The sequence below is a fragment of the Eptesicus fuscus genome, chromosome 6 (assembly GCF_027574615.1).
Source record: "Eptesicus fuscus isolate TK198812 chromosome 6, DD_ASM_mEF_20220401, whole genome shotgun sequence".
Lineage (NCBI taxonomy): Eukaryota > Metazoa > Chordata > Mammalia > Chiroptera > Vespertilionidae > Eptesicus > Eptesicus fuscus.
Genome location: NC_072478.1, coordinates 69,896,122 through 70,139,914, shown reverse-complemented (window position 1 = coordinate 70,139,914; position 243,793 = coordinate 69,896,122). Strand labels below are relative to the sequence as shown.

The 243,793-nt window shown below is 51.6% G+C and overlaps 13 protein-coding genes, 2 long non-coding RNA genes and 1 pseudogene across 33 annotated transcripts; 9 read left to right on the top strand and 7 right to left on the bottom strand.

Moving 5' to 3' along the window:
* Window positions 1–3,015: 3,015 nt before the first annotated feature.
* On the top strand, window positions 3,016–4,935 carry LOC103290258 (ferritin heavy chain-like; annotated as a pseudogene).
* Window positions 4,936–8,655: 3,720 nt separating this feature from the next.
* Window positions 8,656–24,361, top strand: GRK6 (G protein-coupled receptor kinase 6). 3 transcript variants are annotated; one of them, XM_054717777.1, is made up of 17 exons: window positions 9,257–9,467; window positions 13,669–13,764; window positions 14,708–14,820; window positions 14,950–15,027; window positions 15,369–15,469; window positions 15,786–15,878; window positions 15,981–16,044; window positions 16,183–16,323; window positions 16,609–16,799; window positions 17,564–17,601; window positions 17,692–17,781; window positions 18,690–18,898; window positions 18,979–19,116; window positions 22,312–22,449; window positions 22,536–22,670; window positions 22,861–22,862; window positions 23,308–24,361. In XM_054717777.1, exons 1-17 carry the CDS (start codon window positions 9,416–9,418, stop codon window positions 23,396–23,398), a joined length of 1,770 nt encoding a protein of 589 aa, XP_054573752.1. In that variant the 5' UTR covers window positions 9,257–9,415; the 3' UTR covers window positions 23,399–24,361. The 3 variants fall into 3 exon arrangements, with proteins under 3 accessions (XP_054573751.1, XP_054573752.1, XP_008141305.1); XM_054717776.1 differs by lacking the exons at window positions 9,257–9,467; window positions 22,861–22,862 and adding an exon at window positions 8,656–9,073; XM_008143083.3 differs by lacking the exon at window positions 22,861–22,862 and having other exon boundaries at window positions 9,258–9,467.
* On the bottom strand, window positions 24,347–28,530 carry LOC114232602 (uncharacterized). 4 transcript variants are annotated; one of them, XR_003618687.2, is made up of 4 exons: window positions 28,415–28,530; window positions 25,805–25,933; window positions 24,755–24,916; window positions 24,347–24,427 (listed from the first exon to the last, which is right to left on the bottom strand). It is a non-coding gene; the product is annotated as an uncharacterized LOC114232602 (long non-coding RNA). The 4 variants fall into 4 exon arrangements; XR_008556374.1 differs by lacking the exon at window positions 28,415–28,530 and adding an exon at window positions 28,221–28,279; XR_008556375.1 differs by lacking the exon at window positions 28,415–28,530 and adding an exon at window positions 27,757–27,836.
* Window positions 27,684–37,075, top strand: PRR7 (proline rich 7, synaptic). Its single transcript, XM_008143100.3, has 3 exons — window positions 27,684–27,748; window positions 35,706–36,362; window positions 36,551–37,075. The coding sequence occupies exons 2-3, from the start codon at window positions 35,948–35,950 to the stop codon at window positions 36,946–36,948; spliced, it is 813 nt and encodes a 270-aa protein (XP_008141322.1). The 5' UTR covers window positions 27,684–27,748; window positions 35,706–35,947; the 3' UTR covers window positions 36,949–37,075.
* A 589-nt stretch (window positions 37,076–37,664) lies between these two features.
* On the bottom strand, window positions 37,665–51,510 carry DBN1 (drebrin 1). The gene is made up of 14 exons (XM_008143113.3): window positions 51,282–51,510; window positions 46,568–46,623; window positions 45,830–45,942; window positions 45,592–45,666; window positions 45,350–45,496; window positions 45,134–45,211; window positions 44,727–44,878; window positions 44,559–44,622; window positions 41,507–41,566; window positions 41,295–41,418; window positions 39,925–40,095; window positions 38,801–39,495; window positions 38,400–38,502; window positions 37,665–38,256 (listed from the first exon to the last, which is right to left on the bottom strand). The coding sequence occupies exons 1-14, from the start codon at window positions 51,365–51,367 to the stop codon at window positions 38,186–38,188; spliced, it is 1,995 nt and encodes a 664-aa protein (XP_008141335.2). The 5' UTR covers window positions 51,368–51,510; the 3' UTR covers window positions 37,665–38,185.
* Window positions 51,511–56,919: 5,409 nt separating this feature from the next.
* Window positions 56,920–73,685, bottom strand: PDLIM7 (PDZ and LIM domain 7). 2 transcript variants are annotated; one of them, XM_054717775.1, is made up of 13 exons: window positions 73,587–73,685; window positions 72,541–72,647; window positions 68,821–68,972; window positions 68,711–68,741; window positions 68,201–68,319; window positions 67,434–67,570; window positions 67,237–67,273; window positions 66,225–66,286; window positions 65,840–66,077; window positions 64,727–64,907; window positions 58,676–58,796; window positions 57,412–57,527; window positions 56,920–57,254 (listed from the first exon to the last, which is right to left on the bottom strand). In XM_054717775.1, exons 2-13 carry the CDS (start codon window positions 72,634–72,636, stop codon window positions 57,168–57,170), a joined length of 1,377 nt encoding a protein of 458 aa, XP_054573750.1. In that variant the 5' UTR covers window positions 72,637–72,647; window positions 73,587–73,685; the 3' UTR covers window positions 56,920–57,167. The 2 variants fall into 2 exon arrangements, with proteins under 2 accessions (XP_054573750.1, XP_054573749.1); XM_054717774.1 differs by lacking the exons at window positions 68,201–68,319; window positions 68,711–68,741 and having other exon boundaries at window positions 68,794–68,972.
* Window positions 73,686–79,725: 6,040 nt separating this feature from the next.
* On the bottom strand, window positions 79,726–85,575 carry DOK3 (docking protein 3). The gene is given in 8 exon segments (XM_008143135.3): window positions 79,726–80,590; window positions 80,684–80,856; window positions 80,950–81,049; window positions 82,695–83,000; window positions 83,904–84,071; window positions 84,073–84,276; window positions 84,278–84,324; window positions 85,524–85,575. Coding segments are annotated over 8 exon segments (1,731 nt in total). The 3' UTR covers window positions 79,726–79,909.
* A 477-nt stretch (window positions 85,576–86,052) lies between these two features.
* On the bottom strand, window positions 86,053–91,354 carry DDX41 (DEAD-box helicase 41). Of its 3 annotated transcripts, XM_054717772.1 has the most exons (17): window positions 91,147–91,354; window positions 90,947–91,057; window positions 90,533–90,692; window positions 90,378–90,452; window positions 90,196–90,256; window positions 89,933–90,069; window positions 89,445–89,517; window positions 89,199–89,352; window positions 88,985–89,121; window positions 88,002–88,164; window positions 87,756–87,887; window positions 87,422–87,493; window positions 87,209–87,305; window positions 86,922–87,071; window positions 86,773–86,844; window positions 86,561–86,671; window positions 86,053–86,389 (listed from the first exon to the last, which is right to left on the bottom strand). In XM_054717772.1, exons 1-17 carry the CDS (start codon window positions 91,171–91,173, stop codon window positions 86,253–86,255), a joined length of 1,869 nt encoding a protein of 622 aa, XP_054573747.1. In that variant the 5' UTR covers window positions 91,174–91,354; the 3' UTR covers window positions 86,053–86,252. The 3 variants fall into 3 exon arrangements, with proteins under 3 accessions (XP_054573747.1, XP_008141367.2, XP_054573748.1); XM_008143145.3 differs by having other exon boundaries at window positions 87,756–88,164; XM_054717773.1 differs by lacking the exon at window positions 87,422–87,493.
* A 2,634-nt stretch (window positions 91,355–93,988) lies between these two features.
* On the bottom strand, window positions 93,989–127,579 carry FAM193B (family with sequence similarity 193 member B). Of its 5 annotated transcripts, none has more exons than XM_028149706.2 (10): window positions 127,283–127,579; window positions 111,936–112,178; window positions 110,904–111,135; window positions 109,424–109,799; window positions 104,720–104,921; window positions 103,588–103,827; window positions 96,176–97,199; window positions 95,967–96,042; window positions 95,055–95,152; window positions 93,989–94,383 (listed from the first exon to the last, which is right to left on the bottom strand). In XM_028149706.2, the coding sequence occupies exons 1-9, from the start codon at window positions 127,481–127,483 to the stop codon at window positions 95,056–95,058; spliced, it is 2,691 nt and encodes an 896-aa protein (XP_028005507.2). In that variant the 5' UTR covers window positions 127,484–127,579; the 3' UTR covers window positions 93,989–94,383; window position 95,055. The 5 variants fall into 5 exon arrangements, with proteins under 5 accessions (XP_028005507.2, XP_028005511.2, XP_028005519.2 ...); XM_028149710.2 differs by having other exon boundaries at window positions 104,720–104,918; XM_028149718.2 differs by lacking the exon at window positions 103,588–103,827.
* A 12,006-nt stretch (window positions 127,580–139,585) lies between these two features.
* Window positions 139,586–143,445, top strand: TMED9 (transmembrane p24 trafficking protein 9). The gene is made up of 5 exons (XM_008143168.3): window positions 139,586–139,796; window positions 139,960–140,060; window positions 140,892–141,017; window positions 141,319–141,465; window positions 142,606–143,445. The coding sequence occupies exons 1-5, from the start codon at window positions 139,613–139,615 to the stop codon at window positions 142,753–142,755; spliced, it is 708 nt and encodes a 235-aa protein (XP_008141390.1). The 5' UTR covers window positions 139,586–139,612; the 3' UTR covers window positions 142,756–143,445.
* Window positions 143,446–145,318: 1,873 nt separating this feature from the next.
* B4GALT7 (beta-1,4-galactosyltransferase 7) lies at window positions 145,319–162,155 on the top strand. Its single transcript, XM_008143179.3, has 6 exons — window positions 145,319–145,467; window positions 148,985–149,347; window positions 153,096–153,321; window positions 154,333–154,416; window positions 154,669–154,773; window positions 155,272–162,155. The coding sequence occupies exons 1-6, from the start codon at window positions 145,418–145,420 to the stop codon at window positions 155,425–155,427; spliced, it is 984 nt and encodes a 327-aa protein (XP_008141401.1). The 5' UTR covers window positions 145,319–145,417; the 3' UTR covers window positions 155,428–162,155.
* Window positions 162,156–170,512: 8,357 nt separating this feature from the next.
* LOC129149246 (uncharacterized) lies at window positions 170,513–175,820 on the top strand. The gene is given in 4 exon segments (XM_054716737.1): window positions 170,513–170,555; window positions 170,683–170,812; window positions 171,308–175,114; window positions 175,352–175,820. Coding segments are annotated over 4 exon segments (4,449 nt in total).
* Window positions 175,821–202,501: 26,681 nt separating this feature from the next.
* Window positions 202,502–210,374, top strand: N4BP3 (NEDD4 binding protein 3). Its single transcript, XM_008143188.3, has 5 exons — window positions 202,502–202,644; window positions 207,633–207,983; window positions 208,221–208,748; window positions 209,106–209,348; window positions 209,472–210,374. Exons 2-5 carry the CDS (start codon window positions 207,663–207,665, stop codon window positions 209,997–209,999), a joined length of 1,620 nt encoding a protein of 539 aa, XP_008141410.1. The 5' UTR covers window positions 202,502–202,644; window positions 207,633–207,662; the 3' UTR covers window positions 210,000–210,374.
* Window positions 210,375–217,954: 7,580 nt separating this feature from the next.
* RMND5B (required for meiotic nuclear division 5 homolog B) lies at window positions 217,955–231,539 on the top strand. 6 transcript variants are annotated; one of them, XM_054717767.1, is made up of 10 exons: window positions 217,955–218,240; window positions 219,877–220,027; window positions 225,547–225,692; window positions 225,821–225,961; window positions 226,982–227,082; window positions 227,279–227,445; window positions 228,313–228,478; window positions 229,584–229,686; window positions 229,842–229,930; window positions 230,017–231,539. In XM_054717767.1, exons 2-10 carry the CDS (start codon window positions 219,889–219,891, stop codon window positions 230,078–230,080), a joined length of 1,116 nt encoding a protein of 371 aa, XP_054573742.1. In that variant the 5' UTR covers window positions 217,955–218,240; window positions 219,877–219,888; the 3' UTR covers window positions 230,081–231,539. The 6 variants fall into 6 exon arrangements, with proteins under 6 accessions (XP_054573742.1, XP_054573743.1, XP_028005734.2 ...); XM_028149933.2 differs by having other exon boundaries at window positions 218,121–218,240; window positions 229,776–229,930; XM_054717765.1 differs by lacking the exon at window positions 217,955–218,240 and adding an exon at window positions 218,250–218,553 and having other exon boundaries at window positions 229,776–229,930.
* Window positions 231,540–231,606: 67 nt separating this feature from the next.
* On the bottom strand, window positions 231,607–236,535 carry NHP2 (NHP2 ribonucleoprotein). 2 transcript variants are annotated; one of them, XM_054717770.1, is made up of 5 exons: window positions 236,448–236,466; window positions 236,188–236,363; window positions 236,032–236,101; window positions 232,600–232,705; window positions 231,607–231,966 (listed from the first exon to the last, which is right to left on the bottom strand). In XM_054717770.1, exons 2-5 carry the CDS (start codon window positions 236,345–236,347, stop codon window positions 231,841–231,843), a joined length of 462 nt encoding a protein of 153 aa, XP_054573745.1. In that variant the 5' UTR covers window positions 236,348–236,363; window positions 236,448–236,466; the 3' UTR covers window positions 231,607–231,840. The 2 variants fall into 2 exon arrangements, with proteins under 2 accessions (XP_054573745.1, XP_028005759.2); XM_028149958.2 differs by lacking the exon at window positions 232,600–232,705 and having other exon boundaries at window positions 231,845–231,966; window positions 236,188–236,535.
* Window positions 236,536–241,701: 5,166 nt separating this feature from the next.
* On the top strand, window positions 241,702–243,160 carry LOC129149333 (uncharacterized). The gene is made up of 2 exons (XR_008556253.1): window positions 241,702–242,218; window positions 242,819–243,160. It is a non-coding gene; the product is annotated as an uncharacterized LOC129149333 (long non-coding RNA).
* Window positions 243,161–243,793: the final 633 nt, after the last annotated feature.

Genomic DNA, 243,793 nt, shown 5'->3' with positions numbered 1-243,793 from the left:
GCCTCTTTCTTCGATTGGCTTGGACCAGAGTAGAAAGGCACCATCTCCTCGCCCAGCCTTCTGTCTTCTACAGCTGGGATGTGGACCTATGGGATGAGAAGTGGGAAACCATCAGGTTCCTGCTCCCAGTGCCTGGACACACACACACACACACACACACACACACACACACACACACACCAGTCCTCACTAGCAGAGACCTGGGGCACAGTTTTCAAAAGGTGGCAGAGCTGCCTGTTGAAAGACACGTTTAGAAGATAAGAAGGTCCCGTCCCTCCATTCTTCATCCTTCCTCTGCTGATGGCACCATTTTTCTCTCAGTCATTCAGGCTGTCACCATGGAACCTTCATGCAAATGAAAGCCACTCCTTCCTGCAGACCAGTGCTGTCTGACCGAACTTTGTGATGATGGAAATATTCTGTGTTGTCCAACATGGTAGCCACTAGTCATGCATGGCTACTGAGCACCTGAAATGCGGCTAGTGTGACTGAGGAACTGAATGTTCTTTCTATTTCATTTTAACTAAAATAGCGGCATGTGACTAGTGGCTACTGTATTGGACAGTGCGGCTCCAGGTGGTGCAGCAACAGGGCCAGTGAGTGGCTGACCTTCTCACCGAATGACGAGAGGGAGAGGGGTGTGAGAGAAAGTTGGGAAGAGCTATGTGGGCCCAGATCAAGTTGGGCCCTGATAGGCCATGGGGAGGAGTTTGCGTTTTATTTTTAAGTGTAACAGGAAGTATATAAGTTATCTATTGCTGTTAATAAGAAATAACAAAGTGTCCCAAAATTAAACAGCCTAAAAAACATTTATTGTATCACAGTTTTTGTGAGTTAAGAACCTGGGCACTGATGCCCTGACTGGTGTGCTCACTGGTTAGAGCGTAGCCTGTGCACTGAAGGGTCTCAGGTTTGATCTCCCACCACAAGGCAACTAGTAGACGTGTCTCTCTCACATTGATGTTTCTCTCTCTCTCTTGTTCTCTTTCTCCCTCCCACCTTCGCTCCCTTCCACTCTCTCTAACAATCAATGGAAAAAATATCCTTGGGTGAGGTTTAAAAAAGAAAAAAAAGAACCTTGGCCCTGTTTAACTGGGTGCCTCTAGATCAGGGGTCCTCAAACTTTTTAAACAGGGGTCCAGTTCACTGTCCCTCAGACCGTTGGAGGACTATAGTTTTTAAAAAACTATAAACAAATTCCTATGCACACTGCACATATCTTATTTTGAAGTAAAAAAAACAAAACGGCAAAAACCCTGCATGTGGCCCGCGGGCCGTAGTTTGAGGATGCCTGCTCTAGATTAATCTCTCACGAGGCTGCAGTCATCTCAGCTGGGACAGGATCCACTTCCAAGTTCATTCACAAGGCTGGGGCCTCAGGTCATTCTTGGTTGTTGGCTGGAGACCTTAGTTTCCTGCCATGGAAACTCTCCACAGGGCAGCTCACAACGTAGAAGCTGGCTTCCTTCAGAGTGAGCCAGCCAGGGGGTGAGAGTGGGCACTGAAAAACAGAAGCCATGGCCTTCTAGTAACCTAATCTTGGAGGTGACATTCCAGCACGTTTTGCTACATTCTTTTCTTAGAAGTGAGTCATTGGGTCCAGCCCATGCTCAAAGGACAGGAATCACATCAGAGGGGAATACCAAGAAGGGGGGGTGGTCAATAGGACCACCTTAGAGGCTGCCCACTGGAGGGCTCTGAATAGGAGAGTGATAAGATCAGGTTGATTATTTTTAAAATAAGCAATACAGTCTTGTGATACAAGATTAAAAGTCCAAAAGGGTATATGATGTAAAGCCTCCCTCCTACTCCTGTTCCTGGCCACTTAATTCCCCTTCCTAGAAGCAACCAGTGTTCCTGGGCCTCACATGTCCTTCCAGAGGAAGTCCATGTGTACGGAAGCAAATCTGTCTGTGGTAGTTGTGTTGGAGAGTGGGAATTTTTGAGCATGCTTCCAGAGAGGCCATGGACTATGCCCCAGATAGAGATGTCACTGCTGACACTAGGCCAGGCCTTGAGATACGGTCTCACGGCCCCTTCCCAGCACGTAGCCTTCTTTCATAGAACACTGTCAGCTTTCTGAAGAACAGGATGACCCTGTGAATAACATGGTCGTCATTGGCATGATCCTGACGTTGCTTGGGAAAAACTGTTTTGTCTTGGGTTACTTGTTCTGCAAAAACCGGATGTGGTTAATGTGCTTAAAAGCGGTCCTACACAAAGGGTGGCGGCTGCTCTCTGGTCTCCCTGCGTGGAGAATGGCAGAGCAGTCGCCGGGTCGCCCGGCCACCCGGCTAATAAAGGCTCCCTAAATTTTAATTTGGTCTGGGCTCCAGTGGTCGTTCACTCGCATCCGCTCCACAACAGCTGTTAGTGTTGTATGTGCCGCGCCAGCACGGCCAGGTTTGGTGAGCCTGAGGAGCGGCGGTGAAGGATTAAAGAAGACAGACAAGAGAATACAGTTGGGGCTCGGTGGGACGCTGCTTCTGTGATGGAGAGACAGCGCCATGGCCTGCAAGCTGAAGTTTTATTTTATAGTCAGAGCACACAAACCAAAACAAGGGTAGTGGTCAACATGTTTACAATGTTCTTGTGAGTTTCACCTTGTTTTGGCAGCACTTGCTGCACCACCCACAGCCCATTAGCTAGCTAGGAAGGAGCAAGGGAGGACTATAAGGTCAAGCTTAATTATGCTAAGAGGGCTCTGCCCTCCAAGCTGGGACTTGTTTGTGGCCCTGCCACAGGTCAGTCTGAGGCTTGACCTTATAGCCACTCCCTACATTTGTCCACCAAATATTACCAATAATATTCTCCTTCCAGACATACAGTTGTTATTCCAGAAAACTATTTCTGTGTAAAAACAAAGCAAAACAAACAAACAAACAAAACCACTCCCAACTTAGTGGCATAAAGTTACTATTTTATTATGCTCAGGTCCAAAATTAGGCAAGACACAGCAGGGATGGCTTTGTGTCTCTGCCACAAATGCCAGGGCCCTCCGCTGGGGAAACTGGAATGGCTGGGGCTGATTCCAATGGCCAGGAGCTGGAATTGCCTGGAGGCTCCCTCATTCATACCTGTGGTGCTGTGGTGGGACTGTCCATGGGAGCAGAGCACCTACACAGGGCCTTTCCATTCCCTCTGGGCTTCTTGCAGAATGGCCGCTGATTCTGAGGGAACATCCCGAGAGAAGCTTTGGGAGAGCGAGCATTGTCAGAGAACCAGGCTGCCTGGCCTTTTCTGGCCTGGCCTCAGACCTTATGGGCATCAGTACCATTAGATTCTACTGATGACAGAATCACGAGGGACAGGGAAATTACAGCCCACCTCTTGATGTGGGGATGGCAAGGTCACATTGCAGAAGTGCCTGTGGGATGGGAGTTTATTGCTACGCCCATCTTTGGAAAATACAATCTTCCCCTGTAGTGCAGTACGGCACACCCCTTTCAAGTCAGTGTGGCCACGTGGTTTGCCTGGACCAATGAAAAGGGACTTGCTTCACTTCCAGCTGCAGGCTTTAAGGGCTACACGGAATTCACATTTCCTTTCACCAGCTGCTACTGTGGAAGCACAAATTGAGATGGAGCCCCTGTCACCATCGGTCCCTGAGTGATGACTCTGAGTGGATCCTGCCCACCTCCCAACAACCTGCATCAGACATGTGGTGAACCTGAGAAATAAACTTGTTTTAAGATTTAGAGATTGTTTGTTACTGCAGCATAACCTAGCAGTTGGCAAACTCATTAGTCAACAGAGCCAAATATCAACAGTACAACGATTGAAATTTCTTTTGAGAGCCAAATTTTTTAAACTTAAACTTCTTCTAACGCCACCTCTTCAAAATAGACTTGCCAGACCGTGGTATTTTGTGGAAGAGCCACACTCAAGGGGCCAAAGAGCCGCATGTGGCTCGCGAGCCACAGTTTGCCGACCACGGACCTAGCCTATCCTGATCTTTTTTTAAAAAATGGTAGCAAACCTTAAACACTGCTCTGCGCTTTCCTTTTTTATTTAACAATGTATCTTGGAGATTGTTTATATCGGTGCAGGGAGAGCACCTGCACTTTTTTTTAACAGCTACATAGTATTCCTGTACCAGAAAGGACCAAATTTTACCTAATCAGTCCCTGTTAAGGATAATTAGTGCAGGACAGTCTTGGCTGAGAGTTGCCCCAGCTTCCTGCTTCAACAGTGCTTGGGCAGCCCCAGCACTCATCTCCCATCCCTATGGGCTGCATAGATCCGGCCCTCAGATGCCCCAAGGCCCCCGCCACCCACCCAGAAAATTGTGTCTCCCTCTCAGTTGCACCAGAACTACCACCAGGACTTGGAGGCCACCATCAACCACCAAATCTATGCCTTCTACATCTACCTATCCATGTCTTACTACTTTGACCGTGATGATGTGGCTTTAAAGAACTTGGCCAAATATGTTCTTCAACAATCTCATGAGAAGAAGGAACATGCTGAGAAACTGATGAAGCTGTAGAACCAACGAGGTGGCGGAATCTTCCTTCAGGATTATCAAGAAACCAGACTGATAACTGGGAGAATCAGATGAATGCAATGGCGTGTGCGTCACACTTGGAAAAAAGTGTGACTTGGTCTCTATTGGAATTGCACAAACTGGCCACTGACAAAAATGACCCCCATTTGTGTGAGTTCATTGAGACTCATTACCTGAATGAGCAGGCGAAATCCATCAAAGAGTTGGGAGACCACGTAACCAGCTTGTACAAGGTGGGGGCTCCTGAATCTGGCAGGACAGAGTATCTCTTTGACAAGCACACCGTGGGAGACAGCGATGAGAGCTAAGCCTTAGGCTGCTTCCCATGGTCATGGGTGACTTCCCTGGTCACCAAAGCAGTACGTGAACACTGGGGTCACCTTTATCTTTTCTATAAGTTGTACCAAATCATCTACTTATGTTCTTTCACGTCTACCATTCCTTCAAATAAAGTAATTTGGTACCCAAGGATAATTAGCATAGTTCATCTTTTCGGACAATGCTGCAAGGAATAACCTTGAAAATTCATTTCTTATTTTGCTTGCGTGCAATTATGCTTGTAGGATAAATTCCTAGAAATGCATATCTCAGATGGTGGGTGGCAACTTCCCCTTTTAAAAAAATCACTTTGGCTGTAGGTAGAGAATGGGTTGAAGAGCAAGAACCTGAGAGTTGCCCTGGCCGGTTTGGCTCAGTGGATGGAGCGTCGGCCTGCGGACTGAAGGGTCCCAGGTTCGATTCAGGTCAGGGGCATGTGCCTTGGTTGCGGGCACATCCCCAGCGGGGGGTGTGCAGGAGGCAGCTGATGGATATTTCTGACTCTCTATCCCTCTCCCTTCCTCTCTGTAAAAAATCAATAAAATATATATTAAAAAAAAATAAAGAACCTGTTATGCATGACACTGTCCCCTCTTCACCCCTATCCACCACCAAGTCCTGCTTATACCAGCTCCATGATTGCTCTCAATCTGGCCACTTGTTTGTGGCACCTCCTGCTCACTGCCCCAGCCCAGAGCACCCTCATTCCTCTTTCTAATGGTTTATCCTGAAAGGCCTCCTGCCCTGGCCAGTGGTGCTCAGTGGTTAGAGTGTCGGCCCGTGCATGGAAGGGTCGGGGTCTTGGGTTCAATTCCCGGTCAAGGGAACCTGTGTTGCAGGTTCAATCCCCAGCCCTGGTCTGGGCGTGTGCGGGAGGCAACCAATCAATGTGTCTCTCTCACATCCATGTTTTCCTCTCTCTCTCTCTCTCTCTCTCCCCCTGCCCCCCTTTCCCTCTTTTCCACTCTCTAAAAATCTATGGGAAAAATATCCTCTGGTGAGGATTAACAACAAAAAGGCCTCCCACCTGTCTTACTCAGGATACTTGGCTGCAAACAAGGAAGACTATTCTGGGTAACAGGCAGACAAGGAACTGATTGGATGTTCCTGGTCCTTATTGAGTCCCCGCGCCCCAGAAAGAGCCTGCCTGACCACCTGCCCCTCCCTTTCCACTGCCTCCATAATGAATCCTAAATGGTCCCTCTGATGTCTTACATTAATCACTAGGATTGGATACAAATACCGATTTGGAAACATTGGAAACGTGCCAGCTATGAGAAGCCTTAAAGAGGAGATTCTGCCTCCCCTTTGATTTCATTCGTGGAATGCAGGGCCTGTCTTTGCATTTCATAGGTTTCCTCCTAAAGAGGAGGGGTGTTCGGATGCCGGGCACCAAAACAACAGGTGCTCACAAGGCAGCTGAGCCCCTCTCTCCCAACCCTTGATTCCTACTCCTAGCAGTTCCTCCACTGTGTGGCACAGAGTAAGCAAATCTGATCACAGAGCTTCTCGCTGGCTTTAAACATTCTTGACAGCTCCTGCTACCCTCAAAGTGAAGCGCAAACTCTACGAGGCTTCCAAAGACCTCCGTGATCCAGGCCCCTCCAAAGCCTGGACTCATTTCTTGGCCGCCATGCCCAATACAATGTGCACGTGAAACTCTAGCCCAGTGCTCGGCCCTCAGGGGCCACATGCATGAGCCCTTACGGTCTACCTCCACAGAGCTTTGAATATGTGCTGGCCCTTGGTCCAGAAGGCTCTTTCCCTCCCCATTCCAGTTACCAGTCACCTCTGAAACCTGCACATTCTCACTCAACTCTCAGGTCTCACTTGGACACAACAGCCTTCACTGGATGAGGTACTTGCCCTTTGTCCTACGAGATGGGTTTCCCTCCTTCAGGGTACTTACCTGTACTTCCAAATGTGTCCTAGGTCCATGTACTTTTCTCCATATCAGCAATTTTCAACCAGTGTGCCGCAAGAATGTTTGAAACATGAAGTACCTATTTAGTCCGGGGCACTGACCTCTTTTCCCTTAGATTGACAACAGCCAATGCAACAATAGCCATCGGGGTGAATGAATAAAAATTATACCTATTTTTTTTTGTCATATTGGCAAAAAATGTAATTTCTGGTATGCCACAGAATTTTAGTAATGAGTTTATGTGTGCCATGAGATGAAAAAGGTTGAACACTGCTGATACCTATCCATGCCATCCTCTTGGTCCAAGCTGCCATCCTCTCCCTGCTGGAATTCTGCAGCCTCCCAACTGCTCTCTCTGCTTCCACTCTCTTGCCCCCTTAATGTCCACTAGCTAGAGTGATCTTTTAAAATATAAATCATCCTTTCAAAGGCTTCACATTTCACGTAAGAAAAACAAATGCCTGGCCATGTTCCTTCATCTCATGCCAGACCCCCGGGCCCTGAAACGACACAGGCCTTCCTCTTCCCTGAGCACATCCCACTGGCTCCAGGCTCAGAACCCTTGCACTTGCTCGTTACCTCTGCTTGGAACTCTGTTGCCCCAGATCTTTGTGTGATTGGATCTGCTCAAATGTCATACGCTGAGACCACTTCCCTTCACTCACTCTTTCTTGTCTTGTTGTCCTAAAAAAATAAAACAGCCAGTTGTTCTACCAAAAAAGGGAGTTTATTCGGGAATAGCAGAGATTTGCAATTCAAGACAAGCATGCTATAGCAAAACCATAGGCAAGTTCAAAAAGCAAAGGAGAGGAACATTATTTCATAGAGAAAAAGAAGGAAATTGAGAGAAGTTGTTTTAAAAGAAAGTCCACGCCCAGCCAGCATGGCTCAGGGGTTGAGCGTTGACCTATGAACCAGGAGGTCATGGTTTGATTTCCAGTCAGGGTACGTGCCTGGGGTTGTGGGCTTCATCCTCAGTGTGGGGCATGGAGGAGGCAGCTGATCAATGATTCTCTCTCATCGTGGATGTTTCTGTTTCTCCCTCTCCCTTCCTCTCTGAAATCAGTAAAAACTTATTTAAGGAAAAAAAAAAGAGCATTTACTTAAAAATAAATAAATAAATAAATAAAGAAAGAAAGAAATAAATAAATAAATAAAGACAGTCCGCTTTCTTTTAAAGAGAGAAAAGGGAGAGTTCGGGGTAAGAAAGGAAATCTTCCTGCTGGAGTAGTTAAGTAATATCAACTGGCAAGGTGTGTCTCTTCCTGTTGAGGTTCCTAATTGTTTTCATTTTGGGGTCTGTAATTAACCTCTAGTGGTAGTGCAAGAAGGCTCCCCCTTCTGGACTCCATTTCAAGTGAGGGTTTTTATTAATTTTCAGTCTTAATAGCACTTACCACTCTTTGAGACCATTCTACTTATTTATTTATTGGATTTTCATCTTTATCCTCCTCCCAGCATGTAAGCAGGGAGCTTGGCTCTCTTGCTGACACCACTGTATGCCCCAGCGCCTGGCTCGGTGCCGGACACAAAGCGGATGCTCTGCACTTTGGGATGAATGAATGGATAGGTCACAGAAGCCCAGTTGAATCTGGTTCTCCCTTACTCGCTGAGTTTGGGCAAGCCTCCGTTTCCTGGTGTGTGAAGTGGGGGTGGAGGGAGTAGGACGTTGAACTAGACAGTGTTGAATCGCTGTAAAGTTTCCGCCTTTCTCTCTCACTAGTCTTCGGCCGGGAGCCAGCCACCGGGCCTGTGGCGCCTCAGCTCCCCACCTGTGAAATGGGTGTGAGCTCATCCCAACGTCTCGGGGTGGTAGCGCTGCCTTATAAGGCGGCAGAGGCCGAGGGCGGGCGAGGCCGTGTGGGTGGAGAGAAATCACAACATCCTGCAGCGGGGGCGGGGCGGGGGTGCCCGAGGCGCCCAGCCGGAGGCCGGGGAGCCGCTGGGGAGGCCTGCAGCCGCCTCTGGGCCTCTCCTCGCTTCCTAGGTGCGCCTTCCAGGATGGGCTGACCCAAAGGAATACGACCGGACTACAGCCCAAGGCGGCTCGCGGCCCGGGGAGCCCAGAATACCCAGTGTGTATCCCCTACAAACCGTAGCGAAGCCTCGGCTGGCCGCGGGACCCGGGCCACACCCCCACCTGCTGGCCCAATCGGAGTGCGTGGCTGAGAACAACTGAACATCCGGCCTCCTGGGCGTGACCCAGAGGACTCACCGCCGTTGTCCCAGCGGAGGCTCGGCCCTAATTGGCAGTTCGGCAACCTACGAAAGCGCAGAAATTCGAACCTAGAGGCCGAACCCCACCGCAAACCACGGAGGAAGGGGTGACGTATAAGTCCCGCCTTCTGCTCCTTGGAGCGAATCCCTGGCTCGGGGGCGGGGGAAGACGCAGAGACTGTCCAATAGAGAGACGGCGCGGGGAGCGCCCTCCCGGTTATTGGCCGAGTAAAGTAAACAGAGGGTGGGGCGGGGCGGGGCGGGCCGGCGCCGGGGTGGCCCCCGGAGGGGGCGGAGAGTGCGCGGCGGGCGGCGGCGGCCGGGGAGGCCCGGGAGGCCGCGGTGCGGTCACTGCGAGCCGAGCCGTGCCGAGCCGCGCCGATCGCCATCCGGCCCCGGCTCCCGCGCGCGATCCCGGCCGGTGGCGCGGGCCGGCGGCGCCGCAGCCCATGGAGCTCGAAAACATCGTAGCGAACACGGTGCTACTCAAGGCCCGGGAAGGTGAGGCGGCCGGGCGGGCGGCCGGGTGCGAAGAACGCGGGCGCGGGGCCTCTGAGCTCGGTGGGGCGACCCCGCCACCCCATCCCCTAGGGCAGCGCGCTTCGCGCCCCTCACCCCGCGCAGACATGAGTCTTTCCGGCCCCGCGTCCTCCTCCTCCGCACCTGCCCCGGGGAGCTCGGGCCCAGGAAGGGGCGGGGGGCAGGCCACCGCCCTCGCGACGGGGGGAAAATGAGGGGTGAATGAGCCGGTCTGGTGTACCCAGCGGAAGGAAGAGGGAAGGGTGGGACCTCAGACCCAGGAGAGCTTCTCTGGGGCCTCTCCCAGGTGAGAGATGAGAAGATGCCCCAGAAAAGGGCAGCCTACCCCCACGTGCCCAGGGCTCAGGTTCTGCGCACCGCCTGGACCGGCACAAAGTTGATGCAGGGCCAAGGTTTGGAGAATGAATGAACCGCTATTGGACTTGGGGAAGCTGCTAGTCACGTATGCTACCAATATGACTGCCACTTGTTCAGCACCTGATGACACTGGGGACAGAGGTGAAAGGGTCACGATTTTTGCCTTCAGGAAGCACACAGGCTACTGGGGCAAACAAGCACAGAAATCAGTGGGAGGCAGCTTTGAAAGAAGAGAGCATACTGGGCAGGCAGGACTGTAAGAGCAAGGCCTGGTAGAGGGAGCTGGTCTGGTGAACCAAGTGTGTGCCGAGCTCCTCGTGGCTCCCACCCAAGATGTTAGCAGACACCTGCTCTAGAGGGTCCTGGGAGTCACAGAAGGACCAAACCTGACCCTCCCTGCCTGGTGCTCAGTCTGCCCCTCCTCTGCTATTGTCCACCTTGGTAACATAATCACCAAACACCGCCCTTTGTGCTGTGTCCTGTCCAGGGTGCTGGCAACCAGCACTGTACAAGACCCTTCTTTTGGGAACTCTAGGACAGGGAGGTCATGACAGTTTTTCCACCCTTCGCTGAGCTTCCAGGCTGAAAGTGTCTTGAAAGAGGAGTCTGCTTCACCTCTGTGCCCCTTTTGCAGCGACTATCCTCCAGGTTACATAGTAAGACTGTGGTTGACCCAGGCTTAGGATACAGGATGCCCCCAATACAGTTTGTAGGAAGCCCAGAGGAGCCCCAGCTGGCACAGCATCCGGCACCTTCTGCCTGCCCAATGGGTATTGACCCCAGGGAGGTGCTGCCTGGAAATAGGCATGGCAGGCTGGGTCCTTAGTGCCCAGAGCCTTCCTTATCTCCTGCCCCTTATCGAGTCCGGGGCTGGGCCTTCCTCCCAGCCTCTGGGGGCATCTGCCGATTCTGTTCTGCCTCGTCATCCAGCAAGCCAGGGAGGAGGGGTGAGGAGAGCCTGGCCTGGCCTCCCTCCTCTTGCTGTAGCCAGTTCAGGCCTCAGGCTGCTGAGAACACTGTCTTGCCTGGCCAGAGAGTATGTGCATCATCAGATAGGCTTCTTCAGGCGGTGGGTGAGGTGTAGGGATTTGGCCAGACCCGGGACCCATGCCTCCACTGGGGAACCCTCACCCCACCTGGCTTTGTCTCCCTCACCTACCTGGCTCTAGACAAGTCTCTTCTCTCTGAACTTTAGTAATCTTTTTTGTGGAATGGTTGGGAACAGGACATGAAAACTAAAGGAAATCCCAATTGTCTCTGAGTCCTGAACCCTGGCCCGTGGACTGGCTGCATCAGAATCCCTTCATGAGCTGGCTGACAGCTTGGGGCTGGGTCTTTGCCAGCTTCCCAAGTGGTTTGGGAGCCCTTGGTATATATACTCAGTTGACACCTAATAAATATCTGACATATTTGGGGTGGGAAAGGAGCTTGGGTTGTGACCCCAAGGATATGGATTCCAATCCTGCCTCTGGTACCTCTAGGTTTTGTGATCTTGAACACAGTGGTTCATTCCAGGGTCTTGGTTTTCTTATGAAATTGGGCCAGGTCTGGCAGAGCTGCTGAGAGGATGAAGTGGGACAGCTCTGGGGATGTGAGGCCTTGCTTAGTCCTTCCTTTTCTAGGTGCCCAGAGACACAGTGAGGTCACCAAGCTGGGGCGGGGAGGGAGCCCCACTGACTGGTGGCAGTTCCAGGACAGGATATTTGCCTGTGACTCTGTGCTGCTGCCTTAATGTGGCTGGGAGGAGGGGAGGGAGGAGGAAGTAACTGATGGGGAGGCAGGCGGATGGAGGGTTGGGCGAGGGACCTGCGGGGGTGGGGGAGGAGTTCCCCTTCTAGGGAGGCCTTGCCTGGGTTGGGGTGGGGGGTCTGTTGCTTACTCACAATGGAGCAATGACTGGGATATACTGGGTGTGGGCTGTAGGAGGGCTGCTAGTGGGTTTCCCAATGGGTGCTCTGCAACACTTCCTCCTCCGGTCAGCTTGGGTCAGGGAGCACATTGAGGGACCCAGCCCTGCTTCCTCCCTCAAGGCAGCCCCTTCTCCTTGCACCACCTGCCTTCAGCAAGGCCAGATGGAGATAAGACTGGGTAAACCAGGGGGGAAACTGAGGCCAGGCAAGGGAAAGTGGTAGCTTGAGATTGCCATTGACTTGGAGCTGGGTCCCACCTCTTGTCACAGCCCTACTGCTGTTGGACACAGACTCTCCCAGTCACCCTCACAACACCTCCGGAAGTGGCTTAGGACCCAAAGTACACATGGAGAAATTGAGGTTAATAGTGGGCAAGTGATGGGCCTAAAGTGTGAATTGGAGATTCCAACCAAGGTCTCCAAGACTTAGGCCCCTTCCACTATTTTCAACCTCATGGCCCACAGGCCACATCTGGCTAGCTCTCTTAACATGTTTTATTTGGCTGAAGTAGTATTTAAAAAAATAGGAACCAATCCTAATATATAAAAAGCCAGGGGCTGTCACAACCAAAACAACCGGATGGACGACAGAACAGTAGGCTACGTGGGGCGAACAGGCCAGCAGGGGGGTTAGTGAGGGATGACCAAACAACTGAACAGCAGGCTGCATGGGGCAACCAGGCTGGCAGTGGGGGGGCAATTGGGGGTGACCAGGCCGGTGGGTGGGACAGTTGGGGACAACCAGGCTGGTGGGAGGGGGCAGTTGGGGACAAGCAGGCCGGCAGGGGGGCAGTTGGGGGCGACCAGGCCAACAGGGGGGAGGGGCTGTGAGGGGCGACCAGGCCAGCAGGAGGGGAAGTTGGGGGCGACCAGGCCGGCGGGCGGGGGGCAGTAAGGGGCGATCAGGCAGGCAGGCAGGCAGGCAGGTGAGCAGTTAGGAGCCAGCAGTCCCGGATTGTGAGAGGGATGTCCAGGGGTCGGGCCTAAACTGGCAGTGAGACATCCCCCGAGGGTTCCCAGATTAGAGAGGGTGCAGGCTGGGCTGAGGGAACCCTCCTCCGCCTCCATGCACGAATTTTGTGCACCAGGCCTGTAGTATTTCATGTAACAGTCTGGATTCCCAGAGCTGGCCACACTGAGCCAGCATTCCTGCCTAGCAGAAACCAAGCAACAGCTGGAGGTGTGCTGCAACTGCCTCTATTAGAAGGGGCACAACTAGGTCAGTTCACCACACTCTCCACCACTCCCTGTTGTCTCCCATCTGGTCCACATTAACCATATCTGTCTAGCTTTGTAGGCATTTGAGCTGCTACCTTGGTCTCCCTAGCTGCAGTTGGGCAGTCACGTAGGTGAAATGAGTCAGGGAATCAGGGCCAGGGAAGCCCTTGTGTGCAGGGGTGGGCATCCTGAGTGCCAGCCCTCCTGCTGCCACCTTATTTGAGTCTCTTATAGCCCTGATACAGGGCCCGGTGACTCAGGCTGCCCTCTGGCTCTGGCAACTCTCAGGCATATTTCCTGGAATCTCCCCCTTTTGGGTGTTGACTTACATGGTTCCCGCCATTGTCAAGTTCTTTTCTGGTTTCTTCAGAAACCTGAGAAACTACCTGGTAGGTAGCAGCTGAGACTTGCCGAGGCTGCCCAGAAACCCCGCCCTCCCCCAGCATCCTGGTCTTACGGCCCCCTTGGCTCTTCCAGCCAGGAGCCCCCAGCAGGAAGATGGATGGGACCGTGTATGTCCGGGAACCCAGGGAGGATATGTTGGAGTTGTAGAAGGAAGGCCTCTACAAGCCTCCTTTAGTGAGCTGTGCCTAGGCTGGGCCCTGAAGGCCTCTGGACCACACGGAGAGTGGAGGGGAGGCATGGTGGTGACCACTCAGCGCCTGTTCGCTCCCACAGGTGGTGGCGGGAATCGCAAAGGCAAAAGCAAGAAATGGCGACAGATGCTGCAGTTCCCCCACATCAGCCAGTGCGAAGAGCTGCGGCTCAGCCTCGGTGAGGCCTGGGTGGAGGCCGGGGTGCTGAGGCAAGGGTGCCCTGTTGGTGTCAGGGAGTCTCCCCTGAGACCTTACCCTGGGGCAGACGGGCAACGTGGGGAGGGGGGTCCAGGGAGCAGATTTAGGCTACACCACCCACCTCAGTTTCAGTTCCTCGGCTTGTGATGGGTGAGAGCAGAGAACAAACAGAGCAGCAGGGGGCGGGTGGGGTGAGTGTGGGGAGTAGGGCAGGGTCAGATTTGGGGCAGTATGAGAAAAGCAGAGGAAGAAAGGGCTGGGCCTAGGGGGAGCAGAGCTCAGGGGCCAGAGGCTATAGTAGAGGCTGGAGCCAGCCCACAGATTGACTTTGTTGGGAGCCTTACCCAGTCTGGGCCTAGGGGGCTCAGCAAAGTCTTGACCAGAAGGGCCCAGAACCCCAGTTCCTGCTTATCTTGGCTGAGGCCCCAGGTCTGAGCAGCACTCCAGGTTGCCCAGGCCCCCACTGACAACCTACATGTGGGCAAGGAGTGTATTGTAGCTGCTTCCACTGCCTGGAAAGGAGATCTAGCCTGGAGCTCAACGGAAGCCACAGCTTCCTCCCGTACTTTCGCCAGGCAGGCTGCAGGTGTGGGCCCAGCCTGGGCCTGGCCGGAACCTCAGACCACACCCAACCCCAGCACTGTGACGAATGCGGGGTGGTGTGAACCAGGAGACAGTGGGGGAGGTGAGGGCCCCGGTTCTAGAGCCACACTCCTAGCTGTGTGACCTTGAACTAATCACTTAGCCTTTCTGGGCCTCAGGGTCCCAAGCTATGATATAGTAGAGGTTCTAAAGGAGAAAATGGGTGCCATACTTCAGGGCTGGAAGCTGTCGATGGGACCCAGGACCTGGTGGTGTGGACAGGAATGCCCCACTGGCCAGCTCCAGGTCCAGAACCCAGCAGCTCCCACCTCTGCCTGCAGAGCGTGACTACCACAGCCTTTGCGAGCGGCAGCCCATTGGGCGCCTGCTGTTCCGAGAGTTCTGCACCACGAGGCCTGAGCTGACGCGCTGCATTGCCTTCCTGGATGAGGTGGTGAGTGCTGCTTAGCCCAAAGCCCAGCCCAACACCCAGGGTAGACAGAGGTCCCAGATCCTGTGTGCTCTGGTGCCCACGCCTGTAACTTCCCCCAGACCTCAAGCCTCTCCACCTTCCACCCTGCAGGCTGAGTATGAAGTGACTCCTGATGAGAAGAGGAAGGCATGTGGGCAGAGGCTAATGCAGAATTTTCTGAGCCACACGGTGAGTGAGCAGTGATGGAGGGATGACGGCAGCGGGCAGAGCTCAGTGATGGGGAGAGGAGTGGTCACCCCCTGGGCAGAGGCCCTGGAGCTGCTCCAGGCTCACCAGGCAGCACCGTGGGCACAGAGCCTAGGAGGGGGGACAGACAGCCTGCCAGCAGCTCTGCTTCTCCTTGCCTCTAATGTAGAAGCAGGAACTGAGTTCAGTAATCAGACAGGCTAGGACACCACCAGCTTGCAGCTACTCCTAGCACTGGCCCGAGATATCTGCCATCTCTGCCCTAGGAGTGAGCAGCTGGCCAAGGGGGTCCGTTCACTGACCTGTCTGTGGCCTGTCCTCAGGGTCCTGACCTCATTCCTGAGGTCCCTCAGCAACTGGTGACTAACTGTGCCCAGCAGCTGGAGAAGGGGCCCTGCAAAGACCTCTTCCAGGAGCTAACCCGGTAAGCCTCTCCCTCCCACAGGCCTAACATTTTGTCCTGAGGAGGGGCTTCTGTGGGCCTGGAAGACTGTGAACAGCTCGGCTGCTCAGCCTCTCATCCCAGCCTTGTCACGCTGTGTGACCTGGGGCAGGTTGCCGCCCCTCTCTTGTAGCATCCCTCAACTTCAGCACGGGTGTGTCTCTGTCCTAGTGGGTTAGTAGGAGGGTTGGCTGAGGATGCTGCCTTTTAGGCTGAGCATGCATGTAACAAGGGGACTGGTCCATCAAACTGAGAACCTGGGGTGTCGGGCTGACCAATGGGCTGGGCTTCTCAATAGGCTGACCCATGAGTACCTGAGTGTGGCCCCTTTTGCCGACTACCTCGACAGCATCTACTTCAACCGTTTCCTGCAGTGGAAGTGGCTGGAAAGGTGAGCGCCTCGAAGGCGGGGCCAGGGCAGGCCAGGTTGTTGGGGCTGTCATGGGCCTTGGACCCCTGCTCAGTCATTTGCTCCCCAAATCCTTTCCCACAGGCAGCCAGTGACCAAAAACACCTTCAGGCAGTACCGAGTCCTGGGCAAAGGTGGCTTTGGGGAGGTGAGTGGCTAAGCCAGAACCATGTAGTTGTGGGGTAGGGTGGGTCCTGGACAAGCCCTCCTCCCCGCCCCCCAAACCTCTGTACCCCCAGCAAGAGCACGGCTTGTTCCCATTTGCCTCATCTACCCTGGCTATTAGGTGTGCGCCTGCCAGGTACGGGCAACAGGCAAGATGTACGCCTGCAAGAAGCTGGAGAAGAAGCGCATCAAGAAGCGGAAAGGGGAGGCCATGGCACTCAATGAGAAGCAGATCCTGGAGAAAGTGAACAGTAGGTTTGTAGTAAGTACAGACAGGAGACCCAGCCCTGCCCCCTGGCCATGTGCTTGCCCTCCCCACTCACCAGGCTGATCTTTTCCCCTCAGCCCACCCCTCATTCCCTCCAGGCACTGCCTCCCATTCTTGGAGATGCCTGGGAAGGGCAGGTTTTGGGGTGTTGATACCAGGCCTGGGAAGCAGGGTGGGCCCCCAGGAGTGGCACTGAGGGTATTTGGGGCGGCTGGCACCAGCCCCGCCACCAGGTGGCCTGTGTCTCCTGCCTGAGGGCTTGGGTCCCTTGGGCCACAGGTGAGCTTGGCCTATGCCTATGAGACCAAGGATGCGCTGTGCCTGGTGCTGACACTGATGAACGGAGGTGACCTCAAGTTCCACATCTACCACATGGGCCAGGCTGGCTTCCCAGAGGCACGGGCCGTCTTCTACGCCGCCGAGATCTGCTGTGGCCTGGAGGACCTGCATCGGGAGCGCATTGTGTACAGGTGCGGAGCGTTGCCTCCCTGCCAGGGGCTGTGGCTGGGCACGAGTGAAGGTGGTGGGGAGATGTGGGTGTCTGAGTCCAGGGAAGCACTGGCTGGAGGCTCTGCACTTGCCCACATTAGGTGGACTTGAAAGGCTCAGAACCCAGGCTCTGGGATCTGGTTGACACGGGGGTGAATCCGACATTGTCACCCTTCTCAGTGACTTTGGGCCAGTCTGCTCCCTGCGCCTAACCCGTTTCCTTTCCTGGAAAGCAGAGGCTATAATTCCTGCCTGGTGGGTTGTTATGGGGCCAAATGAAATGATTTGGTAAAATACACAGGGCTTGGCAGTGAGGGCTCTACCTATTACTGTTATTGGTGATTATTTCCTTGGAGTCTCCCAATAGCCCCAGGAGGGAAAGAATGAGCAGCCCTATTTTACAGGAAAGGTAGAGTCAGCCACCAAAGGGTTGGGGGAGAGGGGGGACCCTCGACACTGGGTGAGCAAGGCTACTGATGACATCTAGGGAGCTTCCCTAGGTGAGAGATGCCGTCCACATGCCTAGTGAGTCCCAGGAGTCCTGGCTCCATAAATCCTTCATCTGCTCCCTCGAGCTGGGGTTGCTACGGGTGGAGGGCAAGGCTCTCTTGTCACCCTGGCAACAAATGGCTCCTACACCTGCTGCACATCACATCCCAGGAGTTGACCCAACAGGGAGGGGGTAGCCCTGCCTGGCTGCCTGGCACACTGAGCAGCATCTGATCCTGCCCTTCTCTCCCCACAGGGACCTGAAGCCAGAGAACATCCTACTGGATGACCATGGTGGGTGGGGGGGCCGCAGAGGTAGGGTGGTGTGGGGTGGGGTCCAGCCCACCTGCTTCATGGGCTCCTCACTTTTTCACCCACATTCAGGTCACATCCGAATCTCTGACCTGGGGCTGGCTGTGCATGTGCCCGAGGGCCAGACCATCAAAGGCCGTGTGGGCACCGTGGGCTACATGGGTAAGTCCTCTCACTGTCCTGGGCCCGACACACACACACACACACACACACACACACACACACACACACACACACCCCAACTTCTGTGGAGTCTCCTGTGTCTCAGGGAATAGAAAGAGCTATTGTCCCTCTTTCATGGATCAGGAGTCAAGACTCAGCCAGGGCCCCACTTACGTGTGAACCCACTTCACTTATTAAATACTTACTGAGCTCCTATTGGCTGGGCTTGCAGGTGGCAACCAGTGAAGGGACTTAAATCCATGTCCATGGCCCCAGCCTTCCACTCCCCTGACCTGCCTGTACTCAGAGCCCGAGTGCCCATCTGGGGAGGGGCCAAGATGAGGTCCTGGGTTCCCCGCTGGGACCACATGACACAGTAGACAGAGCCCGAACTACAGGTGTTCTCTTACCCGCCCCTTGCTTATTGTGTGTCCTTGGGCCAGTCACTCGCAGCCTCGCTTTCCCTGACCGTGACCCTCATACCGCCTGCCGGGGTTGCCTCGAAGATGAAGAGGCAGTAGAGGCAACTCACCCTGCCCTGTAGGCAGTGTAGGCATCCAGCAAGTGGCTTTCCTCCTTTCCTCGGTCTAATACTGAATCCATAGGTTGCAAACTGGTAGCCACAAGGGCTTCATTTGGCCTAAGTTTGTGTGTTCCGATCAAATTATGTTTAAAACAATTGGAATTGGTTGCCAACATTGAATGAGCCAGACAGCCTCACATTAAAAGTACGGATTTCTGACTTCTTTGAAGTTAGAAACCTGCCCTCTGCAGGTGCTCTCCTACTCACCATGGTCCCCACCAGGCCATTGGCGGTGTTCGAGCTGATCCCCTGCCTTGACATGTGCTGGGCTTCCTGGGGTACCCCTAACTCATTCTTACCCCTAACTCCTATGCCACCCACCCAGCTCCAGAGGTGGTGAAGAACGAACGGTACACATTCAGCCCAGACTGGTGGGCGCTAGGCTGCCTTCTGTACGAGATGATTGCCGGCCAGTCGCCCTTCCAGCAGAGGAAAAAGAAGATTAAGCGGGAGGAGGTGGAGCGGCTGGTGAAGGAGGTGGCTGAAGAGTACTCTGATCAATTTTCCCTGCAGGCCCGCTCACTCTGCTCCCAGGTGTGGCAGCCCGCGGGAGGCCTGGGCTGGGGCTGGGCACCTCTCCCAAGGCCACCCTGACCACCCCTCCCCTGCTACAGCTCCTTTGCAAGGACCCTGCCGAGCGTCTGGGGTGTCGTGGAGGTGGTGCCTGTGAGGTGAAGGAGCACCCCATCTTCAAGAAACTGAACTTCAAGCGTCTGGGAGCGGGCATACTGGAGCCACCCTTCAAGCCTGATGTGAGTGCCACCTGTATGAAGGCAGGACCAAGACAGGGTGGGGGCTGGCGGCTCTGGAGTCAGGATACCCTCCATTTGAATGTAAGAAAACCTCACTCAAATGGCTTAGCCAACAAAACAGATAATTCCCTGGGCTCACAAAAATGAAAAGCCCCACCTTGGGTTCCAACTGTGTTGTAGGAATTGTCTCTCTTCCTCTCCCTCCCCACGAACTGGTCAAGGTGCAGTCTTTACTCGCCGGTAGCTCTCCCAGGGCATGGCAATGGTGGACTCAGCAGCTCGAACCCACATCCTACCAGCTCAGCCACTCCAGTAGATAAAGAGCACCTCTTGCCCAATCATTTAAAAAGTCCTAAAAGGGAGGATAAAAGGCCTAAGGCTGACGCTAATAGCCTTTGATTCCTCAGAGGCCCCTCAGTGGCCACACCGGATCGTATGCCTACCTGAAGCGCTGCTAATGGAGGAGACCAGTTCCCCAAAGGAAAACCAAGATGCTGTTAACAGCAGGGGGAAGGGCTGTTAGGGTTGGCGTACCACCTGGTGCCCACCACACCTGACAGTGCTCACCTTCCATCTGTGGGCAGAACCCTCCCTCTTATAAAATCTCACCCATTTGCTGACATCTCAGTGGGTCAGGCATCCTGCAGGCAGGAATACTCTTGAGTTATCAGACTCTAAATGGCAAAACCCCAACTCAGACTTACTTATGCCCAACATGGAGTTTGTTGGTTCATTTGGCCAGAAAGTCCCAGAGTAGGGCCCACATCAGGGTTTTATGCTGTGTTGCCAGGACTCCATCTCTTGGCTTTGCTTCATTCTGTTGACTACCCTCCCACTAAATTCAGGCTTCTCGGTATGAAGTCACAGGGAAGGTTCTGATTGGCCAAAATTAGGTCATGTGCTTACTCCCCTCCCATGTGTGAGAGGCCTGTGTCCTGTGTTCACCAGGAACACTGGGGAGGCAGGAAGGTGATGGGCAGACCAGGTTGATGCATGATTGTTTATTCATTCAACAAATATTTGAGTGCCCAGATGTGCCAGACCTTGGAGATAATGAGGTCAACAGGACCCAGTCCTGCCTTCATGTTCTAGTGGGAGAACACCACAGTATAAACCAGTAAGTGAAGACATTTTAGGTAATGTGAAGTGCAGCGGCAAAGAATAAAGCAGGCTAAAACGAAGATAAGGTAGATGGGGGCGTATTTTTAGACAGGATGGTCTCTGAGGAGTTGACAGTTAAGCAGAAGCCTAAAATATGTGAAGGAGAGAACCCTGCCAAGATTTATAGTGTGAGCATTCCAGGGAAAAGGACTGAGCCAGGCAATGAGGTCCTGGGGCAGGGATCAGCTTCAAGAACTAATACAGCAATGAGGGGCTAGTCTGACAGATGCGTCTACCGCTGAGTGTGATGGGAGCCTTGGGGAACATTGAGACAGGAATGTGAGGTGTTGGGGTGGGCCATAGAGGAGGTGAGTGGAAGTGGGCTGCTGCCTCTGAAGGACTGTGTCATGTAGGCCTCACTGGCACCCCGTGATGTGGGCATTGCTGGGGGTGGCTGAGCCTGACGTCAGCAGCTGCCTCCAGGCTGCACTGCCACTCCTGCTTCCCAGGCACATCGTCTAATTTAACCTTGAAACCACCCACTGCTCCCAGTCCTTTATTCTAAGTTAGAAAAGCAGCCCAGCCGGTGTGGCTCCGCGGTTGAGCATCAACCTATGAAGCAGGAGGTCATGGTTGGATTCCTGATCAGAGCACATGCCCAGGTTGTGGGCTCGATCCGCAGTGTAGGGCGTGCAGGAAGCAGCCGATCAATGATTCTCTCTCATCATGGATGTTTCTATCTCGCTCTTCCTCTCCCTTCCTCTCTGAAATCAATAAAAATATATACTTTTTTTTTTTAAGTTAGAAAATCAGTGCCTTGGACTTTAGTTTTTTAGAAGCAGCAGGTGAAAAGCAATGTTGTTTTTAACAGCTTTATTGCGAGTTAATTCATATACTATGTAATCCACTCATTTTAAAGTATATAATTAAATGGTTTTTAGCATATTCAGAATTGTACAAACATCATCACAATTTTAGAACATTTTCATCCCCCCCCAAAAAAAAACAAAAAAAAAACCTCGTACCCATTAGCAGTCATTCCCTATTCTCCCCTTCCCCTGGCAACCACTAATCTTTCTTCACTATAGACAGGGTGTGCTAAAAAAATGTGTACATACTTAATAGCTGATAGCTCCATTGATTTTTTTTTTCCTTTTCAGATTTAACCCATTGGAATTAATAATTATTCAAAGTGTGTATACAGTTTTTGGGGACACCCTATATTTGCCTAATCTGGACATTTTATATAAATGAAATTATACACTATGTGGTCCTTTGTTAATGGCATCTTTCCCTTTGCATGTTTTTTTTCTTTTCTTTTTCCCTTTGCATGTTTTTAAACTTCATCAGTATTATAGCACATTTCAGTTCTTTTCTATGACTGAACAATATTCCAGTGTATGAATAGTCCACATTTTGTTTGTCTTCATCAGTTTCTAGACATCAGGATTGTTTCCACTTTTTGGCTGTCATGAATAATGCTGCCACGAACACTCACATACACGTTTTTGTGGGGACACAGGTTCCTTTTCTCTTGGCTGTGTACCTAGGAATGGAGTTGCTGGCTCATCTGGTAATGCTGTTTAACCTTTGAGGAACTGCCAGACTCTTTCCAAAGCAGCTGCACTGTTTTATATGATGATGTTTTCATTGATATTCTTAATAGTAGGGGATGGAGCAAGCTGTTGAACATCCCAAGACACAGACCCCTCAGCACTGGGCCCTGCATGCAGGTGCCCTGCTGAAGGTGCCTGCTGAGATTCAGCTTCTGCTCACCTCACCAGCTGCACGTGCAGAAAGCTGTGTGCAGATGGAGGAGGCACTTGTTAGTGGTTCCACCCGGCAATGTGGAGGCTACTGGCTGTGGTGGGTCAGCTACCAGCAACTGGTCAGGGATGGGGAATGATCCCATTTACAGAGGAGAGCTGAGCTCAGCGGGAAGGGACTGCCATGCTTAAGAAGTACATGGGTTGCTGGTTTCTGACTCCAAACCAGAGAGCACAACCAGGCTAAGACTGGAGTGGTTCTCAGGGCTGAGCTGCCCACCCATGCATGGGTGGTGCTCCTATCTGATCACTGCCTTTGTCCCCGCAGCCCCAGGCCATTTATTGCAAGGATGTCCTGGACATCGAACAGTTCTCCACGGTTAAGGGTGTGGAGCTGGAACCCGCGGACCAGGACTTCTACCAGAAGTTTGCTACGGGCAGCGTGTCTATCCCCTGGCAGAATGAGGTGGGACCTGCCCAGCTTGGGGGGGGGGGGGGGGCTCCAGAAGTTGGCCTTGGGGGCAGTTCTCACAGCTGCCTGTCCTGTGGCAGATGGTGGAGACCGAGTGCTTCCAGGAGCTGAATGTCTTCGGGCTGGATGGCTCAGTTCCCCCAGACCTGGACTGGAAGGGCCAACCCCCTGCACCCCCCAAGAAGGGACTGCTGCAGAGACTCTTCAGTCGCCAGGTAACCCCAGTAGTGTCCTCCCTGGGCCCCAGCCTTGCTCCAGGGGATGGTGGGTGGGAGGCCGGGCCAGTGCCCGCATGTGCTGTGAGTGGGCCTCCTCCAGCCATGCCAGTGGTACCCAGGGTCTGTGGCCTCATTCCCTCCCGTCCCCCACCTCTGGCTGGGCTCACGGCCTCTTTTCTCTTTCCAGAGGTGAGCAGTGTAGGCTCCCCGTGGGTTGGCTTTGCTGCCTGGCCTCGGGGAGCCACGGGCAGTCCTTCCATGGCAGAGGCGAGATGTGGGAGAAAGAAGTCCGGTGCCCGCTCCCCACCTTTCCCTCCCCACTGCTTTTGTTCCCTGCACCCCAGCACCTTCAAGCTGCTAGCCTTGCTTAGCCATCTGTTTCCCCATGCTCTGCCTTCAGCTGCCCCAGGGAAGAGTGGCTGGATGGGGCCCTGCCCTGGCAAAGCCTGGGTTCCACCTGGTCCCCCTTACTTCAGCCTGTAGTTGGCAGCCCCGGCACCAGTGTGTGGCCTGAGCTGCTGCTCCAGGCCCCTCGTGGGATGTCCCCTCCCCAGAGCATGGCCCACTCAATGACGGCACTGGTGGCTAACAGCGCTTGCTCTGCCTCTTTCCCTCCGTCTCCTCCGCCCTCCAGGATTGCTGTGGGAACTGCAGCGACAGTGAAGAAGAGCTCCCCACCCGCCTCTAGCCCCCAGTCCGAGGCCCCGACCGGCGGTTGGCGGTAGCAGTTACTTCGAGTGCTGTTTACAGTTTTGCACAGTGGTCCTCCCCATTGTCCACTCAAGCTGTGGCCTGGGGAACACAGCCGGAGCTGTCCCCGGTGTTCTCTGCCCCTCAGCCCGCAGTCTGGCTGAGTTTGGCAAGGCCTAGGCTGTCCTTGGGACAAAGGTGCGTCCCTTCAGCTCTTGTCCGTGGAGCTCGGGGCTTTCTGTATTTATGTATTTGTACGAATGTATATAGTGACTAGAGCATTCTGAAGACCCACGCTGGAGCTGGCAGAGGGGCCACTGCCAAACTCAAGGCTCCTCAGGCCCCTGAGCCCCCAGCACTGTGCTCACCACCGCCGACCTCCGCGTGAGACTCGTGCCTGCCTCTGCTGCCCTGGGCTCAGGCCACCACCTCGGGCCCAATGCCGTCCCTTCTCAGCACTTGTCAGAGCTGGATCTGGGGCATGTGCCAAAGTATGAACAGAGATTGGGCTGATTCTGGAACCCATCAGTCCACTGCCCAGGCTGTCCCAGATGGGTGTGTCTCTGCCTTCCAGCTCCCAGGGCACCTTGTCCCTCATGCTGGGCCCTGTCCTGAAGACACCTCTTGCAGAAATGCCCCATCCCAGGCAGGGAAAGGGGGTGTCCCTGGCCAACCCTCAAACATTCCAGACTTCTCCCATAACAATAGACACATGTGCCCAGCAATAATCCACCCCTCCCTCTGTGTGTGTGTGTGTGTGTGTGTGTGTGTGTGTGTGTGTGTGTGAGAGAGAAGGGGGCAGGCTGAGGCTGTGTGCCTATGCGCCAGGCCCCACCCAGCCCTTCCCAGACTGGATAGCCATCCTGGTCCCACTGTTGAGGTAGCATGGGATTACAGGACCCTGGTTTTTCCATATTTAAAGCCAATTTTTATTACTCATTTTGTCCAATGTAAGCCGCCACGTGTCTCTATGTGAATACAGTCTCAGCACAAAGCTGGCCAGTTGCCCCTGCCTGCCTCTTTCTTGTTCCTGGTGCTCAGCCGGTCCTTCTTCCCTGGATCTGCTGGAAGTGGGAAGGATTGGAGGTGGGCCTGGTGGGGGCTACCCTTCTAGCAAGGGCCAGGAGTTCCCAGGGTGACCTTGGGGCAGCCTCTCCAAACACTCAGGCCTTGGTGGCCTTTGGGTTTCTTAGCTTCCTAAATGGGATGAGGCCTGAGGGAATTGGGTCCTCACCAAGGTGTGGGTCTGGCTTTGCCTGATCTTGAGAGGCAGGCTCAGCTGGCAATATCCCCTCCAAGGCCAAGGTGGCCTGGCCCTCAATTGTGGACTTGGAACAGCCTGGGGAGTGAGGTGGAGTTGCTCTTAGAAACACCTGCCCAGTCTGTCTTACCTGGACACTTGCTGTGTGCCTGGCCCAGGGCCAGTGACCGTGCAGAAGAGCCATTCCTCTGCTTTGCCCTTGAAGTAGGGAATGTGGCCAGGCAAAGATGAGACCATGGCAATCCTGGGCTTTAGGCTGTAGCAGAGGCATGTGGGCATCAGGAAGGGTCTTCTGAAGATAGAAGTTGAGACATTCAGCTGGGGACAGATGGATTAGGAGAGCATTCCATTCTGTAGCATTCAAAGTGTAAAGACTTGGGGGAGGAGGGGAGGCGCAACAGCCTGTTAACCACAAGTCTGTCCCAGTCTTTAACAAACCTGTTGTTTGATAAAATCCCAGTGACCTCAGCCACACACATACCCGTGCCCTGTGCCATAAGATTTTGTTCATTGCCTCTGGGCTGGGTATCCATTGCCACAGAGACCACATGAGCTTTGCTATTGGCTCTGGATTCAAGTCCCAGCCTGGGCACTTTGCCAAATGGAAAGATGAGGGTGATACCATTGACTCACAAGGCAGCTATGAGAAGTAGCCAGTCACCCCTCCCCTTGAGCCCCTAGGTCACTAACAGGTCTTGCCTGCCATGGGAGTGGATGCTGGGTACCAAGCTGACAGTTATCTCGGGCAGTCAGAAAACTCCAAGCAACAGCTTGGAAGATGGGCCTCTTGGGCTGTCTCAGGTCTTGATGGTGAGTGGAGTGTGCACTACCTCTTCTACTAACTTGAGGGGAACAGGGTAAGGAAAGGGCCTTGCCAAGCCCTTCCAGCTGGTGAGTGGCTGTTGCAGGGCAAAGGAAGGCAGCTGAAGGTGAAGCTGGATCCTGCCCATGAGGTTAGGGGCCAAGGTACACTTGTCTGCTCCAGGCTCTGGGAGGAAGGGCAGTTAGGAGGTGTCAGCATGCAGAGGCTGAAGCCCCGCCCTCGGCAGGTGTGAGTGGGTGCCAGACGGACAGGAAGGACCCTGTGGCACACTACCTGCAATGGGTCCAGATCTCCCACCAACCTTCCCCTTGGGATAGGGAAGCATCCAGGAAACTTCTTGGCTAGGGTTCAGCTTACCTTACTGCTCACAGTGCACCATTGGCAGAGGAAACTCGGAATCACTTCCCAACAAGTCTTCCCAAGTGCGCCTGCTCTGAGTGGGGGCTGGGGACTCGAAGATAAGGCCCTGCCAGCTTGGAGCTCAGTCTGGTAAGGAGGCAGACATGGGAACAGTGGGGCCCAGTGTGAGCAGGTGGCAGAGATCATTCAAGAGCTGGCAGGGCTGGGACTAGGGAGGGAAGGCCCTTTGGCCACAAAGGTGTCAGAGTTGGTGCCCTCCAGCACACAGGACCAGATGTATCTGGATAGTCTAGGGCTGTGGTCGGCAAACTGCGGCTCGCGAGCCACATGCGGCTCTTTGGCCCCTTGAGTGTGGCTCTTCCACAAAATACCACGGCCTGGGTGAGTCTATTTTGAAGAAGTGGTGTGAGAAGTTTAAGTTTAAAAAATTTGGCTCTCAAAAGAAATTTCAATCGTTGTACTGTTGATATTTGGCTCTGTTGACTAATGAGTTTGCCGACCACTGGTCTAGGGCCTCTAGTGGTTTAAGATGGCTAAACATGAGGCGGGGGGGGGGGTGGGTGAAGTGTGGAAGAAGGGAGTGACTGGAGCTGAGGTCAGTGAGATACAGCCATGTATGGCTTTGAAAGCAGCGTTAACGTGGGGTCTCATCTGGAAGACAGTGGAAGAGTGCCTGCCCAGCATGTACAAAAGCACCCCTAGTTTCCTTTGGGAAACTCTCCACTCAGTCCATGTGGTTTATTTAGATGGGGCCGGGTTTGCACCCACTGCACACACACCTAGAGCTGTGTGACTCAGGTGGGGCTGTTGGGGGTCTTTGGTTGCAAGTTAGAAAGTGTTTTTGTTTTTTAAAGAAAGGATGGCGGCGGGGCGGGGAGGGGCTGATTGACAGGAAGAACCAGACTGGGGCGGCTCCAGGGTCTTAGTCGCAGACCCGATTCTCATCAGGGCACAACTCCCAGAAGGAAGATGCTACAATCATGTTCATGTCTGCATTGCTGACATAAACCCAAGGAATCTGAATAACCAGACTGGAAACCTGCCCGCTGTGCATCCAGAGAGTAGGGCACTTGTGTTAATAGGTCCACCATGATGACATCCCTGGGATACCCACTCCCAAACAGAGAACCTAAGAGTCATAGACAGCCAGGTTCTGGCTCAGCCTAAACAGTGAGGCCCTCACTAGGGCTCAGTTCTGTTGCTGGGAATGAGCAGGGTCCATGGAACCCAGCGCTATGGATCAAGCACTAGGTTCTCCTGCTATTCCTAAGTAGGCATGTGCTGATGCAGGCTTGCTGGAGACACAGTGGGAGTGGCCTTGAGGCCGTGAATTCATGGTTGGCGCCACACTGGGGTACCTGCCTGCACCAACCCCTGCCCACTGCAAGCGTGCAGTGCCTGTCAGTATATGGCCAGGGCCTGGACGTGCGTCTGCTTTTCGAGCTGAGGTAGGTGTGTGTGTGTGTGTGTGTGTGTGTGTGTGTGTGTGTGTGTGGTGTCTAGACCTCAGCTGCTTGATTGAGCATCCCGTGTGCTCGGCTGATTGTGTGCACTGGGTTTGCCTGCATATGCCAAGCCCAGACAGACTGCTGCTAGGTGTGCGGCGTGGCGAGAGCATTCCCTGTGACTTGGGAGCCCGGCTCGACAGGTGGGTGAGGGTCCTCCGCCTTTGGCTCCCGGGACTGTCTCCTCCGCTGAGACGTGTGGGGGGCAGGGGCTCTCGGCTGGCGGCCGCGTGCGCGCACGCCGGGCTCAGGACGCGCCGTGTACGCGTCCGTGCGCGCGCCCCGCGGCTCCAGCCCCTCGCTCGGAGCCGCCTTCGCTGCCACAGTCAGCTTCCTGGGGCTGCTGTCGCCTCCCCCCGGCCGGAGGCTCTGTCCGCGGGGCCCGCGCCGCTCTCCCAGAGCCAGGAGGACAAGCTCGAGGAGGATGCCTGGGCCCGTGAGTACCGCGGCGGCGGCAGCGAGCCGGTGGGCATGGAGTGCGGACGGAAGACAGTCCCGGGGCCAGCCCCCTTCCCGCGGACGGATCCGCGCCCGGGCCCGGGTCTCCGCCTTGGACCCCGGCCCCGGCCAGCCCCTCTCCCAGCCCCCACTGCAGGGAGGGAGGGAAGGAGAGGGAGGGCGCCAGTGAGCGAGGGAGACGGAGCGGGGCGCGAGCAGCCACTGGTTCGCTTGGAAACGGTTGTCACAGCAACGGGGTTTCGCTCCTCGGTAACGCGACTGTGGGGCGGCGACACCCTCTCCCAGCCCTCCCCCACCCCATGCGGGGCCTCTGCCCCCAGGCACAGTGGGAGAGGGGATGCGGGGACTACCCCTCTCACGGTTGGGGCGGGGGACTTCGCCCCTCTGGCCCGTTTGGGTGTGCCTGCCTCCACAACCCGTCGAGGGTGGGGGTGGGGAGGTGAGCGCACCTTGGAGCAAGATTTGGCTCCCACGTGGCTGCAGTCGTCGCAGCGGGGCTCCTGGGGTGGCAAAGGTAGGGGAACCCTGGCAGGAAGAGGCATGGAAGCTGGATCCGGATCCCGCCACCCCCACCGCCACTACCACCACCTGCCTTTGAAATGGCCCAACCCGAGCTGGGTACCCCATAGATGATGTTCCTTACCAGGGGAGAGGAAAGAAGCTCGGATCTCTCGACCTCGTGGCCAGGGCATGTGCTGGGCCGGTGGTGGGTCTGTACTACTCATTCCAAGCCACCATTCTGCAGGGAGGGGTGGGAGCAGCGTGTGCAGGGGCAGAGGAAAGGACTTTGCTGACCCCGGCCAGAAGGGAGCACCCCAGCCCATTGTCTGGATCACAAGTGTCCCTTTTTGTCTGAGCACAAAGCCCAAACTGTGCTGGGTGGCATGCAGGTTGGCCGCAGGCTGGCCAGTGCCACATGGAGATGCCCTGACCCAGGGAGCTCCTCTGGAAGGAGAATGGCAGCAGAGTCAGAGGAAATGACCTCTGGCTCCCTTCCCAACCTCCCCTGGGTGTCAGTGTACTGGGGAGAGAAATGCCCTCCAGCCAGCTCTCCTGGGTCTGACTCAGCAGATGCCATCCCCTACTGACCACAGGCCTCGACCACAACCGCCACCCCTGGCTTTCCCTTCCCATCCAGGGTGGTGTCCTGGGCACCAGAAGGGACCATTACCCTGGGCATTTGAGATGTTGGCATAGATGTCCGTGGACGAGTGGTGCTCTGAGTCAGGCCCAAGTCTCCTTCCCACAGACAGTAGGCCTTGGGAATTATTCACAGGCCCTTTGCATTCACTTTCTGCTCGGGGGTGAGGCTCTGCATCCATTATTCCTAACCCTTACAACAGTTGTGCAAGGTAAGTTTATTACCCCCATTGTAGCACTGAAGTTGCCTGAGGCTCAGGGAGGTAGTGACTTGCCCAAGGTCACACAACCAGTCAGAGTGAAGTTAGGTTTCCAGGGCTGGTTCTGTTGGCATCGCCCCTCTGCGTGCTACACATCTCTTGTGAGCCAGGCAGGAAAGAACTGTGGTGCTTTCTGGAGGAACATTCTTAACCTTCTTTCACATTCCTCCAGTGAGCAAATGCGGTCTTTCCTGCCTTGGTACACCTTTCCTTCTTCCAGAAAGAGCCAGATTTTGCTCCCTTAGATGCTCCATAGGACTGTTCTGCTGCCAGGCTGGCTCCCACTCACCCTCCCTCCATTTTCTCTCTCTGGGGACGACCAAGCAGTGAGGTCTGCCTCAGGATCCTGGGAAACTCCCGAGGTTCTAGTTCTTTGTTTTTGGCCTGATCACATAGCAGCTGTGGGGGAAGGAATTTAGCAAAGAATGGCCTATGGAGTGCTGGCCCTTGTGGGTGCTCGGTCTAGCTCAGTGGTTGGAGACCCGAATGCCTCGAGGGCCCAGGGTGAGGAGTGCCAGGGAGCTACTCAGCTGCAGTCAACGTCACCATGTGAGAATGTGGACTAGGTGTGACCAGATTGTCCAATTTTCAAGATGAGGCAAAAATCCGGACTTACATGTAAAAACTCCTGGTTTTTAAATGTTGGCAACTAAATATTTTTTTTAAATTGATTGTGGACCAACAAAACACATCCATGAACCTTGTTCAGCCTGTGAGTCACGAGCTGAGACCTCTGGCCCACAGTAAAGCGATGGCACTTTTTGCCAGACCAGACCATGCCAGGCTTGTGTAGATGTAGCACCAGGGTGTGGTTTGCACATATGAGCCTTTTGAGGCTGCAAGATGCTGGTATTTGGTTTGTCACATGCAGCTATGTACTCTGGTCTTTTTTAAAAAATATATATTTTATTGATTTTTTACAGAGAGGAAGGGAGAGGGATAGAGAGTTAGAAACATCGATGAGAGAGAAACATCGATCAGCTGCCTCTTGCACACCCCCCACTGGGGATGTGCCCACAACCAAGGTACATGCCCTTGACCGGAATCGAACCTGGGACCCCTCAGTCTGCAGGCCGACACTCTATCCACTGAGCCATACCGGTCAGGGCTACTCTGGTCTTGAAGCATTTTCGCCTCCCTCATCAGTTGTGTTCCTCCATTGTGCTGCCAGGCAGGCTTCATCATCCCTGTCTTACAGGTGAAGAGTCTTCAGCTCAGGCATGAGAATAGCTGGGATCAGGCCACACAGACCCAGCAGTGCAGGGCAGGGCAGGGCAGGGAAGAAGCAGGATTTGAACTCAGGGCTCCCCTATCAGTGCTCTGTGTGTTACACCAGGCCGCCCCTCAGAAGAGCGGATCCTCATTCCCCACCTTCACCCCCAATTTGTAGTCAACTCCCTTGGAGGGACAGATCTGAGTATAGTAGATACTGACCTAAGTAAGGCCTCGGTGGCCACAAGCCCCTGGGGCTCCTGTCTCTGTTGTCCTATTTGCAGTTCCCCAAGCCTGGGGTTCATGGCCCAGGACCATGGTTGGGTCACAGAGATGCTACCTACAGGTACTGGTGCCACGCTAGTACCTTGGCCCAGCTGGAAAGGAGGTTGTGGCCAGCTCCATGCCTGGCTGATTTTGGCAGCTGGGACAATTCCCATCATTTCTCTCTGGCCTGAGTTCATCTGTCTTGGTGTGGGAGGAGTGTAAAAATGTCACCAGTGCCTTCCTGAAATGCCCTTCTTGCCAGGACAGTGGACTTTGCAGTCACCTGGGCTTCACAGTGTGGGCCTAAGGCGGCCCCAGCTTCTTGTCTGTAGAATGGGGATGGCAGCAGCCACCTTCTGGGTGTCACTGAGATACTGAATATACAGAGGCTAGCAGTGAGCCTGGCATGTGCAAGGGCACGCAGGACAGGTTAGCAGCCACTTCCTTCTTTTTTCTTTTTTCTTTTTCTTTTTGCTATAAAGCATTTTTAACTTTCTTTTTTATTGAATTATTGGAGTTACATTAGTTAATAAAATTATATAGGTTTCCAGTGTACAATTCTATAATACATCATCTGTATATTATGTGTTCACCATCCAAAATCTGGTCTCCTTCCATCACCTTTTATCCCCCGTTTATCCTCTTCTACCGGCCACTACCCCCTGCAGCCACCTATTTCCACCCCATCCTCACTCCTCACACACACTCTGCTCCCTCTCCCCTCTGTCCCCTGGTCTGAGTCCCTGTCCCTTCACTTGATTGGTACCTTTGGCCTCACATGCAAGGAACCTCATGACCCAGAACCCCAACTGCCTGGAGTTTCCTCTACCCACACCAGAGACCCTGGCAAATGCTTAGGACATAGATATGTGGTCCTCAGCTTGCTTATAAAACAACCTGCAAGGACCAAGAGCTGGGTGATGGCCTCTCTCTGTGACATTTTGACGAATGACTGACATTCCCCAGGAATGAATTGGATGCAGACCCAGCTCTTGAGGTCTTCCTTGTCCCTACAGCTAAAAGACCAAAGAGGTAACCGGACACCTCCAGTCACTCCTTCAGCAAGTGGTTTTTTAGCTACTATGTGCCAGGTGATTAAGACAGATACAGCCCCTGGGGTTGGACACAGGCCACTCTAGAACACTGTAATATCACAGGGCTTCTTATCTAGCCTGGGGGTGAGTGGCTCAGGGCTGACTTGTCCAGGGAAGTGACAAGTGAGGCCGGGAAGCTGAGTAGTGAGTGCTGGGGCAGGAACAGCGAGGATGTATGACAGGCCCCTTGGAGAGAGAAAGCAGAGCTGTAGGCAGCACAGAATGGAGCCCTGAGAGGTCAGGCTGAAGAGATTTTGGCAGGAGCTCATCCCAGAGGCCATGATCTAGGTTAGTGGTTCTCAAAGTGTGCTCCCTGGACCAGCAACAACCAGCACTTGCTGGGAATTGGTTAGAAATGCAAATTCTTAGGCCCCATCCCAGACCTGGGGGCGAAGCCCGGTCCTCTGTTTTAACAAGCCCTCCACGCGGCTCTGATGCTTACTCCAGTTTGAGAGGTTCCCAGCTAAGTGTGTTGAAGAGCAGGACTGTCTCCTGAGACAGTGGGGAGTTGTTGGAGGGTTCAGGCCAGAGAGGGCCCTGGGAAAATGGACAATGTGGAGAGTGGGTAGGCTGGGCAGGAACACAGCACAGGAGTAGAGACAGTGGTGGCAACCATGGTAATAGGGGCCTACGTGAGAGATGCTGGTAGCCCGGCCAAGGCAGTGGCAGGGGAACCAAAGGAAGTGGACAGGTGAAGACTCACTACACTGAGGGTAAGAGAAACAGGATTTAGTGGATAGCATAACCGGTGGGCCCTTTGCTGAGATAAAGGACCCAGTAGCGGATCTTTGGGGTCTGAAGTTGGGAGCTGGGCTTCTTTAACCTACAGGGCTTCAGTAGGTCCAGAATGAGACATCTAGGGGACCTTGGGTGTCATTTAATCTCTTGGAGCCACGTGTTCTCGTATGTCAAATGGGGAACGTGCTAACGGTTCTCAGGATGACTGCGAGAACGACCTGTGGTATCCAGCCCTTGGCAGGAACACCTTGGGGACACTCACATCTCTGCATCCCCAGCTCAGAGCCTTGAAAAGCACTAACATTTGTTGAGTGTCTCCAAGCCCTTTGCACAGATTAGCTCTATCTTCACCAGGGTCATTGAGGAGGACACTGAGGTAACATGGAGTTTAAGAAACTCACTGCCCTGGGTCTCTCTTTTACCTCCTTCTGTGCTGCCAGTGAGCATGTGGCCTCAGAAAACTGTACAGTCCAATGTGCTCACAAACTCTACAAATAAATCAAGATGGAATCCTAAAAAATGTTCAAATAACCCGCAAAGAAGGTAAGAAAAGAGAAAGAGGAAACAAAACAAATCATAAAATGACAAATGTAAGGATGAGTCCATCTGAACGCACTACTCCTAGCACAGCCCGAGTCAGACACAGAGCAGGGATTTGGTATGAACAGTCCGGAGAGGCTGGGGAAGGGTAATGGCTGTGTACAAGAGGCTACAGCGGGGTCTGCTGGAAGCATGACAGAGGCCCAGGGAGCAAAGGGACAGCTTGGGGAGCCTTGGAGCAGCGTGGCCTGGTCAGGACGTGAACTTGGAAAGGCCTGCAAGAATGTCCTGATGATGATGGACTGAGCACCTACTCTGGGTGAGATGAGATGGACTGAGAAGATCCTGGGCAGGAGGCAGGCCTCAGGCAGGGTCTCACGCACTAAAACTGAGCGTTGGTGCCAGAGGGTCAGCTCAGCTGTGAGACTTCCTCTCATGGACACACAGTGGCCTAAAATGCAGCCGTGGTTCCTGCCTCCTGGCTGAGGGGCCACAAGGGCACTCAGCTGGTCTTGGGTGTGGCCTGCCCCAGTCTGTTCTAGTGCCCATCCAGCTGCACTGGGCTCCTGAGGGCAGGGTCTCTGTCCTTTTTTCCTGGTTAACCCTGGAGCTGCCATCAATTTCTCCTCCACCCTGTAGCCTTTTCCCACTCTTGAGCTGAGGGCTGAGGGCCAAAAGGGCCAGGGCCTTGATGGGAAGGAACAAGAAGGCACATTTTGGCTACAAGCTGGCCAGTGTCCCTGTGGCTGCCAAGTCCTCATGTCCAGGTGCACACGCACCAGGCTTTTCATGTGCGGTTCAGTTGTCATGTAGGCGAAGGTGTGTTGACACAGACTTTGGATTCAGACTCGGGCTAAATCTTAGCTCCCCCCTTATTAGCTTTGTGACTTGAGACAAGTTCATTTCCTTGTCTGAGCTGGTCTCATCTATCAAATGGACCCCCACCCCCATGAGAAGGTGCTGGTGAAGATCACACAAGATTCTGCATGAAAAAAGCCTAGAACAAGGCCTGACACCCAGTATACAGGCCTTGGTAACTCTTTCTATTTCCAAATTCAGCTAAACATCACCTCCAGCCCCAGAAGTGCCTTTTCTGACCCAGAGCTGTTCTTGCTCTGCAGGCCAAGGGGCCCCCTAGTTAGTACCAACTTCCTCAGAGCATTCCTGAAAATTCCTGTGGGCTCAGGAAAAGGAGAACAACGGATTTATTTAACTCCCAGTGACTGGCAGCATCGTGTTTTTATCAGGGCTGCGTCGCCATGGCAGCCTCATGGCAGGGTTGTGGAGGGGGTGGGTGGAACTATTGTTCCTGCCATTGTCTGTTCTGGAATGCAGGCCCAGGATAACGGGACTGGCAGAGGCACCAAGTGGCACATGGCACAGGCAGCTGTTTAGTCTGACAAGAGCCCTCTTGGGGTGGCCTGTGCCCTGGCTTCCCCCCAGCTTACTGCCAGACCAGTCTGAGATGGCTTGAGGTGGAGCCCTCAGGTTGGGGCTCAGGCCCACCCTGGCCCCCAAAGCTGAATGTGTTCATTGGACATGCTGAGGATAGGGGTGTCCATGGGGCTTCTGGAAGAGGCCTCACAACATAGCCCAGGCAGCACGCTTCCACCCCAGGCTAGGGTGTTGTCGTCAGGCTTGGGTTTAAATTACAGCGCGGCCACCTGCTATCTGCACAGCTAATTGCTTCCCCCTTCCTTATCTTTAAAATAGGAGTAATTACAGTTACCCCAAAGGGTGGTACATGAAAGCCCCTGGGTAAAAGGCATTCAAGAAGGGCTCATTTCTGTTCTGCGGGGGTGATGAACAGTCGCCTGCCATCTGTCACTCTACCGTCAGGGTCCCCTCCTACATACCTCTTAGGAGGCAAGATTCCCCTCTCAACCCTGGCTGAGGAGAGGGGCTGGGAGGAGAGGGGCCCATCTGGAGTGATGCGGGACCAGGTGGTACTAAAGACTTTCCCTCCCCTCTGCGGAAAGGGAAAGGAATTGAGGGGAAGCGATCCAAAGTCCTGGAGCTAGAAGGGCAGGGCCAAGTGGGACGAAGCAGGAGTAGGAGGTGAAGAAACTGGGATCTGGCGGGTGGAGGCACATAGAGGAAAGGAAGAGGGAACAGCTCACGGTGGGAGGGTATTCGGCGCGGACAAAGGCAGATGCAGCGGGAACTACCCGCCTCCGAGCTCCCGCTACAAGAATGGCGACAATCGGGGAGGTCGCGGTGCGGGCTGGGATGTTCCATGCTTTGGGCAGCCAGGGGTGGGAGCGGGTACAAGACCTAGAGCCCCTGGGGCTGCTAGGCATATGCATAGGGCTGAAGATAGGCGCCTGTGGTTGGTTGTGTGGCTCTAGAAGGTGGGCCCCGCCGCCGCCAAGCAACCAAGCGGTGCCCAGGGGATACGAGTGGCGAATCTCCCTTGCGCAAAGGCCGAGTCTGGCCTTCGCGCGCCCCCTGCTGGCCTCCCTGGAGTTCCCTCGGCTCAGCCGCAGCGGCAGAGTCTCAGACCCGGGAAAACCCTACCGGGGAAACCTCGAGGTGTGACGTCACCCTCCTCGGTGACGTCACCGCCCCCGGGGAGTGTGGGGGTTCCGGCAAAGGAGGCATCCCCGGGACTGCACAGGGCACCGGCAGGGAAGTCGTCGGGGGCTGCAGCGCGCCTTCACCGCGCCTTATGTCTGTCCCATAGGTCCCGCGCGGCCCCGGGTGAGGCCTGCCCGCTCGCCCGCCGGCACCATGGGAAGGAGCGGGCACCGATACTGCTGCCCCCCGCCGGCGCGCGCAGGACTTGAGCCTCGCCGCAGGCAGCCCCCGGCCGCAGGTCCCCAAGTGACGCTGGCGGCTCCTGGGAGCGTGGCGCGGGCCCGGGGCCACGTAGAGGAGCCCAGTGTCCAGTGAAGCTGCCGAGGACCCGCCGCCCGCGCCGCCGCCATGGTTATGTCCCAGGGCACCTACACGTTCCTAACGTGCTTCGCTGGTTTCTGGCTTATCTGGGGGCTCATCGTCCTACTGTGCTGCTTCTGCAGCTTCCTGCGCCGCCGCCTCAAACGGCGCCAGGAGGAGCGACTGCGTGAGCAGAACCTGCGCGTCCTCGAGTTGGAGCCCCTCGAGCTCGAGGGCAGCCTGGCCGGGAGCCCCCCGGGCCTCGCGCCCCCGCCACCACCGCACCGCGGCCGCCTTGAAGCGCCGGCGGCGCACGCGCACCAACACGTGCACGTGCACCCGCTGCTGCATCACGGGCCAGCACAGCCACACGCGCATCCGCACGCACACCACCACGCACTGCCGCACCTGCAGCCGCCGCACCTCTCCGTGCCGCCCCGGCCCTGGAGCTACCCGCGCCAAGGTAAGTGCCGACCTCCGCCGGAGGCGGTCGGGATGGGCGGGGCCTCGGACGCGGGCTGCCTCCTGGTCTTCACTGGACGGGTTGCCCCAACCTAGGAGGGCGCGGGCTGGGCCTGGCGTTGGCTGAGGTTTCTGCGGGAGGCTGGAGACGGGTGGTCTCACACCTTCGGACCGCTTCCCACTCCACAGCGGAATCGGACATGTCCAAGCCTCCGTGCTACGAAGAGGCGGTGCTGATGGCCGAGCCGCCGCCGCCCTACAGTGAGGTGCTCACCGACACCCGCGGCCTCTACCGCAAGATCGTCACGCCCTTTCTGAGCCGCCGCGACAGCGCAGAGAAACAGGAGCAGCCGCCGCCCAGTTATAAGCCGCTGTTCCTGGACCGAGGCTACACGTCGGCGCTGCACCTGCCTAGCGCCCCGCGGCCCGCGGCGCCCTGCCCTGCACTCTGCCTGCAGGCGGACCGAGGCCGCCGGGTCTTCCCCAGCTGGACCGACTCGGAGCTCAGCAGCCGTGAGCCGCTGGAGCCCGGAGCTTGGCGCCTGCCGGTCTCCATCCCCTTGTTCGGGAGGACTACAGCCGTATAGAGGGGTGCCCGGCGACCCGACCCCCAACAGTAGACTCCTGGCCTGACTGCGAGGCTTTTTAAATACTTCCCTTGGACTGCGGGGGGTGGGAGGGATTTCTTACCCCATTTGTTACATTTTGAGGATAATAAAGGTGTGTGATCTGGTTTGGTACAAGCGGAGGGGACACCCACTGCTTGCGTCCAAAGTTCTGGTGGCCAGGTGTGCCTGGGCCTTGGCAGCAGGAAAGCTGAGTGCGCTTTTCAGCGAAGTGGCTGGAGGATGCAGAACTCAACCTGAGGTCAGCCTGCTTCCCCCAAGAGCCTCAGACCCCATCTTCCCTGCCCATGAAGTCACGGTTCGGTGCCCCTGTGGCCTTAGAGGTGGGGAAAGTTGGGAAAAGGGGTCAGGGGCAGGCGGCCCAGCAGCAGGCCCAAAGGGATCTGGATTTCTTTATTAACAGACATGAGCACGACCCGTTACAGAAGTTTGTGCTTTTCCAAAAAACAGTTACTGAATGTGAAAAAGGGACCCAAGCAAAGAAGGGAGTTGGGGACGGGCCACCCAAGCCCTGGGCCCCACCCATAGCCCTGACCTGAATGGGCCTAAGGCCTCCAGCCTGGGACCCGCCCAGCAGGAGGGGGCAGGAAGGGGCTGGGAAGCTGAGCTGCCCCAGCTGGGCCTGCTACTGCCTTAGGGCCAGGTGGGTAGAGGTCAAGAGACGGGCAGGGAGGGGGTCCCAGGGAGCCAGAGCCCGCGAGCCATTTATTGCCATGTTTTCAAATTCGTGCAAAATATCTGAAGCCCTGGACAAAGAATACAAAGTGATATTTTTCCAAGAAACATAAAACTAGGAAAAGAAGTGGGGGTCCTTTTCCCACCAGAGCTCCCCCCTCACCAGGCCCCAAACGGGGTGAGGCCTCCACCCTGGCCAGCTGAGTGAGCAGGGAGGGCTAAGCGCTACAATCTGGACCGGGTGGGGAGGGGATGGAATTTGCAACAACATCTCAACTACCAATGGGAGGAAAACCAGTCAACTGTACAAGTCTCCTATCAACTTTTTTTTTAAAAAAAGGAAAGAAAAGCTGTAAAAGTCAGGCCCTGTGGGCAGGGAAGCGGCCAAGTCCCCGGACAGGGCCAGAATCTGGAGTGGGTGCCAGGCGGAGCGTCTTCGAGTACAGGCGCGGCGGGCCATCTGGGCAGAGGCCAGCGCAGGTGGGTGGTCTTGGCAAGGACAGCCCGAGGGTGGGCACCACTGCTAATCGCCGCCCTCGAAGCCCTCCTCCTCTTCCGGGACTGGGTCTGCATCCCAGCAGGTGATGTCAATTTCTATGGTGTTGGGAAAAGAGGGCAGTTAAGGAAATGGCCAGCAGATCCGCGGCTGTATCCCCCAGGGAACTGTGCCTGCCCACACTTAAACCCAGCATCCCCACCCTAATTCTGCCCCATCATCCATACCCACACCACGCTACCTGGAGGCTTATTGTAGAACACAGGAGGCGGAGCCTTTGCACACAGATCTTCTGATTGGGCGAACTCCTCCTCCTGTGATTGGCTGAAGTACCCCTCACTGGCCTGCAAAGAGGAAAGCACCAGGTTACTGGGGCCCCACCCTGCAAGACTAGGGCTGACCTACCAGGCCAGAGGCAGTTTCTCCAGCTACCAGTGATTCCACCCGCGGTAGCCAAGAAAACAGACAGCTGACTTAGGAACAAAAGCAGAGCTGGCCCAGGGAAGGGGAATGGAATACAGCTTCCCCCTAATAATGTGGGTCACAGAGAAAGGGGGTACTGCTGCAAGCCTAAAACACTCAGGGTCAGCCCCCTTCTCAAGCCCTGACTTCCAACACTACCACCAGGCTGCCCTGCCCTACCTGAGTCCCCTCCTTCTGGGTGGTCTCGCCATTGGTCAGCAGGTGGGGCTCCGGCTCAGGCTCGGGCTCGGGCTCCAGCTCCGGCTCCTGATCCAGCTCCTCTAGAGCAGAGGGTGGAGTAGGGGCTTGGGGGGCCGCCAGGGGCTCCCCTTCTACTTCCTCCTCTGGGTCACAGAAGGTGGCTGGTGGCTCAGGCAGCTCATCAAAACTGAGGAGACTGGCACAGACTTCACCTGCTGGTGGCAGTGGCTCCTGAGCCCCCTCATCCAGCAGGGACACCTCCGCCAGAGTGACCTCAGCACCTGAGGGTGCTGTCAGAGCCCTAGGCTCAGCCTGGGGTGCGGAGGCGCCATCCCCGTTGTCAGGCCATAGGTCAATGAGGCTGGCAGTGGCAGGGGCGACAGTGTTGGCAACAGCGGTGTCAGCAGCAGCAACGTCATCGGTTTCAATGGCAGCAGCTGCCAGGGTGTCGGCTGCGGTGGTGTTGGCTATGGCAGGCTCTAGAGGGGCAGCCAGGACACCCTGCTCAGGAGCCACCATGAACATAAAGTCCTCTATGGAGCTGCCTTGCCCCTGGGGAGGCTCCCGTGCCTGCGGGGACTCCTCCACGGGGCCAGCCCAGGCCTCAGGGGCTGCAGCTCTGGCCTCCTTGCTGGTCCCTTCGCCCTCCAGGCCAGGGCCAGGCTCCTGGGTCTCTGTTACAGAACAAATGGAGGAGACAGATGTGACCAGCTCCACCAGCGAAGGCCATGGACAGGCACAATGCCTACGCTGTCATGCGCTGAAAATCTGATGACCTCCTAGAAATAAGGCCTCTGTTAATAGCTCCATGCAGAGTACCCTCCAGCACCCACTGGGCCCTGCTGTCCCTTTACCTAGTGTCTGCAAGCCACTCAGCAGCCTTGGGAGGAAGGCCTGAGTCCTACTCCATGGAGAGACACTGAGGCTCAGAGGGTAGATCTGACCGCCACACCAGGGCTCCTCCCTGCCACAGCCACCTCCAGGGCAGTACAGTTTGGGTGATGGGTGGCCCATGTGCCTGGGGAGTTGTTACCATGGCCAGCCTGGGTTTTTCAGTACAGGGACTGGTGAGAGGCCCGGTACAGCTAGGGCCCCTCACTTACCTTGGGTTTGTGGAGGTGGTGGTGGTGGTGGTGGAGGCTGAGAGGACGTGACCTCATCCAGGGCCCGCTCGATTTGCTCAGAGACAGGGGTGGAGGCTGTGCTGGAGTCAGATGGGCTCCGGGTGGGGATGGGAGTGGGCGCCATCCTCCGGTGACTGTCCAGGTGGCTGCCTGTGGAACAAACCCCCACGGTTAATGAGGGCCAAGAAGCCAGGTGGGACCAGGATTGTACACCTCAGGGCCTGGCCAGCATCTCTTCTCTGGAGTCTGGGTCGGGGCTGGGAGCTCCCCAGGCTCCCCAGGGTCCACACCACAACTCCAGACCCTGTAAGCCAGGCCCCTGGGGGGTCAGAGCCCCTTCAGGGTCAGGGAAAAGAGGCAGGCAGTACCTGCTCTGGGGACAAACACCAGAGATCAGTGGTCAAGCTGGGGAGTAAGGGCAGGGGTGCTGCTGGGAAGTGGGGCCCTTCTTACCCCCCTGCCGAGGCCTGGGGCTGCTACCTACATGGGAGGGAGGAAGAGAGGTTTGGGGTGCGGTGACAGGTGATATAGGGAAAGGGAGTCCGTGGAGGGGAGGAGGAGGAAGAGGAGGAGGAGGAAGGCCCACTGTCCGATGCCTTTATGAAAGGGCAGTACGGACGACCTGCCGAGAGAGACAGACAGAGAGAGAGACAGAGGACAAGAGAGGGTCAGTCTCCCCCACCCCCGCCCCAAGGCCTCACCCACCCCCAGAGCTGGCCCTGGACATCCAAGCTGCCTTTGGCCAGGGCTCACATTCAGCCAAGCTGGGCTACAGCCTCAAGTACCAGCCACAAAAAGCAAGGAGCCTGCCCAACACAGCCAGCCTCTGCAAAACACACAGCCATGGACAGCCTGCCCCACCCCTGAAACCCCTGCACAGGCCAAGCACACACAGGGGCAAACACTCAGACCAGCGGACAGGGAGCAGCAGGGTGCTTCTGGGGAGGCAGAAGCCACAATGAGAACCCTGACAGGGAACCTGGGTGCAGGCTCCAGGGCTGCCTCACATGCACCACCGCCCTCAGGCAGGACCTGGTTCAGCCCTAGCAGCACCTGGTTTAACCCCAGCAGGGCCGCTCCCTACGGCCAGGGCGTGCCTTAGCCCATGCCAGAGCTGCCTAGATGGCCTCTAGCACTGCCCACTGCTCAGCCAAAGCCCAACATTGACCATCACCTCCCCAGCCTTCTCAGTCCTGCCACCTGGGAGGCAGTGGGCGGGAGCACGCTTGATGAACCACCTTGCCTTCTCCAAGGGTCCTTGGGCAAGGCTTCTCTTCCAAAGCATAGTGTCAAAGAGGCTCAGGGCCAAAACCCGAGCGGGGGTCAGGTGGGGGCGGGACCTGGACTACCTGGTCTATGATTGAAGGGCGAGGGCACATCGCAGCTGCCCACAGAGGCCGATGCGACTCGTTCCTGCTGCTTGAAGAACTCCCGTGGGTTGTCAGGCCGCTGGGCAATAATGGCCGCTGCCTCCTGGGGGCACAAGAAAAGGATCAGAGTCAGGCTGGCCAGGCCGAGGCAGTCCCTGTTGGACTCAGCTGCCCTGTCCCCCAACTCTCACCTCTACCTCCGATTCTGACTTCTTCATCTGGGTCTCTTCCTCTTCATCCCTCCGGTCACCCTGGGGAAAAAAGGGACAGTGTCCTGGGCACCCCCACCAGGAGCTCTTGCTCCTTATAGCCCCATGTTTCCTCCATAATCTGGCAGGAAGAGGCTTGCAGGTGGCACCTCTCCTCCCTTCACCACCATCACACAGCTCCTTCTCTCCATCCACAAGGCCCTCGGCCACCTCATCTCCAGCCTGGACAGGTGCCTGGGCACCCAGCTCAGCTCCTCCTGCTCCTTCACCCCAGACCCCCAGTCTTTCAGGAGCACTCCCTGCTTTGCAGTCAACTTTTTTTATACCTCCTAACCCCAGTATCTAGCCAATAGCGCTGTCTGCATTTCAGCATCATGACTGAGCTTTCCTCATTAACCTCCCTCCACCCCCGACTTGGCCCACATTCCCCTCCTGCTGCCTGACCTCACCCCTGTCACCTCCCCCACAGCCCCCTTCTACCCTGACCTGCCCACACACCCTGAGATGTAGATCTAAAGTTATCAGCATGACATAATAGTTTTCATCCCTGGAACATGCATGCCATTTACCACTTGGTATGGGAGATGAACCTCTCTCTCCTCAAACGCCCAACCCCCACCCCAGCTCCAACTCTCCCTGCTCCTGGCCTCGGCTTGGGCACTGCCTCCTGGGGAAGAGGTCCCGGGCCCATTCAGGTCCTTCCCTTCTCTGGGTCCCCACAAGGTGTTCTAAGCACACGCCACAGGTCACACTGTGTCAGAAATCTCCTGTTTCTGGGGTCAAGTCCCCTACCCTTTGCGGGTGACACAGGATGAGAAACTCAGGTCTCTGTGTGTGGCCAGCATGAGGTTGAGTTGGTACATGTTTGCTCAGTTGAATTCACTACACCAAAGCCTCTTAACAGTGTCCCCTGCTGCTTCCATGGCAAAGGGGGCAGGAGGGACTGAGGGGGGACAAAAAGCTGCAGGTACAGCGGTAAAGTAACCGGGCTCCTGTTTTTGAGCACACGCATAACCCATAGGGTGCATTAGGAGAATGCCCTTCAAAGTGTCCCCCTTCAAGAGAGCTGTCACTGCAACAACTTCGTGTCTTCCAGAATGAAGTCTAGACTCCTCTGACCTTGCTCTATCTTCCCAAATTCCCCTGCTCCTCAGCCCACTGGGCTCCAGTCAGTCTCCCGGCCTTCCCATAATGGATATCCAACCAGCTTTTTCAGAGACTCTGTCCCTGCCTAGTATAACCTCCCTAGGTTCCTCTGTTTCATTTAGGGGAAAAAAAGAAAAAAAAAAGACCAGAGTTGGTTTGCCACCTACCAACAATGTGAAAAACACTGAAAACAAGTTAGGGCTGTGGGTAGGAAGAAGATGCTGCTGTGCCTGAGCATCTGCAGATATACAGGCTCCCTGCAGCCCAGGCATAAAGGGAACTCAGACAAGAAATGCAAGTCTTATCAGAAGAGAGGAGGCATTTTATAGTTCTAAGTTCCAAAGTTCCTCACATGGGATCTTCCTTAGAGGACCTGAACTTGTAAGGCCACTACACGGACCTGTTAAAACATCCACTATCACTATCGCATGAGCCACACATGAAGGGTCAGATGGGACTATAAAGTAATGGTGCAAGTTCCTTAAGATTTTGCCTGAAGTGTTGATAATTAGTGCATGATAAGTTTTCAGCTCAGAGGGTACACTATACTATTTTTCCTACTTTGTGTGTGTGAAATTTCCTATAAAAAGAAGCTTTTTCAAAAAAGCTCTTGCTCTGAATGGACAAACTAATGTGGTATATAGATACAGTGGAATGGCATTAGCCTTAAAAAGGAAGGAGACATTATGACACATGGATGAACCTTGAAGAAATTATATTGAGTGAAGTCAGCCAGTCACCAAAGGAAAAATTCTGTATGATTCCACTAATGTGAGATACCTAGAAAAGTCAAATTCATAGAGATAAAGTAGATTGCTAGGAGGCTAGGGGGAGGGGAGAATGGGGAGTTAGTGTTTAATGAGTACAGAGTTTAAGTATGGGAAGATGAAAAAAATTCTGGAGATAAACTGTAGTGATGCTTGTACAACGTGAATGTATTTGATGCCACTAAACTGTACATTTGAAAACGGCTAAGATGTTACATGTCATGTTATGTGTATTTTGACACAATTGAAAATAAAACCTTCGGTTCATTTCATCTTGTTCATCTTCTTCACCACCATATTTTTTAACACCTGGCACAGGCAGGTGGTGGCAAGGGTTTGTTGAATGAATGAGGCTGGAGCTTACCAACTACACATTATCTCCACCCATCCAGAGGCTGGTGGGATTGGTAACAAAGGATAGCCACTTAATGCCAATGCCTGCAGGTTGTCCTGCCCCTCCCTCCTCGTCTCCTGTGGATGTGGCCCTGAAGCTCCTTTGGGTCCCCAAGGCCCAACATCTGCCCATCATAGTCCCAATCCAGACAAGTACCACCCACCTCCCGTCCTGAACTATATCTCACCACTGAATGACCTTACTTCAGAGCATGAGGCTTTTCAAAGGGCCAATCCACAGGCCCTATGGGACACCCCACTGTTTGAAGGTTCAGACAGCATCCCTGGGACAAGGGGCTACTCTGAAGGAGACACTACACACACAGTGTATTAGATGCTCAGAGCACCAGCCAGATTCATTTGTGTGGCTCTTCAGCACTAGTGTTGTGGGGACCAGGTCTGCAGCCCTAAGTGCAGAAAGCACGTCTAATCCAACTGAGCCCCTCAAGCCTTGCTGGGAGGGGACAAGGGAGCCTGGTCAGTGAGGGCCTGGGTCAAGATAGATTTTCCTCTTTCAGTCTAAAGTAGAAGCTTCTCCAAGCTTTACATAGCCAGGCGCCGGACCCCACGTGATTGAGTGGCAGACCTGACACTTCATGGCACCCCGTGGAGAAGTACCCAGAATACCCAGCACTGTCTCCAAGCCACTGATCTCCCCAAGAGGCCCAGGAGCAGGGACCGCCCTCATTTCCTGACCAGGAGACTGGAAGCCCCCGTTAAGAACTTACAAAGATAGACTGCTCATTTAACCGCCTCTTGGCCTCCTCAGCTTCTAAAGTCTGCTGTTTCCTCCTGAAATGATAAGTGAGCATAAGTGGGCATGCACCCTTACGGAGGGCCCACAGGGACCTGCCTGTGGCAGGGCAGGGCCTGCAGCAGGGCGGGGCTGGGCACACCTGTGCTCTTCAATCTGCTGTTCCCTCTCTCTGTAGCGCCGCTCCCGCTCCTCCTGCTCTTGCCGCTCCTGCTCCATCCGCTCTTGCTCAAACCTGAGTCTCTCATCCAGGGCCTTCTTCCGCTCCTCCTCCTTCCTCAGCTCTTCCTCCTTCTGCAACCACCCGTGCGAGGCAGTGTAGACCCTGAGCCTGGGGGCCCCCCTGTCCCACCAGGCCATCCTAACCCAGGGCTGGTGAGGTATGGGTTCTGAGAAAACGTGAGTCCTCTGGGCATAAGTCTCACTCTTTCAGCTGGGGGAGCACACCGGATGGGACACACTACTGATGGGGGACTTGAGGAGAGAATCCCAGGGCTACTCCATGGGGTCAGGTCAGCTCAGCCTGCAGGCTGGGGTCGGGGTCCACACCTTAGCCTGCTCCCAGAACTGCTCACGGTTAATCCGCTTCATCTCCACAGCGGCGTCAGTCTTCTGGTAGGTGGTGCCCTGCGGAGTCAAACGGCCTGGTGTGAGCTCCGAGAGCAGGCTGGGTGCTCCTGGAGTTCCCACCAGAAAAGGCTGAGGACCGAGAGGGCGGGAGGAGGAGAGCCCTGCGCAGGGCCAGCTGGCCTCAGGCACACTGACCACCGGCTCAGCATTCTCATCCTCACGCAGCCGCAGCCGGTGCAGCACAGGGCTGGAGAGCCGTGCCAGACCGTTGGAAAGCCGCTGCCCGATGGCACCCGCATCTATGTCTTCCACGCTGCTGGCATTCACAATCACATCGACACCCTGCAGCAAGAAGGTGTGTTCAGGCAGTATGGCTCCCTCCCATCACCACCATCAGCATACAGACCCTGGGTGGCTGGCCCCACCCCCACGCGCACCTGGAAGAATTCAGCCACCTTAGCCACATGGCTGGCACAAGCGCATTTTCGGGCATCAGGCACATCTTCACCAACCTGCAAAGTACCCAACGAAGAGGGGGTTGAGGAAGGGCAAGAAAGACAAGAAAGGCCTGGGCTCTCTTCCCAGGGGTATAGAGGGGGTTCTCTCCAGAGGTGTCAGAGGGTGGAGGGTAACTGTTCCGGGTCTCAGCTCCCTTCCCAGCCCACAGCTGCATACCCAGTTGATGAGCACGTATTTTGGCAGCGCAGCCTGGGAGTCCTTGACGCTGCAGAAGCCGTACATCACCTTCTGGTTTTCAAAGTGGCCTGAGAGTTCCTGCAAGCCCCCGTCTGGAGGAATTGGGAGGCATCAGGACTCCCATCTCCTAACCCTCACCCCACAGAGGGCCTGGAACCCAAAGGAAAGACTCCATTTGTGGGCTCTGCAGGCACTGCCCCTCCCCCACACTCCCCCCCTCGCCCCAGACCTGGAGGCCCCAAGTTCTGTGTGGGTGTGAGAAAAAGTGGCAGGCAGGCACTAGCTTTGCCTTTGAATCCTCAGGGCCAGATCTGGGGTAGGACTGAGGAAATGCTTGTTCTTCACACATCCTCATGACACACTAGTGCCCGGTGAGGTACAAGAAAGCCTTTGGGCTCTAGAGAAAGTGAGGGAGATCTGGGCCATCCCTACAGGTCCCCTCCCCGTAGCGGTGTGACTCCGGGCTGTGTGACTCTTCCTCTCTGAGGCTGTCTTCTCATTATCAAATAGGAAACAAGGCTCCCTCCCTCCCACCCTGGGGAGCTTAGGGATGAGCAGGAAGGACACCTGCCAGACAAGTGTGGGTCTGCTGGATGCAGGCAAGGAGGTGACCAGGAGCCAGGTGACCTACAGCCGAGCGGGTGGGGAAGAAAACAACCAGAGGAGCGGGGAGGAAGGGCTGAGAGGAGAAGGCAAAGGAATGGCTGGAATTCTTACCTCCTGATGCTGCAAGCTTGAGGTCATCTGAGCCATCCTCATATGTGTACAGAGCCCTGGGGAGAGGGAGTGGTGGTTCTTAGAACTGTCAAGGCCCAGGCTGCCAATTCTGGGTGGGGACAGCTCTAGGGAGGAGGCGGAGGGACACAGAGGGGGCAGGACAGGAAGGGGGTTCTGCCCCAGCACTCCTGCCTGACAATAGGGCTAGGAACCGTTTCTGGAGCGGGGAAGCCCTGAGACCTGGTAGAGGGGCGCCTGGGTGAGGTGGGGAATAAACAATGGGGGTCGGGTAGAAATCACTGTCCATGTGTCACGTCCTGGGAGCTCTGGTCCTGGCAGCCTACAACTCAGCAAGCGGGTGTGCCTTGGAGATTCCAAGGCGATGGTTCCTTGGTTACTGTTCCCTGGCTACCATGCTCCTCGTCCCCCATTGGCTGTTGCCAGGCGTGTGTCTTGGTACCCATCGCCCCTCCCCTCACAGCAGGGGAAGGGGAGGAGAAAGAACCTGGTGCTCACTCTGATCAGGGCATCCCCTGGTAACCATGGCAACCCAGCGACTGGCACATGACTGGCCCACTCCAACTGCAGTCTCCTGAACACAAAGGACCCCAGGGACACACCCTCAGCCTAATCTATGTCTCACTGAAATGTGGATGAGGTAACCCAGGTCACTCTTGCCCAGACCGTGGCCCCTGGCTGATTTCACTCTCCTGGTCCTCCAGCCCCCAGGCCCCCTCTGCCGCAGCTGAGGCCCTGGCCTCCTGGGACCGCCAGCCTTTCTTTAGCCTTAGCCTCACCAGAAAGCTGACTGAGCAGCCTTCCTAGCTTTTTCGCCCCAAGTGGCAGTGGCACAGCATCCATTTCACAGAAGGGAAGGCAGAGAGGTCTGCTCCTGAGGACCCCCTTTGGGAGAACAGGCCTGGGGCAAGGAAGGAGGGCCTTGTTCCAGAGGCTCAGAGGGCTCAGTCCCTTCCCCATTTCCCTATTGCCAAGACTAGGAGGGGTGGTGGGAGCACAAGGGATCCGGACAAGAGAAAGGGAGGGTCAGTGGGAAAAACAGGGAGAGAGGAAGAAAGAGAAGACAAAAAGAAAGGGAGAAAGAGGAAATGAAGGCGAGAGGAAGGGAAGGGAAAGAAAAAGAAGGGAGAGAGGGAGGAAGCAAGAGAGCAAAAAGGAGGTCCTGGCCTAGCCCCATGAGGTCGGCACAAGTCACTGCTAAGGACACACACACACACACACACACACACACCAATTCCCAGGATCCCTCCCCCATGAAAGGGACACAGGTGGGCTGTGAGGCGGGGAGCTCTTGGTCCAACTGTTGCCCGGGCCCCATTGCTGGCAGCTGCTTCCCAGAACAGCTGTCCCACCACCTGTCCGGCTGCCCTAACCCACCACTGGGAACAAAGGGCCCTCAGAGAAGCAGGGTCTGTCCTTCCCAATTCCACAGATGAGAAACTGAGGCCGAACTCTGAGACCCTGCTTCCCAGACACTGCCTCAGGCAGCATACTTCCCAGGGGTGAATCTCAGCCTCTCCAAGGCTCTGCGGGCCCTCGCTGCTCCCAGGAACGCCTGCCCTGCCCTTTCCATCCTCAATCCTTGCCCACCTCCTCCCCGGCATCTTTCTGACTCCGGCCACAGCCCTGACCAGGCAGAATCCATAGCTAACTTCCAAGGATTCAACAGGCCTTCGGTCCTGAGCTCTACCCACCTGCCTTTCCGGCGGGACCTCTGTATCCACACCACACACTTGGGTTAACCTGGATGGCTCCCTGATGCCGAACACAGTTTTGAATACTTCCCACTCTTGAGACTTTGTGTATGCGGTTCCCTTCGCAGAAAAGCTAGGCCTGTTTCTCCACCCCACGCCCACCCTCGGCAGAAATCCCTCAGGGTCCTGATGCCAGATCTCCAGGAAGCTGTGCGCCTGCCCACACCACTTACCACATCCCAGCAGGGAAGGGAAGAGGCATCGGAGCCCACCCCGGGTCTCACTAAACCAGTGCTTCTCACATACATCAGAGGCAGCCTGGGCCCGGACAGCACAAGAAATCAGGACTGGGGGAACCGGGAGTCTACATGTGTCACCAGCTCCAACCCCTAGTGACAGACATTGCCTGGAACCTAAGCTTCGTGAAGGCGGATATCTGACTCAGTCAGCCAACACACTTCACTCTCTGGGTTCAGGATCCAGCACACAACAGCACCAAGTAGGTATTTGTAATATTGACACAAACTCTGAGAAACCATCTAGGCCAGAGAAACTGGAATGAGGTAGGAGCTGGAATATGGCAGCTCCAAGGAGATGCCGGGGTCAGCTGAGGCGCGAGGCTGAGGGCAGGAAGAGCCCTCCTGACCATCGCACTCTCAGATGTTAGAGACGGAAGAGCCCTGGGTGTCCCAGGTATGGTTGAGCCCAATGCCCTCTTCTTCTTTTCTTTTGTTTCTTCTAATTATTATTTTTAAAGTGTTTATTGATTTGAGAGAGAGAGGAAGGGAGCGGGAGAGAAACATTGATGAGAGAGTGGAACATTGATCAGCAGCCTCCCCCCTACTGGGGATGGCGCCTGCAACGGGGCATGTACCCCAATGGGGAATCGGTGCATGGGAAGACACTCAACCAACTCAGCCACACTAGCCAGGGACCCCTCTTCTTATTTTCCAGAGGACCAGAGAGGAATGAATTCTTGTGTGTTACATCCAGGGCAACACTGGCTCTTCCTGGTCCCCTGTCCCCGTGACTGGGCAGTGGTCCATTTCAAAAGAAGTGAGCTCGCCCCACCACCCTCACCACTCAGAGGCAAGATAAGGGAGATAATGACAAGCCCTCTTTACCCAGGCAGCAATCTTATCCAAGACACCTTCCTCTGGCCTCTGAGTACAGGGTCTGCTCCTGAGTTCTGAGACCCCACTGTGACCCCAGCTCAATGCCAGCAGCGGGGGGCATTCATGCCCCCCACTGTAGGATGTCATCTTCACCCCTTTTTACAAAATGCCATCTAGGCCCTTGGGAGTGAACAAATGTGTGCACATGCAAGGGTACATGCGTGCATCTGTGTGTCCCACACAAAACCCAGATGGGAAGTGACGCATGCCAGTGATGAATAACTAGTCTTGGCCACATGGATACTGCTCGGTGATGGGAGCCCAGGGCTCTACTGAGCAGGAGGTGGGCCAGCAGTGGCTGTGTGGTCCTGCACTGGCCTCCAGAGTTCTGCTTTTGGGAAGTTAGGGGCAATGATATGGTGGTAGACAGTACCCCTAGACGGAGGGCGAGGGGGGTATTTTGAGATGGACCACGCGCCTCCCCAGGCAGGACCCATCATATCCCAAGGCCACCTCCTCCACCAGGCCAAGCTGGCCACTTGCCCTGAACTCCTCCCATGATCTCAGCCCCCAGGAGCAGGGCTGGGACAACGGGCTGGCCGTCTACCCGCTTAGCCTGTGCTGGGCTCTCCTATGACTGACCTGCGGAACATGGGAGCTTGTCTCCCGAGTCCATCTCTCCAGGCAGGCCTGGCTGCCCGCCAGTGCTGCAGTATTGTGGCATGGACGCCCGGCCACCCGTCCCCTCCTCCAGCCCTCAGGTCAGTATTCCTACCGGAATGCCCTCCCCACTTGGGTAAGGCCAGCCAAGTGAGGTCCCTCGGCCTGCCCTCACTCCGTGCCTTGGTATCCTGCCTGCCAGCGGGAGTCGAGGTCTGGGAATAGAATAAGCACCTCACCCAAGCGATGAGTATTTTGGGGGTGAATGATTCCTGAATGGGGCAGTGTGGAACCCCTTGGCTTTCTCACCACCCTGAGGAGCCCAGCCCCAGAGCAGGTGGTCCACCCCTCCCAGCTCAAGGGGAGACAATAGCTGTGGAAGGGAAAGAGGGCACTCCAGCTCCTCCCCCACCAGGGAGCTGAGAGCCCCTTGCACTGGCGATGGGGCCCAGGGTCCAGAAGATCTGCTCAGCTCCTCATCCCTTCCTGGGGGCTCCCTCCAGGCTTGTGCGCCTGAGGGCTTCCTCCCAGGGTCCCCAGATGGCCCTCTAGGCAGGCAGCTCGGCCCCCGTGGCATCTCCCAGTCCAGCTGCCCGGTCCCAGAAATCCCCTCCACCCCTGCCTCCTCCGCGGCCCCGGAAAAGACCAGGAGTCACCAGGCTGTTGCCATGTGGCAATGAACATCTTGCCATCACACCCCAACTCCGAGAGGCCCCCCCGGTGGGCGGGGCACCCGGCCCCTAGCCCTCTCTGCTCCTCCCCCGCCCCAGCGTTCCTTTGTGCTGCGGCCATCAGTCCGGGCTGGGCCGGGCAGGCTGAGCTGGCTCCGCTAGCTGGGTCCCCGCCCCGTCCCCGCCCGGTCCGTGCCCGCCCGAAGGTAGCGAAGGTGCCCTTGGCCGGCCTGTGCACACCTGTCCCCCGGGCCCGGGCCGGGGGATGGGCTCCTGCAGGGCCACCCGGCCGGACCCTGCGTGTCTCCGGCCCGCGTCCGGCCGCCTCTCCCACCTCGCTCCGGGGGCGGCCTCGGGCGCTCGGGGCGGCAGCGCCCGGTCGGGACCCCCCGGCCCCTCCCCCGGCGCGCACAAAGGCAGCCCCTTTCGGTCCTCCCGGGCCGCTGCACCATTTCGGGGTCGCCCCCACCTTTCCCGCAGCCGAGTGGCGGGCAGATGGAAACAAAGGCGCGGCGGCGCGGGGACAAAGGGGCCGGGGCGGGGGCGGGGGGCTCACCAGTCGGCCGCGCTCTCCTCCCGGATCACCTCCTCGTACGCCGCCAGCAGCTCCAGGCGGTGGCCGCTGAAGCTGACGCCGGCCATGCTGCGGGGCGGACGGAGGCCGAACGACAGATGCACAGACGGACAGACAGGAGGAGGGAGGGGAGGAGGGAGTCACCGCCGTCGCCGCCTCGGAGCCTCTGCAGCGCTGCGAGCGGAGAGAGCCAGCGGCCGGGGGAAGGGAGCCGGCCGGCGGGGGGCGGGGGGCGCTGGCTCCGCCCGGCTCGTCCCTCCGCCTCGGTCCTAGCGCCGCCCCAGCCCGGCCCAGGGGGAGGTCCGCCCCCCCTTCCCGGCCTGCCTCGGGCGCCCCCGCGCCCCTCAGCCAGCGCCCTTTCCCCCGCGCAGATCTGTCCCTCGGCTCTCAAGGCCTGTCCCACCCGCGTCCCAAACCCTCACCTACCGTGGCCCCAGCCCAGGTGCTCACCCTCTTGCTCAACTCCAAATCCGGCCCCATCCCCAACCTCACCAACTCAGTTTCATTCTTCTTATCCGCTCCCAGTCCAACCCCAAAGCCACTTCACTTCAATCCAGCCCAGCCCCATTCCTTGCTTAACTTATCTCTATCCGGGCTTCATCCCCATCCCTGGTCCTTCCCTACCCCCAGGCCCCAAGCCACAAAAGCACACACCCCCATCTGCCGCCCACCCCACCTCTGAAAGGCCCATTCCTAGTCCATCAGGGTCACTGTCCATTGCCATCTGCATCCCCACCCCAAATTCAGCCGCATTTCTTTCCCGTCCCAGCAGCTCCAGCCTCATTCCCAACTCCGTGCTTAACATGTACACCCCCCCCCCCCAATTCATGAAACCCCATCCCTAGCTGCACCCTCCTCAGTCCAGTCTATCCTGTTCCCATTCTGATCCCAGTTCCCAAACACACCCCTCCATCCCTGCCTCCTTGACCATCCCCAGCCCCAACTCACATCATTACCCCAGCATTGCCATCCTCTTCCACCACCTCTGCCCCACCCCTAGGCTGAGCCCCCCTCCCTACCAGCTGCCTCCTGGGCCCTCTCAGAACCAGCCAAGGAAATCCTTTGCCTTGTCCCTAAGCCTCAAGCCTCCCAGAGTAGACTTCCTTCTGGAAGTAGCATCCGAGTTCTGAGTTGGCCAAGACAAATAGGAGAGTAAGTAGTGTGTGTATTGATCTCCAGCAGCAGTTCCCAGAGGTTTAGAGGACAGCCCTCTTAAAATTCAAAACATTTTCCCAGACCCCTGCCTGGGAAACTCTGTGCCCACTATGCCCATGGACCCCTGGCCCTGGCAGTTTCTCCACAGCCCACACTTGGAACAAGGTGAGAGGATTTGGGAGAGGGAGGAGGCCCCACAGCAGGGCTAAAGGGACCTGGGACAAGTAGGTAGAGGGATGTTGGGCCTCAGCCTGAGGCACACAGCTGTTGAGTGATAAAGTCTGCATGGGAACCCACGTCACTACAGCACACCACATACCCTCCTCACTTCCCTTTCCACATGTAGCGGCTAGCCTGGCCTGGAATGTAGTCAGATGTAGTTCCCCAGGCTATAGCCAGCTAGAGGGTGTAGGACAGGAGTCAGGGAGTAGGTGTCCTGGACAAGGAGGAAGTGTATCCAGTGCAGTAGCATCCATGGTCAGGCGTCCTTGTAACATAAAATCCCTTAAGGCTGAGAGACTAAAGAAAAAGGCTGACAACTCTACATTATATCAAGAGTTTATTAAGGGAACTTACAGATGAGATGCATCTTGGGCAGCGGCAAGATGAGGTGGCTACCCTGTGTGCCGAGTGGCAGACACTAAGGGGTTACTCATATAGGAAAGGGCAGGATGGATGGGGATGTTAGGGTGTGACCCTCCCCAGATAAAAAGGAAAATGCTTGCTTGTGGGCATTGGCCTAGTCCAGGAACCAGGACAAAGTGAAGCATAGGGGAGGTGTTGATCAGTCTCTGAGGGGACTTATGGGAAGTGACCTCTGTTCTGGCCCTGATCTAGCTGGTTCCAGCCTGAGGCCCAGCAGCAGTCACCTCATTGACAGGCAGTCTCTACCCCAATCCCTGCCTGTTCTTCTGCTGATTTCCCACTGTAGGCTCCAGAGGGGGAGCCTATAACCCGGGACGGTGGGCCAGACCCAGTGACGGCTTCAGGGGTGGACACGTGATCCCAATCAGTCCAACGGGCACCAGCCCCCCAGGACTTTCACTGGAATCATTAAGAAAGGGCCTGGAGCCAAAGCCGGTTTGGCTCAGTGGATAGAGCGTCGGCCTGCGGACTGAAGGGTCCCAGGTTCGATTCCGGTCAAGGGCACTTACGTTGGTTGCGGGCACATCCCCAGTGGGGAGTGTGCAGGAGGCAGCTGATCGATGTTCCTCTCTCATCGATGTTTCTAGCTCTCTAGCCCTCTCCCTTCCTCTCTGTAAAAAATCAATAAAATATATTTAAAAAAAAAAAAGAAAGAAAGGGCCTGGAGCTGGCGGAGGGGTGTCTTTGCCAATGACGGGGAGGGCCTCCTGAGAAAAAAGCCAGCACTGAGGAAAGCTGCGCAGAGGGACAGAAACTCCTGATAACACCCACGGCACAGATCCCACCACTCTGAAGCCATTAACCTTTCCAGTTAATGAGAGAAACTCTCCGTTTCTAATGAAACTAGTTCGAATTGCAGTGGAAAGAGTCCTTCCTGATCTACTTAGTCCCCAAGTAATGGTCACTTTTGTCAGTGGCAAGAAGGAGAGTTGACCTTCTAGTCCCCCAGGCTTCGATTGGCACCCAGGCCAGTCCCGGTGCCCTCCCTGAGCACTGTAGTGACCCACTGCAGGCTCCCCCACTGCACAATGCCCCCACCTCCCAAGTTCTCCTCAGGCTCCCAGCAAGCTTCTGCTTGTCCCCTCAGCGCCCCTGGAACTCTAGCCCCCCACCAACTGGGGGGGAGCCCCACCTCCACTCTCAGGGTTGGCTTCGGACTCCGTGTGGCTGCTGCTCCCTTTGTGCCGGGGGCTCGCCCCTAAGCCCCCGGCCTCAGCCCCCTCCCGTAGCATGGCCGCATGGAGGGGTCCGCAGGGTTGTGTGCACCTTGTGTGTGTTCCCAGGCCACGCAGCACTGAAGAGGCAGCACCAGAATCATCAGTTCCTCCTCTGTTCTCTGTGCGCTGGTGAAACAGTTGCTTGCCCTCCACTGCCTCTTCCTGCTGACTTCAAATGAGCTCCAGCCTCTCTGAGCTGGAAAAAGCCTCTCTCTTGCTGGCTGTCTTTCCAGTTGCCCACGCAGACCCCTGCCGTGGGCTCTGCCCCCTCAGCTGGGGAGACTGAACTCTCCAAGGGTGCTAATGGCCCCCCTGCCTGACACCAGGACATTTCCCAGTCACCATCCCCCCAGCCTCACAGCCTGCATCCAGCTTTGGAACACACGATCCCGATCCCGCAGTTCTGTGTGGGGACAGCCTGAGGTGCGCCGCAGACCTGGGCCATTCTGGCTGGTGGCTCTGGACAGACCACTTTCCCTCTCTGAGCCTCCGGCCCCTTATCTGAAACACGCCATTAATGAGATTTCTCCTCAGTGCATTGTGAGGACTAGATGAAATTAAGTGATTGCTCTGTGGGTGCTGGCAGAGGTGACCATTCAGAACAGGTACCCCATGCTCGTTATTTACTTCCATCTAGGCGAGCCCTTTCTGAGGTTCAGTCCCCAGCTCTCTGCTCTTTTCCCCTTACATTCTCCCACCTTCCCTCGGCAGACACCTTCCCAGCGTCCTCCCTCCACCCCTCTTGGCACTTAGCTGAGTGAGTGGTCCTCCTGGCCACCACAGCCCAGCCTTCTAAGAGAGCTGTCTGCACTCTCTTGTCTGCACTCTCCTACATCCTCCCCCCGCCCCCTTGTTCCTCTGACCAGGCAGTGGCCCAGCTCTCAGCTAAACTGATCTGGCTAAATGTTACCTTGTTGCGAAATGCCTCTGGACGCCTGGCCTTATCTGCCTGCTTGACACTGTTGGCAGTTTCTGGAAACACTCTTGCCCAGCCCCAGCCCCCCCACCAGAGCCATCAGGCCTACAGGCCCACAGCTCTTGTTTTCGGCGGCTCCTGCTTCCTCTGCCCAGAGCTGTGATGCTGGTGCTTCCCAGGCCCTATCTCTTATCTATGTGGGGGCCCTGGCTGACCTCACACTGCATTTGGCCCACATTTATTATTTTTCTAAACAGGATTTTAAGAAGAAATCTTAGTTGCCAACATTAAAGAACCAGGATTTCACATAAAGGTCTGAATCTCTGGATGCTGTTAATAAACTGGCAGATCTGGCCACAGCTCGGCATTACCACGTGGCAGCCCCGGGTTGAGGCTGAGGGTGGCTGCCTGGGAGAAGCCTCTCCCCAGAGGACTCCCAGCAGCACTCACCATCCACCCCTGTGATCTTACTCGCTTGTATCCATGGAAACCAAGTGTGGACTGAGGGCTTCATGGTTCAAGAGAAACGGTAGAGAATACATGTCGCTGTGGAAGTGGGAGACACTGTTTAATATGCTACGGGTGTCTATGTTGAAAGAAAACCATATCCCTCCTGCTTTTCTCTTGGTAGACCTGCCTGGGTCCAGCTCCCAGCCATCCATAGGCATCAATTAGAAGCATCTGTGATGACTGCCCCAGACTGTCCCAAACTCATTCCAGAATTGAATCCAAGGTGAATCCAGACTTGAATCTTCAGCTGCTCCCTGAATGTCTCCTAAATGTTTCACAGGCACCTCATTCAGTCTCTCAACAAACATTTTTTGGCCTTCCACTATGCGCAGGGCACTGACAAGACATGAAAATAACACAGGAGCCCTAACTGGTTTGGCTCAGTGGATAGAGCGTCGGCCTGCGGACTGAAGGGTCCCAGGTTCGATTCCAGTCAAGGGCATGTACCTTGGTTGCGGGCACATCCCCAGTAGGAGGTGTGCAGGAGGCAGCTGAATGATGTTTCTCTCTCATCGATGTTTCTCTCTATCCCTCTCCCTTCCTCTCTGTAAAAAAATCAATAAAAAATATATTTATTTATTTTTTTTTTAAAAGAAAGAAAATAACACAGGAAGCCCTGTAATCATTGCCCAGGGTCCTCAAGAGAACAGACCCTTCTCTACTCTTAAAGGGGAGGGGCCCAAGTTTTTGAGAACACCAACTTCAGATGTTCATGCCCAGGAGCCTGAAGGACAGGTGGTCATGGATATGCTGCATTGTCCTGGCCTAGTTTGGGCCCTCTCTCCAGTTCCTTTCCAGTCCAGGCTTAGGACCGGAGCGATGACAATCCCCTTAGGGTGGAGGAGGGCACCAGTAAGAAGCAAGAGCCCCCACATAGGTAGGGCCAACACCAGAGTCTCCAGGTGTCAAGGTACCAGGCAGAAGTGAGCCTCCCATTTCAACTCTTCTCTGACCTCCACGCCAGGCTGGACCATGATCCGGCCCTCCCCTCTGTGGGTACCTTGGCCTAGCACATGGAATCCCCCTTCCTCTCCTCCGGCTGACCAAGAGCCCTCCTTGTCCCCATCACAAGGACCACTAGGATGGTTAGCCCTAAGAAACCAGTTTAATCTCTACCCTGATACGTGCCTCCAATCCCACCATTCCTCATGCAGAGGGAGGAAGCGCACACAGCACACAACTGGATACAGGTTTATTGTGGCACTGGATGTGAACAGGGGCCGTGCGGCCAGCACCGTGTGCAATGGTGGTGGAGGGAGTGAGGGAGATAAAGGGGGTGAGGCAGGGCCCAGGGAACCCCAGGCTCGGGCCAGGGGTCGGGGTTGGGGTGACCTTTGCCAACCCTACCCAGAAATCTGGTGGGATGACTCCAGAAACAGTGACCCCTTCCGCTGGGCAGGGAGAGGCAGCAGTGGGTTGGAAGGCTCACACGTGGGAGAAGGCATGGCTCTTGCAAAGGGGTTTGTCCTTCTTGGAGTAGAAAGTCTTTCCTTCCAGGTTGATCTGACATATCTGGGGACAGCCAGGGTCTAGTCATTGGGGTTGGGGGTAGCCGGAAAAGCCCCTTCCCAACCTCTCATGGATCCCAGAGGCAGGCAGTGGTGAAGCAGGAAAGCTGGTGAAGACCACAGGGTGCTGGGGTGGAACCCAAGACTGCGGGGGCACTCACCGCACACACAAAGCACGTGTCATGCCAGCTGAAGCCCAGGGCCTCCAGGAAGCGGTCCCCAGCGTCGATCTTGAAGTCACAGCCTCGGCATTTTGTGCCAAACATCTTCTCATAGTCTGAGAGGGATGGAGGCAAAGAGGAAGAAGGAGCTGGGTTCTCACCTGCATTGGCCACGCCCCTTTCGCCTGGCCCTGCCCCTTATTTCTTTTTTTAAAGATGTTTTTGATTTTATTGACTTATTTATTTAAATACTAGAGGCCCGGTGCACGAAATTTGTGCACGGGGGCGGGGAGGGAGGGTGTCCCTTCAGCCTAGCCTGCACCCTCTCCAATCCGGGACCCCTTGGTTTAGGCCCGGTCCCCGGCAGTCAGACATCCCTCTCACAATCCTGAACTGCTGGCTCCTAATGGCTCACCTGCCTGCCTGCTGGTCACCCCTAACTGTCCCCCCCTGCCAACCTAATCGGCCCCCTGCTGGCCTGGTCGCCCCCAACTGCCCCTTCCCTGCCAGCCTGGTTGCCCCCAACTGCCCCCCCCGCGGCCTGGTCACCCCTCACTGCCCCCTCCCACTGGCCTGGTCACCTCTTACTGCCCCCCTCTGCCAGCCTGGTCGCCCCTAACTGCCCTCCCCTGCCGGCCCGGTAGCCCCCAACTGCTCCCCATGCTGGCCTGGTCACCCCCAACTGCCCCCGCCCCCTGCCGGCCTGGTCGCCGCACACAGCCTGCTGTTCAGCTGTTTGGTCGTCCCTCGCTAACCCCCCTGCAGCCCCTGCAGACCTGGTCATTGGCAGCCATCTTTGTGAGGACGTGAGGGTTAATTTATTATATAGGATATTTTTATTGATTTCAGAGAGGAAGGGAGAGGGAGAGAGAGAGATAGAAGCATCAATGACAAGAGAGAATCATCGATCGGCTGCCTCCTGCACACCCCCTACTGGGGATTGAGCCTGCAACCCAGGCATGTGCCCTTGACCAGAATCGAACCTGGGACCCTTCAGTCTGCAGGTCAACGCTCTATCCACTGAGCCAAACCAGCAAGGGCTGTTTTTATTGATTTTAGAGAGAGAAGAAGGGAGAGAGATAGAAACACCGATGAAAAACATCACATCTATTGGCTACCTCCTGCTCGCCCCCTACTGGGGATCAAACTTGCAACCCCAGGCATGTGCCCTAACTGGGAATCGAACCTAGGATTTCTTGGTTCAGGGGTCGATGCTCAACCACTGAGCAACACCAGCTGGGCAGCCCTCCCCGCTATTTCTTACCTCGCTCACAGTAGGGCACCCCTTCTTCCATGTAGAAGGCCCTGTTCCGAATGGGTGTCTTGCAGGCTGCGCAGGTGAAGCAATGCACGTGCCAAGTCATCTTCAGGGCATGCATGATTTCCTGGGAGGAGGTGACAGTCAACTGGCAGCTCAGCCCACTCCTTCCCACGGTAAATGTGACATTTCCCTCCCACTCCCTATCTCCTACCCTGAGGTCTCCTAGTGATGTCCACTATGCCTCTGACTTGGCATGTTCAAAGCTCGGCTCCCAATCTCCGTACCCCTAATCTGCTCCTCCCACAGCTGTCCTCACCTCCATTTTTGGCAACTTATCCTTCCACCTACACAGGCCAAATTCCCCTCTCACACCCTGTATCAGGTCCACTAGGGAATCCTGTTGGGCCCACCTTCACGATGCATCCAGATCCTGACCACTGCTCACAGCCTCCCTGGTGCAGGGTGTGAGCCTTACATCTCTGGCGAGGTGACCCCATAAAACCAGCCTCTGCACTTCTCCCTCTGCTCCTACAGACTGATGTTAACCTGAGCCAGGCCACATCCCTCTGCTGGAATCCCTGCCTGCTCCACATTTCTCTGAGCAAAAGCCAGAGCCCTGTGATGGGCCCAGAGGCCAGCAGGTCTAGCCCCTGTCCCTCTGCTGCCTCTACATAGACTCTCGCCGGTGGTCAATGCACCACACACCATCTTGGGGCTTCACACCAGCTGTCCCCTCTGCCTGGATTGCTCTGCCGCCCTGGTATCTGCAAGGTTCAGCCCTCACCTCTTTCAAGTTTCTGCACAAATGGCACCTCCTCCATGAGGCCCACTCTGATAACATGGGTTCATACATTTATTTAAAAATGGAAGAGTGGCCCTAGCTGGTTTGGTTCAGTGGATAGAGCGTCAGCCTGCAGACCAAAGGGTCCTAGGTTCGATTCCAGTCAAGGACATGTATCTTTTTTATTTTTAATACATATTTTTTATTGATTTCAGAGAGGAAGGGAGAGAGTTAGAAAAATCAATGATGAGAGAAAATAATTGATTGGCTGCCTCCTGTACATCCCCTACTCGGGGGGATCGAGCCGGCAACCCGGGCATGTGCCCTTGGCCGGAATTGAACCTGGGACCCTTCAGTCTGCAGGCCAACACTCTATCTACTGAGCCAAACTGTCTAGGGCAAGGGCATATATCTTGGTTTCAGGTTTCCCCCTCCCTCCCCGCCGCCCCCCACCCCGCCCTGGCCTGGGCCCTGGTCAGGGCTGGTGCAAGGAGGCAACCAATCAATGTGTTTCTCTCATATCGATATTTCTGTCTTTCTCCCTCTCTTCCACACTCTCTAAAAATCAATGGAAAAATATCCCCAGATGAGGATTTAAAAAAATAATAATAAAACAAAAATGGAAGAGTGTGGACCAAGCTCTATCTGAGTGTGGCTCGTGTCTAGGTCTCAGATATACCATCTCTGCCCTCCACAATGTCTATGTCACATCTTATATCACATCACAAGCACCCGGGCAGGACTCACTGCCCAGAGAAAGCAACATGCCCCCCAAAGACGGCAGAAATGGGTTTTGTGCCCATCTGGTTGACTCCAAAGCTGGCTCTTCCCACTGCCTAGGACAGGACAGGGGCTCCAGCAGGATGTGGGGGCCCACAGCTGGGCCCAGTGGGTACATGGCAGGAAGGCAGGCTTCTGCTGGTATTCACAAGGACCTGTGAGCAGTACTGAATATCTTACCCCTAGTTTCCTAAATCTGTCTGCTTCTCCCACCCCCAAGCCCCTGACCCCAGCAGTCCCCCCACCCCCACCCCCAACCTAGGTGTCTCTGCCTGCCTGGGAGGCTTGCTGAGGCACACCTGACCTCACCAGCCTCCCCCAACTCCAAACTCCTAACACAGCGCCTGCCACCTCTTCCACCTCATCTCACACTTTCCCGGATGTCGCCTTGTAACACAAGCTATTCCTTCTGCCTGCAGCACTGTCCCTGATCCTTCTCCAAGCTAATTCCTACCCATTTTTAAAAAATATGTTTTTATATTTATTTATTGATTTCAGAGAGAGGAAGGGAGAGGGAGAGAAACATTAATGAGAATCGCTGATCAGCTGCCTCCTGCACACCCTGGCTGGGGATCAAGCCAGCAACCCAGGCAAGTACCCTGACCGAGAACCTCCTGGTTCATGGGTTGACACTCAACCACTAAGCAACACTGGCTGAACTAATACCTACACATTTTAAGTTCAAGTTAGAGGCCACTCCTTCAAGTGTTTACTGACCACCTCCTACATAAGGGCACAGTATAAAGCGTGAACAGCCCAGCCGGTGTTGAGCATCAACTTATGAAGTAGGAAGTCGTGGTTCGATTCCCGGTCAGGACACATGCCCGGGTTGCAAGCTGGATCCCAAGTGTGGGGCGTGTAGGAGGCAGCAGATCAATGATTCAATCATCATTGATGTTTCTGTCTCTCCCTCTCCATTCCTCTCTGAAATAAAAATATGTTAAAAAAATTTAAAAATACAGCATGAATAAAGCAGCCCAGTCCCAGCCCATATTCGTACCTGGGGAAGACGTGGTACAAAAGGACTGGGGGTAGTGGGTAAATTGTGCAGTGTCTAGCCTGGTGGGAAGGGTGGGCATCAAGAAAGGCGTTCCTGAGAAAATCCTGAGTCCCAGATGAGAATGAGGTAGAGAATGCTAGTGTTCCTGCCAGAGGACACCTGTGCAAAGGCCCTGAAGGGGAGGGGTGGGGGAGAAAAGCACCTGTGGCTGGATTACCAGGGTGAGGGAGGCTGGTGGTGAGTGGTGAGCCTTGAGAGCATGGGGTCCCAGATCAGAATGGGTTCTTCCTTATGTGTCCCCCCATCCTCCAGAGCTCCCTCCAGCTCCTCTGGAACTATTTAATTGCCCTGTGCCTCTCCTCATTCTCCACACTGAGCTTTGAGGACGCAAGTCTTCAGCGCTGGGCGCAGGCAGGCTACACAGCCCATGGCAGGTTGGGGAGGTCAGCCTCCTATCCCATCGAGGGTGAGGATGCTCCTTAGGGTCTATCAGGCCCTGGAATCCCTACAAGAGGGGAAGCTGAGGCTGCAGGGCCACTCTGTGGAACCACCAGCCTGGGCCAGGGCAGGAGCAGAGTTTGCCATCAAAGCTCACTCCAGAACCCAGGATTCAGCCTGTTCTGTGAGCCTCAGCTCCTCATCTGTGGCCTGGGTGATAAACCTGCCCACCTAGGACTCGGAGGGAGGGGGCAGGAGGAGGGTGCAGTGTAATACCAGCAGAAAATCCAGATGCCCAGCTCAAGAGATCCTGGGATCCAGCCCATTTTCCAGAAGAGTCAAATGGAGGTGGCCTATTCTGGCAGGGAAATGGCTGTGACCTTGGACAAAACTCCCTCGTCTATCAGAAAGAAATAACCCAACTGACTTCATATGATTGTGAAGCTGGATGCCTACACACAGTAAGTGCCACATGAACTGTCACTATAATGACGAAGACTGTGATAATGTCCATTCTCCCATCTAATGATGGAACCTCTTTTTGCTGGTCACATGGCTGCCCCACATGGACAGTAGCCTCCCTTGAAGCCCAGTGGGGTCATATGACTGAGTTCTGGCCAATGGGATGGAAGCAGAGGGCTGGGTGGCAGCATCTTCTAAAGACAGCTGCCATGGGCCTCCCATCCCCCCCTCCCTTCGAATGTCATGCTGGCTGGAACATGAAGATTTTGGCTGAGGCCCAAAGCCATGGGCTGTCAGTGGTAAGTAAACCTGTGCAGACAATGGCCGAGTAACAAGATCTAGGAGCCTGGATCTACCAGTCCTGGGCTGCCCACCTCTGGACTTTAAAAAAATATGCTTTTAATTATTCAGCGAGAGGAAAGAAGAGGGAGAGACAGAAACATCAATGATAAGAAAATCACTGATCCACTACCTCTTACACGCCCCCCATTGGGGATCAAGCCCGCAACCTGGGCATGTGCTCTGACTGGGAATCAAACCGTGACCTCCTGGTTCATAGGTTGACACTCAACCACAGAGCCACACCAGCCAGGCTGGGCTTTCTTAGGTGAGAAATAAGCTGCCATCATTTTGAATTTTCTACCACTTGCAATCACGGTAACCTAATATGAGTATCACCACAGAGCTCTCTGGCTACCTGTGGCAGCTCTGTCTCTGGACCCAGAAATAAGAAGCATGAGTGACAGGAAGAGCCCAAGCTGGAGTCAGCTGGGCCTGAGGCTGTTCCCAACTCGTTCCCCCACTTTGTGAAGCCTCTTGCTCCTTTCTGGACTTCGGTTTCCATAAATATACAACAGTAACCCCCTCAGCTTGTCATCTCTGTTTGTTCTGTACCCTTCTCCCTGGCTCTGCCTTCAGCCCGATACCCTCCGCATTCCCTTCCCCAGTGTGAACTCCTGTCTCTTCACAAGGTGTCCCCAGCATGGGGCTCACTGCCACACTTAACAAAGAGAACTGATGGGGGAAGGCAGGCAGCCCATCACCCTTCGCCATGACATGTGCTGACCTAAGTCCCTAGCCAGCTCCAGTGGCAGCTCGGTTGCCCTGCAGGAAACCTGGCCAGGCTATGCCGTGTGTGTAGTCTCAGTGGTAAGACTAAGATTTTAAATCACAAGTTTTTGAGTGTGAGTTTCTGGCTTTGCCACTCAATAGTCCTGTGTCCTTCAAGCACACCAAGTCATCTCTCAGAGGCCTCATTTTCTCATACATTAGGGGTGCAGACACTGTAGAACAGCCTCTCAAGACTGTCACAAATAACCCCCTTCTCTTTTGTCTTCCTCTCTTATGAGTTTGCTCTGTGGCATCTTTAACTACGGAGATAAAGATGCACATTCCTGGTTTTCCTTCCAGGTTAAAAGGCAAAACTTCATTAAAAAAAATACCATTTGCCCCTCTGCCTCCTTTCTGTCTGCAGCAAGAATATAAGGCCAGGGCCTTGCACAGTCACCTGGCAACCATGATAGGATAAGTTTGGGAACAAATGTCTATAGGCTAAGGATTTTGGAGCAAAAAGGCAGGGAAAGCCTAAAGGCATCCTTAAGCCGCTATTCCAGACCTGCAATTTTTATGATTAAATATAACCCCTCCAGCCTAAATCTCTCCAGTGGGCTTTTCTGTCATTGCAGTCAAGTGCAATGCCACAGCCACAGCTTGTTTCAACCTGATCCACATGCACTTCCCTTCTTCGGGGAACGTTTTGCTAGTTTCAATTCAGGGAACCAGTCTTCCCCCATTCTCGGCCAACTCCTGCTCCAGGGCCCGTGTCACCAGGCCAGGCCAATCCGAGACACGGGGCTTGGGTCAGAGATGGGCATGTGACGCAAGCCAGGCCGATGAGCAGCGGCACTGGCACTCCTGATGCATCAACTGGCCCAGAAGTGAAGCTGACGTTCACTCTGCAGTGCTAAGCTGGAGATGTAACCTGGAGCTGCGGTGGCTCCATTTTCGCTGCCTTCTAGGGAACAGCAAGCTGGGAATGAAGCCAACAATGAAAATAGAGGCAAGTAGTAGGAAGAGTCCTGATGACCTCGGGACCTGCCATCAGCTGGGCCTGAAATTTAGCACCCCTTGGGCTTGCCAGTTATTTGAGCCAATGCACTGTTTTTTTGTTGTTGTTAATCCTCACCAGAGGATATTTTTTTCCATTGATTTTTAGAAAGAGGGGAAGGGAGAGAGAGAGAAACATCCATTGTTTGCCTCCTGCACACGTCCAACTGGGGACCAGGGATCAAACCTGCAACCCAGGTAGGTGCCCTTGCCCTTGACCAGGAATCGAACCCACAACCCTTTGGTGCATGGGCCAGTGCTCTAACCACTGAGCACACCTGCCAGGGCTGAGCCAATACACTCTTGCTCAAGCCCTTTTGAGTAGGATTCCGGTCATTGTTTAAAGGATCCTGGCTAATGCAAAGTGAGTCCAACAGAGCAACCCATTTATCAAGCCACTAAGGATCGAAAGGGCTCATGCAGGTAGAGCCCCTCAATGCCAACAGGGTCAGACGCACCTTCCCACCCACCTGCCAACCCCACTCACGCCTGTGATCTTTTTCTTGCACTTGGCACAGCTGGGTGCGTAGCGCATGTCGTAGCAGGGTGGGCAGAAGATGGCACCCTTCTCCTCGAAGAAGCCGCCCTCTTCAAGGACCATCCCACACTGGCTGCACACAAACTCCTCGGGGTGGTACGCGTGACCCAGTGCCACCAGGTAACGGCCCCTGAGGGGGAGGTGAGGGCAGTGAGAGGGAGACATACAAATGAGGTGGGAGCTCCTGGCCCGAGCCCAAGCGGTTTACTGAACACCTGTTCTGAAGCCTAGAAGGGTAAGTTCATTCTCTGCATTTCCCAAGGGAGGGAGAAAACAGGCTTGGGAGAGGACTTGCTCATGGTCACACAGGGCGAATAACGAAGCTGGATCACTTTATGACATGAGTGGGGCAGTGTGGGAATAGGGAGGAGGGTTACACTGGGTGGGGCTGCTGGCTTGGGCCCAATGAGATGAGCCTGAGGAACTGGGGCCCTGCAGGGCAGAAGGCCCAGTGTCCATGAGTCCTGAAGACCAGTGGGTACCTGAGCAGATGCTATCCTGCTTGCCTGTTCTATCTGGCCTGGGGCGAGGTCCACAGGTCCCACGTTCTGCAGAGCATCAGAGCTGACAGGAGTCAAGAGCAGGGGTGGAGCCGAGAACTAGAAAGCCTCTAGAATCTGGTGCTTTGATTCTGGAGGGAGGTTTGGGATCCGGTTGGACCCCAGAGAGCAGTGCAGAGAAGGAGGGGCCCCGGGCCTGTCTGCAGAGCAGAGGCTAAGTAGAGACCAAGCAAATAGGAGGGAGAGAGGCAGAGGGGCTGGGAGGGGCAGGCCCTTCTCTGCCTGAGAGCAGCCAGTCTCTGGATGAGCTCTGATGCATCGCTGGCACTTGCTTCCATTTCACTGGGGCAGACGCTGATAAAGACTGATGTGGGGAGGGGGAAAGTGATGCAAGATTCAGAATCTGAGGACCCAGGTCAGGTTCCTACCCCCACTCCAAATGGGAACTGAATCTGTATCCTGTGCAATGGCAGTTGAGATGAGTGGAGAGACAGATGGGAGAACAGCGGTCAGAAAGACACTAGGACAAGGCATCAGGACAGGAAAGGAACAGGGCACCCACCGGATGACCTTGTGGCACTGGTGGCACACAGGAGTCTTGCCATTGCTGCCACCGCCCCCTCCTGTGCCCCCTCCAGCAGCCGCCTGCACGATGGAGGTGCGGTTCTGCAGAGGCGTGGGTGTGGCGGGCTGGCTGTGCCGGGTCAGCACTGTGCTCGTCTTGTCCGGGGCGTAGCGCTCAGCAAAGGCAGGGTCCACAGCCCAGGGTGGGCGGCTGGTAGGGCTGGGGGTGGTAGGGCCTGCCAGGGCCAAGGAAAGTGGCTCCGGGGGGTGCCCAGTGACCCCAAATGACAGGGATAGAACCCAAGGCAGCTTGGAGGGACCCACCACCCCCATAACCTGGAGGCCACCCACCCTTCCCCAGGCCCAAGCCCACTCTCTCTCACCAGGCCAAGGTTCCTGGGATGTAGCTGAGGCTGGGACTGGGGCTTCTGTCCTGGGCACCTGGCTGCAAGATCTGCCATTCAAGGCACTGCACGGCTGGGTCTCTTAACAAGACCCCACCCCCCAACCTCAGTCCTGTTGGGCCCATGGGAGATGCCTGGGTGCATGTGAGCTGCTGGGCTGGACTCCAGATCCCACCAGGTAGGGATGGGTCAGGCAGCTTCTCCCAGCCAGGTTTCAGCCGGCCTATCTGTTGTACAGGGCTGGGAGGTGAGCAAGGATCTTGCTTCCAGGGAAGCTCTTGGGACTTCCTCATCCCCAAGATCCAGTTCTGAAGGCAGCACCCTCTTTGTCAGGTACCACCTCCCACCAAGACCCAGACTGGCAGGGCCCACAATGGATCTAAACAATCTAGTAACCCACACCCAAAATACAAACCAAGCCCACAAAGACAGAGGCAGAGAAAGGAGGACTGAGTGTTTATTTCCATGCCCAAGCCAGCACAGACCTGGTAGACAGCAGTACCAGAGGGCAAAGAGGGAAGGCAGTGGCAGATGAAGCCGGGCCCTATGCCAGGCGGGCAGCCAGGGCCAGGCCAGCAGGAGGCTCAGTACAGGAGCAGAAAAGAGGTGGGCCAGGGAGGCCAAAGCTGGAGGCACCAGGGGTGCCCTGGGCAGGAGGAAGAGAGAGAGAGGCAGAGAGGACAGCTGGCCAGCCAGCGCCGGGCTACGACTGCACGTTGAGCACGTGGGCAGAGCGCTGGTGGTGCCAGTCCCGGAGGCGGGTGTAGCGTGGGCTCTGCAGCTCCAGGACATACTTTTCCCTGAGGGGCAGAGAGAGAAGGAGGAGGAAGTCGAAGGAAGGAGAGATGGAAGGGAGAAAAGGAAGGAGGAAGGAAGGAAGGAAAGGAGTCTGGAGAGCCCTGGCTGGGGACCCCCAGGAGCAGACACAGGGTGGTGGCTGGAATGGGAGAGGCAGCAGATGAGAAAGAGGGACGGGTGCCTGTCCTTTTACCTTGACTTCTTCAGGTGCTCCTCATCCGGGTCTTGCACTGAGAAAGCAGAGGCAGGCATTGACCAAGAGAAGACAGAGGGCCATCCCAGCCCTGAGCCCTGGCAAAGGGTCACAGGGTGCCTAGCCAGCTCTGGCTGAGCCTAGGTCCAGGCTGGGGGCCAGGAGGAGAGTTTGCCCTGCCCTGGGCTGCCACTTACTGAACTCGGTGCCCGTGAGGTGGGCAAGGATGCGGAAGGAACGGGATTGGCCCGTTCCGGGCCGTGGCCGCCAGTCTTCCGTGTCCTCCATCAGCCGCTGCTTGCTGGCATCTGGGACCAGCGGTCGGAGCGGCTGTCTGTGGGGAGGGTGTGGCTCAGAACCTCATTCCAGGGGTGACCAGTGGGGTAGCCCCTCCCGGAATTTATGCATGTGGGCTATAGTGATGGGAGAGGGGGTAAGGGCAAGGCCAGGACCCTGCTGGGTGAATGAGGGGTAGGGTAGATAAGTGAGAGGGAGCCAGGGTAGGAAGGGGCCACCACCCAGAATGCCAACAGGAAGGAAGAGAGGGACAAGCAGAGGGGGCTCACTGACTTGTCAGGGGTCTGCACCTGTGAAGGAAATAGACAGATGGGACAGGTAAAGGAAAAAAGGGACAGATACATGGGAAGAAGAAAGATAGCATGGGGTCAGAGTGGCCGGGGCAAGGCTGCACTGAGTGTCTGAGTCTCAGTGGGCCCAACACCACACCCCAACCCCGGGGTGCCAGCAGGGGGCGCTGCCTAGCTCAGAGCTCCCATATGGGCAGTGCCTGGGCAGCAGCCATATCACCCTAGGAGGAACCCTAAACCTGCAGTCCCCGCCCCGGCCGCCAGGGGTCACTGCCGCACAGTGCCAGTGGGGCTGGGGTGCAGAGCAGAGAGAGCAGCAATGGGTGGGCTTAGCAGGTGGACTTAGCGTGGGTGGTGGGCCGGCAAGACTAACATACCCATTCTGCTGTGGGGTGCTGTCAGCCAGCAGGGGCGCCCCGAAGGGCCGCGCTGTCTTGTTGAGGGAAGTGCTGGGTGCAAAGGTGTACCGCGGGGGGTCCGAGGCAGGGGCCAGGGCCTGGGTGGAGGGGGGAATGGGAGGGGGCCTGGGCCAGAGCTGCGGAAGGGGTGCCCACCCCCCCACCCGGTGCAGAGAGGACAGTGGTGCTCCAGCCCTGCCCCTACACGTCTGGATGAAGCTTTAGTGGAGGGGGTGACTCAGGTTTCAAGGGGCCCATTTGGGAGCAATGATTTCGGCTAGCAGCACAAGCTGGTAGAGGTATTGTGGACAGACAGGCAGAGATGCATGGGGTAGCCCTGACCCAACTCCCAGTTCCCCACACTCTCCCAGGCTCCAGCTTCTGCCCCTTACCCTTGGAAGGGGGTACCGAGGCGGCTGTGCAAGGAAAGCAGGCCAGCCGGGAGTCCAATCCCACCCCACCCCAGATGGCCCAGGCCCTGTCGCCTACCTTCCGAGGTTTGCTCTGAGCCGTCTGGGCCCTGGAGGAGAACAGGAAAGGGTGACAGAGAGCCACGACCAAAGGCAACTCACCTGCCAGGTGGGTCAGAGCCCTTATACCTGCTGAGACCCAGGCTGAGGTGCTCCCCACAGGCTCGGATCTTGTTTTGGGCTTCAATGTGCGTAAGGCCTCCAGCATTCTCCCCATCGATACTCAGCACCCAATCACCAACAGCTACCCCAGCCTGTGCAGCTTTGCCTCCAGGCGTGAGCTGTGGAGAGAGAGAGGAGGGTCACCAGAGCATAAGACTGCCAACCAAGCTGAGGCCAACAGCAGTCAGCCTGCCTAAGCTGCCCGCTTCCAGAACCCAGAGGCCTCTTCATTCAGCTGCTGGATACTAGAGATCTGGGAGGGGTGGGGCTCACCTAAGCTTCACAATCACCCAGTCTATTTAGTTATTCATCTCCATGACCCTACCCACAGTCTAGAGACTGCCATGATGTCAACAAGCTGCCACCCTCAGGTTAAACCCCAAACTTCTCAGCTCCAGTTGGCTTCTTGCCCAGACTGTTCCACCTACCAGACATGTCCTCTGGCTTATGCACGTGGCTAGTTCCTTCCTGACATCCCTGGGTGCTCTCACTGACCTCTTGTGTGCACAGGGTGCTGGGACCACCACCAGGGATCTGCCAGGCTCCCCTGAGAGCCTGGAATAGGCTCCATAGTCTTCAGGTTCCCAGTGAACAATGCATGCCTGAGGCCCATGGTGTCAGCTGGGGCTTCTTGGCTATAAATGTGCCACTTCATGCCCTTCAATTGCCACTTACCCTCTCCCCAATCCTTTGGGCTCTGGTTGGGGATCCCTGGTTACTGTGGCAAATGAGGAGCAATAACAGGATGGAAGGGTCACCCAGCAAGGGCTGAGACCATCAGGGATGACTTGTGAGAAATGGTGGGTCTTGGTGACAGGAGTAGTGTGTGCTACCCAGGGGGTGAGAGTCCACTTATGAAGGCCTCAAAGGTGGGGGGAAGGAACCAGGACTGGGCCTTGAGGTTAGGAGGTTCCGTTAGCAGCTTGAAGGCCTAGGGTATGGTTATTTCTCAGGTCACTGACAGAAGTGGCCCTGACAAACCCCACTGGGCCCTCCCAGCCTTCTAGTCCAGCAGCAGCAACCCTGACAGGTGCAGTGCTGCTGTTCATGGGTGTAAGCTCCCAGGATGCCTGGCCAGCTGCCAAAGGGCCTGACATAGATCAGGCTTCTGAGGGGAATACCTAGAAGGGAGATTCATACTTCACAGCTGGGGGTTGGAGGGCTTGGAAGGTACAGAAGGTACAGGAGGCTCCTCAGGTGCTCAGGCACACAGACTGAGTTGAAGCCGAGCAAGGGGAGGCAAAGAGACCAGATGCAGAGACTGACAACATTGGAATAAGGGAGAGATGGGTTTGATGGTTCTGTTTCATGCTTGGGAGGTTTGAAGGGTAAGACATGGGTGACTCCTTCTTCACCTGCTAAGTGGTAAGAATACAGCTTCCATTTATTGAGCACCTAGTATTGCCACATACTGACACTGAATCCTCCAACAACCCTGTGGAAAAGAGTCTGAGATTATACCCATTTCATACATGGGAAAACAGAGAGGTTAAGTAATTTGCCTCAAGTTGCCCAGCTAGCAGGAGGTAGGGCCCAGACCCGACTCTAAGGCTCCACTACACCAGGCCAACTCTGGTGAGTGCTGGGGCCCAACTCAGAGTCAGCCTACCTGGAAAAACTCCCTGATTCCTTGGCTGAGCCTGGATTCCCTGTCACCTTTAGTTCAATCCAGCCCCTTACAATGGGCACAGGGAAGTAACGCCCTTGAAGGGAAGTGACTTACTCAAGGTCATGGTGAGTCAGTAGAAGGGAAACCTGGTGCAGCCACTCCCTACCCACAGGGCTGGCTCCTGGGAGGTTTGGAATGAGCCTGAGGTGGGGGTTTTGGGGTGGGCAGGAGCAGCTGGCTCCCAGAGTTGGGACAACTTCCTTCCTAACAGTGGGAGCGAGGACAGGAAGCACATGAGGGATAGGGGCGGTGTCAGTGAGGTGGAGAGAAAAGCATGAGAGCTGGGAGGGCAGGAAGGGGGCGGGGGATGGCTGGAAAGAGAAGCAAGGAGGCCAGAGGGACCAAGGAGGGGAAAAGAGCCAGAGGGGCTGGACACTGCATGGGGTAAGGGGTGAGTCAGCCTGAGGGCTCCACTGAGCAGCCCAACCCCCCAGTCCCAGACATTACCTCATCTCCCAGGCCTGGGCCCACAGCCAGCCCTAGCCCCTCCCTCCTCCCTCCATGCTGGGGTCAGGGGAGAGGGAGAGGGCGGCCCGCTCAGAAAAGACCACCCCACCCACCTACCCACCCACTCACTAGGGCCCAGGTCCAACTATGGGGCTGGGATTAACTGGTGGCCTCATCCACATGCTAGGGCTGCTGACAAAGGAGCCAAGAGTACCCCCAACAGGCCACATCTGGAAGTCCAACCCCCAGGCTACTATGCTGCCCATCCTCACCAATGAAAAACTAAGACCCAAGGCTCCTCAGCCACAGTGGCCAGCACTTTTCCAGGGAGGGGATGTAGGGTAGGTTTTCATGGCTGCAAGGCTTGAGGATTGTATGGGGGGGCGGTGTATGGTAGGAGGACCACTGCCCTTAGCTACCCTGCTGGCAGGGCAGTTTTCAGGGGAAACGGAGGAAAGATTTGTGGGGAAAACAGTGACCACCTCCCTGCCCTGGCCATCAAGCCCAACACCCACAGACAGACTCCACCTTACGGCCCCTCTCAGGCTGGGCAGTGCCTGGACAACCTTCTGACCCCCTCTGGGCAGTGCTTGTCCTGGGCTTCCTGCCAACAGCTGCCTGTCCACCGGGTGCCTGGGTGGGCCTCTCTGGGCAGGCGGATTGGGCACAGAAATTCCCCACCCCCTCCTAACCCCTAGACCACAGTCAGAGACACCAGCCCAAGGGCTGGCCTCACTGTCCCTGGGCAGGCAGTTTGTTCTCTGTACACCACAATTGACCCTACAACTGGAGCCATGGCCTGGCGGTCACTAGCTGAGGCAGCCACCAATGTGGTTCAGGGGTCCAGACCTAGGCCGGCCATTTTTGGCTCTGCAGAGGCCTGCCACCAGTTGTTCATCCCAGTGTGGGGCTGCATTCTTGGGCTTATAAGGCAATCCCCCTGCCGCAGGGAGGAGCCAGCCCGCAACCCCACCCCGCCCAGGGCAGGCTCTCAGGGGCTGAAGTCAGAACCCTAGAGCCCATTCCACACCTACTTGGGGTCAAAGGCCACTGCAGTGGATGGGAATGGAAGTCCTCAGATAGGCTGGAGAAACAACCCCACCCACCCAAACTGCAGCCATCCCAGGGCCTGAATTCTAATCCCTGCTTGGCCAAGGAATCTCCAAAGGAGCCCTTCCAATTCAGCCCTGAGGTCCCTCACTTGAAAAACAGGTGATAATGGCTATTTCCTGGGTGGCCATGAGGCTGTAGTGAGATCTTGCAGTCAATACCCTGCCCGGGGCCTGGCAACAAGTATTGTATTGCTCCCTCAAGCAGCTTACCCGCTTCCTAGAGACCTCAGGTCCCCTCCTGCAGAAGGGGCCTCAGAGGTGGCCCCAGGAGCTTTGTGGAATGGCACCAGGTAGTGCAGTGCTGGGGAAGCCCCTCCTAGCATCCACCTAGTTAGAAGTCCTTGTAACAAGTGCCCCCCCCTCTGGACCTGGACACCTCCTGGTTTTTGGCCCTGGCTCCAATTCCTTCCATCATCCACAGGAGACCTGAGCACCCAAAGACTCCTGGTATAGGCTCACCCGGGAGATGGAGAGGGGCACATTGAAGTCCTTGCCCCCTTGCAGCCGAAAGCCCCAAGGGGCTGGTCCCTCCAGCACCACCTTGAAGGAGTCCATGGTGCCTGCCCCTGAGAGAAGAGAAAGGTGAGTAGCCCGCATGGTAGGGCAGGTAGGCACAGCTCCGGACACCAGCCTTGGACTGGTGCCAGGCAGGCAGGGACAGACACGGAGCACACCCAGGTCCCCCGTAGGCAAGCACCTAGTCAGGTTTGGCTGTGCTGCGGGAAAGACAGGGGCAAACCCCCCTCCTCCAGGGACTGGGAGGGTGAGGAGAGCCAGCATCCAGGCTTGAAGTTCTTTGCATCCAGAGCTAGTGGCACGACCTCCCCCCAAGCCAACTTGGAGTCTCGGACAGCGGGGTGAGTCAGGGGCCGGCGTTCCTCTCCCCCGCCCCCAGGTCCCGGCAGGCAGGCCGCGGCTGAAGCCTGGTCGGGCTATATAAGGCGTGTAAGCTGACACTGTGCAGAGCCAGCGGAGGGAGCACCCGGGGGCTCGGGACTCAGGGGGGAGGGGTGGGAAGGGAGGCGGCTGGAGCGGGTCCTAGTCATTCCGGGACTAGTCGAGGCTCCTGGGAGCCATGATGGGACATCTCTAGGCGCTAAGGGGGGAGGGGGCGGCGGCGGGGGCGCGATCCCGGCGGAGATCGGTGGGGGTTGGGACCCCAAAGCGTGGCCGGTAAGGGAATTCATCCCGGAGCGCAGTGGAGGTGGTACCTTCCATAACGGCCTGCTACCATCCAGATGTGACTCAGTTTCCCCCTGGCCCCCCGCCCAAGTCCTGTGCCGCGACCGAGTCCCAGGCGCAGGAATCAGCGCAGGCGCCGATCTGCCTAGCCGCAGCCGGCTTCGCCGCAGGAAGGCGGGGGCGGAGGCGGGGGCAGGGGCAGGAGCCCGGGCCCGCGGGAGGAAGCTCAGCGCTGGCCACGACCACTACAGCCCTCTGTGGTCCCTAGAAGCCCCCTGGCCCCTGCCTGACCCAGCCCCAGCTGCCCCTGCGGCCGCCTGTACCTGTTCTGCCCCACCGGGGCACTGCTCGACGGCGGGCTCCAAAGAGCCGCCTTGGGATCGGCCGCCGTGTTCTGGCCCCGCCCCCGCAGCCGCCGTCCGCTTTGAGGCCACGGAAAGGGGCGGTGTCTGAGGCCACGCCCAAGGGAAGCCCCTCCCACCGGCGGCCTCTCCCGCCACGGGAAGCCCCACCCAATCCTTTCGCCTCGCCCAATCACGAAGTCCGATCACGCTTTGCGCTGGAAAGCACGGCCCGCCCACGTCCCCTCCGTGGGGCGGGGCCTTGGCTTCGCGAAGCCGCTCGCCCAGCAGCTTGCGCCTCCCGCTGGCCGAGTGCAAAAAAAGCAACCTTCGGAGACAATTGTCTCTGAACATTAATTTCCTCCTCGGAAAAATGGGACAGTAATACCCGCTTCGCAGGGCCGCGGTGAGGACAGGTATTGTTTGGGGTAAGGCTCAGACATCGGCGGCTCCAGAATTTCTAAATCGGAGGGACTTGGTGGGGGGCACATATCGTAGCGGAGTTATGAGGGGGGAACCAGGGAACTGGAAGCTAGGTTTGGAGAACACTGGCTCCGCGAAGGCAGACAATAATGGCAGGAGCGGATGGAAACGGAGGGGATCCTTGGCTGGACGCTGAGCCTGACCTGTGCCCCTGCCCTCACTCCCACCCGCTGACCCCGGGGCAGTGAGCAGCCCGCTGCCCTGCGACCACGGCTCAGCGTGGACACCGTACAGCGTGGACAATGTGGGATGGGCTGTATCCTGGCACCTAGAACAGGAGGCACCTCCGCTGGGAGTGTGTCCGAGTCCCTACTTTGCCGCCCTCCCCCCACACACCTCCCAGCGCAGGTGTAAGGGGAATGAAGCAGGGACAGGAGTGTGCGGGTGAATGAACAGGAGTCCACCCTTAGCTACTTCTAGGACATGGCCGCTGCTGTTCTCCCTCCTCCACCATCATCACATTCCCCTCTTCTGCATCATTCCCCTCACTGCACACACTGCTGTAAGAGTCTCGTGTTTAAAATCCTCTCTTGACCCCACCTCCCTCTCCAGCTATGGCTCTTTTATTCTCTCCTTGAGAGTGAAATTCCTTGAAGGAGTTATCTGTGGCCCTGTCTCTACTTGTTTTCCTTCCGTTCTCTCTTGAACCCACTCCAGTCAGGCTCTTGTCCCTCCAGTCCTCTGAATGAATTCCCTCTTCTCAAGGTCTCCAATGACCTAGGGTTATCAAATCAATGGCTTTCTCAGCGTTCCTCTACCTCTGCCTAGGACAGTGATGGCGAACCTATGACACGCGTGTCAACACTGACACGCGTAGCCATTTCTGATGACACGCGGCCACTGAGGCGGCCGCATGCCAAGGATGAAACATTTGCTGCTCCTGAGGATGAAACATTTGCAAAATAATGTTTTTTCCTTAAAGTGACACACTACCCGAGTTATGCTCAGATTTTTGGCGAAGTTTGACACACCAAGCTCAGAAGGTTGCCCATCACTGGCCTAGGAGCACTCCAGGCTCCTCATCTGCCTCCCAACCTGGCCATCAGATCTTTCCCCTCTATACTAACTCCCTAAGACCCCATCCTGTCCTGTGGCTTTCAATAACACCTACATGCCAAGGACTCCCAAGTTATATGTCCAGCCCTGACTTCCCCCCACGAACTACAGACGCTACTATCAACTACCTGTCTAATCTCTAGTTGGATGTCTCCTAGATATCTCAAATCATGTCCCAATTTAAACTAGTGATTTTCTCACCTCCCTAGCTCCTTCCCCATCTCAGTAAATGGCACCGCATTCATCTGCCTGATCCGATAAGAACTACAAAGTTATTCTTCCTTTCCCTTCTCTGGTATACTCCCGACTCTGCACATTCCACCTGCAGAATGTGTTCCACATCTAGTCGCTACTGCCACTAGTGTCGTTGCCACATGTCTCGTGTCTGGAAACCTTAATAGTCTCCTAACAGATCTCCCTGCTTCTACCCTTGCTCGCTCCAGAATTTTCTCCCTACAGCAGCCAAAGTGATATTTTTAAAGCAGAAATCATACCACATCACACTCTGCTTTTAGCATTCCTAAAACATTGCACCTAAAATAAAACTAAAATCCGCCCTAACCGGTTTGGCTCAGTGGATGGAGCGTCGGCCTGCAGACTCAAGGGTCCCGGGTTCGATTCTGGTCAAGGGCATGTACCTTGCTCGCTGGCATATACCCAGTGGGGAGTGTGCAGGAGGCAGCTGATCGATGTTTCTCTCTCGTCGATGTTTCTGGCTCTCTGTCCCTCTCCCTTCCTCTCTGTAAAAAAAATCAATAAAATATATTAAAATAAATAAATAAAACTAAAATCCTTACATTGTACGTGACACTAATAAACTGGTTCCACCTCCCACTACTTTTTTCCTTGCTCACTCCACTCCAGCCATGGTGGCCTCCTCATTGTTCCTTCAACATGTCAAGCATATTCCTGCCTGAGGGCCTTCTGATTGGAACACTTTTCCCCAGATATCTAAACAACAGGCTCTCTTACTTTGTTCAGGTCTCTGCTCAAATGTCGCCTTGCGGAGCCTTCCCTGATCACACTGTCTAAAACAGCACCCCCTGACACCTCACCTGCATCACACACTAGTCCCTTATCCTGCTTTATTTCCCCCATAGCACTTACTACCAGCCGACATCATGTTAAGTGTTTTTTCATTGCCCTTTGTTCCCATTCGAATGTCATTCCAGTGAGAGCAGGGGCTCGCCTGTCTTGTCCTCCATGTCCCCAGTGCCTGTGAACGAAGGAAGGATTGAGAGAGTGAAACAGCAAATAAGCAAAGGAAGAGAGGGCAGCCCGGGGTCCTAGCAGTCCTCCAGCAGAGAGGACACTGGCACCAGTTCCTTGGACCTCTTGTGCAAGCTCAGGCCTAGGTAAAGCCATCAGAGCTCCTGGCATAGGCAGCCCCTGGGTAGGAACAGGCCCTGGGCTAGGACACAGTGCCCCCTGGTGACCAGGACACTTGCAACTCCAAGGCAAGGCCCCTGAAGTCCTGAAGGTTTCCAATCTGGTTGAAACCTCAGAGTAATTGCCATGAAACAAAGAGGCTTAGATTCAAAAAAATAAAAAAAATTATATTTTTATTGATTTCAGAGATGGAGAGAGAGAGAGAGAGAGAGAGAGAGAGAGAGAGAGAGAGAGAGAGAAACATCAATGATGAGAGAGAATCATTGATTGGCTCCCTCCTGCACGCCTCCACTGGGGATCGAGCCTGCAACAAAGGCATGTGCCTTGACCGGGAATCGAACCAGGACCTGGTTCATAGGTCGACGTTCAACCACTGAGCTATGTGGGCCGGGCTCGAGATGCATTTTAGATGCCCAGAGTCTAGCATCCGGTTGTACTCTTTGTTTGTTTGTTTGTTTTTGTTAATCCTCACCTGAGTATGTTTTCCCATTGCCTTTCAGAGAAAGTAGAAGGGTGGGAGAGAGCAAGAGAGAAAAACATCGATGTAAGAGAGACACATCAATTGGTTGCCACCCGCATTCACCCTGACCAGGGCCGGGATCAAACCTGCACACAGATATATGCCCTTGACTAGATATTGAACCCGCAAGCCCTCAGTCAGGGCCAGTTGCACTCTTAAATCCTGAGCTTGTGGGAGAGGTCTGTGGTGAGGATGTGTAGTTAGTCTGTGAGATGTAGAGACAGAATTGGCTCACTTAGGGCTGTAGTTCCTAATCTTGGACGCACACTGCAGTCACCTGGGGAATTGACGAAATCACCCTGCTGGACTGAAGCCCCAGCCCGTGGGTGTGGGCCAGGCATGGGCATTTTTTAAAGGCTCCCAGGTGATTCTGTATGCACCCAGGGTTGAGCTACACTGTGTCTGATGTCAGAGTCCAAGCAGAACTCAGGCAGAGGAGGAGGGAGGAAACCAAGTGAAGGAGGGCTGTCAACTACTGCTGAGAAGTTGGGAGAGTCCAGGTCACAAAGGGAGTCCAGGTTGCTTTTGTTTGGGGGAACAAGGAGGTTGGTGACCTGGATAAAAGCGATGTAATGGGAGATGAGTTGGTGGAAGGGAGAATGGGAGGTGAGAAAATGGAGATGAGAGGACTCAACAACTCTTTTGAGGACTTTCTCTTTGAAGAGGAACAGAGAAGTGGGGAGACGCTGAAGGAGAATTCGAGTTCAAGGGAAACTTTCTTTTATAGATGTGAAATTATAGAACATGTTGGTGTGGCTGGAAATGATAATGATGACGACGATGGACTTAATGGGTGGAAGAGAGGGGACAGCTCCATTTGCTGAGCTGTGAGGTGAAAGGAGCTGGGTCGGAGCAAAGATGTCTTGGGAACAGGGTACTTCTGTCATAGGTCATGAAGGAGACGGTGCAGATGCTGGTGCACTTGTAGGTGAGGTGGTGGGAGGGGGCACTGGTGGTGGGAGGGGGCACTGGTGTCTGTCCCTAGAAGCCAGCAGAGGGCACTGGTGTTTGCTGCAAAGCATGTGAGGGAGGGTCTGTGTGCCTGTGTGGACCCCGAGTGCCACTGCCCGGAGCTGCAGTGAGGAGGTGCGGGCTGTGGACCTATTTTTTAAAATATTCTAAATAGACATTTTATTTTGTTAATTATTTTTTATTTTTCAATTGCAGTTGACATTCAGTATTATATTAGTTTCAGGTGTGTGAATGGACAGGGATGAAGGGGAGATGTGAAGGTCTTGAGAAGGAGAAAAGCAGCTACTCGGGGATGCAGGATCTCTGAGCAGCATGGAGAGCCTGCCTGTGTGAGGTTTGAGATCAGTCTGGTAAAAACAATGCAATCAGCCTAGTTGCATGAATTTCTCTGGCTGTGGGCAGCTGCCAGGCACAGAAGAATGTTGGGCCACCCAAGGCTGGGCTTTGCTGGACAAAGATGGAAGGAGAGAGGAGTGGGTGGGGGTGACTCAATTGGTGGAGCACAGAATCTACGTGGGACAAGGATGGAGCAGTGGACAGCAGCCATGCAGGTAGTCAGCGAAGGTCACTGTAGCTCCGGGCAGTGGGGAGGAGCCGTGTGTGCCACGCTAGAGGAAGTGGGCCGGAAGGAGAGAAGGAGGTGGCCAGAGGCAGATGCTTGGAAACAAGATTGTGTCACTGTGGAGTGACAATGGAGAGTTACTGGCATGAAGGCAAAGCTTTCGGTGTGCCAAGGGCGTTGGCAGCTGAGGCAGAGTTGTGGTCAAGGGGCCAGGAGGCCAGGTCCTCAGGGGCCTGATGCTCTTGTACATGAGGCCCCAGGGACAGTGACAGGAGGTAGCATGAGGGGAGGACAATAAGGAAGGCACTAAAGTCTTTAGGAGACTTGTTTAAATCCCTCTGGTTCGAGGCTCCTTGAACACAGCAATGTTCCCAGTGCCTGGCACAGAGTAGGCACGTGGTAAAACACGCAGCAGAGAATTAATGAATGTATGCCTAATGTGTAATTTGATCTTTAGCCTTGACAGTTGAGGAAACTGAGGCCAGGGTTCGCTAGAGTGTCTGAGCACTTTTGCTTCTCAGCAGGAGCAGGGTTTTGGGGTGTGCATACACGATGAAGTCCCTTCCACCCACCCCTCCTGCCACCCCCATCACCTTCTCCCCAGCTCAGAATTCCCAGTCTCCAGTTGGACTCCCTCAAATTTGGCCTCCACACTGCTCCTTCCATAGTCCGATTGTTCCTCCACTGAGAACGAGACCAAGATCATTGCAGGGTGGTCAGGCTTCTCATGCTCAGCCACTTACTCCCTCTTTGCCCCTTAAGCCTCTGTATACACACTTTTCCCTTCCTCTCTGTGCCCACTGTGCCCGCCCTTGGCCTGGAAGCCCTGGGGCTCCCTGCCCGCCTGGTGCAGCCCTGCCTGCCCTTCACACTCCATCCAGAGGACGCCTTACTTCTCTGCCCGACGGCACATGGAGCCATAATTGCCTGCACCCTGCCCATCTGCTGGATTGGACTTGAGACCACTGGTAGCAGAGGTCAGGCCCAGGTCATCCATGTCCCTAGAAGCCAGCAGAGGGCACTGGTGTTTGCTGCAAAGCATGTGAGGGAGGGTCTGTGTGCCTGTGTGGACCCTAAGTGCCACTGCCAGGAGCTGCAGTGAGGAGGTGCGGGCTGTGGACCACAAGGCAGGACCAAGAGGGGAGCCAGAGGCTTTATTCTCAGCGGACCTGTACACTGTACGCCAAAGGGCTGGCAGGGCTCTAGAAGGGCCTCCTCAGGCCACCTGCCTTGGCACCAAACGCCAGAGCAGAGGCAGAGTTGTGTCCCCAAATATCCATTGTTTGCCCACCCTCTCGTCCCAAGCCAGGTCACACCAGGTGTTCAGGGCCTATCGCAGGGAGCTGGGCCCTTCTTCCGCTCTCGGCTCAGCAGCGTCACCAACTTGGCCTTGAAGCCTGAATGGGCACCAGAGCGGCCAGAGACCCCAGCCTCGTCGCCATTGTCATCAAGGTCCAGCTCCAGCAGCCGTCGGTACTGGGCCTCCAGGCTGCTGTCATGGGCTGGGCCAGGCCAGCCCAGGTCCTTGCTGTTGTGGTAGATGGGGCTGGCTGGGGGGCTGAAGCCACCAGGGCCCTCCTGCGCAGAGCCCCCCAGGTCGGGTGGTGCAGGGCCAGCTTCTAGGGCGCACAGATTCTCATAGAGGTGCTCAGCGCCGGCCAGGGGCCCGCTGGCCCGCTTGCACACGGCAGCATACAGCCCAGACTCCAGGGGCAGAGGGGGCAGGCTCTGTGGCCCAGGCTCGGCCAGGCGCACCCTATGAGAGTCTGAAGGCTCAGACCCTGGGGGCAACTCCCGCAGCTCTCCAGGAGGCTCAAGTGAGGGCAGGGAGGTGGCCCGAGGCAGGGGGCAGGGCCGAGGCCCCACCAGCTCAGGCAGCCGCTCCTTCTGGCGGGTGATGGCTGCAGCCACGACACCGCACAGGTCTCGGGCTCGGGGGCTGCTGAAGGCGAAGAGGCCCTCACCTGAGTCACAACGGCGGCCAGCTTCGAAGGAGAACACGTCCTGGTCATGGGTGACAGGAGTGGGTCAGAGGCCAAGGGATTCCCCCATCTCCCACTGTCCCCAGTCCCCTCCACTGCAGGCCCAGTGCCTCACCTTGTCGGAACCAAACTTGCGCAGGAAGTGGTAGGGCCAGGTGTAGAGGACCTGCGGGCTGGCTGGCTCGCTCAGCTGGATGGCATCTTGGCCCAGCAGCAGGATGTACGGCCCCTTCAGCTGGCAGCGGGTAGCTGCCTCTGTTCTCTGCACCACCACCGGAAATGTGCCCACTGCAAGCAGAGGGTGCAGCCGCTACGGTCCCCCAGAGGCCCCAGCCCTGGGTGCGGTGGCGCTGAGGCTGCCCCTGCCCCTCCCTGACTCACCTTCCTGCCAGGAAGAGTAGATGGAGTTCTCTTCCATGGGGACCAGGCCCCTCTTGGGAGCCTCCGCCTCCCCTGATCCGGAGGAACATTCCCCTATGGCCTGGGGAATGGGTGAAGGTCAAAGATTAGAGTTCCACCCCCCTACCCTCCGGCCCCAAACCTCTTCCTGCATCCTTTTCTTGTGGAGAGATGCCACCTGACACATTGCACAACCCTGGGCACCCCTCTGAGCCGATTTCGCTCCTGTAATCTTACCCTTCCCTCTGGGGGTACTGAGAGCTGTATAGTAGGGACTCACTACAGGATGGTCCCTCACCCTTGCATTAGGCTAGGGACCAGGCCAGTCCATATGTGTCCTCCACAGCTTAGAGTGGTAAAGGGGCTTCGGGGATGTGAACAAGTGAACTGGCCCTTCACTCCTCCCCCAGGCCTCTGGCTCCATCTCACCCCTCCCTACCCCTAGTTCCCGCATGTAATTCAGACTGATCTCAGCACCTCAGCCATGACCACATGGCCCGTTGGTAGCATGGCCAGGGAAATGAGTCTGGTGGGTTCCTTAATTTCCATAAAATGCTGTGGGTTCCTCGCTGGTCACCTTGCTCCTATTCATTTCTTTTTCTTATTGTTTTTAAATAAAAAACTTAAATACACAATATAAAATTTACCATTTTAATCGTTTTAAAGTGTATAATTCAGTGTTTTTTAGAAAAGTCACAAGATTGTCCAATCATCATCATCTTTATCTAGTTCCAGAACTTTTCATCACTCCACATTAAAACTCTGCTCCAGCCCCTGGCAAATACTAACCTGCTTTTGATTGCTATGGATTTGCCTAATCATACAATAGGTGGCCTTTTGTGCCTGGCTTCTTTCACTTAGTTTAATGTTATCGAGGTTCATCCACTGTGAAGCATGTCTCACTCCTGCATTCCTTCTTATGGCTGAGTAATGTTTCATTGTATGGACAGACACATTTGGTTTATCCATCATCAGCTGACAGACATTTGGATTGTTTGGGCTTTTGGGAATAGTGCTGCTCTGAATGTTCTTGCGTATGTTTTGTTTGAACATGTTTCAATTCTCAAGAGAATTGCTGGGTCATATGGTAACTCTTGTTTCACGTGTTAAGGAACCCACCAGACTCATTTCCTTTTGGCCCATTACAGACCCTGTGAAGCTTTAAAACTCAGTCCCTAGCTCAACCCCACCAGAGGCTTCTCCTCTCACTCTTAGTAAAACCCCAAACTCCACATGTGGCCCAAGGTGGTTTCAGCTGGCTTCCACCAGACCCTCTCACCTCCCTCCTCCTGGGCCCTCCCACTCCTTGCCCTCCAGCCAAACCAAACTTTTCTCTGCCTCGAGGCCTTTACCACACTGCGCTCCCTCTGCCAGGACACTCCTCGGATCTGCAGGATCTGCGTCTGGGACGCTCTCCTCAGGTGTTTGCCTGGTGGGTTGTCCTTGAGGACTCAGACCTACTGTCCCCTCCTGGGAGGCCTTCTTAGACCATCCTGCCTAAGGCCCCCTGGTTTACTCCTGGCCCCACCCGCCTTTCATTTTCTCCATAGCATGTATGACCAGCCGAGATTTTTCTGTGGTTTCTGGGCTGTTTCCCAGGCTCTAGGTCCTTGGCAGGTGCTTGCTGAGTGACAGGATGTGAGTGAATATGGAATGAGTAAGAGGGAGGTGAGCTGGTCCCCCTGGGGCCAGACCTTGGATGCCCTGCCCACTTGCCCTGTGCTCACCGGGAAGGCCAGCTGGCAGAGGGGGCCCATCCATTCCTGGCGGTGCTGTGCGGCCAGCAGGTGGCTTCTCTCGGTGGTGGTGAGCAGGAAGGCACCGGTGTCCCGGGGGCAGCTCTCACCATCAGCTGGCAGCACCGACACGCAGTCGGCCAGGCGGATGACCCGCCGCTCTCCCCGTCGGCTAGGACCTGCAGACCTGTCACATGCTGGCCCCATGCCACCATCCCGGACTTCCCAGCTCTCCAGCCGTGCCACGCCTGATGGGCCACCTGCATAGAGCAGACCCCACACCTTCCGCCAGGACTTCTGCGGGAGATGAGGATGGGGGTGAAGACCGCTGAAGCTCACTCAGCAAACACTCCTGGTCACCCGGGCTGGCCTTCACCTCCCACAACTCGTCAGGGCCTCAGAGAAGGTGGCCTTGCCACAGCCAGCCCAGCAGGGGGAAGAGTCTGTGCTTGGGGTCAGTCAGCCCTGGGTTAAATCCACCCCACGCTTTCCTAACTGGTACCTCCTTAAGACTAGTGTCCTAGTCTCTCAAAAGGTCATGACAATGTGAGGCTAGGGCTTCTACTGGATTATGTCTGTAAATTATCCAATGGCTAAAACAGACCACTTGACCCTGCTGTTCTGTTGGTGCCCAGCCTCACACCCCCCAAAGGTCACTTGGGCCACGGGACATGGACTATGGCAGGAGGGAGGCCTCTTTCTCATGATGGCAAGGAAGGAAACATGCAAATAGCGTCAAGCAAAGGAAACAGACCGTTTATCTGCCTGGGCAGCAGCTGCAGCTGAGCTGTGGGGGTGCAGAGCCAGCTGCCTGAGGAGAAGTGAACCCCTTACTATGTCCCATGACAGGCTGGGAGGAGCCGAGCCCTCTTCTGCAGGGTGGGGCTCCACCTCTGGGGGCTCCTCCAGCTCAGCCCCTGGCCCTCCGAAGGGTGGAAGGCTGTTGGATTAGCAAGCCTCCCGGCTGTGCCCTGCCCCAACGCTTGGGTTCTTAGACCCTTCTGACTCTTGGCTTCCCCATCTATAAATGAGGCAGGGTCTCCCCAAGGCCCACTCAGGCTCAGCTCTTCTGCTCAGGCAGAGGATGGGCCTCTCTCCCATCCCCACATCTGGGTTAGATCCCCCAACCCTGATTCCCATCACCATTCTCCCAGGTCCAGGTGTGGAGGCCAAATTATCCTCGGCAGCCAGGGTCCCCACCTTGCCAAACTTGACGTGCTGCTGGTACAGGATGCCATCCTTGATGGGGGTCTCCAGAGGCTCCATGGCCGCAGAGGGCCGGAGGGCCACCACTCCGAAGGCCTGAGGAGACTGGTGACAGGCCGAGGGGAACTCCTCACACTTCCCCTTCTGGCCACTTCCCCTCCCTCTGTCCAGAGAGGCAGCTGCATGACTGGGGGAGGGGAATCCCTCCTTCAGTAAAGGAGCTAGAATAGGAGGCGGGGCATCACACATTTCTACCTTAGGGTCCCAGCTGGCCAAGGTGCTCACGCATGCCTGGCAGAGGCCTCCGACCGACCGCCTGAGGGCAAATGACCCATGCCTGCACCTGGGTCAGCTGGCTGTGAGCGAGCATCAGGCCTACAGGCTGGCTCCCCAGTCAGGGGCTCTGAAGCCTTCCCTGATCCTCAGGGGGCAGTTGTACAACCTGGGACCTGCATTCCCACAGCCAGACTGGCAAACTTTCTTTCCTACTTGCAACCCTGGTTGGTTGGCTTATCCTTATATCAAAATATTTTTTTAAAATATTTTATTTTATTGACTTTTACAGAGAGGAAGGGAGAGGGATAGTTAGAAACATCAATGAGAAACATCGATCAGCTGCCTCTTGCACACCCCCTACTGGGGATGTGCCCGCAACCAAGGTACATGCCCTTGACCGGAATCGAACCCGGGACCCCTCAGTTCGCAGGCCGACACTCCATCCACTGAGCCAAACCGGTTTTGGCTATCAAAATATTTCTAATATTCATTTGCTCTATCTTCACAGCCCCTATTGCCAGCCTGAGCATCTCCCTTTTAATCACCATCCCACCTGGGCGCACTCATCTCTCCCCTTTCTAAACCTTTTCTGGCTTCTCACTGCCCTCAGGTCTAGCCTGGGCTCCTCAGCCCAGCACGCAAGGTGTTAAGTGCTGACCCCAGCCCAACCCCTCCAGGGCACCCCTCACTATGTTCCTCTGGGTGCCAGCTGCTTACTCTGGGTGGACTTCCCTCACCCCTCCATGTTGTCTGAGAACACAAAGGCCCCAGCAGTGTGCCCGTCCTCATGTGTGGCTCTGGCCACGTGAATGTAGGTGGCAGGTCCCCACTGGGCCCCTAGGGAGCTCATATGTTCTTTTTAAGTTTTGCTTCCTGCTAGGGGCCTATTTTTTTTCTTTGCCTTGCCTTGCTGGAGGCCAATAACTTGGCTCTAAATGTGGATCTGAATTCTGAAAACAGCCTCATGTCATTCATTCAAAGCCACCTCTGGAAAGGAACATATAAACAGGCTAAGGAATATAATTTGGGGGTCATAAATGGAGTGTGTTGCTTCTCAGGCAGGAAATTTTTTCCAAGTCCTGCACCCGGCTTTGTGCCAAACATGGACCACACAGCCCAGAGCCCCGGCCTTACAAACCCAGCCCTTTGCATTCTCATTGCCATTTCAACAATGAGGAAATCAAGGCTCAAACATTAAGTAACTTGCGAAGGCCACACACCAAGTGACAAACATGGCTTGAGCAACTGCTGTCCTGCTGGGATAAGCATGTGGCCTTGCACATAAGTGTCTGGCACAGAGGAGCCACCACCAGCGCTGGTCCTCTGCCTACCCCTTGCCAGATGTTGAAATCCTGGTCCATTTGTCAACATACTCGTGACCACTGCCCATGCTCGTTACGTCTGATCTCTCTCCTAGTCACCTGTGAGCTGCCCAGCAGAGAGCTTGGCACAGAGCATATCAGAAACTGCTTGTAGCCTCAGTGGCAGTCCTGTGGCACCGGCTGCTCCTCAGCAAACAGAGCGGAGGGTTTCATACCAGGAACAGGGGGCCTGAGGCAGGAAGTTGCCTCTCAAGGGGCCCTAGCTTTACACAATCGACAAGGAGGAGGCTGGGGCAGGGCTGGAGGTTATAATGACAGCCAACCAGAGAGACACAAAAACCCCGTCAAGGATTTTGCCGTGTCTGCCAGTGTGGTGCATCCAAGTCATAAATAAAGCTAGATGCCTCCTGCCACAATCTAGCCATCTAGATGTTGGGGAGAGACCCAGGGTCTGCCTCAGAAGGGCTCTAGAGGTCAGAGGGTGAGGTGGCCAGGAAGTAATGGGCAGACAAGGTGAAGCACAGAGGCAGGGCTGGGGCTGAGACTAGAGAGGGTTGTGCTTTAATGGCAACTGGGATAAAGGGGAACAATAAAAGCAATTCCAGAGGCACAGAGGGCAGGCAGCCAGGCCCAGCCTAGCCCAAGCCAGCTGGGCCGAGGATGCTGGCTTCGTGTCCAGGGTCTGGTGTGTGGGAGGCAACTGGGACCCAGAGACTGAGGCCTCTTGGAGAGGGATGACAGACGGCTAGAAGTCCATGGAGCTGTGGGCCAGGTAGTCCTTGCGGCCGATGTTGCTGACCTGTTTGGTCTGCATGGCCTCAAGTTTGGGGCAGTCGGTGATCCGATGGCCCAGGCCCCCGCAGAAGGCACAGCCTCGTTCTCCTAGGGGCATAGGGAAATGGAGATCAGCATGGTGACAGGCTAGGTTCTGTGCCTCAGACCTTGTCCCCCCCTCAAACCCCCCCCCCCCCCCGCCCCTCACGTGCAGTGTAGACTTGTTTCCTGGTGTTCCTATCATGCCCCCCTCTGGACTACCTCCCGCTTCACAGTCACCTCCGATCTCCAGCATGGACTCGTCCCCACAGTGCAGCACTTGCAGCACAGGTGGCACCTTCTGCTTGGCCTCCAGCAGCAGGGCTTTGAGGTCCATCAGCACTGACTCATCTGTGGGGGCAGTGGGGAATCATTAGGTCCAACCCTGGGCCCCGTAGCCAGGACCTGTAGGACTCGGGAGACAGCGGTGGTGGCCCTGGAAGTAGACTCACCGCAGGCCTTGTTGATGAAGGTGGTGGCGATGCCTGTGTTTCCTGAGCGCCCAGTGCGGCCTATTCTGTGCACTGCAGAGAGGAAACAGTCTTTGGCCCACTGCCCATGTCTGGGGCCTAGCCCGCACCCCAATCCCACAAGCTCCCACCGTAGTTCTCAATCTCCTCAGGCATGTCGTAATTGATGACGTGCTGGATGGCAGGGAAGTCCAGGCCCTTGGAGGCTACGTCTGTGGCCACTAGAACATCCTTCTTGCCCTCCCGGAATGCCTCGATGGCCTTGGTCCGTTCCTCCTGGTCTGGGGAGGGTCAGGCGGGAGCTGTCAGGGTGACAGCAGGAGCCTGGGGAGTAGTGGCAAGCTAGCCAGGCAGGGAAAGGGTTAGGTGAAGGGCTGCTATAGCACCAGGTTCACGCCTACACATATGCCATCCTGACCTTTGCCCCCATGGATGGCCACGGCCTCGACCCCCTTGAGCAGCAGGTACTCATGGATGGCATCCACATCTGCTTTCTTCTCTGCAAAGATGAGCACCTGTCCGGAAAGGCCACCTCTAGTCACAGGGAGTGTCTCCACCCAATGACCCTAATTTTCCCCAGCATCTTGCCCCATTGCCCTCTCCCCTCTTGGAGGTCCTGGGCTGCACTCACGGGCGGGGGTGTCTTTTGCAGGCACTCGAGCAGATACACCATCTTGGCCTCCTCTTTCACGTATTCCACCTCCTGCCACCACAGGAGCTAGGTCAGGTGATCCTGAGAACAGGCTCACCAGCCACAGTGCTGCTGCAGAGGCTGGGTCCCCCAATCCCATCTAGGAGGTGATTAGAAGCCTCTTGCACCAAGGGCTGGACACCCTAAGAATGTTTCCCACTAAGGGTTGAAGCTTGAATGGAACTCCTAGTGCCCCCAAGGTGGACCACCCACTCTGCTCCAATCAGCTTCAAGGGAGTCGTTAGACCCAGCCCTCAGTGGTGAGACTGCCCACCTGTATGACATCTAGGCTGGCGGCCCCAGCGCGCCCCACATTGATGGTGACAGGCTTCACGAGGGCACTCTTGGCAAAGTTCTGTATCTTCTTAGGCATGGTGGCACTGAAGAGTAGGGTCTGTCGCTGGCCCTGAGAGAGAGCTGGGGCTGAGGACACATGGGGGCTGGGGAAGTTAAGCAGCTGGGACAGTGGAAGGGCAGCCCCGAGGGTGCAGGAGTACCCTGGCCAGGCAGGGACAGGTACCTTGAAGTAGGAGAAGATGGTGCGGATGTCACCCTCGAAACCCATGTCAATCATGCGGTCAGCCTCGTCTAGGGCCAGGTAGCGACAGATGTCTAGGCTGACCATCTTCTTTTGCAGCAGATCCATGAGGCGCCCAGGGGTGGCCACCATCATGTGCACACCACTGGGACCAAGAGAGATTGTGAGGTCAGGCTACCTGCTCAGCCCTACTTAAAGGCCGGCTCTGTGACTCCCCCCCCCACTCTGGCCTCCTTCCCATCTCTCCTCACCTGTCCCCTCCTCATCACTCCCACCACTTTGCTCAGGGTTCAGTATATGTCACTACTGGAGCAGGCTGCAGCCTTCTCGGCCAATGCTATCTGTATTCTGGAGCTCTTCCCACCCATGTTTTGACCTCTGCCATTTCCCTTCTCCCGGGTCATTCCTCTTGCCCCCAGGAGGGGGCTGTTCTTAATCTCCAAATAGCCTCAACCCGCACTCCCCCAGCTCCCTCCATAGGCAGGAAAGGGCTCACTTTACTGGCACCCAGAATTCAACTGTTCTGTATCTTCCCTGAGGCTGGGATGCCTATCAAGCAGGGACTGGGTGTGACCTGTCTGTGACCCCAGACAACTGGTGATATCTACTGGGGTCTGACTGCACTGTGTGGAAGAGCAAGGGTCCAGCCCTGGCCCAGTGCCTTAGCCTCCTTGCTGGACTACATACTGAATGACCCTAACCTTTCTGAACACCCCAGGCCCCCCATCTTTGTCTTCTGCCTGGAATGCCCCAATCCTCTAACTTTCCAGATGCCTTTCTTCCATTTGCTATGTTCCCACAGTCCCTCATCACATCCCCACCCCACCCCAGCTGACCTCTGCATGAGACTGGGAGCTCTTTTAATTAGGCCTCTGCAAGGATCTGCACAATAGCTAAAGCAAAGGATCATTCAGTTTATCTAGACGCTTTGGGGAGGCCCTGGGGTGAGGGGTGCTTATGCTCACTGTCGGATGGTCTCCATCTGCTCTTTGACAGACATGCCCCCGATGCAAAGCGCACAGCGCAGGAGTGGCGAGCTGTCCTCCTGCAGCAAGCGGCAATAATACTCCAGGATGCCGTGGGTCTGCCGGGCCAGCTCTCGCTGCAGATACAGGGGCAGGGGCTGGTACCAGGAGACAGTCTCATTGGTGCCCTGCCCTCCAGGCCAGCCTATTTTACCGAGGGACAGATAATGAGTCCATAGGGCCCTTCACGCTTGGAGAAAGGTAATCTCTTTTCTTGTTCCAGGCAGAACATGATGACAGGCAAAGTGAACACCAGCGTCTTGCCTGAACCCGTGAAGGCGATGCCTATCATGTCACGGCCGGACAGACTGTTGGCAGAGGACAGGCCTGCGGGTCAAGTTCAGCAGAACACAGGAACTGCCCATCACTGCCCTTCTCCGGGCCCCAGGTCCACACTCACATGGTGGGGATACCCTGGATCTGAATAGGCGTTGGGTGGTGGATGCCTTTCTTCTTCAGGCCTCTCAGGATGGCTGTGGAAACAACCCTGACATCACTCTCATGTCTCACAGGTACTTTATCAGGCCCCAAAGCCTGTAAAACTGCCACCATTCCCCTCAAGTTACAAATGATGAAACATAGAAACAGAGAGAGGGAGAGAAAAGTCTGACAGACAGACCTGTTCAAAGCTCCTAGGCTAAATGGAGACAGAATTCACACCCAGATCTGTCTAAGGCCAGCCTCACTTGTCCAATTAAGCTTCATAGTGGCACAGAATAGTGAATATCTTCAGCTGGCACAACTGAAAAAGGAGCTTAAAGAAACCCCTCCTCAAATCCCTCCGTCCCCGCTGGCTATGCTGCAGCTGCTGAGGTCAATGGGAACTAGGACACAACCTCACAGATATTTGACTACCAAAGTGTGGTGCCACTCCCACTCCCCAGGTACCTGCAGGAAATTTCATTTCCTTGAAGCTCTTGATGGGGGGTGGGATACCATCTCCTTCCACCAGGATGTGGTATTTTTTCCGTACACGCTCATGCCGCTCTTCAGACATACTCAGGACGTAACGGGGAGGTGTCCAACTGTGAGTGGTGGTAGGGGTTAAGAGAGGCCCTGGGCATAGCTGCCTTTGGCATGTTCCTGCCAGTCTCAGCCACAAACTATTCCAGGTAAGGGTAACTGCTTTTCCAGAGACTATAAAGATATACCTGGTTTTGATTGGATCATCATATGTGATTCCCTTGGCCATCTCCTTCACTGACATCAAGGCTGAGAAGAGAGATGTGGCTCAGGGCTGGCTTCTTCCCAGAGGCCAGGCCCTTTGAGATATAACATGCCTGTGTGGGAGGAGGTTCAGTCCACTTCCTCCCTGCCCAGGCTACAACCATACCTCGGCCCTCAGCCACACTCTCCAAGATCTTCTCTTCTTCCTTCAGCTGCTTTTCCTTGGCAGACTCCTTGCGGGCTGAGAAGAAAAGCAGACAAATGTCAGAGAGACACCAAAGCAGTGCACCAAGCTGAGCCTCCCGCCCCTGCTGAGCCCACCTTCAGCCTTCTCTTTGAGGTGCTGGTGTTGATCCAGGAGGCTGACATTGGACTGAGGGCCCAGAGGGATGTCGTCCTCATCTCCCCGGTGATCACTGCCACTGTCCTGCTGCTCCTCCTCCGCAGCTCCCTTGCGTCTTCGCTGCAGCAGCTTCTGGAGCTGAGGGTCCAGCAGCGCCCCTCAGAGCCAAGCCCGACACAGAGCTGGGCATCGCGCCCAGGAGCTGCGGCAGGATCCTGGCTTCTGAGAGAAAATCGTGCCCCGAGGTGCAGAGCTGCTCTACCCCTCAGATTAGGTCGCCAGTCCCTCGGGTTGTGCCTGAGGCCACGCTCCCGCGTAGACCCCCTCACTCCACAGACCACTGCGAAACACCCACCCCCTACCCTCATTCCTCCTTAGACCCCGGCCCTCACCAGCAGCTGTCGGCGCTGTCGCAATGGCACGTAGGGCACATAGTCCTCGTCGTCCTCTTCCTCCGCCTCGGAACGGCTTCCGGAGGCGGTCGCCTCGTCGGTACGAGCCCGCTGCAGAGACCCAGGAATCAAGCCCGGAACCCCTTCCTCCCCGTCTTCACGGCGACTCGCCACCCAGGGGACCCCAGCCTTTCTCCCACCTTCCGTTCCGGTTCCGAATCCTCCATCCTTTTCTGCACGCATGCGCCCCACAGCAGTAAAACCCGCCTTACGTCTGAGATCCAACCAGATGTAAAGAAGCAGACGTCGGCGCCTAGCAACGACCTCTGAGAGACGGATCGCGCCGAGGGACAAACTTTCTCCTGAGCCGCTGTCTTTTGGGGCGGCGTCTACGTTTTCCCTGTGGCAATGCAGCTGGCAGGTCTGAGGGCGAAAGCATCAGGCAAAGCATTGTGGGATGCGGGAGGATTTGAAGCATGAGCTAAAGGCTCACACCGAGTCCGGTGGCAGGGGTGCTGCCCCTAGGGAAAACCGTCGCTCAGAGCATGACGTCATGGCGCACGCACGCCGGCGGTCACTGCGCCCTCTAGTGGTTGGGGAGCCCCGGGGCCGGACCTCCATCCCCCGCAGGCAGGGTCGAGCGGGCAGGGTGGAGCTTGCGGAGTGACTCAAGCACTGCCGCTCTGACTGGAGTCCTCTTCTGAGCACCTATGTTCAGAGTAGTGAGTGGTAAATAAAATACTAATGACGGTGATTTTCTACTGAGGGTCTGTACATATGTGTGTAAGCTATTATTATTGTAAATGCTGTAATAGAGCTCAGAGGGAACCTGAGACGACTTCGAGGAGACAGACTGGATCAGAGCTTCCAGGGAAGTGTGGAATCTCAGAGCAGGGAGCGGAGGAGAGGAAGAAAGAAGGTCCAGCAGGAGTGATCTGCCATGTGCAAGTGCAGATTCCCAGGGAATAAAGAGATCAATTGGCCCACATGGAGTAGGGGCAGTCAGAGCAAGGGTTGAGGAGGTAATCTGAGCTCAGAGCATGCAGGGCAGTGACTGTCAGTAATTTTGGCATTGGGGACTGAGAGGAGTGATGAGTAAGTGCTGTCCTTGTGTCCTGGGGATTGTGCAGTGCTGAAGCAGATAAAAGATGAGCAAGATGCAAACCTGGCTTGTGAGATTATGGATTAGTTGAGGAAACAGAAAATATAACCAGTCTTGAGGTTAATAAGTATTAAGACGGTGGAATCATCACAAAAGCAGAGCAAACTGATTCTCATAGTAAAAGTGTCTTCTCAACTGGGATGTGAAAAATAAGCAGGAATTTATGACAGAAGGGTAATCTGCGAAGAGGCAAGTATGTGAGCAAATGTCAGGAGATCTAAGGATGTCAGGCCTAGCTGGAGACTGAGGTTGTAGGTATGGCTGGGTGAGTGCTGGAGGCAGAAGCCAGGCACAGGGGGTCCAAAATGCCACTCACATAAGTCTTTTATCTGTAGGAAAAGTGCTGCTTCAATCAGACCTGCAACTTTCAAATAAGGCAGAATTTTATTATTTTTAAAAAATGTCTTTATTTTAAAATATATTTTTATTGATTTCAGAGAGGGAGTTAGAAAAATCAATGATGAGAAAATCATTGATTGGCTGCCTCCTGCACACCCCATACTGGGGGATCAAGCCTGCATGTGCCCTGACCGGGAATTGAACTCTTGGTGCATGGGACAATGCTCAATTCACGGAGCCACATCTGCCAGGTGAGGCAGAATTTTAGATAGCTGTGCCAATTCAACTTGAGGGCAGGAGGCTGGTGCAACAGTTAGAGAATGAGAGGAACACAGGTAATAAATACACAGAGAAAGGTTTCATAGGAGTGTCCATACTTCCTGGGAACTGGAATTGTGAGCCTGTGGGCAATGCTGTTTCACTTCTTTAGAAGAGGAAGCTGGCACTGACTGCTAGCCAATGGTGGGGCTCAACCAGGTGAAGGGGTGGGGTGGGAAGAGGGAGCAGTTTCTGATCCTGCTCCCAACACTACATAAAGGTACTTAGTCACCCTAGCTGGTTTGGCTCAATGGATAAGAGCATCATCAGCCTGCGGACTGAATGGTGCCGGGTTCGATTCTGGTCAAGGGCACATGCCTGGGTTGTCGGCTCGATCTCCAGTAGGGGGCATGCAGGAGGCAGCAGATGGATGATGCTCTCTCATCATTGATGTTTCCATCTCTTTCCCTCTCCTTTCCTCTCGGAAATCAATTAAAAAAAAAAAAAAAACTTCTTTAAGGTACTTAGTGATTGTGTGGCCACTGCCTCCATCACTCCCCACATGAGCTAAAGAGTTGATTTTGGTCAAGAAAACAACATTGGGGGTAACAACAGGTGTGTGAGGCATTTTTAGCAAACCTATTATATTAAAATTTGAATTTACAAAGCAGATCTAATGGGGAAGGGAGATAGTTTGCTTTACTTTACAGAAGGGTTTATCCTCTTAACTGTCAAGTACTTAAGCTACATGTCTTATTCCCATTGGAAAGTCAGATCCAATTTATAAAAACTCCATCTACTCCCCCGCCCCCCCTCCCTCCTGCAAACTGTCCCTGACAACCTCAAACACCCAGGCTACAGGTGCACCCTCCATAAAGGCCTCAAGCTTTCCCCAAGCCCCTTCTCACATCAGCTATCCACAGACCAAGTCCCATTCCTCCCATTCACCCATCTTACAGGGGAGAAACAGACAGTGTGGGGAAGGGGCTACTCCTATACAAGGCCTCACAACAGGAGGAAAGGGCACAGAGATCTGTGCTTTAACCCTAGTCAGCCAGACTGAGTTCACTAGTCACTTTCTTGTCTTAGCTTTAGTTTCATCTATAAACTTCCCACTTAATAGTCCCACTTAGAACAGATGCAAGAATTAAGTGGAAACATTGCCAAGCCATTGATAACACAGTACATACCTAACATGGTTAGTGACTAAGGCAGACCCCATGCTTGTGATTATATGCCTCACCTCACCCCTGACCCAGGCTAGCAAAAGACCAACACACCGATTCTGTGTCCAAATGTTGTTTTATCTTTCGGCAGGAAAGATCTTCACAGTATCAAAAGTAAGGAATTAAAAAACAACAAACAAACAAAAACAAAAAAACCAAACACAAAATGAGCAGTGTTGGGCCAGCAGTACCATCAGCCCCTGGCCCACAGGCCAGCCCAGCCTCCGGGCTCTGAATATGGAGGCTGCATAGCACCAGGAGGCGGCTCTGTGGAGGTCCTGAGGGGTCCCAGCCAGGCAGGGCATCCGCTCAGCTTTTGGTTGGTCCAGGATGGTGGGGAGCAAGGAGGGTCTTGGGCAGGTGGGTGGGGATATGGAGGAAGAAGAAACTGTAGACCTTCAGCTGGCAGTTGGGGGTCTCAGGACACCTGAAGAAACTGGACCCAGCAGGGGCTGAGAAAACAGAAGAGCATGACAACATGGTGAGCAGTAGCCTTCCCATGCCACCATGCCATGGGTCCAAGGTGGAGGGAGGAACAGTTGCCTCCTACTTTTGCTCCCACAGACTTCCTCAATCACCTCTAGCAGAGGATGAAAATTAAAACCCTGCCAGGAAACAGAGCCCCAGTTCTGTTCATCAGCATGTGAAATGTCATCCTAGATCTCAAGGAATGTGGGACCATCCCTAAGGAGCTCATGGCCCTCTATGGCAGGCAGCACACCCTTCCCCCAGGCCAATGTGGAGCAAGTGCTCTGGCATGTGCTCTCGTGGGTACAGGCAGGGGAGACACTGCCTCTGCGCTCAGACGCCTGCTCTGGAGGATAAAGGTCAAAGGAGATGGGGGGAGGGAGCATCTTTTGTCTTGGAAAAGAGATCTCACAGGAGGGCCTGGCCCAGGGAGGAGCAATATAAGGACAGTCCTAGGGAAAACGGTTGCAGAATAGACAGGGCTTGTGCCTCTGGAGAGCATAGCCCGTTGGGCTGTCACTGTGGAGGTGCAGGGGCCAGGATACCAAGCCCCCAGTCCAATTCCCTGTGCCTCAGAGCATGAAATGTTCTGGTGGTGACAGAAGCTGGCAGAGCATCAGGAGAGGGTGCACGCGACACTTGGGGGTTTGTATACCTCACTGAGCTGTGCTGGGAGTGGTTTTCTTGAGGCTGAAGTTGGTCCAGTTCACAGCAACTTTCTGACGTGTTTGCTTTGCAGAATCCAAACAGAATCTGTCAGGTTTGGGGGATGACACAGAAGAAGCACAATCAAAGATTCCCCTGCCTACTGAACCCCTCCTAGACCCGTGTGTTCTGGTCACTAAAGCAGCGAGGTCAGCTCTACACAACCTCTCCAGCTCCTGGGCGTTAGGGTCTTGCAGGTATGGTAGTTGTGCTGGCTGGGGGCTATCAGGATGGAACACCCACAAGCCCAGGGGACAAGATATGAAGAGAGTTGACACTGCCTTAGTATATGACGCCCTCCTCACCCTGTATTTTACTCTAGCTATGCTGGGCTGCCTTCCATTCCCCTAAGGACATGTTTCTTTCACCCTCAAATCTCTGTATGTGCTGACTCCACTGTCACAAATATCCTTGTTTTCCTTGGCCCACTCATTCCTATTCCTCAAGTTTCAGCTTGGTTATCACCTCTTCTGGGAGGGCTGCTCTGGCTGCCCCCACCACTCACTCCTGTAGCAGCACTTATTGCCAGACGGTGGGTTTATGCTCTCTCCCCACCTTGACTGTTTAATTCACCTCTGCCCCAGAGCTCAGTCCAGGCAGAGTAGAGGAAGTACAAGTGAATAAACAAAGTGAATGAAGCCGGAAAAAGGCCTGGTTCTTGGGATCTGACACGAACACCTTCTTCATTCAGTCCCTTGCAGCTTGCTAGATGCCCCATCCTGCCAGGTGGCTTCTTTAGTGTGGAGACTGTGGGGAAAGCCAGGAGGGCTGGAGAGGCTTTTCATCCCAGGGCTCAGGGCTGAGGGAGGCCCTTTCTTAAAGGCCTGGGTGCGGGCGGGACAGCAGGAGGCCCCACACCTACCTCTTGAAGTATTCCACCTCCCGGTCAGTCTCATCCATCTCCACCCCATCCATGTCCTTGGGCAGGAACACATCGTCTAGGAAGACACAGCCAGGAGGGCTCAGTGCCCACAGCCAGGCCTCTGGGTCAGTGCTGCCCACACACGAGGACTGCCCTCCACCCCGTGGGCTGGCAGGGTGGGGGCCAGCCACTGTTCCTGGTGCACTCACCCAAGGAGGAGGCCGACTTTTCCTGCTTGTTGCGGCTTCGGCGGCTGCGGCCCTTGCCCTGCGGCAAGCTCTGTGGCCTTGCTGGGCCTGAGGGCTGCACAAACTCCTGTTGCAGAGGTCGTGCCTTGGCCTCACCTGGCCAGTTTCGCCAAGAGCTGCCCTTCTCCTTGTCAGCTTTTGGGCTGCTAGCCCAGCCTGGTTCTGGCCGGTTTCCTGGGCTCCCCTCTCCGGCCTCAGCACAGCAGCCCACTTTGGGAGGTTCCAGGGTCTTGCCTGGCTGCTTGGGGCTGGAGGTCTGGCCCTTAGCACCGGGAGCCTCCAGGCTGGCTGAGGACCTGGGGGCTAGAGTCGCCTCACTCTTCTTAGCCTGACCACCCTGTCTCTTGCCTTTCCGCGGCTTCCCACCTGAGGCCACAGGGTCAGGCAGCTCCTGCTTGCTACTAGGGACTTCCTTTGGGTTTGGCTCCTCAGAGCTGGTGTTGCCTGGCTTGGGTGTTTTGACCCAGATCACCCGGGACAGGTTGGGCACGGTGTTGAGTCTCCTCACTAGCCCATTCTCTGGGATGATACCAGGAGGAGGGCCCCTCACCTCTGTCCATAGTGGTTGGGGGCTTCTCATTTCTGCCCACTGTGGGGCTGACTCGCTTGGAGCTTGTAACATGTGGTTCTGAGGGGAGCCCAAAGTCAAAGGGGACAGGTCAAGGTTGATGTCAGGCCGGTGCCCTGAGGAGCCACTGAGGTTCAAGGGGGGTAGACTCTGGGTCTCTGGCTCAGCAGCCCTCTCCTTAGAGAAGCCATTGCTGTCCATGCTGAGCTCACACACACTGAAGCTGGCACGGATGGAGTCCTTGACAGTGTTCTTGATCTCCTGCAGACGGCTGCTCAGGAAGCTGTTGACCCGATCCAGCTCCTGGTCAGGCCACTCCAAAAACCTCTCCCTGGCAGGCCTCAGCTCCTGGCTTCCAGAAACACCACGATTCACCTGCTTTAGAGATTCTGCTGCCAACTGGGCTTTCTCCTTTTCCTGCCAATACAAGAGGCAGTTTCAGCAGGGGCCTGGCAGCTACCAGGCACAACATGACACTTGACACACCAGCCTGGGCCCAGCTCTGCCACTGATTGGCTAGAAGCAGGACCTCGAAATCCTGGCCTGCTTTCCCACCCTGCAGGAGTAAAGATGAAGTGCAATCAGACAGGTATACATCCTGGGGGTGGAGGCAGTTAGACCCAGAGGGCAAGGTTTTTACAGCTTGTTCACCCAGAACCCCAGTGTCAGTCCTAGGGCCTAAGAAGGCTGGACTCAAAGGGGTAGGAACATAGTTCACTGAATCTTGCCTTCCAGGCCTGAGCTTGAGCAATCCACTTATTTGCTGAGTCTCAATGGACTCATGTGCAAAATGAGGACAATAATTTTGGAATCAAGACCAAAGTGGGGACAGATGTGAGGAAGATAGCTGTTATAGAGGCATTCCTTCCAATTCTGCAGGTTGTAGGGGAAAAAAGCTATGCCATCATACGGATCTTTCAGGAAGGAACATGTGGGGCTGTGAGACTGACATGGTAGATCAGACTGCTTTGGGTGGTCAAGAATGTGTGCCCTCCCGATGCTGTATACAGGTGCCACTGAAGAGGGCCAAGCTTCCATAGGAAGGCCACTCACTGCTCAGTTGGCCTCAAATAATCAAGACCACACCTAAAATGTGCCCCACAGCATACAATGGACAGCCCCATGGGGCCCCTAGGGCAAGATGTAAAAGTAGCCCCTTTGCCCAGGTGAGGCCCAGGGGGCTCAGGGAGGCTAGACCCTGCCAATAGGTGCTGACAGAGCCAGATCTGGAGAGTGAAAAGGAAAGTATGTGAGCTTTCACCCCACCTCTCTGCCCAAACTCAAAGCACCAGCAGAACCAATGAGGCTTTTACAGGAAGATAGGAGACAGATGTCAAAGGCTTATGGAAAGGTGGTGGACAGGTATTGTGCCAGGGGCTGAATGACTTCCACAATTTCACATATTTCCAGGTGATTTGGGACTAAAGGGGAAGAAACAGAAAAAGGAAAGTGGGGACATGCCACCACCTCAGAGTCAACTTAAAGAGGGTGACCCTGTGCCCCAACGGGCACACATTTATTTATTTATTCTCTCATCTTATTTGAACAGTGACCCCACAACTAACTAGGACCACAACCGTGGGACCTTGGACAAATCACTTATTTTCTTTGAACCTTATTATCCCCATTTGTAAACTTGGGAGAAAAATTACCTACTTAAACTTAATAGGGTTGCTATGAGGACACCTGAGAGGGTGTGTGTCCCTCTCCCTGGGCACAAGTAAAGCTGCACACCTTGACAACGGTGGTGCTCAGATGAGGGAGTAGCTCAACCTGGAGGATTGTTTCCAGTATGTATCATGGAGTTCAAAGCCATGGGGGATGCACAAAGGATTGGAAAGCCCTTCTCTTCACTCCTGCCCTACACCAGAACACCTTTGCTTTTGTTAAAAACTGAGTTCTGGGGAAGGGGGGTGAGGAAGAAAGAGGAGGATATAGAGGGGATAAATGGTGATGGAAAGAGACTTGACTTGGGGTGGTGAACACACAATACAGTGTACAGGATTATGTGTTGTGGAATTGAGCACCTGAAACCTATATAATTTAGTTAATCAGCGTCACCCCAATAAATTCAATAAAAAGAAAAAAAGAGAAAGAAACTGAGTTCCTTTTCATTTTCAGAATAGTTAGTTCTGCTGCTAAACAAAAATGTCTGAAAATTGGTGTAGAGGGAGTGATACGGAACCGCATACAATTTGGTACTGAGAAGCGGAAAACACATTTTCTGCTGGACACCATGAGCTCACAGGCTGTCTCATTTAATCCTCACAACTGCCCTTGTTGCATCATTGTCCTCAATTTACAGATGAGGGCACTTGACTTTGGAAAGAATAAGGAACTGGCTCAAGGTTACATGGCTAGTAAGTGGCAGAGTTGAGACAGCACATCCAGCTGAGATCTGCAGTTCTTGTGTTTTTTCAGTCCTGTTTGACAATCATTTCATGACCATCGACTCTGAGGCACTAGACTGGGCTCTGAGAATACAGTTGTGCAGAAGAGAGTCTCTGCTTGTTGACTTGATGTGCTTAGAGAGATGGACACACAGCAAACAGGCTGTTTAATTCTGAGTGACAGTGACTTTCTGAGTAACAGTGACAAGAGCTATGGGGAAAAAAGCACAGGGTGCTCTAGGAACCCAGACTGGGCCATCAGGGAATGCTTTCCAGGGGCAGTGGTATCTCCCTGAGCATGAAGGTGAGGAGGATTATCCTGGAGTGAGACAAGCACTGTCCTGACAGAAGACAAGCAGAAAGGCTGGGAAATTGAAAAACCCAAAATCTTTAGGGAGTGCAAACCACTCAGAGGTACAGCTGGAGCCCAGATTTCTTTTGGGGGTAGGTAGGGTGGAGCTGGGCAGGAAGGCCAGAGGGAAAGAGGTGAAGCTGGCAAGCTAAGCAGGGGCTAGATCCTGAAGAGTCCTGGAGGCCATGCTTGAGTTTGGGTTCGATCCTGCGGCCACATTCAGCCATTTTTAAGTAGTGACAACAGGTGGAGAGAAGTGGATGGTTTGAGCTACTTGGGAGGTAGCATGGCCAGGACTCTCAGTGATGGGTGGGGAGAATGAGATGAGTCACGAAAACAACCCTGACAACCACCTTTCTGACACAGCGGCTACAATGACCAATTGTTCACTGTGCTGAACCTTTTCTGTGCATCACTCCATTTCATCCTTGCAATAATCTGAGTTAGGTTCTACTGTTCTTCTCATTTTTTTGATGAAGAAACTGAGGCTGGAAGGTTAAGTGATTTGCCCAAGGTCATACAGCAAGGGTGGCAGAGCCAGGTTTCAAACTGAGGTCCAATTCCAAGGCCCACTGCCCTCAATCACCACAATGCATTCCTCCCAAGATGGCACCCAGGTTCTGATTCAGGCAGCTGGGTGGAGAGTGGTGCATCCAACTAAACAGACAATGGAGGAGGAGGAGCAGGCCTCTTGGAGAAAGATAGGCTGTTTTGGATGTACTGAGTTTTAGTACCTGTGGAATGTCGTGAGGAGGTGCCTGGTAGCAGTAGTGGACATCAGTGTGAAGTGCAGGGGGAAACAAGTGTCCAGACCATACAGGGAGGCAACACTATCTAGATGGCTTCTCTTTCCCAGGGATGTGTCCTCAAGCAGGAAGGTCAGATAGAAGAAGAGGAGCTCACAAAGAAGACAGAAAAGAGGGCAGAGAGGAAGGTGGCAAATGTGGTGAATTTGGCATTCCCATTGTCCTTTCCTGTACCCTCCCCCACAACTGAGAATGGAGGTGCCAAAGAAAAGAATGTTTGAAGAGGAGAACAAACACAAAATGTGAGATGTTGCCTAGTGGACAAAGAAGATGGAACAGTAAAGTGTGACTATTTGGCAACAAAGAAGTCACTGGTAGCTCTCTGGTGGGGTGGGGGTGGAAAAGAGGTTGTAGTGAGATGGGAGAAGTAAAGACAGTGAATACAGAGAATATTTTTTAAGAGATTTGGCTATGATGAGAGGAAAGAGATGAATGGGGTGAGACAGGCTGTATGCTCAAGGAACAGTTTGCTTTCAAAAAGGAGTACTGGGGGTACTCTTCCCCCTCCCGTGGGAGTCTGTTCTGTGGGACCCTTTCCCCTTCTCCATGTGGGAGTCTGTGCTGTGAGATTCTTTCCCATTCCCCACATGGGAATCTGTACTTGTTCTTCAAAAAATTTCCACCTTTGCTATACCAAAAAAAAAAGAAAAAAGAAAAGAAAAAAAAGAATACTGTGCACAGCAGAATGCTGATGGGCAAGAGCCCAGAGGAGAGGCTGCAGGCGCAGGACAGGAAGTCGATGGTAGCCTGAAGAGGCAAGAAAGGACTGCATGGGCCTTAGCTAGAAAAAAGGGTAACTCATCCTCATTATAAGTTACCCTGGGGCAGTAAGATGTTGAGAGCATGCCTGTCCACTGGCCTTGGTGAAACAGGAAATAAGGTTATTTGCCAAAAAAATAAGGTGTGGGTGGGGAAAACCTGGAAGTTAGAGAAGAATGGAGGTCTGATAAAGGGGCTGTGATGAATGAAGTGATCAGAAGTAAGAAAAGCAGAGGCCTGCTAGGCAATGTAGGGGGCTCAGAGTGGAAGACCATGCAGCCCTGGTGCCACAGACAGATTCGAGTCAGTGCTCTCCTTGAGATGGACTGGGTTCAAACCCAGGGCTGCGGTTTTTCTGAGTGAATGTTAATGGAAGGACAATGGGACAAGGAATTGAGAGTATTGTTAAGAGAGTGAGTAAATGATCTCACCTGGTCTGGAAAGGGGAGAATGGGGTTAAGTGACAGTCTTCGGTGGATAAAGAGGAGTGGCTGGGAGACTGCAGATGACAAAGGCAGGGGTCAGTTCCAAAGGAGCAGGGGAGAGAGTCATGGTCTGGAAATGATCTAAGGAGACAGAAACTCACTTGGCTTTATTTGTCTCCCGTGGCGGGACAGAATGAGCACTCTATTGGATGACTACTAGGGAAAGCTGTGTTTTCGGTGAATAGACAGGTTGTAAGGCTAGGAGATAGGTGGAAGGACATGGGGAGGAGGCTCACATATAAAAAGATAATGACCATGATGGCCTATCACATGGCATTGCAATTGGCTGCTTCCACTGTATCCTGGTCTCTACTGTGCAGTGAGTTTTTGAGTAAGTGACTAGTGTGTGATAAATGGCAGACTAGAGAGATATGCAAGGTGTAGCAGGAGTACAGTAGAAGAAGTTACCTGAGCAAGGCTGCAAGAGAGGAGACATCTGAATTGAGCTTGGAAGGAAGTGGTCAGGGGAGAGAAGAGAGCATTATTAGCGAAGGAAAAAGAATGTGTGGCACACAGATTTATGAAAAGCACACAAGGCCTAGGAACTGCAAAATGTGCCCACTGATACCTAACTGCCTTAAAGAGGCCTAGAAAGGACAAAGAGGCCGGGCTGCCCACAGGACACTTCTGGCCAGGCAATGCTGGATAGGAGGGAGAAAGTGCTGACACGTTCTGAAGGCAGTGGTGGGACCCCGCTCCAGGGTGCAGGACAAAGGTCCTGGTTTGTCCTTTGGGTTGGAAAAAGATGGAGAACCACTGTTGCTTTCCAGAATACCAGGGCTGTTTGACCACCCATGACCTGGAGCCAGCTGGTTGTCAAACCCAATCTCCTCAGCTGCTGGGCTCTCAAGTATGGCACCGTGCAGATGCAGCCGGGAGTAGGCAGGCAAAAAGGTAATGAGGCGGCAGGGGACCAGCCATCAAGCCCTAGGGCTCGCCTGGCATCAGGGCTGCCCGGGAAAAACTCACTGGCCTCAGCTTAGGTCATTCCCATGGCTTCAATCACATGTCCACGTTGGCAACTCCCAGCCCCACACCTCCATCTCCACTTGGATGTCTCGTGAGAACCTCTGAGGTAACATGCCCCAGATGAATTCCTGTCTTCTGCCAATCCCATCCCTGCTCAGTGAAAGGCACACCATTCTACCAGTCACCTAAGCAAACACTTGGGAAACATCCCTAACTCCTTTATCTCTCTGTCTTGCAATCAAATCACCAAACCCTGTCACTGCTGCTTCCTCTGAAAATACACCTCTCGTCCAGTCCCACCATCAACCATCTGTACTCTGGCTCTCGGCTTTCTGATCTTGAGTATCACTTCACCAGGCTATCTTCCATATTGCCACACAATAATCTTGGAACACAGAATCGACCAAGTGTTCTTTGATTAAAGCCCTCCAGTGACTCCCCTCAACTGCAGGATCAAGCCTTGTAGGCCCTTCCTCACCTCCACTGTCTGTCCTTCCTCTCCTGTTTGAGTCCTGGCTGTACTACTGCTGTGAAAGTGTTATGCCCGCTGCCAGGAGGGCCCTCCTGATGAGTTTGTATTCACTCCCTGTGACTCAGTTCCAGAGTCAGCCTCTTGGTATGGCCATTTCCAGCAAGCCCAAGCAGGATGGGGGGCTTCCGTCATCCCAGTATGTGTCACACACTAATGTGCTCGCCAAGTTTTGTGTCTGTCTCTCCACTGGACCAAGCTTCTCCAGGGAAAGAACTTAACAAATGCTTTGTTTTTGCTGAATGATTAAGTGATTGACTGACTAAATCAAGTCCTGGGCCTGAAAGAATCCAGCAAGCTGCTTCTGAGGCCAGGACTTTTTTATCCTCCAGTCACTGGCCCCCAGTCTCCCTGACCCTGATGCCTCCCAAACTCATTCAGACCTTCCCAGAGCAGTGAGCCACGCCAAGGTCCTTGGCAGCCAGCAGTATTCATGCCCCAGAGTCCTGGGGGTTGGGGCAAGGGATTCCTCGGGAAGAAGAGGTGATAGAGCTGGGCTCCCCCCCCACACCCACCTTCTTTTTCAGCTTGTGCCGGGCCCGCTTGGCGGCCCTGGCGCTGTTGGGGACTTTGGGCTCCGTGCTGTTGATGAATTCCAGCAGCTCATCCACATCTCGGTGGTCCACGGCGGGCTCCCCAGGGATCCCGCCCAGGGCGCCCCCCTTCATGGGCAGCTCCTCTTTCCGCCTGGTCAGCCTTGAACGGAGCTTCTCTCGGATCTCGGTATAATTCCGACTCGTCGGGGCAGCGGGTGGCTGGGGGAGGGGGAGGTGCTGACATTACACCCTGGGCCTGGGAAGCCCGTAGGACTCCCACCCGCTGGCACCAAACATGTGGTAAGAAGCGAGACAACTGTTCTTCCTACCAGAGCCACAGAGGCCAAATGGCTTCACCTCAGCCAGACGGCGGGAGGAGGGAGTAGGAGATATGTGACAGCATTGGGAGCACACTGGCATGGGAGCCAGGAAAGCAGGTTTGAGCCCAGGCTTTGTCACTTGGAAGATGTATGACCTTGGGCAGGTCACTGAGTCTTGTGAGCCTCAATTTTGTCATCTCTAAAATGAGGATAACACCTAGCTGAAAGGTGACTAGCAATGTAATTACTTTCATTTCTTCTGTTCTCAACTGCTCTCCCCTAGTCAGCGGCCCCTTCCTCTTCACCTTAGAAGACTTCTGAACTGCTTCCTCCCCTTGTCCAGAGACAGCATGTATTCTGCTCTGTGCCTTCTTCCTGGCACCATCTGCGCACATGGCCTGTCCCTCAGCTGGCTCTCACACTTGGGGGACTGAGAGCCTTTGCTTCCATTCTGCCTTCATTGCACAAGTGTTCACTTCTCTGTGATTATGCCATACACAAAGTCATCAGAATTATAGCTTTCCTCTCTGCCATTTCCTTTCCTTTTGCGTAAGGAAAAAATAAAGTCATCTTAAGAGAAACCACGAAAATAGCAAAGTTAGCAAAATGTTTAAAAATCCCTACCTCACCAATTTGCTGTAAGGATCAAGTGAGCAGACACAGGTGCAAGGACTCACAGGGTCCCAGTGAGGTTACTATCCCCTTGAGCAAGGGGTTTCTGGGGAGAGCAGGCACTCCCCTGGCTCACCTTGGCTGGCCCCTAGCCCTCAGGTATGGGCAGGTTCACTCACCGCATTGTGGCCGAAGAACTCACAGTAGCAGCAGTCACAGAACTTCCCATCTCTCTGGTGTGTGGAGGACGAGGTGCAGGAGCTACGCTCTGAGCTGCTGTCCTCTTCCTCGCCTAGCCCCTCATCTGCCTCGCAGGGCTGGGGCAGTTGACAGGCCAGGCCACTATGTGTAAACTTGTGCCCCTTGCACCCGGGGTCTCTGCTGATGGGGGAGAAAGACAGGCCCAAAGGTGAGAGAGGGCATGGCAGGAGCAGGCTACAACAGGGACCTGGAGAAGCAGCCCCACCATCAATGTCCTGACTGCCCTTAAGCTGCCTCATCCCACGAAGGTCAAGGCAGTCATGCTGCATCGATGCCCCTCATAATTACAGGGCTAACACCCTCGTTGTCCCTTAGGGCCTAGCTCAATGGCACTATTCTGGAAAGGTCCCCAATGCCTCTCCTGGCCACACCCACCATGTGACCCTCCCGGACTCTGTCTCCATCCTACCATCTATCACACTTTGCTATAGCGATCTATTTGTCTCAGATTAACTGTGCACTCTCCAAAGGCAGGGACTATGCCACTTCTATTTTTGGGTCCCAGCGTATAGCGTAAAAGCTTTGCACACAGTAAGTTCTCAGCAAGTAGGAATCTGAACAAATTAGTGGGCTGATGGCTCCCCGGGAGTATCCAAAGGAGGTTAACAGGGTAAGTCTCCTTTCACTCTCTAAGATCTTATGCCCGAGTCTGCACCAGTAGGCAAACCTGCCTTAGCCATTGGGCCTCGAGGTTAGGAAAGCAAATGGGCCTTGTGGGCAATAGACTCCAAGAACTTGTTTGTGCCAGGTACTGTATTCAACATATTATTTCTAACTACCACCCCCACAAGGTGTGCAAAATAGGTGTTGCAGTGGAGGAGACAGGCTCAGAGTGCTTCCCTGCTTTGCTCATGGAGTGGCCAGGACTCAGCCTGTGACTGTGCGCAAAGTTCATGCTCTCCCACTGCACTGCTGACTCTGGATTTCAGGGCATCTTATAATACAGACTGGCATCAGCAGTGGGAGCCAGGTGGAAGGGCAAGGCAAGGGGTCGGGAAGAGGCTTGGCTCCAGGGCAGGTTAGTCCCATGGGTGGAAAAAGAGAAGCATGAGCTATTATCAGCGGTGCTTAGAGAAACTTAATCCAAATTGACCACTCTTCAGCTACTACATTAGCAAAATTATAATGCTCAGTACCCCTGAGAATATGGAGAGATCAGCACTCTAATATTGGTGCCATGGAATTATGGAGAGCTTTTTGGAAAGCAGTTTTTCAGTGTATTGAAAACCCTTCTTAAAAAAACAAAACCAGCCCTACCCAGTTTGGTTCAGTGGATAGAGTGTCAGCCTGTGGACTGAAGGGTCTTGGGTTCGATTCCGGTCAAGGGCACATGCTCAGGTTGAGGGCTCGATCCCCAGTAGGGGTGTGCAGGAGGCAGCCGATCAATGATTTTCTCATCATTGATGTTTCTATCTCTCTCCCTCTCCCTTCCTCTCTGAAATAAAAAAGAAAAAAGAAAAAAAAAAAGACATCCTGACATCCTTTAAACTGAGAATTTTTTTTCATTCTGAGAGTTCTATTCCAAGGAGAAAAATCCAAGTCAGAAAAAGCTTTAGGCAAAGGCATCTTTAGAGATATTACTTATAATATTAAAATGTTGGGGAAGCCCTAGCCAGTTTGGCTCAATGGATAGAACGTTGGTCTGCGTACTGAGGGGTCCTAGGTTCGATTCTCGTCAAAGGGCACATGCCCGGGTTGTGGCTCAATCCCCAGTGTGGGGTGTGCAGGAGGCAGCTGATCGATGACTCTCTCTCATCACTGATGTTTCTTTTTTTTTTTTTTTTTAAATATTTTATTGCCGAAACCGGTTTGGCTCAGTGGATAGAGCGTTGGTCTGCAGACTGAAGGGTCCCAGGTTCGATTCCGGTCAAGGGCATGTACATTGGTTGCGAGCACATCCCCAGTAGGGGGTGTGCAGGAGGCAGCTGGTCGATGTTTCTCTCTCATCGATGTTTCTAGCTCTCTATCCCTCTCCCTTCCTCTCTGTAAAAAATCAATAAAATATATTTTTAAAAATTCAATATAAAGAAAAAATTAAAAATACATATATGTATTTTATTGATTTTTTTACAGAGAAGAAGGGAGAGGGAGAGAGAGTTAGAAACATCGATGAGAGAGAAACATCAATCAGCTGCCTCCCGCACACCCCCCACTGGGGATGTGCCCGCAACCAAGGTATATGCCCTAGACCAGAATCTAACCTGGGACCCTTGAGTCCACAGGCCAACGCTCTATCCACTGAGCCAAACTGGTTAGGGCTCATCACTGATGTTTCTATCTCTCTCCATCTCTCTGAAATCAATAAAAAAATATATATTAAAAAATGAAAATAAAAATGTTTGGGAAAAAATGTTGGAATGACCTAAATATTCAGTGACTAGAGAATGGTAAAGTGCTCTGTGGAGAATATCCTCCCATCCATGAAGCTGAGTCTCAGAAGACCACACAGGAGGCTAAAAAATGCTAAGTGAAACTGCTGACCATACAGATATCATAAACGCATGTGGGAGAGACAAGGAGGGAAAATTGCTAAGAGTGGTGGGATTTTAGAGTGGGCAACTACAAATGTATATATAATAAACACAGATCTGACTTATAATAAAAAATAGACCTCTATCTTCTCCAAAGAACTGTATCTTTCAAATATCCTATATAATAAAGAGGTAATATGAAAATTGACCGTCACGCCCTCGCACAAGATGGCTGCCCCAATGTGGTTTCTAGATGGCCGCCCCCATGTGGTCACAAAATGGCCTCCACAAGATGGCCAGCAGGGGAGGGCAGTTGTGGGCAATCAGGCCAGCAGGGGAGGGCAGTTGGCGGGGGGGGACCAGGCCTGCAGAGGAGGGCTGTTGGGGGCTACCAGGCCTGCAGGGGAGGGCAGCTGGGGGCGACTAGGCCTGCAGGGGAGGGCAGTTGGGGGCAATTGGGCCAGCAGGGGAGCAGTTAGGCATCGATCAGGCTGGCAGGGGAGTGGTTAGGGGGCAATCAGGCTGGCAGGCAGAAGCAGTTAGGGGCAATCAGGCAGGCAGGTGAGCAGTTGGGAGCCAGCAGTCCCGGATTGTGACAGGGAAGTCAGTCGGACATCCCCCAAGGGGTCCCAGATTGGAGAGGGTGCAGGCTGGGCTGAAGGACCCGCCCCCCCCCCGCCCCAGTGCACGAATTTTGTGCACCAGGCCTCTGGTATCCTACCTAATAATAGACAAATGCAAATTGACCGCACCTTCGCTATGCCCAAGCCACGCCCACCAGCCAAAGCCATGCCCACCAGCCAATCAGGGCAAGTATGCAAATTACATGACCAATATGGCAGTTAATTTGCATACGCTGAGGGAGGGAGGAGTGAAGACTGAAGACAACTTAAGGAAAAGCAGAAAGCAAGGTGGCTGCCAGAGGGAAAGCCCAGGCAGGGCGGGGCGGGGCAGAGCGCGGAAGGCGGCAGTGGCGCCTGAGTGTAGGCACTGCGGCTGCAACGGTGCCAGCAGCGGCAGCGCATGCGGCCACAGAGGCCGCTTGCAGGATTTTTCCTGCAAATGGGCTACTAGTATTAATATAACCTTTCTCAATAACTAGAGTTACTTTAGGACTCTACCTTAAGAACACGATTCCCAACTCAAACACAGATTTGGGTGCAAGGATGCTTATAACAGCCTTGTTTATAATGGTTTAAGAACTGGAAATGCCTAAATGTCCAGGGGTAAGAGAATGATAAAAACAAATTATGCTAGAGCTATACAATGAGATATTAAGTGGCCACTGAAAAGTGTTTAGAAGAATTTTTAACTGGAGAAATCATCAATGGTATAATGTTAAAAAAAAAAAAAATTACACAAAAATGTATAGTGTCCTGGCCAGGTAGCTCAGTTGGTTAGAGCATCATCCCGATACACCAAGGTTGCAGGTTCAATCCTCAAGTCAGGGCACATACTAGAATCAACAAACGAATGAATAAATAAGTGTAACAACAACTCGTTGACTCTCTCTCTCTCTCTCTCTAAAATCAATTTTTAAAAAAGTATATCGAAGAGAGACCTAATTATGCTACATAGAGAAACATCAGGAAGACTATACTGCAGCATTAGAAATTTATCTTTTGATTGAGGATATTTTTTCTTTATAGATATTTCTAAATTTTTCCAATTTTTTTTCTAGTTAATCCTCACATGAGGATATTTTTCCCATTGCTTTTCAGAGAGAGTGGAAGGGAGGGAGAAAGGGGAAAGAGGGAGAGGGGGAAGGGAAGGCAGGAAGGGGGAAAGGGAGAAACATCGATGTGAGAGACAGACTGACTGGTTGCCTCCCACACACACCCCAATTGTGCCCTGGGGCAGGGAGTGAACCTGCAACCCAGGTACGTGCCCTTGATTGTGAATCAAACCCTCAACCCTTTGGTGTGAGGGCCAATGCTCTAGTCACAGAACACCACCAGCCAGGGCAATTTTCCCAAGTTTTTATAAAATAACAAATACGTATTTCTTTTATAATTGTAAAAACTATGAAAAAACAACAACCATAAACAGAGTCTACCCTTTAAGTTCCACCCCAACGGTAGCCTTTGCAAAGTTTTCCAAAACTCTAAGCCCAAGTCAGCAAGGAGTTTGTCCTTCAGGCCACTCACTCACCTGTGAGTGTTAAGAAGCTGCTGTGAGCCTGGTGGTGGGAGCAGAGGCCCACTGCAGTGCCCGCTACAGGGGTGGCTGCACCCCGAGAAAGAAGGAGGCATCTTCAGGAGTGGCATGCTGGTGGAAGGCAGGTGGGGGCTCTGACATGCCCCTGGGGTGTGTGGGGCGGCAGCAGCAGCAACAGGGCATTCTGAAACCTGCGTAGGGAATGGTGCTGTGGGGGAGGTGGGCAGCAGGTGTGGGTGGGATGGTGAGCCAAAGGATCCAGAGTGAGATGGGATCAGTGACACTGGCTGTGGATGGTGGCCAGTGGGGCTGTTGGGTGGAGCAGTGAGGTCTGAGTGCCGGCGGTGCTCCGAGATGGGGAAAACCTCACCTGTGGACAAATGGGGGAGAAAGGTGTCAAGACCTCTGGGAGGAAAACCCAAGGACCCGCTGCCCCAGCACCCTGCTTACTGCGAACAGAGGGACATATTTGAGCACAGTACCTCAGCACAGTAAACCCATGAGCTTTTGGGAATGTCTAGCAGTGCCACCTTGGGCTGGAGAGGTTTCTCTGAAGGCAGCAGCTCGGCTGGACAAGCTTGAGAAGCCCAGGCCTGAGGGAGAAGGCATCAGGAATGCCAGCCCCAGGGAAGGCCATACACCTCTACTGTGGCATAAGCAGGGAAACGTATTCTGTCTGTCAAGGTATCTCTAAGACCTGCCTGCTCAGGTACTTCTCAGACCCAGGGCAGGATCTGCAGGAGCCAGCAGAGCAGCAGGCTGAGATTCTGTCTCTGGGCCATGAGGAGTAAGACTCTCCAGTGGCCCCAGATATCAGAGAAGTAAAAAATAGGCTGACATGACTTTGGTTTATGCACCAAAATAACTGGAAATATGTACTGCTCAACTCTCACAGTTGAGGGACAGCACCCCTCTGAAGAACTCAGCCACTCCACTTACAAGTAGACAGTAATTCCATATTAACACAGTACATCAATAAGCCATGATTTTTTTCTTTTGGTCTCTGAGGATTGCCTCAGGGTCTAAAGAAGGCATATAGGGCTACAAAATAGGCTAATAATCATGGCAGCTTGCAGTGTCATCCTCTTGCGGATAGAAGTGCGGCCTTTTATACCCACCCCATACGTGGAGAAAAGGGGGCCAAAGGAGACCAAGGCACCCAAGTCCTCTGTGCTGCAGTAGGGTCAGGTGTTCTGTGATTTAGGTCCTAATGCCCTAAGGGCCCTCCTAGACTCCATCAGTGCCCACCAGGTCCCCTTCTGGCTCTAATGGGAACAGCTACCAGAGCCAATGACAGCAGTGTTTTTTAGCTTCAGAGTCCTGAGGAAAGGAGTGCCCCTCTGCTTCCATTAGAATAGCTCTACCTTTACTTAATTTAATAACTGATCTTCTGGTTTGTTTGAACAAAGTGGTTAGAAAAACACAGCTGTCTACATTTCTGAGGCCTGTCTCTTTCCCGAGCTGGGACACTCACCGGGGATGGAAGGAGGACTCCCAAGTGAGCTGCCTGGAACGGTCCCGCTGGAGTGTGGGGAGTTCCAGAGGCCCGAGAGCTTATGTGCTGACAGGAACGAGCTGGGATCCCAGTCCCCTGAGTTTCCATGGCAGGATGAGGACGAGGATGAGGATGATGAAGAGGATGACGAAGAGGAATGAGATTCACCCCCACAAGACTGTGATTTGCAGGATGTGTGTGACAAGGATATCTGGAGAAGAGGTAAGAAAGAGGCTCATGATGAAACAGCAAACATCAGAGCCAATCCTCGGCTGCCTAAGCTTACCCAGGAGAGCTTCCTCCTCTAGGCCAAAGCACAATCCCCACAGCTCCAGGTGCAAGGGCAAACGAGGGCCAAGTTGCTCCCCGTGGGCTGTGCTGCTCCCAGTGAAATAAAGTGTGTGGATGCTGGTGAGAGACTTGGGGGGAGGGGAGGGATCAGAGAATGTCTGTCAACTGTGGGCCTTTGGGGAGTCCAGAGAGCTACCAAGGAGAGAAGGGTCATTAAGTCAGGAGTCCTGGGTAAAATAGAGGGGCTGGAGGGGAATAAGAAACAAGGATGGTCTGACTGCTATGATTCAGGAGATTGGAGCCTTAGATGGCTCCCAGCATCTCGGAGGCCTTCTGAGGCACACTATAGACCCTCAAACTGACCTCTGCCATCTATGCCATACTGGTTGGCTTTCAAGCTGCCACAGAGCTGAAGGCAGCATGGCCACATGGAAAGAGCAGGGTCCCTATCTATCAATTCCTATGAGCTGGCCCTCACATTGTACACAGACTCTCCTCAGGGGCCAGTGGGCTGCCTTAAGCCTCTCTCTTCTTCCCTGCCATGTGAACCTAAGCCACTAATGCTATGTGGGTACAGCCCAGCAGTCTCTCAGCACCTGGGCATAAGGGACATCCGAGGAAAGCCACCTGAGAGGACAGGGAAGGAACAGTTCAACAGCCTGACTTCTTTGGGCAGGCAGCCCTCCTGTACTCAGGAACCCCTTCACAGTGGTTACCTACCGCCACTGCATGCTCTCGACCTGTCTGCCTTTCATCTTCCTCCATGCTCCTTCGGCAACTCTGGCAGACCCATAGAGGCATCTCGCCTAGGAGATTCTTGACGAGCTTTGGCATGAAGTCAGGGGGCAGCTTCTCACCCTGCAACACCAGTCCGTTTTGGGAAGGGCCTTCTTCCCAGCCTTTGCGTTCCCGATGACACAGCAAGCAACAAGTCTGCACAGACTGGCTGGAGGTGGGGGGAACCTGTCCAACAGACAGAAACAGGGTTTCCCAGGAGGGGAAAGGCTGCTTAGAAATAATATTAGCAATACTAATAATGTCACTTATTATGTGCCATGCACTGGGTTCGGCACTTTACATAATTTTAGGCACTGTAACAGCTCTGCAAAGTAGGTGTTACTATTCCCATTTTTAAAGATGAAGAAACAGATTTTAAGAAGTTAAATAAGTTGCCAAATGTTGCAGAGCTAGTGAGTGGTTGAACTAGGATTTAAATCTCAGTGAGGGTGACTCCAAAGCTCATGCTCAAATGCCTTAATGTCCCGATGTCCCCAAGTCTTGAAGTTTAAAGAGAAGATGGCCCTTCCTTCTCTGAGATGTCTGAGAGAGGCCACAATCCTTGTATTGTCTGTGCAGTCTACAGACCAATGCCATCTGGAAGGAAAGAATATTTCAGGTAATACAACATGTGGGTTTCCTGAAGAGCTATGTAATTCCATTAGGACCACAGCAGCATTTTGGAGGAAGGGTTTGTATAGCTAGTCAAAAGGCATCAACTGAATTGAAAACGGAGCTGGAAGGGAAGGTAAGGCAGACCCCTGGTGCTTCTGAGAGGCAAAGGTGTGGTGAAAAGAACCTGAGCTGTGGAGGTCAGACCGACATGTACTCTAACACCTGCCTGACCACATTAGCTGGGTGACCTTGGGCAAGTTATTTAACCTCTCAAGCTCCATTTCCTACCTACCTTGCAGAGTTGTGAGGCTCAATGCATAAACAGGGCAAGTGCCTAGCCCTGTGCATACCCATAGGATAGTCCCAATACATAGTAATTCTTATCTGGACTTTTCTTTTTCCCTTCTAGGAGAACTTGACATATGTATACAGGTTTTCTTTCACATTGAGGGGTACTGACTAGGAGGCTAATTGGATTTAATGACCCTAATTAATGGCTTTCCTATGTCCTACAACTTTGTAGTCCCCTCTCACTCTGACATTGGGCGTGGTCATGTCACTTTCTTTGGCCCATAGGATATTAGCAAATGTGCTGCTGGCATAAGCTTGAAAAATGAATGCATTTCTACTTGTTTCCTTGCATGGCTGGGCTTGCTCGCTCCTGCACCTCTGCCATGTCATAAGCATGATCAGGCTAGCTGTTGGAGGGACGTGAGGGACATGTGAAGAAAACTGAGTCTTTCTAGACAATTGGTTAGCAGATCAGATACATGAGTGAGCACAGCTGAGATCAGCCAAGCTGGCTCCAATCTGCAGAAATACCCAGTTAACCCATATATTCATGAGAAGTAATAGATGACATTGCTTTAAGCCACAATGTTCTGGGATGGTTTGTTACATGCAACTGTTAATGGATAACCTTCCAAACTTACCCACCACTAGGTAACAGGTGTTTGCAGAGGCCAAGCAGAGGAATAATAAACATTATCATTCTCAACCTACCAGTAAAATTAATGCCATCATCTTTTTCTTTTTAAAATATATTTGTATTGATTTCAGAGCAGAACAGAGAGGAAGAGAGGGATAGAAATATCAATGATGAGAGAGAATCATTGATTGGCTGCCTCCTGCATGCCCCACACTGAAAATCTAGCCGGCAATCCGGGCATGTGCCCTGACCAGGAATTGAACCGTGACCTTCTGGTGCATAGGTTGACACTGAGCCATGTCGGCTGGGCAATGCCATCATCTTTTTCAAATAAAATCACTTTTTAAAAAAAATATATTTTATTGATTTTTTACAGAGAGGAAGGGAGAGGGATAGAGAGAAACATCGATCAGCTGCCTCCTGCACACCCCCTACTGGGGATGTGCCCGCAACCAAGGTACATACCCTTGACCAGGATCGAACCTGGGACCCTTCAGTCCCCAGGCTGATGCTCTATCCACTGAGCCAAACCGGTTAGGGCTAAAATCACCTTCTTAGAGTAAGATGGAATCAGAGTATCCTTAAATCTGTCATATTACAATTACACTGACTTTGGTCCCTAGGGAAGAATAGGGACCAAACAGTAGTACCAGGGACATAAGGAAACATTTTGGGAAGTACAAGGACCTTTGAAAAGAGTACCAGAGGCACAGAAACCTTACATGTGAAACTCATATGAGATATTAAGAGCCTACACGGTCTCTGCCAAGGAAACATTTTAGTGAGCAAGGCAGCTGCTCAGTAGCAATTACAACAAGGTACAGCCTCCTGGAACCCACTGGTGGTATCTCATGGAAAGGGTGGAAGGTGTATAGAGGAGAATGCTGATCAGAGAAATTAAGGCAAAGAAGACCTTTTTGCGAAGTGTGCCCAGGAAACTTTCCATAGCTACAATAAGCCCTAATAACTGCAGAGGAACAAAGTGAGGCCAATACCCATGTTCCTTCCCTGTAATGATGGTGACCATAGTCTTAAGGCAAACACCTGGACATGTAATTTTACTACAACAGAGCTTCTTTTCAGTTAGGTGTTAGATTCTAAAGTTACTATATTAGATGAAAATCTTCTGAGTAAATTTATTCTTGAAATTCTTTATATGGCCTGTGAAGTACAGCATATGTGTTTTAGGTATGACCGAGAATTCAAATGTACAATATACATTAACAATATACATTAAAACAATATAAGATTAATTGTTTTTTTTTCTGTTTTCTTTTTTTAATATAGAGACAGAAGAAGGGAGAGAGACAGAAACATTGAAGAGAAACATCATAGATTGGCTGCCTCCTGCAGTCCCCCTACCAGGGATCAAGCCCACAATCCGGGCAAGTGTCCTGACCGGGAATTGAACCATTGACCCCTTGGCTCAGGGATCGATGCTCAACCACTGAACCACAATGGCTGCTCTTTTCTTTTTTCTTTTAAAAGCAAATACAGAATTCTTATAAGTTAAATGTGTTACCAATAGACTGCATTTAGTGCCAGAGTAGGTGTGGCACCTTAATAAGTCTAAGGCAGTGATGGGCAACCTTTTGAGCTTGGTGTGTCAAACTTCGCCAAAAAACTGAGCATAACTCGGGTAGTGTGTCACTTTGAGGAAAAAACACTATTTCGCAAATGTTTCATCCTCAGGAGCAGCAAATGTTTCATCAGCAGCCGCGTGTCATCAGAAATGGCTACGCGTGTCAGTGCTGGCACGCGTGTCATAGGTTCGCCATCACTGGTCTAGGGTGTAGTGGAAACAATACTGGCTTTGGCATCCTGGGCCTCTATCACTTACCAGTTGTATGATGCTGGGCAAGTTATACTTACTCTCTGTCTCTTCATCTGTAAAATGGGATTAAGTCTGAACTTGTACGGTCAGCTGTGAGCATTAAACATGACAAAGCACCTAGTCTGGTGCCAGCCCCATAATATGTTGCTCAACATATGGTACTAATTATGAACCAGATGGGAGTGATAGAAAACAGTACTTAAAACCAGGATTAGGGTGGAAAATATAGAAATACAGATCACTGTATTTTATAAGAATGCAAGAATTTCTTAACATGCCATGACTCTAAGGTGACTTGTTAGACATCTTCATCTCTGCCCTCAACTCCATGAAGTCATTCCTTCAGTTCCCCAAATACTCTGTATTCTCCTACCTCATGCCTTTGCCCAAACACCCTTCCTTCCCATGTTTATCAATAAGGAGTTGGGCAGGGCTTAAATGCCCAGCTTAAATCCAACCTTATCCAAGCTTTCCTAGAGAGCTCCTCTTATAATTCACCTCCCTTCACATATCCCACAGCACACTGTGCCTTGGTTATAGCATCTGTGCCTTCCACTTAATTTATTTACCTATATCTTCTGTCCCTAGAAGGCAAGCACCAGGTCTGATTCTTGTCTGGTTCCCTCACAATGCAACCCAGGGCCTAGGCTCAGCTGGACACATAGTGGCAAAATCAAACCTGTTAAATGTTCCCAGTGCAATACTGCTGGCAGGCAGCTTGGTGAGACACCACTTGAAATTATTGCTTCCCACAAAGAAAGGCCATCTCCCTACCCTGGACCTTCACCCAAATTGTTCTAATCTCAAGTGTGAAAGAGTGTAAAATTGCATTCTTTGGAGATTATAATGAGATGCCTCTGTTCGTGGAAATAAAGTAATTTCCCCTATAGCCAAATTGGTACACACAATAAATGAGATTAGCCATCAATGGAAGTGAATTTATAGGACAGTTGAAGAGAAAACCACAGAGCCTGGGAAGCTAATTAACATTAACTGAAGAAGGGATACCACCTACATTGCATAAAGTTGCCCAGAGGATTAAGTGACATTAGAGATGCAAAGCTTACCTCAAAGGATCCACACAATAGACAATCTATTATCTAGGCCCCTGGGCTATTCTGTTCTTAATAAGTCTACACCAGGAACTAGCTTATCCACTGACCTGAGTTTGGTATACGTGAGTCCTTCTTTCTAGGCAACCCCTAAAACTGTCTTAACCCTCAGCCTTGGTGCCTGCACGTGGGTACAATGCCTGGTGGGGCCTGGGGACTTTTCTATCTGACATTTTCATCTCTAATTGACAGAGGCTGGTGAGAACCCCAAGCTGTGGAGATGTTATATTCAGTCAGTACTACCACTGTTCCTTCACATTGTTGCTTTGGCAGAGAAAAGCTCGGTTCGGAATTCCCTCTGATTGCAATCTCCTGCCATTTTCCAAATTCCTGGAACTTGTGACCCCTTATACCCTGAAGTCAACCCAGGCTTCCAACTAACTGTTCTCAAGATGTGTTGTTATCACCTGGCACAGTATTCCCCCACAAAGAATATGACCAATAAATATTTATGAAATGAATGAAGCATTCAACTATTTTTCTTCACCACAAAGGCTGGTGGAATTGATTCTTAAACCCAGCAGCCCTGGGCAACAACTAATTATTCCTTCCCACCTCAGTTAAAATTTCAGAGCCTTTGCAGACACAGGTCTAGACTTAGGCAAAAGGTGGGGGGGAAGGGAGGAAACGGTTCTAGGGGTTCTCTTGAGTTAAGATTTGCTCAAACAAGCTCCAAGATAATTCTACTTCACTCTCTGAGCAAAACCAGAATCTCTGGAGAGTGTGGGGTTACTCAAACGGGATCCATGTTATAGCACGCATATTCCCAGAGCAGTCAAGGAACCAGGTAAGCCCTAGACTATAACCACTCCCAGCCCTGGGGGTTGTTATGTGCAGCCATTAAAACCAGTATCTCTGCTCCCTCATCTGACCAGGCCCCAAGACTTTTCATCTAAGAAGCATTATGCTAGGCAGTCTAGTTTTTCCTGAATAAAAGAGATAAAAATCAAAGAAAGGAGAAGCCACTCTTTTCATAGAACACCATTTCCACTTAAAAGAATGACTAACAAGCTGATTATTTGAACTTAGGTTCTATCAGACATTTTCTAAAAAAAAAAAAAAAAAAAAAAAAGAACAAAATGAGCCTGTTACTTCAAGAAAAACAATTTATTTATGGCCAATGATAAAATTCAACCTTTCAAGCAAAACTTAAAATTTTGGAAAACTTGTATTCACCATAATGAGCTTGACAATTCCCCAATACTTAAAGGCTTTACTGATTTAATGGGAATTGATGTTAACAAATCTTATATAAAATGAAATGGGGAAACATTTGGAAAATCTGTATAGCTCAATAAACCTATTTTCCAAAGGATCAAAGCATGATGTTAAAGAATCACACATTGTCCTGGCCGATGTGCCTCAGTTAATTGGAGCGTCATCCTGAACACCAAAAGATTTCGAGTTTGATCCCTGGTCAGGGTGTGTATGAGAGGCAACCAATCTATATTTCTCTCTCTCTCTCTCTCTCTCTCTCTTAAAAAACAAACAAAACAAAAACAAAAAAGTCAAACATTGGTCAAAAATCCAATAATTTTAATGTAAATGAATATTTACACTTCACTGATATGGTCACAGATTCCACACTGCAAAGAACATCAACAATCATCGGGAAAGGCTATTAAAATACTCCTCCCATTTCCAACTAGGTATCTATATGAGACTGGATTTTTTAATATATTTCAACCAAAACAATATATTATAACAGTTTAAATACAAAAGCATATATAAGAATCCAGCTTTTTTATATTAAGCCAGACATTTAAAGTTTTGCAAAAATGATAACAAGACCATTCTTCTCACCCATTTTTTTAAAAATAATTATTTTTTCATTAAAAATTATTACTGTAACAGGTATAATACTGCTATTCTCAAATGAATTGGTAACTAAGTATTTTTACTTCCTCAGCTTTAATACTTAAATTGGTAGATATCAACAGATTTAACCAACAAAAGCTCTTCGGGTCCTCAATAATCTTTAGGAATGTAAAACGGCCCCAACACCAAACACTTTGAGAACTGCCAAAATGCACAAAAAGCAATAGTGATAAACAATGATATAGTTCACAGCATTACCTGGATAGCTCTTTGGGGCATGAATAAATTTCCACCCCAGCCTTTTTGTCCATAATTTAGGGATTAAGGGGAATAACCTGGGTCACCAGACAGCTGTCAAGGACTGTTCTGAAGCTGGATCGAATTTCCAGCACTAAACCTGCTTCTATTCCTCTCACGGGTTCTTTATACAGTACGTCCGAGAGTACATGTGCGTTTGTAGAGGGTTCCCCAAGACACATGCTGTATCTATACAGAGGCTCTGCAGCAGCTTCCAAATTCTATTCTGAAACGGCCCATTAGAGCACTCTACTCTGAAGGCACCAGACTCCAATAGCTTTCCTGTAACCAAGACAGGCAGAGGACAACAGTAGCAGCTAAAATTCCCTTCCAGAAGCAGAGAAAATAATGAATTCCCAGTCTAGAAAGACTTATCAGCTCAGTCATCACCATTTACTCTTCTGTTCACTCATTTATTCCCTCATTCGACAAACATTTTAAGAGCCCCTGACCTGATGCCAACCATTGTACTAGGTGCTGGAAAACAAAACTATATAGAGCTCCTGCCTTAAGAACACATGCCTAACCCAGGCAGGCTCATGCACTGTGTTGTCGATGTTCCCAACCTACCTGGATGCCTCATTCGTTCAAAGAATCAGGCAAGAACATAAATTAAAATACACAAATTAAAAATAAACAAACAAGCCGAAACCGGTTTGGCTCAGTGGATAGAGCATCGGTCTTCGGACTGAAAGGTCCCAGGTTCGATTACGGTCAAGGGCATGTATTTTGGTTGTAGGCACATCCCCAGTACGGGGTGTGCAGGAGGCAGCTGGTCGATGTTTCTAGCTCTCTATCCCTCTCCATTCCTCTCTGTAAAAAAATCAATAAAATATATTTTAAAAAAACAAATAAACAAAATAAACAAACAACCAGGATACTGGGCTTCTTTACTTAATATAAGCTTATTATTTCCTTCTTGAATATCTATCCAGTTAGATGATCTTCCTTTAGCTCCCCTTTCCTATCTTGGTCTCTCTTTAATCTCCAGGCTCCTTTCTGATTGAGCTTACTACCAGGGCACTCTATGGCCTCTGGCATTCATGACTTGGCCCCAGCTAACCTCTCCATGCTCCATTTCTACCTGAGAACCTTAGGCTCTATTCATACTCAGCACATCAGCACTACTCCTTGGCAAATTCCTACTCATTCTCTAAGATCCTGGTTAAAGGTCAGTAAAGATTTTGAAGGACCAGACTAAGTAGAGCTAATTATGTTAGTATTGTACCTATTATTTTGTACTACAGACATATTCTCTGTCCCCAAACTCCTGGTAGAATGGGAGCTCTTTGGGGGTAGGGGGTGCACGCTGGTCACTTAAGTGTGCCCAGGAACCTAGGCTTGGCTTGGACCTGGCACAAAGCAGGCCTTCACTGAACAAATGAACAGCCCTGACCAGGTAGCTCAAATGGTTAGAGCATTATCCTGATAAGCCAAGGTTGCAGGTTTGCTCCCTGGTCAAGGCACATACAAGAATCAACCAATGAATGCATAAATAAGTGGAACAACAAACTGATGTTTCTCTTTCTCTTTCCCTCTCTCCCCCTCCTCCACTTCCTCTCTAAAATTAATTTTTTTTAAAAAGGTGAAATAAATGAACAAATGCTTAAAGCCCATCTGGCTCATGTCTCAGCTGTCTACACAAATAGAATCTAAAACACAGCTGAACCGGACATGCTATGTTAAAGGCATGGCTGCATCACTCCAGGCCACTGATGAGGGCTTCACTGCAAAGACTCTCAAGCCATTCTTTTTTTTTCTTTTCCCCAGACCATTCTAATGCTGACAATCAGAGCTGCAGTTAATTCTCAGGGAGCTGATATAACAGTACCTCAGTGCCCTGGGGCTTTCACCCAAACTCCCATCCAGGCTCAGGTCCTCCAAGGAGGCAGAATGGTTGTTTCATACCATAAAGTTAGTTTGTGAAGAACCTACTCTTGTTATACAAGCTGAGTCAAGGAGAGGGTAGTGAGTATCTCTGACCTCCATGGCCTTCCACACCCACCCCCGCCCCTGCCCCTGCCCCGCCCCAGGCTAGCTCATCCATCAAACCTACCTCCTGGGTGCAATCAGCCACAGAAAAGCTGTTGTTTACTGACCAGGAAATGTATTACCTACTACTCTGTAACCCTAGCACAGATATATCATGGGTGGAAGAGTATGAATTTTGGAGACAAGACTGCTGTGAGTTCAAATCCCCATTCTGCCATTTTCAGTATGATCTTAGATGAGCCTCAATTTCCTCATTTATGATATTAGAATAAACCATACTTCACAGATTTGTGAGGACAGAAGGAAATAAATTATGTAAAGTACCTGGCCTGGGCCTGGCACACAGTAGGTGCTCAATACCCGTTAGTTTCTTTCCTCTTCTGTCCTGGAAGAAATGACAGGGAAACTTACTAAGTGAGACTTGTCCAATCCAAAGTTATTACTTGAAGCACAGGACAAAGGACTAGACAGGTGACCTTCAAGGCCTTTTTGAACCCCTCAGAATATGTTCTTTAGCTACAACTTTCTAATAAGGACCGGCCCCTTCTTTCTACCTTAGTTTCCCTATATTCATTTCAGAAGAGAGGCAAACCACAAGGAGAGCTGGAGATCTAAGATTCTTGAGTAGGGACTAAAAAGGAGATGGCCTATAGGACTGCAGCAGGGCAAAGAACCAAAGGGTACAAACACAGGGCCTTTCCTTGTCTGCTCTGCACACCTTGCCACAAAGAACCATTATCCTTAAATCACTCCCTCACACTTCCCTCTGCCTCTTCCTTTTTGGGATCAGTTTGGGTGTTACAACCGCCTAAGTCCATAGGCAGAATGAACTGTGCTTTGCTCTGGAATGCCCTAACACTTGTTTTACATATATCTTGAATAGAGCTTATCACAGGTATCCCAGTTGTTGAAATATACCTTCTCCACAACACTATGGGCTTTCCATAGGCAAGCCCTGGGTCCCATAGTTCAATGCATCCCAATCATTCAGTAGAGGTGGCAATACAAAGTAGACACGGGTCACTCTAGCTGGTTTGGCTCAGTGGATGGAATGTCAACCTGCAGACCAAAGGGTCCCAGGTTTGATTCCGGTCAAGGGCACCTACCTTGGTTGCAGGTTCCTCCTCGACCTGGGCCCTGGTCAGGGCTTGTGGAGGAGGCAACCAATTGATGTGTTTCTCTCACATCAATGTTTCTGTCTTTCCCTCTCTCTTCCACTCTCCCTAAAAATCAATAGAAAAATATCCTCGGGTGAGGATTAACAAAAACAAAAAGATAGGCATGGGTCAATGTTCTGATATATAAAGAAGATTAGCAGTTGCAGAATATCAGTAATAAGGAAACAACTGAAGAAGCAGGGAAAGTTTGTTTTTTGTTTCTTTAAAACTAAGGCTGTTTCTATTCCTGCTCCTCCCTGGGAGGCCCCATTCTTTAGATATTCTAGGCCTCTTTTCACTCTCCCATGAGTTGGGTGCTTTTGCCTCTGGGTCTCTATTATGCTTCCTTTGTTTAGACAGTTTCTCCCATTTTGTCCTCAGGAGAAACTTCTCCTCAACATTGAAGGCACTCTGAAAGTCTGTGCATCCTCAGCATCCAGCATCTTATCTAATAAAATCCTATCTGATAAAAGGGTAATATGCAAATTAACTGGCACTCCATCACAAAGATGGCAGCGCCCATAGCCACAAAATGGCAACGCCCAGTCCTCTCAGCCCCGCTGGAGTCCCCCAATCCTGGGGGGGGGGGGGGGGGGCGGAGGGGGCGGGGAGGGGGAAGGCCCCTGAGAGTGGGCAGCGTGAGCGGCCTGGCGGAATGCTTGCTTCGTCACCGCTGCGATGAGGCAAGCGTTCCGTGTCCAGCCTCAGATGGGCCTCTGGGCCGCAGAGAGCCTCTTGGCAGCGGGTGCGGAACGGCCAGGCCCCGCAGAGAGCTACTGGTGCATGGATTCATGCACAGGGCTACTAGTCTATAATAATCATAGCTACCACCTGTGTTCAGTGCTTGACATGCAGTACTGGCTAAACCAGGTGTCCTCAAACTACGGCCCGTGGGTCACATGCGGGTGTTTTTGCAGTTTTGTTTTTTTACTTCAAAATAAGATATGTGCAGTGTTCATAGGAATTTGTTCATAGTTTTTTTAAAACTATAGTCCGGCCCTCCAACGGTCTGAGGGACAGTGAACTGGCCCCCTGTTTAAAAAGTTTGAGGACCCCTGGGCTAAACCCTGTGAGCCTGGCATCACTGTAATTTTATACATGAAAAAATAAACCAAGAGGCTGAACTAGCATTTGAACCTTAATGCAGAGGAAGCAATACTCTTCTAGCCTTACTGCAATTACTATACATGTGTTCTCTAGACCATGAGCCCCTATGGACAGGGACCAAGTCTGATTCATTTTTGCACCCCCAGCTTGCCCAGTGCTTTGCACAGATCAGGTGTCTCTGTGTTTGCAGAGTAAATGAGCACCCAAGTCAAAGAAGAGGAGGACTGAGCATGGTGTGTGCAATGGACTAAATAAATGACTGCCAGCCTGGCCCAGCAGTAGGGGCAGGTAAGAACAAAGTGGTAGGAACTTACTTGTTTTATTATAATTTAGTTTAACAGCCATTTTTTGAGCAAATAAGAATGATGCACAATAAATACCCCAGAAATGAATTAAAACATCACCCCTGTCCTCACAAATTCTAGGTTCAGTAAATAAAGGTTAGGATCTTAATAGTCCATCTAATAATCAGATATTGAGCTTATAGCTCTGGGATGTTTTAAAGAAATTAAAATGTTAAAAATCTTGGCAAGTAAGCCTTTATCTTCAAAGGCCTTTTGGCATTTTTACATAGTGAATTTCTATGGGCTTAAAAGAAGAACCAGAGGCAGCAGGAATCCCCCCTCAGCATCATTTCCCCCTACATGCAATGAAAATGTCCAGGCTGGGTGGCGGTGATTTTAAGAAGGAGGTCCCTGGGTATGTGTGTCCTGAATAAAGACCCCAGCACAAAGGTCATAATGCTTGCTGAGTAGATTAAACATAATGAGATGGTTTTAATAAAGACACTGACTGATTATCTGCTCCAGTCCCTTGAGGGAGCAAGTTTTAACTCTGAGCAGTGGGGGAACCCTATCTCCAGAGTCCCTTTAAACTAGGCTGGGCACAGTCCCAGGGGATGCTATAGGGAGAGCAGAGATGGGAAGGGTAGCATGAGTTCAACCCCCAATAACTGCTGATTTACAGTCTAACAAGTCTCCTGGGGGTTTACTGAGCGTGCACATCTGGATTACAAACTGAATGGTCCAAGGAAACCTAAAGATGGCCAGCAGAGCTGGCAGGTGAGAACACTGACTTTGGATGGGCATGTGGCACAGCTCCTGCCGCACACAACCTCTGACTCCTGCGCTTGTGTGAGCCTTGATATACTAGGTGCTATGTGGGTTGTTTCACATTCTTTTTTGAAGTTACTGATGAGGCTTAGAGAGGGGAGGAACATGCCTCGAGTCACAAAACCAAGAGCAAGAGCTTGAGCTTGGAGTTCACCCTGTCTGTAACACTGAACACTATTTCTTATGCCTACTTCAACTGCTTTGCAAGTTTTTTCCCCTTTGCTAATAAGGCAGTAACTATCTTCTTGTGAAGGGAGGATTTCAGTTCTTTAAATTTTTTTTTTTTTTTACAATATACAAAATAAATTTATTACCAGATGGATTTGGGTTCTTAGTGAACAGATCAATATACTTTAGTGGCCTGAAACAATTGGAAGTAGACTTTAGGGATACCAATTAAGCTCAAGATACTGCATTTAAATGTGTACATGTTATGTAAATGAGTGGAGGGGATTTGATGAAACCAGAGTGACCTATGAACCTTAACTCAGAGGAAGTGAAGCTTATTGCAATTACTATACACATGTTCTCTAGACCCTGAGCCCCTTGTGGGCAGGCACTGTGTCTGATTTAATTCTGCATCCCTGACAGCCCAGGGCCTGGCACAAATCAGGTGCCCTTTACATGCTAAAGGGAGCAGACACCATTCAGAGACTGCAGATTACTGCCTTTGTGGAAATGTGGGTTCAGCAGCAGCAGTTGCTGCAAGCAACAGACTTTTAGAGTTTTAAGAGATGGCATAAATCCAGTTTGAGTTCAAATCAAAACAAAACCAGAAACAAAACGATGTGTGACTTGGGGCATTAGAACCTGACTGTGGACTGGAAATGGCCCGATTTGCCATCTTGGGCTTCAGCTCAGCACAGAACACTGAATTCCACTTTACTTACCCACTCTGTGTACATAACACAGGGTTATAAATGGCAATGGGAACAGAGATCCTCGCCTCTGATCCTTTCAGCAGGTGCTTTTCCCCGGGTACAAAAACCTGCTTCTGGCATACAGAACCCCCCCTCCCCAGCAAAAAAGTTGGGCACAATCAGAAGAGAGTTTGTCAATCTGTTTAGTCTCTGTGGCTATAGTGAAAAAAAAAGAAAGGAAAAAAAAGCTGTGTTAAATCCCCCACAGGACACCCTTTGGCGGGGGGGGGGGGGGGGGGGGAGGGTGCACTGAGACCTATAGTGGGAGATTTGGGCAAATGTTTAGTTGTTCTGCGTTTCTGTTTCTTCATCTGAAAAAATGGGGTAATAGTATTTATATCCTTCAGTTCATTCATTAACATTTGTTAATCACCAAGCATGGAGTATAATGATGACAGAGATGGTTCCTGCACACTCAGAGTTTATGTAGCAAAAGCAGACCAATAATTATACCAAGTTAGCTCATCAGATTTGTGCTTAATGCTAAGGAGATACAGGGGTGGTGGGAAGATTAGAAGTAAGGTATGTAAATGCCTGGCATGAATGAAATGGAAGGTTAAGCAGTGGAGTAGGTAAGAACATGTTGGGAATGTACCATGTTAGTGAAGGTTATAGCTCTTAGGAAAGATGCATCCTAAATAAAAACTAAATGATTAAGCCACCATCCAAACTTTCTGGCCATGAATACTTTGGACTGGCTAAGTGGCAGGGGACCCTAAAGTATTATTGTATGGTTTGAATGAGGAGAGAAGACAATAGCACCCTGGCTCTCCCTTCCCCCACTCTCCCCTTTTGGATAACAGCATTCCCAGAGAGGGGAAAGAAAAAGCTAGAAGGGGAAGCAGCTTCAGGGTCAGAAGTCAGACCAGTTGAGGGTGGGTTCCAACCTGGGGAGTCCCATTCCTCTAGAACCAGTCACAGCCCAGGGTAGGGGATGGGGGTGAAGGTGGGGCTTCTGACACTCAGTACGTAGTGATATTTTCATTAATTAAAAATTTTATTGTGATCTGAGATACAAAGGAGACCAGCATCAAAACTGGGTGATAATAGGCACAGGTTCTCAACAGATTCGTTCTCTCATTCACCTAGTTCTTTCTACTCCATGTCAGAAAGGCCCGGGCTAGGTGTGGAGGACCAGGTAGAAGACAGACTGTGCCCCTGTGGAGTTCACAGTCCGGTGTAGAAATAGACACATAAACAAAATGTTTCATCACAGAATGGGGGGTGATACCAGAGGAGAGCACTGGGGCTGTGGGCACAGAGGGGTACCTCACACAGCCAAGGAGGTGAGGACTTTCTGGGAATGGTACCCCAAATGGCATCCCCACTCACATGCACAATTCCAGAGATTCTACTAGAAGGCTGTCAAGAGCCATGCCTTCTGGCTGCACCAGCCTCCCAGAGTCCCCTGCTGCTCGATGCAGTGTCTGCAGAGCCAAACGCATCTTCAGCCACGCCTCAGCCTCATCCGGCGCCGCATCGGACCCTCCAAGACTCCTGCGGGAGCCTGCCTTCCCTGGCAAGCTCAGCCAAAAGACCAACTCATAACTCTTTTGTCAAAGCAAGCTTAGGGCGAGCCACCCAGCCCCAGGTGCCACGACCCTCCCAGAGCACCCGTGGCTCCTGCCACCCGGGCCGCTTGGTGAACACTGGCAGGGTACCTCCCCTTAAACCCTTTGCCCAGAAGAAAGTGACCTTCTTCCAGGAGGCAAGCTGGAAGCTTTGGCGAGTCCTCTGACTGCTCACTCTCAGCAGAATTCGCCAAACCCAGGGACCTGAGGGGCAGGGCAGGCGTCTTGTGGGTCAGGGGTACAGAGGAGAGAACAGGTAGGCTCTGCAGGGTTTCCACCTCAGTGCAGGAGCCTCACCAGACACTCTTCTGGACAGCCTGGCGCTCGGCTCCAGCTGCCCCGCCGGGCAGGGCGGGGAGGGAGGCCCCGGAGACACACGCCGGGGGCAGCTGCTGAGGGGGCAGTGACTGCAGGCAGTGAGGGGAAGGGGTGGGGCCGCTCTCAGGGGGGAAAGGGAAGAGGCTGCATGCAGCCTTCCAGGCCCCAGCGCCTGAGACGGCCCGTGGGTGGGTGGGTGGGGACTCAGGTGGGCCTGGGGACAGAGAGCGGAGGGCTGAGCTGTGGCCTCCGGACCAGAGCTGGTGCCAGGGTGGGGGTACCACCAGGACGTCTGGCTTCTGTTTCAGCCGGGAGGCGGCGGGAGGGGCAGGCAGCGTGGTCTCAGAACCAGTCGGGCCGTGCCTCCGCTTTGGGGAGAGGGGTCCAGCCTCGACTCTTGCCTTGGCAGAGAAAGCCTCAGCCTCGGCCCTGGGGGTAAGATGGTCTGTCCCCAAACCCGTTCCGACGGAAAGAGCCGGAGCAGCCGCACTCGCCTCGCTCGCTCCTACCTGCCCCAACTTGGGCTCGTCCTCCTCCCTGGCTCCATCGCGGACGGGCTCCGCCGGCACTTCGGGGGGCCCTGCACCCGCTCCGGCTTCCAAGCTCGGCGGCGGCGGGGGCTCGGGCACCTGAGGCTTCTGCGGCCCTGCGGCCCGAGCCCGCTCGCGCCGGCCCGCGCCTCCGCTCAGCCTGCTCCGCCTCCGAGTCATGCTGCTGCCCGCGCCTCTCCCTCGCTCCACTTGCGCCGCCGCCGCCGCCGCCGCCGCTCCCCTCTCAGGACAACAGCCAATATGGCGGCGCCCGGCTCCCCTTGGCCGCTGCCAGCAGGTCAGAGGGCACGAGGAGTCCGCGCCGCCGCACTAGCCCCCGAGGCTGCCTGCGCCATTTTGAATAAGGTCGCCACCCGGAGTTCCGTGGGAGAAAGAACGTGGTGGGGAGACGCCCTCCGGGTCTCGCGACGTGCGCGAGGAGAGGGTGTCCGCTGTGGTGAGCGCGCCGCCCGGCCCTTGTCGCTTAATACCGTAAATGGACGAATGAATGAGTGTCTGCATTGCGACGGTGCTCTCACACCCGTCACCTGACTTCTCACACGCACACGGGGAGGCAGGTACGACCGTTCCCACTTTGGAGCGGCGGAAATCCAGGCCTCAGAAAGCAAAAGGCTCAACATCGTCCGGGGCTCGTGGACGGCCTGAACTGAGAGGGACGGAAGGATCGCCCCGGCCTTTATTTGCAGTGTCTGACCCCCTGGGAGGCCAGCGTTGGGTGCTTGGGACACGGGACTCCGACCCGGGTCCTTCTCTCCGGTCTGGTGGGGAAAGTGGACACTGAACACAATTACAACCAGTGTGATAAAGATTGGATAACTGGCACGTACTAGGTCAGTGTTTCAAAAAAAAAAAAAAAGTTTCCCAAAAAGGAGAGGATTTTGAGTAGTACACAAAGGAACAGTTTTTTTTAAATATAATAATTGTGTATTGTTAAAAATGGGACTTCCCCCCTTTTCCTTCTTTTTTGAATATATACCATACACACGGTACAGATTTGTTAAAGTTTTTTTTTATTTTAAATTTTCCACCACCATTTATCCCCCCCATACTCTTCACCTTCACCCACCCCCCTCTCCCCTGCAATCACCATACTGTTGTCCATGTCCACGAATTCTTTCTCTTTTTTTTCTTTCCCCCAGCTGTCAGCCTGCCATCTATGAGTCTGTCAATATTTTGCTTGTCAGTTCAGTTTGTTCATTAGATTCCACATATGCGTGAAATCATCATGGTATTTGTCTTTCTTCACTTATCTCACTTAACATAATGTTCTCCAGGTCCATCCATGTTGTGGCAGAGGGTAAATTTTTCTTCTTTTTTCCCCACTGAGTAGTATTCCATTGTATAAATGTTCCATACCTGTTTTATCCACTCATTTACTGATGGACACTTGAGGTGCTTCCAAATATTGGCTATTGTAATTAATACTGCAATGAACATAGGGGTGGGTGCACATATTCTTTCTTTTTAAAAAAAAATGTTTTCATTGATTTTAGAGAGATGCGTGATGGGGTAGGGAGGAACAGGTAGAGAGGAAGGGAGAGAAATAGAGGGACAGAGAGAAACATCTCTCCGCTGCCTCCTGCACGGCCCCTACTGGAGCATCCGAGGCATGTACCCTGACTGGAATTGATCTGGTGACCTCTTGGTTCATGGGTCAATGCTCAACCACTGAGCCACACCAGCCTGACTGCACATATTCTTTCAAATTAGTGTTTTGGGTTTCTTTGGATATATTCCCAGAAATGGAATCACTGGGTCATAAGGCAGTTTCATTTTTAATTTTTTGAGGTATCTCCATACTGCTTTCCTCAGTGGCTGCACCAGTCTGCATTCCCACCTACAGTGCACAAGAAGGGTTCCCCTTTATCCACATCCTCCTGGAGAGGAGTAGAGATGAGGTCCAGTGTGAAAGATCTGATGCCCAGAGTGAGAATTGGGCCTGCCATGAGGGTGATAGTGCCTGGGCACAGTTCATACTACTGTACAATGGTCTCTGTAACAACTAGGTCCATAGGGCCTGGGAGAGGTCAGGGCAAAGTCCAACACACTTGTTATAGAGACCATTGTACAATAGTATGAACTATGCAAATTTAACAGCTATGTTTTCTAGCATGTAAATAGAAAATTGCTAGTAGATAGTTTTATTGGAGTGACTGGTAATTGCTCCAAATCACTAATTAAATGGGCAAAAGCCATTGAACCCATGTTACAGGGCCACAAGGGAAGACCATAAAGGCAAGGAATGAAAACGGCAGACAGTGTTGAAGAACTTGATCTTGCCTCGGGTGTTTGGGAAGCAAATCTCCCAAAGGGAGGAGAGACGTCCTGTACCTCCCTACCCCATCACGCATCTGGCCTCCAAGTTTTGTTGATTCTGCTTTCAAAATATTTACTCCAACCCTAGCCGTTTTTTAAAAAATATATATTTTATTGATTTTTTACAGAGATGAAGAGAGAGGGATAGAGAGTTAGATACATCGGATCAGAGAGAAACATCAATCAGCTGCCTCCTGCGCACCCCCTACTGGGGATGTGCCCACAACCAAGGTACATGCCCTTGACCAGAATCAAACCTGGGACCCTTCAGTCTGCAGGCTGATGCTCTATCCACTGAGCCAAACCAGTTAGGGCAACCCTAGCCGGTTTGAAAGCTCAGTGGTCAGGGCTCGTGCAGGAGGCAACCAATCGATGTGTTTCTCTCACATCGATATTTCTCTCTGTCTTTCCCTCTCTCTTCCACTCTCCCTAAAAATCAATGGAAAAATATCCTTGGGTGAGGATTAACACAACAACAACAACAAATATATATATTTACTCCAGCAAGAAGAAATCTCTGTTCATAAATTCACCTGAATATATAATTAAAGTTTTCTATAACTCAGCTTAATTTCTATTTTGAACTCCCATTCTGCTGAAATGGCAGAAACTTGATCTCAACTAATTAAGGGTTTTACCCCTTCTCTGGGGTTATATTTAAGGCCCTGAGCTCTAGCAGTTTGGGGTGTGTGTTGGAGGATCGAGTCCTCAAGGTCTTCCATGCACACAGGCATTCATGGATATACTAGTACCTTGGGTTACTAGAGATACCTGGCTGTTCTCAGGCTCTGCTAGAGACCATAGCTCTCTCCCTGCCTCATGCCACTCTGGCCTGTGGGAATCATGCTGAGATTACCTAAGGTCCTTTGTGCCTAGATGTATCTCAGAGTCATCTCCACGCTGGGTTTTGCTGCTCCCCAGGGCAGCATTCCAATCTCTTGGATTCTTTGCTCCTTCCTCGGGCCCCTCCCTCTGTGCTCTCATCACTTCCCTCCATCTACCTTCCCTTCCTTCCTTTTCACCAGACACCTGAAGCCCTCATTTTGGGGTTTCTGGAGGACCCAAATAGATGGCACTGTCTTTCTGACTAAGGTCCTAAGCATACTGGAAAATGAAGCAAAGTATAGGCAGGCAGAGTCTGGATTATTACCTTATTACTGACAAAGACCAAGCATTTGCTTCTTGTGGGCTTATACTAGTATATTACTGAGCCCCTGAGTTAAGCAGACTCCCCCACTCTCCCTGTGATGGGAGTGCTTGACTAGGTAGGCCTCCCTCCCAGAGCCCCTGGAGGGGCAGTGAATTTGTACCCCCTGCAGGCAGGCATATCCTAAGAGGAAGAAGAGCAGAGCCTGTACCATATTCTCCCCAAATACACTGAGCAGATGAGTTACTCTCTCCCAAGTGCAGAAGTATCTTGCCAGTGGCACCTCTTCACCTGGACTGGTTCTCCCTATTCTCTGGCTCATGAAGTTTCCTGCAACTTTTTGGCTGTCTGAGACCACTCCTTTTCCCTAAGTCCTTTTGAAACCAAATACAGAAGTACTTAAATCTTTTCTTAATAAAGTTTTTGAAAATAGACAAATGTAGATAGAATTCTATAATGAATTCCCTTGCAGCCATCACTCAGCTTCCACAGTTATCAACTCATGACCAGTCCTAATTCATCTATAACCACTCCCCACAACTCCTGTATTATTTGAAACAAGTCCAACACATTCCAGAATGATTCCTTATTTTGTTTTCTGCCCTGTCACATCCCACCCCTGAGGGGCAATGAGCACACCATGGACCAACTATTTGAAAGAGGGTGGGGGTGAATTACTAGAAAAAAGAAGGGGAACATTATGAAAACATTATCCTGCCATAGTAGTTAGGCTGATTCTATTTTCTTTGCTACCATTGGAGTTTAAGACTCATCATTTATCTCTGACAGCTCCCTCATAATTATTCTCCTTGCTTCTTCACTCCCTCTGGATTACTGGAGTTTCTTTAAGTAACCACCTGCACCAGAATCACTTGGAAAACTTGTTTAAATGCAGATCACTGGGCCTCTCTCCAGCCCCGTTGAATCAGACCCTCTAGTGTGGGTTCCAGTTGATTTTTTTTTACAAGCAGCCCATATGATTCTGAAACACAGTGATATTGAGAACTGCTGTTCCAGTTGAGCCTCCATGCTGTCCCCCCATTCTCTCTCTCTCTCTCTCTCTCTCTCTCTCTCTCTCACACACACACACACACACATGCACACGGACACGCACATGCACACGCACATACACGCACACACTGAGGATAACCCAGGAGGCTCCCACCTACAGGATAAGTTTTAAGTTATCAGGCCTGGTATTTTAGGACCTGCAGCAGCCTCTTTCCCTGCCTCTCTCTTCCTTGAACCCTGGGTTCCAGCCCCATCTTACAACTTCGATATGCTCAAACACTTTTCGTATTCTCTTCCTCACCCTCCTAGACCTGATACACTTGTACTGATCATTTGTGGGCCATTCTAAAGGTCTTTTATTTGAAGCCATCTCTAACTCACTCCTCTGTACATGGTAGTTGAAAAGCTTGATAATCAGATGTACATTGCAATCTAAACTCTGCCACTCACTGACCATGTGACCTTAGGAAAGTCATTGATTTCTCTGGGTTTCAGTCTCATCACCTAGAGAATGAGGATAAAAGCCGTGTCTCTTAGGACTGTGAGAAGTAAATGGAGACCTTAGCACCATAGGGAGGCAAAACCTTACCTCTGTCCTCTTAGGGCCTCTGGCTGGGCCTGAGAACTAAATTGGCAGAGGATAGATTCATAGGAGAGAGGCTTACAGATGACCCTTGTGCAACATGGGTCTACTTATATGTGGATTTTTTTCCCATAAATACTGTAAATGTATTTTCCTTATGATTTTCTTAATAACATTTTCTTTTCTCTAGCTTATTTTATTGTAAGAATACAGTATATAATATATATCATATACAAACATGTATTAATCAACTGGTTATGTTATTGGTAAAGTTTCTGGTCAACAAGTATGCTATTAATAAGTTTGGGGGGAGTCAAAAGTTATACACAGATTTTGAAAAAATTATGTTTTTATTGATTTCAGAGAGGAGGGGGGAGGGAGGGAGAGAGAAACATCACTGATGAGAATCTTCAATAAGCTGCCTCCTGCACACTCCCTACTGGGGATCAAGACAGTAACCTGGGCATGTGCCCCAACAGGAATGGAACTGTGACCTCCTGGTTCATAGGTCGATGCTCAACCACTGAGCTACACCCACTGGGCTATACACAGATCTTTGACTATGTGGTGGGGTCAGTGCCCCATTGTTCACGGTCAACTGTATAGATTTTTACCCATACGTGGGGGCCCCCATAGGAAAATGAAGACCTGGAGAAGTGGCTTGAATGAAGAAAGGCTATTGTGGAAAATTAACTAATATATGTGAAGATTAAAGATAAGAGGTTTTTTTAAAATATGTTTTTTTATTGATTTCAGAGAGGAGGGAGAGGGAGAGAGAGATAGAAACATCAATGATGAGAGAGAATCACTGATCAACTGCCTCTTTCACTCCCCACACTGGAGAATTACCCCAAAACTCAGGCATATGCTCTGACCAGGAATTGAGCCTCGTTCTCCTGGTTCATAGGTCAACACTCAACCACTGAGCCACACTGGCTGGGCCAAAAGATATTTGACTTCTTTATTAAGTAAATCACAGATGTTCATATCTTGGCAGTGGTTACCAGATTCTTATAATCTTTTTTGTGTGTGTTTTGTGTGTGTTGTGTGTGTGTGTGGGGGGGAAAGGTTTGTTAATCCTCACCAGAGGATATTTTTCCATTGATCTTTTTAGAGAGAAAGGAAAAGAGAGGGAAAGACAGGGAGAAGCATTAATGTGAGAGAAACACATTGATTGGTTGCCTCCTGCACAAGCCCTGACCAAGGCCCAGGCAGAGAAGGAGCTTGCAACCAAGGTACATACCCTTGACCGGAATCGAACCCGAGATACTTTAGTCCGCAGGTCGACACTCTGTCCACTGAGCCAGACCGGCTAGAGGTATTGTAATCTTTTGATGGTGTCATGTTCCTTGATTTTTTTATGTTCCTTGAAGTCTTATGTTGCTGTCTTCACATTTGAAGTAGCAGTCACCTCCTCCAGGCTTTGCTTTGGGAGAAAATTACCTTCCATCAGCCCTGCTAGGGGTTCTGAGGCTCTCTCAGACCTTCTTGCTCCATCTTGTGGAAGAATTCATAAGCTTGTGTGCCTTCTCTCAACCTGCCATGTCCCAGACCCAGTGCTGATAACCTCCCTTTTGCTTTTCCAAGGGTAAAGCTAAAGCTCAAGTTTGTGGTCTTGGCTAATTTAGGCCCTGGCTGGCTGATTTGGCCAGTTTTCTGTACTAGCTGTCTCCCAAAGCTTTCTCTCACCACCATGAGGAGCACACACACAGATCTAGCCACAGGATGGGGTGTGAGGAAGGGAAGCACCCAGAGCATTGGCAGGGTCTGTGGGCCATTTGGGGGGCACCCACAGGCAAAGCATCCCCAGCAGCTTGTGTGCAGGCTTCTTAATGAAGTTCGTGATATAGTTAGTGGGATCCCTATTCCTCTAATTCCCTCTGAGTGTCTTATCTCCCGGCCCCTTCCCACCCACCAGTCATGCAGCTCACAACTCAGCACTCTGGATGGAACAAGGAAGAAATGGGCTTCTTTGGCAGAGTCCTGCACTGCTGGGGAAGCCAGGTGCTCACTCACATGCTCTTACTTTATCCCACTGGATAAATCACCAGCTGCCTTGGGTTATAGATGAGGCAGGTAAAGTCAAACTGTTCAAAATGCATTTTGTTTTATTTTGTTTTGTTTTGCTCCATTTGCTGGAACTTCTCCTCTGGAAACCTAGACTTCCACAAAGGTTTTTTCATCCATGAGTGATTGCCTAAGACAGTATTCTCCAGAGAGAGGCTGACTCCTTCCTCGTAATCTTCATCATACCCCTAGATATACATAACTGTCCTATCCTCCCCTTTATGTCAAGTGTTGCAAAACAGCTTCAAGCTTCTTCAACCAATTTTCCTACCCAACTCTTCCCAAAATTTATACTACAGAAACTTTGGTACTGTTACTGTTGGCAATTTATTTAAAAAATTTTAAACACTGTGCAGGACAAAGAAAATATACTGCAGGCCACCAGTCTGCAGACTCTGATTATAGTCTGCTTCTATAGTTATAAAACTTGTAGTAGAAGTATATTCACTTCCATCCATTGTTTGATCTGACCTCCCTCTTGGCTTCATTCCATTCATGCACAACTTATTTTCCCTGATTCCTTTCTTTTTCAAAGCCTTTACCTTACCCTGTTATATAATTAAGGGGTTTTGAATTATATTGAAATCCTTTGTACATTTTTGCATTTCTACAATGTTGCACTCAAATACTATTTCCTTTATAAAGACTTATTTGATATCCCTTTTCCCTCCCTCCCATCCATCCATCCATCCCGAATATTGAGAGCTCTGATTAACCCATTTGTTAAGTCACTTGGTACCCTATCATATGTACATTTTTCATCTCTGTTGTAGATTGAATGACGGCCCCCACAAAATATGTTTATGTCCTAACCCCCAGACCCTGTGAATGTGACTTTATTTGGAAAAAGGGTCTTTGTCGATATAGCTAACTTAAGGACTTGGATATGGGGTCTTCCTGGAATACCTGTGTGGGTCCTAAATCCAAATTACAAATGCTGTTATAAGACACAGAAGGGAAGACAGAGACACAAAAGGAGAAAATGGAGGCAGAAATTAGAGTGATGTAGACAAACCAAGGAATGCCTAGAGTCACTAGAAGCTGGAAGAGGAAGGAAGAGTTCTCTCCTAGAGCCTTTAGAAGGAGTGTAGCCCTTCTGACGCCTTGATTTTGTACATCTGGCCTCCAGGACTGTGAGAATAAGCTTCTGGTATTTTATTTATTTATTTTAAATATTTCAAATTGATTTTGAGAGAGAGAAGGGAAGGGAGAGGGATAGAGAGATAGAAACATCGATGAAACAGGAACATCATCCATCGGCTGACTCCTGCACGCCCCACACTGGGTGGGGATCGAGCTGGCAACCCAGGCATGTGTCCTGACCGGGAATAGAACCATGACCTCTTGGTTCATAGGTTGATACTGAACTACGCCGGCAGGGCCAAAGACTTTCTTCTTTTTAAAATATTTATTAATTTCTAGAGAGAGAGGAATGGAGAGAAACATTGATCGCCTGCTCCTGCACACCCCCTATCAAGGATTAAGCCCAAAACCCGGGCATGTGCCCTGACTGGGAACTGAACTGGCAACCTTTCTGTGCATGGGAAATACTCAACCAACTGAGTCACACTGGCTGTGCAAAAAAATTCTCCTTCTTTAACAGCTCTGTTCTCACCCCTTTCAGTTGTTGATATTACAAAATTATATCTTTATTTTGTGTGAAATAGCTACTTTTTACAAAAGAAAACTAACTGTTGATACATGCAGAAAACAGAAATCTCCAGAGAATTATGCTGAGGGTTTTTTTTTAAAAAAGATATATTTTTATTGATTTCAGAGAGGAAGGGAGAGGGAGAGAGAGATAGAAACATCAATGATTAGAGAGAATCATTGATCAGCTGCCTCCTGCACACCCCCTACTGGGGATTGGCCCGCAACCCAGGCATGTGCCCTTGGTTGGAATCAAACCCTTCAGTCCTCAGGCCGACACTCTATCCACTGAGCCAAACCAGCTAGAACATGCTGAGTTTTAAAAGACTTGTCTCAAAAGGTAACATTCTATATGATTCCATTTATATAACATTCTTGAAATGGTAAAAGTATAGACTAGAAAATGCAGATTAGCAGTAGTTGGGATTAAGGAGGGGATGAGGAGGTAGAGAAGTGATGTGGCTATAATAGGACAACATGAGGGATCTTGTGGTAATATTATATTACTTGACTGTATCAATGTCAGTATCCTGGTTGTGATATGGTATTACATTTACATTTGGGCAAGATGTATACCATTGGGGGAAACTGGATGATGATACATTGGATCTCTATGCATTATTTTGTTTTTTACAACTGTATGTGATTCTATAACTATCTCAATGCAAAAAGTTTAATTAAAAAATACCTGAAACGAGCCGAAACCTGTTTGGCTCAGTGGATAGTGTCGGCCTGCGGACACAAAGGTCCCAGGTTCGATTCCGGTCAAGGGCATGTACCTTGGTTGCGGGCACATCCCCAGTGTGGGGTGTGCAGGAGGCAGCTGATCGATGTTTCTCTCTCATCGATGTTTCTAACTCTCTATACCTCTCCTTTCCTCTCTGTAAAAAATCAATAAAATATATATTTTTAAAAATACCTGAAATGGCCGAAACCGGTTTGGCTCAGTGGATAGAGCGTCGGCCTGTGGACTGAAAGGTCCTGGGTTCGATTCCGGTCAAGGGCATGTACCTTGGTTGCGGGCACATCCCCAGTAGGGGGTGTGCAAGAGGCAGCTGATCGATGTTTCTCTATCATAAATGTTTCTAACTCTCTATCCCTCTCTCTTCCTCTCTGTAAAAAATCAATAAAAAATATATTTGAAAAAAAAAAAAAAGAAAAAAAAAATACCTGAAATGAATATTATAAAATGTTATCATTTATTAATTCTTTAATCATTTGTTAATTCTTAGTGGTTACATCATCACTAATAATGTGTAGTTACAACAGCACTAAGAAAAATCAACCAGCAGTTCGTAGACGAAAACAAGTGACCAGTAAAAAAATGTTCAGTATCTGAATAAAAATTAAAAGGATAGTAAAAATACAAATTTTCATCCAATTAATTTGCAAAGTTTAAAAAGGTTGAGCTGGGTTGCTCAGTGGTTAGAGTGTCAGCTGGATTATACCAAGTTTGTGGGTTTGATCCTGGCCAGGTCACATACAAGAATGAACCAAAAGCCCTGCCCTAGCCAATTTGGCTCAGTGGATAGAGCGTCAGCCTGCAGAGCAAAGAGTCCCAGGTTCAATTCAGGTCCCTTGTATCTTGGTTGCAGGCTCCTCCCTGGCCCAGGCCCTGGTCGGGGCCATGCAGAAGGCAACCAATTGATGTGTTTTCTCTCACATCGATGTTTCTCTGTCTTTCCCTCTCTCTTCTACTCTCCCTAAAAATCAATGGAAAGCCGAAACCGGTTTGGCTCAGTGGATAGAGCGTTGGCCTGCGAACTGAAGGGTCCCAGGTTCCATTCCGGTCAAGGGCACATGCCTTGGTTGCGGGCACATCCCCGGTGGGGGGCGTGCAGGAGGCAGCTGGTCGATGTTTCTAGCTCTCTATCTCTCTCCCTTCCTCTCTGTAAAAAATCAATAAAATATATTTTTTAAAAAAATCAATGGAAAAATATCCTTGGGTAAGGATTAACAAACAAACAAAAAAGAATCAACCAATGAATGCATAAATAAGTGGAACAACAAATTTGATGTTTCTCTCTCTCTCAAGAATCAATAAACAAAACAAAATAAAAAAAGGGTTGAGAACATTTGACCAGGGTGCAGTAAAGTAAGCACTCTGACACATTTGCTGGTGGGACTGTAAATTGGTACCAAGTTTTTGAGATCTCATCAACAAAACTATACCCAATTTAATGCTTTTAAGTGTGTGTGTGTGTGTATGTGTGTGTGTATATATATATATACACACACACACACAAACACACACACATATATATGTATATATAAACTTAATGCTTTTAAATATACATATATATATTAATTTTAGAGAGAGATGAAGGGAGAGAAAGAGAAACATTTCTTTAGTGTTCCACTTATTTCTGCATTCATTGATTTAGTCATGTTTGTGCCCTGATCTGGGATGGAACCTGCAACCATGGGGTATGGACAACTGAGCTACCCGGCCACAGACAATGAACAGTGATATTTATTGCAGCATTATTTGTAAGAGCAAATAACTAAGGGGAAAGAAACCTTAATCACTTTCATTAGAGAAATGCTTAAAAAATAAAGTACAATCATATTATGAAATACTATTTCTAAGAAGAATGAGATAGACTTTTCAATGATGGGGAAATGTGAACAAATTCCCACTAAACCTCCCTCCCTAGGGCCCAAGGAAACAAAAAGAATCTCAAATAGAGGGGGGAAAAAACTCCAGCTTCTATGCAACTTTGCGATGAGCTGCCAAAACACACTGAAATTTGGGTAAAATTCAGGAAGGTCACGAAGGGAAGGGTCCAGACCCCTGCTGATCTCACATTTAGTGCAGAGCTCTTCAAAACCGGTCTGTTCTGTCCCAAAAAGCCCTATGGTCCTTTATCCTGCCAGCCATTGGGGCACAGAATACATTGGGTCCAGGGAAGAGCCAGGATTCAGCAGCAAAGGCCTCGTGGAGGAGTAAACATTGGTGATGATGGTAGGATTCCTGAAACCATACAGACCGGATTTAAGAGTGATAGAGGTTTGGCAAAAAAGTGGTAAAGGGAGACGGTGATTTTTCTTTTCTATTTTGAAAAACATCTGAAGATAAATCTGAGCATTGCTTGTGTCATTTTTTTCAAAGCTGAATTTTTAAATACAGAAGCAAACCCATGATGGCAGATGCTATGCCAGGAAAATCAGAGATCCTAGGTTCGAATCTTGTGTCTACTCATAATTCGCTCCGAAACCTCGAACTGCATTAGTTTCATCATCTGTAAAAAGTAGATAATCACCAGTCGCCGGGCCGCGGCGAGGGCCCGACGGAGAGAAACTTCCCATTTTGTGACTTCAATTCCAATTCGGTTCCAGGTAGAAGCCGCGCCCCAATCACGTACTGCCGCGCCATAGTCGCGAGGCATCTCGGGATTTATAGTCTTGTTTCCCCCACCCCGCCCCAGCGGAACTCGCTGTCCCGATAGGCCCCGCGGCGGCGGCAAGGGTACGTGGCGCGGCCAATTGCGGCTGCGCTGTCAGGTGGGGCAAGATGGCTGCGGAGTTGGGTGTGCGGGTCGTCAGGCCCTGGCTGGGAGCGGGGCTGGGTTGGGTGGTTCGGGCCCTTCTGTTGCTACTGTGGTTTGCGGCCCGTGGAGGCGCGCTCTACTTTCACATCGGGGAGACAGAGAAGAAGTGCTTTATTGAGGAGATTCCGGACGAGACCATGGTTATAGGTGCGGGGGGAAGGGGACAGTTGGGAACAAGAATGTGGTCTTGGGGCGCGGGGTGTGGGAGGGTCAGCAACGCTCCAGAGCCGGGAGCAGCCGGCCTCGCCGTGCTCTACCTGCCGCGGACCTGGAGTCACCTCTGACTTGGGCTCGCCCGGCTTCCCTCCAGGAAACTACCGGACGCAGCTGTATGACAAGCAGCGGGAGGAGTACCAGCCAGCCACCCCCGGACTTGGCATGTTCGTGGAGGTGAAGGACCCAGAAGACAAGGTGAGTCGGCCCCCTTTGCCCCGCTGAGTCCTCCGCTCTGCACTTAAGTGCTAGACCAAGTAGGCGCTGATACTTCCCCTCCTAGTTGCCACATCTGCTAAATTGGTAAAAAACGGTTATGTGGGGAAATCCCGGATTTTCGCTCCAGACTTAACTTAGACTGTTGCAATACTGGCTCTCCTCTCAACCTCTTACTGACTGCTGCATGATTCCGCCAAGTCAGTTAGTTACTTTCCCTAAGCCATTTACTGGTCTGTGTTATGGAAATTCATCTGTCTTATAAGTGTGATAAGAGGATTAATTGTGGTGCTGAGAAACAATTTTGCCAACTCTAAAGCTGTGGCATCTACACTTTAGGATTTCATAGAACCACTAGTGTACTTTCCAAAAAGAATGAGCAGCTTTCAATTTTGACAAATAAAGATTAAAACCATAAAACCCTCAAAACCCTTTAGCTGTCACATAAAAAATGAATTACACCAAAATCATTGAAAGGGCATGAGCTATGAATAAAAGAAAACTCTTCCTAGGAGCAGTCAGATGCCAACCTATGCCTGATTTTTTTTTTACCCCTACTCCAAATAGTTTTCAGACAAGTTTTTGGCAACTGCTTCTGAGCAGCTTTGGACCTTTTCGTGTTGTGGGATGTCTGCAGCTCTGCTTGCCGATTTTTGAGGCACTTAACCTTTTGCACTCGGATGTCAAGTGTGACTTGACACGGTTAGCATTAAAATAAAGAAATCGAGAAAAAAGCAAGCGAGTGCAAAGGGTTTAAAGCCTTCAGCACCATCCAGCTCCATGCAGTAACTCACTAAAGCCCTTTCTCTCCAGGTCATTCTGGCCCGGCAGTATGGCTCTGAAGGCAGGTTCACTTTCACATCCCATACCCCTGGCGAGCATCAGATCTGTCTTCACTCCAATTCCACCAAGTTCTCCCTTTTTGCTGGAGGCATGTTGGTAAGTGGACTCGCATGGGACTTGTATGTTTAGCTTTTAGCCTCTGTTCAGGACAGGACTGGTGATACTGTGTGTATGAGATGAGTATGTGGAGCTCTTTGCATATACCTTGGACAGAGCATCAGCCAAGGCTTATTCTTTTCTGTGTGTCTAGAGCTCCATAGAGCTGGACACTGAGGAGGCTTCATCAGTGTTGGCTTAATGAGCAATTTAAGGAAGATGGGTGGACTAACTGTCAGTCCTTGGCATGAAGAGGGAGCAGAGCTTCCTGATTGTCTTTATCTTCCTTGTCTGTGCACAGAGAGTTCATCTGGACATTCAGGTGGGTGAACACGCCAATGACTATGCAGAAATTGCTGCCAAAGACAAGTTGAGTGAGTTGCAACTACGAGTACGACAGCTGGTGGAGCAAGTAGAGCAGATCCAGAAAGAACAGAACTATCAGCGGGTGAGTGGCTAGGCTCGGATCAGTGGGCTTCTTCTTAGAAACTGCCTACTGGCTCAGCCAGGAGTTACATGTCAGATTTATTATGAAACTTACCAGGTTGTCTACTTTGCAAGTCTAAAAGGTGGGATGGCTATTATTAACTCTATTTTGTATTTGAGGAGACAGTCTCTTAAGGCTGTTCTTGCCCTAAGTCACACAGTTACACAAAGTGACAGCAGGAATTGATACCAAAACTTGGGTGCTATTTCCATGGCTCTAGGTCAGTGGTCGGCAAACTCATTAGTCAACAGAGCCAAATATCAACAGTACGACGATTGAAATTTCTTTTGAGAGCCAAATTTTTTAAACTTAAACTTATAATGCCACTTCTTCAAAATAGACTCGCCCAGGCCGTGGTATTTTGTGGAAGAGCCACACTCAAGGGGCCAAAGAGCCGCTTGTGGCTCGCGAGCCACAGTTTGCCGACCACAGCTCTAGGTGATCCCAGGGGTTTCAAACTCACCAGTGTCCAGGAGCAAGCAGGTTCCATTAATGGATCTATGACCATAAGGATTGGTAGGATAGTAACCTGCCTAACCAGGGACAGCTGCTGTTGTCAGCCAAGGACAGCCTTGTAGAAATGCTAGCTGGCTCTGCGTTTTAAGAGGAGCTAGAGGTCCAGGTTTTTTGTGTGAAAAATTCATTGGTTTTAAATGTTGGCAAAATACTGTGTGAGCCGAACAACACACATGTATGGGCCAGGTGCAGCCCCTGGACACCAATTTGCAACCTGTGCCCACAATCTTCAAGGAGCAGTTTGGGAGACCTGAGTGGAGGACTCAGAGCAAGTTCATTCCTAGGCACTTCAGGACAGCTCTGTCTGGTGGTAATATCACAACTACTTTACCTCTCCTCTAAGCACCAGGGTAGGACCTGGGAGTCTGTAACTGACAGAGCAAACAGACTTAAGTTACCTGAGGTCATCTGGCTAGTGAGGGTGAAGACAGTCCCCACGTGGGGTGTCTCTTTGCAGCATTTGACTGGTAACCTGTGCAGAACTAGTTGGCTGGACCATCCTCCAGGGAGGGAACCCAGCAGTTCTAACAGACCCAGGTGGGGCCCATCCAATTCAGGCTCTTCTTCCATTCTCCCCTCCCACAGTGGCGAGAGGAGCGCTTCCGGCAGACCAGCGAGAGCACCAACCAACGGGTGCTGTGGTGGTCCATTCTGCAGACCCTCATCCTCGTAGCCATCGGTGTCTGGCAGATGCGACACCTCAAGAGCTTCTTTGAAGCCAAGAAGCTGGTGTAGCCATCCTTCCTCCCAGGCTGGGGGAGAAGAGGCCTCCTGGAACTGATTTCTCTCTGGCAGGAGGACTGATTCCCAGCCATGGATGTTCTGGAGGGAAGAGCGGTCACAGGCACCCCAGGCACAAGCTAAGGGGAGCAGCTCAGCTGGAGCATACTGAGCAGGTGGTGGGGCAAATGCCTGCCCCCTCTCCTGAGCTCTGGGCCTTTGCAGTAATCTCCTAGGGGCTATTGAAGCCACTGGGAGTCCCACTGGCACCTCAGAATCACAATGTTACTGATCAGGGATGTGAGGCTGTTATCTGGGGTGGCTGCAGGGAGGGGAGTGGGTGGGCAAGCCAGTTTTCTTTTTGTCTTCCTTGCTAACTTGGGATTTTAGGCAGGTTGTGATATAGCTGTGATTCTCTGCCACCCTGAGAACCTCCTTGGGCCTAAACCCAGCCTGCTGATCCAGGGTGTGTGTGTCAATTGAGGGTGGGATGGAGGGGGTTGCAAAGTGGGAAAGTGGTCCTGAAGTTGACTCCAGGTTTTTCACATAGATGTCCTTTTTGGGGCTCGAGGAACTGGGATCAGGGCAAGCAGAGGTCTTGGTGCTGGCTGGGGATGGGGCCTGCAGAGTCTTAGTTACTGATTTCATTTTCAATAAGCCTAGGTTTGTTACATTGGTTTCCCAATAAAAAATTTTAAAAAAAGACTTCTTGTACAATGTAAAGTTACTCTATCAGCGGGCATAACATTTCAGGGAATGTCAGTTCTTCCAGTGGGCAAAGCACTTCACATTCCAAGATGAGTACCCACCTTTGAACATCAATCTTTGTTTTTTAAATATATATTTTTATTGATTTCAGAGAGGGATAGAAACATCAGTGATGAGAGAAACATCATGGATCGGCTGCCTCCTGCATGTCCCCTACTGGGGATTGAGCTGGCAACCTGACATGTGCCCTGACTGGAATTGAACCGTGACTTCCTGGTTCATGGGTCAATGCTCATCCTCTGAGCCACACTTACGGTGCTGAACTTCATTCCTTTTATCCTCTCCATACCTTCCCACAGCAGAGGGTAGGGTTTTGCCCAAGAACATCCAACAAATAAATTGGGTTGGGGTTCAAGTCCACATCACTTCCTCTGTGCCAGCTCCCTCATGAAGTGCCATCCCTGCCTTTCCAGAGTAGGTGGACTCAGGATAGACTTGTCATGGTGCTGTAAGGAAATGCCTAGTTAGAATGCAGGGTTTTTGTTTTTTAAAAAATATATTTTATTGATATTTTTGCAGAGAGGAAGGGAGAGGGATAGAGAGAAACATCCATCAGCTGCCTCCTGCACACCTACTGGGGATGTGCCCACAACCAAGGTACATGCCTTTGACCAGAATCGAACCTGGGACCCCTCAGTCTGCAGGCCGACGCTCTATCCACTGAGCCGAACCGGTTAGGGCTAGAATGCAGATTTTTGAACAGGAATGCTGCAGGTGTGGGAAGGACAAATCCTTGGGTAGGCAGGGATAAGGATATTGATGGGCTTAACCAGTAGCATGGAATCAGCTGCCTCTTGCATGCCCCATACTGAGGATTGAGCCTGTAACCCAACCAGGGAGTTCCCCTATTAATATCATGTATTAGTATGGTACATTTGTTAGAAATTAATGAATGTAACCAGGCGGGTGGCTCAGTTGTTTGAGCATTGTCCCATGAACCAGGAAGTCAGTTTGATTCCTGGGTCAGAGCACATGCCAAGGTTGCAGGCTCCATCCCTAGTAAGGGGGCATGCAGGAGGTAGTAGCCGATAGATGCTTCTCTCTCATCAATGTTTATATCTCCTTCTTTATGAAATCAATAAAACAATTTTATAAAAAATTAGTGAATTTAGTAATACATTATTTTTAACTAAAGTCCATACTTAATGCAGATTTCTTGAGTTGTCACCTATGTCCTTTTTCTGATTCCCTCTATGAAAGTCTGAGAAACTGTCACCGCCAAGAGAAGCCCAAAGAGACAACTAAATCTAAATCTATTGTGCCCATCTCTGTATCAAGTTTATTTTTTCCTTTAGTCCTCACAGCAATCCTGTAGATCAGGCACTTAGGAGAGGGAACAGAGATTGTTTTGCCCCCAAACATAGCTGAATTGGCAGAGTCAAGTTTGGAATCCAGCCGATCTGTCTGTAGTGCCTGGCTCTAACTCCATGGGGTATCTCTTGAACGTAAGACTAAGCCCTGAGCTTGGCTTTGCGGTCCTCCAAGCTTGTTGCAGAGGAAGAATGCACCTGAGTTGACAGCCAGGAGGCCCAGAAGCTCCTTGCCTTCCCTTGGGAGGAGGAGGAAGATGCACATTACCCCAGGGCGCTGGTTTGAAAGTCTGGAGTCTTAAGTCCAGCCCCAGCCCAGTGACTTGAGCCCCCTCTGGGGCCTCAGTTTCTCGGGATGTTAAGAAGCGGGGGCAGTCAGCAGTCAAGTGGTAGCCGTGCTCGCGTGTTTCTCCACAAGCGGAACCTTTGACGCCACAGCTCCGGGGAGCAGACGGCGCGGCCGGAGCGGAGGACCCGCAGGACCAAGGGGCTGGGCGACGGGTTTGGGCGGGGCGGGAGGCGGAGGTGCCGCGTAGGCCGAGGAGGCCGGGCCGCCCGGCCGGGAGCTCGAGCCCCATGCGCGGCCGCCTCCCCCCACGATGTTCCCCTCCCGGAGGAAGGCGGCGCAGCTGCCCTGGGAGGACGGCAGGTGAGCGGCGGCGGCCCCGGGCCCTGTCTTCCGGGTGCCGATCTTTACCGGCCGCGGGGCGGAATCTAGGAGCCCGAGGCCGTCGCGTCTCCTCTCTGCGGGGCTCTCTGAGGGTCTGTGGTTCTTGTGGGTCACTGGGTCTCTGCAGTTGGGTGTCTGTCACTGTGTCTTCCAGTCTACGTCACTCTGCAGGGCTCCGTCACCCGTGGGTCTGCATTTCTCCGTTGACTTCCCTTTGTGAGTTTCTGTTTCTCTCTTTGCAAGTCGTTTTCTCTTAGGAGTTTCTCCTCTGGCCTCTCTCTTTGTGCTGGTCAGTGACTCCGCTGACCTCTCTGAATGGATCTCTGTCTTTCTGTCCCTGGTCTAGGAGTCTGTGTTCCATTTTTCTGGTTTCCACCTCCCCATCACATCCTTGTAGCCTCAGACCCTCCCTCCTTCGCGATGCCCCTTCCTTGCTGGGCCACCCAAGAGAACACACCAAACAGAAGCTCTGTCCCTCCGCCTGGCTGGCCGCCGCCTGGCACGTAGTGGGCACTCCTCACTTAACACCGGTTCACTTCCCCTGCAGCGGCACTTGAACGGAGCCTGCTCCGAGTGTTAGGTATGGCCTTGGCCCAGAGCTTAGCTCATGTTTACCACTAAAGCAGAATTGGGGAGATGGAGCTTTTTAGTTGTCTACGTTTGGGAGGACACTTCAATCTTGAGATGTGCCCCCCAAAACTCCTCACCTGGAACACATAGTGAGTCTTTACTCAGTGAATGACACCTCGTTCCCTTTAGATCTCTTAACTTTGCCATGTGCCAAATGGTTCTGGAATATAGTGGGCACAACTCTTTATCTTTGGAGATTTTTCAGAGTTGGTGTTGAAGTGAGAAGACAGGAATATAATAGAAAGAAAGCCAGAACTGTGGAGTCAGCCTTGGGCAGAAATCATCTTTAATCGTCATGTGACCAGAAACATATCACTTAATCTTTCTGACTTCAGCTTTTCCATCTCTGAAACCGGGAAGAGAGCTATGTGAGGACTAAAGGAGACAAACGTAACGTCCTTGACACTGTGCCTGGCACAGAGGAGGTATCTTCCACTTACCTTTGTCATTTGGAGGTGCTATCATCAAAGCATTTGAGTATTCAAACCTTGTATCTCTACGATTTGTGTGAGAGAAGAAAGGAAAGGTAGTGGAGGAAAGTTTTCATTTCCTGATCCCTTTTCATAAACCTTTGGGGGAAAAACTGTGTTCTCAGAAAAAGTTACTGATGTCTCTTCTCGCTTTTGACACAGGGGTACTAAGATCCATGCAACAGATGCAGGCTAATGTAGCAATGAAGAGTGCTGGCTGTGGAGCCAGCCTGCCTCGGTTTGAATCTTCTCTTTCCTAGTCTTGGGCACAGATTGAAGAAGGAGAAAAAACCTCATCTGGTCGGCCCCTCAGAGCAGGGTGGCCTGGGCCCTGGGAGCCGATGGGACTACAGATCTGGAGTTTGCCATCAGGTGGCATCAGGGCAACTTCTCAGTGTTGTCCACTGTCCCAAGGAATTGGGATTCAGCTCTGAATTAAGTTGTTCAGCAGTTTAGACTTTTAACAGCTCCAGATGAGAGTACCCAATGGGGATGTGATACTGGTAGGAAGGGAAAGTTAGACCAAGGAAACAGCATGTGAAAGTGCATGAAATGCCCAATTTGTGCCATACTCTGGATAATGGTCATTGCTTCTTCCCCTGAAGGTGGGATAGTTCCCCATGTCCACCTCCCCGGTCTCCACCCCACCCCCAGAAAGAGCTCAGAGGGAGAATCAGTAGAGACTCCAGCCTTCCCAGGCCACTGGCAGGATTGGGTTCTGCTCCCCATCGGAAACCCCCACCACAGAACAATGGGGGGTAAGTCAGAAGCCCCCTATGAAGGTGTCCTACCCAGCCATCTCTCTGCTGTGTGTGGGACCTGGACCTGGCTTCAGGACTGCTGGCTTTCTGGTTGGCAATTGTGCCATTATAGAGGCAGGAGTTGGTGTGGCTCTAACTGTATAACTTAAAGCATGCCCTGGCTGCTTGAACCCTTCCTGTAACTCACTTAGCATGCCCTCTGCTGTGTGTCTGGTGCTGCAGCCACAGACAGGAGCCTGGTTATTTATGGGGAAGACAAGCAGGGACTTGGGGGATTACAAAGCTCTAAGTACTCCAAAGAGTGAAGTACCAGATGCCATGGAAACACAGAAGGTGCATGTATCTCAGTTTGGCCAGGACATTGGAGTTTGGCCCTGAAGGAAAAAATAAGATAAAATAGGAAGGGCATTTCAGGCAGAAGCAGCAGGCTGTGTGAGGCTGGAGCAGGAAGGAATATGGTGAGCAGAGGAGCTCAGAGTTGGCCAAATTATAGCACTGGATGAGTGGTAAGGGGCAACGAGATGGGGCCAGGTGACAGAGGGGTTTGACTGTCAGGCCAAGGGATTGGGTCTTTTTCTTGTAAACAGAAGAGGATCATCCATGAGCTTGAAGAGGTCTGAGCTGGACAAGGACCAATGAGACCTGAGCACAGAAGAGAGGCAGTGGTGAGGAAGGGTCAAGGGACACTTAGGAGGTAGAATCTATAAGCCTGGTAGCTGCATGGTGACTCATAGAGGTCATAGAGAGGTTGCTTTGCTGATTATTTCATGGGGCGTCCTGCAGAGGAAGCCTCCCTTTTCTTGGATTCCTCAGCTCCTCCTTCACTACCTTCAGGAACTTCCAGAGAGGGGGCAAAAGAATCAGGTGAATTCCACTTGTTTCTTTGTACTTTCTAACCTAAAGGCCAATCTCTCGACACTACCGCAGTGTTTAAGATACCAGCTGTCTTCCCAGTTTCTGAAATGAGCCCGGGTGCTAGCCCCAGCCCAATCTTTCTTTCCCTAGTCCATCTCTCAGCTCTTGTCGCATGGGCTGCCTGTTGGACTGAAGCTTTGAGACTTGTTCAGTGAACTGCCACTGTCAATTTGGGCCTTGCATTGATTTGCGGGCAGGCCTGATCTTCCGAAAATAAACGTTGGGGTTTTTCACTGGGAATTGATGCCAGCACAGACCCAGATCTTGGGGAGCTTTCTGGTGTGAGAAGCAGGATGAAGCCAACGTTTCGGCAGGTGGTGAACATGCAGGGTGTGGGAGGCAGTGGGTGAGATCTCTAAGTCCAGGCTCCTGCCATCAGCTCAGGACGGGAACCACTGTCCTGGGGCGGGGCAAGTGCAAGATACAAGGAGCCTCATCCCAGCCTTCATGGTCTGGCCAGGGCTCATTCACAGAAAATAAGAAAGCATCAAGGAATGGGCAGCTCTGCGACCCAGGAGTGGTCGGAGGGCTTTCGGGAGGCGGGGGCATGGGCTGTATTCTGACACATGGTAGCAGCATGAGCAAAAGCATTAAGGTTGCTTCTGTACTAATTCCCAGGTGCTTAGGCAGACCAGCCTTGCTTGTAGGGAAGCCAGAGAAGGGGTCTGTGACGGTCCTAGACCAGACCTGTCCTTCTGACCATCCCTGCTCTTGTCCCAGGTCCAGGCTGCTTCCCAGCAGCCTTCCCCGGAAATGCTCCGTCTTCCACCTCTTCGTTGCCTGTCTCTTACTGGGCTTCCTCTCCCTGCTCTGGCTGCAGCTCAGCTGCTCCGGTGACATGGCCTGGGCAGCCAGGGGACAAGGGCAGGAGACCCCAGGTCCACCCCGGGCCTGTCCCCCAGAGCCGCCCCCTGAGCACTGGGAAGAAGATCCGTCATGGGGCCCCCACCGCCTGGCAGTGCTGGTGCCCTTCCGAGAACGCTTTGAGGAGCTCCTGGTCTTTGTGCCCCACATGCATCGCTTCCTGATCAGGAAGAAGATCCCACACCACATCTACGTGCTCAACCAGGTGGATCATTTCAGGTAGGGACTACTTGACCCTGCTCCCCCTCTCCAGGGGCGTCACCTTGTCCAGGCCTTTCAGGGCCTGCTCCCTTTCCTGGCAGCAGCCCAATGCTGGTGGGCCTCAGACCTGCGAAGGGCCACCTAGGTCAGTGGCAGGAGGGAAGGAGGTGGGACCCTTCTCACTGGGGTTGACAGAAATCTTTGGGGAAAGTTTGGGGCTGGGGAGGGCCCTGATCTGATTTCCATTTTAAAATAGGGGTGCTGTACGTGGAGTAGATTATATCAGGACAAGAGGAGGAGCAGGAAGAGCTGTGGGTGGTCACTGCAGTTGTCTGAGATGATGGGGACTAGGCCAGCATGTAGAAGGGATGGAGGAAGCACAGACAGGGCTTGCCAGGGGATTGGTGGTGAGGATTAGGCGAAGAGAGTGTCAATACAATGGCTTTAAAGTTGTTCACAGTCTGGCATTATCCCGAAATCTTTGACCAAAATCTTTTCTCCATAATCATAATCGAAGCATCTCACATTTCACCCCCACCTTTCCCTCCAATTCCTTCCCTCTGGAAACTCGCAACAGTTCCTGGACCCCACCAGGCCCTGTAGTCCGGGATGCTCCCAATTTTCTTTCTTTCTTTCTTTCTTTCTTTCTTTCTTTCTTTCTTTCTTTCTTTCTTTTTAAATTTTCTTGGGGTGACATTAGTCTACATGAACATATAGGTTACATGTGTGGATTACTAATTTACAAAATCTGTATATGTGCCCACCACCCAAAATTTTCTTTTTTCTTTTTATTTTGAGAGTACTTTTATTAAAGTGGGTGACAGTGAAACAAAGGAAGGGCTTAGGGTAGAGGAAACAACACGAAAGAGAGAGTGAGTGCCAACGAAGTGCTCTGCTTTGGCTCTCTAGAACCGTTACAGGAAAGAAGTGAGCCACGCTGGGCTGCGTGAATTCACTGAGAAGTAAAGTCACAGTGAAAGTCCTGGCCAGTTTTTCTCAGTGGTTAGAGTGTCGGCCTGCAGATCAAAGGGTCTTGGGTTTAATTCAAGGTCAGGGACACATACCACAATTGCAGGTTCAATCCCTGGCTCCAGTCAGGGCACAGTTAGGAGGCAACCAATCAATGTGTCTCTCTCTCTCTCTTCCCTTCCACTCTCTCTAGGAATCAATGGAAAAAATATCCTCTGGTGAGGATTAACAACAAAAAAAGTCACAGTGAAAGAAGTGAGCCAAGGCAGGGCTGTTTTTAGCTCGCTGAAAAGTCTAGGACAGAAGATAGCCCTGGTGGTGGTCTGATTGGCTCTCTAGAAACGTTAAAGGAAAGAAGTGAGCCAAGGCACGGTTGGTTATCTCACTGGAAAGTCAGAGAAAAGGGGGCCTTGGAGACAGGTTCAGGTGTAAGCCAGGGATGAACTGCCACTGCCATTGCTTCTCTGGTTGCAAGTCTGCTCTAAGCCCTCCAGTGGCTCCCCATCTCATCACGGCCAAAGCCTAAGCCCATCAGGGGCCTGTCACCCTCTGACCTCATCCTCTATGCCCCACTCACTCACTACCTGGCCACATTGGTGTCTGCCCTACCTCAGACCATGATAGGCACTCTCTCCTCTGCTCAGAGCCCCCTTCCCCTGATTTCCATAGGGAATCCTTAGAGTTTAGGAGAGAAAAGTAAAGATGCACACCTGAGAGGGAAGAAAGGTGAGTGTACTCCAGAGAGAGCCTGCCGATGCTCCCAATTTTCACTGTCCACTCTCCTTGTCCTCACTTTCTCCTGACCTAACTTGGATTCCATGGCTCATTGTTAAAATCACTCCCCTGCACATATCTCAGTTCCCTTGCCCCTTTCTGCCTGGCGCAACTTCTGCCTGATGAAACCTGACTATTTAATCCACACCTGCTCCTGGGCAGCTGATGTGACTGGAGACAATGAGCCCTGGCCCAGGAAGCTCCTCAGCCCTGCCTGAAAGCCTTGCATTCCTCTAGTCTGCTGCCTTTCCCCTCTCCTCACCCATCCTCCCCCCAACTGTGCTTTCTATTTGAGAAAACAGAACTAATTGGAAGAAAACTTGTGCAAGTCCCCAACCCCTGGCCCTGTGTACCAGCTTCTGTGCACGGTTGCTTTTGATGCCTTGCCCCAGCTCTGCTGGGGGCAGCTCTTCCACTGGCACTGGCTCCCTTTCTCGTCTCTTACTCAAGGACATCACTCCAGTTGTGGGCCCTTTTCTGTCCTACATGATCAAGTTTTTCTTCCTTTCTGCATCATTTGCATCAGCATACAAAATTGCACATCGCCCACTGCTATCACCTCATTTCTCTGCTCCCCTTTATAGCAAAACTCCTCCCCTTTCTCTCCTCATTGCTAAAACAGCTCTCACTGACATCACCAATGAACCTTATTAATCATCCTTCATCCTGTAGACTTCTCAGCAGTATTTGCCAAATGGATTACTTCTTCCTTCCTCAAACATCTCTGTCTGACTTCCGGGGCAGCCCTCTCTGAGTCTCCTCCTTTCTCACTGGCTGCCCTCCCCACCTTCTTTCTAGGTTCTGCCTCATCTCCCTGGTCTCTTGGTCTCAGTGTTCTTGAGTGTCTCCTTGCTGGCTACAGTCACTCCCTGGGGGATCTCATCCAGGCTCAGAACATTAGGTCCCATCTCTACTCTGGTGACTCCCGAGGCTGTATTCCCAGCCTAGACTTCTCTCCTGAACTCCAGACCTGCACATCCATCTACTTGCGCAGCTCTCCATTTGCTGGGCTCAGAAGCACCTCAAGCTTACTTGATCAAAGCTGAATTGCCCAGATCAGCTTCCCCTGCCTCCTCCCCAACCGGAAAATGGCAACTCCATGCTTCTAGTTACACAGCCCAAAAAGCCTTGGAATCATTCTCCACTTTTCTTTCTGCCTCACACGAGACATCCAGTTCATCAGCAGAATCCATCTAGAATCTGCCCACTTCTCACCGTCTTTACTGCCACCTCCCTGAGCTAAATCACTGTCATCTCTTGCCTAAGTTATTGGAATGGCCTCTCAACTCACCTCTATGCTTCCACCTCGGTCCTCCAATCTCTTCTCAACACTCCAACTAGAGTGATCCTGTTGCACCCTAAGTCACAGTGTGTCATACCTCTGCTCTAAGCCCTCCAGTGGCTCCCCATCTCATCACGGCCAAAGCCTAAGCCCATCAGGGGCCTGTCACCCTCTGACCTCATCCTCTACGCCCCACTCACTCACTACCTGGCCACATTGGTGTCTGCCCTACCTCAGACCATGATAGGCACTCTCTCCTCTGCTCAGAGCCCCCTTCCCCTGATTTCCATAGGGCTCAGTCCCCCTGGCCTTCACGTTTCTACTCACCCTTCACCCTGTTACCCTGACCACCTGTCTAAAAGAACAACTACCTCATGCTTTGACCTCCTGCTTTACTTTTTTCCACAGCACTTACCACTATCTGGCTTTTTAAGTATTTATTTGTTTATTTTTGTCTCCTGTTATTAGAATATCAACTCCTTGAGGGCAGGGCTTTGATTTCTCACTGTTATATCCTATGCTCTCAACAGTTTCTGGCATATAGTAGGTGCTCAGTAAACATTTGGGCGATGAATGGAGGAGCAGACGTGAAGCTGGATAGCTCCACAGTGAAGTCAGTGTCGGCCTGGAGGGCAGCATAGGCCCCAGGGTGGGTGGTGTCGAGGACGGGCTCTCCTGCAGAGTCTGGGGGAGAGCCAGCTCGCTGCCTGTACCCTGCCCAGCCTTGGCCGTCCTGTACAGGTTCAACCGGGCGGCACTCATCAATGTGGGCTTCCTGGAGAGCAGCAACAGCACAGACTACATCGCCATGCACGACGTGGACCTGCTCCCTCTCAACGAGGAGCTGGACTATGGCTTCCCTGAGGCAGGGCCCTTCCATGTGGCCTCCCCAGAGCTCCACCCGCTCTACCACTACAAGACCTATGTCGGCGGCATCCTGCTGCTCTCCAAGCAGCACTACCAGCTGGTGAGGCCCAGCCAGCCTGTTCTGCTGAGCCAGGGAGCTCCCACCTGGGTGGGGGCACTGACAGGAGGAGCAGCAGTTTTGGGGCCCAGCAGGGAACCCAGGAGCAGCCAGAGACAGGAGAGAGGAGCAGGAACAAGCAGGTCGGTTAGGGAGGATTCAGGCGCAGCACAGAAAGCCCGTGAAAGTTGGCTTCATAAAAGTTGGGTTCATTGGGTCTTAAAATGGATAAGTCTGGTTGGGGCTGAGAGGAGGGTGTTGCTTCCTGTGTGGCTTGCCCAGCCTCTCAGACAGTGTCACTAGGGCACCATTTCTCTTTCCTCATTTCTCTCATTTCTGCCCTCTTTAGGCAGGATTTCCTTCCAGATACTCAGGGTGAGGGGTGGTTGGTGTAGTTGCAGTCTGTATCTGTCTAGGCCCAAGTCCACTAGAAGAGGGAAATCCCTCTCCAACAGCCAGACAGGAGTCCCAGAGCCATACCACACAGGCTCTTGATTGGCCTGACTTGTGTCCTGGGCCCATCCTTGAGTCACTCACTGTGGCCGGAGGGAAGATGGGAAAGAACTGAGTAGCTTAGACCTGAGTCTCCTGCTCCTCACAAAACTAAAGCAGCTTTATGTAAATGAAGTCCCTAATCTGGTAGCGAAAACTGGTATCTGCCCTAGAGCCCAACTGTTCCTCTCCCACACAGAGGAAGAAACCAGGGCTGAGCCCAGAAGAAATGGGAAGGGGCAAGCAGGAATTGGTACTTCTGCCCATTACCAGCTACCCAGAGAGGTGCCCTCCTGCCAGTCAGATATTTTGGGGAAACAAATCACTCACACAAGTTCCAGGCCCCATTAGATGGGCACAGGGACTGGGATGTGCTGACTGTCCCCCCAATACTGCAGAGGTTGTGGGAACTGCATCTGGGTGTCCGCTCCAAACTTCCAGGGCTGGGTACTCCTGAGTGGTAAGAGACTAGAGAGCACACTGGGCGGGTGAGGCAAGTGATGCTGTCTGTCTCTGTGTTAGTGCAACGGGATGTCCAACCGCTTCTGGGGCTGGGGCCGTGAGGACGATGAATTCTACCGGCGCATCAAAGGAGCTGGGCTCCAGGTAACACCCCCAGGTCCCCTACCACCACCTCAGCCATCATGGCCGCCCTGAGGCTCCCTTCTCTGCCCTCAGCTTGGAGATCCTCAGCTGGTTCTGATCCTAGTCCTGCCCCCAACTTAGCACACCTCTTCTGCATAATGGGAAGACAGGCCCTTGCCTGTGGCCTGTGGCAGGCAGTGGGACCCCAGAGGACTAGTGAGGGCCAGGGCTCCAGGAGGGGCGGCCTAACCCAATTTCCTTTGGCCTCCTTAGCTATTCCGCCCCTCGGGAATCACAACTGGATACAAGACATTTCGCCACCTGCATGACCCAGCCTGGCGGAAGAGGGACCAGAAGCGCATTGCAGCTCAAAAACAGGTGCTGACTGGTTCCCTGATCAGGCATGGATAGGCGGTGACATGGGGGAGCCAGCAGGCCCAAGCATTTCACCAAGTTCTACTTGGGTCCAAATGGCTCTTTCCACTCCTTTTTGGCCCAGCTCAGTCGATGGCATTTTGTTTGGGTACCTTTCCCTGGTTGGTGGCTGCTATAGTTCCTGGGACCTGGGTCAGATGACCCCCATGCAGGCTAGGTGGAGGTGACTCAGCTGAAGGTGCCAGAATCCCAGGCGGACCTGCAACCCAAGAGTTCCCATCCCTCAAACAGCTCTTCTCTAGGAGCCATACTAGTAAACTGAAAACCCCTGCTCTCCTGCTTACTGGGGCATACAACTGTGGGAGAGCCTTCACGGCTGTGAGCGTCACTCCTCTCTTCAGTGGGGTCACAGAACCTCCGATGATGAGGTCACGGGGCATCAATATACAGCTGGCTCCCACAAAGCCCTGAATATATGCTCTCTCCCCTTTTCCTTCCTAGGAACAATTCAAGGTGGACCGGGAGGGAGGTCTGAACACTGTGAAGTACCGTGTGGATGCTCGTACAGCCCTGTCTGTGGGTGGGGCCCCGTGCACTGTTCTCAACATCATGTTGGACTGTGACAAGGCTGCTACCCCCTGGTGCACACTTGGCTGAGTTGGCTGGACAGTAAGGAGGCTTGTACCTACAGGCCACACTGCTACTCAGGCCCTGGACAAAGCCTCAGGCCCTGGGCCCAGCGCCAATAGGATGTGGAGTAGTCTGAAGCAGTGGACAGCAGGCTGCGTATTTGCAGCAGCCTGGCCCCCAGAGGGAGGCTTGAGCCAGGACAGGACACACAGGGTGCCTGGGATGCTGCTAGCAATAAACAGTGATGGAGAGAGGCTGGGATATGGCTCCCAACTGGGACTCTCCGCCCTGCCTCTGCTTGCCCTGCTCTGCCCTCCTTTGCATGCTGAGACCTGCGGGCTTTTGTTCCTTCCCCCAGGACCGCCTCATGCAGAGATACGGTTTGGAGGTCACGCTGCTGATATGAGTGGCTGGGCCATTGGGAGGCTTAACGTGCAGAAACCAGAGAGCAAGCCCCACAGAAAGGGCACGACTGAGAGCAGCTCTAGCTGGTTGTCACCATGTAGGAATGTGGGCCTCTGTTGCCAGATCTGAGTTTTTAAAAGAAAGTAGAAGTCTGGATTCTTAAGTAAAATTGGTTAATTATTAAATGATAGCAACTAATTGAAACTTTTTAAAAGTATGGCAATCCAAACAAAATGTGATGTGAACCACCAGTTTGTCACCTATGGCTGAGAGGAAGGGGCTAGGAGAAAAGATGACATCTCATAAGCTGGCAAGGAGTTGGGTTAGGGCTGGAATGGCAAGACCAGCGGAAGCTCAGGTGGGAGAGAAGCCAAAGGCACAAGGTTCCTGCTACCGCCCACAGCCCTCTAGGCTTTGTTGCCCTCGGGGCAGTGCGACCACCACCAGGCTCTATGGGAAGGGGACTGCACCTGCCTCACTAAGATGGACAGATCCAGACTGGACTCAGGGCAGGCAGGATGTGTCGGCAGTGGCTCAGTCATGGCTTGAGGGAGTGAGGGCCGTGTTTCTGACGCTGAAGGAAGAAGATGAGAAGTGGGAGAATCCTTGGGGTGTTCCCACAGCACAAGCGATCACCCAATGCCAAGGAGAGGTGACGGAGGGGAGCTCAGGAGACTATGGAATTGGGGAGTGATCTTGGAGGGGAGCCTGGGGCCAGTGAGAGAGTGGGAGGCCAAAGGCCCTGCAAAGTAGATCACTTCTTTAAGTTGGCTGCCAACGATTGGCGGCAGAAGTCCGAGGAGACGGGACAGTTAAGGCTGGTTTAACAATAAGTAGGACAGCTGAAATACTGGAGGAAGAGATTGAGGTCCTAGAGTTCAGGAGGGTGGATTCAATAGCTCTGCTCCAAAAAGATGCCTCCTCTGAGCTGCTGTGTGCAGTTGTGTGGGTTGTGCACTGTACAACCTAAGCATAAGCAAAGAGACTTGAGCAAAGATGAGCAGAGTGAAGCTTCGGGCTCCATGTCACTGTTCAGGTGTATAATAGAGGGTCATTGTGATCCTAAATTGGTCTTACCCAGTGACTTAGCTCCACAGTGAGGGGCAAACAGGCTGCAATTACAGTGCAAGGGTGGTGGGCAGGACTTGCTCAATTTGGAGTCCAGGAGAGGGGAATGGCGTGCTTTCTGTATGCCAGTCTCCCAGGCAACCCTGGCTAAATCATCTTGGACTTAAGTAACGTGGAGGCAAAACTCCAGCCTCTTGGAGCTGGTGGGAATGGATGTGATATCATAGCCCTCAGATCTGTACTCATCTGGCACATAGCAAGACCTCACAAAATGTGGGTGTTCCTTTATACCTGCACCAAGGATGTGGAATGAGCAGAAGAAAAGCAGGATCAGCTGACTGAGCCTGGGCTGGGGCACAACTCCGACCTGGGGCCCCACACCCCGCTGTGGCTGCTGCTGCCACCTCCAGGAGAGTGGGAGAGGGCTGAGCAGTGGTTTGCAGGGGGAAGAGGCAGGTAGCTCTGCTGCTTCCTCAGTGTCTTTGTTGCTTCCTCTGTGGAGTGGAGCTAACATCCCTGTCTCGCTGACCCAGGTGTGGATGAAATAAATCCAGGATGAACTAGCACCTGCTGAGCATTCACCGCATACAACATGCTAGGTCTTATTGATTAATCGGTTGTGTAGCTGAGGATGGTGAAGCACAGAGAGCTAAGTAGCTTGCCCAAGGTAAAAGAGTTGGTACCTAGTGGAACTTGGCCTTAGAGCCAGATTCCTTCACTCCTGGCCTGCACAGCAGGTCCCATGCACAGATGTTCCTTATCCTCCAGACTGTTCCTCCTCACGTTAGCTGGAGAGGGCCCATGGGGAGGGCTGGCCATCATGGTTTGATGTTCCTTCCACCGCTGGGATGAAACCAGAGCCATGGGTGAGATACAGAGTGTCTGCCCCATGCTTCCTCTGCTGGATTAAGATGGGGATTTGGCTGCTGGATAGGTCCCTTGGAGCATCAGTGGGACCAAGAGCATGGCACTGTGCCTGGGGAATGTACAAGGTGCTTGGGGAAGGTCTCTTCAGAAGACGTGGGCTTGCTGGTGGAGTCAGTTTGCTGTCAGGATGGGAAGAGTTCTGGAGGGATCAACATGTGCAAGGTAGAGAGATGAAGAGAGCATGTTATGTTCAGGGACCTGCAAGGAGCTCTGGGTGTCCCTGTTTGCCAATATAGTGCAGGAGTGCGTGTGTGGGGACAGAGGGAAGGTTGGGATGAGCCATGAGGATCTGTGTATGCCACATTGAGCAACCTTTACTGTATTCTCTGGGTTCAGTGTTTTCAAGCACGGGGAAATTTTTGAGCAGGGAGAGACCTTTCTGAACCCACAACTTTAGTGTATTGGGACAACACTCTATCCTGCCAGGGCACCACTGTCAATTTCTTAGTTTTGACCAATGCACTATGGTTAGATAAGATATTAACCATAGGGGAAGCCGGGTAAAGGCGATACAGGAATTTTCTATAATATCTCCATAATTTTTCTGTAGATCTCAAATATTCCCAAAGGAAAAACAATTTTTTAAGTTATGTATGAGCAGCATAACAACTGCTCAGTAAAGGATAGAATCTTGCCCTTCCCTTCAGGCTGGCAGTTGAGAATTTCCTCTGCTGCTGCATCTGTGTGAGCTATGCCCCCTCACCCACAAGTGAGGTTGAGTTGAGGACTCCCCAGGCTGTGATATTGGACTAGAAATAAGTAATGGAAACGGTAACTATTGGTTGTCTGATAGTGCAGCACTGGGTATTTCCTTCCCATAGGAAGGGATGTAGATGTTTTTCCTTAATGACTACCCCCAGTGTCCCCTTGTCCGCTCCTTCATAGAGGCCTTCCTGACTACCCATTCTTAAGAGTTCACACACAAACTCACATACATCATCCCTTTTTATTGCTCTCACAGATATCATCATCAACTGAAATCTTATTTATTTTCTCTCCCCTGTTCCTTCATCTCACTAGAACATTGGTCCCCGAGCTCAGGACCCGTGAGTCTTGTTCATTGCTTTGTCCTCAGTACCTAGCACAGGGCCTGCTGCCTCATAGGCACTCAGTTTTAATGGATTTGAATTGAAATCCCCAGGTGGCAGGTTGCAGCCCACAGCACCAGCTGCTGTTGCCCAGGCCTTCTCTGCCCTAAGGCTGATGTTTTGCTCTCCTGTCTTGTCTTGAAGACCTGGGGCCACCTTTTCCCCACACCTGACTTATCTTCTTTGTTCACTTGCCCTTTCCATCTTGTTTACCTGTCTGCCCGCAGCTGCTGCACTACCTGCCAGCTTTAATTCTGCTTCATTTAAGCTCATTTGCACCAATTTCCTTTTTTAGAACAATCCACGCAGTCCCCTGAAGAGCAGCACATGCTGTGGGCGGCCCTGCTTCCCTTTTCCTAACGAGCACAGAGCAGCAGTTTCCTTCCCTCTGAGAACTCACCGAAAGCCCTTTGCCAGGACAGTAGGAGGCCTAGACTCAGATGCTCATTTCCTAGTGGGCATGAAGTCGGGCACACGCTGTGGAAATTCTGAATTTTAAGGGCTGGGAAGTCCAAAGTGCTTTGGGGGCTGACCTGCTTCCTGAGGTGACTGTTCCTCCCTCACAGCTATAGGACCACCCCACGTCCTCATCACTGGGGCTTTAGGCCTCACGGTCCTGGGGGCTACAACTCAGGAGAGGGGTCTGTTCTGCTCCCGAGAAATAGGAGTGAGAAAGAGGTTTAGGAGTGGTGGCCCCACCCCAGTGAATGTTCTCTTACCCTTAGAGCTGGCAACACCAGAGGCTGCAGAATTGCCCTTTCTGTGCAGTGGCCTAGAATCTCAGCCCAGAGTGGGAAAACACAGACCTCCTACCACATTGTCACACCCACCTCTCACTTTCTGCTGCTGCAGAAGACTCAGCACATAATGAAATCATGTTGCTTTTCATAGAAATGAAGCCAAGGCAGGAATGTGGCGGGCAGAGACTGAAGGGCCAATGAGACTTATCTGGAAGAAGAGAAGTTCCTGGGGTTGGATCAGCCAGGGTAGGGAACTGGAACTTTGGCCTCAGCCGGAGGAGGTAGTAATCCCACCTCCACCACCAATTCACTGCGACCTCAGGCAAGCCACTGAACCTCTCTGAGCCTCAGTTTCCACATCTCTAATGTAGAACTTTTCATACCTGCCTACCTTGCATGGTTGCTGAGAATAAATGAGGTAATGTACGTATCTGGTAGTGTATGGTATCTGACACATAGGGAGTACCCAATAAGTAAAAGCTTTTATTACCATTTACAGGCTTTAAAACAGTGAGTGAGGCCATCTTCATTGTGTTTCAGAGAGTCACATTGCCTCATTACCTTAACCATTCCCTCCTAAAAGTGCCCTGGGGCTTGCTGAGGACTTGGAGGGCCTCTCAGAAAGACAGGCATTCCCACATCCACACACGAAGGACTTGGCCTCAGACCTTGAATTCACTGACTTAGAATTAATTGCTATTAGCCAGATTGTGCTCCCTATAATGTTGGAGTGGTTTTAGATTTTTAAAAAGCACAAAAAGCTCTAGCTGGTTTGGCCCAGTGGATAGAGCGTCAGCCTGCGGCCTGAAGGGTCCCCAGTTCCATTCTGGTCAAGGGCACATGCCTGGGTACGGGCTTGATCCCCAGTAGGGGGCATGCAGGAGGCAGCCAATCAATTATCTCTCTCATCATTGATGTCTCTATCTCTCCCTCTCCCTTCCTCTCTGAAATGAAAAAAAATATATATATATATATTTAAAAAACACACAAAACAATCCACCTACAACAACAGAGAAAGAAATGCTTGATTTCTGGGCTCTGTAGTGGCACTGGATACTTCCAGAGAACTGGCGCTGTGTTCCAACACTTAAATGTTCCAGGTTCTGTTTCCTCCTATACACTGAGTGGCCAGATTATTATGACCTCCCCATCAGTACTTCGTTGGGCCACCTTTTGCCTTCAATACTGCGGCGATTCTTCTTAGCATTGACTCCACGAGATGTTGGAAGGTGATGTGAGGACTCTGACACCATGCCTGATGAATAGCACTGTCCAGTTCTGTGAGATTTGATGGTTGTGGAACCAGCTGCCTGATGGCTCTTTTAACTTCGTCCCACAAATGCTCAATTGGATTGAGATCTGGTGATTGTGGGGGCCACCTAAGCAAGGTAAAGTCTCCCTCGTGTTCTTGAAACCACTCCTGCACAATACGAGCACCGTGGCATGGTGCATTGTCTTGTTGGAAGAAGCCATCTCCATTGGGATACGCCATCAACATGATAGGATGAACGTGATCAGCAACGATACTTAGGTATGTTGTGCTATTCACACCTTGTTCCTCACGAATTAAAGGGCCCAAATCATGCCAGGAAAACATGCTCCAAACCATATTTTACTCATGCATGTGGGGTGCATGCTTTCATGCTGTTTCCACAAAATTCTCACTCTGCCATCTGCATGATGCAACTGGAAATGTGATTCATCGGACCACATGACTTTTTTCCAATGCTCGACTGTCCAATCCTTGTGTTCCTGTGTGAATTGGAGACGTTTTATCTTAGTAACTGCAGTCAGCAAAGGTGTTTGAACAGGCCTTCGGCTTCCATATCCCATACGATGCAGTGTACGGCTAATTTGCCTACAAACGTCAGGTGGTCATAATAATCTGGTCCCTTTCTTTCTGCTGCTTCCTGCTGGCAAAGGAAAGTTGATGACAAGACTTGGGCAAAACCAAAATGTAGTTTTAAATTAAATAATACATTAAGAAAATGAGCTATGTCTAAGGAGAACAAATTCAAGTACGATCTGGGATCTACAGGTTCTCCAGCCAGTGGTTCTCAACCCTGGCTACTCACTGGAATCCCCTGTGGAGCATTAGAAGCAATAGCCCAGCCCTAACCGGTTTAGCTCAGTGGATAGAGCATCGGCCTGCGGACTAAAGGGTCCCAGGTTCGATTCCGGTCAAGGGCATGTACCTTGGTTGCAGGCACATACCCAGTAGGGGATGTGCAAGAGGCAGCTGATCGATGTTTCTCTCTCATCGATGTTTCTAACTCTCTATCCCTCTCCCTTCCTCTCTGTAAAAAATCAATAAAATATATATTTTTTTAAAAGAAAAAAGAAGCAATAGCCCAGCTGGGGTGGCTCAATGGTATTAACCAGGAGATCAAAGTTTGATTCCCAGGTTGCAGGCTCGGTTCCCAGTGTGGGGTGTGCAGGCGGCAGCTGATTGACGATCCTCTCTCATCATTGATGTTTCTGTCTCTTCCTCTCTGAAATAAATAAAAATATATTTTTTAAAAATTCAGGGTCTCTAAACAATAAAATTAAATAAAAATAATTTTAGGGCAGGGTTACCATGGGGGTGAGGAAGGACAGGATGCATTTGGGGAGAGGCCAACAGGGGGCTTTAAAGATTTTCTTAGTTTTCTATTTCCTAAGCTGATGTTTGACATATAAGGGATCATTCTATTATTTTTCATACCTTACATGCACATATTTATACATATCCATGTGTCACATTTATGACATATAAAGTATTTTAATAAAAAATTGCAATGGGAACAAAAAGAAGACCGTAGATATCTGTGGTAGTTATGAGTAATGAAAATGCACAAATTAAAAGCCAACAACATGCTGTGTTGGTAAGGATGTGGAACAACTGGAAATTTCATGCAGGCGAGAACACGTGCAATTTATGCCTGCTGTCTTCGTAGCTAGCCCCCCCTTTTCACTCTCAGAAATTCCCCAGATGGAATCGACTAGCAAGAGGGCCTTGTGCTCTCAGTGGTAGCAGCTGCCCCTGTTTCTTGTCCCAGGGCAAACAGAAATGCTGAAGAGAAACAAAAGGTGAAACTTTCCAATTAAATAGTCACTTCTACTTACTTGGAAAGCCTCCCTTGTTCTTCATCTGTAAATTAGGCATAGCTGTTACCTTATGGGTTTGTTGTAATAATTCAGTGAGATTATTTATACTCAGGATACAAGGAATGGAAAGCTCCCCTCTTTTCCAAATTAAATTAGGACAGTACCAGCACCTGGAGGGACTCTGATATTACCCTGGGAGGCAGGAAGCCCTACCCCCTTTCTGTATCATCTAAGGCTCTCCCAGGCTTACAAAGTCCCAAGAAGGTCCCAGTAGATTAAAAGTGATCTAAAGACACATCTACCAAATGCAATGTGTGGACTTTAGGTAGATCCTGATTTAAACCAATCAACTAGAACAGATTCCTGAGAAAATCAGGAAAATATGAGTAAGGATTGAGTATTAGGAGATGACAATGTGTGATAATGGCATTGTTTGGGCTTCAAAAAATTTCTTCTCCTTCCCAAATAGCTATTCTCTGATCTCAAATAAAGGCATGCTGCCTCTCATTTTGATACAGCCTAAAATATTTATGGATAAAATCTTATAATGTCTAAGATTTGTTTTAAAATAACCCAGTGGTGGGAGTTGAGGGGGGGTGGATAGAGATTAAACAAGAGTGGTCAGAAGGTACTCATTGTAGCTGGCTGGTAGATGTAAGGGGCTCATTGTTCTCTTCCTATTTTTACCTACATGTGAAATTTCCCAGGAAGAAGAGAAAAAAGGGAGGGGAGAAGGGAGGGAGGGAAGCAGGGAGGCAGGAAGAGCCCACTCCATGCAGGATAGAGCTCCAGCTCTCAGAGCACAGCTCAGCTCTGTGAGAATGCCAGCAGCCCTCCTGCAAGAGATCTGTCACTAGCCAGCATGAACTTTAGAAGACAATAGTTCTACACATTATGCCAGCTTCACCAGTCCTTCGGGAGCCAAACCCACCCAAAGGACTGCAGTATCATGAGTGCAGGGTCCGCTTGTCTTTTTCCGTCCATCCCAGGAAACCAGGCACAAGAGGTGGGGCCACTTGCCTTTTTCAATCTCCTGAAGGAACACAGCAGTTTCTCTTGAAATACACCAAATGTTTTCATTCCACACCTTCTGGCACAGCCTGGCAGCTCTTGAGAAGGAGCTCAGATCTGAGAACAAAAGATCCTGGCCATCCCCTACTCCAGCCCAGGTCTCTCTGGCCTCCTGAAAAGGGGAGAAAGATGGGGTGGGCTGGGAGGGCTCATCTTTCCTGGTAATACCTGTTCTTCCCCCATTCTCCCTCCCACCCCCAACCAAACACAGACCAGGAGACTTCTTGCTATAGAAGTGCCATGATAAATGCCCATGGGTCCCCATGTTACAAATAAGGGGAACCCTCTGGAGAGGCCAGGTGCTGTATGAGAACCACTCCTTCCTACTCCCTCCATCAAGAGTTCTTCAATCAGCCTTGGCTGGGTAGCTCAGTTGATTGGAGCATTGTCCAGATAAACTAAGGTTGTGGCCAAGTCAGGGTACATGCAAGAATCAACCAACGGCCCGGCCAGAGTAGCCCAGTGGTTGAGTATGAACCTATGAGCCATGCGGTCACAGTTCAATTCCTGGTCAGGGCACATGCCGGGGTTGTGGGCTGGATCCCTATAGGGGGGCATGCTGGAAGCAGCTGATTGATGATTCTCTCTCATCATTAATGTTTCTGTCTCTCCCTCTCCCTCTATGAAGTCAACAAAAAAGAATCAACCAGTAAATGCATTAATAAGTGGAACAACAACTCTCTCTCTCTCTCTCTCTCTCTCTCTCTCTCTCTCTCTCTCTGTCTCCCTCTCTCCCTTCCTCTTTCTCTCTAAAAATCATAAATATATTTTTTAAAGTTCCTCAATCATCCACTGGCTTTTACTGCCCCCTTGTGGTCACTTGCTTCCCATAGCCAGCCCTGCAATACAAATTTCCTGCCTACCCACCTTGCACTAAGCCAGTTTTCATTGAGGAGCAGACACGTGGCTCATTAGTAGGAAACCCTCCTCTTAAATGAATATCTTCCAGACAAGTTGTTTTCTTTTTAAAAACTTGACTGGTTAAAAATTTCATAATAAAAATTAGGGAGAAAAATATCTTACAAAGTGGCTGGTTATAGGGGAAAGGATCAGGAAAAATGTCCCCTGCCTCTATATGGGTAAAGAAAGCTCTAATTCCTTTAAAAAAAACAATGCTCCTGCAGACACTGTGCTTGTTCCTGGCAGGGCTGTGGCAGGACCTAACTCCTAGGAGTCTTTTCAGAGCCCAAGCCACTCTCCGTGACACCCCTGGTGACAGCAGAACAGATTTAGAGGCATACACCAGAAGCAAAGTCTCATCCCAATATTGGGCAAACAAGCCACTATGACCTCTATGTCCAGTGGTACCGAGGGCAAGGTTTTAGACCCCAGCGTGCAGAGGACACAGGCAAACGATTTGATGAAACCAGTTTGTGGCCCGCTGTTTTCTACCCTGTGTGAACCGGTTCTCAGAACACCAATGAGCAAGTCTGTCCCCAGCTGTTCCAGACGTCTTACACCCGAGCAGAAAGAGCCAGGCCACGGTGAACTGTTCCAGCTTACTCCCAGAGGCCTGTCCTCTTCTCCAGAGCTGTCGTGCAAATGCCTGAGTTTTGTTTATCTGTTTTGTGATGCAAGTGCCTGATTCATGCTTTTGACAGCCCAGGCATCCACTTCAAAGACGGCTATCGGAATAAACATGGTGCCAGCCACACGACTAGAAGAGCCTGCTGCTTTCCATCCCCAAAGTTCCTTTGTTTTAGAGATCTTTGGTTTGGCTTTTGTTTTTCTCTTCTTGCCTTTAAATAGTGCTCTTATGCTTTACATTCACTACTAAAGAGTGAACCAAGGCTCCCACCCTCAACACCAATAAAAGCAAAAACCCCAGGCGCTTGCTCGCGCTCTCTCTCTCTCTCCTCTCTTTCTTCCTCCCTCCACCTCTTCACTGTGGAATCTCCAGAAACTGTGAGTAATAAACCTTGTTTTCTTTTTTTAAAATATATATTTTTTTATTTCAGAGGGGAAGGGAGAGAGATAGAAACATCAATGATGAGAGAGAATCATTGACTGGCTGCCTCCTGCATGCCCCCTACTAGGGATTGAGGAATCGAACCTGGGATCCTTCAGTCCGCAGTCCGATGCTCTATCCACTGAGCCAAACCAGCTAGGGCAAACCTTGTTTTCTTTTATTCAAAGTTTCCTGAAGGTTATTGCTGAAGGCATCTTGCAATCATAGTAAGAACCACAAGGGCTGTGGTATACACACACTGAGACCAACTTAAAACAATAACTTTGCCCAAAGATGCCTTCTCTGTGATTTCTGACACACAATCAGCACAGTGTGCCTGCAAGCAGTGTTTTCCCATGACCTGAGGAAAGACTGCCTTTCTGGCTCATGCTGCCACAGCAATCTTTTTTTTTTTTTTAATTTAATATATTTCTTTATTGATTTCAGAGAGGAAGGGAGAAGGAGAGAGAGATAGAAACATCAATGATGAGAGAGAATCATTGATGGGCTGCCTCCCGAATGCCCCCCACTGGGGATTGAGCCCACAACCCAGGCATGTGCCCTTGGCCAGAATCGAACCTGGGACCCTTCAGTCCGCAGGCTGATGCTCTATCCACTGAGCCAAGCCAGCTAGAGCTACCACAGCAGTCTTTAAGGGACCGAGTTAGAGAGACTGGAGCCTCAGGAGGGAGCCCACTGTAGTGAGACGCTCAAGCTGGGCAGTTGGAGAGTCCCAGCTTCAATAACTACATGTCCTCTACAGATGGCCAAAAGACATGAAAAAATGCTCAAAGTCACTGATCATCAGAGAGATGCAAATTAAAACGACAATGAGGTATCACCTCACACCTGTCATAATGGCTACCATCAACAAATCAACAAATGACAAGTGCTGGTGAGGATGTGGAGAAAAGGGAACCCTAGTACACTGCTGATGGGAATGCAGACTGGTGCAGCCACTGTGGAAAACAGTATGGACTTTCCTCAAAAAATTAAATATGGAACTGCCATTTGACCCAGTGATCCCACTTCCAGGAATATATCCTAAGAAACCTGGAAACACCAATCAGAAAGAATGTGTGCACCCCTGTGTTCATAGCAACACAATTTATAATAACTAAGATCTGGAAACAGCCCAGATCTTAGTGCCCATCAGTAGATGAGTGCATAAAAAAGCTGTGGTACATTTATACCATGGAATACTATGCAGCAGTGAAAAAGAAGAATCGCTTACCCTTTGAGACAGCATGGAGAGTATCATGCTAAGTGAAATAAGTCAGTCAGAGAAAGACAAGTATCACATGGTCTCACTCACATGTGGAATCTAAGTAACAAAATAAACTGATGAACAGAGTGGATCCAGAGACATGGGAACATGGAACAGAGTGCGGAATCTTGGAGGGAAGGAAGGGGAGGGTGGGTGGGTGGGTGGGAGGTAATCAACCGAAGACTGTGTATGCATATATGCATGACCCATGGATACACACAGTGGAGTGGTGAGGGCCTGGGGAAGGGGATAAGGGTAGGCTGGATGGGGTCGAAGGAAGAAAAAAGGAGACATATGTAATACTTTTAACAATAAAGATGAAAAAATAATAATAATAACTGCATGTCCTCATGAAACTGACTTACCCCCAAAGCCTCTTTCCTCATCTCTGAAAGGACACCAGCACCCACCCCAACGAGTGTTGGGATGATCCGGATGGAAGATGGTTGAGATTTGCACATCACACCACTGCTTAGATGTGCAAAGAAATGTGGCCAAGTGCAGCTTCTTCACAAGTCACAGGGATAGGGTAGGGGTGCCAAGATTTTAGCTCAGCATTTCAATCTCCTCTGGTCCAAACTGTGTCTTCTGAGTTCTTTCAACATAAGAAACATCCGAACTTATAGAGAATCTTTATGAGTTTATTAGAACCAAAATGACAACAATTACAAAATCTCAATAGATTGAAAAAATGCCCTGGAAAATGGCAGTTTTACCACTTATTTTATAATCAGAATCAAAGGGAAAGATGTAAGAGGGTTACCTGAAATCCACTGGTGATCAATTAGGGAGGCAGGAGAAAGCAAAGGGGGAAATCTTTGAGACTGGATAAAAAGTAAAACAGAAATACACATACTTCTCTTTTAATTTTTGTTGTTGTTAATCTTCACCCAAGGATATTTTTCCATTGAATTTTTTTTTTAAGAGGGTGGAAAGGAGGAGGAGGAGAGAGAAACATTGATGTGAGAGAGACACATTGATTGGGTGCCTCCCGAATGGGCCCCGACCAGGCCTGGGGATAAAGCCTACAACCAAGTTACATGTCCTTGATCAGAATCGAATCCAAGACCCTTGAGTCTGAGGGCCGATGCTCTATCCACTGAGCCAAACTGGCTAGGGCCTTACTTCTTTTTTTAAAATTGAATTTTAGAGAGAAACACTTATTTATGCATTCACTGGTTGATTCTTACATGTGCCCTGACCAGGATCAAACCTACAACCTTGGGGTATTGGGAGGACTCTCTAACTAACCTTATTATGTGATGTGACTAAGAAGATGCAACTCTATTATATGAACTATATATTTATGGTTCAAGATAGGGCATTCATACTGGATGGCTATTGTTGTATTGGCTGTTGTCATTTTTTTATTTGGCAATCTAAGGGAAAAGAGGTCAATGCCCCTAACTAAATAGTCAGGTATTGTATGTTTTAAAAATTCTTGCGGCACACCAGTTTAAAATTGCTGTTTTAAATGTATCCAAAGGAATATAAATGTTAAAAAAGTTTCTTAAATCCATGAACAAGCTCTTCTTCAACATTTGGAAGTTTTACATTTTTTCCTTTTTCTCCATGAATTTGTGTTTCCTTTCCAAGTCCTCCATATCTTCATTATAAGGCAATATAGTATTTTTAGGCTTCAAAGTCTTTTACTGACGATCATATTATACTTAGGTATAACAAAAAGTATATTATTGAAATTTTGGAATTTACTTTATTTCCTGTTGACCATAAATTGGAAATGTTAAATATTTCTTCTGAATTGAATTATTGATAGAAATAGAATTAGTACACAATTGACCAAAACAATATAAATATAAGGTAGGGGTCTTTGTTTTTTTTTAAATATATTTTTATGGATTTCAGAGAGGAAGGGAGAGGGAGAGAGAGATCAAAACATCAATGATGAAAGAGAATCATTGACCAGTTGCCTCCTGCACGCCCCAAACTGGGGATCAAGCCTGAAACTTAGGCATATGCCCCGACTGGAATTGAACCATGACCTTCTGGTTCCTAGGTCGATGCTCAACCACTGAGCCATGCCGGCTGGGCAAAAGCATCTTTTATTGAGGTATATATTGCTAAAAACAAATAGAACTGTTGCTAGCAATTTTTTTAAATCACAGAAGTAGAAACTATTAAACATTTTATAAGATGGAGACTGTAATTAGAATAAATATTTTATATGGTTTGACAAAACAGGTTTGACTTCATTCTTGAATAACACGAAGAATCTGAAAGAAATGTCATAGAACTACCATCTATGCTTCTCAGCCACTGCCGGGACAAGGCTGGTATTCTGAGAGAGTGAGTGAGCTCAGCATCACCGACCTCCAAAGTGCTGCTGTCCAGAGGCATGTTCCCGGCTGAGGACTCGTTGGGATGAGCACTGAGAACAAGGGGCTGCTCCCCAGGGATGTCTGTTTTCTACTTGTGTTCTTTGCTTTGCTCCAGGGGAGCTTTATTACTTAGGTACGACTGATTAAACCACTGACCATTGGTGACTCATCCTGCTATTGTCATGATTAGCTAGTTCGTTAATGTTAATAATAAGAAGAGAGTAAAGGGTAGACCAGACATTATAAGCATGGTCTCCTGGGCAGCTTCTGATAGAGCCAAATTACTGTGCTGCCCCTCCCTGTAGACTGCAAGAATGTAACAGTTGCATGTACCTGCCAATAGGAATGTAGAGAGATAGACTCAGTCCATTTTAGGCAAGCTGCCCAGTGCGCCCCTGTGTAACTGGACCCCTCACCCTACCCCTGACCAATCATGGGGGTCATAAACACTCTCCCTGCCCACTACTCGAAACCCCCTTAAAGTCTTTGTGTTGGCGAAAGAAGTTCTCTTTGTCCCCGGTGAACGCTGGAGATGAGAGCTCGTGCTAGCACGAATAAAGGTTCTCTTGCAGTTACAGCGGGTCTTGGCTCCTTCCTGGGGGGTTTTTGGGGATTCTGAACACTGGGCATTACATTTGGGGGCTCGTCCGGGATCCCCAAGCCCCCCGAGGGACCCCCAAACCCGGAGAACCTGACTGGCCACGGTAGGTGTCTATTTTGTCTTTTGTCCCTTGTGTGAGCTCAAATCTGAATTTCTGGCAGTGCCCGAAGCGGTCTAGGCAGACGTGCTGGAGGACCACGGGCTAGAGGCATCGGGAGACGTCTCGATCCTCTTTCAGGAGGGATGTGTATGCCCCTCAGTTTCTGGGACGAGGTGGGTCGCTCCCGCCGGTCGGCGTGAGGCCGTCGTCCACGCTTCTGGTTCTGCTCCAACGCACTCGCGTTGGAAGGCTTTTCTTAAGGATCCTCTGTTTGTGTGTGTTGATTTGTTTTTGTTTTGTTTTGTGGACTCTCTTGACGGACGCTATGGGACAGACTCAAACCACTCCTTTAAGCATTATGATTGATCATTTCAAGGAGGTTAAGGGAAGAGCTAGTAACCTCAGTGTGGAGGTCCGGAAGGACCGGTGGCAAACTTTTTGTTCTAGGGAGTGGCCGACTTTTAGTGTTGGATGGCCGCCAGAGGGGACCTTCGACCTCCCCACCATCCACCGGGTGAGGGACATTGTCTCTCAGCCCAAGAAGGGACATCCTAATCAACTTCCTTATATTATTACTTGGCAGGACCTCGTGGAAGATCCGCCCTCCTGGCTTAAGCCCTTTCTGCCCCCACGCCCCCCAGAGCCAAAACCCATACTTGCCTTACAGGAAACGGAGAAGGTAAAGGAGAAGAAGAACCTCACCCTGCCTTCAGCACCCCTCTACCCTGTCTTGCAGGGGGGAACTGAAGAGGAATTAATCTTTCCTCCACCGTACCAGCCCCCTAGGAACTCACAAAGGGGCAGTCCTCCACCGCCGCGAGAGGCAGAAGCGGCTCCGGCAGCAGAGAGGGGAGGAGGGGCTCCGGCAGCAGAGAGGGGAGGAGGGGCTCCGGCAGCAGAGAGGGGAGGAGTTCCGGCAGCAGAGAGGGGAGGAGCTCCGGCAGCAGAGAGGGGAGGAGTTCCGGCAGCAGAGAGGGGAGGAGTTCCGGCAGCAGAGAGGGGAGGAGCTCCGGCAGCAGAGAGGGGAGGAGTTCCGGCAGCAGAGAGGGGAGGAGTTCCGGCAGCAGAGAGGGGAGGAGTTCCGGCAGCAGAGAGGGGAGGAGTTCCGGTTCCTGCGGGGAGCCCGCCCCTCACTAGACAAAGGGCTCAGAGGGAATTGCTTATCCCGGCCGCTGACTCCACAGTGAAGACTCTGCCTTTACGAGCTGCAGGGCCCCCAGATGCGGAGGGAAATCAGCCCTTTCACTATTGGCCCTTTGCCACTAGTGACCTGTACAACTGGAAGGCTCAGAATCCTAAGTTCTCTGAGAAGCCGGCAGGACTTATCGATTTGTTAGATTCTGTCCTATTCACCCATCAGCCGATATGGGACGACTGTCAACAGCTTTTGCAGGTCCTATTCACCACAGAGGAGAGGGAGAGGATCCTCAACGAAGCCCGGAAATTAGTTCCGGGCGTGGATGGAAATCCCACCACCAACGCAGCCCTAATAGATGCTTCCTTTCCCCTGACTAGGCCTGAATGGGATTTCAACACGGCAGAAGGTAAGGAGAGGCTCCGGGTCTACCGCCAGACTCTAATGGGGGGTCTCCGCATGGCTGCTAGGAAGCCAACTAATCTGGCCAAGGTAGGGAATGTTCAGCAGGAAAGGGATGAGTCCCCGGCTGCCTTTCTGGAGCGGATCATGGAGGCATTCCGTACCTACACCCCCATGGATCCAGAAGCTCCCAATAACAGGGCGGCTGTGGTCATGGCCTTTGTAAACCAATCAGCCACAGATATTAGAAGGAAACTGCAGAAGGTAGATAGGTTAGGGGAGAAGAGTTTAAAGGACCTGCTGGAAGTAGCCGAGAAGGTGTACAATAACAGAGAGCCCCCGGAAGAAAGGCAGGCTCGTGCTTCGGCGGCTGCTAGCAGCAAACAAACCCGAGACCTAGCTAAGATCCTGCTCGCCACCACCGCGGACTCTCCCGAGGAACGGAACCGCCGTCTCCGCCGACTCGCCGGCAGCCAGGAAGACGGTAAGGGGACCACCCGGGGCGGGAGGCGGAAGCTGCAGAAAGATCAGTGTGCTTACTGTAGGGAGATAGGGCACTGGAAACAAGAGTGCCCAAAGAAAACCAGCAAAAAGGGTGGTGGAGCGGATCGAGTAAAGGTTCTGGAGCTGGATGAACTGAGTGATTAGGGGAGTCGGGGTTCGGACCCCCTCCCCGAACCCAGGGTAACCCTTAGAGTGGAGGGGACCCCCATTGACTTCCTTGTCGACACCGGAGCACAACACTCAGTCCTCCGTACGCCTCAAGGAAAATTAGCAAATAAGAAGTCTTGGGTGCAAGGGGCAACTGGTATGAGCCAGTATTCATGGACTACCCGAAGAACGGTGGATTTAGGGACGGGACGGGTATCCCACTCTTTTATGGTAATTCCGGAATGCCCCTACCCCCTGTTAGGACGAGACCTACTCACTAAGATCGGAGCCCAGATAACTTTCAGACAAGGGGGGCCTCAGGTTACTGATGGCAAGGGCCACCCTATTCAGGTCCTGACCATGAGGCTGGAGGATGAGTACCGGCTTCACCAAAAAGCCTCTCCAGTAGAGGACAGCATGGACGAATGGCTGCAGGAGTTCCCCATGGCTTGGGCAGAGACAGGGGGAGTGGGGCTCGCCGCCCACAGGGCCCCAGTCCTGGTAGAATTAAAACCAGGGCAAGGCCCGGTAAGAGTCAAACAGTACCCCATGCCCCAGGAGGCCCGGAAGGGAATTCAGCCACACGTTCGGAGACTGAGGGGCCTAGGGGTGCTGGTCCCCTGCCAGTCTGCCTGGAACACCCCCCTCCTGCCAGTCAAGAAGCCTCACACGAATGATTACCGGCCAGTACAGGACCTCCGGGAAGTAAATAAAAGAGTTATGGACATACACCCAACAGTCCCCAACCCATACACTCTCTTAAGCTCTCTGGCGCCCTCCCGTGTCTGGTATACTGTGTTAGATTTGAAGGATGCCTTTTTCAGTTTGCCGCTGGCACCCCGCAGTCAACCCCTGTTTGCCTTTGAGTGGCATGATCCGGAAGAGGGCTACAGTGGGCAACTGACGTGGACCCGGTTGCCTCAGGGATTCAAGAACTCGCCCACTATCTTCGACGAGGCTCTAAACGAGGACCTGGGTGAGTACCGGAGAACACACCCCTTCCTCACTCTCCTTCAGTATGTGGATGATATCCTGATTGCAGCAGACACGGCTGAAGACTGCAAGCAGGGGACAAGGGACCTGCTGGCCTCCTTGGGGGCCCTTGGGTACCGGGCTTCTGCGAAGAAGGCCCAGATATGCAAAGAAAGGGTGAGTTACCTGGGATACATCCTGGAGGGTGGACAGCGGCGGCTGTCAGATGCCAGAAAAGAAACTGTTTTGAAAATCCCAACCCCCACCTCCCGAAGGGAAGTGAGGGAATTCCTAGGGTCGGCTGGCTACTGCCGCCTCTGGATACTGGGTTTCGCGGAGATAGCCAGGCCCCTATATGAGGCAACCAAGGAGGGAAAGGCATTTGAATGGACTGAGAGAGAAAAGACAGCCTTTGAGCAGTTAAAGAAAGCCCTCCTAAGTGCCCCGGCCCTGGGCCTGCCAGATATCACGAAGCCATTCCACCTCTTCGTAGATGAACACAAAGGAATAGCGAAAGGGGTCCTGACTCAAACCCTAGGCCCCTGGAGCCGCCCAGTGGCTTATTTATCCAAAAAGTTAGACCCTGTAGCTGCCGGATGGCCACCGTGCCTACGGATTATTGCGGCAACGGCGCTTTTAGTCAAAGACGCTGACAAGCTGACTCTGGGGCAGGAAGTCTGGATCACCACCCCACATGCCATTGAGGGAGTCCTGAGGCAACCTCCTGACAGATGGATGAGCAACGCACGTATAACACACTACCAGAGTCTCCTTCTCAACCCTCCCAGAGTACGGTTTCTTCCCAGTGCGGCTCTCAACCCTGCCACCTTGCTGCCCGACCCCGACCTAGATGCTCCCCTACATGACTGTGCAGGAATCCTGGAACAAGTGCATGGGATCCGGAAGGACCTGACCGACCAGCCCCTTCCAGATGCAGACGTCACCTGGTTCACGGACGGAAGCAGTTTCGTACGGGACGGAAGCAGGTATGCGGGTGCAGCTGTAGTCACTGAAACGGATACTGTATGGGCAGAGGCCCTGCCCTCCGGGACGTCAGCCCAGAGAGCAGAGCTTGTGGCCCTCACCAAGGCCCTGACACTGGGAGTTGGCAGGCGGCTCAACATCTACACAGACAGCCGTTATGCGTTCGCCACCGCTCATGTTCATGGGGCAATCTACCAAGAGAGAGGGTTACTGACAGCAGAGGGGCGGACTATAAAAAATAAACAGGAGATACTTGACTTGCTCTCGGCCTTATGGCTCCCTGCCAAGTTGGCCATCATACACTGTCAAGGGCACCAGAAGGCCGACGACCCGGTGGCAAGAGGAAACCGCAGGGCTGACCAGGTGGCCAAGGCAGTAGCCTTTTCTCCGATCCCCACCATGGCCCTACAGCTCCCAGACCCAGGGGACCCAGTTTTGCCAGTTCAGCCAGGATATTCCCTGGAGGAGTTACAGCGCATTAGGAAGCTTCCCCAAGCAAAAGAGGAGAAGGGGTGGTGGTATACACCGCAAGGGGAGCTCATACTGCCGGACCAGCTTGGAGTGTCCATGATAAAGCACATGCACCGGTCCACTCACCTGGGGGCACGCAAATTAAAGGACTTAATCCGACACGCCAGAATTAAGATCCACCAACAGGACATCAAAATAGAACAGGTCGTATCTGCCTGCAAAACCTGTCAACTCACAAATGCAAGAACCGGGCCGAGTGAAAAAGGAGCTCGGCTCAGAGGAACCAAGCCCGGAGCACAATGGGAGGTCGACTTCACTGAGGTTAAACCAGGAAAGTATGGCTATAAATATTTATTAGTATTTGTAGATACCTTCTCTGGATGGGTAGAAGCATACCCAACTAAGCATGAAACAGCTCAGACGGTGGCCAAGAAGCTGCTGGAAGACATCTTGCCCAGGTACGGTTTTCCCGCTGAGATAGGGTCGGACAATGGACCAGCCTTTATCTCGCAGGTAACGCAGGCAGTGGCCAAGGCCATTGGGGCAAATTGGAAATTGCATTGTGCTTATAGGCCCCAAAGCTCAGGGCAGGTAGAGAGGATGAATAGAACTCTAAAAGAGACCCTTACCAAACTGACCATGGAGACTGGCGGGGACTGGGTGGCTCTCCTTCCATATGCCCTTTACCGGGTTAGGAACTCCCCCTACACTCTGGGTTTTACCCCTTATGAGATCATGTTCGGCCGGCCACCCCCTATTATCCCCAACCTTAAAGCTGACTCTCTTGCAGAATTTGAAAGTCAAGAACTGTTTCTTTCCTTGAGAGGGCTCCAGAAGGCGCACGAGGACATTTGGCCGCGCCTCCGCGCTATCTACGAGACTGGCCCAACCCCGACTCCTCACCAGCATAAGCCGGGGGACTGGGTATACGTCAAGAGACACCGCCGGGAGACCCTTGAGCCACGTTGGAAGGGTCCTTACGTCGTGGTGCTGACGACCCCCACCGCTCTCAAAGTGGACGGCGTCGCCACCTGGGTCCATCACACCCACGTTCGGCCAGCAGACCCCTCGGCGATCCGTGAAGACTTCATCGCCCAGTGGAGCGTTAGTCGAGACCAATGCAACCCGCTCAAGCTCAAGCTGAGGCGTTCTCAACCTGCCTGATGTTGGTAACCCTGCTCGCGGCCACTCCCACCACCGGGAGTCCCCACACCCCCTTCAACATCACCTGGCAGATCATAGACACCAGCTCGGGGACAGTAGTTAACGAGACTTCTCAAATCCACCCCAGAGACACTTGGTTCCCGGACCTCTATATAGACCTTCTTATCTTCTTTCCTGACATAACAGCTGGAAAGCTTATTGGGAATCTCAGAACATTCTATTTCTATGTTTGCCCCGGGCACTCACGAGGACACACCCAGGACTCATGCGGGGGAATGGGGAACTACTTCTGCGCCTCTTGGTCGTGTGTCTCAACTGGGCACATCTGGTGGGTTCCCCCGAAAACTGACGACCTGATAACCGTGACAAGGTCGGAGGCGCCGCCTTGCCCTATGGGATTTGGGAGGTATCTCTGTAACCCCGTGCGAATGTCCTTCACAAAACAGGGGAAAAAGGCAACAGGATGGGATGCTGGAAAAACTTGGGGAATCAGACTTTACCATGAGATGAGAGACCCGGGGGCGCTGTTTACCCTCCGAGTACAGGCGACACCCCTTACCCAGAAAACCCGTGCAGGCGTGAGACCCAACCGAGTAATGGCCCTCCGGCCTGCCACCCCCCGAGTGTCCATGCCCAAGAGCACCCGGACTCCAGCTTCACAGCCCTCTACATCCCCAGTCCCTATCAGGACATCGCCTGCATCCCCTATCCCGGCCCGCGGGCTTCCGCCTGATGCAGACCCCTTGTGGAACACGGTTGTCGGAGCATTCCATGTTCTGAATGCTTCGAGGCCTGACCTGACTGAGTCCTGTTGGCTCTGTCTAGATATCCAGCCACCATACTATGAAGGCATTGCTCTTAGCGGCAAATACACTACAGCCATTAATTCCAGCTCCTGTAGGTGGCAGCAGTCTGCTGCAAGGCTAACCCTCCAGACAGTAACAGGACAGGGCACTTGTATAGGCCACGTGCCCCCAGAACAGTCGCATCTCTGTAACGAGGTCCTTACTGTTCCCAATAAGACAGTGTATCTACTTCCCCCTGAAAATACCTGGTGGGCATGTTCCAGTGGCCTCGCCCCCTGCATCCACACAGGAATCCTCAGCTCCCCGAGGGAAGGCTTTTGCACACTCGTCCAGTTGATCCCCAGACTCATATATCATACGGGGGACGAGATACTTAACAGGTTTGGCTCTGCCAATCCCAGAAGCAAGAGAGAGCCTATTACCGCCCTGACTATGGCTGTGCTCTTGGGGCTCGGGTTGGCAGGAGCAGGAACAGGGATATCATCACTCGTCATCCAGGATAAGAATTATGGGATTCTGAGGGCGGCCATAGATTTAGATATAGAAAGAATCGAGAAATCAATCTCTCATCTACAGGAGTCACTCACTTCCCTATCGGAGGTGGTACTACAAAATAGGAGGGGATTAGACTTATTGTTCATGCAGCAAGGGGGCCTTTGTGCGGCTTTGGGAGAGGAATGTTGCTTCTATGTCGACCACTCCGGGGTCGTAAGAGAGTCTATGGCCCTCCTGAGAGAAGGATTGCAGAAGCGCAGGTTAGAAAGGGAGAGATCACAGTCCTGGTATGAATCTCTATTCAACTGGTCCCCCTGGTTAACCACCCTCCTCTCTGCCCTAGTTGGGCCCCTTATAATCCTACTCCTGCTGCTGACCGTCGGACCCTACATCATCAATAGATTAGTTCAGTTCATCAAGGAACGAGTAGGGGTCGTGCAGATGATGGTGCTACACACTCGGTATAAGCCTCTACCAACGGAAGAAGAGATGGGGGTGCCAACTGACCCATGATTGGGTCTGTAAGTCTCATGACAAAGGGGGGAATGATAGAGCCAAATTACTGTGCTGCCCCTCCCTGTAGACTGCAAGAATGTAACAGTTGCATGTACCTGCCAATAGGAATGTAGAGAGATAGACTCAGTCCATTTTAGGCAAGCTGCCCAGTGCGCCCCTGTGTAACTGGACCCCTCACCCTACCCCTGACCAATCATGGGGGTCATAAACACTCTCCCTGCCCACTACTCGAAACCCCCTTAAAGTCTTTGTGTTGGCGAAAGAAGTTCTCTTTGTCCCCGGTGAACGCTGGAGATGAGAGCTCGTGCTAGCACGAATAAAGGTTCTCTTGCAGTTACAGCGGGTCTTGGCTCCTTCCTGGGGGGTTTTTGGGGATTCTGAACACTGGGCATTACACTTCACATTTTATAAGCTAAAGCTTCACGCTCCTGAGAGAACCACAGGTCCATTCCCTGAAGATCACTGGGGGGAGGGACCAAACAAAGAAGAGATGATGTACATGTGAAGTCAGGTTGACAGTGTGGCAGGAAGTTAGACATGAGCAGAGCAAGGGCGATGGGTCAGGTACAGAAGGTCACCAGGGCGGAAAGCCCTGGGTGCTTAACAAAAGACAATTGTAGGGTGGGACCTTGCCTCGGGGTGACCTTTCCTCCCTAGCATTTGGCTGGTCATGGGGTTTGGACCCTCTGACCATTCCTCCCTAGAGATAACATCTAGGCCTCAATTGTATTTCCGATCCAGGCCCAGAAAAGCAGCAAAACTAGACAAGCAACACCACGGCTGACCTCAGGTCCAGTTGCATTGAATAATGACCTCCTTCCCTGGTGCTGGCTAATCAATCAGTGGAGACCTAGACCAGTGATGGGCAACCTTTTGAGCTTGGGGTGTCAAACTTCGCCAAAAAACTGAGCATAACTTGGATAGTGTGTCACTTTGAGGAAAAAAACATTATTTCGCAAATGTTTCATCCTCAGAAGCAGCAAATGTTTCATCCTCGGCATGCGGCCGCCTCAGAGGCCGCGTGTCATCAGAAATGGCTACGCGTGTCAGTGCTGACACGCGTGTCAGAGGTTCGCCATCACTGCTCTATAATGATTAGCATGTCTCTATGCAAGAATACAGCAGGCTTGAGCAAGACGGGGTCAGGGAGGCTATTTCATTGGCACAATCCAGCCCTCAGCCCCTCTCCTCCCCAGAGGTCAGGGGGGACTGAAAGTTACACCCCTCTAATCACAAGGTTGGTTCTCTAGGCAACCAGCCCCCATCCTTAGGTGGGGCTTGAAAGTCACTTCATTAACATAACAAAAGACACATTGATAACTCTTATCACTTAGGAAATTCCAAGGGTTTTGGGAGCTCTGTGCCAGGAACTAGGAGGAAGATCAAATATATGTTTCTTATTCTAAATCACAACATCACAGCTCCCTTTCTCCTCTAGGAAGTACATTCACAGCAGCTGCCTCCAGAAGGCCCCACACCCACTGCTCTGGCCTCCGATTGTCTCACTTGGACAGAAAGCTCAGCCATCCAGACTCCTGTCAGGTGACCCGGAGCTGGCAGGTCCCCTAGAGGTAAGGTGACCAGACGTCCCGCTTTTGGCGGGACAGTCCTGATTTTTAACAATTTGTCCCGCGTCCCGCGGTGTTTTAAAAAAGTCTTGATTTTTGGAAAGAATGCACGACAAGATAGGGAACGGCGGGAGAATGGGAAGGGAATATACGGTTTTCGGCGGCCATGTGGCTATTTAGCCAGGATATGAGTTTTATATTATTTTTGTTAATTTTATAATGTTAAACTTTAATAATAACAAATAATTGTTGAGAACTGATTATCGAGAACTGCTTATCAAAGTTCGCATTGTTGATCAGTTGTTAGAATTCGACCACCATTGTTTGGACTTAATGAACAATGGCATTTTTTGGGATTGGCAACGACGAAAACATTTTGTAACTGTCAGACGATACACGTCGTACTGCGTGCTAGTAAGCTAGTTAAACAAGTGATGTCATTACAAATCAGCTATTCAGATAATTTAGGTAAGTAATTTATTTATTTATTTCATAAATACATAAATTTTCTTGAATTTAGCAGACAGTACTCGTATTATTTATATTTTATAGTGGCGGCAAAAAGTCTAGCACCGGCCTTGAAAGTGACACTTATGACTTACGTTACAGCAAATTCAGAGGAAAAATAATACAAGTTAGTATTGTTATTATTTAGAAAGAAATATAGGATTAAAATAATTTTTAAAATATAGTTACTTTAGAGAGGAACCAAGATGGCGGCATAGTTAAACAACTAATCTGCTGCCTCACACAACAATTTCAAAAATACAACTAAAAGACAAAACATCTACCACCCAGAACCACGGGAAAGCTGGCTGAGTGGAAGATATACAGCTAAGAAGAGAAAGGAGCACAAACGCTGAAAAGCTGAGGTACGGAGGCACGCGAATCGGGCCGGCAGCGGGGGGTTGGGTGCGCGGCTTTTCTTCAACCCGCAGGGAGACAAGCTACCGATCACTCTGAAATCCAGTTTCTGGGGACACTCGGGGGACCCAGACACCTACGGGGAGAAGCTGGACTCTCGGCCATCGGGTCGGAAAGTGAGAGTGACTTTTTTGCAGTGGTGCGCCCAGCAATCATTGTTTACTGCGCTGGAGCTCGGGGCGCAGGGACTTGGAAACGTGGAAAGGCAGAGACGGCTGACGGCAGCAATCGCCGTTGGCCACGCCCCAGCCTAGTGACGCCCTGAGACCCCGCCCAGCCCTGAGGCCCCTTCCCCGCACATTCTACAAACCCGCCCAGGCTCCACACAGCGGCTTTTGCATATAAATGGCCTGTTCTGTGACAGCTCAACCAAATTAACTGTAGCTCTAGTCAGACTGCTCCAAATCCGCCCAAGCAAAGGAGGAGAAAACTAGCCCTTGCTGTAGCTCCTGCTGGGGGACACACAGTACACAAGGGTACACCAAGAGTGTCCACCTCAAGTAACTGGGAGGCTGACCCGTTGAACCAATAGGACACCTAGTACACAAAGCTACCCTACCAACTCAGGGAAGCAGCGAAAATGAGAAGGCAAGGAAACAGATCCCAAACCAAAGAAATGGAGGAGAACAAGCGACTGGACATAGAGTTCAAAACCACGGTTATAAGGTTTTTCAAGAATTTCATGGAAAAGGCCGATAAATTCCATGAGGACCAACTAGAAATTAAACATACACTGACTGAGATAAAAAATATTATACAGAGACCCAAAAGCAGACTAGAGGATTGCAAGAATCAACTCAAAGATTTGGAATACAAAGAGGCCAAGGACACTCCTCCAGAGAAGCATGAAGAGAAGAGAATTCAGAAAGTTGAAGATAGTGTAAGAAGCCTCTGGGACAACTTCAAGCGAACCAACATCAGAATTATGGGGGTACCAGAAGAAGAGAGAGAGCAAGATGCTGAAAACCTATTTGAAGAAATAATGAACGAAAACTTCCCCCACCTGATGAAAGAAATAGACTTACAAGTCCAGGAAGCGCACAGAACCCCAAACAAAAGGAATCCAAAGAGGACCACACCAAGACACATCATAATTAAAATGCCAAGAGCAAAAGACAAAGAGAGAATCGTACAAGCAGCAAGAGAAAAACAGTTAGTTACCTATAAGGGAGCTCCCATACGATTATCAGCTAATTTCTCAACAGAAACCATGCAGGCCAGACGGGAGTGGCAAGAAATATTCAAAGTGATGAATAGCAGGAACCTACAACCAAGATTACTCTACCCAGCAAAGCTATCATTCAGAATTGAAGGGCAGATAAAGAGCTTCACAGATAAGAAAAAGCTAAAGGAGTTCATCACCACCAAACCAGCATTATATGAAATGCTGAAAGGTATTCTTTAAAAAGAGGAAAAAGAAGAAGAAAGATAAAAATTATGAACAACAAATACATATCTATCAACAAGTGAATCTAAAAGTCAAGTGAATTAAAAATCTGAGGAACAGAATAAACTGGTGAACTTAATAGAATCAGAGGCCTAGAATGGGAGTGGATTGATAATTCTCAGGGGGAAAGGGGTGTCTGTGTGGGGAGTATGGGAAGAGACTGGACAAAAATCATACACCTATGGATAAGGACAGTGGGGGGGAGGGGGGGAGATAAGGGCAGAGGGGGGTGGGAACTGGGTGGTGGGGAGATATGTGGGGAAAAAGGAGAAACAATTGTAATCTGAACAATAAAGATTCATTAAAAAAAAAATAAAAAAAAATATAGTTACTTTATAACAATCAAATTAATTTAATTTATAAACTAACAATAAAATATGTTTATGTAATTATGTACCTACTTACTGTGTTTTTAAGCAATATGTATATAATAATTTATAATATAATTTTAAATTATTTTTTTTTATTTTTAACATAATGAGTAAGAAAAGAGGATGCAAATTCAACGATGATCTAAGAAATGAATTTCCTTTTATTAAAAAAACCAAAAGCAATTACAATATAGACCAAATTTTTAATCAAGAACCCTCCCCCCCTGCCCCCCCCCGCCCCCCAGGTCAATCGTGTCCCGCTTTACCAATGTTAAAATCTGGTCACCTTACCTAGAGGCCATCTAACATGCCTCTCCCTCCCACAGAAAGAAACTGGATGCCAGACTTCTGGCCATATGGGCTAGACCAGAACCCAGACCTTTCACCTGCTCCGTCCAGGACCAGTGACGCCTCTCAGGCCAGAGCATGCGGCTGGGACGCTCACCTTTATCCAGGGACTGCTACCAGCCAAGCACTGGGCCGCATTTTGTCAGGTGTGTTCACCTAAACCCTCCTCACAGCCCTGACAGATATTCTACTAAGGAAGACACAGAGGCACGGAAGGGTAAAAAGACCCAATCCCCTGGCTTTTCTCCCTGCAGCACCAAGAAATGTAACATCCTGCTCCTTCTGCAGCTTCCTCCCAAGTTCCCTCTTCTAGAAGCAGCAGATTAGGTAGTCTTTCAGCTTCCAGGCCAGCAGTGCAGGGGTCATTTTGAATTCTTCCTTCTTCAACCTGGCAGTCAGTCTGTGGGCACAGAATCCCGCTCTGGCAGGCTAGAAGAAACCTCAAAGGGCAGACAGTTCAGCTGTCTATGCAACACTTGGATTTCCTCTAAATGGCTGTGGTGAAGCCGTTGCCCAGGCTCAGCCTAAACTCGGCCCTCACATCTGTGCCAGGGGCTCGCCTCTTTCTGATGTTACCTGTTGCATCTTGAAACAGTTATGATGTTCCAAAGTCAGCCTTAGGTCAAGCTGAAACGGGTCTCCTTGTAGCCTCCCCTCTCCACCCCCACACTCACATTTTCACTGGTCCTAGTTTTTTTGTTTTTTTTTTTCCTGGGGATTCACAGAACAGACCTGCCTACTCTCCTCGACCTTAGCCCTTTAAATGTGAAGGCTATAATCTCGTTCCCAGAAGGTAAATATCCCCCTTTGCTCCAGCTGGTCTTCACAGGACATACTTCCAAGTCAGTAATCATCTGGCCGCTCCTCCTAAAATGCTCCAATTTATCCAAATCCTTTGTTACAAACTCAGTGCCTATGGGGCCCAAGCAAATGACATTAGTGGGTGAGATGGGTGGAGTTCAATAGGGAGAGGTGGGGACTGTGGCAAAGAGTATGTACCCATCTATTGGAAACAGCCCCTTCAGTTTCAGGCGATTGTTGCCCCCCCAGAAATGAGACCCCAGTATTGACAGATCCCTCATTTTCCAGGAGAAACAGAAAATTTTGATTTGTATTTGAAATGTTCTGATTTTTTTTTAACTCAGTAATTAATTAAAAAAACAAAAAACAATACACTGTGCAGGCAAACAAAAACCTATGGGCACTATGCACCCTCTGAAAATGTACCACCTAAAACTGGATTCAACACTGGGAAGTACTGGGTAACCTGTCCTGTCCATCCTAACTTGTGAAAGCTGTTCCCTCTCACCCGACGTCCACTATTTCAGGTCTTCACCATCTCTCACCGGGCCCAGGCCCATTGTCCTGACCAGCCAGCCATCTCTACCCCTTCTGCCCTTCTCCTCACCACTGCCCAGAGCGTGCCATCACCCAAGACCCTACCCTAAGATCCACTATGGCGAGACCTCAATCAGCCAGGCCTGGCTCCTTCTGGAGAACATGGCCCCTCAGTCTCTTTCTTCGTTTTTATTTTTTCTCCCCTCTTCTGTTAGAACTGCGGCCCCTCCCTTCCACCCACTCCTTCATACCTTTGCTCAAGCTAGGCTTTCCTCCAGGAATGCCTTCCTCCTTCCCCACCTACACCTTCCCTTGGCTCAGCTTCCCTCCTCCGAAGGTCTTCCCTGGCTGTGTGGTTTCTGCCCCTTATACTTTGCCAATACCACATCCGTAATACGGGGCGCAGACAGGCTGACCTCAAAGAGTGTTTGAGGAATAAATGAGGTGACTCATGTCTGGGGCTGGGAGCAGCAGTGGGCGCACATGAAGGGCTAGTGAACGTGAGCTCTTACTAGGAATACCCTTGTTAACACTGAATCCACATGCCATCTGGGGCTCTTTCACTTTTCTGCTCAGGTATTTTCAGCTACATGATAAAAGAATCCTGGGCATGGAGACCTGCAGACCTGGGTCGGAATTTCATCTGTCCCACATTGACCCTGGTGAACTCACACAGATTCCTGCTGTCACCGGAAAGGGAGCAGGCCCGGAGCAGGTCTGCCTCAGGGCCAGCCTGTAGTGTGTGGGTTCTTGACTTTGTGCAGGAAAGATTTCACAACACGAGCCCAGGTGACTTTGAGAGCACATTCATTGAGCTGGGGACAGCGAAATAAGGAAGGGCTCAGGATAGAAGGAGCAACAGGAGAGAGCCGGGTGAGGCTACTTTGGCCTCTAGAAACCGTATAGGGAAGAAGTGTGTGGCCCTGGCTGGTTTGGCTCAGTGGATAGAGCATCAACCTGTGGACCAAAGGGTCCCAGGTTCGATTCTGTTCAAGGGCACGTACCTTGGTTGCAGGCTCAGTCCCAGCCCTGGTAGGAGCTGGTGCAGGAGGCAACCAATCAATGTGTTTCTCTGACATCGATATTTCTCTCTGTCTTTCCCTCTCTCTCTAAAAGAAAAATCAATGGAAAAAATATCCTTGGGTGAGGATAAAAAAAAAAAAAAAAGTGTGTGGACTTGCTGAGAAGTAAGACACAGTGGCAGAAGTGGGCCAAGGTAGGGCTGCTTTTAGCTCACTGACAAGTCAGGGGAAAGGGGGCCTTGGAGGCAGGTTCAAGGGGTAAGCCTGGGAGGAGCTGCCGCTGCCCGCTGCTCCCCTGGTTGCAAGTCTCCTGGGGACCCTTAAAGTTTAGGAGAAAGAGTGAAAGAGTACATGCCCGAGAAAAGAAGGGGTGCAGGTGTACTCCCAGGAGAGTGTGTGCTGGGTCCTTTGTCATGAGGGTTCTTATCTGTTTTCTAAGGGGGAGACCTCAGAGGAGGATCTCAATGGAATAGTCAAGGTGTCTCCTTCAATATGCTGATTCACCAAAATGAGCTTATAAAGAGGTCAGGGTCATTCTCTGGTCAGTTTCACCTTCAAAGAACGTTAGGAAAGAGGAACCAGACAAGGCAGGTCTGCTCCGGAGGTCTGGAATATGTAAACCATTTGCTCTGAAGCGTCCTTGGTTGGGGAAGATAAGATCTTGTGACTTGTTCTCTGGCTGTAAATTGCTCAACAAGTTTGTTCAGCTATCTGTCTGTTTCCCCAATCCACCTGCCAAGGAATTTTCCTAGTTTCTCACTATCCTGCCTCACCGAGGCTTGTGTCTCTGTCTGTGAAATGGAGCTAATAGTTCCCACTTCTCAGGGTTATGATAAGGACTGAATGAGGCAATGTCTGCAAAGAAAACTGGGAAGAAATGCTGTAAGAACACGTTTCTGGAGGAAGAAATTCGTGATCAGCCACCGAACTGATCCGAGCTGGAGTCAAGGGCAGGTGGTTCTTTGAACAGACCTAGAATGTTCTTTGGTTAAACGTTCGGCGAATAGTTCTTGAGCAGAGACTCTGGGCCAGACACCATTCAGTTACTGCGAAGATGAAGGTCCAGCCTTCCAAGTGAAAACGGTAAAGTCACCCCTAACCCTCCTGCCCCGTGCCCCTCCGCCCAGTCCCAGCCTGCTCTTCCGGGCAGACCGCACCTGGGGCCTGGTAGTCCCAGCCTCCTGACTCTTCCCAGATTCTGCCCGTTCCCGTCAAGCCTCTCACTGTGGCCTGGATGACCTTCCTACAACACATTTATTCCTTCACTCATTTCTGCATTACCCAATTATTTGTTCAGTAGTTCCTAGTTCTGAAAACAAAACAGACCGGAATCCCTGCCCCCTCATAGGTGTTACATTCTAGAAACTCATTAGGTAACTTATTTGCTTTAAAAACTCCACTGACTTTCAGTTACTTATGCCAGGGTCAGAAAGCTCGAGCTTGGCTTTCAGGGAGTTGATGATCGGGCTCCACTCCCTTTCAGTCCCTCCCCACTGTCCCAGGAAGAAAGGCTCCTGGGCTCTGGGTGGGCTACCCGCCTCAGACTGGAGCCTTTGCTCTGGCTGTTTCCTGCTTCTCCACAACCCCAGGCAGAGGCAGCTGGGGGCTTTCTCTGTGGGGAGCCTGCTGGCAGCCTCGCCTGCAGCCTGAGTCAGGGAAGGGCCTCTCCTCCCCATGAGCTCTGCCACACTCACCAGGGGCTCCCCAACGTCGTTTTCCTTGTTGTCTCCCTTCCTCTCTCTAAAAATCAATAAAAACGTATTTTTTAAAAATGAGAAATGGTTTGACTGTGCTGAATTTAAAATTGTTATGAAGGAATTAATTTACTTTAATGCAATTTATTCCCCAAATCCCTTATTGACCCAAGGAAAAAAAATCACCAGTGTTGGCAAAAATTCTAATTAAAATATTTCCATTCAGGAAAACTACAGAATTGAAATACCCCATACAGGTTGAAGACTCATACTTTTTTTTTTTTTTAAATACATTTTATTGATTTTTTACAGAGAGGAAGGGAGAGGGATAGAGAGTTAGAAACATCGATGAGAGAGAAACATCGATCAGCTGCCTCCTGCACACCCCCTACTGGGGATGTGCCCGCAACCAAGGTACATGCCCTTGACCGGAATCGAACCTGGGACCCCTCAGTCCGCAGGCCGACGCTCTATCCACTGAGCCAAACCGGTTAGGGCGAAGACTCATACTTTTATATATCTCTGCCTGAAGTCCAGATTCAGGTCAGCAACTGCCCCATGAAACATGCTCCCTTGGTCATCCCAAAGCCTCATCAAGTATATATTCCCAAAGGCAACTGCTGATCTCTCACCAAATTGTTCTTCCTCTCAGAAACTTGTCTAAGATTGGGACCATCGCTCATTTGATTACTCATGCCAAAAACTTGAGGCATCCTCTCCCTTATCTCTCTCATCCCCACACATAATCTAAAACCATGCTCATCAACTCAACATTCAGAGTATCTCTCAAATCTGTCCTCTTTCCAGCTCCAATGTCCTCACCTAAGCTCATGACATCTCCCACAAGGATTAACCTAACTGGCCTCCCCGAAACCACTCTTGCATCATCTGTTCCATCCTCCACACTGATAGTTAAGCAAACCAAGACCTCTCTTCCAGTAAGAGGCAGACTAGATATCTTTGATAAAACCTCCTGCAGAGAACAACTGAAAGAGATGATCAAATGTTTATAAAATTCTGCCAAAACTGGTTTGGCTCAGTGGATAGGTCAGCCTGCGGACTGAAAGGTCCCAGGTTCGATTCCGGTCAAGGGCATGTACATTGGTTGCAGGCACATCCCCAGTAGGGGGTGTGCAGGAGGCAGCTGGTCGATGTTTCTCTCATCGATGTTTCTCTCTTATCGATGTTTCTAACTCTCTATCTCTCTCCCTTCCTCTCTGTAAAAAATCAATAAAATATATTTTTAAAAAATGTTTATAAAATTCTCTCTCTCTCTCTCTTTCTCTCTCTCACACACACACACACACACACACACACACACACACACACACACACATGCTTAATAGCATCAAAGAGCTAACTAGATAGTGAGTGAGGGATTGTTGTGCCAAGGTCCAGGAGAGGACAGGGTTCCAAAGAGCTGACCCTGAGATTTGAGGTTGCTGAGAGGTCAAGGTCACTTCTAGTGGCCTTGCGTGACTGGAGACAAAAATCAGTCAGGGGCCTGTCAATGGTGGGAGACTGATAAACCACATCCCACATTGGGCTCAGCCCTCAAAAGACTGTTCTCCAGAAATAAAGGTGAACTGAAAGCATATCAGCCTGTCCCTGAATGGCAGTCCAGCTGTGAGTCATCAAGGTGCTCCGGAAAACATCATGCCCTAAGTATGAACTAAGATGATCTCAGTTTGCTCATCCCTCCAGGCACCTGGCAAAAGCAATAGAAAATTCTGGTGAATGACAGAACAACCCTATTCAAATAATCTCTGCAAATAATTTCACACACACAATATTTACCACATGCGCGTGTGTGTGCATGCACACACACACACACACACACACACACACACAAGAGGAAGCAAGATTCCTTGAGCTAAAACCATCAGAAACAATAGTCAACAGAAATAGAGCTGGAGGAACTAAAAAAAAAATTACACTCACTACGTTTAAGAAGTTAAATGACAAAATTGGAATCTTCAGCAGGGAACTGGAAACTAAAAAATTACATAGTATATGCAAAAGAGGAATACAATAAACTAAAACCAAAAGTCATAGCTCAATGGGCGGGCTTAACAGCAGATATGACATGGCTGAAGAATGAATTCGAGAAATGGAAGGCTGGTCAGAAGAAACAACTCAGCCCTGGCTTGATAGCTCACTTGGTTAGAGTGACATCCCGACATGCCAAGGATTAGGGTTCGGTTCCCTGGTTGCATTGAACCAAGAAGCAACTGATAAATGCCTAAGTAAGTGGAGTAACAAGTTGATATCTCTCTCTCTTTAAAAATCAATCCATCAATAAAAAGAAGGCCCTGGCCGGTGTGACTCGGTTGGAGTGTTGTCCTGTGCACCATAGGGTTGCAGGTTTGATTCCCGGTCAGGGCACATACCCAGGTTGCAGGTTCGATCCCCAGTGGAAATGTGTAAAGGAGGCACCTGATCAATATTTCTCTCATATTGATGTTTTTCTTTCTATATGTATCTCTCTATCTCCATCTCCCTTCCTCTATCTATAAAATCAATAAAAAAGGGTGAGGGGCGGGGGGAAAGAACAATTTAACTAGAAGTATGGAGATACAGCCCTGGCTGGTGTGGCTCAGTTGCTTGGGCATCATCCCATGCACATGCATGAAAGGGTTGCCAGTTCTATTCCAGGTCAGGGCACATGCCCAGGTTTTGGGTTCAATGGCCGCTTGGGACAAGTGCAGGAGGCAGCCAATCGATGTTTCTCTCTCTCTCCCTCTCCTTTCCTCCTCTCTCTCTAAAAATCAATAAAAACATATTTGAAAAACAAGAAGTATAGAGAGACAAAAAGATGGGAAATACAGAAGAAAAAGTTATAGATATGGAAGCTACAATGAAAAGATCTTACATCTGTTTAATTGCAGTCCCAGAAGAAGGGGAGAAAGAGAGATGGGAACAGAAGCGATACTAGAAAAGATGATAGTTGAGAACTTCCCAGAATAGACGGAAGATATCAAAAACTCAAATGAATCACAAGCAGAATAAAAAGAAATCCACTCCCTGATCCATCATTGTGAAAATGTAGAAAATCAATGACAAAGAGAAAAATAGTGAAAGCATCTAGAGGAAAACAATACATAAGTGTGCCAGTTATTTACCTCTTGCCTCTCGGGTCTAAGCCCATCCTTCCATAATATGCTCTGTGATGCTGGGGCGAGGACCTGCAAACCACATTTCCCAGGCCCCCTTGCCAGCTGACTTCCTGTTTGATTCTGCCAAAGGGAGGCATTAAAGGGAGATTAGTAGGAGGGTGAATGGGATCCCTTCCTGTCTACTTCCTGTAGGCTTCAATTCAGGAATCTCCAGCTCTCCAGCTCCTTTCAACATGCCTAGCACCAGCTACACTGAACCCCCTCACAGGTAATAGCCCAAGCCAGCAGGGCCCCAGGGGGGTCCTCCTCCAAGACCCTAGATCCTGTTAACCTTCTCTCTGTTTTGTTGTTAATCCTCACCCGAGGATTTTTTACATTGATTTTTAGAGAAAGTGGAAGGGAGGAGGAGAGACACAGAGAGAAACATTGATGTGAGAGAGACACATCAATTGGTTGCCTCCTGCACACGCCCTGACCAGGACCAGGGACCAAACCTGCAACCAAGGTTCGTGCCCTTGACCAGAATCGAACCCGGGACCCTTCAGTTGGTGGGCTGACACTCTATCCACTGTGCCAAACCAGCTAGGCTAGCCTTCTCTTCACTTTATCCACCTAAGGCTATGAGTGACAGCTGCCTCCTTTAATTACTATTTGGTCAGCATCCTCATTACTCTTTCGGGCTTCCAAAATCTGCATATACAATCTGCCTTGTGTATTATATCTCCTTTATTTGAAAAATTAGTTTGGCTTGTATTTTCCTGAGTAGACCCTAAGTAACACAGAACTCTTCAAGGAGACACAGTGTGGTGGATAGCATTACTATACCCAGTTATTTGCCACCAATCTCTGTGGAAGACCAGTACTTTCCCACCCTGCTAACCTAAGGCTATGCAATGACATGCCAGGGTAATGACATGTGAGGATAAGCCATGTCTGCCACCACTTCTCAGCAAAAGCTTTAAGAACCATCACATTATTTTGCCATGACTCTTTTCCCTCTACCAGGACACAAGCACGTCCAAGGTGGGAGCTGTAGCCGATTCACACAGGACATGGAAAGTGAGCTAGAAATAAACCTTGTTGTTGTAAGCTAAGGAGATTTAGGGGATGTTTGTTACTGCAGCATACTCTAGTGAAACCTGACTGATTCACAGAATTAGACTACATATGAGTCCTCAATAGTAAAAATGGAAGCCAGCAGGTGGTTGAACAATAGCTTCAATGAACTAAAGAAAAATGACAGCCAACTTTGAATTACACTCAGAAAAACTATTCTTTAAGAAAAAACAAATGCTAAATAAAGAAATTTTCAGACAAAAACAGAGAATAATGATCTGAGAAGAAGATCATGGATGCAGGAAGGAATGAGGACAAAACTTGATAAATATATGCGTCAATCTAGCTGAAGATGGACTGTTATAAAAGAAAAATAATAGTCTGGCTGGTGTAGCTCAGTGGTTAAGCATCGACACATAAGCCATGAGGTTATAGTTAGATTCCCAGTTATAGCACATGCCTGGATTGTGGGCTTGATCTCCAGTAGGGTCGTGCAGGAGGCAGCTGATCAGTTATGTTTCTCTTGTCATTGATGTTTCCATCTCTCTCCCTCTCCGTTCCTCCATCTGAAATAAACAAAACTATTTTTAAAAAATATATTTTATTGATTTTTTACAGAGAGGGAGAGGGGTAGAGAGTTAGAAACATCGATGAGAGAGAAACATCGATCAGCTGCCTCCTGCACACCCCCTACTGGGGATGTGCCCGCAACCAAGGTACATGCCCTTGACTGGAATCAAACCTGGGACCTTTCAGTCCGCAGGCCGACGCTCTATCCACTGAGCCAAACCGGTTAGGGCCCATTCTAGGTTTTATGCCTGCCGCCCAGGGCACACAGTCTGGCCTGGGTGGGACAAGGTGATGCACCCCCGCAAGGAAGGCCTCACTGCCCAGCTGCAAAGAGTGTGTCTGGCTGACAGCACCCAGCTGTTAGCACCTTCTGGCTCCACCTTTACTTTCAAATGGAGGGCCTGCTCTTTTCTAGAGGCCAGCAGCTGAGCAAGGTGGTGGGATGAGGGCCTTTTCTGCCCTATTTGCGGGGGGTGGGTAAGACCTCAAGTAAGCAGTTAGATCTGCAGCTCCCTGCAGAGCCCCTGGTGGCACCCTTGCCCAGCCCTGCTCCCTCCCTTTTCCTTCATAGAAGTTCCCCTCAGTGACCTCTGGTGCTTTAAAGGGTGAACCTGTAATGAGCTGCTTCTTTGGCTTGTGTCCCCTTCCCACCAGCTCATGTTGGTGAACTAACCCGGGGACCAGGGGTGGACCTCGCCCCTTCTGGTGCCCTCTCTGTCCCTGTGAGCCCAGTAAGGCCTCTGGGACTGGCAGCTGTGTGCAGAGTAAAAGGCTGGTCTAGGGCCTGAACTCCCTGGTGTCTACACCACACACACAATCCTGTGTTCATCCTGCTATTGGACCTGCCAAGGACATGGCAAACATGGGCTCTGAGGACCTTGAGGACCCCGTGTGTGGCCCAGATCTTGAAGTAGGTGGAGCAAGGGCGAGGGAGTTGCCAGCCTGCGAGGCTTGGACAGAGGGAGGGTTGGGGGTGTGGCAGTGCCAAGTGGAGGAGGGTGTGTGCCAGCCTGTCTGGCTCTCCTGGGTGGGGCTGGGTAAATGTTTGGGTAGAGTGGCAGCGGCACATGGCTTTGTGAAGAGGGCCTGCTTGCGGTTGGGGATGGAAGCCAGCTAGGGGGGCTGTGTGGGCACATCTACTCAGTGGAGGAATCAGAACAGAGCAGGGGCCTGAGAAACCGCTGCCTCAGCAGAAGATACAGGGCAAAGGGGGCCGACTTCCAGATGTCCAAGGCCAGTGGTGTTTCGTGAGCCAGGATCCACGAGGGCTATGCCCAGCTTGGCTGACTGGCTGGGCATGGATAGAAGGAGAGGTGAGGGGCCCGCTGGGTGGGCACATAAGTGAGGGGGTGCGTGGGTGGGCAGGTGGCTGAGAGCTCCAAGACCAGGCCTAACTGCTCAGGCCTGTGGCTCCTATGCTCCCTGGGAAGTGCCCCTCTTTTGGCCCTGAAGCAGGGGACTTGAATCTCAGCCATCTTCCCGCACAGGCAGAAGTCCCACGGGTAACCCCAAAGATCACTTCTCTTGGCCTTCCCTTGAGGGGAAGAGAGGAGTGAGCTTCCTGGTTCTCCCTCAGGAGAGGAATGTCAGTGGGCAGGTGGCACCGTGCTGGTGAAGGGCAAAGCAGAGAGACTACCCCCCTGCCCGCCTGCCACAGGCCTTGCCAGCAAATGCTGGGGGTCTGAACTCTTCAGCCTTGTTTTAGGCAATTGTACCTGTGAAGTCACCCACTCTAAAACAGATGCTCATTACAATTTAAAATGTTTGCTTACACTGAATATTGATGAATGAAATATCATAATGGCTAGTATTTGCCTTAAAATAACCTGGGATGCCCTAGCCAGTTTGGCTCAGTGGGTAGAGTGTCAGCCTGCGGACCCAAGGGTCCTGGGTTCTATTCGGGTCAAGAGAATGTACTTCGATTTCAGGCTCCTCCCCGGCCCGGGCCCTGGTCAGGGCGTGTACAGGAGGCAACCAATTGATGTGTTTCTCTCACATTGCTATTTCTCTCTGTCTTTTCCTCGCTCTTCTACACTCTCTAAAAAATCAATGGAAAAATATTCTCGGGTGAGGATTAATAATAATAATAATGATAATAATAACAACCTGGGACGCCCAGCTGGTGTTGCTCAGTGGTTGAGCATCAACCCATGCACCAGGAGGTTGCCAGTTCCATTCGTGGTCAGGGCACATGCCCAGGTTGCAGACTCAGTCCCCAGTAGGGGATGTTCAGAAGGCAGCCCATGGATGTTTCTCTCCCATCAATGTTTCTGTCTCTCTCTCTCTCTCCCTCTCCCTTCCTCTCTCAGAAATCAATAAAAACATATCTTTAAAAAATAACCTGGGAGTGGGGGTGGGGCTAGGGACATAAAGGGAGTGTTTATATAGAGATGAATGAAATCATAAAGCTGAGTGACGGGTACAAGGGAGGTTTTTCTCTACCTTTGTGCGTGTTTGGAAATGCCTGTAATTAAGCTTTACAAGTAATCTAAGTAAAGACCTTGCTAAAAAATAAAAAGGCCCCCTACCAGCACCTTCACTTAGCTCTGGAATGTGAGAATCCAAGTTCACTTCAGTGTACTAGTTTTCTTCTTCCTTTTGAAAAAAATTTTAATTAATTGTGGTAAAATACACAGAACATGCAATTTACCATCTTAACCGTTTTGAAGTGTGCAGTTCAGTAGTGTTGGGCACATTCACGTTGTTGTGCAACCGATCTGCACAACTGTTTCCTCTTGCCATTGACCTCCCCACCCCATACACCTCGCCCATAAATCACTGCACCCAAGCTTGGAGCCTAGGTCTCCCCAGTTCCAGAGCCAGTTCCCTGTTACCGCCCAGGGTGGCAGCTGGTCCTGGGCCTGGTTGTGGGGCAGGCCAGGTTTCTGGTGACCGGCCAGGGGGCCAGTCGGCTGCCTGGACTCTCAGGGCAGCTGTCACACTGCAGTCTGGGCTGGCTCTTGCAGGCCCGAGCTCTCTGCCCAGGGCAGGCATCTGAGCAAGTCCTGGCAGCTCTCAGTTTCCTCCCCACCTGAGGCCTGGGGCTGCCCTGGTCACCGGAGAGGGCTGGCAGGGGGGTCAGCAGGGGTGAGCATAGGCTCCTCCCCACCAGGGTGACTCAGGGAGGACAGTCTAGATCCCAGGAGTCCACTTTCACCCTAGGGTGTGGGGCACATCTGCTTGGGTGGGGTGTGAGGGCAGGCACGCAGGGTCCCTACTGCCTCAATCCTGACAGCCACAATGCCCCATGGTGACACAGCAGCTCTGGGTTTAGAACAATCTTGAAGCTGTTGGCAGGAGCTAGAGTGGGCACCAGGAGTTGCCTGTTAACCTGCTCTTTGGTCTGAAATCCTCTCCAGAGAGCCCAGCTCTCCTCCCTCCTCCCCTGGGCTGGGGCCTGGGCAGCTCCAGGGGACAAGAGAGTACAAGGGAGAGCAAGTAGTGAAGGGTGGGTGGGGGACACAGCTGTCAAGTCCTTCCTTCCTTGGGCTTATGCCATTTTATCCTCACAGTAATTCTGCCTGTTTGCAAATGAAGAAACAGGCTCAGAGAAGCCCAGGATTAGAGCCAGGGCCTCCTTTCTCCACCCTCATCCTCCTGGTTAGAAAGCAGCCATAAAGTGGTGGGTCTTTTTGCAGATGGTGGATTGGACCTGAGCATGGTGAGCCGTCATGTCAGGGAGGAGGCCCTGGGGGGTCTGAATGTGGACTGGAGTCCAATCCTGTGGGCTCAGAACTCCCTGTCTCCTAGGGATGACAGACAGGTGACCTAGAAATGCTGGTGACCTGTGACAAGTAAGTGCTGCTGAAGCAAACAGGATGCAGGCAGTAATTTGGGTTCTCCCAACAACCAGCACTTATGGGTGAGGACATTGAGGCAGTCCTCACCTCATGCAGCAGGGGCCAGGCTGGAAAGAGAGAGCCCGAGGACCAGTCCTGAGGCTGGGACGATACATCTCAAGCATAGAAGTGCGGGAACAGAATATGTGGGCTGGAAAGTGCCTTCTGGGGCAGAGTGGGCGATGGCTGGGTGGTAGGGAGCCCAGGCACACTGCTGCAATAGTCAAGGAGAAAGGTGATGAAGCCAGAGGCGGTGGCCAGAGCAAAGGAGGCAATTGCTATTCTCGCGGCAGCTCCAGAATTTTACAGTCTTGGCCACTAGCAGGCAGCATGGCGCACATACTGCCCGGCCCAGGAGACAGGCCGACAGGAGTGTGTGCTGGGTGGGGACCGCACACAGCCTTCCTGGCCACTTCAAGACAGGCTCCATGGCAAGCATTGTGTTCTCTGACAAACTTTCCACACGTGGAGAAGGGGAAGGATAAACGAGCCCTACAGGTGCCGACCATTGGCCAGGCCAGGACCTGGGTGCTTTAGAGATGTCACTTCACTTCATCCTCCCCGCCAAATTATGACCCCCTTTTTGAGAAAAAACTGAGGTGCAGAGAGAGAAATTAAGTTGCCCAAGGTCAGCTGATTCAGGAAGTGGGTGCATCCAGGGAGCTTGGTTTCCCTTCCCCTGGCCGGGTGCCCAAAGTGCCTCACCTCCTGGCATCCGGGCAGTGTGGCTCCTTAGCCAACTCCACACGTCTGCCAAGGCTGGGGGAAGGTAATCCAGGCAGGGGCGTCTGTCCTGTGAGCCCAGCAAGGTGAGCAAAGTTCACTGTATAAAGGTCCCCCTGCTGCCCAGGCAAGTGTTCAGAGGGTGACAGGGGCCTGGCTTCTGCTGATTCTCACGGTCCACCTCTGCCCAGCCCGTCTTCTTTTCTCTAAGGCCTCAGAAAGGCACATAGGAGGCCAAGGGCCCAGGGGACAGAGAGGAGGACCAGAGGCAGCCCGCACAGAGAGGAGTGCAGGTGAACAGTGAGCACCAGTCTAGGCAACAAGAGACCAGCCTCCAGACCCAGCCCTGCCAGGAACTAGCTGAGGCCTGGGGCTGCCCTGGTCACCAGGGAGGACGGCACGGGGGTCAGCAGGGGTGAACAAGGGCTCCTCCCCACCAGGGTGACGCAGGGAGGGCAGCCTAGTGTTTTGGGGAACAGGTCATGTCCCCGCTCTAGACCTCCATTTTTCTATCAGAGGGGGATGGACGGAGGGTACCCAAGGGTTCAATGTAACGCTCTATGGTTTACGCCCTAAGGTTCGTGCTTGTGAGTATGCATAGGAAGGCATGAGAGAGCAGGGTGCATGGAGGGGGACGGGGAGACATTGATGGGGCAAACACTGCCTCTCCCCTGGCGCAGCTGATCCCCTCAGCTTTGCACCTCCTAAGGACAACCTCAAAGGGCTCCGAGAAACCAGACAGGAGGGAGCATCTGCCAGGCCAGCTCGCTCCCCAACTTCTGGGGAGGGGAAGGGAGTGCTCTTAGCAGCCTGGAGTCTGGAGCCTGTGTAGGAGTCAGGGGACAGCTTTTTTTTAAAATATGTTTTTATTGATTTTTAGAGAGAGAGGAAGGGAGAGGGATAGAGAGATAGAAACATCCATAAGACAGAAACATCATCCGCACGCCCCCTTCAGGGCCTGGAACTGGAACCAGCCACCTCTTGGTTCATGGGTCGATGCTCAACCATTGAGCCAGACAGGCCAGGCTGACCTTTGTTTATCTGCATGACAACTCTGCTAGAGGGATGGAGCCGGGCTATTCTCTACCCCAGCCCCCTGCACTCTGCAAACCCCACTTTGGAGAAGGCCCTAGTATAGGAGGGAGACAAGCTCCCTGCCTAGATGCCAGGGTTTGTCAGCCTCCCACCTGCAGCTGCCCTGCTCTGGTGTGCAGCCACTTTCTAGGTATTCCATCCAGCCAGGACCCTCCTACCCTCTCCCCTTCTGTCTTGGACATTTCTGGGTTCCGGGGTGTCTTCTTATTCCTTTCCCTCCTGCACACTGGCCTGGAGGTCAGAAGACCTGGGAACAGTCATAGTGTTTATAACAACAGAAAAGGGAGGAGCCGAATCTGAGATGTCATAGAATTTACCCCCCTCCCCCGCTTCGTGTAATTTCTTGCACAAATAAGTCAATTCTTTCAAATCCTCTCATGAACAACTCCCCTCTCCTCCTCTCCCCAGTGCCCCTGCCCTTCATGGCCAGTTTCTGTTCCCTGAGATTCCTCTAATCAGCGGGCATCCTGCCTGGACCACCTCACAGGCCTGTGTACCCGCCCCTTCACAGTTCCCTCTCTCAGCACCTCAAAGGCTCCTGAACCTATTTGAAGAGGCCTTTCCGGTCTGCTCCAGTTCCCTTCTCCCACTGACCTTTCCCACCCCCAGGGCTCTGAGCTCACTAGGAAGTCTGCCTTTGCCCCACCATGTGCAACCTTCTCCAGCCACAGATGCTTGCTCCTGACCACTTCCTCCATGGAAATGCTTTCTTCTGTCCTTCAAGTACCATCGCAAAAGTGTGAACGAAAATGGGGCTTGATAATAAATCTGACAAGTGCAGTGACCAAAAGGAACCTCACAGGGTGATCTGATCATAAATTCCCAACTGGTCAGTTCTTGGTGGGTAGTCACATCCCAGGCATACACCTTTTCTGGTCAAGGCTTATCCTTGCCTTAAGCAAGCCCTGTCCGTTGTTTCTGAGCATCTAGGGTAACACACATTTGACATGCCTCTTTTTCAAATCCCTTGGAAGGATAAGCCAACCTCAAGAGAGCACATACTTTTGTTAACTATCCTGCAATCTAATCCTCGCCTTGCTTTCCCCCACTTTCATGTAACCTGTCCTCCTTAATTCCAAATGTGTAAAAGGAACTGCAGAACTGTCATTCTCTGGAGCATTTTGTGATCTTGCTTCCCAGCATGCCATCAGTTTGGGCTCACATAAATTATTATAAAAATTCTCTAGAGCCCTAACCAGTTTGGCTCAGTGGATAGAGCGTCGGCTTGCGGACTGAAGGGTCCCAGGTTCGATTCCAGTCAAGGGCATGTGCCTCGGGTGCGGGCACATCCCCTATTGGGAACAGTCATAGTGTTTATAACTGTTCGATGTTTCTCTCTCATCGATGTTTCTAACTCTCTATCCCTCTCCCTTTCTCTCTATAAAAAATCAATAAAATATATTATTTTTAAAATTCTCTAGATATTTGGATGTTCTCAAATTGACAAAAGCCCCTTCCCCAGTGAGGCCTTCCCTCAGGTCCCCCCGAAGGTCAAGTGTGCTCTTGCTCTGAACCTTTATCTTGTTAAAGGAAAAAAGCACAAGCCCCAAATGGTGTCACTCCTGCTAAAAGCCCGTGATACTGTTGACAAAAGAATGTCCAGCCTAAGAAAAAGTGATGAGTTTATTTGAGCCAAACTAACAATTGCCAGGAAGCAAAAATCTCAATGGATCAAGAAAACGCCCCAGAGCATTTTATACACTAAAATCAAAGGAGTAGACATAAAGGGGCTATTTGAAATCCATTGGTGGTAGATTAGGTAGGCAGGAGGAAGCAAAGTGGGGAAATCTCTGAGACTGGATAAAAAGTAAAACCAGAGAGACACTACTTTTACATGGTGGGTACAGGATAGTTAACATTTACAGCACATAGAGATGGTATATGGGCAACAAGATAACAATGAAGGGCCTTGCTGGTTTGGCTCAATGGATAGAGCATCAGCCTATGGACTGAAGTGTCCCGGGTTCAATTCTGGTCAATGGCACATACCCTGGTCCCTTGGTTGTGGACTTGCGGAAGGCAACCAATTGATGTCTCTCACATAGATGTTTCTCTCTCTCTGCCTCTCCCCTTCCCTTCCACTTTCTCTAAAAATCAATAGAAAAATATCCTCAGGTGAGGATTAACAAAAAACAAACAAAAAACAATGAGGGTTCTATGGTCTCCTGCTCTTGTGGGAGACTGTCCCCTGATGGGTCTGGAAAAAAGTGGGTCTGAAATTCCAAAGGAATGTTATCTTAGCTGCAAAAAGACAATAGATGGGCTCTCAAAGATTGACCTTTGTCAAGGAAGCTTTCAGCCCAGAATGAGACCCGCCATAACTTGTTTTTAGTTAGGAAGTTTTAATTTCAGACCATCCTGTGCGGTTACTTTAGGTCTCTGAGTTTGCAAGGCCCACCATGCAGGCCTTCCCTGAGCTTGTCAGGTTTAATATGTGGCCATCTTTTCGTACACAATACCTAACCTAGATTTAATACCTGATCTAACTGCTGTTTCAACTGTTGAGGTATGAAACATTAAAACCTGCTAGAAGCGGTCAATGGGGGAAAAAGGAGGTTCTATGTAATACTTTCAACAATAAAGATTTTTTAATAAAGAAGAAACATTAAAACCTGTAGAGAATTTCCTGCCCTGGCAGGGTAGCTCAGATGGTTAGAGCAGTGGTCAGAAAACTCATTAGACAACAGAGCCAAATATCAACAGTACAACGATTGAAATTTCTTTTGAGAGCCAATTTTTTTAAACTTAAACTATATAGGTAGGTACATTGTTATTAACTTAATTAGGGTACTCTTAAGCTGGCCTTTGCTAAAAACATCCTCAATCTGATTGAGGTACACTCAAGGGGCCAAAGAGCCACATGTGGCTCTCGAGCCGCGGTTTGCCGACCACTGGGTTAGAGCTTCATCCCGTACACCAAGGTTCTGGGTTTGATCCCCAATCATGACACATAAAAGAATCAAGCAATGAATGCATAAATAAGTAGAACAACAAATTGATGTTTCTTTCTCTTGTTCTCTCTCAAATCAATCAATAAAAAACAAGTCTGTAGATAATTTGTATAAGATAATTTATTTGAGCAGAACTGACAACATATATGCTGGGGAACAAGATCTCAAATGCTCCTCAGAATAAGTTTCCAGTTTCTTTTATGCATTTGAGAGTAAGGAGGGAAAGTAAAGATTACAGAAATGTGGGAGAAAGCAAGGCAGAGATCAGATTACAGGATAGTTAACAAGATTATGTGCTCTCTCTTTTAAAAAAATTAAATCTTTATTGTTGAAACTATTACATAGGTCCCATTCCCCCCCCCCCCCGCCCCATTGACCTCTTCTAGCCCGCCCCCACCCTCCACCCCAAGCCTTTACCACCCTATTGTCTGTGTCCATGGGTTACATGCTCTCTTGAGGGCAGTCATGTATTAGAAGGGGTGGTCTGAAATGAGGCATTTCAAAAATGTGTTAATCTAGATGCACAGAAAAAATGGACAGGGCTGGCTTAAGGCAAAGATAACCCTTTTACTAAAATAGTTATATATCTGGGGCGTGACTACTTACCATGACCTGCTCAGTTAGGAATTTATGATCCGATCACCTTGTGAAGCTACTGTCCATAGAACCACTTTTCATCCACACAACTTCTCACAGAAACATAATCTTAATCAACCAGTATGGAATTTCCTGGATTTCCAGGTCAAGAACCAATAAAATAATCTGTCACATAGGTCCTCTCCATCCCCCATAGAAAGAAGAGACAATCTATATAATAAAAACCCTTCCTTTATTTTCCCCCAAAGAAAAGATGTCCTGGCCCAAAAATAATCCTTTCTTTTCTTTCACTAATAGCTCCCTGGCCCCACCCTTCTGCCTATAAAATCCTTCCATTTTGTACAACTTCTCCGAGAAAGCTTCTAGTTGTTAGAAGGGATGCTGATTTGTGAATGGCTTAATAAAGACCTTCAAATTTACTCAGTTGAATTTTTTTTTTTAAATCAATTTATAACCCTACCAGACTGGGGGCTCCTCAAGGGCTGACACCAAAGTATCTACTGAATTTTCTTAAATAGTTCTCCGGAAAGTAACCTCACAGGGTGATCTGATCATAAATTCCTAACTAAGCAGGTCATGGTGGGTAGTCACGACCCAGGCATGTAACTTCTTTAGTAAAAGGCTTACCTTTGCTGTAAGCCGGCCCTGTTCATTGTTCCTGTGCATATAGGGTAACACACCTTGGAAATGTTCCCTTTCAGACCCCTCCTTCTAATATGTGCAGTAATCATAGCCCTACCTTGCTCTCTCCCACTTTCATGTAATCTTCCTTACTTCCCCTCATTAATCTCAAATGCATGAAAGAAATTGTAAACTGTTATTCTCAGGAGCATTTGAGATCTTGCTTCCCGGCATATGTTGTCAGTTTGGTGCAAATAAACTCAATAAAAATTCTCTACATGTTTGGATGTTTCTTAAGTTGACAGGAAATTGGCTAACTGGTGACCCATGGCCCAAATCTGATCCACGGGTGAGTGCGCAATGTCTTTATTTTTTAATTGATAAAATTTACATACATAAAATTAAGCATTTAAAAGTGTAAAGTGCAATGACTTTTAGTACATTCACAATGCTGTGCAACCTCCACTTCTGTCTGGTTCCAAAACATTTTCCTCATCCCAAAAAGGAAACCCCATATCCTTTAAGCAGTCACTCATTTCTCTCTCTACACAGCCTCTGGCACTAACTGCTTTCTGTCTGTGTGGATTTACCTGCTTCTTATAAGTGGAATCACACATGTGGCCTTTTGTGTCTGGTTTCTTTCACTTAGCAATAATTTTTTGGAGGCTCGTTCGCTGGAAGGGCCGGCAGCGGGTTATGCTGCTCTCCGCAATCCCTGCAAACTCGCGTTCCATTCATGTATCAGCATTTCATTCCTTTTGAATAATATTCCATCGTATGGATATACCACAATGTGTTTATCCATTCATCAAGTGGACAACCTGAACTATGTCCACCTTTTGGCTATTATAAATAGTCCTGCCACACACAGTGGCATGCAGGTACTTGTTTGAGTCCCTGTTTTCAATTTTTGGGGGTATATACCTAAGAGTGTAATTGCTGGGTCAGAAGGTAACTCTGTGTCACTTTTTGAGGAAGACACGGGTGTTTAATAGTTTTCAATCTGAATGCCTTTAGGTATCCATTTCTGTCCCTGTCTCCATTTCTTCTACTGTCTTACATCCAAGTGTTCGACTCAAATGATTTGGTTCCTGAAGGCATCTGGATTTGCTGGATTTCCACCTCTCAGGAGTACTGTCTTGCTCAGCCTCAAAAGGGGATCATATTTACCTAAGAGAACACGGCGGGGATCGGGGAGGTGATGGACTGAACGAGCCTCTTCCGAAGCTGCTCAGGAAACAGAGAGGGACCGCGAAGGCAGGAGGAGGAGCGGGGCAGGCGGAGCGCGCTTCGGGGGCGTCGTCCGCGCTCGGGGAAGCGGACCAGCCGGGGTCCGAGCGGGCGGGTACCGAGCGGCGCGGCGCTAGGAGCAGCCGGCAGGGGGCTCGTGGGGCCGGGGCGGGGCTCAGGTTGGCTGGCAGTGGGCGGGGGTTGCCCCTCGTCCCCTCCCCTCCCCTCCCGAGGCCCCGGCCACGCTTCGGGCTGGCGGTGCGCGGGTGAGTCAGGCCGGGTTTTCCCTCCGCCTCTGGGGCATGCGAGCCAGCGCCACCGAGCGCGTCCCTCCCTCGTCAATCCGGCTCCGGCGCCCGCCCGCGTTTTCCCGACGTCTGCCACCCAGCCGCTCCGGCCCGGCTCGCAGTCTCCACAGGACCCGCGCCCTGGAGGGAGGGTTCAAATCCGCGCGAGGGAAGTGCAGCGCGCGCGGGGTGCGGAGCGGGGCCAGCATGGTAAGTGGGGCGCGCCAGGGGCCGCGGCTGGACTCGGGGGGTGGGGCCGTTCGCGAGGTCTCCCCTTTCCCGGCGACCTTGGCCAAGCCTCAGCCCCGCCGGCCGAGGTCTCCGTCTAAGTGGGTGGGGGTGCCCGGGTGCGGTGTGCGCCCAGGTGTCCCCGGCTCCGGGCGCCGAGGCACCGAGGCTCGGGATCAGGGACCCACCCACACGCTCCGCTGGAGGGGCCGGTGGCCGGTTATGCTGCTCCCCGCAATCCCCGCAAACGCGCTTTCCGTGAATCTGCGTTCGGGACCCCTGCGTCGCGGCGAGGGTGGGGCAGATGCCCTTGGCAAGGGAGCCTGACCTCGGCCCCTGTCTCCCAGCCCAACCGCTCCGGGCAGGCCCCAGGAAGGCGCCAGGAAGAGACTGCCCCTCCCGTCCCCCAGGTAGTTAAATGACCTCCCGCAGTTCTGGGGAGCCCTAGCCAGCCTCTGCCACAGCTTTCCCGGGGCAAATTCCGAAAGGACGCCTACCTCCTTTGCCTCTCCTTCCCCATGAGACCCCTCTCCCGCCCCCTCCACAATACCCGCTTCGTCCTTCAACCCCCCTGCCCTGTACGGGCGGAAGCTGCCAGCTTGCCTCCTGGGCCCCCAACCAGGGATGCTCCCACGTCTTGGCGGCCAGAGCAACGCCACAACCTTTGGCCAAAGTGAGGGCTGGCCCGGGGCCAGCCGAAATCAGGGCTCCGGCTGTGTGCAGAGATAGAACTGGGACCCATCCTCTTTCACCGGCACCACTCTCCCCCAAGAACAGATTGGGGTCCTCCTCCTTTGCATCAGGGGCTCAGCCTGGCTGCCCCTCTGCCCTGGCCACCATGCCCTCTCCCTGCTTGGCCTGGGGAGGAGGCAGAGGCAGAGATCACCATCCTGGACTAGGTGATCAGCCTCCTCCCAGCGCCCTCCTGGGCAGGGCTCTTGTGCTGGCTGGCTATGTGTGGGTGTGTATGTGCCAGACTGTGAATGAATTCGACCAGCCTGCTCCCACTACCGCCTCTAGAGCTAGCAGCTTCCAGGGCTGAAAGTCCCCAAGCAGCAGCGCTGCCACTATTTCCTCCTGATCCAGGGGCAGGCGTGAGGGATTCCAGGCTAAGGGGACTGGAATCCAACCCAGCATGGTTGCACACGCCCTTGGGAGAAGCAGCTGTGGGGGCTGGGCAGACATACATACACAGCAGTGAGTGCCCATGGCGGGCAGTGGCGACCCCTGGCTGGGATAGCCTGATGCAGTGCTGAGGACCTTGCCCTGGGAGTTGGGATGGCTGTCGCTGTGGGTTCTTGGGCAACTTGCTTCCTCTTTCTGGGCCTGTTTCCTTGTCTGTAAAATGGAGTGACAGTAACTGCTACTCGGCCTGTCCTCACGAAGCTTTCATGGAGATGAGATGATGGAATGAAAGGGCTGAAGAACACTGTAGAGTGCTGGGCAACTGTGACTCTGTAGTGGGACAAAGCATCACTCCTGCAGGGGTTGGACACGGCTCTGCCTCTTCAAGTGTTGCAGGGTGTCCAGGGTATGCCCCCTTCCTGGCCCCTCCGCATCCACTGCCCCCTCTTTTGGAACTGGGACATTCCAGTCCCATTCCTCAGGGGCAGCTGCAGACACACCCCTCAGCAAAACTGATTCCCCAGCAGGTGGTGGGACACCCCCCCCTCCACACACCCCCTTATGGGCTGTCAGGGCTCAGGAGGGGCTGATGCAGCAGAGTTGGGAGTGGGAGCTTCCTGCCCACTTGCTCTGGGATGTCCCACCCCAGAGGAGATGCATGGTGGGGAGCCTGTGCACTTACTTCCTCCTGTGCAGCTGAACATGACCTTGGGCACATTATTTCAACACCTGGGCCTCAGTTTTCTCTTATGAAGTGGGGGTTGACACTACTCCCCTCCTGTGCGTGTTGTGAGGCTATGGTAGCCCTGTGTCAGGCTGACACACAAAGGCACCCACTAATGGATGCCAGGATGCCTCCTTGATGTTCTGTCTGTGCTCCCCCAGGCCCATTCTCCTGGCTCCACCAAGGGTGGTCCAAAAGAGATGTCTCTCTGTGTTCAGGACTTTCAGTCTGCTGGCTAATCTTGGGGCCAGGGGATGGGAGCGGGAGTAAAGGCCCTGTTGGGGCCACTTGGGGCCTGTGCAGAAGGCCGAGCCCAAACCTAGCCTGTGGGGTTGTGGGGAGTTTTCAGCTCTGGGCAGATCTCTGGGCCCCAGAGCAAGCAAGCCCAGGCACTTAGAGGCATCTGGCTTTAGGCTCTGATCCCTCCCCAGTTGCTGTCTCTCCCCCACTTCCCCACCAAATCCTCTCCAGCCCACAGCTGTCCTGGTCTGGTCAGGCCAGTCCCTGGGCTTCCAAGCAACAGGAAGGCGTGTGTGTTGGGGGAGGCAGGGAGGTGGAGGGACCCTTCTAGGAAAAGGTGCTAGCTGGTAATACAGCCAGAGAAGTTACTGTGGAGGGGTGGAGGGTGGGGGCCTCAAAGAAAGACAAAGGAAAGGGGCTGCCTGTGCCTCTTCCTCCAGCTCCATAGCTGTTTCTAATTGCTCAAGTCACTCGTGGAGGGAAGCTGGCCTCATGCCTCCCTCACCACCTTCACACACACACACACACACACACACACACCCCCTCCTCTGCATCTAGTCTCTGGGCCGGGACCTAGATGGTTTCTCCTGGTCTCTCCTGCTGGGGTATTCCTGTATTATTATGTATATGTGTCCCAGAGCGTGTTCAGTGCCGTGTGGGTGACCTTGAGCGTGACTGTCTGCTGTTGGACTCTCAGCGCTGTGTCCTCTAACATAGGAGCCTCTGTGCTGCTGGTGGCACTGACTGGACTGCAACATGTGTGTGGCTGGCATAGATGCTGTTATGGCCACGGCTGCCTCTCTAGACTGAGACTCTTTGTGGGGCACACGGGATGTCAGTTATTGCTCCCGGAGACAGGAAGTGAGGATCTGCCCAGGGGAAGGTGAGATGGTGTGTATTTGGGATGAAGTGAGCGTATTTGGCATCACTGTCACCATCGTCCACGGCATCTCCCCCCCGCCTCCCCCCCTTTGTTGCACTGGGCTTACAGTTCACAAGACCTTTTGCCTCTGTTGTCTCTGTGACTGTCACGGTAATCCCATAAGGAAGGGGTCTTTCCCCACCTCAGAGATGGGGAGACTGAGGCATGGTGAAGAGAGGTGCCCCATGGAGAATCAGCGTGAGAGCAGGGCAGGAGACCAGCTTGTCTGCTGTCCCACCTCTGACAGGAGTTCAGTGCCCTCTCAGACACAGAGGTATCTGTGGCCGGGTGGGTTTGTCGTGGTGAAGGGGTGTCAGATTGGGAGATCAGTGCTTCCATTCCACCTCTTTGGGACATGGGTGACATCCTTGGCAGCCATTGTGCTGGATCACCGGTGTCCTCACCCTGGCCAGCTCTGTGACCTTGGGCAAATCATTTCACCTTTCAGAGCCCTAGTGTCCTCACCTAAAAAAATAGATAGTACCTAGGTCTCAGGACTCAGTGAGACCCCTGTGTCGCTGTAGGTGCTTAGTTAGCACTTGTGATTCCTTACCTGGAAGAGTCCCCTGACCCTGTGTGGCCTGTGACACCACGGGAGGTGTTGAGGGAACTGGGGCCTGGGAGGGAAGGGTTGGGAAGGTTACTTTTGCCCAGGGTGAGGTGGAGGGTCACATGTGAGGGGGCAGGGCTGCACCCTCCTTCCCTTTTACTCCTAGAGAGCTTTGTCTTCCACAAACACAAAACCTGGAAATGGCTGAGGAAGATGGAACCTCCTAACGACGATTGTTTGGGATGGGAGTGGGTGTCCCGGTGGCATATTGGGGAGGTTGTGGGGCACTCACAGCTGCAGCGTGCCTGCTGGGGTCTAACTGGGAATGGGAGCAGCTGGGTGGGAGGGAGAGAAGGTGGCATTGGTTCATCCAGCATGCTGAGCACTGGGCTTAGCACAGGGGATCCAGCCGGTCACTAGGGACAGGTCCCACCTCCACTGTGTGGCCCCAGCACAGGTGGGAGCCTGGCCACTGAGTCTCCCACCAGTAATGCTCATTGTCTGACCAGCTAAGCTCTGCTCTGGCCAGCCTGCGTTGACCCTGGCTGCTGACTGGGCGCTTTGTTCTATTATCTTAGCCCATTCTCTAGGCATCCCTGAGTGATGAGTTGTCATGGCCATTGTACGCATGAGGAAGCCAGGCCCCCCACACTGACTGGCTCAATGCAGGGTCAAGATTTAGAGACACCCCTGCCCCCAGCCTCACACCTGGTGGTGGGCTCTCCAGCGGATATGTAAGGGCTGGCAGGGGTTCTGGCTGCCCCTTCCCCCTGCCTCTCACCATGGCCCAAGGTGAACACCTGTTCCGGAAACTGTGGCCATTGTTCCCTCCATCCTTCCTCCCCTTGGGCCCTTCCTGTTTGTATCCCTCACACTGCCTGGTGCAACCCCACCCGTGCCAGGTGCTTCCCTTGGGGAACTCACTCTCTGCAGGAAGAGGGCTGAACTGGGTTTCCCCTCTCCCAAGGAAAGAAGAAGGAATGGAGTATCTGAGGCGGCTGGCCCTGGTTCCCTGTGCCCTCTGCCTACTTCCCAAATTGTGGGGGGAGTCTAGCAGGAGAGTGAGCAAGGTCAGAGTCAGACAGAGCCTGAGTCCTCAACTGGCCCAGTCCTGGGAAGGGTCCTATCCTGCTGTTTCAATGCCTCCCCTCATCCCTACCTCCCCACCCCCAATCACATACCAGCTGCTAGCTGATGCTGGGGTACCGGGCAGGTGGCTTTAGGGCTTGTGCCCCTTCTTCTTGCTAGCCTAGGTACTCTGTGCTGCATTCTCTCCATATCCATATCTGCCTCTCCTGGGCCTGGGCCAGAGGGGGAGCTGACACAGAACAAGCACCTGGTTTTAGGGCATCAAGGGCAGGTGGGCAGCAAGCACCCACCTGCCCCTGATGGAGCCTCTTGATCTCTAGAAGCAGCTGCCTGTGCCGTGTTGAAACTTCATGGACACAGCCCCAGGCCCTGCTGGCATTGCCATGGGCAGCGTGGGCAGCCTGTTGGAACGGCAGGACTTCTCCCCTGAAGAGCTACGGGCAGCACTTGAGGGATCCCGAGGCTCCCGCCAGCCTGATGGGCTCCTCCGGAAGGGCTTGGGCCAACGTGAGCTCCTCAGCTACTTGCACCTCCCTAAGAAAGACGGCAAGACCACCAAGCGGGCTGCTCGGAACGAGCCTGCCGACTATGCCACCCTCTACTACCAGGAACATCCCCGGGCCGGTGACTTCAGCAAGACCTCGCTGCCCGAGCGGGGACGTTTTGACAAGGTGCACCTCTGCCCAAACCCCTCCCTAGGGTGGGAGGGTGGGATGGGGAGCTTGGGGCCTCCTTGGAGACCTCGGCGCTGGGACAGGGCTTGGACCTGAAAGTCCTGCTATGGACTAGCCTGGTCATTGCTTCCCAGTGGCAGGCACCCCATGTCTGAAAGGACCCCCAGGGCTGTGGGAGCATCGTAGGGCAGTGCTGTTAGCCCAGGGCCTTACCCTGCCCTTTCTTCCTGGCAGTGCCGTATTCGCCCGTCGGTGTTCAAGCCTGTGGCGGGCACCGGGAAAGGCTTCCTGTCCATGCAGAGCCTGGCGGCCCACAAGGGCCAGAAGCTGTGGCGCAGCAACGGCAGTCTGCACACTCTGGCCTGCCACCCACCCCTGAGCCCAGGGCCCCGGGCCAGCCAGGCACAGGCCCGTGCCCAGCTGCTGCACGCCCTCAGCCTGGACGAGGGCGGCCCCGAACCCGAGCCCAGCCTGTCTGACTCCTCCAGTGGGGGCAGCTTTAGCCGAAGTCCTGGCATGGGCCCTGGCCCCTTCAGTTCCTCCCTGGGCCACATTAACCACCTTGGGGGCTCCCTGGATCGTGCCTCTCGGAGCCCAAAGGAGGCTGGGCCACTGGCCGGGTTGAACTGCCTGCCTGAGCCCCCGCCGCCCTATGAGCTCTCTTGCCACACTGCCGAGGAGGTGGTGGCCATGCTTCCCGACACCTGTGAGGATCTTAAGAGAGGCCTCAGTGACCAGGATGGCGTCAATCACTTCACACAGGTGAGGGCAGCCTCTGCCTGGGGTCCTGCTCTATCCCTTGGCATTGGAGTACCGGGCAGTGTCCTCAGCCCGTTCCCCCCCATGACTCTGGACATGAGAGAAAGAAGGAGATGCATCAGCTCTTCTCCCCCCACCCCACGTGGTGGAATGTCGGGTCACTCGTGGTTCTTGCTGGGGTTGTATAAGAGGGAGGGAGAGACTCCCTGGGGAGGGGAGGGCGGGAATATGTTGGGGACACTTCACCTCTGGAGGGCATCCCAGGTAGGGCACGTGTGGCCGGGGCGTTGGGCCCTGGTCCTGTGGTTTTCGGGTACAGGACGTCGGCTGCGGCTATCAGGTGCCTCTTTCCCTTGGCAGGTGCTGGAGGAACGCCAGCGTCTGTGGCTGTCTGAGCTGAAGCGCCTATACCTGGAGCGGCTGCACGAGGTGGCCCAGAAGGCTGAGCGCAGCGAGAGAAACCTCCAGCTACAGCTGTTCATGGCCCAGCAGGAGCAGCGTCGCCTGCGCAAGGAGCTGCGGGCACAGCAGGGCCTGGCCGCTGAGCATCGGCCCCCAGATGCTGACCCCAGCACTCGGCCAGAGGAGGAAGCACGATGGGAGGTGAGAGACCGGGCTCTCAGGAACTCTCCTGTCCCCATTTCTGCAGCCCCCTCCTCTGCCCACCCCCAACCAGCCCCCTGACCCAGCCTTGCGTGGCGCTCGCCCCTCCTGTGCCCCTTCCAGGTGTGCCAGAAGACAGCGGAGATTAGCCTCCTGAAGCAGCAGCTGCGGGAGGCCCAGGCCGAGCTGGCCCAGAAGCTGGCTGAGATCTTCAGCCTAAAGACACAACTTCGGGGCAGCCGGGCACAAGCCCAGGCCCAGGACGCAGAGCTGGCCCGGCTGCGCGAGGCTGTGCGGAGCCTGCAGGAGCAGGCCCCCCGGGAGGAAGCCCCAGGTAGTTGTGAGACCGATGACTGCAAGAGCCGGGGGCTGCTGGGGGAGGCAGGAGGCAGTGAGGCCGGGGATGGTGCCGAGCAGCTGCGGGCGGAGCTGCTGCAGGAGCGACTCCGGGGCCAAGAGCAGGCGCTACGCTTCGAGCAGGAGCGGCGGACCTGGCAGGAGGAGAAGGAGCGGGTGCTGCGCTACCAGCGGGAGATCCAGGGGGGCTACATGGACATGTACCGCCGCAACCAGGCACTGGAGCAGGAACTGCAGGCGCTGCGGGAGCCCTCCACGCCCTGGAGTCCTCGGCTTGAGTCCTCCAAGATCTGAGGCCAGTGGAGAGAGCTGACAGCAGAAGCACTGTCAGAAGAAGGCTTGGGCAAGCACTCCCTGAGACAGCCGGCTCCTTCCTGACATTGATCTGGGGCAGAATCTGCTGAAGCCAGCCAGGGACGGGGAAGCTCCCCGAGAGGAGGATCCCAGTGGGGCTGTGGGCTGGGGAGGGTGCCAGCAGCAGGAGCCAGGCCCAGGCCCACCTGGCTGAGAAGTACCCCTGCAGGGCCCAGCCTGCTCCTGGAGTAGGTGTGGCCCTAGGAAAGGGAGACTGGGAGATGAGGCGCCCAAGATGTAGATGGGCAGGCATGTGGGAGGAAGGCTGGGAAAATAACATTGGCCTCCCCCAGAATAAAACCACCTTTTCTATGAGGAGGCCCTTGGTGATACGTTGGGCCTGTCCCCAGCCTAGATCAAGGATGGTTGGGGTTGGGGGCTGTGGACATGGACTATAGCTCCTCCCAGAGTCCTGGTCAGTGGGAGGTTGTACCCAGTTCCTGTGTGCACAGCTGCTGGGCACGTGTGTTGGCAAGTGGAGGAGTCATCCTCCTTGCCCCAGCACCACATGGCTCCGTAGCTGCCGTGTGGGCTGAAATTCCTTTCTTCAGCACCAGTGGGATTTTTCAGAAGGAACGATGCCAGGAAACCCGGGAAAACAAAAGGGCAAGTCACCCAAGGAATTGTTAGAACATGAAACGTTCTCTTGGTGGAAAGTCGGCCCCAGTGCCCAGGCCCCTGCTGGGTTTAGGGCTAGCCTAAGACAGCCTCTTCTGGGCTCCCTAAGGCTCCTGTAGGGACCTGTCCCTCCCAGAACCCACCTCTCACCTTGCTGTCTGGCTGTGGTTCACCACCCCCCTACATAGAGATGGGGCTTTGGGAAGGTGCGGGAGACAGGCAGAGAAAGCTTGTGGGTCAGTGGGTAATGGGCCTTTGCCACTGCAAGGAACGTGGACATTTCCCCGTAGGCATGGAGGACCCTGGAGTATTTTTAAGCAGGGGTGAGGTATGAGCTCATTTGTATTCTGAAAAGCAGCCCCTGCCTCTCAGATACCTGGTTTCCTCTCTGGGCCTTTGCCCCCTCCCGGAGGGTGGCGTGGTGCACAGACCCAGACTGGCTGTGCAGGTAGCATCTCCCCACCCCTTGCCCTTGTAGTGAAGCTCGGCGCCCTTACAGGTGAATCATTGTGACTGCTGGCATGCATTGAGGGCTTCCCTTCTGCCAGGCACTGTTAGGCTGCCAGGGCATGGGGGCTCAGGTTTGAATCTTTCTGCCCCAGGGGAAGCAGCACACAGAGACTTCTCCCCTCCCAGTGTCTGTTCAGGTGGGGCAGGCACTTCTCAGCAGAGATTCCCCAGTTTGCTCCCAGTGGCCGTGCCCTGCCCTCCTAGCCAAGCCTGGCAGCCACTCAGGCCCTAGCAGGTGGGGCCTGTGCATGGGGTGTGGATTGGGCTGTAGAGTGTGAGCCAGTGTGCCCTGCCTTTTCAGGGTGGAGAGGGGTGTGTGAATTGACTGCCAAGGGGATGGTGTGTCTGGCCCTGTGAGTGGCAGGTGTGTGTAGAGATGTGCTGTGGGTGGTAGGTGTGTCTGAGGGGGTGTGTTTGGGGCTCCTGGGCTGCTTCCTGCCGCTCCCTCTGCTCCATTACTTGCCCCCTGGCTCCAGTCCCTTTAGCTAGTGGAACCTGTGTCCAGGGCAGACCCCTGGGCCTAGCTGAGACCCATCTAGGCCCACCCCTAAGCCTGGGGAGGGAGAGGGAACACCTGGGTCAGTTCCCCACAGGCCTTAGTATCCGTTTCAGAGCCTCCCAAACCAAGGTTTCTGGGCCAGTGGCCCTCAGGAGGGCCCCCTCCGCCCCCACAGCTGAGTGCTGGCCTGAAGTCTGGGCCACTCCCTCCTCAGGGCCTGGAGCAAGTTGGGCTGGGTGCCCACATGCCCTGCAATGGCCAGGGTCCACTTTTCCATGTACCACCTCTGCAGAACAGCTCCTCACCCAGCAATTAGAGAGCTGGGCCTGCCAGTACTGCCAGTGGGGAGTGGGTGGGCGGTACCAAAACTTGGCAGCTATGCCAGAAACCAAGACCAGGCCCAGATGCAGGGGGAGGGCTCAAGAGAGCCAAGCTGAGGTGTCTCAGAGGAAACTTGATCCTTATTAGCTCATCCCTGCTTGGCGAACCAGTTCCAGTCCCCAAGCCAGCTTGGTGGCTCTAGGGCTCTGGGACCAGACAATTACAGGTGCCACTGTGGTGGCTACTGCTTCAGGGCAGCTCTTCCCTCCTGCCCCTGGCAGGCCCCTAGGGCCCCCTCCAGCAGCAGAATAGGCCCGGGCAGCCAATTCTTCAGAAGTGTGGTGAGCCCCACCCTGGGCTCCCTACCCCTGGTCCCTCCTTTTCTCAGCTCAGATGGTGTCATGCTCCCTGGGCCCCTCAGCCTGCCACTTGAAGCCTCTGGCAGTCCAGCCCCCTGAGTCACTGATAGTGGTGCCCCTTCTGACCCCAGCAGCCCTCTGGGCCTTCCTTCTCTAGGCAAAGCCCCCTCACTGTGCTCAGATCTTGTCTCATCAAGGAAGTCTTTTTTTCTTTTTTTAAAAAATATTGTATTTTTATTGATTTCAGAGAGGGAGAGAGAGAGATAGAAATATCAATAATGAGAGAGAATCATTGAGCAGCCGCATCCTGCACGCCCCCCACTGGGAATCATGCCCTGACCGGGAATTGAACCGTGACCTGGTTCAAAGGTGAACGCTCAACCACTGAGCCACGTCGGCTGGACAGGGAAGCCTTTTCTGAAATCAGGGCAATCCACCTCCCTGTGCCCATGGCCCCCATATGCCTCTCCACCAGTTCTTTCTATGCTGCTGGAATTGTCCCTTCATCTCTGGACTGTGGGCCTTGCCCAGCCAGAGCTATGTCTTGTTTTTGTTGTTTGTTTTGTAATATATTTTTTATTGATTTCAGAGAGGGAGAGAGAGAGAGAGAAACATCAATGATGAGAATGAATCATTGATTGGCTGCCTCCTGCACGTCTCACACTGAGGATTGAGCTTGCAACCTGGGCATGTGCCCTGACCAGGAATCAAATCGTAACCTCCTGGTTCATAGGTAGACGCTCAACCACTGAGCCACACCGGCTGGGCTCATGTCTTGTTTTTATCCCTAGAACCGCTCTGGCTCCAACCCCAGAAAGCGCTGGGGAGCTTTGGAGTCAAGAGGGACCAGACCCCTCCCCTGACGGACATGGGTTTGAGCTGGTGGGAAAGGTTCCTGCTCCGAGTGTTCAGTCCCCCATGGGCATCAGATGTGAATCAGGTTTGTCAAGCTCCAGGGTGCCAGAGCTAGGTGCCACTCACTGCACAGGGCCTGGCGTGGTTCCCAGGTGAGGAAGCTGAGGTGGCCATGGCCTCTGCCTTCTTGGCCCTTCCCCCGGTGGGTGGAGGAAGGAGACAACATACATGGCCATGTAGTGACTGAGCCAGGCAGGAGACAGGACAGTGCAATTGTAGCCATCAAGTCAGATAGTGAAGGAGGCAGAGGGAGCATGCGAGGAAATCTCTGAGACTGGGGCCTGGTGCTGTTGGTATAGTGATCCTCTCTCCAAAGACGATGCAGGCCCCACAGTGGCAATCCATCACCTCGTGGGGCCGGGCTTCACCCATTATATTGGATTCAGAAAAGAAAAAGAATGTGTGGTTTCCTACAACAGAAGTGAAATATGTCACGTGAGATGAGGTGGGAGTGCCATGGGAGTTCAGAGGAGAGTGGGCTCACTTATCCAGGTGATGGAGTGGGGGTGACAAAGGTTGACCAAACTTTGGTTAAGCTATTTTAATTTTTTTATTAATTTTTTGAGAGAGAGGAAGGGAGGGAGAGAAACATCCATGAGATAGCACAACATTGATGGAAAAATATCCTCTGGTGAGGACTAACAACAAAAACCTCTTGATTGGCTGCCTCCCGCACGCCCCCTGCTGGGAATCCATCCCAAAACTCGTGCTTGTGCTCTGACCGGCAACTGGTGCATGGATGAAACCCAACCAACAGCCAGGGCTTGTTAGGCTCTTCTGAGCTCTTTTTGACGAGGTCTGACCTTGGAAGGTGTCCTTTCTTGTTCAGTCCAGCTCTAGCAAGAATCCTCAGTTTAGCCAGAATTGCCCATCCTCTATACTAGATCACCCTGCATATTTAATTTGGTTTCTCATCCTCCACGGGTCACTGGCCGGCCTTCAGTGAGAATCCTGTGGTCTATTTAGCCAGAATGCCCTCTATCCCCTGAGGTTTTCTCGTAGTAGTTTTTTCTTTTTAAAACATATATTTTTATTGATTTCAGAGAGGAAAGAAGAGGGAGAGAGATGGAAACATCAATGATGAGAGAGTATCATTGATTGGCTGCCTCCTGCATGTGCCCCATTGGGGATCAAGCCTGAAACCCTGGCCTGTGCCCTGACCGGGAATCAAACCTTGATCTCCTGGTTCAGAGGTCGAGACTCTCAACCACTAAGCTACGCCAGCCGGGCTTAGGAATTTTCCACCCACTGACCCCCAGTCTGGTCCTTGGCCATAAATTCTACTTTTCCTTGTTGTGTTTGGAGTTGAGCCCACTCTCTGTCCCCTACTACAAATCTCCATCGCTGTAGTCCTTCTTGAATAAAGACTTCCTTACCATTCTAACAAGTGTCATGAGTAAATTTTTTTCTTTATTTCCTCCCCCCCCCCCTTTTTTTTTGTTAATCCTCACCCGAGGATATATTTTCCATTGACTTTTTTGAGATAGTGAAAGAGAGGAGGGGGAAGAGAGAGAAAGAGAAACATGGATGTGAGAGAGATATCGATTGGTTGCAACCCAAGTATGTGCCCTTGACCAGGAATCGAACCCGCGACCACTTGGTGCTCGGGCCAGTGCTCTAACCATTGAGAACACCGGCCAGTGCTTTTGTTTTTTTTCTTTAACAGGGGTAAGCTTCTCTGAAGAGGGGAGTTGGGGTTTCCTCAGGAGCATCATGGGATGAGGGCATCTAGGACAGGCCTGGACTTGGACACAGGGAAGCGTGGGGCAGGCCTGGGGGAGGGTTCTGTCTGACATAGGAAGACCTCATTTCCTGTGACTGTGGGTGGGTCCCAACCGCAGCCAAGGGAAGGGCCAGAACTAGGACTAGCTTTATGTGTGTGTGACCTGTGTGGTCATGCAGGGTCCCACACACAGAAGGGCTGTGCACTTTGGTGCAATGCTCTGCTATTGCCATCTTGAACTTCTAAATGATGTTTGAACAAGAGGCCTCATGTTTTTCATTTTGCTCTGGGGCCTGCAAATGATGTAGCCACTCCTGGCCTGAACCAAAGCCTTGCACGGAGGGGCAGGAACCGCAAGAAGAAGCGGAGACTTGTTAGGAGCCGCCTGGAGGGTGGAAGGAAGAGGCAGCCTGAGCAGGCAACTTGAGCTCCATGGGATGAGCCCTGATGCTCCCAGGTTCTTCAGAGGGCAAGCAGTGGGGGCATCATCGGCTGCTGCCACTACCCACCAGCTCGCAGGGGAGGACTCACTCTGAGGGAAGGAAGGCTGTATTTTCAGGAGAGCATTCCAGGGCTTGCCATCTAGGTCAAGAAACTTTTTTTTAAAGGATTTATCTAGTGTGTTCTTTGTGTATCTGTTTCCCTTCTCCCATTTTAAGGTATAATTTACATACAGGAAAACTCATCTTTTTTAGAGTTTAGTTTTTAGAGCTTTGGCAAATGCAGAGTTGTATAACTAACCCTACAATCAAGATATGAAATAGTTCCGGCATCCCCCCCAAATTCCTCTGTGCCCCTCTGTAGTCAGCCCTTAACCTCTATCCCCAGGCAACCAGTGACCTGCTTTCTTAATTACCCTGTGTTTCTTTCCCCCCACTTTTTGTGAGCCTTATTTAATCCCACCACATATTAGAACATATTACAAAGTAGCAAGTAAAACAATATGACATTGATGTAAAAATAAAACCGCTTCAATGGAAAGAATGAAGAGCCAGAAATAGATTCCTTATTGCAGAAAATTCTAATATGATGATGAAGGGCTTCAAAATGAGACGGTAAGAAGGATTATTTAGTAAGAGGTGCTGTGATAACTGGACAAAAATGTGGGAAAACAACGTCAGACGTTGCACTTCCACGTGCAAAATGAAATGGACATGTAAATTGGGGAGGAGGCCTGGAGGGTTGTGCCAAAGAGTTAAATTTTTAAAAACAAATCCTAGGAAACCAGCAAAAGGCTAAACAGACTATTATTGAATTGGTGGAGAACAGCTGTTTTTCTGCTCTGAAGCACCCCCTTCTCCCAACGAAAACAAACACAATCCCAACGGGGTAAAATGGACAAAATCAACTATGTAATAAAACTTGGTGCACAGTGACAAAACAGAGACGCAAGGAGAACCAACCACATCCTGGGGAAGCAATGACAAAGGGGAAACTGCCTGAGGTGTCTGCCTGGCATTCAAAGTCCTCAAAGAAGCTGGGCTTTGCTCAGACCTAGCCTAGCTGGCAGGTCCAGTCTGGCTCCTCCAGAGGAAGTGGGAAAGCCTGGGGCGCTGTGGAAAACCGGTGGGGTCCAGTCGGCTCGGAGGCGGAGGCGGCCTGGGCCTCAGCGGTCGGCCCCAGGCTAGGCTTACTCAACTCTCCGCCCCCAAGCTCGCGTGGGCCAGGACCACCCAGGCTCGGTGTGCACAGACCGGACTCGCCAGGATCTGGGGCTCTGGACTGCCCCCTCTCGGCGTGATGCAGAAGGTTTTGGAGCCATCGGAGGATACTAGGTACCTCAGAGTATTTCTGAGCTTAAGGTGTTCCAAGCACATGGTGTTGGGGATACAGCAGTACTGAGTACCAAGTCCTGGTCCAAATGGGGCTTTTATTCTTAAGGGGAGGTGTGTTAGGGGCCGAAAGACAGAATAAACAAACACACACGATAATTTTAAGTCAAATGCTATTTTTTTAAAAACTGGTTTGTGCAAGTGCTATACAGAAAACAAACAAGATTGTGCAAGGGTGCTTGGGGGTGAAGGTTGGGGAGGAGGCCTGGAGGGTTGAAGGGGGAGGTTGCCCTGGAATGAAACTGACACGGAAAGGGAGCAGAAAGTCAGGAAAACCAAAACCGAGACCAAGCCTTTTCTCTTGGGCGTTCCCCCCCACCCCCTTTAATTTATTTCAGAGAGAGGACAAAGAAACAAAGATGAAAAAGAGTCGTTGATTGACTGCTTCCTCCACGCCCCCTACTGGGGGATCGAGCCCGCAACCCAGGGGTGTGCCCCGACCAGGAATCCAACCGTGACCTCCTGGTTCTTAGGTCGCCGCTCAACGACGGAGCCACCCCGCTGGGCTTGGGCTCTTTTCTAGTTCAAGTCTCGAAGGCTTGTGGAGGGGTGGGCCATTCCTCTGCCCTGCCCCTCCAGAGCAACCCCCTGCTCTGGGGGGAGTGTGAATTCAGTCCAGGCCTGGGTTTGGGGTCACCCTTCCTCTTCAGGACAGTTGTGCAACCGGGTCCCCCCCCACACACCGTACCCCCCCGTTCGCCCAGGAGGGACAACGGCTGGGGGGCGGTAGAGCGGGGACTGGGTACCCTCACCCCAGCAGTCCAATCCTCTTGTTGAATGCCCAATGGATAGGTTAAGTACTGACTTAGGGACAGAAAAAAAAGTGACTTTTCTTTTAAACCTCATTGGATGTGTCAAAAAGAGCATCAAGGAGCCATCGCGGGAGAGCCTGTCGGACCCTTGCCGTGGGGTGGTCTCCTCTGAGTGAGGGCAGAGGGCGGGGGCGGAGTTGAACAGTCCTCGGTTTAAGGCTTCAGAGCGCGAAGCGGGACGCTGGGACCGAGTTGTGCGGGGCGGGCGGGCCAGGCGCTTCTTCCCGGTAGGGAAGCCGCCCCGCCCGCCCCATGCACCCCCAAACCTCCCGGGCCAGCGAGCGGGTGGGTCCGATCCCTTCCCGCAGACGCGGAGGGTCGAGGTCCAGCTGCAGCCTCGGGCACAGGGCTCCGGCGTACGCCCGGGCGGAGGGGGGTGCGGCTTCCCGCCTCCACCCGCTTCTGTGGGCGACTCCACTCTGGGCGCGCGGGAAGCTGAGGCTCGGCGCCCAGGCGGAGAGCCGCGGCCCTGCGGGACGGCCACCCCTCCGCGACGCTGCGAGTGGGCGAGTCCGGACCCGCGGAGCAACCGCCGCGGCTTCCGGTCCGATGACAGCAGCGCCGGAAGCCGGGGTCCGGGCTGCAGCAGCAGGTGAGAGCCGCGGTGTCCGGGCCTGGAGGTGCGGGCCGAGGGCAGGCGCGGAGGGGCCCGGCGGACGGCAGCTCGGCCGGGCTCCCAGGCCTCGGGCCTCCCCCGAAGCCCCCCGACTAAGTCTCCGCCCCAGTCCGCCCTTGGACTTGTTTGCTCCGTAGTCGTGGGCCCCGGCCGAGAACTGAAGCCCCACAGACTCCCAGGACACGCGAGGAATCGCTTCTGTCGGGGGAATCGCTCGAACTCAGACACCCGGTCCTAGTGCGACCCGGCTGGGACCCGGCTGGGATGAGGGGGCCAGGCAGGGCATTAGGTCAGGGTCTTCTGGAGCATGAGTAAGAGTTTTACAGTCATTTGCGTTAATGCAGGTGAAACTCCCAGATATGAAATAGTTCAGGCATCCCCCCGCCCCCCAAATTCCTCAGTGCCCCTCTGTATTCCATGGAAAATAGTGGGCCTTTACGTCCCCTCAATTTTGGTTAATGACAAAAGAAAGATGGGAACTTCAACCAGCCCTAGCGGGTTTGGCTCAGTGGATAGAGCGTCGGCCTGTGGACTGAAGGGTTCCAGGTTGTTTCCCAGTCAGTGCACATGCCCGGGTTGCAGGCTCAATCCCCAGTAGGGGGCGTGCAGGAGGCAGCTGACCAATGATTCTCTCTTATCATTGATGTTTCTCTCTCTCTCACTTCCTCTCTGAAATCAATAAAAATGTATACTAAAAAAAAAAAAAGAGCCCTGACCGGTTTGGCTCAGGGTCAGCCTGCGGACTCAAGGGTCCCAGGTTCGATTCCAGTCAAGGGCATGTACCTTGGTTGCGGGCACATCCCCATTGCGGGGTGTGCAGGAGGCAGCTGATGGATGTTTCTCTCTCATTGATGTTTCTAAAGCTCTATCCCTCTCCCTTCCTCTCTGTTAAAAATCAATAAAGTATATTTAAAAAAAAAGAAAGAAACTTCAACTAGAGAACCTGTAAGGAAAAGGGTGATATGATAGAGTGAATGGTGTGGGGGTGGGGCAGAGGGGTACTGGGTCTAGGAGACCATCTCTGAAGGGATGAAGTTGGAGACTTCAAGGAGCCAAACGGAAAAGATTTGGGAGAAGACTGTTCAGGCAGAGGGAACAGCCAGTGCAAAGGCCCTGAGGAAGAAATAAAGTGAATGTAGTCAAGGAAGAGAAAGAAGGCTGTGGCCCAGCTGGTGTGGCATTGACCTTTGAACCATAGGGGTCACCTTTTCCATTCCGGTCAGGGCACATGCCCGGATTTCAGGCTTGATCCCCAGTAAGGGGCATGCAGGAGGCAGCTGGTTGCTGTTTTTCTCTCATATCTCTCTCTCTCTCTCTCTCTCTCTCTCTCTCTCTCTCTCAAAACATTAAAAAAGGGAGAGAGAGATGAGCAAGGATTGTAGAGTGAAAAGAGTTGGAAACAGACTTTTCTCACCATGAGTCAAGAAACCCCTGCCCTCACACCTGCCTGCACACTCCACAGGCTGGGGCTGATGGAGCTGTGGACAGATATGTTACGCTGGGCAGTTTTGAGCATTGATATATGATATGGGTGTGGTAAGGGGAATCCGGGAGCCCTCCCCACTGTGTCCCCCAGGTGGGGCTTGACACTGGACCCTCCTCCTGCCCCCAGGCAGAGGCCACCATGGAGCAGTGTGAGAGCGTGGAGAGAGAGGTGGACAAGGTCCTACAGAAGTTCCTGACCTACGGGCAGCACTGCGAGCAGAGCCTGGAGGAGCTGCTGCATTACGTAGGACAGCTTCGGGCTGAGCTGGCCAGTGCAGGTGGGTGTCCATCCCCCCTCAACCCCAGAGCTCCATTCCTGCCTTCCTATGGGCCTAGGATACCCCAAAGCTACTTAGTAACAAGGTGACTTTTCCTGCTCTGTCATTCCTCATATATTTATTACTTGGCATTCAACTATAAGGAAAAAACTTGCCCTTCTCCCATATATATATTTATTATTAGTTCTCACTCAGAACTTCTTATTCAATGGGTTATACTGCATTATTGTTATACATTTTGATGCTCAAATTGTGTTAGATTTGCCCAGAGGTATTCCCTAGTTCCTATGTCCTTTTTTTAAAAAAAATTGAGCTGATTCACATAAAAAACAACAACACAACCCTTTAAAGCAGTGGTTCTCAACCTTTCTAATGCCGTGACCCTTTAATACAGTTCCTCATGTTGTGGTGACCCCCAACCATAAAATTATTTTCATTGTTACTTCATAACTGTAATTTTGCTACTGTTACGAATTGTAAATACCTGTGTTTTCCCGATGCTCTTAGGCTCTACAGCAGCGTCTACAGGGTCGCCTAAGACCATCGGAAAACACAGATATTTACATTACGATTCATAACAGTAGCAAAATTACAGTTATGAAGTAGCAACAAAAATAATTTTATGGTTGGGGGTCACCACAACATGAGGAACTGTATTAAAGGGTCGCGGCATTAGAAAGGTTGAGAACCACTGCTTTAAAGGGTACAGTTTTGTGATTTTAGTGTATTTACAGAGTTGTACAAACATTATTACCATGTAATTTCAGAGCATTTTTATCACCCCCAAAAGAGACAATAACTCCTCCATTCCTCCCTCTCCCCTAGCCCCTGGCAACCACTAATCTGCTTTCTATGGACTTACCTACTCTGGACACATCCTATACTAGTTAATGGAATTGTACAGCCCTGGCCGGTTTTTCTCAGTGGTTAGAACATCTGCCTGTGACTGGAGGGTGGTGGGTTCGATTCTCAAGGACACATACCTCAGTTGCAGGTTGCAAGTTCACCAGCCCCCATAGGCGCGAATCGAGTGGGAGGCAACCAATCGATGTGTTTCTCTCACGTAGATGTTTCTCTCTTTCTCTCTCTCTCCTCCCCTCCTCCCTCACACTCTCTTTAGAAATCAATGGGAAAAATATTCTCAGGTGAGGATAAAATAAAAAAATAAATGGACAGACAATATGTGGCATTTTGTATTCTTTCACTTAGCATAATGTTTTCAAGGTTCATCCCTGTTGTAGAGTGAATAGCTACTTCTTTTTTCTGTGCTGTGTCATATGGTAACTCTGTTAAAACTGTTTTTCCCTTTAAAAAAAATAAAATAATAATAGCCTAGCTGATGTGGCTCAGTGAGTGAGTGCTGACCTATGAACCAGGAGGTCACTGTTTTTTTTTTTTTTTAAAATATATTTTATTGATTTTTTACAGAGAGGAAGAGAGAGAGAGACAGAGAGCTAGAAACATCAATGAGAGAGAAACATCGATCAGCTGCCTCCTGCACACCCCCTACTGGGGATGTGCCCGCAACCAAGATACATGCCCCAGACCAGAATCGAACCTGGGACCCTTCAGTCCGACGCTCTATCCACTGAGCCAAACCGGTTTCGGCAGGAGGTCACTGTTTGATTTCCGGTCAGGGCACATGCCCGGGTTGTTCTCATCTTCTTGATAGTGTTGTTTGAAGCACAAACGTGTTTTTTGTTTGTTTGTTTTTTGTTTGTTTGTTTTATGAACAAATGGTACTCTTTATTATTAGTTTTGTTTGTTGTTTCTTTGTTGTTGTTTTTTAATCTTTATTGTTGAAAGTAGTATTACATATGTCCCCTTTTCCCCCCCTATTGACCCCTTCTAGCCCACCCTGCCCCTGGCCCCAGGCCTTCACCACCTTATTGTCAGTGTCCATGGGTTATGCATATATGCATTCAAGTTCTTTGGTTGATCTCTTCCCACCCACCCACCTCCCCTGCCTTCCCTCTAAGGTTCAACAGTCAAAGCACAAAAGTTTTTGTTTTGTTTTTTAATATATTTTATTGATTTTTTACAGAGAGGAAGGGAGAGGGATAGAGAGTTAGAAACATCGATGAGAGAAAAACACCGATCAGCTGCCTCCTGCACACCCCCTACTGGGGATGTGCCTGCAACCAAGGCACATGCCCTTGACCGGAATCGAACCTGGGACCCTTGAGTCCGCAGGCCGATGCTCCATCCACTGAGCCAAACCGGTTAGGGCACAAAAGTTTTTAATATTGATAAAGTTCACTTTATTTTTTCTTTGGTTGCTTATGCTTTTATTGTCATATCTAAGAAACCACTGCCCAATCCATGATTATGAAGATTTACACCTCTGTTTTGTCTAAGAGTTTTATAGTTTGGGCTTTTACACTTGCTCTTTGATCCATTTTGAGTTAATTTTTGTGTATGGTGTAAGGTTCAGCTTAATTTGTTTACACGTGAATATTCAATTATCTCAGCACTCTTCTTTCACCTCTGTGTCCTTTTTTGTCTTAAATTTATTGTTATTTTTTTCAGCACTCCCTTATTTTCTGGCACAATAAGATATTACCTGGAATCAGTAATTTTTGCAAGTAGCCATGGTTCTTTTGGTGGGAAATGGTATTTGGAAACCATGATCTAGGTTGTTACTGAGGTGTCATTATTTTTAGGGTTTTTTTTAGCAAATGGATCTTTTTTTTCTTCTTTCCTATCCATCCATCAGTCTTAGTATATTGCAGGCAATGCATTTACAATGATGCCTTCAATTATAATTCAGTATCACAGGGTTCCTCCCAGACTGCCCCCATCCATAGCTGCATCTCTCTTCTCCAACAGTGAGAAGGCTGACTGCTGATACATTTCTCATCTGCTCAATTTCTATAATACATGGAAAGTATTTTCAGAATTGCTATACTTAGTACCACTGAGAAAAACAATCTATAAAGTAGAGTCTGTTTCCTTTTTATTTCTTAAAGAATGCATGCAGGTGGGTGTGGGCTAGAAGGAGTCAATGGGGGAAAAAAGGGGACATATGTAATACTTTTAACAATAAAGATTTTAAAAAATGTATGCACATGGAAAAGACTTCGAGGTCAAAAAGGCTGCGAGTGAAAAGTGTCTCCCTTTCACCTCTGATTCCCAGTTTCTGTGCCTCTCTCCAATAGTCATCCCATTCTGTTTCTCAGGTGCCCTTGTATGCAGCATCTGTGTGCACACGTAGATGTCATGTAGAAGTGCTTATTCCCCCTCCTTTTTTTCACACACAGGGAACACCTTGCTCTTTCCCCTACACAGTCTGTCTTGGGGAGTGTTCTGTATCAGTACATAGGGATTCTGCCCCATTCTCTTACCATTATGTGGTTGTGCCATGCTTTTTTTTTTTTTTTTTAATTGATTTCAGAACGAGGAAGGGAAAGAGATTGATCAGGTACCTCCTACACATGCCCTGACCGGGGATTGAACCTGCAACCTGGGTATGTGCCCTGACCAGGGATCAAACCCACCACCTTTTGGTACACAGGATGACACTCCCACCACCTTTTGGTACACAGGATGACACTCCAACTGAGTCACACCAGCCAGGCCGGTTGTGCCATGCTTTTTTTTTTTTTTAAACAGTATTTATTTTTTAAAAATATTTATTTATTTATCTATCTATTATCTATCTATCTATTTATTTGTTTATTTTTACAGAGAGGAAAGGAGAGGGATAGAGAGTTAGAAACATCGATGAGAGAGAAACATCAATCAGCTGCCTCCTGAACACTTCCTACTGGGTATGTGCCCGCAACCAAAGTACATGCCCTTGACCGGAATCGAACCTGGGACCCTTGAGTCCGCAGGCCGATGCTCTATCCACTGAGCCAAACCGGTTAGGGCTGTGCCATGCTTTTGATGGAATCTGTTAACTGTGTGGAAGAAACACTTTTCTTTTGCTGGTCCAAAACTCACACTGTCTGTGCTCTTGGTTAACAGGTGGCTATGGCTGCAGTGTGTTCACAGAGAGAGGGTTTCTTCTCAGATGGGGATTTGTCAGGACTAATGGTTGTCTGTGGGGTCCTTGGCAGTGGAAATTGGGGGATTCCAGGTTAAAAAGGCACTGGTTTCTTAAGAGTGTTGCTTTGTTCTAAAGGAGATGTGGCTAGAGAATGTGCAGTGTGGCCCTCTGTGACCTAGGGGGAGCAAAATGTGAGAAAAGAGTGGCAAGCTGGGCTTTCGGAGAGCAGTGCTGATGCTGGCAGTGGAGTGTCTTCCTGGGGGAGATGGGTGGCCCAGCCACCACCTCCTTTTTGTATTTTTCAGGACTCATTCACTTATAAGGACAGAAACCCAGCTCAGACTAGTGTAAACAAACATACACACAAGTCAAGGGAGCTGGATTTATGGGTTCAGGTAACTGAAGGGTCCAGCCCGGCTGCATTCAGGTACCCAGGTGATCCCTCAGTCCACCCTGGCTTCATTCTCAGAGGCTGCTCCCCCGAGATGCCCCCGTGCTCCAACAGCTCCTGTTCACATTTTGTTTGTTCAGCAGCCTGGCAGAATGCATCTCTCTTCCAGGGCTTCTGCTCTCGGAGCTGCAAGTCTCCCTGGCCCTCTGGTCACGTCTCTTCCCTGAACCGAGGTGATGCAACTAGTGATGCTGGGCCCAAGGAAGGGTCCAATGCCCAGTTTGCTCTCTTCTCCTCCAAGTCTCACCTGCTCTTGGTGGTTGGTCTGGCTCTACCCTGGCCATGAGGGAGAAACCACTTGGAGCTGGAATCCTGAGCCAGGAATCCCTGAGGTTCCCTGGCCGCCCCTGGCCCACCTGGTGTGCTCTAGTTGATAAGAGGCATTCATGTGAGGACAATGTTTTAAGGTTCAAAGCCTTCCCACACAGGGCATCTCACTCAAGATAATCAAGAGCCATCAGTGTGGTGGTGAGGAGCACAGATTTTAAATCTGTCACTGCTGTGTCACTTGGCAAGTTCCTGCCTCAGCTATAGGACAGGCCGTGGATAGTGCCCACTGCACAGCACGAGGGTGAGGATTAAATGAGCCGAAATAAAGTACTTACCCGTAGTAAGTGCCAAATCATCTTCAGTTCTCAGCCACCTACAAGCTGGTGCTAGCTCCCCCATTTTATAGATGAGGAAATGAAGACAGAAATGAAGTCAGGCAGATTAAAATTGACAGGACATGAAATAGAAGCTGAGTCTTTTTGAAAATATATTTTATTGATTTCAGAGAGGAAGGGAAAGGGAGAGGCTGGAGAGAGCCAAGGATGAGAAAGAATCATTGATTGGCTGCCTCCTGCACGCCCCCTACTGGGGATTGAGCCTACAACCCAGGCATGTGCCCTTGACCAGAATAAAACCCGGGACCCTTCAGTACGCAGGCTGAGGCTCTTATCCACTGAGCCAAACCAGCTAGAACCAGAAGCTGAGTCACTCTGGAGTTCAGGGCTGCCTCCTGGGCCTCTGTGGGGAGAGGAAGCAGGGACAAGTTCTGTTCCTGTGTCCTGACTCACTGCTAGTGTTTCTCTGCAGCTCTCCAGGGGACCCCTCTCTCAGCCACCCTCTCCTTGGTGATGTCCCAGTGTTGCAGGAAGATCAAAGACACCGTGCAGAAACTGGCTTCGGACCACAAGGACATTCACAGCAGTGTCTCCCGAGTGGGCAAAGCCATTGACAGGGTGAGCGTGTGGGCATCTGGAGTGGGGACAGGGATACCTGGAGTTGGTATGTCCCAGGGCTTATCAGGAAAGCAAGTGTGAGGAATGCGAGTGCCGAGTCACAGGGCCCTGTCTCTCGTCCTTGTCAGAACTTTGACTCTGAGGTATGCGGTGTAGTCTCCGATGCAGTATGGGACTCCCGGGAGAAGCAGCAGCAGATCCTGCAGATGGCCATCGTGGAGCACCTGTACCAGCAGGGCATGCTCAGCGTGGCTGAGGAGCTGTGCCAGGTAATGGCTCTGTGGGGAAGGTGCTGGGACCTGCCTATTCTGTTTTCTTTCTTTTTTTTTTAAAATATTTTATTGATTTTTACGGAGAGGAAGGGAGAGGGATAGAGAGTTAGAAACATTGATGAGAGAGAAACACCAATCAGCTGCCTCCTGCACACTCCCCACTGGGGATGTGACCACAGCCAAGGTACATGCCCTTGACCGGAATCGAACCTGGGACCCTTGAGTCCGCAGGCTGACACTCTATCCACTGAGCCAAACCGGTTAGGCCTGCCTATTCTGTTTTCTACTCAATCATTTTTTTATAATACATTCCTGTTATTATTGAAATAAATTTATATTAGAAAGGAAATCAGTTCTCCTGCTATAAATAGAAGGGAGCTCGGTGAGCCCTGGCCAGGTAGCTTAGTTGGTTAGAGAGCGTTTTCCTGATATACCAAGGTTGCAGGTTTGATCCCTGGTCAGGGCACACATAACAATCAACAATGAATGCATAAATAAGTGGAACAACAAATCGATGTCTCTCTCCCTCTGTCTCTCTAAAATCAATCAATAAATAAAAAATATTAAAAATAGATACAGTGAAAAGCGAAGTCATTAATTTCTAACTAGGGTTGGTTGCCAGGCAGGGTTCTGAGTCAAGGGGGACTAGTAAAGTGATGAGTTTCTTAAAAAGGGAGATTAGTAAAATGACAGAGTAGCACTGTTAGGTGTTAAAGCACACAGGCAGTAAAAGTAAAGTATCCTTTCTCTTGAAGTAATTAAGAGGATTGAAGAGGAATACTTTCTCACCATGCTCCTCAACACAGGGACTGGGAGGGACTGTCTCCATGACCTGGGTGAGGTTATAGTCTGCCCTGTGGTACTCAGCTTCCCAAAACTGAATTGGGGCCAAGTGGCTGGCAGGAGACCTCAGCTCCTCATGCAAGGTCTCCAGCCTGTCTTAGACAGATGAGGTTTTATTAGAACAGAATTTTGGAAACAGTGTCCTCCAGTGATGGGATCATGCTCTCCCCACAGGAATCTACACTGAACGTGGACTTGGACTTCAAGCAGCCTTTCCTGGAGTTGAATCGAATACTGGAAGCTCTGCACAAACATGACCTGGGACCAGCGTTGGAGTAAGTGGGCCTTGGGTGGGACAGCAGGGGGCAGGGCTTGTCTGTGGCCTTCACCTCACCTAGTGTACTTGACATACCTCCAGCTCTGTCTTGTGGCCTCACATAGGCTTTTGGATCCCACCCCTCTGCCCAGCTCCCTCGGGACTCCTTCTTTCATCCCACCAGCTCCATACTCAACCGGCCCCTTTCTTTCCAGATGGGCCATCTCCCACAGGCAGCGTCTGCTTGAGCTTAACAGCTCGCTGGAATTCAAGCTGCACCGACTGTACTTTATTCATCTCCTGGCTGGTGGCCCTGACAAGCAGCTGGAGGCCCTCAGCTATGCCAGGCACTTCCAGCCCTTTGCTCGGCTGCATCAGCGGGGTAAGTGCCAAGGGTAGTAGATGCTGCTGGGCTCTGGCAGATGTCGGCATTTAACCAGGGTGCTGCTCTTAGCCTGAGAACTCTGACCCCTCCTTCACTGTCTCCAAGGTGAACTCCAAACCCAAGGCTCTTCCTCACTGTCTCTGTCACACCCTTCTAGCTGCATCTCAGAACCACCTCCGGTCCCCGTCACCAGCTTTTGCCATACCCACACACACACCATACTGGGTTTATGTGTGCCACGTCACGCCTGCCCTCAAGCTGCTCTGCCTCAGTACCTTCTCTGCAGGCGCCTGCCTGAGCCCTCTTCCTTCACATGTGGATTTCTAAACCTCAGTCATTTGTTTCACCTTCCAGATGTTCCCCATCAGTAACCACCATACTGCTAGTAACTTTTCTTTAGCTCCCTTCATATTTACTACTTCACATTTTACTAAAAGGTAAACATGAAAACAAATCAGTGTTATTAAATTTCAGCTAGATGCCTCTTGAAAGTTTTTTAGAAAGAGGTGTTAGCTAGTGTTCTAAAATAGATGTGAGTGCCACCCCGAGATTTGAGGTTTGTTCCCTGATTCAGTTGAAGGAAGAGAAGGGAACCAGGACCCCTCCTTCCTGATGCACAGGGTGATGCCTGTCCTGGTCCCACATAAATAGCTCCATTGGGTTTTATGGAAAACCAGTTTTACCTGAAGACACTTCAGTCCCTGCCTGGCCAGGCCGGACACCTCAGAGCCTTGGTGTTCAGCTTGCTCCCCATCCTGCTTCCACAGCCATACTGTCCCTGGGGCTGGGCACCCAGCCCTGAGGAGCAGCTGCCTCCTGTGCCCTGGTCCTGCACGTGCTGAGCTGCGCCTGGTTGCCTTGCAGAGATCCAGGTGATGATGGGCAGCCTGGTATACCTGCGGCTGGGCTTGGAGAAGTCGCCCTACTGCCACCTCCTGGACGCCAGCCACTGGGCTGAGATCTGTGAGACCTTTACCCGAGATGCTTGTTCCCTGCTGGGGCTTTCTGTGGAGTCGCCCCTCAGTGTCAGGTACAGCCAGCCCTGTGGAAAGGGCAGCGTGAGTGGTTGGATTTCAAGGGAAACAATTTGCCGAGGCTGGGTCATGTGCCAGGACAGACCTAAACTGGCTCTCTAAGTAAGTCCATCTTCCAGATAGGAACTACTTGTGTCCAGAGTTGGAGAAACTGAGATTAGGAAGAGTTATGGTCCAAGGTCACCATGAGGTTAATAGCAGGGTCAAGGTTCCTATTTTGTAAGGCCTCTTGAATGAGGTCCCCATTTTGCCTGCACCTCACTGCTGGATTATCACAAGACTCTCCGCACTGGCCTTCTCTCAGCCTCATCTGTCAAACACCACTTCCTCTCTGGTAGATCTGAGGAACCGAGTTACAGGTTTTGAGAGTTTTCACTCGAAGCCTCCTGTATAATAATGCTCTTCTCATGACTCCTCAGTGACCTAGGATTAGAGGTACTTACTTCACAGAAGAGAAAACAGAGGCTCAAGACATGAATTAACTTAAAGGGCACATGGACCTGACCCCAGAGCCACTCACTACACCATAGTGGATAGTGTCACGGTGCATTTACTTGATTATGGAATCTCATGCTCCACTGTGTGGTAGACCCTGATTATAGGACAGTATTTCCCAGCTGGAGCACCATCTGCCGCTCACACAGCACAACAGCCCTCTGCATCATAGCCATTTAGCACCCAAGGCTCCAGCTGGTTCGCTCCCATGCCCACCCAGATCATGGTGAGGTCTACATCTGTCCCGTTTCCAAGTGCCCCAGTTGATAACCAGTTATAGGGGTGCATTATGACAGCAGAGTGGGGGCCTTTCAAACAGATCAGTCCCCATCACACCAAGGACTTTTCAGTGGTTTGGATGAGCAGATACCTGCCCCCTGGATCTTTTGTCTCTCTTGTATGTTCTCAAGTTTGAGGGTGCATTAGAATGACACGTAATTACATATGTGGCACTTTATAAGCAACCTGGTTCTCAAGGACTGATTTAACCATGTGCCAACTCAGAACCCTGACCCGAGTCCCATGCTGATGGCAAGTGTGCAGGTCCTTTGTCTGTCTGCTGGGGTCCTGGTCTGGCCACTCTAGCCCTTGCTCTTTGTTCTGCAGCTTTGCCTCTGGCTGTGTGGCACTGCCCGTGCTGATGAACATCAAAGCTGTGATTGAGCAGAGGCAGTGCACAGGGGTCTGGAGTCACAAGGATGAGTTACCGGTGAGCCCTGGCTGAGGGAGGTGTGGGAAGAAGGCACTGGGGATAGCCACGGCAGGAAGTGGGACTCATCCCTTGGCTGGCCTCCCCAGATTGAGATTGAACTAGGCATGAAGTGCTGGTACCACTCAGTGTTCGCCTGCCCCATCCTTCGCCAGCAAACGTCAGATTCCAACCCTCCCATCAAGCTCATTTGTGGCCACGTTATCTCCCGAGATGCACTCAACAAGCTCATTAACGGAGGAAAGTAAGTTCCCTGTGCTCTGCTCCTGCTTGGCTTGGCTCTCCTGCTAGCCAACCTCTCAGACATTCTTGGTTCTCCCCCCTTTGCAGGTTGAAGTGTCCCTACTGTCCCATGGAGCAGAACCCAGCAGATGGGAAACGCATCATATTCTGACTCCTGCCTGGAAGGAACTTTATTTAAAGAGATTTTTCACACATGAGACTTGCTGTCTCACTGGAGTGGTTGGCTTCAGTGGATTGTGGTTCATTTCAGAATTGCCTGAGTGCCACAGCAGGGGCCAAGGAGGGAGATGAACCAACCTGCACTGGGCAGCTGGCTCCTTGACTGTACGGGCAGGGAGATGCTGGCCTCTGTATTGCTGCTGTCTCCGTTTATGTTTGCCACTGTTTATGTAGCAATGGACAGAGGAGCAGAGGACTTGGGTGGCGGCAGCAACTGTCTTTCATCCCTGCCCTCAGCCAGATCTTTCTGACACACCAACGCCCTATCCACTGCTCCCACTGTACAGCCTTACAACTGTCTGTATCCATCATCCACCAGTAAATACTCTGGGATAGAACTGAATGCCATTTTTTTTATAACTTTGAACAAAATATATTCACAGGCCTTCTCCTTCCTTTGCTGCAATTATGTCCACTACACACAGGTACTGACATGGCCTGGCTGCTGCTGCTGCTGGTGGGACCATGCCAGCCACAGTGCCCAGTCAGGAAGAACCCAGTCTACGTACATCTCTGATTGGGCAAAAAGGATGGGAGATTTCAGTCCCTGGGGAAGGTGTTTTTACATACATAAAATCTCATGACCTCCGTGTTAGAAATCAGGGCAGGGGGATTTGGGAAGATTAAATGACTTGTACAGCAGGGCTCCCAGCTTGTCAAGGAGAGCTTGGAGTTTAAACCAGATGAAGCTCAAGCTCTTTCCAGTTTATTCCAGGGCACTTGAGGCCTGGTTGCTATGTATACTGAGTCCTGTGCTGGGCCTTGAGAGCAGGAAGATACCTTAAGTCTAAAATGTTTGAAGGACTGGGTTACCAGGGCCATCATGCCAAGCAGGAAAGATGGCTTGGGGTTTTGTATTTAGCTTCATAATCCCATTTAAAATGTCCTGTGTGGGTGGGTAAATTGCTTCCATAAGCTTCCCAATGGCACTAACACTCATGCAGGAAGAAGAGGGATGGGGGTGTCCCCGACAGAAGCTGCAGGTTTTCAGGCCATGGGGTCTGAGCTCAGCTGCCTTACCTGTGACTTCCACCTACTGGGGAAGTGAAAGCTCGGGAGTGAGCAGCAAAGTTTGTTCTCAGCTTGAGTCTAGCACCAGCCCTGGCAGCCAGGCATTAGCACTGAACACTCTTAAAGTCCTTGGGGTCCTCTGGCGAGAAAGCCTGCTTCACTCTTCCCTGCCCACCAACTCCTTGGCTCCACTAGCAGCTGCTGCTTTAAAAAACACCCACAGAGCCCTGGCTGGTGTGGCTCAGTTGGTTGAGCTTCGTCCCACGCACCAAAAGGTCCCTGGTTCAATTCCTGGTCAGGGCATACCCAGATTGTGGATTTGATTCCCAGTTGGGGTGTGTACAGAAAGCAACTGATCAATGTTTCTCTTTCTCTCTCCCCCTTCCTCTCTCTAAAATCAATAAAAACATTTAAAGAGAAGAAAAAAAAAAAACAGCCACAGACTCATCACATTTCAGTCTTAGCATTTACTTCCTTCACACCTCATTCTTGAAACCGAGTGCCAGGAAACTCAACAGGAAATAACACTGATGGAGAAGATGCTGTTGGAGCTGCCTGGGAAAAATACGTGCCTCAGAAGACTAGGAGATGCTGTGAGTGTGAGCAGCAGAGGGCAGCCAGCTGGCTCCCTGCCAGCCCAACAGCTTCTGGAGCAGGTGCCCAGGTTGCTGCCCAAGTCCTTCACACGGGTGGGGGCAGGGCTTGCACCTCCTCCAGGCATTCATCATAGGTCTCCTGGTACTCCTCGTGGGGCTTGACCATTATCACGCAGGTGGGGCGCTTGGAGCCTGCAGCTGCACCCAGGTCCTGCAGAGGAAAAAGGGCTGTTTGGAAAAAAGGCCGCACAACCTGTATGCCAAGGAGTCACAAACTTATGACCCACCGGCCTAATTGCTATTCGGTCAGCAACGTATTTTAAAACAGTTAAAATTGCTTGCCATCATTTAAACTCAGCAAACTTTCAAGTAGTCCAGCAACACTGGGCCTACATTCCCACATGGCAACTGTGTAAGGGCTCCAGCCCAGCAGGGGCTGTCCCCTTAGGCAGTTTCCTGCCATCCCCCACTCCCTGTGCCCCAGACCTGGCTCCTGCTATGTGAGGATGAGCCAGATCCCTAAAACACCTTCTAAAGCACTGCACCCACCTAACAGGACGAACAAGGGTGCAGCCTGTTTGTTGACAGAGCATGTCCACATACTGTATACTTTGTTTCATTCTTACAGGCCACAGAGGAGGGGATTCCCATTTTACAAGGAAACATAAGTGCTGAGAGATAACTTACCAGCATTCCCCTACTTAGGAAGCAGCTGAATCAAGAATCCACACAGACCTATCTTAACTCCAAAGTTCACTCTTTCCACTATGGACTGCTGCTGAGACCCCATCCCAGACCCTCTCCTCTAGTGCTGACCAAGATCAGAGCTGAGGGTGCGCCTTACCGTCTTAGAAGGGATATAGACATAGGGCAAATTCCGGTCCTCACACATAACTGGGAGATGGCAGTATACCTCAATGGGCAACGTGTCTCCTGCCAAAACCATGATCCTGAAATGACAGAAACAGTCATTCCTAGCTTGTTCATTCCCTCTTTCTTTAAAAAATATATACTTTATTATTATTATTTTATTTTTTTACAGAGAGGAAGGGAGAAGGATAGAGAGAAACATCGATGAGAGAGAAACATCAATCAGCTGCCTCCTGCACACCTCCTACTGGGGATGTGCCCACAACCAAGGTACATGCCCTTGACCGGAATCGAACCTGGGACCCTTCAGTCCGCAGGCCGACGCTCTATCCACTGAGCCAAACCAGCCAGGGCTGTTCATTCCCTCTTTTAATTGAAAGTCCACCTCTGGACTGGGACAGAGATAAGATGGCTCCTGCCCTCAAGGAGTTATTAATGTGGGTCGCCCAACCTCTGAAAGAGTGCAAATCTGTGTTTGGTGACTGTGTTCCTCTGGGGAGGCAACCTCTATTTCTTGGCAACAAATGCCACCAAGTGTGGCAAGTGGTATCGTACTGGGACAGATGAAGGACGGGAGGGACCCCAAGGAGTAAGAGCTCAACTCTCTTTGGAGTCAAAAAAGGAGTCAGGAGGCCACACTTGAACAAAAAGCTGAATGATGACTGTCAGGAAGCCCATGGAGCAGCAGGGGGCAGAAAAAACATTTAAAGAGGAGAATCAAAATGGCACCGGATATGCAGAGGCAGGCTGATGGCAGCCTGGGATGGCTTTGAAATCCAGAATGGGGATGGGTAGAAGGAAGAGAATCAAAATGGCACCAGATATACAGAGGCAGGCGGATGGCAGCCTGGGATGGCTTTGGAATCCAGAATGGGGATGGGCAGACAAGAAGGCTAGAAAGATTGGCAAGGGCCAGACCCAAGGACCTTGAGTGCCAGACTAAGCATGGGCCTTGAATGACAGGGAACCAATGAAGGCTTGGCAGAGAATCCTCGGCTGGGGCTCCTAGCTGGCAAAGTGCCAGGCTTTGGTAAGGCCCTCAGGAGCCCGGAAAACACAGAAGCAAGAGTCTGTGAGATGCAAACAGCTGGAAAGAACTTTTGGTTTAAAGTACTGGGTCCAGCCAAAACCGGTTTGGCTCAGTGGATAGAGCGTCAGCCTGCGGACTGAAAGGTCCCAGGTTTGATTCCGGTCAAGGGCATATACCTTGGTTGCGGGCACATCCCCGGTAGGGGGTGTGCAGGAGGCAGCTGGTCGATGTTTCTCTCTCATCAATGTTTCTAATTCTCTATCCCTCTCCCTTCCTCTCTGTAAGAAATCAATAAAATATATTAAAAACAAATAAAGTACTGGGTCCATATTCCTAGTTTTCCTTTTGCCTCTTGGACTCTCCTCCTTTGCAGGCGCCTTTTCTTTGAATAGCTTTTATTTATTTATTTATTTATAAATATATTTTATTGATTTTTCACAGAGAGGAAGGGAGAGGGATAGAGAGTTAAAAACATCGATCAGCTGCCTCCTGCACACCCCCTACTGGGGACGTGCCCGCAACCAAGGTACATGCCCTTGACCGGAATCGAACCTGGGACCTTTCAGTCCGCAGGCCGACGCTCTATCCACTGAGCAAAACCGGTTTCGGCGCTTTTATTTATTTTTATTGATTTCAGAGAGCGAGGGAGAGGGGGAGAGAGAGGGAGAGGGAGAGAGAGAGAAAGAGAGAGAGGGAAACATCAATGATGAGAATCATTGATCAGCTGCCTCCTGCACATCCCCTACTGGGGATCGAACCTGCAACCCAGGCATGTACCCCGACCAGAATTGAACCATGACCTCCTGGTTCATAGGTCAACATTCAACCACTAAGCCACAACAGCCAGGCTGAACAGCTTTTAAATGTTGATGCTCCACCCTAGCTGGTTTGGCTCAGTGGATAGAGCGTCAGCCTGCAGACTGAAGGGACCTGGGTTTGATTTTGGTCAAGGGCACATGCTGAGGTTTCAGGCTTGATCCCTAGTAGGGGGTGTGCAGGAGGCAGCCAATCAATGATTCTCCCTCATCATTGATGTTTCTATCTCTCTCTCCCTCTCCCTTCTTCTCTGAAATCAATAAAAATATATTAAAAAAATAAATGCTGGTGCTCCTCATAGCCTGGTCCTTGGCTGCCCTCTCAGTACCTTCTTGCTGACTCCATCCATGGTCATGGCATCAAGTTCCATCTACTAGTATGTCCTGACAACTCCCAAATTTATTCTCTCCAGCCTGGCCCTCTCTCTTTCAAGTTTGTAGCCCATATGGCCATCTCTCTATGCTGGGGAGAGGGGTCACGAGTCTAAAAGATACCTCAAAAATCAAACTCATAATCTTCCCACACAAACCCAGCCCTTTTGTCTAAAATCAAACTCATAATCTTCCCACACAAACCCAGCCCTTCCCCAACAGTTCACTATCTCAGTGTGGGCCCTTTGTCCTTTCAAATGGAACCCACACCCCCTCACTCCATGTCCAAAAGTCCTCTCAGGTATAAGCACTTTAATTCCCTCCATCTCCAACCTAACCAAAATAACCTTCATCTCTTCTAGACTACAGTACCCTATATCAGTGTCCCCATCTACTTTTGAGCCTGATCCTATTCAAAGTTGATGCTCCCTGGCTTTAATCCTCAATGCCCTTCCAAAACTCTGAGTACAAAAACTAAACTTACCATGGTTTACAAAGCTCCATGAGAAGGGAGCACTTCTGCCCACCACTACCCTCTCCTGCCTTGGGACCTGCTTTCTTCTGGCAAAGCCCCTCTCCTCCAAACCAATTCCTGTATCTTCAGATCTCAGCTACCCCCACCTAGGTCAAACTCCCCATTGAGCATCAAATCTCCCCAGCAATTTATCTCCTGAGAACCTACAAGGCACAAGACACTCCTGGGGATAAAGTGGGGTATGGCTTTACCCTATTCCCATAGAGCTTACATGGAATAAAAATGATGAGTTTCAGATTGTGATAAATGCCAGGAAAGAAAGATGTAGGGTAATGAAGTCTCTCACTGCATCCTATACTTTTCCTTCATAGCTATTACAACTTTGCATTTTGAATGTGACTATTTGATTAAAGGAATTGTCTCCCCATAGTACAGTGCCTAAAAAGAGTAGACACTAAAATAGTCGCTGAATGAAAGAAGGTGGGGTCTACCCTAACACATTTAGTTTATTCGATTTGCTTCCTCTGGAATTCATTTTCCCGTGGTGTCCCTTAGCGCTAGGGTAATTGAAGTGAGGGTTTGTTGAAGGGAATTTACTGTCTGCTTGATTATCTTCTAGTAGAATCAGAGTACTTTTACCGAACACCTACTAAAATAGTAAGGATACCTTCATTACCGTTTCAAGTGCAAAATCCAGCAGGAGGGGGTTCTTACCCTTTCTCGCCTTTGTTGACAAACTTCTGAACCTCCTTCACTCCGCGCCAAATCTGCTTCTGTTTCACGGCTGCAATGACATAAGTCAGTTGCGGGGAGGGGAGCGGGCCTCGTCCAGCAACCCGCACCCTCACCGGCCACCGCAGCCCACCGCACCTTTCTTGATGCATTTGTAGAGTTTCCGAGTGAGGCGGCGAGAAGCCAGGGGCTGTGCGATGGGGTTCAGATTCACCAACAGCTCCTGGTAAGTGCGCTCCCCGGAGCAAGCCTCCGCCTGAGCCTCCCGCCCCTCGGGATCTCCCTTTATTTTGGTCATCGCGGAGGCAGCGGCAGCGGCAGCGGCAGCGGCAGCGGCAGCGGCAGCGGCAGCGGCAGCGGCAGCGGCAGCGGCAGCGGCAGCGGCAGCGGCAGCGGCAAGGATTCCCCAGTACAAGATCCACGCGGCCCGCGCTGCAGGAATCACTTCCGGATCACAGCTCTGGGGAAACCCACAGAACATCACAGCCAATTAGGAAAGGAGGTCTCGGACTCAGACCAATCGTTGACGCTCAGCCCCTTATATACAAAGCTTGGGGGCGGAGTCTAGGCCGAAGGGGCGGGGCCGAGCACCGCGGGCCTGGAGGGAACCTGAGGCTCCGAGCTGAGCCCGGATGGAGGCGGGGCCCTGCGGGAGGCGGGGACGCAGGGGCGGGACTTGGGAATCCGCTTGGGCTGGTGGGAGTTCGGCCTCACCAGGACTCCCAGGGAGCACGAGCACGTCTGAGGGGACGTGATCGTTGCAAAAACCTCCGAGTCTGCGACTCGGAAGCTAGAATGCGAAGTCAGCCCATTGCGGTTCCAAATCGCCTCAGAATCTGCCCCCTCAGGTGGACAGTGCGCAGCCGGGCAGGTCCCCGGTCCTGAGCTGGTCCTGGGTGTTGTGTCCCCGGTGCCAAGGTGCAGGTAAAGCCTGACGCCGCTAACGGTTTTCTTGGTTCTCGCACCATGTCTAACACTCTCTCTTTCCTGGCAAGCGATGGATGCCCCACTCGCTGAAGCGCCTCGGACTGGACGCCGTTCCCCAGGGAGCCCGTGGCCCGCTCCTTCTTCCCGCGGGGATCTGCTCAAGGTTACCCACGGGAGGGGGTCCCCTGATGACCACCTTCTCTAAAATGACAGACCTCTCCCCGCCGCCGCCTCTCCCTAACCCTTATTCCTTGTAGTTCCCACTGCGGCCTGGTATCACGCACAGAGGACACCATGGAGACAGCAGAGTGAGGAGGAAACCTGCGCGGACACTGTGGGTACCGCACTCCAGGGTGTGGGGGGACAGCCCTGAGTCGGCCTCCAGTTTGCAGTGATTATAGAGGATTAATGGACAGTGACACTAGGGAGGTCAGCAGGCCTAGACTGGACTGGGGTGGATCTTAATATCTCCAACTTATTTCTCCCACTGTGTCTTGGAACACTGCATGGAAATTAATTAGGTAATTGCTACAAATTAATTGCCTTTGATTATGGGATGGACGGCCTGCCTTTTTTGTGGTGGTAGAGCAGGCCTGTATGTGGGACTTCAGAAGTCTGCAGGTGGCGTGGAACACAGTTAAGCCAACTTAAAAACTGACCTTTTGAAATGTGACTTTTTGCAACAGCATTGTTGGACCTGGAGATTATTATGCTAAGTAAAACAAGCCAGTCGGAGAAAGACAAATACCACGTGATCTCACTTATATATGGAATCTAATGAACAAAATAAACTGAAGAACAAAATAGAAACAGAGGCATGGATACATGGAACAGACTGACAGCTGTCAGAGGGGAAGGGGTTGGGGGTCTGGATGAAAGAAGGTGACTGGATCAGCCAAAGAACATAGCCCTTGAACACAGACAACAGTATGATGATAGCCAAAGGGCAGGGGGATAGGGATAGGTGGAGGTGGGTAAGTGGGGGGAAATGGGGGTGGAAAGAGGCCTTGCATGGGTGACGAACACATAATGCAGTGTGCAGATGAGGTTTTATTGAATTCTACACTTGAAACCTGTATGGTTTTGCAAACCAATCTAATTCCAATAAATTCAATAAAAAGACAAAACCAAAAAAAATTGACATTTTAACTCTGTAACCAGTCATTAAGTTGAAAAATCGATTTTTAAAATTTAGTATTTTAATAAGAAGTAGGTTATAAAAAAAGTTAAGGAAATAAAAATAAATATTTTGAGGATGAGCAAAAAAAAAAAAAAAAGAAGTAGGTTATAATTCATTCTAACCTTAGACCCAAACTAATTTCACAAATAGGAAAATATATCAATTGAAAAATGAAAATATGTTATATAAGCAATAAAAAATAATTTGAGCCCTAGCTGGTTTGCTCAATGGATAGAGCGTTGGCCTGGGGACTGAAGGGTCCCAGTTTAGATTCCGGTCAAGGGCACATGCCCAGGTTGCAGGCTCAATCCCCAGCAGGGGGTGTGCAGGAGGCAGTTGACCAATGATTCTCTCTCATTTTTTTTTTTTAAAAAAAAATATTTTTATTGATTTTTTACAGAGAAGAAGGGAGAGGGATGGAGAGTTAGAAACATCGATCAGCTGCCTCCTGCACACCCCTTACTGGGGATGTGCCCGCAACCAAGGTACATGCCCTTGACTGGAATCGAACCTGGGACCCTTCAGTCTTCAGGTCGACACTCTATCCACTGAGCCAAACCAGTCAGGGCTTCTCTCTTATTATTGATGTTTCTATCTCTCTCTCCCTCTTCCTTCCTCTCTGAAATCAATAAAATACATTTAAAAATAATTTAAAAAATAATTTGAAAGTGAACACACTTTATATGTACCGTGTAACCAAAAATTGACTTTTTAAATGTTTTTCCTTTGGAATTTCTTGAGAAAAGACGGCCCTTCCTGCCATTTAGGACCAGCATTAGGACTGGTGGTTACTGTCAGTCTTGCCTGACTGCTCACTCCAAGCCCCTTCCCCCTTCTTCCTCCCCTAGGTCCTGTGGTGGCAGTTCTGGCCCTCCCTGGGAAGCCAAGTGCCTCTGAGCACACAGCTGGCAGGGCTCTGCTGCAGGGTGCTTTTCTGCTCCTCTTTCTGAGTGGTGTTCTTGTGAACATTTTCTGTATTATAGGACAGATGACAATGTGCCAGGGTCCCAAAAGGGAGAGGTGCTGCCAGATGTGTGCATATAGCAGGAGGAAATATGTACAGCAGAGAATTTCTTCCCAGGGAAACCCGACTCAAGCAAATGTGTGACCGACCTCATCCCTCAGTTTTGAAGCCCTCTCAGTTCTTATAAGAAGGAGGAAGGAATAATGTTTATGTGCCAAGCTCATTACATGTGATATTTCATCCATTGCTCTCAAAGAATACTCTCATTATTTCCTGAGGCTTACAAAGGTGAATAGCTCCATCCATCTCACACAAAGCTGGATTTGAACCCAGGTCTGTTAATCTCCAAGCTTGTGCTCTGTTCATAACCTGTGACTTGGCGTTAGACCTCAGCTCAAAGGTCATGAAACATGGCTGGATAGTGAAAGTGTAGGAACCTTGGCCTGGCCAGGTCACAAGTGTCAGTTTTTTTAGATAATGCAGTGCCAAGAGCAAATATGTCCATAGTAAACCACATTATGTATTTCTAACACCAGTCCTACAGATCTGTGCCAGATCCAACGTGGTTTATGTGGTGTAGGTATATTTTCACTTGGCATAATATTTTTAAGGTTCATCCACGCTCAGTACTCATTATTACATGACATTCCATTGTATGACATACCACATTTTATCCATTCATTTGTTGATGGACACTTGGGTTGTCTCCAGCTTTTGATTCTTATGAATAGTGCTGCTATGAACATTCACAACAAGTTTTCATGTGTGCATATGTTCTCAAGCATGTCAAGCTCACGGTCGGTGGGCTGCATGCTTGCTGGTCGCGAGTTTGACATGCTTGCTTAGATTCTCTTGGGTATGTACCTTGACATAGATTGTATGTAAAATGGTAACACTATGTTACCTTTAGGGGGAACTGCCAGGCTGTTTTTCCAAAGTGGTTGTACCATTTTATATTTCTACCAGCAGTGTCCAATATTTCTACATTCTCACCAATATTTGCAGTTACCCGACTTTTTCATTACTATACAGTAATCCTAGTAGGTGTGAAGTAGTATTTCATTGTGGTTTTGATTTGGATTTTTCTAATAGCTAATGATGCTGTGCAACTTTTCTGTGCTTATTGCCTATTTGCATATCTTTGGAGAAATGTCTGTTCAGATCCTTTGACCATTTTTTAATTGAGGGTGAGCTTTTTAATTGAATTTTATCAAGCTAGATGCATACTCTAGGAGCTGATTTTAAGTAGAAGAGAAAAATAAAATTATATATAGTTTATGCAATTTATTGGAAATCTGTTTTAATTCATTCCTAGGCGAGTTATGTCAGTATTGTATGGCAGTATTAGTCAAGTTGCTCTTCCCTATTATGTCCGCCTAGTTTTATTAGCAGCAATTGGTGTCTCCCCAAAACTGAATTCTGACTTTCGGGCCAGATTCTAAGGAGAGAGGGACCATCAAGTGGTGGATGGAACTCTCTCCTCCAGCACAACTGCTTGGGACATACCTTACTATGTAAAACTGAGAGCTTAGAAAAGTCACTTCAGAAAAATGTGGTGGTTTTTTTTTTAGTGTATTTATTGATTTGATAGAGAGGAAGGGGATGTGTGTGTGAGTGTGTGAGTGTGTGTGTGAGAGAGAGAAAGAGAGCGAGAGAGAGAGCGAGAGAGAGAGAGAGAGAGAGAGAGAGAAAGAAACGCTGATTTGTTGTTCCATTTACTTATGCGTTCATTGGTTGATTCTTTTTTTTTTTCTTTCTTTTAAATTGATTTCAGAGATGAAGGGAGAGGGAGAGAGAGAGATAGAAACATCAATGATGAGAGAGAATTATTGATTGGCTGCCTCTTGCATGCCCCACACTGGGGATCAAGCCCACAACCCCAGTATATGCTCTGACAGGGAATGGAACCGTGACCTCCTGGTTCATAGGTCGACACTCAACCACTGAGCTACGCTGGCCGGGCCAGAAAGTCAATCTTAGAAGGAACATTTCCCCAGGAGGAAAAGAAGGCAGGAGGTGACAAAGGAAAATGGGTGGGCCAGGCGCTATAGCACAGAGTCTATGCCGTAGACCGAGACCAGCATAAATCAGCAGGTGATCTGGCTGACCTGGGCGGGGCAGGGGAGGGGGGGGCGGGGAGGGGCGGGGGAGAGGATGACTGGAGCTCGTTCTGGAAAGGCAGAAGCCAGCAGAAGGACTTAGGCGAGGTGGGAGGGGTTGTGCCTGGGAGGAAGCTCTGCCGAGTTGGGGAGTAGGCAGGATTAAGGTGTGGGGTGTCGGAATTGAGGAGGCTTTTTATCATGGGGGTCGAGGGGAAAGAAAGGAATGGATCTGAACATCTGGCCCACGCCTCACTAGGCCAGTCAGAAGTATTTGTCTGGACCTACATCCAGGTCCAGCTGATCCTAACTTGGAGGGACCCAACCCTGCGCGTGCGCAGATCGCCCCGAGGGCGTGCCGGAAGTACTACGGTCGGGTCTGGAGACCGAGCCGCAGGGCTGAGGACCTCGTGGCACTGCTGGCGGGGCGTGGGTCTCATCTTGCAGGAAACAGGATTTGGTGAGGCCGGGAGGGAGGAAGTTATTCTAGGCAGATGGAGGTTTGCGCTGCCAAAGTGATCTAGAAGCCGCGGATGTGGGGCTCCGGCCGGTGGAGGCGGAGGTTGCTCAGGATGCTGGGAGAAGGCGACTGGTGGGGCTGCCGCTGGAGGAGATACTGAGTCTGGTGAGGGGGCTCGGTGGGTAGGTGCTGCAGCCGGAGGTGTAAAGCAAGGGACAGTGGCAACCAGTGAATGACTGACCAGCTCGTGGCCTGTGCCGGCTTTTCACCCTCTTTACACCCATTTGAGTGCTGTCCCGATTTTCAGTGAAGAAAATTGAGGCTCAAAAAGGGGAAATGGCTTGTTCTAAATCTCAGAGACGCCTGGCAGCTGGGATTTGCGTTGGGCCTCTTGATTCCAAAGCCAAATCTGGAGCTCCTGTATTGGAGTTTAGGGAGACCTGATGGTCTAGAACAGGGCAGGGCAACTTTTCCTACACAGGATCAGATGGTATTTTCTGCTGTGTGAACCAAGAGGCAAAATCGAGGGTATTATGGAGGTAAGTACGTAATATAAGAAGAGATAAAACATATCTATACATTTTTATTGACAGAATTAAAAACTTTATTTTTAAAGACACTAAATTTGAATTTCCTAGAATTTATAAGTCATTAAATAGTATTCTTTAAAAACCAGTCTTTGTTTGAGGGTCATACAAAACCAGACAACTGGCCAGATTTGGGCCATGGGCCATAGTTTGCCAATCCCTGGATTAGATCTGTGCTGTCCAAGCTAGTGGTCACTGGCCACATGTGGCTACTGAGCCCTTGAAAATTACCTGGTCCGGAGCGCATTTGAGATCTTGCTTCCCGGAATGTCATCAGTTTAGCTCAAATAAACTCATAGAAAAATAAAGTATCTGGTCCAAATTGAGATGTGCTGTAAGTGTAAAATCCATGCTGGGTTTCAAAGGTAGTCCAAAAAAAACAAGTAAAATAATTTTCTGTGTTGATTGCATTTGAGATTGTAAGATTTTGGATAGATTCAACTAAATAAAATGTTTTATCAAAGTTAATTTCACCTGTTTTTTTATACCTTTTTACTAATTGTCTAATACTCTTTTTTTTTTTTTTCCTAACTCTCTTAATGTGGCTATTAGGAAATGTTATACACGTGTTTGCATTTGTGGCTTGCATTATATCGTATTTCTGTTGTGTAGTCCTGCTCGGGACTGAAGCTTGGGGGTGCTGGTATTAGAAGGTAGGGCCTCTGGGAGACGATTAGGTCACGAGGATGGAACCCTCCTGAATGAGATTAGTGCCCTCATAAGAGGGACCCAGAGAGCTCCCTCACTCCTTCCACCACGTAAGGACACAGCAAGAAGACAGCTGTCCATGAACCAGGAAGCAGGCTCTTACTAGACACTAGGCCTGCCAATGCCTTGATTTTGGACTTTTCAGGCTCCAGAACTGTGAGAAATAAAATGTTTGTTTATAAGCCACTCAGTCTTTTAAGTATTTTGTTATAGCAGCTTGAATAGAATAAAACTCTCCCTTTCTGTGCTCTTTGGTTTCCTTCTCTGTTAATGAGGGGTTTGAGCTTGATCTTTGAAAGCGATCATCTCTTACATTAGAAGAAATGGACAAAAGAAGGCCATGCCTGTGGAGGCAGGTTCACCAGGAAATGAGAGGCTGTCACCTATGGTGGGATTGTTTTCTCCTTGAGAGAGGCAGACAGTATCTGCCTACCACTTTTCTTGCCCGGACGAGCATTCAAGGCCATCCACTGGGTGGTTATGGTCCAACTTTCCAGCCTTAGTGCGTCCCTTGCCCTTTGCATGGAGTTGGGATTGTAGCCACACATGGATGCAGTTCTGCCTTCTCCTCCTTAATGTCTCATATTGACCCTCTTTTCCATCCCCACCCTTGGACTATTGCTGTCCCAGTACTCACTGACTTCCTGTTTCTGGTGGATAAAAGGAATCCTTTGCTGTTGGCATGTAAAGCCCCTGCCCAATGGCACAGTCTCAGCTCCTGTGTATCATGTGGGGCTACTTACAGTTTCCCAAACAGTCTGCTTTCTCTGCCCAAACCCCCCTTTCCCCTGTCTCTGCCTGGAGGACCCCTCCCCCCGC

Bases quoted from the DNA above. Each gene is read 5' to 3' on its own strand.
- GRK6 (XM_054717777.1), top strand. From the start codon at position 9,416: ATGGAGCTCGAAAACATCGTAGCGAACACGGTGCTACTCAAGGCCCGG. The intron at 9,468-13,668 runs GTGAGGCGGCCG...TCGCTCCCACAG, and splicing joins GCTACTCAAGGCCCGGGAAG to GTGGTGGCGGGAATCGCAAA. The intron at 16,324-16,608 runs GTAAGTACAGAC...CTTGGGCCACAG, and splicing joins AAGTGAACAGTAGGTTTGTA to GTGAGCTTGGCCTATGCCTA.
- PRR7 (XM_008143100.3), top strand. From the start codon at position 35,948: ATGGTTATGTCCCAGGGCACCTACACGTTCCTAACGTGCTTCGCTGGT. The intron at 36,363-36,550 runs GTAAGTGCCGAC...CCCACTCCACAG, and splicing joins CTGGAGCTACCCGCGCCAAG to CGGAATCGGACATGTCCAAG.
- DBN1 (XM_008143113.3), bottom strand. From the start codon at position 51,367: ATGGCCGGCGTCAGCTTCAGCGGCCACCGCCTGGAGCTGCTGGCGGCG. The intron at 45,497-45,591 runs GTGCGCGTGGGG...TTCTTGCTGCAG, and splicing joins AGGTGGCTGAATTCTTCCAG to GGTGTCGATGTGATTGTGAA. The intron at 39,496-39,924 runs GTAAGTGAGGGG...GTTCTGTAACAG, and splicing joins ACCACCTCCACAAACCCAAG to AGACCCAGGAGCCTGGCCCT.
- PDLIM7 (XM_054717775.1), bottom strand. From the start codon at position 72,636: ATGGACTCCTTCAAGGTGGTGCTGGAGGGACCAGCCCCTTGGGGCTTT. The intron at 64,908-65,839 runs GTGGGTGCCCTG...CCTCCCCCTCAG, and splicing joins CAGTGCCACAAGGTCATCCG to GGGCCGTTACCTGGTGGCAC. The intron at 57,255-57,411 runs GTGAGTGCCCCC...GGCTGTCCCCAG, and splicing joins ACACGTGCTTTGTGTGTGCG to ATATGTCAGATCAACCTGGA.
- DDX41 (XM_008143145.3), bottom strand. From the start codon at position 91,173: ATGGAGGATTCGGAACCGGAACGGAAG. The intron at 87,072-87,208 runs GTCAGGATGGCA...GACCCTCCCCAG, and splicing joins GGCCATCCATGGGGGCAAAG to ACCAGGAGGAACGGACCAAG. The intron at 86,390-86,560 runs GTGACTGTGAAG...CTATGCCCCTAG, and splicing joins GTCCATGCTGGAGATCGGAG to GAGAACGAGGCTGTGCCTTC.
- FAM193B (XM_028149706.2), bottom strand. From the start codon at position 127,483: ATGACTCGGAGGCGGAGCAGGCTGAGCGGAGGCGCGGGCCGGCGCGAG. The intron at 112,179-127,282 runs GTAGGAGCGAGC...TCTGTTGGACAG, and splicing joins ACGAGCCCAAGTTGGGGCAG to GTTCCCCCCACCTCCAGCCA. The intron at 111,136-111,935 runs GTAGGTAACCAC...CCTCTTCTCCAG, and splicing joins GTCGAGAGCATGCAGTGGCG to ATATCCTTGTCACACACATC.
- TMED9 (XM_008143168.3), top strand. From the start codon at position 139,613: ATGGCTGCGGAGTTGGGTGTGCGGGTCGTCAGGCCCTGGCTGGGAGCG. The intron at 139,797-139,959 runs GTGCGGGGGGAA...GCTTCCCTCCAG, and splicing joins GGACGAGACCATGGTTATAG to GAAACTACCGGACGCAGCTG. The intron at 141,466-142,605 runs GTGAGTGGCTAG...CCCCTCCCACAG, and splicing joins AAGAACAGAACTATCAGCGG to TGGCGAGAGGAGCGCTTCCG.
- B4GALT7 (XM_008143179.3), top strand. From the start codon at position 145,418: ATGTTCCCCTCCCGGAGGAAGGCGGCGCAGCTGCCCTGGGAGGACGGC. The intron at 149,348-153,095 runs GTAGGGACTACT...CGTCCTGTACAG, and splicing joins AACCAGGTGGATCATTTCAG to GTTCAACCGGGCGGCACTCA. The intron at 154,417-154,668 runs GTAACACCCCCA...TGGCCTCCTTAG, and splicing joins TCAAAGGAGCTGGGCTCCAG to CTATTCCGCCCCTCGGGAAT.
- N4BP3 (XM_008143188.3), top strand. From the start codon at position 207,663: ATGGACACAGCCCCAGGCCCTGCTGGCATTGCCATGGGCAGCGTGGGC. The intron at 208,749-209,105 runs GTGAGGGCAGCC...TTCCCTTGGCAG, and splicing joins GCGTCAATCACTTCACACAG to GTGCTGGAGGAACGCCAGCG. The intron at 209,349-209,471 runs GTGAGAGACCGG...TGCCCCTTCCAG, and splicing joins AGGAGGAAGCACGATGGGAG to GTGTGCCAGAAGACAGCGGA.
- RMND5B (XM_028149933.2), top strand. From the start codon at position 219,889: ATGGAGCAGTGTGAGAGCGTGGAGAGAGAGGTGGACAAGGTCCTACAG. The intron at 225,693-225,820 runs GTGAGCGTGTGG...CGTCCTTGTCAG, and splicing joins TGGGCAAAGCCATTGACAGG to AACTTTGACTCTGAGGTATG. The intron at 228,479-229,583 runs GTACAGCCAGCC...TTTGTTCTGCAG, and splicing joins GAGTCGCCCCTCAGTGTCAG to CTTTGCCTCTGGCTGTGTGG.
- NHP2 (XM_054717770.1), bottom strand. From the start codon at position 236,347: ATGACCAAAATAAAGGGAGATCCCGAGGGGCGGGAGGCTCAGGCGGAG. The intron at 236,102-236,187 runs GTGCGGTGGGCT...ATGTCATTGCAG, and splicing joins CTACAAATGCATCAAGAAAG to CCGTGAAACAGAAGCAGATT. The intron at 232,706-236,031 runs GTAAGAACCCCC...CTGTCATTTCAG, and splicing joins GTCAACAAAGGCGAGAAAGG to GATCATGGTTTTGGCAGGAG.